This window comes from Neovison vison, chromosome 1 (assembly GCF_020171115.1).
Source record: "Neovison vison isolate M4711 chromosome 1, ASM_NN_V1, whole genome shotgun sequence".
NCBI lineage: Eukaryota > Metazoa > Chordata > Mammalia > Carnivora > Mustelidae > Neogale > Neogale vison.
The window spans coordinates 285,711,527-285,999,884 of NC_058091.1; the positions used below are offsets into that span (position 1 = coordinate 285,711,527).

Below are 288,358 nucleotides of genomic sequence, written 5' to 3' on the forward strand. Positions count from 1 at the left end.
GATTTGGGACTTCAACTGGATCTAGACAATCTCTTCACCTTTGTCATACTCTATTGGCTGGAAGTAAGCTATAGGTCTCCCCCGCACTCACAGGGAGGAGACAGCACAGGGCATAAACCTCAGGGTGGGGACTCTGGGGCTCTGGGGACCAGCATAGCATTCCGTCTACCACCGCCTTCAATGCAATCTTTCCTGTGACAAGATTTGTCTACACTGTTGCTTCAGTCTGTTTAGTCACTCTTTACCTAGTTAATTCCTAAACATTTTTCAGAACTCCGTTTGTATATTATTTCTTCATTTTCCTTTCTGGACTATCCTATAAATACTACATCCTTTTATTTTTTGCTGTAGCTTATTTCAAAAGCTTCATTGAGATGAAATTCACATATTATAGAGTTTAGTTATTTAAAGTATGCAATAGCACAGAGTTGTGTGATCGTCATCTAATTTTAGAATATTTTCATTATCCCCAAACGAAATTCTATACCCATCAGCAGCCATCACCCATCCCAATCCACCACCAGCTCTAGTCAAACATGAATCCACTCTTTGTCTCTACACCTTTGCCCATTCTACACACTTTGTACAAGTTGAATCATACAAATGTGGCCTCGATGACTGGTTTTTTTCACTTAGCATAATGTTTACAAGGTGTATTCATGTTGTGTCATGTTATCAGCACTTCGTTCTTACTTACTGCATTCAATTCAAGTAATATTCAATTGTATAGATATATCACATTTTGTTTATCTATCCATCAATTGTAGAGTTTTAGGTGGTTTCCAACTTGAGGTTCCTATGACGAATGCTGTTGTGAATGTTCATGCACAAGTTTTTGTCTGGACATATGTTTTCAATTCTCCTGGGATATATCCCTAGGAGTGGAATGACTGAGTCATAGAGTAATTCTATTTTCAGAAACTGTCAAACCATTCTCCAAAGTGGCTATACCACTTCAGATGCCCACCACCTATCTATGGAGGGTTTCCACTTTTCCACATTTGTCAACACTTGCTACTCTCCTATTTTTTGGGGGGGGGGGTTAATAGGTGGATTTTACCAAATATTTAAATTTTTTTAAAAATCAGTTTGACATAAACTTTCAGAAAATTGAGGAAGGAACACTTCTTTTTTTTTTAAGATTTTATTTATTTATTTGACAGAGAGAGATTACAAGTAGGCAGAGAGGCAGGCAGAGAGAGAGGAGGAAGCAGGCTCCCTGCTGAGCAGAGATCCCGAAGCGGGACTCGATCCCAGGACCCTGAGATCATGACCTGAGCCGAAGGCAGCGGCTTAACCCACTGAGCCACCCAGGCGCCCCGGAAGGAACACTTCTTAATGCATTTATGGGGCCAGAATTACCCTGACACCAAAACCAACTAGGCATTAGAAAAAAAGAAAATTATAGAACAATAGTCCTCATGAAAATAGACACAAAATTCTTAAGAAAACATCAAATCAAATTCAACAATATATAAAGAATGGTGCATCATGACTAAATGGGGCTTATTGCAGAAATATAAAGTTAGTTTAGCATTTTTCTGAAAACAAATGCAATTTGTCACATTAATAATTAAAATAGAAAAATTATATCATTTCTAGAGATGCAGGTAATAATGTCTGACAAAAATGAAACTTCATTCATGATAAAATCAGCAAACTAAGTACAGCAAGAAACTTCTATCTGTAAAGGACAGTATAAAATACTTCATAGCAATATTGTACTTGAAAGTGAGAGACAGAACTCAATCCTGTCAGGATTGAGAACAGGACAAGAATATCCTCTCACATTTTTTTTTTTTCCAACATCATACTGGAGTTTCTAAGCAGTGCATTCTTAGAAAAGAAAAGTAAGTAAGAAAGAAACATAAATATTGAGAAAGAAGAAGGAAAATCATCTTTATTCACAGGTAACATGACTCTGTATTTCAAAGTCCCCACATCCCCCCAACTACTAGGGCTAAGAAGTAAATTTAGCAAGGTCACAATATACTGTCAAGAGATAATTCCTGCTGGGTCTTTCATGTTTTTGCCTGACCACAGGGCATGTGGAGGGTATCTGACTGATGCCTCATACTCTGGGTATTTGTATTGGTCTCAGCAGGCTGGCTAGAACTTCTGTCTCTGTGAAATCATCCTTGATAGTCAGGGCTCAGAGCTCTCTACCACCCTCCCTTTCTCACTAAGCTCACTTTTTCCATCTAGCGAGTGTAAAATGGCATCTCACTATGGTTTTGATTGGCGTTTCCCTAATGACTAATGACATTTTATCATGTTCTTGTTGGCCATTGGTATATCTTTTGGGGATAAAAGTCTATTCAAATTCTTTGCCTACTTTAAACTCAACTGTTTGCCCTTATATTATTGAGTTGTCAGAGTTCTTTATATATTGTGGATACAAGTCTCTTATCAGACATATAATTTGCAAATATCTTCTCCCATTCTATAGTTTGTCTTTTCATTTATTGTGGGTATCATTTACAGCACAAAAGTGTTTTATTTTGATGAAGCCCATTTATCTTTTTTTTTTCTTTTAGGTCTTGTGTTTTTGGTGTAATATCAAAAAACCATTGCCTTACTCCAGGTTGCTAAGGTTTTCTCCTGTTTTCTTCTAAGAGTTTTCTAGAGTAGCTCCTATGATCCATCTTGAGCTCATTTTTGAGAATGGTGCGAAGGAGAGCTCCACTCTCACTCTTTTGCATGTGGATATTCTTTTGTCCCTACTAGTACCATTTGTTAAAAAGACTATTCTGAATTGTCTTAGCACCTTTGTTGAAAATACATTTGCCATAATATAGGTTTATTTCTAGACTCTAATTCTGTTCCATTGATCTATATGTCTATTCTAGTACCATACCATCTTGATTGCTATAGCTGTCTAATACGTTTTAAAGCCAGGAAGTATGAGTCCTTCAACTTTGTTCTTCTTTTTCAAGATTATTTTTACCATTCTTGGTTTATATCCATTACTTTAAGCCTTTGAGAACACACCCTCCCAGCTTATACAGTTTCAGACTGAAATGTCTTTTTTAAGTCCTTCCTTAAATGCCGGACCATTCATCCCTTTGTTTGGAAACATGTTGCATGCCTCCCCAAATTATCACTGACAGTAATCAACAGTGAGCACAAAAAGCAGCTGGAAGTCAAGGACAGGATGGAAAACAAGGGCCTGTTAAGCGAAAATGACAGATTTAGGTCACCAGAAAGTCTTTGAATAGGATGTTGTGGGAACAAAGTGATTGTCACAGTGAAAAATTAGATAATAAATCTTAGAATAAATTCTTAAAACAGTTTCCTTGTGTTTTCCTTTTCCTCATGTGGACTGGGTAGATGGTATTGACTAAGTTAGTTCATTTTCTCAGACTCCTGCAAAATGAAATAATTCTGTGCTGTTTCTCATGTTCTCTTTGCAGATCCTGCCTTTTGGCCTTTTGTAGCTAATGTTCATGAGATTTTCATAGCAGCTGGAAATTGAGTAGTTCATGCTTTAATTATGCTCAAAAGAAAAAATAAGTTATTATTTGGAGACACACTTATATTGAGAGAGTTGCAGTAAAACTATCCATATATGAAGCTTTTGAGATCACATATCTATATGCCAAGTCTTTATATAGTCACATCAGACCCTGTCAGATGGCCAGAGAAGGTTACTGCTTTCATTTTACAGAAATTGAAACTGAAGTTCCAAGAGGTAGATTGACTTGCTTCCATAAACGAGCATGGCAAGGAGAGAGCCAGGATCAAAGCACTGTTTGTCAGCCTCATTGGGTCACTGTTACAGGTTGAATTATTCATTTAATGGAAGGAAACTTCCAGAACTATAGTGCAATGAAAATGATTTTTAGAAGTTTTCCATCAATCAAAAAGAATGACTGACACTTGTTCTATTTATTTATACTGAACAACAAATCACCAGGCAACTTAGTGGCTTAGAAATACAGCAGTATTTAGCTTTCCTATTTCCAATTCCACCAGGGGTCTGTGTGGAAGACTGTCTTCTACTCCATGGGGCATCAGCTCAACTAGGGACTACAGCGTCACTTCCAAGATGGCTCCCTTTCATGGCCGGCAAGTTGGGGGTGGCTATTGGCTAGGAGTTTAGTCATGTGTAGTTATGACTTGACCTTCGGAGTCTCTTGATATGGACCTCTCTGCAAGCTGCTTGAGTTTCCTAACAGAATGGTGACTGAATTGAGCAAATGTCCCAAAAGAACGAGGCAGAAAAAAATCACCTTTCATGATTTGACACAGAAAAATCATGAAGTGTTATTATCACTGACAACCAGACTCCAGTGCAGAGAATATAGACCCCGCTCCTTGATGGAAGCAGTGTCAAAGTGAAGTTGTAAGAAGACCGTGTAGAAAGAACATGTTGTTGCAGTCATCCCTATCACAAGAGTGAATAAGGGAAAGGGGAAAAAACTTTCCATAGACCTGGTTTCATATGAAAAGCTTTTTGACAACAATATTTGACACATTATTCTCTTAAAAACTGGGGGCCAAAATATATCAAAAAATTAAAGTCTCTGACTTTATGGGTTTTGCAAAAATCAGGAAAAATTAACTTGAACAGAAGGTGAAAAGAACACTACCACTTATTCATTCCACCGTGGCCAAGCTTTTGATCATCGATAAATCCTAATTTGTTCATCTCTAAGTTGGAATTATTATGACAGTTGGGAGAATATAATAAAGTGATTTGTGTAAAGTAGAAAGGTATCAAATGCATTCAGATAACATTATTTACCTCCTTCCTTGAGTATAGCATTTCACTCACTAACATCAACAACCTTTGAGATCCACAATGTGATAAATTAAATAACAAATATGAAAAGAGATTATTTCTGGAATTAAATTCCATTGAGAAAATTCTAGATAGTAGGCTATGGATTGATTTATTGTAAACTATCTTTGTTTCCTATTAACCAAATATTTCATTTAAAAAAATCTCATTTAATAAGTCAAGTGCCGTGTGGGTATACTTTAGTCATCCTTTAAATATTCACAGGCAAGATGTTGCCTACCCAAGAAAAACAGTTAAGGAAGCCTCAGGGAACAATAAAATAAAAAACAAAAATAGAAAACACCCTGCTCTGTATTCAGCAAAAACAGGAAATAGGTTGTATAAGGGAAATAACCAAAATGGGAGCATAAGAGAGACTCTTAAAGGATTTATATTGAATTAGAACCCACTAATTCAATGTGATCAGGATTAGATGCATTTATAGAACATTATAAGCAGCCGAAATATTAAAATATTTGTGTATATCATTATTATTTAATTGCAGTTAATCAAATAAATACAAATAAAGGTTAATGCAAGAAGGCTAAGAAAAGAGCAAGAGGAATGATTAAAGTTTTGGAAAATGATAAGCAGGAGGGCAAGTTTGACACATGAAAGTTATGTAATTCAGTCAAAAGGAGAAAACAGCCAAGCATTTATTAATAATTGCTTATAAATATGTAAATACTTTCTAAAAGAATGTCTGCTTTTCCTTTGCTTTTCCTAAAATGTGAATAAAGGGGTTAAACCCATGACAGTGCTTTAAGTAAGATGATTTTTAAGCACGTGAGACAAGCTGTAGATTAGGTTTATAATCAGTCTCAGAGGGAGAAACCATTTCACTTTTTAGTACTGACAATTTTCTAGGTAAAACCACAAACTTGACTGATGACAACTACTGATATATAACATTCTAGAAACTAGACTTCTATGGGGAAAAAATTAATTAGTCTTTGAAAAAAAATCATATAGGGCCTGATCATTTATGCAAAGAAACAGATATGTGCCATTCTGTTGCCAGTCCCTATGGGAAAGCATGCAGTGACAAAAGCAGGAGCATGCAGTGACAAAAGCAGGAGCAGTTTATGTGTTGCTTCTGAGGGGGAGGAAAAAGATAGGTGTCAGCCAGGACAACAGAAGACTAAACCGTGTGAGCCTGATCTTAACACACCACGTCATCAGCACATTTTTAAAAACTTGACAGTAGAATATCAACACCTTGAAAACAAAGGAAATCCAATTATTCGCAACAACACAGATCAACCTGAAAGGCATTATGCTAAGTGAAATAAGCCAAGAGAGAACTATGCAGTATCACTTTCCTGTGGGATCAGGGGTGGTGGGGGCGGGGGGAGCCAAGTCAGAGAAAGAGAAGAGACAAGCATTTGCCAGGGACTGGACGTTGGTAGATAAGAAGCTTGTAAAAGGCTACAAACTGACAGCTGTAAGATGAGTAAGGTCTGAGGTCTCATGTAAAACATGGTGACTATAGTTGACACCGTTATCTTGTAACTGAAATATGTTAATGGAATAGAACTTAAATGTTCTCAATAAAAGGTAAATATGTGAGATGGGGATGTTATTAAACTTTACGAGGGGACTCTTTCACACTGTTTACCTATATCAGACCATTACATTATACACTTTAAATATCTTACAATTTGTCAATTATACTTCAATAAAACAATTTGAAGTACAATTTGTTAATTATACTTCAATAAAACCGGGGGAAAAGCTTGTGAAATGCTTGCTTAGATTAGAGTAAACGGATTTTTTATGAAAACTGTTGAAGGAAGTGGAGATTTGCATCTCTGTGCTGTGGGAACTGAAGTACCCATTGAGTTGCTAAGTATGGAGTGGTGGGTGCAGTCAGTAAGGGGGCCAGGGATTTTCAGCAGAAGATTTAAAGACATTAATAAATGAACAGAATGTCTGCTTTTAAACAACATAAAAGACACAATATTCATCCTTGAAAAAACAAAACAACTTTTTGTTGTTGGTCTAAGTGCTAAATCTAAACAACAAAGAACTGTTGAAATTTAATAATATATAAATAAGCTACAAACTGGCACATGTCTAATACTTATCTTTGAATAAGCGTTATATTCTACATGGGAGTTAATATGGAGAAATCCCAGTTAAACCAACAGCCCTCAACACGCACAGACTCAGGGTCATGTGGTCATCTCAAGACTAAGAACTCAATTTCTATTTCTTTAATTTGATAATCACTGGAGTACCATTATTTATTTCAAATTAACTGTTCAAAAGTACAAATACATTATATCAGAAGTGATCTCAAGCTTTCCCATGCAAAACATAGAAATTATAATTTTTTAGTGAATGTATCATTGGAAAGTTGTTAGAATTGGCCCAAACAGACATGATCGTTTTGCAATTTCCTGAATTTATCATGAAATGGAATTTTTTTGGATCTCTTCCTAACATTCTTATGTTTATAGTTTTTTCCTAACAGAAAAAGGACATTAGGTAAAAAAAAAAAAAAAAACAACTAATGAAATTTGAATAAAGTATGGGGTTTAGTTAATAATAACACATATATCAGTTCATTAGCTGTAATAAATATACCATTATAAATCATGATTTTAATAGGGGGAAATGGGTGTGGGTACAAGGGAACTCTTTGTGCCATATTCATATTTTCCTATACATCTAAAATTGTTCTAAAAAATAAAGTTTTAAAAACTCTTAATTTTCTGACAATTTGTATGACTTGCTGCATGTAAAAGAAATATTTTAAATCAAAATTCATAAAAAATTTCTTTTGATGAGTTATGAACAAATATCACTGAAAAATTTGACTATGCTGTCTATTGAACATAAATGTGCAAAGAAAAATAATGTCTACAAAGTCATTTCAATTTTTCAGAAGTGAGGGATTGAAACAGATATTGTAATGCTATTATTCATTATTGTGACAGGCCAAAATGTGGTTAAAAGTGTTTATTTCTTATTCCAAAAAGAGAACCACTATAATTAAAAATATTAGTCCATTATTTTCCCTTTCTGTATTATTTTTTGCTGACATAATTAAATATACTTAATATATATATGAAGTACAATATGAAGTACAATAACCAAGAATTGCCATTATCTTTTCTGGTCTCTAGTATTGTTTACTGAGCTTCATGGTTCGTATTAAAAGTATTTTTTTCGGTAGAGGAGAGATTTACTAAAAAAATTATCTACTCCAAATTGCCAGTAAACAGATCTAAAGAACCTCAAGATAGAATAAATTCTGATAATTAATAAAAATTTCATTAAGGGTCATATTATGATCCCAGAACTGGGAAAATTCAACTGTTACCTTAGTTACATACTCAAAGCAACAACAACAAACAAAACAAAACAAGAAACAAACACAAAGAAATTAGGATGAGGGTATGTGTATAGAAACTAGGTTTTAGAGATACCAGAGTGACCAAAGTTTTATATCTAGAAAAGGAAATCTTTCAAACCAGTTTGTTTTCAGTAACTATTCTTCTCAAATACATTCTTTCTCCATATTAGTCACTAGTTGTCAGGATTTCTTTTTCCCATCCTAACACGCAGGGTTATTACTGTTTTAATGTGGAGACAGGGGAGAGGGAGAACAGAAAAATCAAAACACAGCCCTAGTTGTATATTGGGATTTCTGAAGTTCAGTACATGGTGTTAAAATGATCCTCCAAATGATTCATGATTCTGAATAATCTATTCCCCAGGGTATATGACCACATCTACTTGCAATCTCAATTAAGAATCCCTGTTGTCACTTGCTGGACATTTAATGGATATTGACCATACATTGTATGACGGCTGGGTTTTTCAACTGCATTCTTACCATTAGCTTATCACATTACTGGTATCATAGTCTATCTCTGAGGTTGGTTAACCTTGTGGCCATGCTGGGTGCCCGCCCCATCTCAATTTCAAAAATTTTATTAACAGTATTAAAGATTCTTAGGTTCCAGGACATCACTGTCGCATAACACATACTGTCTGTCTTCACTTTTGGGATCTGACTCTCCTCACCTATTAGCAGCTTATAATATTTGAGAAGGAAGAAGAGGAAGAGGGGAGTGGGATTTATTCCCAAAAAGTTTAAAAGGAGAATCTGCAGTTCTTCATCATTTAAAGCTCTTGTTTTTCATAACCAGATTTGGTGTCATTCTTAGTTTTTAGACCATTGATTTCACACTCTCATTCCCAAATTTAGGAAATAAAGACAAAAGTAAATCATAAATTCCACGCTCATATGGTTTTCAGACTTTAAAGGATAATAAAAATTATTTCCTAGTTTTCCTTTGAGAATATTCATGTTTAGCTGAATGTGTGTCCTCACTTGTTGTACAAAATATGCTTTATCTATCTATACAATATCCTTTCAAGTTCAATAAGAATGTTTGAAGTTCCTTCATAGCATCATATACTTAATAAGAGAAATTTTTTAAGTCCTTTCTCATGAAGCCAGTTTTCCAGTTTCTACTATTTTTATAACTCTCCTTCTGAGTGAATACAGTCATTGCAACAATAAGACAGCCATCTAGAAGGTTCAAGTTAGAGAAAAAATAAGCCATCACCTAAGTTGGTCAAAGCATTCAGGAGCTCTATCAGCCCCAACAAATGGGACCCATGCTTATTTCAGCATTTGAAGTAACAAAGTGCCTCTGGGCTCTGCCAAACATGGACACAATATATTCTCCTCCAAAGCCTATATGCTTCTTTCCCACATAGTCTGTTCCCAACTTTAATGAACCATGTTCCAGAGGTCCATTAATTGAGTCTATTTGGATTTGTAATGCATTTTCCCAGAGAAATGTGAGGAGCATGTTTCCAGGCCTGCCCACAAACTCTATTTATTCATAGAATGTTAGAGCTAGTGAGACTTAAAAAAATCATTGAATCTAACCATTTTAAAACCATAATGTTACTGAAATTACAATAATAGTTGCCCCCAGAGAGCCTCTGGAGACCTTCTTGAGTTTGTTGAGGCTCCTCTGTGTCCTGACAGGGCCAATTTATTTACAGTTACAGAAGACGACATCCAGGAAGTTGTACCAAGAACTGGGCTTATCTTGGGAAAATCTCTGTGAAAGCTAGAACATTCTTTAGGTTTGGCGATAGACCCATCAGGGAAGGGGCACTAGCAGCAAAGCACAGTAAAATCTCTGGGTAGAAGGGTCTCACTAGAAAGTAGGAACTCTCAGTCTAGAATTTCTCTACACAAACCGGACTTTATCTATTTTATCAATGCTTTTCCTTGACTGAATTAACTTCACATGGTAGTCTCCTGAGCAGACAATAAAAGAAAAGTTCACCAAGACATTATACCCACTCAGGGAATTTGGAGTGGCAATAATGTCATAGCATACATCTTGTACGATCTCACATTTATTTTCCAAATACCTTGGTTCAGGATTATTTACCCCCTATAAACTCCATACAATATCAGGGAGAAATCAAACTTAACCCTTAGATGGCAGAATCCCAATGGAGCAAAGTGACACTCGTAACCACTTCTTCATAGCAAGAAAGATCACAGAACAAGTATCCCCTAGATACTTGAACATCTGTGGGAATCAGCTCACTGCCAATACTCTCCAGCCCTACCCCTGCACACTCCTGTAGATCCAGCTCCAACAACCTGGCTAGCCTTGAATGGAATTTTCCCAGGCACATGAAGGTACCCTCCTGGAGTGAACCAGCATAGACTTTGAAGGCAACATGCAACTGACCTCCCAAGTTTCCTGTGGACCTACGCCCTCCAAACTGAGTGGCCTTGGAGAAATTTTCCCAGGTAACTGCAGGTCTCCTGCAGCAGGCCAGCATGGACCTTGCTGGCACTGTGCATCCTTTTCCCGTGTTCTCCTGTACATCTGCCCCATCCCCATCGAGCCATTGGCTAGAGCCTATCCAAACCTGTGCCACAAGCCTGGCATGTGCCAGCAGTCAGACAAGAGTCAGCACCACTCCAAAGTGACTTTCACCCCAGGGAGAAAGGAAGATAACCTCATACACCAGTTCCACTGCAGCCCCAGCAGTGGACTAGGGGCAAACAGCTGGTTAGACTGCAGGCCCCACACACAAACAAAACTTCTCAGGAGACAACACAGGGGAAGTGACCTGAATTTCCATGCTACTGCATCTCTGGCAAACACCTAGTCTGACTCAACTCAAGCCCAAGGCAGCCCTAGCCTGGCCCACTATCAACACAGAGATCAAACTCATCCCACAACAGGCAGAGAGAGCTGTTGCAGATTACTGGACTGGAAGCAAACGCAGCTCAGCCACAACAGTAGGGTGCACACAGCACACATAGGAGACACCTTAGAAGTGTCAGATTCTGATGAACAGGGGACATTGCACTGCAGGGCACTACAGATAATCTTCTTCATGAGGCCACTACTTTCAAGAGCAGGAGATGTAGCTGACTTTCCTAATACATAGAAACAGACACAAAGAGTTAGACAAAATGAGGAGACAGAGGAATATATCCCAAATGAAAGAACAGGCCAAAATCACAGCAAGCAAACTAAATTAAATGGTGATAAGTAATATGCCTGATAAAGAATTTAAAGTAATGGTCATAAGGATACTCACTGGACTTGAGAAAAGAGTGGATGATGTTAGTGACATCCTAAACAATGAGATAGAAAACATAAAAAAGAACCAATCAGAGAAGAACTCAATAACTGTAATTAAAAATACACTAGACAGAACAAATAGTAGAGTTGAGGAAGCAGGACAAAGGATCAGGACCTGGAAGACAGAGCCATCGAAAGCAATCAAGCTAAAGAGGAGAAAGAAAAAATGATGATTAGAAATAAAAATAGAGGCAGAGAACTCAGTAACACCATTAAGATTAATAACACTTGTATCATAGGGATCCCAGAAGGAGAGGGGAGAAAAAAGGGGGGCAGAAAATGTATTTGAAGAAATAATAACTGAAACTTCCCAAGTCTGAAAAAGGAAACAGAAATCTAGATCCAGGAGGCACAGAAATCAAGCAAAAAAAATCAACTCAGTGAGGTCCACCCCAGGACATATAGTAATTAAAATGGCAAAAGTAGTTCTAAACATAATTTTAAAGGCAGCAAGAGAAAAGAAAACAGTTATATACAAGGGAAACCTCATAAGGCTATCAGCTGATTTTTCAGCAGTAACTTGGCAAGCCAGAAGAGAGTGACGATATATTCAAACTGCTGAAAGGAAAAAAAAAAAAAAAAAAAAAAGCCTTGCAACCAAGAATATTCTATCCGGCAAGGCTGTTATTCAGAACAGAAGGAGAGATAAAGTCTCTCAGACAAGCAAAAGTTAAAGGAATTCACCACCATTAAACCAGCCCTGCAAGAAATATTAAAAGGGGCTCTTTGAGTGGGAAGGAAATACCATATGCAGAAGTGAAAAAAGTAGGAAGCACAAAAGCAGTAAAATTAAGTGAATCTATAAAAATCAGTCAAAGGATTCACAAAATAAAATATATGAAAATATATACATCATATATCTGAAATGTGGGTGAGGGAAGGAGGAATAAAGAATGGGTTCAAACTTAAATGGCCATCAACTTAATATAGACTGCTATATACATACGATGTTATATATAAACTGAATGGTAACCATAAATCAAAAACCAGTAATAGATAAGCAAAATAAATAAATAAATAACAACAAAGAGAAAGGAATCCAAGTATATCACTAAAGAAATCTAGCAAACCATGAAAGAATAGAACAAGAGAAGGAAGGAACAGAGAAGAACTATAAACCAACTATAAAACAAGTAACAAAATGGCAATAAGTACATATCTATCAGTAATTACTTCAAATAGAAATGGATTAAATGCTCCAATCAAAAGATATAAGGTGATGGAATGAATAATAATAAAGACCCACCTGGATGCTGCCTACAAGAGACTTGTAGATAAATGCTTTTCCATCCCTTTATTTTCAACTGGCATGTGTCCTTAGTATCCTAAGGATCATGCAAATGGAAGTGAAAAGAAAGCCATAGTAGCAATACCACCATTGGATAAAATAAAAGCTCTAACAAGAGACAAAGAAGGAAATTCTGTAATCATAAAGGGAAGAACCCAACAAGACGATATATAACAATTATAAATAATAATTATATATAATTATATATAACAATTATATATAACAATTATAAATACTTATGCACCCAACATGGGAGCACCCAAATACATAAGGGAGCTAATAATAAACATAAAGTAAGTAATTGATAGTAATACAATAATAGTAGGGAACTTTAACACCCCCACTTAAATCAATGGAAAGATCATCCAGACAGAAAATCAGCAAAGAAACAGTGGCTTTGCATGACACTTTGGACCAGATGGCTCTAATAGATATATTCAGAACATTCCATCCTGAAACAGCAGAATACACATTCTTTTCAAGTGCATATGGAACATTCTCCAGAAAAGATCACATATTGGGCCACAAAACAAGACTTACAAAATTAAAAAAGACTGAAGTCACACCATGCATCTTTTCTGACCACAATGCTATGAAACTTCAAATCAACCACAAGAAAAAATCTGGAAGGAACACAAATACATGGAAGTTAAATAACATGATACTAAACAAAGAAAGAGTCAAAGAAGAAATCAAAGAAGAATTTAAAAAATACATGGAAACAAATGAAAATGAAAATATAATGGTTCAGAGATGCCTGGGTATCTCAGTCTGTTAAGCGTCTGCCAGGGTTCTGGGATCAAGTCCTGCATCAGTCTCCTTGGTCAGTGAAGAGCCTGATTCTCCCTCTGTCTGCCACTCTCTCTGCTTATGCTCTCTCTCTTTCTCTGACAAATAAATACATTCTTTTTTAAAAAAAAAAGGGGGCAATTGTTCAAAATCTTTGGGACGCAGCATATATTTAAAAGCTGTTTTAAAAGGGAAGTGTATAGCAAGACAGGCCTACCTCTGCCTGCTGCTCTTTCTGCTTATGCTCTCTCTCTTCTCTGACAAATAAATAAACACACACACACACACAGTTGTTCACAATCTTCAGGATGCAGCAGCAAAAGCTGTTCTAAAAGGAAAGTGTATGGTAAGACAGGCCTACCTCAAGAATCAAGAAAATCTGAAATAAACCACCTAAACTTACACCTAAAGGACCAAGAAAAAGAAAATCCCAAACCAGTAGAAAGAAAGAAATAATTAAGATTAGACCAGAAATAAATGACATTGAAATTAAAAAAAAACAATTACACAGATCAATGAAACCAGGAGCTGAAACTTTGAAAAGATCTCAAAGATTGATAAAACTGGAGCTAGATTCAACAGAGAGAGAGAGAACTCAAACAAAATCAGAAATAAAAGAAGAGAAATAACAACCAACATGGATATTTAAAAAAAATTATAAGCTAACAAATTGGACAACCTAGAGGAAATGAATAAATTCCTAGAAACATATAACCTTCTAAAACTGAACCAAAAAGAAATCAAAAGTTGGGCAGACCAATTAGCATTATGAAATTGAATCAGTAATCAAAAAACTCCTAACAAACGGAAGTCCCAAGAAGATAGCTTCAAAAGTGAATTATACTATACAATTAAAGAAGAGTTAATACCTATTTCTCTAAAACTACTTCAAAAAATGGAAGAGAAAAAAAAGCTTCCAAACTTATTGTATTAGGCCAGAAACCAAAATCAGGTAAAGACAATTTAAAAAGTGAGAAAGAGGGGCGCCTGGGTGGCTCAGTGTGTTAAAGCCTCTGCCTTCAGCCCAGGTCATGATCCCAGGGTCTTGGGATCGAGCCCCGCATCAGGCTCTCTGCTCAGTGCAGAGCCTGCTTCTCTCTCTCTCTCTCTGCCTGCCTCTCTGCCTACTTGTGTTCTCTGTCAAATAAATAAATAAAATCTTAAAAAAAAAAAGTGAGAAAGAGAAAGAGAACTATAGGCCAATATCTCTGATGAACAGAGGTCCAAAAATACCCCCCAAATTATTAGCAAACTGAATGTATTTTAAAAAATCATTTACCATGGGGTGCCTGGGTGGCTCAGCATGTTAAGCCTCTGCCTTCGGCTCAGGTCATGATCTCACGATCCTTGGATCGAGCCCCTCACCAGGCTCTCTGATTAGCAGGGAACATTCATCCCCCTCTCTCTCTGCCTGCCTCTCTGCCTACTTGTGATCTCTCTCTCTCTCTGTCAAATAAATAAATAAAATCTTTTAAAAAAATCATTTACCACAATCAAGTGGGACTTATTTTTGAGAAACAAGTGTGGTTCAATATTCATAAATCAATCATTGTGATACATCACATCAATAAGAGAAAAGATAAAAACTACATAATCATTTCAATAGATGCAAAAACAAACAAATAAACAAACAAACCCAACATTTGAAAAGCACATCAATTCATGATAAAAGATCTTTAAAAATTAGGTTTAGAAGGAACATACCTCACCATAATAAAGGCTATATTTGAAAAACACACAGCTAACAATATTCTCAATGGTGAAATACTGGAAGCTTTTCTCCTACAATCAGGAACAAGACAAGGATGTCCACTCTCACCCCTTTTATTCAATATAGTACCAGAAGTCCTAACCATAGCAATGAGGCAACAACAACAATAATAATTTAAAAAAAAGAAATCCAAATCAGTAGGGAAGAAGTAAAACTTTCACTTTTTGCAGATGACATGACACTATATATAGAAAACCCTAAGGATTCCACCAAAATACAACTAAAATTGATAAATGAATTCAATAAGGTCACAAGATACAAAATCAGGATACAGAAACCCATTGAATTTCTTTTTTTTTTCAATTTATTTATTTTCAGAAAAACAGTATTCATTATTTTTTCACCACACCCAGTGCTCCATGCAAACCGTGCCCTCTATAATACCCAGAAAGAGAAACTAAAAAAACCAAACACATTTATAATTTCACCAAAAATAGTAAAATACTTAGGAATAAACTTAAACAAGGAGGTGAAAGGCCTGTACTCTGAAATGATAAAAATTGATGAGAGAAATTGAAAGCAACACAAAGGGAAAGATATCCCATGTTCATGGATTGAAAGAATAAATATTATTAAAATGACCATATTACTCAAAACAATCTACAGATTTAATGCAATCCCTATCAAAATACCAACAACATTTTTTATAGAACTAGAATGACTCATCCTAAAATTTGTATGGAACCAGAAGAACTCCAAATAGCCAAAGCAATCTTAAAAAGTTAAAACTGGAGATATCACAATCGTGGATATCAAGAGATACTACAAAGCTGTAGCAATCAAAGCAATGTGATACTGGCACAAAAACATACAGAGAGATCAGTGGAACAAAACAGAGATCTTTGAAATAAATCCACAACTATAAGGTCAATTAATCTTCAACCAAAAGTCAAGAATATGCAATGGGGAAACATAGTCTCTTCAGCAAATGGTGTTGGGAAAATTGGACAGCTACATTCAAAAGAATAAAACTGGATGACTTTCTTACACCATACACATAAATAAACTCAAAATGGGTTAAAGTCTAGATCTGATTTGAAACCATAAAAATCCAAAAGAGAACACATACAGTGATTTCTCTGACATCAGCCATAGCAACATTTTCTAGATCTATCTATGGAGGCAAAGGAAACACAAGCATGAATAAACTTTTGGGATTATATCGAAATGAAAAGATTTTGCACAGTGAAGACAGTAAAAAAAAAAAAAACTAGAAGATAACCTATTGGATTGAATGGGAGAATAGATTTGCAAATGATATATTTGATAAAAGGTAAATGTCTAAAATATATAAAGAACTTACACAACTCAACACCAAAAACCAAGTATTTCTATTAAAAAATCAGCAGAAGACATGAACAGACATTTCTCCAAAGAAGACATATTGATGGCCAACTGACACATGAAAAGATACTCACCATTACTCATCATCAGGGAAATGCAAATCAAAATCACAAGGATATATCATCTCACAACTGTCAGCATGCCTAAAATAAAAAAACACAAGAAACAAGTGTTGGTGAGGATGAGGAGAAAAAAGAACATTCATGCACTGTTGGTGGAAATGCAAACTGGTGCAGCTACTATGAAAAACAGTATGGAGCCTCCCCAAAATATTAAAATTAGAACTACCATCTGATCCGGTAATTCCACTATGGGGTACTAAGCCAAAAAGTACAAAAACACTAATTTGAAAAGATATGTGCATTCCTATGTTTACTGCAGAATATTTACAAGAGCCAGGGTTCATTGATAGATGAATGGATAAAGATGTGGTGTTTATATAAAAACCTATGAAATCTTGCCATTTGCAACAACATAGATGGATCGAAAGAGTAATGCCAGGCAAAATAAATCAGTCAGAGAAAGACAAATACTATAGGATTTCCCTCATCTGTGGAATCTGAGAAACAAAACGAACAAACTTGGAAAGGTAAGGGGGAAGAGAGGCAAACCAAGAAACAGACTCTAAAATTACAGAAAACACCAGAGGGACGTGGGTGGGGTGATGGGTAAAATAGGTGAGGGGGTTGAAGAGTGCACTTATCATCATGAGCACTGAGTAATGTATAGAATTGATGAATCATATATGGTATACCTGCAAGTAATATACCTGAAAGTAATTTAACTTTCAGGTATACAATATGTATATTGTATGTTAACTAGACCAGAATCTTAAAAAATGATTAACTTTTTTTTTCCCCCAATTTATTTATTTTCAGAAAAACAGTATTCATTATTTTTTCACCACACCCAGTGCTCCATGCAAGCTGTGCCCTCTATAATACCCACCACCTGGTACCCCAACCTCCCACCCCCCCGCCACTTCAAACCCCTCAGACTGTTTTTCAGAGTCCATAGTCTCTCATGGTTCACCTCCCCTTCCAATTGATTAACTTTTAAAAGAAGCATTAGTTATTAGTCATTGCTTGCTAAAAATAAAAAAGAATTAGAAGAGTAATGTATATAAATGGCCTAACATTATAACTGGCAACAGAGCAAATACTGAGGGAATGTGAGTTTTTACAGTTGTTAATATTGTTATTTCTGTTATTAGTTTTATTTTAAATCTAACTTAATTTTTTAGGTTATTTTACTTCTATACAATTTGTGTAACTCTGTTATCATATTTACATAAAACAATCTTTCCTAATTTTCTATAAGTACCATTTTATTTTTTAAATAAATTTGCTTTCCTTTAAATGTTGTTTTTGACAGGATTCACTCGTATCTCTAATTTGTTTTCATAATTCTGAAGATAGTCACCCTCTTCTTTCTTTTGCTATTTTCTACCCAGTGCAATAATTGTTATCACAGCCTACATCACATAAATGTTTAATATCCATTCCTGGAACTGTTCACTATCCAACAAATTCATGAAGGGCAAGGACTATACTTTATCAGTTTTTTTCTTTTCCTTTCCATTCCCCCATCCACGAAATGCAAGTAAACTTTCCTCCTAATAGATGATTGCTTAATGCACTGAACAAAGTAATTTAGAATGTTTCACCATTAACTACCCATCATCAATATAATTGTCCATTTACTACTCCTCCCGCTAATTGATGAAGATGCTAAGGATATTGCTTTGAAGTTAAGATACATTACTTTGGGTAAAGAGATCAAGCCCTGTGTTGGGCTCCACGCTGGGTATAGAGCCTGCTTGAGGCTCTCTCTCTCCTTCTCCCTCTGTCCCCTATCCCTCTCACATGCGCACGCATGCACGCACACACACATGCATGCGCACGCGCACACACACACTCACTCTCTCTCAAATAAATAAATAAATCTTAAAAAAAGAAAAGAAATGTTACCTCTGTCACTTCAGATTTGTCACTACATTGCAAAGTTATTTTCTCTTCAAGTCAAATATCACAGAACATAAGGACGCAAGCACTAGCCTGGAATTTAATTCTCTGAGACTATTTGTCGACACTGGGCTGTGAATGTCATCCAGCTAGAACATTTTGTCCTGTCCATTGGAACATGGTGAGACTGAAATTTAAAAAGTTGAATAATCTCACTCAATATGCTACTGTCTTAAATAATTGCTGTTATCTTTCCTAGCACGCCTCCCCAGCCCCCCGCAATGACTGTAAAAGATATGACAAAACACATCAAGTGGCAATCACACAGTGTTTCTTGATTTTCTTAAGTTAACTGGAAATAAAGTCTGGTGGAAAGATTTTAACAAGATTTACAGGAAGCAGGGATCTTAGATGCTTTCCAGACTTCTGATTTGTCTGTAATTTTTATGACTTTTCCTATTTTTCACTATCAAATACACATTTTTAATAATAACAAGGCAGTACAACTAATTGACTTCCATTTCAAGAACATTGGAACATTACTCATCAGTTAAGAATAAAAATGAATAACATATTCCTGATATTAAAGGTTATAGAGTTTTAAATTTATGGCTTTAGTTCCCTTGAGGAAATTTTGCATTTGCCAATTCAGAGAGCAACATTGCTGTAACTTTTCCTATTTATATTTGCTTAGTTGAAAATATACTTTGACAAAAATACTTTGTCAAAGATATACAAAAATACTGTTTTTAGCATTTATCTTATGAAAATCTGATAGGAAAATCACTTTCTAGGATCCATAGTTCACATTTTTATTAAAAAAAAACTATATGTGTTATCATTTATTTATCTGTTTGCTTGTTCTCTGCCCTTGTCATGCTTCCTGACCTTCACTGACTTTGGGCTTGTGTGATGTGCTTTGGCATATGAGCCGATGTGACATTTGCCACTGTCAAAGATAAACAAAGCCAGACAAAAAAAAAAAAAAAAACAACAAAGCCAGACACTAAAGTGGCGAAGATAGATTTTATTCAGTACTGAACCCTTGCAATCAGGAAAAGGGTCTGATGTGAACTGAACTCTACTTTGTGCAGAAGTGACTGTACTTTTTAAAGGGAGAATGTGGGAGCAACGAGGGAGGGTGGCAGAGACATTAGCAGTCAGGAAGGTGGAAACTTATAAAGATGTGGGAAGGGAGTTGGTTAACGTGACCACGCCTCTGTGTTTGCTCATTGGTGCTTAACTGGAGGAGAAACAAATTTCTCTATCTTTATGACAGGAGGCAACAGTGTAAGAAGTTAGGCCCTTACCTTCCCACAGGGACTGGGAGCTGGAGTTATCTCCCTAAATGTTTACATTATGAAGAGACAACCCTCAGGTCCCTGAGGAGATGGTTCTTGTTGGTGGAAGAGCTACTCAAAGAGACAGAGGAAGGATGTATAATTGCAAGCTTTCTCAAGAAACCACTCTAAGAGGGGGCTCAGGAGCCTGCTTATCACCAGGTTTGGGCTGAAACAAACTATAAATTTTCCTGGCAAGACTGAGTTTTCTCAGGCGAGCATTTTAGGAGGAGCTGGGTTCATCCTAGGGTGGGAACTTGAGCTATTAGAAACTATGCTTGTGTTTGTTTAAGCTTCCTACGTCGGGAGGGGGTGGGGAGCACAAAACCATTTGTGCTGAGAAGCTGATGTTTTTATAGAATAAGATTGAGGCCTAGTTTATGAAAAGGCCAAGGGAATTCTGACTATAGTTTGACCAAGGAGAGAGTTTTTGTCACCACACTGACCAGAAAAGCCTTTAAATACCACAGAATGATTTGTATGCTGCCCTCTTTTTTGGTCTTCCACCATGATAATGGTATATCCCAAAAAGTAGCTACCAAAAGACACATGAAACTAAATTAAGCCCAGCAGAATCCAACAGAGCTCAGAAAAGCCTGCTAATAGATCTAAAGGCATCCAGCAGTGTTCTAAAAGTCATAAAGAAGCCCAGCAGAGCCCAGTGAAGACCAAAAGAGTGGCAGATAATCACAGTAAGAAATAATGCTGTTTCCCAAAAGCCACCAACATTGAAGTTCTTTACTGCTGGGGTAAAGCTGACTGATAGACCATGGAATCGTTTTCTGGGAAGATGCTTATTCATCTCATCCTTCCTCTTGTTCATTCAACCACAGGAGGTAAACTACATCTATTCTTTGCCAAATGAATGGTTCATAAAACAAAGAAGATAGAACTGTAATTAGGTCAGACCTACTTTCTTCCTAACTGCCCCAGGTAATGCATAAAGTACAAAAAGAAAGGGGATGTAGTATCTGTATTATCTGTAGTATGGAGAATATTCTCTTTTACAAAAAATAGAGGTTTTGATTCCTGAAGCTTAGAAAACTCTCATTAGCAACAGTTGTTATACATACATATATATATATATATATATGTATATATTTTTATATACATACATATATAAAAATATTGTAACATCTAAGACTCTTCATAAGCTGGCTCCAACTTATATTCATTTCTGCTCTAGCAGCACAGGATAACCCATCTTTCCCTGAAGGTTTTTTCCTGTCTATGAACTCTGCACACACTGTTTGCTCTGCCAAGCATATCTACCATTACATTGCTTTATGTAGAGAATTCCCATTTCTTTATGAGTTCCAGGTTGAAGATAAACTCTTTATGAAAATTTTCTCAATGTAGTTGTTCCCTAATGTCCCATTCAGTCCCCCATATTCATTGAATTTTACCTTAACCAGAAGATCTAGTATAATTTCAAATGTATCCAATGGCCATTTGTTTGTTCGAGTTTCCTAGTGAAGGAAACACTCATCCAACAGCCTAGTTTTATACTTCTTTGACTTTCTGAATGTCAATGGTCTTCACACCTATTCTACTTCAACCATCCACATCAAAGGCATTGATAGAAATTATTTCACCTCTGAAATCTTAAGTTCTAATATCCTTTTTCTGATTACAACTTCCTCCTCTAATGCTTTTCTCCCAATGAGGCAGTTTTTTTGTTCTTCTGTTTTTGGTCAATGTACTGGTTTTTGTCATACCCCTACGCAGCTTCAACCTCAAGGTACAGCTCAGTAGGGAAATACTTGATTAAACCTTCAACTGCTTTCACTCAGACACACTTACCCTATAGAACTTCAACTATTAATTCTGTAATTTGCCTCACTTTATATTAACCTAATGCTCTGAGATTTTTACCACAAACTGACTTTCTTTCTTTCATTTAGGAAACTCTTAAGCTGCCAGTAGTGGAAAAACTAAATGAAAATCCTTTAAACAATAAGGGTTTTTATTGTCTCATGTATAAGAAATCCAAAGGAATTGTGCTTCTGAAGATTCATCAGATTGTTATCTTGGCTTAGTCTTTGGGTTTATGCCTCCAAGGTCACAAAATGACTGCTACAGTTCCATGCATTGCACATAGAACAATATTCAGACCACGAAGATAGGAGTTTATTCCTATTCATTTATTTGAATAATATGAAAGCCTCTCTGAAAAATCCTGTGTTTCCCTTAAGCTTTATTGGTCAGATTTGGGCCATGAGCCATTGATGTAAGTGCAAAAGACCAAGTGAGGATCTGGTATTTTAGTAGGAGTTTGGATTTGTTACCAAGCATTCAGTGGTTTCTGGATAGGCAAAAATCAGGGTTTTCTAGACATTAATAATGTTGCTTATAAATGCATAGTTTCCATTTCAGCTGTCCCTTCAGTATTGTTTGATAATACGCCTCCTTGTTCTAGCACTTCTCAAACTTTAATGTCCGCACAAATTACCCGGGGATGTTTAGAAATGTAGTTTGATTCAGTAGGTAGTGTCCTGAAACCTGCATCTCTACCAGGTTCCTACGGGATGCCCAAAGCTACCTGACTGGTTGCTACACTTAGAGTTACAAGACTCTGTTTCATTCTCCCTTTCAAATATTTGTCATCACTCTCCACAAGCTTAGCCCCATCCCTATAACTCACAGGAAATCACCTCATTCTTTATTTTACAGAGAAAATGGACATCATAAGGTAACAAAACCTTAACTTAAGAGGTAATATTGTATGAACATCGAAAGAATGGCCTTTAAGGGCACCTGGGTGGTTCAGTCAGTTTAGTGGATAACTCTTGATTTTGGCTCAGGTCCTGATCTCAGGATCCTGGGGTCTAGCCCCATATTGGGCTTCCTGCTCAGTAGGAAATCTGCTTCAGGATTCCCTGCCTTTGTCCCTCCCCCAACTTGCTCACTTTCTCTCTAAAGTAAATAAATAAAATCTTCCTTAAAAAGGGGGGGGGGCTTTAGCATTAAAAAGCTAAGGTTTTCAACTCTAGTTATACTTCCTTGCCTTCCTTATATTTTTTGTTATTTTTTAATCTTTTGAGCCCTAAATTCTTAACACAAAAAAATGAAATGAAAATATTAATGCCAAATTCTTGACACTTTTGAGGATCGAGATCATGTAGATATCCTCATTTCTGTTTCTTGATTATAAAAATATTTTAACTTAGGAAAAGAATTGAAAGGATATTAAGTCATGTATGCTAATATTAGTTTTGAGTATAAGAGGAAAAAATAGCAAAATAATAGTGACTTAAGCAAGTTAGCGACTCATATTCAAGGATTTGGGGATATCTTGTCAAGTTTGGTATGGCACTCCAAAGTGATGGAAAGTTAAGCTGGGATGCATCTAGTTGCTGAGAATATATATTTCAGGTAAACATGGAAAGGAAGATGTACTCATGATACTACAGGGCTTCCTATGAAATGGTATCAGATTAAAATGACATTCGTTGGCTCATTATGCAAGGTTCCTCTCGTCCTGATTGGCTGTGGTGCTTGAGATCTCAGGAACCAGATCTGATTCACAATCTGGCCTCAATGAATCGTGAAAGTTCTGCTTATTTTCTTTTGCCCAGTGCACATTTACTCTGATAAATGAATGTAGGTATATTAGAGGAGAGTACAAAGAAAATTCACAGAAAGTACCTGTGAAGTGATTGATTTATCCTACCTCAAAGTTACCCAACTTTCATTTAATTCAAGGGATGCTAGATCTGAATCTTTGGTGAGAGGTGTTGATTTTATATCATAGCGGCTTCTTGTGGCCAGAACTAGAGTCCTTCCACTTACACAAATGAAGTGTAACACTAATGGATCACACATATATTATTGCTGTGTTCAGATCCTTCTGATTATTATCACACACTCTCTGTCTGCCTTGCTAAACATAGCCTAGAATTTTTAGAAGTTCTGGGACTTGAGAACTGCCATTGGTCTTTGTCCGAGATTCTCTCATTTCTGCTGAAATGTGGGGACTGATTTCAAAAGCCCTGTCTCAAAAAACAAAAAAAAAACAAAAAAAAAACAAAAACCTGTCTCTACCAGTGCTTATAAACAACAGAAAATTGCCAATAAAATGTTTTTTGAAGCTGAAATATTCCACTGACCTATATCACACACACACACACACACACACACACACACACCCAACCACGTAAATAAAGGAGAGGTACATATGGGGCAAATGTGTCAATCTACAATAAATTAGAAAATAAAATACTTCTCCACAATAGATAGCTTGAGAAATACTACTAACACATCTATGTATCTTCTAAGAGTTCATGAAATCCAAGTTATAGAACTTAGGGAAGAAAATCAAACACTAACAAATGTGATTTAAATAGATGTATATTTCTTTATGTGAAATGTGGAGGTCTTTCACCATTTGTGTATTTAACATTCCATATTTCAGTTACGTATAAGCAACGCAGAAGTTTCTTGGCATCCAGTTTGTACTTTGTCATTTTGCAGAGGCAACTGTTTGAATTTTGCTTTGGGCTGGTATACCCAAGTGAGTCACTGGCTAATAAGTAAATCTTATCTGACCCAACATCTGTCACAGTGTGATTCTGTTCCATTGGATCCTTTGTCACCTACACAATTTATAGGAAAGACTTTATATTGCCACTGTATTAAGGAGTATCAGAATTTCTCACAAAGTTCTTTCAAATTCTTCTGAAAGTCAACATTAATTAAACAATCATTCTGGTCATCATTGAACAAGCAAACATTATAATTGGAAGAGAAAGACATCTAAATAATGTCAAACATGTAACAAGAAAAACAAAATATGTATATGATGGACAATCAAGAGAATGAGAAGACACAAACTAGAAGAAAATATTTGCAAAAACATATTTGATAGACGATTGTTATTAAAAATATACAAATAACTCTTACAGCTGCTCAACAATAAAAAATGAACAACTTGATTTAAAAAAGAGCTAAGACCTGAATAGACACCTCATCAAAGAAGATATATAGGTGGTAAATAAGCACACCAATAAATAATTTCATAGTTTTGAATATTAATTACAAATAAACCTTAAAATGGCATTGTACTTATTTAGAGTGAGGTCATGGGAATAGAAGCATTGTCCATTGTTTTGTAAAAAGCATGCTTCTTACAACACACTCTCTAGAAATGGGACTGATCAGTTCAATACAGAATATTTATCCAGTAATGTGTTCCCTTGCAGTCATATGTTTACCAAAGATTAAAGACTATATACAATGCCAAAGGTTTTGTTTCAATTAAAATGTTTTAATGTTAGTGATTCCATAACTCATTCAGAAAACAGACAATAGGGGAAAATTATGTTTATTAAGAACAGGTGTTGCCTTTACTGGAAGGACGATAGATAACTCAAATTTTAATGCACTCAATATTTTAGAATTAACATGAAAATTCTGATGTAAATATCTTTTAGCCCTTCTGGCTTTTTTTCTGGTTGTGCTATTTGTCTTAGCTCCTCATCATTTAATATCTGAAAGAGTTGAGTGGGTGTTATTTTGTTTTCTTTCTTATATTCCACATATGAATTCAAGTAGCCTGCTCTCATATATAATAATTATTGACTAAACACTCCAGAGAATAAATTAGTGTATGGAAATTTGGTGGCCATTTTCCTGCAGCAACTAAGTTATATTCTTCAGTTTTTCACTTTTTGCCCCCAACTATAAAGAAATTTTAAAAACACCTATAGTTAAAGTCTATGGAGAAAATATGGGGAACATCTTATATGATAAAAGTATCATCTTAATTAGATTTGAGAATTCCTAATTTTAATATCATTTATATTTGTGTTTTTCAATGATTTGGGCAATTATTTGGAAAAATTCAGAGTCTTACTTATTGCTGTTAAAAAAGAAGATGAAATAAATGTTTGCAATTGCAGTATGCTGAAAAACAGCCCCAAAGATACCCAGCTCCTAATCTTTAGACCCTGTGAATGTTACCTTATATGGCAAAAGGGAACTTGCAGATGTGATTAAGTTAATGATCTTGAAATAGAAAGATTATCCTGGAGTATCTAGACTACTCTCAATGTAATCACCCTGGTGCTTATAAGAAAGGGGAAGGCAGAGGGAAATCTGACTACAGAAGAGAAGTGACAATGGAAGAAAGAAATTGGAGTGATGTGAGAAAGGGACCACAGCCAAGAACACAGTCCAGAAGCAAGAAAATTATGGAAGCGGATTCTTCCCAGAGCCTCCAGAAGGAAGCAGCAACCCCCACCATTTTGAACCCAAAGAAACTGATTTCTCACTTTTGGCCTCCAGAACTGGGAGAGAATAAATATGTTGTTTTAAGCCACCCAGTCTGTGGCAATTTGTTTCAGCAGCCATAAGAAACAAAAACCATATGTAAAAGTTAAAAGACAAAATACATATCAAATACATATGGTGTGCACACTGAAGTATTTGGGACAAGTCATCTGTCTGCAGATTACTTTGAAATGAATAAAAGTAGATTGATATGTTGGATAAAGTGATGGAAAGATAGATATATTTAAAAAGTAAGTCGAGTACAATGTTAATGGTAGACTCTAGATGGTGAGAATATAGGTTTTTACTGTAAAATTCTTTTAAGGTTTTCTAGGTTTAAAATATTTCATAAGAAAATATTGGAGGAGAATCAGAGATGAAAAAATAGGTTATAATGACCTGGGAATTAACTATGACACTAAAGGAAAAAGCTGGAAATGAAAAATGCATTGGATTTGCATGAGTCAAAATGAAAAGCTTTGAGATAGAACATTTTTAACCAAAAACTAAGTTAAAAGAAAAATAATGAACTGGGAGATATTTGCAATGTGTGTGTCACAATGTATGTATCCATAATATGAAAGTAGAATATTGTCACCAGAGGTGTTTAATGGTCTCCTAATAATGCTTGAATACATGAAACTATTGCATTTAGGATTTAGGTTAATATTCTATAGCTGTAGTTCAACTTGGTAGTCAATTATTTTCCTTTCTCAACTTATATCATTATTTTGTTTTTTTTTTGTTATTTGTTATTATTTTCTTATCATTTAGAGACAGTTGTATACAAAGCGTAGGAAGAAGAAACTCAATTAGAAGTGATAGAAAGGCGTTCCTTATCTGTAAGATGATGCTTGTCAGTAATACAGATGATATTCTGGACCTATCGCTGGCAGAATATGCACACTCGATGTTAACTCAGAGGTAGAGATGTATTTAAAATGACATAGCCACTGTCTTTCCTTGTTCTCTCTTCCAAGGCATAAAGTTGTTTCTTAGGAAATTAGCACAACATTATTATCCTCATTTTACAAATATCATTACAGGATAAGAGAAGTTAAGTAATTTACCCAAGGGTATATAGCTAGGAAAAGATAAAGCCAGAATTCAATATCAGTCTCAGGATTTCTAAGTTCTCTATATATCTAAATATATATGCATATGTGTAAGTATATGTATACGAATGTATATATATGTGTGTGTATGTATATGCAGATACATATATATGTTTAGAAGTTATATATATTACATATAACATATCTATGTTTATGTATGTAGTTTTTCAATGGAGATATATATATATATATATCTCAGATGTATATCTGTCCTATATATATAAGCTACCATATATACATAAAATGTAAGTCACCATTAGTAGAACATACATTTTGAGTTATTTTCCCAGTTTGTGAATTAATTTAGGTCACACCTCTACTGGGTTCTTTTTTGGTTCATATATATATGTGTGTATATATATATATATAATAACAATATATGTTCAATATTCAATTAATATATGTGTGTGCATGTTACATGTGTTCTATATAATTCCATGTGTGGTCTACTACAAACCATACATATGTGTTTTATATATGCCCATATATATACATAAAACGTACATGCTTATACGTATATATCAGCTCAATGTTCATCTTCAGTGAACAATATAGGCATGACCTAAATTCATTGGCAAGCTAGAAAAATAATTCAAAACATGTGTTCTACTAATGGTTGATCAGTAGCTTAAATTTTACAGAAGATGCCAACTCATGAGTTGTACGCAATCTCTTGGTTGCAAGACACACATTTTTTATTTGTTTTTTTGGTCCTCAGAGAACAGGAAGAAAGATGCAACAGCTTTAAGAGATAGTTTGGGTTCATAGCAGATATATGCGTGGTTGGTGTTAATCCCTGTTTAGAACTGGGCGAAATCCAGATGCATCAGAGTTCTCTCCAGACATTCCTTCAGTGTTATCTTTGGAAAATCAAGTTGCTCTATATTAACCACACAAATGAAAATCTTAATGCTTTAGCCAAGTGAATGGATTTATTAGACCTTATTTATTTAATCTGTTTCTTCTTTCTGTTCCTTTTCAAATATTTTCTTCTTTAATTGTACTTTCTGTGTTTGCTCATTATCTATCTTGATTATTAGCCAGATTACTTTTTAGAGCCAATAGAATCTGTTTTCAATTTTGTTTTAGAATGGTCAACCATAGCATTCCCAGCATTTGGCCTGAAGTTTTCAATTAGGTTATAATGACTTTTTAGCTTGAAAATATTGTTGTTCTTTCTGGCTGTATACTTAACAAGGAAGGAAAAACAACTTTCTCCTTACTTTGAAAGTCTTCCACCAAATAATAAAAACCTGACCCAAAACAGTAAAGTAGATCACTTCATTGAATCTGGTGAGAAGTAAGACAATGAAAATGGAGTGGCACCAAATATTTTGACAATAAATTAACTTTGCATGTTTTTTAAAGAAATCTAATATGATCGAAACAAGCTCTGAGTTGCGGCATTTAAAAATAACATTTCTATCTTTACAGTTTGATTACTATAAAGATATTTTTGACTTTGACTTTTGTAGCGTTTTCATTATAAGAGAACTCCAATTTCAGTCTCATTTTCAGTTCTATTTAAAGAAGGTTTAACAAAGGCATGAGAAGAATTGATTGTAAAATTTAACCACAGGTACAGAGTATTCAGCTAAATCCTAAATGCAATAGTTCTATGTATTTATGTATTTCTCCCAGAGAACACAGGCAGTCTGGGGCACGGGGATTACCATTCTACCCAAGGTTTACTTGTCACTTAGTAGAAGACTTTTTCTTCTTCAATTTCCAGAGCTGCCTTGCCGATTGCCTATGATGTTGTGGCAGGAAGCTGCTGTACCACACCATCATGCATGCATACCAGGGTCAGCAAATGGGCCTCGGTTCATAAGTATAAGACTGCACACCATGCTTCATGAGAAGAAAATAATTTTCTATGTGGTAAATCTTAATAAAAGAAGACATAGATTCATGGGCTTCCCACCTGATTATTTTGCTAATGCTGAAGCCAGGGAGGTCTATTCTCCTCGATTTTCCACATCCTATCATTTGAATCTGGGGGGTATTGGAATAGATTTGTTGGGTAAGATTTGATCAAATAATACTCAAGCATCATCACTATGATCAAATGTTCTTCAAAGAAACCCTGATGTATTTATTGAATACTTAGGGTTTTATTCAGATTCTGGTTGAAAACTAACACTTCACTAAGGAAAATATATTTGCCAATATACTTAGAATGCCTTTAGTACTCAGTGAAAAGAATAAAGGTATAAAATAAAAATACTAATGCATATATTGTAGGTATTCGACTGCCAGTAACTATAAACAAACACCACATCCCAATCATTTCCCTTTATTGACACTTTTTTCTCATGATTTTCTATGAAGAGGCTGCCAATCCATCTAATCAGAGATAAAATATCAATTATTTTATTCCATCTTACATATTATTATATAATTGTAAATACATGACATATTTTAATAGATCTTTAATAAATACCATAACAGCAATCATTCATTGTCAACTCTTCCAAGTACTCAGCTCAATGATTTATGTGCATATTTTTCCATTTAATCCTCGTAACAACCTTAAGAAATAAGCATTGTGTTTATATCCATTGACAGATGAAGAATTTAAGATTAAGTGAGCTTATGTGATTTGCCTAAGTTTGTATTACCAACAAGCATCTATTGATTATCTTGTGTAATTCATGCTATTACTTCTAATTCAATACCCCTGGGCAGTCACATTTCTCACCTTAGAAGGAAGAATAAAAATGACTTCCTTTCAGCCTTATTACTGGATATCGAAGAATGGCCACACTCGCAGCCACCTGTTCCCTGGAAGAAAAACCAAATGATGAGCAGAAGTAGTCAAACCACCAGAGTCACAGACCAATTACAAACAGAAATTGTACTAAGGCGATTAAAAATATAACTATGAATTTGGACAAGGACTTACCTTTTATAATTCAAACAGAATCAATGTTACTATCCGAAATATACCAAATCTATTATTAGAATCATTAGCTGACTTAAAAGATCGGAAGCAAAGTGTCCAGCTATTAAAAAATAAAAACTAACTAATACGCATTATTGTTGAACAGCCAAAAGGATTCGTTAACTGAGAGCAAATGAATGTGAGCATCATCTTTGCCAAGCAGATATATTATCAACAACTACCTTGTCCCTTCCTTATATACTTTGTGATCAACACCTCTTCTAAGAGCATTAAAAGTCTTGCTGGGAAATGTTGTCTCCTTTTCTGAGCAAGTTCCCTGGCCTCACTTCAGCACAGAATCTTGTAAAAAGTAGCCAAAGTCAATGGTTTTTGTGTGTCATACCCTGAAAATAATTCTCAGCAGAAAAAATTGTTACTCCTCAAATACAGGCAAGATTATTCATTGCCAGCAATTTACCAGTATGCTTCTTTCTTCCCCTCCTTCTGATTTTCACCAACTACAACCCTTCCACAACACTTTTTAGTGGTGTGGTAAAAATAGCAGCATGTTAATTTCTCCAAAGCTCATGGGTTTACCTCTAAAAGGCATCCCCCACACCCACAACTCTGAGTCTTTGTGAAAAGAATAAACTAGAAATATATATCAGAATGGAAAGTGAGAACTGAAACTACCTGTAGCAACATGACTTAGTTGTTCAATAAAACTTGACCCAGGAAAGATAAGATGATACACCAATAAATATTATTTTTTCAAGACATTCGTGTAAATTAATTTATCTAAGACAATAGTTTGGTTACTTGAGCAAAGAGATGTCTTATCAAATAATAGTTTATCCATCAAATCTTCCCTTAAGACCCTCACTTTACTCTGTCCAGCAATCTTAGTACGTTTTATCCTGTCACAAACTTTGCCCAATTTCTATCATCTATTCACCTTAAAACACTTGCGCAGACCCCAACACCCTACAACCATATATTCAGACTTTCCTCTATGACATATTGTTGAGATCTGTCAAGGTGGTATTCTAACTCACTGCAGTGACTTCTAATTTATTTGGTTTTAGTTCATTAAATGGTTGTTTTCTAATATTTTAGAGAATTCAATAAAAGAATGTCATTATGGTACAGAGATCTGAAATCTTCCAAGTCTAATCATCAAGAAAGTCTGTTTTTAGTTTAATCCATTTTACAAGCATCTTTGTTATTTAAGACTTCAGGGAACAGAAAAAGATGGTCCATCACAACCAGAGACTATGAAAATTTCATGGAGATAATATCAAGATTATTTAACATAGTCTCATAGATTGTGAGTGTAGATCAAAAACACTTTTTAGTGGTGAGTTTCAAAGTGTCAGCAGTTTTTTAAAGTGCAAAAAGAGTGCAGAAGACAGAATTTCATTGCTTTTTTAAAAAATTTGTGTGTGTACTTCTCACAAATTAAATCCAGGCTTTGTTTCCTAGAGCAACATTTGGAAGATGTTTTTTAAATAGACCAATGACTAATTATTTGCCCACTTAAACAAAGAAGTAGTTTAGAGAAGGTAATTCCTTTTATCTTGTTATTTTAAAAATCAACTACAAAACTTAAAAAGGCAAAACAATTGACTTAAATTCATAAAAATAAAAATAAATAAAATAAATAAAAATAAAAAAGCTTAAGATAATTAATCTCTAAGACTCTAAATAAACATTTATTAAAAGCCTCAGTTTCAATAATCTTTATTTTCATAAAGTATTGTCAACTGTGTTTGTTATTTAAGAAGAAATCTTTGAGCCAGCTGTAAAATGTAACAATTGCATTAATAATTGTCTGTCTGATTACATGGTATAAATACCCTTTCACTGAAAATGCATTGATATCTATGATAACTATACATATCATCTATGTGAACTGAAGCTGTACTGACATATTAGTTGATTAAACACCTTTCAATATTGGCCCCTTTTTCACTCTTAGTAGAAGGTGTTAATGCAGGGGATATAAGCTGGGTTCATAGACACATAATTTAGTTTTTTACAAAAGGAGGAAAGACTATGAAGACATGAAGACAGTTCTACATTTCCTTGCCAAAATCCCCCAAATAAAACCCTGCAAAACCTACCTCATTAGAAATGATGGGAAGCAGGGCAAAAAGCTAAAGAAAAACAAAATGCACAAATCAAGGTCTCAATGACTTAGTTTGTACTAGAGAAATAAGACAAATCTTTTGTTAGAAGTGTCAACAAGCAGGAAAATTTAATCAAGAAGAAAAAATGTAGTTCAAAAATCTGTCCCAGAAATAAAACAACCATTTTTGATGATCTGAATTGCATCTTCCTCCACCTTATCTCCTTCCCCTTGAACTAATATAGTGCTTTCTATCCTTGTTGGAAGTGTATCATTCAAACTCATCAGTTTATGCATGTTTTATGAAAGCAATAAAGTAAATAAAGACATCCAAATGGCCAACATACACATGAAAAAGTGTTCCACATCACTCAGTATCTGGGAAACACAAATCAAAACCACAATGAGATATCACCTCACCCCAGTCAGAATGGCTAAAATTAACAAGTCAGGAAACAACAGATGTTGGCGAGGATGCGGAGAAAGGGGAACACTCCTACACTGTTGGTGGGAATGCAAGCTGGTGCAGCCACTCTGGAAAACAACATGGAGGTTCCTCAAAAAGTTGAAAATAGAACTACCCTATGACCCAGCAATCACACTACTGAGTATTTACCCTAAAGATACAAACGTAGTGATCCGAAGGGGCACATGCACCCGAAGGTTCATGGCAGCAATGTCCACGATAGCCAAACTATGGAAAGAGCCTAGGTGTTCATTGACAGATGAATGTATAAAGATGTGCGTGTGTGTGTGTATATAATATATATATATATATATATATGAATATTACACAACCATCCAAAAATGAAATCTTGCCATTTGCAACAGCATGAATGGAACTAGAGGGTATTACGCTTAGCAAAAGTAGTCAATCAGAGAAAGACAATTGTCATATGATCTCACTGATATGTGGAATTTGGGAAACAAGGCAGAGAATCATAGGGGAAGAGAAGAAAAAATGAAACAAGATGAGACCAGGGAGGGGGGCAAACCAAAAGAGACTCTTAATTTCCGGAAACAAACTGAGGTTGCTAGAGTGGAGCAGGGTGGGAGGGGTGGGGTGGCTGGTGATGGACACTGGGGAGGGTCTGTGCTATGGCGAGTGCTTGTGAACAGTGTAAGACTGAGATGACAGACCTGTACCCCTGAAACAAATAATACATTATATGCTAATAAAAAATAAAATTTTGAAAAAGAAAATTAAAGAAAATAAAAATTTCAACCGGTCCAACAGAACACCGTACAAGCCAAAACACGTTTAAATTTATGTTTTGTTCTGATAAAGTGTTCATGATTGTAGTAACACAAATTAGATGAAATGAAAAGGATCTCAGATTGTAAATATGAATTCATTCTCTTACAGCTAAAGAATGTTCAAAACAGTGAAGACACAACATAGGATGTCTTAATTTGCATATTCTTGGAGTGGGGGTGGGGGTTGCTGACTTTATTCATCATAAAGATGTGCGTGTATGTGTGTATATTATATATATGTATATACATATATATATGAATATTATGAAAATAAGAACTGGTCCATCTACCTATGGCTCTGGGTGAACAGGGAAACATGATGAAACAGGAGTGGGAATACTAATCCCTGGGAGAGATCCGACCCCTTCGAAGTGAGGAAATCTGAAGAAAAAAGAAAGATTTCTTTTCAGTTTGTTGGGAACACAGATTGGATTTGAACCATGTTTCTGTCTGTATTACCCAGGGGGCCTCACTCACCAGACTCCCATGCCCACACTTGACACTTGCGTGAATTCCTGGCTAGCAACGGTGGCCCAGGACACTGCCAAATGCCAGCAGAATCCCTAGCACAGACCCCATGCAGGACATTAACCTAAACCAGCCTTATTGGATTTGTAGAGGCTCTGGTCCCCCACACCCTCCCAGGCTGCCTGGATAGGCCTGATAATACAATCTGGAAACAAAAGGGAGTTATTCCCATGAGGGATGAACTCAGACCAATGTACAATAGAAGATGAAGAAAAGCCCATAATGGATACATTCCTCACCCTTCTTCCTCTATGGGCAGTTCTGATACATAGTAAGTCTGTACAACTTTTATAAAGATGTTCTGCAAGATGAACACCCCGTTGTGTGTGGTTTTTTTTGTTGTTGTTGTTGTTTTTAAAGATTTTCTCTATTTGTTTGACAGAGAGAGAGCAGGAAGAGGGAGAGGAAAGAAGCAGACTCCCCACAGAGCAGGGAGCAGGATGTAGGACTCGATTCCAGGACCCCAGGATCATGACCTGAGCTGAAGGCAGACACTTAACCACTGAGCCACCTAGTCATCCCCTGTTGTATTTGTTGTTGTTGTTGTTGTTGTTGTTTTTACAAAGCTATAGCCTAATCAGTAATGAACCCCACTGCCCTTCACTCTAGTTTTCCTAGGACTAAACCCGCTAGAAAGCATTAGTTTGTAAGTTTTTGTCTCTGGCATCATTTCCTGAGGGGTCCATGTTAAGGGAGAGTGATAATAGTCAGATCTGCTCTCAGAAGCAGTTCAGTAGGCAGGGGTGATAGGGCTTTAGTTAGGCATTTGTAGTTTAAAATGTGCAGAAATGAGTGTGGTAGGATCCAGGATGGTCCCGGGTCTAAATTATAGCCAGGATGAAGCAGAGAAGCCAGTCCCTCCTATGGAAGTGTAAGTGGAAATGGCAATCATTATGCTTCTGTGCCCAACTAAGAGGGGAGATCAGAGAGAGAAAGGGCAAGGTTCTGTGAGGTTGTACTCCGCCTAACTTCTCAAGTCCCTCTGAGGACTTGGGTCCCTCAAGGTTCTCTGAACAGGGGAATTTCATTTGAAGTAAGAACAGGGTGGGTTTTCAGTATAAATCAGTAGAAGGGAAGAGGACGATAGAAGAAATGTGAAAAAGAATCTCCTTCCAAATCTTTGTGTCTGGGCACACTGACAATGCCCCCCCACCCCCATTCCCGCAAGGTTTCAGGAAGAGTCCAGGCTTCAGCAGACCTGAAAGTTTAGGAGCACCTACTTGGGAATAAGGAAATGTCCCCAAGATTTCAGCCTCACTCACTACAGTAAACCTTTACCAAACCTTATTTGGCCCAAGTTCAACAACAAAGTGCGTCTCTAAGAGCATGGGCGTGGCCATCCAGACTTAGGATTTCAGTGTTAGGTCAGCTCCCTACTAGGTCTGTGATGTTCATTACTTTCCTGCAACATTCTGAGTCTCTGTGTCTTCTGTGGACTCCAGATAACATCCGCCTCACAAGATTGTTGGCAGAACCAATGAGATAATGTGAGGGATCTTTCTTAATTGCTGCCTCAGTTAAAATGTTCTTGACAACAAGGTATGAAATAGCCAACTAAATGTGGCTAATATTATGAAGGCATTTATTACCTCTCGTGACCAGAGGCCCAGGAGTAATTTCCAGCATTGCTGGGTTCAGAACTAAACAATATTATCGTTCTGCTTCAGCTTTCTCTAGTTCCCTTGAATTTTCCACCGGATTGGGATAGTTACAAATACCGTGTCCTCACCTAACCGTATTAAAAAGTAGGAGAGGGGTAGGGTCTCTTCTCTTATGTTTCCCTCTTCAAACTAGGAAGAAAAATCGCTCTAAAAGTCCCAACAGACTTCTCTTCATATCTCATTGAAGTGGCTCACACACCCCACTCTAAGCCAGTCCTAAGTGAGGTAGAAGTGCCCAAACTGTTCATCCCTTGGGGTGAGGTAAGACCTCCTCCTCTCTTCCTAGAGTTCTTGCTACCCGCTAGGTGAACAGAACTGGGGTTTTGTTGGCAAAAAAGTGGGGAATATCTATTGACTAGGAAACCAAAAGTGACTGCCAGAATTAAAATTATTAAACAGATAGTACTTTTAAAATACACTTTATGACAAAGAATACACCTATCTTGAGGAGCACTGGGTAATAGATGAAATTATTGAATCACTATATTGTATACCTGAAATTAATATAACACTGTATGTTAACTATACTGGAATTTAAATGAATGAATGAATGAACAAATGAATAAAAAGTATGACCAAAAAAAACAAAAACAAAAACCAAGTTCCAGTCCTTAAGGATCTTAAATCCAACTTAAACACACACACACACACACACACACACACACACGAAGTTTTATTGAAAAAGGAGGATTTATTCTGAAAATCCATTTTCCCTGTGAATTTGGATTCCCACTATTTTCAAAGCAATGATCAGGACAACAGATGTATAAAATGTTTACCTAATCAATTGCTTCTGCAAAAATATGAACAGGAGCAAATGAGCCAAATAGAAATCTTCCCCATATAAATAAATTCTGGGTTATAAAAGTCAGAATTAAAATACCACCCCTGATTGTTAACAGATTAAAAAAAAAAAAAGCCATTTCTTCACTTTCTCTGTGGTTGGGTTCTGATGTGCATGGAGGTCTGTGTTGTACAGCTCCTGTGGGACCCCCATCATCTGCCAGCCCTCCAAACATGTCTGCATGGGAGATGGGATACCTAGCAGTAGGGAATAGTTTCATCTTTCACTTGATGAGACTGTTAGCAGATATGGTACAGGGTTTCAGAGAACTAAGAGCAGAGAGAGGGGTTTAGGAGTTGATAAGCAAACTGTTTAACTGTGCTGCAAAGAACAGATAACTTTCCTGGACAATTTTCTCCCCATCTTCTTTCTGTCGTTATTCCACTTTCCATTGCCTCTGTGTTTGAAAATTCTATCTTGCTGTGAGTTTTTAATGAAACCAATATGTTTATCACATTCAATGGCAGATTCGGTCATTTGCAATTCAAGGTCATATTCTTTTTTTCCTCAGGCAAATTCAACTGGCAGCTTCTGTAGATTCCTTTGCACAAACAGTGACACCAAAGCTCTAGAGGCAAGAAGCAAACTCAGCGATCTGCAAGCAAGATCGAGCATTACCAACTGATCTTTTCTTTTCCTTAGGGAAAAAAAAAACAAAAACAAAAAACAAAAAACCCAGAAAGGATGGAATAAAAAACATTGACAAGGAGGACAAGGAAACATGCTCACATACTATAACAGAGAGATGGGCTTCAGAGTTTTCTATGATTCCAAATGCTTGGTTGATGCTATAGCAGAACCTACAGAGAGCTCACTTGCCACAGTGTCAGATCTCTGGGCACAGGGAACAGACTTGATTAGCATGACTAACTTTCATAGTCTCAAAGCTTCAGACATCAGCAAGAGAGAGGAGCCAAGCAGACACTGGATAAATAATAAATAATGAGAAACATGTTGCAACATTCACTTTCAAATTGGATTTTCAATTTTTTATTACATCCACAAATTTCTAGCAAAATGAAGTTATGCTATTTCATTAAATTATCTAGATGTCATTTAAGGGGGAAAAAAAGGGAAAACAACTTTAGTATAATTTCAGATGTCTCCTTCACATCAGACATAACCACGCTGAAGTATTTCTTATATAAAAATTTCTACTTGTTCCCAATGTCCAGTCAACCTATGAACCATTCTTTTCCTTTCCTTCGTGGTCAAATTCCTCAAAAGATATTGTACACTTTTCTATATTATGTCCACTCCTTTCTCATAATGATCTTTCTGTCCCTATCAGTTTGTTTTAACTTTTTCTCAAAGTCCATTGACCTCTTTTCAATCTTCTCAAACTTTTTTGAAATATGTTACACTCGTTCCATTCATCCTTGTTGATAGTTTCGGAAGACATCACATTCATCTGAAAATACTGCTAAATTTAATCGTATCATCATTTCTTTTCCCAAAGGCAAGCATTCTCTTGAAGACTCCTAGGACCTCAGCCTTATTTTCTCTCAGATATCTCATCCACGCCTGTGGCCGCAAATACCCACCACTTCTGTATCTATCTCTTAAATTTTACTCTCATCCAAGCAGCAGACCCACTTGTCAACTGCCAAGTTCAATCAGCATCACGAACTTCAAGAATGGAAGTTCCCTTTTGTCCAAACCTGTTCCTTCTCCTTCTAGTCAGCTTCTCCCCAACCAGAGTTAAAACACAGGAGTTATCTTTGGCCCTACTTTTGAATTTCTTTTATTATTATTTTTTTAATTTGACAGACAGAGATCACAAGTAGACAGAGAGGCAGGAAGAGAGAGAGGCGGAAGCAGACTTCCCACTGAGCAGAGAGCAGGATGTGGGGCTTGATCCCAGGACCCTGAGGTCATGACCTGAGCCAAAGGCAGAGGCTTTAACCCACTGAGCCACCCAGGCGCCATTGAATTTCTAACATCCAATCATTGACTCAGTTCTCTCATCTCTTTGCCTGCAGTGATACCACATCTAAACTTGGTTTTCACTACCACACTCAAGGCCAATGTCCCATTACCTCTGTACTAGACCACTGGAACAGGCATTCATCCTGCTTTCCACATCCTCGTACCCATCCTTTCCCTGTCAGTTATTTTCTCAGTGCACAATTCTAACCATGTCACTCCTGACTCAAAAGCCATCTACACTTATTCTGTTTTCTACACAATAAAGATCAATGTCTAGTTTAGTATTTGCAGTCCTTCATAGTTATGATGATAACAGGCTTTGACCTTACAAATTCTTGTGTAGAATGTACTGTTTTAGAGCCTAAGGGACTGAACACAGAAATGGAAATAAAGGCAAAAACAACATAAAACAGAAATAAAACAGGACGGATATTGTTTTTATTTGTCTTTTTTTTTTTTTCCCCAAGCTGGAGTGTGAAACAAAATTTTAACAAGGATTGTATTGCCATCTGCTGGAATTACTAGAGCACACTTAATGTAATTTTTTTTTCCAGTGTGAAAGCCTTGAATTCAGTTTTTAAACACTACCTCTAAATACAGCTTTTAATGTCCAATTTAACAAATTTAATAACAGATGTTTGAGTTTCATATAAAAATTAGCTCTTTTTTTTTCTTTTTTTTAAGTTGGGGACTGGAGGGGCAGAGGGTAAGGGAGAGAGCAAATCATAAGCAGGCTTCATGCCCAGTGCAGAGTCAGATGCAGTCCTCAGTCTTAGAACTCTGAGATCATGACCTGAGCCAAAATCAACAGCAGGACGCTTAACCAACTGAACCACCCAGGCACCCCAAGAATTAGCTTCGATTTAAAGCACACAAAATTACAATTGACAAATTGCATGACCTTTGCGTATATCAGACTATGAGCATTCACACTTTTTTACTGAAAGTATCCTAGTGAGCCCTAGAATGAAGTTGATTATCTTCACGGAGAAATAAAGTATTTGTCTAATATCAGGTGACTTCCAGAAAATCGTATTTTCTGATGCTACACAAGAATTCACATTCATTGCAATCTTTGAGACTCAGAACTAGAATTACCTTTCCAGTGAAGACTTCCCAAGCCTACTCTTACTGTGCTTGATATTATGTATCTTATTACTCGCATCTTATTATTGGCATGTAATACAAACATAAACCCATTTTGGGGGAGATTAAACATACTGCATTGTATTAGCATGAAACATTGCCTGGGTTTGTCTCTCCCTACTCAGCAGTGATTAAGAATCTGTTCTCTAAAGTCAAACTGCATGTTTCAAAATGTGAATTTGCCACTTACTAGCTACTAATTAATATATTCATAATCAGCTTCCTCCTCTGTCAAGTAGAGATGACAGCATTTCCTTCACAGGGTTGTTTGGAAGATTGAATTAGCAAAACCTCTAAAATCACACAAAGCAGAGCCTGCCATGTAGTAAGCTCCTAACCATTACTAGTTAGTATCAAGCTGATTGTTACCGCTGTGGATTATTGTCACTTAATAACCCCAACAGGTAGCAGTCCCACCTGTAGCAGGTTTACAATGAATATTATTAAATGACAGATTTTTATTAGCTATTTAAAAATGATTTTTATTTTTTGAAGTATAATTTAAATACAATAGAATTCATCAATTCTGACAGGACAATTTGATGAGTTTTGACAACTGTTTGGAGTTCACTCAACTTCTTTTTTTTTTTTTTAAAGATTTTATTTATTTATTTGACAGAGAGAAATCACAAGTAGATGGAGAGGCAGGCAGAGAGAGAGAGAGGGAAGCAGGCTCCCTGCTGAGCAGAGAGCCCGATGCGGGACTCGATCCCAGGCCCCTGAGATCATGACCTGAGCCGAAGGCAGCGGCTTAACCCACTGAGCCACCCAGGTGCCCCTTCACTCAACTTCTTAAATCTGTAGGTTTATATTTTTATTATACTGGGGAAGTTTTCAGTCATTATTTTTCAAGTTTTTTTTCCGGAATCATACTCTTTTTCCTTCCCTTCTGTGACTCCAGTTACATGAACATTAGACCTTCATACAGTGTGGTTATTCCCTGAGGCTCTCTTTACATTTAAAAAATTTTTTTTTTCTTTCTGTTATTGAGGTTGAATAATTCCTCTATATTTCTCTATATTACAGTTTATGGCTCTTCTATCATCTCTTTTCTACTGTTGATTTACTCAGTAAGTTTTCCTTTTTAATTTTGGATACTGTAACCTACAACTAAAATTTCCATTTGGTTCTTCTTTGTGTTTTCTCTTTTTTTAAAACTTAATTTCTTTTCAGTGTAACAGAATTCACTGTTTATGCACCACACCCAGTGCTCCCTGCAATCCATGCCCTCCATCATGCTCACCACCTGGCTCCCCCAACCTCCCACCCCCTGTCCCTTCGAAACCCTCAGATTGTTTTTCAGAGTCCATAGTCTCTCATGCTTCACCTCCCCTTCCAATTTCCCTCAAGTCCCTTCTGCTCTCCATCTCCCTATGTCCTCTGTGTTATTTGTTATGCTCCACAAACAAGTGAAACCATATGATATACTTTACATTTTCTATTTCTTTCTTGACACTTTCAATTTTACTATTTGTTTCAAGAATGTTCACAATTGTTCATTTCAGCATTTTCTAGTACTTTAAAGTCTTTGGCAGATCATTTCAAGCAGGGGAAGGAAAGAAGCTTTAATTTAGAATGGAGTTCAGAAGTTGACTCTTCCATGGAATTGATATTTTAATTATTGAATGAAACTATTCTGGTAAAACAAAAAAAAGTGACTAGAGAATATTATTATCTGAGAATGACCAGTATGAAGTCATATTATTATGAAGCCTGTATGAAGTATGACAGATTTTATGAAGCCTGTCCTAGATTTTATTTAGAGGTAGGAGTATTTCCTTATGAATCATCAGAATTCTATAAGATCTCTATCTATAAGATTTCTGATAACTTTACATATCAATTAACTATACAGGATTCATTATTTATCTCTAAACGTGTTGTATTCTATCCTTCCTCAACTTAAAATCAACACTCCGATCCAATTTTTGTTGAATTTTTTACAGTAACACTTCCAGAGATGATATGGGGACAGTTTACCTGTTAAGTTCTTATATGTATAAAAATCTAAAAATGCTGCACCCCCGACCCCCACCTGAAGTCATAAACAGGATCTTGAGAACAAGATTTTATGATCACAGCACTTTTCACTCCAAAGTACATAGTACCGCTTCACTGTCTTCTATCTTTTGGTGTTGCAAAAAAGACCAATAGTGTTATCAATCTCTTCGTAACCCTGTTCTTCTGTCTGAAAGCTTAATAAGGAGTGTGCCTAATCCCACAGGTTTATCAATTACTGAAGGATGTGGCCAGGAGTGTTTTTTTTTTGTTTGCTTGTTTGTTTCATTAAAATCTTCCAGCACTCGGACAGTCTTTATTATCTAAAAACTGAAGTCTTCATCCAGCTCATGGGTTTTTCTTCCATTAATTCTTTTATTTCTATTATTCCTCTTTTCCTTTCTCTCCTTCTGAAAGCCTTATTATTTGGAATAATTCATTTCATTGGTTTATCCTACATGTCTCCTTTTGTTTCTAATTTCCATTTCTTTTCTTTTCTTTTCTTTTTCTGTTCCGATACTCTTCTTTAAGCCAGCATTTGGGTCATAGCCAACTCGATAACCAGCAGTGTTTATGCTGGTGTTCACAGTCCTTTTTTTTTTTTTAATATACACAATTTTTGCTTCAAATCTATTTTATTATTTTTATTTTTAAAATTATCCCTATTTATACCACTGAGTCCAGAATCCAAAGTGATGAAGTTCACCTATTCTAATTTTTCAGAGGAACGGCTATCTATCAACACTTATTCAAAGTACAGTATTCCATTAACACTGATGAAAGATGAAATAAGCTATGTGATCTTATTAGAAACAGAAGAAAATGAGTATTTTACTGAAATATAGTCAAAGGAAGAAATAATTGAGGAGGAGAAAGAAAAAAATAGAATGAGAAGGTCACCAGATTACTGAGGAGAAGGAGGAAAAATAAAGATAGAATTTTGTGGCTGAAAAGCAGGACATCTATTCAGGGAGCACGGGGAAGAGCTCTACTCAGAGTGCTCAGTGTCCCTTGCCAGGGGTGAGAGGCAGAAAGTGCAGGCCAGTTTCATGAGGAGCTTAAGAGGCAGAGAATGTGGAGAAAGATGCTCTTAGAACTCTGGGAGGAAGATTGATGAGCCAAGGAGAAATGAGAAGCTCAAGAAGTAAAGAGACAGAAATTACTGGAGAACACACCCAGGGCCGGAAGACCAGGTCAGCAACATCAAGGTACAAAAGCAGGTGGATGGTAGCTGAGGGAAGAGGAGGTACACCTGGTGGCAAAGGACAGTACAAGGTCAAACTTGAGAATAAACAGAATAAGCTAAAGAAACTGTAGGTAAAGCAGGAAATTAGGATGCTTTGCAAAAACAGTCCAAGAGAAGATTGAATATATTCAGCAGGAATGTAGAACAGAGCAGGTCTTGAACATGAAGCTTATGCAAAGAGCCCTTCAAAGCTTAGAGGAAGAAGGTGGTTAAAAAAAGAAGCACAAAAGAGAAGATATGAGAAGAGACCAGAGCTATCTCATGAGTATTGGCACAGCAACATGATGAGGAGAAAACCCAGGAGAAAAAGTTGGACAAAATAATAGAGGAAGTGAAGGAAAGAAGTTGGCTGGGAAGAACAGGGAGGGAGCTGAGACCTGAAAAGAAAACTAAGAGACAATTTATAAGTGAGATCATGTGTATAAGCAAAGTTCAAGTTCAAAAAAGGTTGCAAGGGAAAGCAAAAGAGCAGGAAGTCTGTGCCATGGAGTAGGATCATATCAATGAAGGTCTTACAGAGCTTAACAAAGAACGAGAATTTTGCAAGAGGCTGAGGTTTTTCCCAGGAGTACAGCAGATGCACACATCTTGCCAGCAGCTGGCCCAGAAAGCAGAGGAGGAAAGAGAATGCCAAGAGTTTGAAGTAGAGGTAGCAAGGAAGATTTGCCAGGAGAAGATCCAGATCTAGACCACCCATCAAGTGTTGTCTGGAAACGTGCATCCCATGTGAAGAGTATGCCCTAATAATTTTCCAGCATAGTTCCCTAAACATCAGTATATTTGTTCAGTCTCTAAATAATCTTCACTACAGTAAGCTTCTATGTTCCTTTAGAAAAGAAACAAAGTAAAGCATTCCAAGAGCCTCTTCAAGTTTATGACCACCCTTGCAGACCCACAGTCAGCATGTTATTAGGAAGAAGAATCTTTAGAACCTGCCAATATCCTGCTTAGCAGACAGAGAAAAAAATATGCTTTACTATACCTGGAGGCCAATGTCAACAGGCCAGCCAGCTGTGACCCTGGAATGAATGGCTGGAGAGAGAAGCCACCAGATTCCTGGGCTTTTCCCAGATCTCAAGGCAAAGACAGTCAGCACCTGAGGGGAATTTTCTGGCTTGGCAAATCAGGCCTCTTCTGGACACCTTTGGATGGTGGCAGCCCTTTAGAGAGTCACTGAGATGACAGGCCCAGGAGCTGGCTGAGCTTCTCCAACATCTGCAGTGTCACTGGGTTTTGCATCAGGCTCCCCCAGAGCAGTTAGTCTCTTCTCAGGTCTAGGGTTTTTCAGGTCTCCCGTCCTGGAGCCTTACAAGGAAAGTCACCTGGTTGTCCCCATGCTGTCTCCAGGAACACTCGATCTTCACTTGTCTTCTCCTCCCTGACTACAGCTGGCTCCTCCGTCCCCCTGCCCCAAGCTTATACAAACCAACTCCTCCAGGGCCCAGTGAGGACCTTGAGAGGAGAAGGGGGTCAAGCACTTGTACTGAGTCTACATTTCTCAGAATACATGGAAAACTGTTTATAGAACTCCTACCCCCCCAGCCCTCTCTCCCCCTTATCTGGGGCTTCACTTGCCTGTTTCATTTATCTGTAGTCATCTGCGATCTGGAAACATGATTCTTTCTTTGACATATTGTCAGAAGGTAATGCGTAGCCTAACTCTGTGTCAGGATACCTTTGCCATTCCCCTCAGTGCACCTCCTCACACAGGCGTGTCATCATCTCACAGCATCACAAGAAGGGTAAATACAGAACAATAAAATATGAGAGAGACCACATTTACCAGGATTTTTTTTACAGTATATTGTTGTAATTGTTCTATTTTATTATTAGTTATTGTTGTCAATTTTTATTGTGCCTAACTTAAAAATAAAATTTTATCGTGAGTGTGCATGTATAGAAAAAAATACAGAATGTATAGGGTTTGGTACTCTGCTATTTCAGGCATCTGCTGGGGGTCTTGGAACATATTCCTAGATTTATTAGACTATGATTGTTAACTAGTTTTCCTTCCTTCCCATACATTACAAGTTCTTTGAGAATAGGAGCTTCATCTTTTAATTTTCTCTTATCTGCATTCTCTTTATCATGGTGATCAGTGGGAATTTGAAATTTGGTAAATATCTTCTGCTCCCAGAATTCACCTTAGACCACCTTTTGGACGATTCCAAGTCTTACCACTAGATGGGGAACGTGACATATTTCTTCGGCCAGAGAAAAGCAAGTGAGGCTTCCATCAGGTGACTCTGAGGCTTTTCTATCTGAATTTAATTGCTTTTCAAGTTTGGGAAGAATCTACCTCTTTTGAAAGAGGTGGGCAAAAAAAAAAAAATCTCACTTACACCTTCAGAAATTATTTCTATGGGTGAGGGAAAGAATGAGTAACTTCCCAGGCCTACACCTAACAGCATTAGCAAAGCAAAGTGTTCATTTCAGAAAGTGAAAAGAACAGATGTCAGGGGGTAATATGTGCTAAAAACAAAAACAAAACAAAAAAACCCACAACCACCAGAGTTCTTCTGCCAAGAGTTATCTTCTGGGCTTTTGATTAAAAATTCTACTCAGATGCTATTTGTTCCATGCCATTTAAAAAAAAAGTTCACCCCCAATTCCACCTCCAGGATGGGCTGAAAAACTTACTTGTGATGCTTGGCTGTCCATTTCTTTCTACTGAAATGAGTGGAAAATGGAATGAGTGGGTTATTTTTTCTATAAGTAAATGCCTGAAACTGTATTATAGATGCTAATAGCTAAGATGAAACAGCTCTGTGTGACCACTATTCAAGGGGTAAAGGTCAGAGGCCACATTCACTTTATTAAAGTATAATCTGGTGCCTTGCTCAGTTCAGCATGATGTTAGTTCAGCTTTCATACTGCCCTGTAAGGAAGGTAGAAAAAAAAAAAATCCAAGGGGAATTCCTCTAAGGTAGTAAAAAAGAGGGAAAAAAATGCCTTCATCCAACACTGAAGAGAAACCTGGAGAACTTAAATGCATCTTTCATTTTGGAGGAAAAGCTATAATGACTCAGGTCAACGAAAGTTTGCTTTGGATTATCTAACCAAATAAATAACATTTAGTTTTGTAAAAGAAGCAAATTATGAGATGCACACTGACTTATGGACAGGAATGATTCGCTCCTGGGGTCCATCTGGTGTACAGCACAAAGGTTGACCATAGACCTTCCCCTGGATCGGCATCCTGGACTTCCCCAACACATGGAATCACATTCCCTTGTCACAACACTAGTTAAGAAGGCACCATAATATGGCTGGTTTAAATGGGCATTTTTGTCTGGCAAGGCTAGGAGGTGCCGTTCCCAGAACTTCCACTATGGTTGTCAACTAATGTGCCTGTTCTTGGGAAGCAGGGAATGGACTGGGTGATTATATCTGAGGTCTTTCGATCACAGGAGGGGTGCTAGCACCTGTCAGAACTATGTTCACTCATTCTTCCCAAAGAAGATACTTCAAATGTTAGAAGGAGCTACTTTGTTAATTGTTTTTTAACTGCTGTTAAAAAGGCAAAAAAAAAAAAAATTTAAAGGTAAAACTTTTAAGGCTCCACCAACAAAAAAAGGCAAGGAATTTGGGAGAATTTTGAATTTGTGGTTGTCTATGCCCCCAAATCAGCCATACCATACACTTACAACTTGATTGGAACCTTTTGGGGGAGTCGGGGAACAGCAAGACAAAGACGTCTTCTTGGATGACTGGCAAGGATGGTATTCTTTCCTCCAGTCAGCTTTGTGGCCAGCTGACGTGTGAGCAAGAATGGAAAACAACAGATGCCAAGCAATGTCCTGACAATGGCCTGATTATGCTCTGGGCATAGCTTTGACCAATTCCTGATGATGAACATCCTTCTTCCTTAAGCCAATAGACGAAATAATATACTATGTGTTGAGAAATACTGGGAACAGTCCCTTGACACAGATTATCTCAGTCTTCACAGTTATTCTATGGAGTATTAATATTAACTACCTCCATTTTACAGATGAGAGAATTGATCCCAGGGAGGAGAAATTTCCAAACTTTCACAGGTACTAAGCAGTGGAATTAGGATTTTAACTCAAGTAGTTTGACCCAACGGCTCTGGCTCTATCCAATATGATCAACTATTTCCCAAAGCAAAATCTCCCATTCATATCAAAAGATACCTGAGGGAAATCTGTCACTGTCTCAGACAGAAAAAAAAATTACAGTTTACTGAAATAAAAGCGTAAGTAACACAGGGACAAGATGATTAACTCTCGGCTTAGGCAGCATATAAAGGTGATATCTGCAAGAAAATGAATGAGACATTTTTCAGGCAAATAGGATTGGAAAGAGGAGTGCAGGCAGAAGAGCCTGGCCTATTTGTGTAACTGGAAGTAGACAGGTTTAGCTGAAGTGTAAGGTACGGGTGACGAAATGAAGCTGGCCAGGAAGACAAGAATCAGCTCTGATCAGGGGGCGGGGGAGGCTTTGGTAGAATGTATTTCCCCAAGATTTGGAGGTTTAGATGTTTTATCCCATGGAAGATGTTGAGTCGCTCAAAGATTCTAGTCATTCAATGTGTGTGTGAGGAGGGCGATGACATTATTAGGTTGTCGTAGCAAGGCTTAAGACACTGAAAATAGTTTGTACTGTCGCATTTTCCACAGTAGGTTCTCTCCACCTAATCATGGCCATCTCAGAGGCATCCACGCAGCCAGGGGGAAATTAAATGGGATGAAAAACTTCCAGTTAAAAACCTCGCAAGTTCCCCACCACGGTACTGAACATAGAGCTGGATGCTTTGTTCCTACTCTCTGGTTGTTACATTACTTCCTCCATTGGATTTCCAGTAATTTAGAATATCTCAATTGTCTCTTTGATTCAGACTGCTTCCCCGTGGTGCAATAAAACTGTATTTCTCAGTATTTATATAGACAATTCAAGGTTTCACTTGAGAGGTGACTTTCCTGATGCAAGTGAGTTGACAACCTTGGAAAGTCCTTGCACTGATTCTAAATAGGACCTGAAGTCTCTACCATCAACAGGTCAGTCTCGTTTGCTTCCAACTGACAAATACAGATGTACATAGGTACATATAGATCAAGGGATCTGTATGTATCTATATATATAGATAAACACATACACACATACACAGACATAAGCACATATACATTCATTTCATTTTTAAACTTTATTCTTAAAAGTTAAAGGAAAACATCTTCAATTATTACGAATTGTGCATTCACAAGGTGAAGACCTGACAGAGTTGTCCCACGTCTTAAATGATATGACATAGGATATGCCTAAGGCAGCCTGACCCAAAAGGAGAAACTTGCTCCTAGTTCCACCATTTTCACCTCTAGCAGATTAGAAATGGGCATAAGGAACTGTAATTTTCTGGATAGTGTCAGACGAAGGATGGAAGTCTACCTCAAACTATATTAAATGAGAAAGAATTTTTTTCCTTTCGGCTTTTGGAATGAGGAATTTCAGAAATGAGTGAATCCAGAGCCTCAACTGGATCAGATCTGTTGGAGCTCCCTTCCCCTTCTCCTTCCCCTCCTCCTATTTCCTTTCTTCTTCCCTCCTCTTCTTTGCTCGATGTTAACTAGATTCTCAGGAGGTTTTTTTCCCAGAAGTGACGAGAGCCGTTGCCAGCACTAGACCTCAGCTTTGCCAGCTGAGCAATCTCAAAAAAGAAGAACACTTCCTTCCAATACCTTCAACAATGTCCCAAAAGGTTAGTATGACCTAAAAGACATGCCAGTTCTGAGAATCATTAGAGAATTATTATCACAACCTCTTTGTGTCCAATTGGTGCATCATGCCTAGAATAGTGTATGGAACTCGGGCAAATTGAAATGAGGGAAAAGAAGTAAGCTGGGAAATGTTCAAACAAAGGCAAGTACTTTGACCAAAGGTGTAAAGAGGACTCCATATTGGGTCATAAAACAAAGACTGGGTTGTAGACTAGGAAAATGACGGCTTTAAGCTAGCACATATTAAATTCAAATATATTAAGACACTAAGGTAGAAAGACCAATGACCAGTGCCTTGTGGTGTGAGAGACACACACAGAGAGAAGCAGCTCATGTGAAGATAAAGGCAGAGATTGGAGAGGCATGGTTACAAGCCAAGTACGTTCAGGAATGGCTGGCAACCAGCAGCAGGTAAGAGAGATGCATGGGGCCGATGTCACTCCGAGCTTCTAGCTGTGAGAGGAAAACAATCCTGTTGAAGCAGTCCAGTTTGTCATAATGTGTCACAACAGTCCTCGAAGACTAATAGAGATGGCAACGTGGTGCAATGGAATGAAAATTGAAATTCTAAGTGAAAGACTTTCGTTCAATCTACCCTTTTACAACCCACGCCAAAGGTCGGTTTATCATGCTCAGAGTTTTGTATTACCTGTAAAATAGAAAACTGGAAGATGAAAAAAATAATATTTTTCCACTCAACTTAGAGGATTAATTGAAAATTGAATCAAATTTTTTGAAATTATAGTATTTACAAATGTGTTCAGTGGAACTTGAGGGTCTATAAAGATGGGTTCTATGGCGAAGCAAATTGGGAAAACCCTAAATTTATGACTTCTCTCCAGATGACTCACAACACAGGCTATTATATAAAAGGCAAAAGGAAGACTTGTAACTTGGAATATGTTTAGTCTGATTTAACTGTCTTCCCCAAATTTACTTGACCATGAAATATTGCTTTTGATGAACTCCAATTAATATCTTGTCAATGCTTGTCTTCCTTGGGAACAAGTTTGGGAAAACTCTGTACTAGGCCAACACTCCATCTTTGGGGGGTGTGCACTTTGGAATTGTTGATGTAGGATGAAATGGAGAACTCTTGGGAACTCTGCAGAAACCATCTGCTGGTGGGGTTGCTGCTTTTGCTTGTTGTCCACGTGGCTGATTTGACTGGAGTTGGAAGTGCTGTATAACCGGAGTGACGGGCTTTATCAAAGGCATACCCCACCCCTACCCCCAGTTCAGAAACAACAGAAGCACATCTGCTTCCAGAAAGATGGCAGAAAGGAAACCAACATTTGCTAAGACCCTTCCACATTCTGGGCCCCATGACAGGCAGATTCATTTCACGGAATCCTTGTGGTCTTAATGTTTGTCTCCTAAAACCTACATTTATGAACATGTATTCCTTTAATTAAAAAAAAAAAGACTCAAAATCACATTATTCAACTTTTATTGGCAATAGAACATAAAATAGGAAATACTTAACAGTCTAGTCCAGGATTGCACACCTATTTTTACATTAGAAAGAACCCATCAGGGGCACCTGAGTGGCTCAGTGGGTTAAGCCTCTGCCTTGGGCTCAGGTCATGATCTCAGGGTCCTAGGATCGAGCCCGCATCGGGCTCTCTGCTCCGCGGGGAGCCTGCGTCCTCCTCTCTTTCTGCCTGCCTCTCTGCCAACTTGTGATCTCTGTCTGTCAAATAAATAAAATCTAAAAAAAAAAGAGAGAGAGAGAACCCATCAGGAATTTCATCTCATGAGATCATCAACTGTTAACTGTCCTAACAACTCACAGCTACAGGCGAATTCGTTCTTGTGTCTTGGCTGTAAGAATGTCACTGCGTGTGACACTCGCCTCCTGGAGCTCGTATTTAGAGGAAAGAGGGGAAGCATGGGAAAGAAATGAGTATAAATAGAAGTAAGGTGATGACAACAGCACGGGGAAAAATTAAGCCTAGAGGTGAGATTGAGAGGTGAGAAACTCTGGTTTCCTATGCTTGGACGGGGAGGGCCTGGCTGGGCAAGGGGCTTTGAGCAAAACCTGATGGAAATGCAAGACTAGTCAGGACACCTGAGGAGGGAGAAGAGAGAGCCGGGTGGATGAGGCCGCAAATGCAAACAGCCTGCCTGCAGTGGTCCAGCAAGGACCAGCAGGGAAAGCCCAGTGTGGCTGGAGCACAGTGATTAAAGGGAGAGAAATGAGATGAGCTCAGAGCGGGGAGAGTGGGAGTGAGAACACGGGTCAGGGAGGGATTCACAGGACACGGTAAGACTTTGACCTTTCCATGGAGTGAGTTGAGAAATTATTTAGGGTTTTAAGCAGAGGAGTGATATGATGTGATTTCTGTTTACAAATGTTGTGTATGTGGAGGGTACGACTGTGGTGCGGGGAAGGAGGAAACTGTGGAAGTAGGAAGACCAGTCAGAGGCTGTGGATCCAAATTACTCTGAGTGATGACAGTGGCTTGGACTGAGCTACAGCCATAGGGATGGGGAGAGGTGTGAATGCTGTGAAAATAAAGGACAGGAGACTGAGTCTTGGGGTTTACCAGTATTTAAAAGACCATTTTTATACATGAGGTCCAGAGTGGTATAGTGAACAAATCCGGAACAAATAGTGAGCCCGCGCAGTTGCTCCTTACGTAGCAGCATCCTCCTACCATGGGAGAGTCATTTCAGCAGAGGATCTGCAAACATTGCTGGTAAAGGCACTTCAGCAGGGGTCTGCAAACACTGCTGGTGCCTCCTGAGGGTGGGGACTCTACAAGAGGACTAATGAACCCAGTGAATTGACAAGAACCAGTATTTTAATCACACTGATTCCAGTAGTCATATAAAACCAAAGACTCTTGATTTCTTGGGGTACGGAAACAAAGCTGTAGTTTCGAGATCATAAACACGTCGTATCCCATTCCGTCTAATATATACATTTATTGAGTGTTATCCTATCAGGCACTTTGTTAATCATTTCTATGTCTCTGCAAGTCCACTCTCCATCCTGTCCCCCACCTCCATGGTGGCTCAGAGATACTAATCATTATGGGTCCTATCAGGCGGCTCCCTTATCCTCTGTTCCATACAACTGTCCTGGATTCCAGTCCTTACCCTGACCTTCTGGTCTTAGATGGGAGGGTTGGGTGAGGGGTGTGGTCCTCTAAGGGTAGCCCAAGGATTCAGAACTAACCATTATGCCACTTTCCTTACAGCCTACCTACAACTTCATAAATTGTCCCATTCTTAAACTTTCTTCAAATTACCCCCATTTGATTACATCATCTCTTTGCTTTTAGAATCCCGAGTAATAAAAGTGTCAGAATGTTGTCTTAGTAGCCCCTCCCTACACCATGTCAATATGATGTAGTTATAATCCCCGTTTTATGAATAAAAAGGGGAAACTGTTTGCCTGAATGCACACCAAAAAGGGGCAGGGAGGATTTAAACCCGGGTTTGTCTAACTCCAAAGCCTGTACTTTCAACCATTTTACTATATTGCCACACAAAATCAATTCTAACCAATAGTAACTACAAAATCGCAAGCAGTTGCGAAGTTGTAAAGAAATCAATTCACAGTGTATTTAAAATAATTGCATATCATAGGATAGCATTTCATAAACATTAGCTCATTTGAGGCTTACTCTAAGCCTGCTATTATTACCATTTTAGAGATTTTTTAAAGTGAGGTTTATCCTCTGATAACTATACCCACCCCACCCCACCCCCAGCCGCCATTCCCAAAAAATCTTCCATAGGAAAGCCTCAGGGAGCAATTTGGCTTTTATAAAAGATACAAAGGTGACACACAGGAAGACAGATGGCAAACATGTTCGCCATTTCCTAGTAATTTTTGTCTTCCAAGTTCCTTCTGGTCCACTCTACCTGTGAGGGCTCCGCTCTTCTCCTCCTATGCTATGCTCCACGCTGATCATCCGGCTCTCCTCTCTCCCAGTCTCCTTCCTGCCCCAACATTTCTGTGCTCCTGCCATTTTTACAAATACCAGTGTTCTATCCCAAGTATATCCCCCAAACTGTATGCCTAAACCCATCCGGATTTGGACTGTGGGCCAGTCTTCCCTTTGGCATAATCAAACTTCTTAAGAGAGTAGTTCAAACCATCTATCAATCTATCAATCTATCAATCACCTGTCATTCTCTATCTGGATATGCATGTGAGTATGACTACGGATGTGTTTTCATTACATCAGTGGTTAGTCTCTAGACGAGTACAGAATGTGAGATATAACCTCCAAGCTACCTAGTCATCCTACAGCAATTTTATGGTTGCAGTCAGAGGACAGGTGGAAAGAAAGAACTAAGAAAGAGAACATCAGAATTTAAATAATTCTTCAATGTCATAACCAATCAATGGCAGAGCTGGGATGCAGATGCTCCAGAATGTGTGTTTTTATGTTATATTGCAGTGACAATGCTGTAGGCACACAAATGTTTGGGATTTTTTCCTCATTGGCAAGGAAGGAAAAATTAGTCATATTTAATATATAAGTTAGGTTTAAACATTATCAGCAGATTATACTTCTTTGCCAGGAATTCCATGAAACTGACAACTTCTCAAATGTCTGCATACAATGCACTCTGGTTGGCTTCTGTGATCAGTGTCACCAGTAAGTAGAAGCAGACCAAGTTTTAACCATCAGGTTCTTTTTTTTTTTTTTTTTTTAAAGATTTTATTTATTTATTTGACAGAGAGAGAGATCACAAGTAGGCAGAGAGGCAGGCAGAGAGAGAGGAGGAAGCAGGCTCCCCGCTGAGCAGAGAGCCCAATGTGGGACTCGATCCCAGGACCCCGAGATCATGACCTGAGCTGAAGGCAGCGGCTTAACCCACTGAGCCACCCAGGCGCCCCTAACCATCAGGTTCTTAAATGCATTTGACAGTCACTGTGATTTGCTAACCATGAATCAACACACCAGGTTTTTCTAAGAACCTGCCCTGTGCCCATGGCTGAGCCAGAAAACTTTGCATGGGGCTTTAAATTTTTTTTTATGTTTTTTTTTTAATCTTTTTAAAAAAATTTTCTTATAAACATATATCATTAGCCCCAGGGGTACAGGTATGTGAATCGCCATGTTTACACACTTTACAGCACTCACCATAGCACATACCCTCCCAAATGTCCATAACCCCACCACCTTCTCCTGACCCCCTTCCCCCCGGCAACCCTCAGTTTGTTTTGTGAGATTAAGAGTCTCTTATGGTTTGTCTCCCTCCCAATCCCATCTTGTTTCACTTATTATTTTCCCACCCCCAAACCCCCACGTTGCATCTCCACTTCCTCATATCAGGGAGATTATATGATAATTGTCTTTCTCTGATTGACTTATTTCGCTAAGCATAATACCCTCTAGTTCCATCCACATCGTCACAAATGGTAAGATTTCATTTCTTTTGATGGGTGCATAGTACTCCATTGTATATATATACCACATCTTCTCTATCCATTCATCTGTTGATGGACATCTAGGTTCTTTCCATACTTTGGCTATTGTGGACATTGCTGCTATAAACACTCAGGTACATGTGCCCCTTCGGATCACTACATTTGTATCTTTAGGGTAAATACCCAGTAGTGAAAACACGTTTTCGTTCAATCGAAGCAGAGGTATAAAACAGTCATTCGCTACATAAGGTAATACATACTTCTGTGTCCAATTGCATGTGTGAACTATAGATATCGAAGAAGAAAAAAGGGTCAGAGTGGTCCAGAGGTGTTCATGGATGAGGTAAGCTGATACCTGTCTTGTTAGAGTTTTGATGACTCTCTTTCCAGGTTCAGGATAGTAATAATAGTAGATGGTAATCACTAGATATCTATCCTTTAGTTCAACATTCTTCTGAAATAAATTTCATGCAAAAATGGCAACAATTACTACTAAAGGTAGTCACTGTTTTCAGTATTTTAGTTGGTACAGAGGGTTCTTTCCACTTTCGAAGTCCAGACAAGGTTGATAGGAATAGGGCCTGAAAGTGTCTTCACAGCTGGTGTGGAGCGTGTGTGGTTCCTGCAGTCAAGCTCCCGGAACTTCAGCTCTCTTTAGACTCAATAGTCGAGGGCGCCAGGCTGCAAGGAAAGCCCACCAGATGCTCCACAGGCCGCCTCCTCGGCCCCTCCCTCAGCTCTGGCTATCGTCCCTGCCGGGGTTAAAGTGCAGGCAGTGTAAAATAACTGGTCCCAAATTTTTGCGGGTCCATGACTTTCAGCCTCTAATCATGCCTAGGTGTGGTCCGTCAGGATCACACTCGCATGTTTTATTCACTACTGCAGGGTCCTTGGAGTCCTGTATTGCAAACACAAGCTCTTACAGGGTCACCAACAAGGAAATATTGTGGGGGAGGAAAGATTATGTTCTGTTCTAGCCTTGTTTCTGAAACTTTTCCCCTCTCCTCTTGATAAAAGCTTCTGCTCACCCAAAAAGAAGTAGAGTCATCCTGCCCGTTATTCCCCAAGTAGCTGCCCCTTGATTCTCCCCACATGCCTGACCAGAAGATCTGAATACGTATGACAATCTTGAAACAGCCTCTAGGCTGGGGAGCGGGACAGTGAAAGAGTAGGGGCCATGCCTCTGTATTGGTCAGATGATGTCGATACCACAGGGTTAGTACATTTACAGGAAGAAACCGACGCGGGAGGAGTCAGGGGAAATTTGGGCTCTCCTTGGGAAAACTCAAAGCAATAACTGGCTGGCAATCAAACTTCAAAAGGTCCAAAGCCTGAGTAGTCTATTAAAATCTCTGTGGTTCGTATGGCTTAGGGATTTAAGGAGTGGCATTAAAATGCCATAAACTTCATAATCCACAGAATCAAGTTTTTAGAGCTCTTGGTTTTTGTTTTTGTTTTCTGTTCTTTTAAAGACAAGAGGCCTTTTGCCTTTATGGGCTCCTTCATGGGGATTTCATTTCAGAAGCTCGGGTTTTAGAGAAATAAATAAACCAGATTCCAAGGCGCATTGAGGTCTTACCAAGAGGTGGCATTTAGAAGCTGATCATACCGGAAGTAAGCGGGGCCCTGGGGCTGGAGCCATTAGTCACTGGTTTGCATACAGAAGTGGCTTCTGAACGGCTTTGGGGGACACAACCCTTTTTCAAAACAACCCTCCACACTTGGCTCCCATTTCAAAAATCACTCCGTGTTTTAAAGTAGTGATTTTGGGGGCACCTGGGTGGCTCAGGGGTTAAAGCCTCTGCCTTCGGCTCAGGTCATGATCTCAGGGTCCTGGGATCGTGCCCCACATCAAGCCCCGCATCAAGCCCTGCATCGGGCTCTCTGCTCAGCCGGGAGCCTGCTTCCTCCTCTCTCTCTCTGCCTCTCTGCCTACTTGTGATCTCTGTCAAATAAATAAATAAATAAAATCTAAAAAAAAAAAAAAGTAGGGATTTTTTTTTTTTTCCAAGTGTGTTTCTTAAGGTATTTGGGGCTATAGAGGAAGCCAGGTGCGCAGTCTCAGGGACCCCAATCTAACTTTATCCCCATTTGCTCATTTTGAATTTGTTTGAGCCATTTACCAAAAAAAGGGCTCAAGTATTTCGTTTTGTTAAAGAGGTTTTGCTGAAAAGTAAGAACAACAACAAGAATAACAACTCATCCACAAATTTAAGAAACTGAGTCCAGGTGTCACTTTCAGCCGACAGTGTATTGACATGTCCCCATGCAGTGGGGGCAAGAGGACAAGCGCAGCCCGCATGGGACTTGCTTGGCAAAGACCCAGGCTCTGAGGATGGAAGCAGCAAAGCTCAAATGAGATGAGGAGAGGTGATGGGAAGGACGGAGGAAAGCTAAGCCCCAGAAAGGTGACATGTTTTAGGTACTTGGTAGAGTGTGCAGTAGAAGAACATGGAAATTTCCACGGAAGATACTAAAAGAGGCAGAGAACACCGAAAGGAGTTGATACATTATAGTGATGGAAGATTCAACCGAAATGCCACATGAGCAACACCACATATTGAGTGGAGAGATCTTCAGTCAAGATGCAACTTTCCGGGGTGCCTGGGTGGCTCAGTGGGTTGAGCCTCTGCCTTCAGCTCAGGTCATGATCTCAGGGTTCTGGGATCGAGCCCTGCCTCAGGCTCTCTGCTTGGCGGGGAACCTGCTTCCTCCTCTCTCTCTCTCTCTGCCTGCCTCTCTGCCTACTTGTGATTTCTGTCAAATAAATAAAATCTTAAAAAAAAAAAAAAAAAAGATGCAACTTTCCAAGGAAATTCCCGGGGACCAATTATATGACTTTGGGCCTCTCACCCACTTCAAGGGTATAGAGGGTCCCCAGATGGGAAATTAAGAAGAAGATGGAGGAGAATAGTTTGAGATAGAGTTGTACTATGAGCTCCAGCATCCACCCCGGGGGAGGCAGGGATGAAACCGGCCTCCTCACTAGCAAGAGGGGTTTCAGAGGAGAGGACATTGAAAATCTGCCTTTGTTGCCTGAGTTTGGGAAATTTCTGCGACATGGGTCAGAGCAAGAGACCCTCTGGTGTTCCATGGGAGCAAAGGGAGCTGCAGCAAGAATATAACTTTATTTCCTCCAACTGCAAGCCAAGATATACAATGCCTACAGCCACGCTGAGGAATGCCAGCCTGGGGCCTTTTTATATGGGATCCTAATAAAAGGCCTAAAAGAATTTCTGCCTGAGGACAAGGGATCTTTCCTGAAAGGATATGTATAAAATAAAGCACCAGAATTTTGAAGGCTGGGGGTAGAAGGGGGTGGGGGGGTGAGGGGTGGGGGTCGGAGTAAGTGAACATTAGACCAAAGGTGAAGAAGGTTGGCGTCTGATACCATCTGAGGGGCTAAGCAGGTTGGGAGTCCTGGCAGACTACTTGTGAGACTCTGAGAGCAAGAAGCCATGGACAGGCGTGACAATTAAGTTTTTCCTATCCCCTTTATCTGTCCTCCCCCTTCTTCAGTCCCAGGGTCAGAAAGAAGAGCTATCGCATGGCAAGAAAGTTTGGCAGGGCAGCTAGAAACCCATGACACCCCTTCACCAGACAGACTTGTCCGGTGCTGGCTCCGGCAAGCGGATGACAAGTCGTATTTTTGAATGCAAATTGCAGTGCTAATTAATGTAGTATGACCCAAGATCCTACTTTCTGAAATAAGACCGTGTTTTATAACTTAAGCAATTGGGGATTTAATAAGGATGACCAGAAATGTCATGGTGCCTGGTAGTTTTCTTCCAAAGTCAGAAGGGAAAAAAAAAAGGCAGCCAAAAACATTTCCCAACAAGTTAATCTTAAAGTGGCAGTGGGGTAAAATGCCTTTTAATTACAGGTCTGATAAGTAGGCTTGTATATTGCACCAGTTCAAGGTGCTTGTGAGAGGGCTGACACCACGCCACTGTGCGGTCCAGGGCAGGGCTTGACCCTGAGCTTGAAAGTAAAATCTCCATACACTGTGGTCAGGGGAAAAGTAATAGTGGAAAAATCCTTGGAGGATTTGGGTGGTTGATTGTCTGTCTGGTTGCTTATTTGGTGTCTTCTAGTTTTTCCTTGAAAAAGATTCTTGCAGCTACGTTCTGCTACATGCCAGCATTCTCTAGGACCCCATACTGCAATAGAAAGAAGACTGTCTCATATACATATTATATGACATATATGTGCATATGTATCATGTCATATAGATATATAGATTCATATCCATCTATATATCTCTATTATGTGTCTTTTTATATATGTTTGGGTTTTTTTGTTTTTGTTTTCTTAAAATGGACTCAGGAGAAAGGTAAAGGGAAAACACTTGGTCTACAGGGAGACAAGACACAATGGTTTACTTACCCTAATACTAAAAGTTCTTTTGTTTTCTTCTCATTGTTGTTGTTGTTGTTGTTTTGAGATGGGGGGAAGTAGTTTAGGTCTCCTATGAAAATATAAACTATCTACCTGAATCTGTCTTTGTTTGCTTCTCTCAGCAAGATCATTCACAACTTCTCACAAGAGAAGAACATAGTTACAGAACAAGAAAGAAAATGATTTCTTAGGAGAATATGAAGTTTGCATTTGTAAGACCAAAAAACCAGGCATGAGGTAATGGACTGCAAGATTAACAACACATTGTCTATTAAACTCAGCAGGAAATGGACTGGAATTGATGGCTCAAGAATGACAGGAAAAAGAGCCTTGTTTCCTTGGGGTTTTAGGAAACATTTCTAACAAGCTGTTTTATTCATAAAAATATTTCTGAATATTCTATCAGAACAGCAAATAGAAGTCTTCTGAAAGCACATCCAGTTCTGTTCCTTGACCCACAGATGAAGGACAAACTTGTATGTCATGATAGCTGGAGGAAGGACTCTGCACGTCTGGGTCCAATAAAAACAGGGTGGCATTGACGACTACCATCTCCGATTTTCACTTTTTCACAAGTGACATCAAGGTGCATTTCTCATTCACATAATAAATGCCTGGAGTTAAAGTCACATGATAGTTTAGAGGACCAGTCAGGCTCCAACCCATTGCTAGCTGAGTGATGGTAACAAAGTCACTTATCTCCCAGGGCCTCAGTTTTACTACTTTCAAACAGGAACGATAGCAGTCTTGAACTCATTGGATTTTCAGGAAGATTTAATGAACTAATGTAGATTGACCTCATGACTGTGAGAAAGAATTGCCCAGATTTCATGCTGCTGGAGTGTAACTGATGAACAAGTCCAGCTTCTATCCTTTTAGATCTATTGCCATATTCCCAAAGGGCTGCTCCCAGCCAATGACCAACCATAGTGAGAGTATCAATGGCACATCAGTTTCATGAGATGGGGGACTCTCAAAAAATGGCTTTGGCTTGAAGATTCTCATTGGGTTGGCAGAACATTTCTTGGAATTAAACTGTAGCCTGAGACCAATCTTCCTTCTCCATCTTCTCCTTCCGCAGTGTCAGACAATCATTGTGTTACGAAGGCTCCTGCCACTTTCTGCTACTCCTTCCCCTTTTATCCTTCACGGGATTTTTACTCACAATTATCCTTTCATTTCATCTCATCTTATGATCTTCTCTCCTCTCATCTCATCTTAATGTATCAAACTAACACAATTGATTAAAGACCAGCATCTAGTATATAGTATGTGTTTAGAAAGCATCATTTCTTATTATTAAAGGGAATTATGGATAGTGTAAGCATGGAATGCTTGTGACAATTCAGAGGAAGGAAAAATCACTTCACACCAAGACATTCAGAAAAAAAATTTATACAGGAGAAAGATTTTGAGCTAGCTGGAAGAATCTTTAACATAAGGTTTGCTAAGACTGGGGAAAGACAGTTTGTGCTAGGAGAGTAGTAAAAGCTGAAACGCAGAGACAGAAAAGTGGAGATGCTTTTAGATTGGCTAGAAGGTAGGGCGCATGTGCAGTTGTGGTGCCATGAGTCCTGACAGGCAGGTTGGAACTAAACTGAAGGAGGGATTTCTATTAGTTGCCTGTTAGAACAAGCAAACCCCAATTTCAGTGGCTTACAACAGACATTGGTTTCTCATTTTTGTCACATGTTGGTGGCTGGGACCAGCTGCTGTGGCTTTATTTCTTGCATCTTCTGATCTTATGTTGAGTCCCTGGCTGAAGGAGAAGACCCAACTGGGGAAACATGGGTTCTCAAGGAAAAAAGACTAACAGAAATGTACAATGGCTTTTGAGGCTTTTGAGGCTTCTACCAGAAGCAAGATATATGTCATGCTTGCTCATATTACGGTGGTCAAAATAAGTCATACGGCCAAAGCCGGTATCAATAGGGCAAAAATACCCCTCCAGCGTAGGAGGCATGGAATGTCATATTGCTTTGGATGTGGATGTGTGATCCTTTCACAGCAAAGGGGGCTGAAGAGTTGGTACCAAGACATCAATCTACCGCAGGAAAGAAATTATTCAGCTGACCAGATTTAAACATCTAATTTTTTTTTCCCCTGGCTGACCAGTGGTATCATCAGGGTCGTCTGCGTGTGCGGAAGCACAAGTAGAATTGGAGTGTGCAGAGAAGAGTATCGCCCTGGGGCAGATGGGAGAAGATACCAGGCAGGATCCAGTGATGGTGGATAGGATTGATGCGGCCCTCTGCTCCAGGACCCAGCTCCCTAGTTTATTCTGAGACCTCCACAAACAGATGAAGAAGAAAATCACTTGTCAGGAGGAGGAACAAGAGAAGGCGGGGCCAATTCTCAGATTAAGCCTCAGAAAACTAGGAGAGAGAAGTTAAATTTCACTTCAGAGCCCACTCTCCTCCCCCTACCTCTGTGCTTCTAGGATTCTACAGTTTCCATCCCCATCAACCAGGCCCTAGCCCACAGTGCTCTCATTTTGTCCCCCGAGGTGGCCAGGTCTCCCTGCCATGACTCTGACTGGATCCTCCCAGACTCTCCCAGGCAACACCTGCTGCCTCCGGCCTGACTCTTCTGCTTCAGCCCACCTACGGCAAAGGATCAGCCTTGCCATCACAACTGTGACCCCCATCCTTACAACCCCGTGATATAACTGGCTAGCTGTTCCCTTTAAAAATGTACCCACTGTAAAATGTTACTTTACTCTCCTGTCGTGAAATACTTTGATTGTAAATATATGCCTTAGACAGAGAATACCTTCACCTCCAGAAAAGCGGTCTATCCTATCAGCCAGTGATAAGAGATAATCTTAAACAATGGCCATTTAGGAGCAGATCTTCAACCAGATCAATAAGCAAGTGCTCAGTGTGTTTGTGGCCTAGCTCAACCATGCCCCACCACGGCCTGAGGAGTGTGTCCCACATTGTGTCCTGGTCTGCACAAGGTGTAGATTGACGAGATAGACCCACACAGCATTCTTCAATGCTGTAAGTGCATGTTAATGTGAGTAGTGGATTCAGAGCCGGAGAGCAATGTCTGAATATCCAAGAGAGCAAAATTCTAGAAATTTCTAGATTGTCTAGAAATTTCTAGAGAATTTCTCAACAGTGTCGATTCACTTGCTCTGCTTCCTCCACACCCATGGACAAACTGTTTCTAAGTTACTGTGTTTCATGGGAATCAAAAAAGAAGGTCATGTCAGAGAAAGGGGGGTGACCCCAAACCAGCACTGATCTGGCAAGTGTGTCTGGCCTCTTCTTGAGATACAAGACATCTTTCACCAGCAGAATCATCAGTGCTCTGGTGGAGACAATTATTTCTTTTCTTTCTTTCTTTCTTTTTAATTTCCTTCTGACTCAGTTCTAACATCTGACTCTTGGGTGAATAAATAACCTCTCATCTTCTTACCAGGGACATCAGGTCACATAGTAACTGTCTACCTCAGACACAGAGAGGCAAAGGCCGCCAACCACAGCTTCCAGATTTTCTTTTCCAAGTAAACAGTGCATCTCGTTAGACCTGAAAATACATTGCCTGGGGTCAACTGCTCCAGAGCCACTCCTGAAGTTTGAGACTGGAGGAGAAGTCACCGGGAGGCCTGGTTACCGTGACTTGGAAGCCCCACCACCCCGCTGGTGCCACAGTGCCTAGGATTCTGTGGAACTTTGGGCACCAGGATCCCTTCCACAACAGAGAGACAGAGAGAGTGAGAGTGCTAACACTTCTACTGCAGGTAAGTGAAAAAGCATCTGTGTGTGAATAAATTTTCAAAGTGTGTGTGGAGTAAGGCAATAGAACAGGGCAAGACAGAGAAACCTGAGCTGTGAGCCGCTGGGATGCTTGGACTGACTTGGCAGATGACAGATTTTGTTACAGATTTTTAAAATAATGTTGCTTTAAGAACAGAGAGAAAACCAAGCCAAGAAACATCAACAGTAAGTTTTCCTCCTTTTTCCCCCTAAGATATGCTGAAGCCAGGTTTAATTTTATGTCAGGAAAGAATTCCCTCCTGAGACTTTCCTGGCCACGGTTCAGTTGAGGATAATGTTTTCCAGCCATGTTTCCAGAGTCCCTCAAAAGTTGAAAGGAAAATGGCAAACAATCAGGAAGACTTCGCTTGGAAGCAGCAGGGGGAGCTGTTATGATAAAGAAATGGGTGGTTCCTCCTCTCCCGAGGCCATGTCTGATATCCAGTCAACATTCCCTACGGGGCGCTTTGCAGACCAGGGAGTACCTACAGGACGAAATATTTACAGACGTCAGCAGCTTTTATACCTCTGATTTTTAATACAAAGACTTATATGTGATATTTTAAATCAAAAGGGGAAAAAAAGGAGTCTTAGATATTTGTACAAGTTGCCGGCAGCCTGCAAAGCATAACAGCATTCCACAATTACTTTCATCATCAAGTAATGAAGCATATCTCAGACAGTATATTGCAACCCCAGATCTCCGGTGGAAGTAAGATGTTTAAACTAGAACTTCCGGGGTATAAAAAAGAGCCATTATAACAACCTCAGCAAAATTTATCACTCTTACCATAAAAGGTATTTCCATGCACCCAGAGTACTGGTTTGTTTGGTAATTCCGGTTTTCAAATTACTTGAGCCCATTTATAAATGGAGGGGAAGGAAGGTAAGGAAGCCAACTTAACTGCTTATTATTAGAAATAGTCTCTGTTCTCCTTCATGTTGGGTCATTTGAAGTCCTACGTGAAATCACACAATGTTAAGAATTAAACGACTACTGGTATTTTAGGCAATCTTTATGCTCACCTACCTCAATTGCTTGGTTCCTTCTAGTGTTGGCAGAACCCTTACGTTCAGAACCTGGTGGAGCTACATTTGACATTATTGGTGTATCTCCTATACATTTCCGTGACTATTGTTTCTACATCATTGTCAAAGTGTCCCCCAAGAGTAGTAAGTGTTGGCTTCCAGGAAGAGTTAGGAAACCAGAGTCCAGGAGAAGAGGGAGGTAACGGGGAATTGGCTGGAGCATAGGAAATTCCAGAGAAGAGGCATCTTTCCAGGAGGAAGTTGAAAATCAAAGGTCTCTCTGACCAAGTGTATAGGCAGTACAATCACCTTATAGGCTGATATTATACCATCCAAGGAATTCCATTATAGTGGAAAGCTTCAGGTGTTTAGACAGATTATGGGGAAATGATCTGAGAGAGCAAGATATCATTCAGAAAATAGACTATCATGAAATTAATACAGGCCTGGTAGGAAAATAATTGACAAACAATTGATATAGAATGGAATATATAGGTAGGCAGTAGAAGCAGAAGAATGGAGAATACAGAGAAAGAACCAGACATGTGTTCAAGAATGGTCTAGCCTTCCCTCCGAATAATTTTGGGAGAAATTCCTGTTAATATCCTATAACATAATAAAATATCTTACATTTCTGCCCTTGAGAGAAGATGAACAAATATATCCTCTCCTTCCAAACATGGCTGGTTTACAATAATATACTTCCTAATCAGCAGGGTCCTCAGTGATTCCAGCAAGTTTCCAATCATTCTGCAACTGGTTAGATACTCATTCTAAACTTTGATCTGAGTAGGAGCTGCCATCTGTCTTTACTTTATCCTTATATTATGAATAAGACTCATACTTTGGAATAGAACAAGATTGTGTATTCCTATGTGTCTTTCATGGGGACCTCCGACCATGATTTGATCTAGAGGGTTCACTAGAGATATAGTGATAGTGTCACTCTTTGCAACAAAGGATAAATTAGTAATGGAAAATTTGCTTTGATAGTGGTTTGGGATTAAAGTTTGTTCTTTCCTTGCTGAATTTCTGCAAATTTAAATGGGTTTACATAAGTACCTAATTTACTAAGCAGTGTTAACTCAATAAGAACTATGAAGTTTTTATGTTCCTGCCTCATTCTTCCTGATTGTACTATACTGAGAATTAATTCTCTTCAGGACATCTGAGGCAGCCCCATCATTTTCCAGTTGCTTGCAGACATGAAGCCTTGGTCTAGTCAGTCATCAGGCATGAGTTTATCTTCACCTTCTGCCCTCCTCCACTTGACCCAGGACAAGCATAAACTGGCACCTTACCTGCTTGGAGGTCTATCCCAAGGACACCACCACCTCGTGTTCCCATTCTAGGATTAAATCCAGGGTTTTGAGCTGAGAGGTAGGACTGGGAAAGGGAAGAGGGCCGTGCTAACAAGCCCTGCCATAACCTCTCTCTAAGGGCAGTAAAAGTAGAGAGAGAACGTGCACCTGGAGAAGTCAGGTAGACTTCAAAGAAGAGATGGTATTTGAGTCGGCTGTTGAAAAACGAATGGCACAATCAGGCAGGTAAAAAACGGAGGGGGTGGAATGCATTTTAAGAAAAGATAAAAATGGCATGTGCAAAGACAAAGGATATAAAGATGGTGGTGACTAGTGCATATGCCTTTGGGTGAGTAGGGAGAGTGTGGGGAAAGATGGCCGGCAGAGCCATTGAAGCTAAATTGTAAATGGCTTTGTCGTAACTGTTAAGGAGCTTGGGATTTTTCTGTATATGAAATGAGGAATTATAGAAGGTTTAAAAGAAAGTGGATGATATACAAAATGCCTGACTTCGGCATAGGAGAGATAGGAAACTATTTTTGGGAGATCACAGCTGTGATCATCTGGAGGAGAGCTGGGAGTGCATGAACTCAGTACATGACAATGGGGAAGGAAGAGAAGGAGATAGGAAGAATCTTTAATAGTAGAATTAAATTGAGGTTGAGTCAGTGATTTTAAGCTTAGTGCTGGGCATATAAAAACATTCTCATTGAGATGGGAACACAGGAAGAGCTGGGTGTTAAGATACTGGGTGCAGTTTGAGGTGGAGGTGACTAGGATTGCTAGGATTGAGGTGACTGTGGGACATCTAAGAAAAGCTGCCCAGGGGGCAGTATGGTGGGAGTTCAGGAGAGAAGTCTAGGCTGAATGTGGCAAAAAATCAGTGAATAGATGAGTCTTGAAGCTGGGCAAGTGGTTATGAGAATCTCCAGTTAGGATATGCAGAAAGAAAGCAGGATGCTAAGGCTAGGGCATTTAAAGGACCGAGCCAGGTAGGAGAAGGGCTAGTGAAGAAGGGTTCAAAAAAAGTCGTTAAGAGATGAAATTGAGATGGGACCAGTGACTCAAAAGTAGGGCAAGAGGAATGTTACACCAGACAGTATTTCCAGTGTTAAATGTTACAGCAAAGTTCTGTGGGATAAAAACTAAAGAAAAGGTTATAAAGAAATCAGGAAGTACTAAGGTGATGCTGGCTTTAACCAGACCATGTTTTTCTTGGGTTTTAGGTATTTTGAAATGAATGCCTTAAAATAGCTGTTTTAGAGAATTTTAGCTGTCTATTGAATCAGAAATCTCTGCTGTTGCTAATTTTTTTTTCACAACACATGAAATGTGCTTATATCCTTACATTTTTCTTTAGGATAAACAATTTTTGAGCAAATAAGCAAAAAGGAAGAGACAAAAAGACATTCATCCTTTTTTTTTAAAGCATATACTATACATGAAAAAGGCTATCTCTAAAGGGCTGGAAGTGATAACAGCAATTTTTCTTTGTAGGAAAGGAAATAACTTGGATTCAGGAAAAGTAGCTTGCTGACAAGGCAGTCAGTCACATGGCTCCCCAAAGGAAGTTAAAAGATTGGGTTTTAAGGTCATAGTTCTATGGAAAGTGAAGTTGATGTTCACTCAAATAAAGCTTTTTTCAGTTACACTGGAGTGGCCTGTCAAAATGACCAGCAGAAACACAGAAGGATAGGGTGGTAATGTCTCCCTCTGTGCTCCAAACTTCTAAATGTCAAATTAGATTATTTGCTGAAAAGAGCAAACATAGTGAAATGCGATAAGAGAGTGCATATAAGATATTTCCCTATTCAATATCCTTGCCCCATCTAAGCATATAAATACATATTTTCTTGAACAAAGCATCAACATTAAAAGGCTTTCAGAAGTATGGTATTCACTTTTGATGAAGGATTGGACCCATGTTTACTATATAAATATGCAAAATTTTTTCTTATATTCATAAATGACACATTATCAGATAATATTGATTCTTTTATTTGTTATTTATGCTCAAGAAACAATAGAACTCAGAAATAGCAGAATTTAAGAAAGTCTCAGAATATATGTGGACTCAAAGAGAATGAAGGAGAAGGGAGATAAAATTGATGAAGGAATTAGATACCTCAGGTGCATATTGAGAACTATGGTAATATTAATAATATATAGTCTGAGAGTTGTGTCCAGTGCTCAAATGTGAGGTGTGAGGTGTCCTCAATATTTGGAGGGGTCTCCCAGGCTCCCAGGCCCGCTTGATTCTTATCTCATCATAATATGGTTATCAGTAAACTTGGACTTGTTCTCATTCTGGATCAAGGGTAATTTGGGTTTAAGAAAAAATGAGGATGAACAAAAATGAGCATGAAACAAACAAACAAAAAAGGATGATCTCAGACAGCCCACTGTGGGGGGGTTCTCCTTTTCAGTGTTTCATTTCATGGCTCTCTTCTGGAAAGCTAGCCTACTAAACTACCATAAAAGCATAGGGTGCTACCTAGATAACTTGCATTTTCCTAGAGTTGTATCTTCCTTTATAACCTTGGAGATTTATCTACTCCTACATCCCTCCTGCACAGTAAGGCATCCAAGTCAAATATCTCGACTTGATCATACAGACTCGAGTTTCAACACAGCCACTTACAAGCTGTACACTGAAGCAAGCTCCTTGACCACTTCCAGTAAAGTGGAGATGATTAAAAAGCCTTCTTTGTGGGCTTATTATAAAGACTAAATGTGATGCTATCTGCTACACTTATAGTGCACAGAGCTTAAATGGCCATTGGGAGAAAAAAATGATGGATGTTTTCGCTCACCTGGAACTCATTGTTTTAAAAAATAGTCTTTCCAATTTTTAAGGTCTCAAAATTTCATACAGTCTTTCCTTTCATAAGCCAAAAAATCTATCTTATTCCTCATTTTGTCCACTAATAATTATTCTATCCTCCGGAAAACCACAAAGTGAATCCAGTTTTTCAGGTATTTCTGTTCCACTCAATAGTGAAATGTCCACTGCTGAGAAACAAAGATGAACAAGATATAATTTCAGATAATAGAGGAGAGAAGTTATGCTATAGCTATACACCCGCCTGTGTCCCATTTTTGCAGGGTTCAGGTATCCGGAGGTATACACTGTACATTCAATTACCACACACATGAAGTGAGCAGTTTAAAGGACAAGAACAAACAATTATTGGAACACAAAGAAGTGAAGTGTATGATTGGGAAAAATGTGTGGAGGGGTCACACCATGCCCGAAGGGATGTGGAAGACAGGATCTCGGATGAAATAGCAAGCCCGCGGGGCATATTCAGAAAGCAAGGGGTTGGTTGTGCAGTTTTGCTAAAGCAGGTTTTCTGAACTGTGTGCTGTAGGCATGAAATCTTTGGGGTTTGAAAGGAGACACCAGGCTAAGTATGCACCAAACAGAGCAACAAAACAACAAATGTCTCTCACATAACTGCACTGTTCCTGAAATATAACTTTGCTGCTATTATGATTAATAATATGGTTATGATTGTTTTCCTCATCTGTGAGTACTCAGAGTACAACTGCTAACATAGAGAGCCGGTGGAAGTTGCTAATATTAAAAAGACAGCCATACCTGAAAAGTCTAGGAACTACCAGGCCAGGGTAGAGACTGATGAGTAGAAACAGGCCATTCTTTCCAATTGGCAGAGTTCCCTTCCTCTCTGGCCTATTCAAGGACATCTCACTCTGGCCACTCACCTCTGTTTTAACTTTTTCCTTACCACGACAGCTCTCGCTGTTGTCCAAATATGCTGTGATTTCCCCCAGTCTGGAAAACGATTCATCTTAACACTGCTTCTAATTCCAACCATCTTCTTTTACCGGAATAAATAAATAAATAAATAAAAATATGAGGAAAAGAAGTTTTGCATATGTAGTTCCCGGTTCCTATTCCGGTATTTTTCTCTATGGGCTTCACCTTCAAAATGCATCTGCTCTCTGACTTGTATCTCTACCACCAGGGCCCAAGCCACTACTATCTGTCTCCTCTCCTGGATCCCAGGAGCCTTTGAACTTTTCTTGTTGTTTTGTCTGTCCCTCCACACACTTTATTCCCAACATAGCCTCTGCATGTATCCTGAGGAAACACATGTTGGATCATATCATTCCCCTGTTCAACAACCCCCCATCTCATTCCGAATGGGATCCCGGTCCATACAATACTCTCCCAGGACTCATACGCTTCTCCCTCAGCGTTCCCTCCCCAACCGCATCCCCAGACATGCTGCTTCCTGGTCGTTCCTCAAGCTTACCGGGAGATGTGGCTCATCTCCGGTGATTATGTGACTTACGCCTAATTTGCCATGAGCAAGTTTTCTCTCTTCAGTATGATTTCCATTGCTTGTAATAGGTGATCTATGATGAAAAATTTGTTTTGCCTGAGATTTGAGAACATTGTCTAGAAACTCCATTAATAAAACACATGGATTTATTTTTCTTTTTAACGTATCCCCAGCGATTTACTATATGTTTTTGTCACGTGACTCCTTTTCAGCTTTCATCCCCTTAAATTCTCTTTATGACTCCATGGGATAGGTAGTTCCTTCTACTTGAAAGTCTCTCTGCTTTGTCTTCAGAGACACTGGGGGTTCTGCAGGTTGGACACCTTCACAAGTGCTCCCCAGGTTCCGTCTTGGGCTCTCCTTCCTGAGCTCCTAGCCCTTAGGTGAGTTGCAGAACTCTCTTTAGCCCCTGGCTCTTTCTCCGTATTCAACCCAGGAAATCTCCTCCACTCCCTGATTCAAATCTCTGTGTATACACTGTGTAAATTAGCCCAGGCTTCACTCTTGAGCTCTGTTCTCCATTGCCTACTAGTCAGCTGTGTTGATAGATTGCACTGTCATTTCAAACTTAACATGTCCCAAACTGGAATCATTAAATTCATTTGCAGTCAGTTTTTTAAGCAAATCATATCATCCTATGAATGCACTACCATCCATGAAGGCATTAATTTCCTTGCAGGGATCTTTAGGAGAAGGTATCTTTCCCCCAGACCACAGTCTGCCTCTTTGAATATAGGAATTTGCATGGCTTAATGCAAATATATCCTTAAAACTGGAAACCATATCCTACATCCAACAGAGCAATCTTTGGGGACCCAAGATGATACGTGTGGATTCTGAATATCAAAACGCCTGGGTTTATATTCTTACTTTGCCTTTTGCATTCTTAAGAAAGTCAGTAAGCCTTCTTGAATCTCAGTTTTCTCATACTTTGGACTGATGAACTGAATGAAATTATATGCTAGTTCCTAGTGATATACTTGTACTTTCAGGAGACACTCAAAACATTTAATTTCTCTCATTCTTTCCTATCACATAAGGCAATCATACTTGCCTGAAAATTCCTCTGCTCAAGTATGTTTGAAATGTATCCCCTCCCCTTAAGAACAGGTTGTGAAAGTCATCCATCTGTGTGATTTAATATTGATAAAACCAAAGGACATAGCTGGAGGGTGTAACTCGACTTACAAGCCGCCTGACTTATCATCTGGAATGTACAAGTGATATTCTTAGTGCAATCTTATTACAAGATGGTACATTATCTTTGTCTTGTTCTGTGGAGTAATGGGAGTTTGTCCTGACACTCCCACACTCAGCTCATTGGAACTCTGCTCTAGAACTAGTTACTAGAATTCAAGTTGCAGAGTGACAGCAAATCACACCTGTGTTCCTTAGTGTAACTGCCAGAGTCCAAATCCCTTCACTAGCTGTATGGCCCAGAACCAACTACATAATTTCTCCACACTTCAGTGATAATGTAAGGTTGCTGTGTGGATTGAATAACGTAGTAAATGTAAAGGGCATGAAAAGCATCTACCGAGCACATCACCGAAAAGCTATTGAACAAATTTTCTCTGGGAATGAGCATCATCTGGAGGTTTCTATTCCTAAGAAGAGAGTAGGATGACCCAGTTGAAGGAAAATATCAGAATTATATGAAGCAGGAATTATAAGAATTGAAAGACATCTAAGAGTTTTTAAATATTGATTTTATATATTGTTCTATACACCTCGTTCTATTGGTTCAGAGTAAAATCATGTTTCTTGCATAATTTAGAACATTTAGTGCAGGGGCGGTTGTTTTGTTTTGTTTATTTTTTTGTTGTTCTTTTTAGAGGAAGTCTATTTTGTTAAAAACCCAAGTGCTATTCTTATTATATATTCCTGTTTCTCGTCATCATTCACACACAGGGATGACTTTGTCCTTGGACTTAGGCTTCCATTAACAGATGTCACTACCCACTTCATGCAGCTGTCATTAAAATGCATAGGACCCTAAAAAGGAAAATGGAACTCAACTAGGATTTGCGTTTTCAGACATATGAAATTATGGCACATATCACAAGCAAGTAGTAAGATGACTTGTGTGTTTCAAGAATGATTTCAACTGGATAATGACAACCAACTACACTGGCATCAGTGTGCTCCTTTAACATGGGCTTAATATAAAGCCCTTCATTGTTCCCTCTCCTAAGCTCCCCTTCTCACAACACACCCTCCTCCTGACTCCCAGAATATCATCTCACTACTAGGTTCCCTGGTGGGTACTGCATATTCACTGAAGCAAAAGATTTATGCTTCTCTATAGTACCTGCCTGCTATTGACATGAAGCCCTGATGTTCTTGGATAAAGTCGGGGCATGCAATTTTAGTGTCAAATAAATATCCTTTTCCCTCACCTCACTAAGCATTTTGGGGACTCCGGAAATCTTTTTTAATAACTTTGGAAAATCAATCCTCTCTCTACCTAGCCAGCAATCCCTGTCACCAAATAGAAGTATTCTTATCTTTTTTATCCTATAGTTTTATTATGAAGTAGTGGCTGAAGTAGTAGGAAATGTAGTCCAGTTGTTGTTGTTGTTGTTGTTGTTATTGTTTTTCCCCAGCTACCCCAGGGTGGGGGTGGGGGGGCTCTGGGCTACTCGGAGCCAACTGCTAATTAGTTCTGTGTCTCAGCTTCCTCATCTGAAAACAGATATTATAACAATCATAGGATTATTGTGAACATGAATCAAGGCAGTTTATATAAAATGGGTGGAACTGGACATGCACACATTAAGTGCTTAATAAATATAAACAATATTTAGCATTGATATTATTTTCATCTTGCTCAGTTCCTGAAGAGACAGCAAGCTAAGACAAAGTATACTATGGGGACGCCTGGGTGGCTCAGTTGGTTAAGCAGCTGCCTTCGGCTCAGGTCATTATCCCAGCGTCCTGGAATCGAGTCCCACATCGGGCTCCTTGCTCCGCAGGGAGCCTGCTTCTCCCTCTGACTCTGCCTGTCTGCCTGTGCTCACTCTCGCTTGCTCTCTGACAAAGTATACTATGGAACGTCAAAATGCATGGAAACCTCTCATGTTTCAAGTAACAGTCCAGGCCACTTAGCTAAAGAAAGCCAAGGTCTCTGCAAGAAGCAGCTATATACATTCAAAGTCTCAGTGCAGTGAATCCAGGGCAGGAAAGGCAAAAAATAAATTAATTGAAATAGAAGCATAGTTTCAAACCATGCTTTAAAGAGCAAAGGTAGCATTTTCACCTTGGTGATTTTATTTGCAGTCTGGGAATCTTTCAGGGTAGAAGTGGTTTGACTTTCTGCTCTCAGTCAAGCATGGAGAAGAACCCACTAACTCCTGACAGGAGAAATACGCACCTAAATATTAAGCATTTCATTTCTAACTTACTGTCTCGGGTCAAATAGAGCTCACAGTTGAGCAAGTATTCTGAGCTTATCCTTCCCTATTATAATGCTGAGTAATAGAGTCCATGAGATTACCACTGTTAGGACAAGAACTCGTTTTAATCAGAAGGAAGGAAATCATCACTTCGTCTAAGAGGGTTGATGTAATTACATGGCTAAGAAAGGCATTCATTTATTTTAGAAATGACAACAGCCTTCATCTTCTGTACGTATCTGACAGTACGGTTTACTGCATATCGTGTGAAGAAACTACTCCAACGTTTTCCTCCGGAAGTAAGAGATTTAAAGGGCAGGATTGTACAGGCAAAAACAAACAAAACAGTCATTGATTATCAGATAGCTCCAAGTCATTAATAACAGAAATCAAGCTAATATGTAAATAATAGGTAATGTAGTGAGAAAACTGAGTATCAGTAGACCTGAGTACTATAATTTATTATAAAACCTTATCTTGAATTTTGGATAAAGCTTCAGACAATATTAAAAAGGAACACAAAATTATAACTGACTGGTCAGGAACAAGAAGGAGAAGAAGCAGCTATCTCTCCATTTAACCTGAATTTACCTGTGTTTTATATAGAAATGTCCATTCCTTTAGCAGGGAAAAATTTAGGAATGGATGGGGGAAGGTGGGCAGGGTGGGGGAGAGAGAGAGAGAAGGAGACAAAGTCTATCTTGACCCAGCAAGAAAATATGAATGAATAAAAATGAAGTTTAAGGAATAAATAACTAAAAAGGAAATTGTTATAATTGAAAGGAGAGAAAATGTTCGACAATGAAATTAACAATTTCATTCAGATGTCTTGGGAGAGAACAAGAATCTTAGATGACTAGGGACATATGCTTAGGGGTGATGAAAGACTAAAGGAAAAAACAGATTCTGGAAGGAAATAGAAAAATATGATTCAGTACAAGAAAGGGGGAACTAAGCTTTAACATTGAGCCAGAGACAAAAGACAGAGAAAGAGAAACATGCCACACATTTTATTGCACAATACACTTTCTGGAGCCTTTGGCAAAAACTATCTTTCTTCATGCTTACTTCCAAAACTAGGCTTTTCAATTAGCCTGTGTTCTTTCCTCAGTGGAAAATGCTTTGAATCTAGATACAGATGATCTCAAGGATCCCACTGACCTCAGGCCTGGCATCCAGGCACTGTGGAGAGGGTTGCTGAGAAACAGGGCAGGGAAGCCTCTGAAGGAGGGGTCCCTCCCAGTAGAGGAAAATAACACAGATGCGAAATGTGGGACATGTAAATGGACAAAATATGTCATGATATAAGGAAGCAAGTGACAAGCAATGCAAAATCTGTAAGGATCCAGTGCCGTGAGAGCATTCCCAAAAGTGGAGCTCAGTCTTGGCCTTGAGAGAACAGGGCAGGTCCAGGGGGAGTTAGGTACTCCAGGATGAAGAAACAACATAAACAAACACAGAGGTGGAAACACTCTAGTGTGTTTACAGGACAATGAACGGAGAAAATACACTCAGTAAGATTAGCCAGATCCTACCAAGGTTCTACCCAACACAGGAGCTGGGACTTTTTACTGTCCTAACATGTGAACCTACTGGAGGATTTTGAATGCAGGAGAAGCATGATGCAAGAAGCAATTTAGAAAATTTGCTTTGATGGCAGTGTGCAGAAGGGTAGAGGAAGAACCAGAAAGCAGGTCCAACCCTATTTTAAGAGCCCACATATCGGAGGATGGATTGAAATAAGGTGGTTGTCTCAATTGTTGCATTAAGTGTAGAAGCAGCGGATCAAGAGACTGTATAAAGAAAAATGACTTGTTTTGAGAGTGGGAGGAGAATAATCATCCTACTTGATGGCTGGAAGAGTTTATAATAATAATAAACTCCTTAATATTTAAGTGTTTATTTTAAAGACCTTTTGACACTTAATCATAGCTGTTGAGCAATACTTTAATTCATAGGGATGCTTATCTTCCCTGACTTAATGATCATATTTCTCATACCCACCACCCATCTTATCAGAAAACACTAACGTTTAACAATTTCTGGGCAATTTCTCAATTTCTCACATAAGATTCTTCTATGATATACTTCAATGAAAGAAATATGTGCAACATATACTATACTGAGTTCTCTGAGATTGCTAGAAAACAAACCTCTAGAGAACATCTTCATAATAAAAAGAGACCTCTAAGGTCATCCTTAGCACTAACTAGGAATGAGGAATATAAATACCACAAGTAAAAGACCACAGATAATCTGAAAAACAACATTTTTATAGCTCTGATTTGAATCAACACAGGTAACAAGGCTTCTGTTTGAATTCCTTCTTTTAAAAAAAGGTCTGGAAGAGTCACTATCACACAGTTTTCTGTTAACAAAACGAGGGCAAAATATTTGAGCATCCAATCTCCATCTCTGAGATAAAGAGGGAAGTGGAAAGGAGACAGATCAAAGGCACACCTGAACACCAAGGAGTATCATCAACCTGTCCCTAGCAGACACATCATAGACTCTCTGGCCTTTATTTGATTGTAACTGATATCACTTGCATGTCTATCGTCATCCTAACAAACCTCATCTGTCCAAAAAGAACTCATATTCATAGTCAATCTCCCATCACCCCACACGTGGAGCTCCCCCAAAGATGCCTGTCACAGTGCAGCCAGTCATAGGAGCTAGATTCTTAGGGGTTATTCTCCAAATCCTCCTCATCCTAACTCCCCATGTCAAATCAGTATAATTCAAATCAGGTCCCCAATTACTATTAAGCCTCCTAATACTAGAATATGTTTTGACTCCATCTACCACCTCCATTCTCCTACAAGGCACCATTACTTCTCATCAGTCTAAAGCAATGGAATCATTAGTTTCTCCATATCCAATTTTCCCTTCTGTGATGCATTCCCACAGAATCCAGAGGACTCCTTTCTTTTTTTAATATATTTTATTTTATTTAATCATCATCCTCACTAAAACTGTTCAGTGGTTTCCCGTTGGACTTAGATTAAAGCCAACTCTTATAATGACCTACAAGACATTGCCCTCACCAAACTCACCTTGCTCCAGTGACTCCTGCCTTCTCTCCATTCTGCAAACATAACCTTCATGTACTGTTCTCTCCATATTTACCTGCAATTCACCCATCTTACAGACACTATTCCACAACTCACCAAACCTCATTAGTTCTCCTGATTAATTTCTCCCTTTTAGAATTCACCCTTCTGCATAGTACAAATGATCATCTAGTCTGCAACTTTATGAAGATTTATATATTTGTTTGCTTAATATTTTCTTCCCTGCCAGACTGTAAAGACCATGAGAACAGAAACCTTTCTTACCATATCCCTGAGGGACAGGACTAGTCTGATACCCAGCACAAGTGTCATTAAACACTTGATAAATAAATGAACCTAAATGTAAGACCCAGTAGGGCAGGAATCAAACTGGTTTCCTGTTATCTCCCTCCTACCTACGGATCTCTATCTTAGCAATATTGGTAGATGTCCCCAAATTATTAGTTCAATAAATAAAGGAGAGGGCTCACTGTTTTTTCCCACTATGAGCTAATTCCATTGAAAGCAGCTTAATTAGAGAAAATTCCTCAAACTGAGTTGGATTCTCTCAGTTTACCACTTCTGTAGTTCCACCTTCTGATTGAAGCCTAACTACCAAGAGTAAGAGTACTGTCTCTGCAGCATGAAGCTGGGACATACCGTGTCCTTCCTCGTGAATGGCATGACTTCCAGATGCTTGCTCATTCTGCATATCCAATAATTTTATAACTTTTCCTCTTGAAATGCATTGTCCCAAACCGTATCTGTGACATATACCAGGATATTCAATATTCTTATGCTGGATATTTTTATTAGCATTGCCCAGTTAGATGCCTTGGCAACCAGACTCTAGAATTCATTTATGTTGACCTTTCAACCTGCTGTTAAACCCCAGGAATGTGATTAAACAAGGTCATATTCTTCCGGTACTTATACATTTGATTTTCTAAACCTAAGTTAGGATTTTACATTTATTCCTAGTAAGTAACCATGAAATTTAACTCTGATTTGTATACTTTAGATTTTTTTAAGTCTTGGTTCCATCATACAGTGCACTAACTCCTGGTCTCACTTTTGTCATCCAAGACCCCCAAATGTTGACGGTATCTTCAGTTTTAAAACTCTGGTCCCTCATCTTCTAAGAAACCACTCTTTTCTAGTTCATGGTTATCTTTCTTATTGCTCCTTCTTGGTCACGTATGAGGCTTTCTTCTTTTTAGTCATTCACTCATTCATCTGGTAAGTTATGAAAGAAATGGTTGAGAATCTCTTCTGTGCCAGGGACAGGGCTAGTGTGTGGACCAGAAAGATGAAGATGACCAAGTCATGGCCTTTGTCCTCAAGGCTATTTCCCAAAAGCCCCATGGCTTTCACTTATTACCAGACAATTTTACCTCGAAGTATTGTTAAAAATGTATACACGGCTAAATCCTAAACCAGAGTATCCAACCTTGTAAGCTCTCTTGAACGGCAGATGCTTATTTTCAATGGTTTATTGGGTTTCGCTTGATAATCCCACAAAAATCTTCAAATTCAACCTGGCCAAAAGTTAACTCATTGTTTATCACTACCTCTAACCACTTCCTGGACACTACCTCTCTTCTTGAACCTATTGATGGTTCCATCATTTGCCCAGTCATCTAAAGTAGCAAATTGGAAGTTATCCCAGATTTCGTACTATTTATCTTTCACCTAAAATGGCTCACCAGGTCCTGTCAATTCAATCCTGCAACTATCGCAAATACCTCTCTTCCTCCACATTCCTACTGCTACAAGTTTAGTTATCGTCTGTCAAATAGATTATTCTTATATTATTCTAACTGACTTTCATACTCCTAATCCCATTCTCCACAAATCCATCCCCCACACTGCTGTCAGGATGCCAGAAAGAAGGGAGGAGGTTTATGAAACATGTATTTAGTATAATAGCAAGATTTCAATGCACAAAAGAAGTCATAAGGCATGAGGCAGAGAAAAAAAAATCTAGGAAAAGAATTTGGAGCCAGGGATAATATCTAACAATTCTTCGTTCTTACTGGAACCCTGATGCTGCTCTGATCTGAGTGCTTGGCATGTGTTTTCTCACACCGTCACAGGCAGCCCTGAGGATTGATAAGGAAACTGAAAGGTTAATATGTCCAACATCACTTGGCTAATAAACTAGTAGATCTGAATCCAAACTGTCTCTAGAGCTTATGTTCTTAATCACTCACTATGCTGTCTCCTAAGAATGAACGAGAAGTACAAAATTTATGCCATGAAATTTTATATACTTGCCAGAGGCAGCCAACAGAATGCCAAACACCCAACATGAAAGAAAATAGCTATAAGATTTGCAGTGTTGGAAAGTAAGATCCAACAAGTTGCCCGTGGAAAACACTGCACTGCCTACTGCTAAGAAGGAAAGAAAGAAAGAAGGAAAGAAAGAAAGAAAGAAAGAGAGAGGAGGGCAAAGTGACATTAAATCAATTCGGCTGTTCAAAACTGTCAAGTTTTCTATAGCCTCTTATGGTCACGGGTACATAATAGCCATAATCTTCCCCCACGACAGCCACATCAAGCCGCATTTTTGCTGTGATGAAAGTAGTTCTCAGTCTACATTCTGACACTCTTTTCAACATATAGTAACAATCAGACAGAAAAACACAGTCACGTGACCTTATAGATTTCCTGAAGTCTCCAGCTCCTGCCTCAAGTGCTCAAGCAACGACCTTGCAAGAATGGCTGACTCAACGCGACATTAATGTAATGTGTGTCAACTGTACCTCAATAAGAAAAAAATAAAGAAAAAAGAATAGTCTCAAAGCAGACGTAGACATATCCTAGCAACCAAATCAGCCAACCCTCCCGTCCCACCGGGTCATAGATTCCACTGTCCAGTGAGTGGACGTCTTCAGGCTTGTTAGGCCACAGCCCAGTTGTGCGAGGACAATGGCACCTTTAAAATAGTTCTGGCAAATCTACCAAACTTGAATGCCAGGCAAACACCTGTGAAAACTTATTTCTGTTATTCTTTACCCGGTGTTCTTTAACTTTGTGGCCATAGACCCATTTGACAGACTGACTAGCCTGTGGACTACTGCTTGGAATGTTTTTAAATTCATTAAAACCATGATACCTCAAAGAAAAGCAATTATATTGGATTTCAGTTATCAAAAATAGTGTAATAAAAATCTGTGCTTCTTTTTTGAATCATTAAACAACAAGGCCTAAAAACCACTGTAGCTCAGAAGTGGTGAGTCTACATTTTACTTGGGGATTCTGCAATAGCTGTAATGCTATGTGAAAATTGACCAGATTGTCGATGAACTCCAAATCAGGTTAAAGGTTGCTTTCTACGTGATGCTGATATTTCATGGAATCAGATGATAATGGCTTAATGTATCCATCCCAAAGTAGACACATTCCTAATAGACCAGAAAGCCAAGTTCACAGACCTGGGCAAATGTTTTCCAGGCCAGGAATCAGAATAGCCAGAAATTTTGTTATAACTTAAATGATAGTATTAACATATGAAAAGGATCTAGCAACTGATGGTAGACAGCATCTTTAAGAAATAGAAAGGTAGAAGGAGCAAGCATTGCTCTTCTAGCACCATCTAGGGAAGGGGATCCAAAATCTTCATTTTAGGAACATTTAGCTGTAAAGGTACTTTTGACTATGGAACAGGTATACCTATCCTTACCTTCCACATCAGAGGCACCTAACGGGAGCCCTGGACTGACTGCTAAGGCTTTATTATTATTATTATTTTTAAGATTTATTTACTTATTTCAGAGAGATGTGAGTACGTGGGGAGGGGCAGAGGGATAGAGAGAGAAACTCTAGCATACACCCCACTGAGCACAGAGCTCTACCTGGGGTTCGATCTTCTGAACCCAAGATCATGACCTGAGCCAAAACCAAGAGTCAGATGCTTAATGACTGTACCACCTGGGGCCCCCTGGCTGCTGAAACTTCTGTGGAGGGTCATCAAAGAGTCTCTGGTCCTCCTGAACACGGGTGTAAACTTCAGTGTAAGCAGAGAATCCATAATTTGTACCAGATTCTCCAAAGGGACCTCGATCACCAAAAAACAAGAAGCATTTTTCTAGATCATTTCTTTTCCTTTCACGACACACCTGTTGGTCTCCATGGCAATAGTTTCATCTTAGTCATCTGCGTATATTTTCTCTTCCTCACCCATTTCAATTTAAAACTTTCAAGAACTCTCCTGCCCCTTGTTCTATCTTTTTCCTGGTATAAAGCACTAAATGTCTGTCCTTCCATTGTGTGAGCACCCTGTTATAAATTACCTCCCCTGGACCCACCACCCAGCAGATTTGAAGTCAGAGCCTAAGGGGTTTGGAATAACACAGGAAATGTATGAAAAGGAAAAATAAACAAACAAAGAAAAAGCACCTTGCCCTTCCCAGGTTTTCCTCCTTCCACCCAGAGCTTCATGCTTGGGGTCTCAAGAAACCAGGTGGAGAAAGAGCAAAGGACACCACCACCTCGTTCTAAAGACAGAGCTCTCTGGATACACGTAAAGACCTGTGAAGAAGCGCGCATCTCACTAGAAGCAAACTCCAAATGCTTAGAAGTAGATCAGTCTCCAGGCACAAATTGTGAACCAGCCTCCATTGTCCTGGTGGTTCCAAGCAGAGAACGTGTCTATCTCCTTGTTGACACAGGGAGGTCTTAGAACAAAGAAAGTTGATGACAGAAACATATCCTTTTCCCCAGCACTTGAGTGTGTGTGATTTAACCTTTAACTCTTGGTTGTTGATGTAGGTGAGATGTCAAATATTTTCTACTGAACTGTTTGGCAACTGTTTAAAGTGTTTTCATCACTCCTCCAGCAAGGTGAGGCTAGGCTCCGTTAGCCAGCACTGTGAGGGTCGCCTCCCCCACCCTCTCTCCTCCCTGTCACTTCCCCCCTCCACCCCCACTGAAACCGGAAAACAGCGACAAAGAGCAGGGATCAGCCTGTAGTCACTGTAAATCTGCAATTACTTAAAGGGTTGCTTCCTGTTTTTTTGAAAGCATACTCTCCTAGCACAGAATAGAGACTGAGGTCTTGTGACCAACTGTGAACAAATGATTTAAATTGTGACACAAACAATAAGGAGTCCAGTATCAGATACTGTAATCCCGTTTTCGTCCCCTTGAATGCTTTAGACTCAGACAAAAAGCCTCTTACTTCCTCTAGATCAAACGTCCGCCATGGAAAAACAACACAGCGCCTTCTGCCCACTTCAGACTTGGAGGGAACCCATTCCAGCTTCTCCTGGAGCTGCACTCATCAGTCTACTCATTCAGGACAAACATTTTAGATGGATATATTTCTGTTTAATGTTTAAACCAAAGGTACAAAGTTCTTGCTCGTTTCCCCTTTGCAAGACCGAGATCCCACCACCAAAAGGAAAAAGTATAAAAACTCTCAGTGGTGCAAGTTCACTAGACTATTTTTTTTTTTTTACTTAGTGGTCCTTCTTATTCCCTTAGATAGAGACAGCGCTGCTGAAAAATACCTCAGCTACCGGCAAAATCACAGCACATATGTAATGCACACCTGGAGAAATCAGTTTGGGTGAGCCAGACACCACCCATTCGCATTTTCATCTTTCCAGTCTGGAGCTTGCATTCATTTCTTGGAAAGGAAATCTCTGTCTCATTAAGGAGAACGGGTTATGCCAAGCACACAAAAGTAACAGAGGAGGCAGCTGGGTGGGGGTAGGGCGGAGGAAGGTCACTGCATGACTCAGAGAAGCTTGGCTTCTATAATTAATATTTTTAAGCCATCTTACTTCATGTTTAAAATAGAATTATATGGTCAAAGTGAAAAAACTAACACATAGCTAAAGCAGGATTTCTAAATTATCCACATACACACAGATACTATACATGTATGTCAAAGCCATACACACATGCACATACATGCATATAACCACACACAGCTAAAGTAGGGTGTGTCTTTTATGTGTTTATTGCCTCCAGATTGTTAAATCAACCATGCCATGGAATACAAAATTACCTCAGCTGAACGGTCTACTGGTCAACTCATTAAAAATCTCTCTACAAGAGTGTTTCAAGTAGCCATAGGCTCAATTGCTATCCTGCAGGTCATTTAAAGAAGTCATATTCATGATTGCACCTTGAGAGGAGGAGGTGCAAAATCAGACACTTTGGGATCCACGAAGCCTATCTCAGACACCATCTATGCCTCACTCAACCCACTGAGCAATTCAGAGACCCAAGGGCTTTAAAGAGTTCACATACAAGTCAGAAATGGCCTGAAGGATGGGGCGCCTGGGTGGCTCAGTGGGTTAAAGCCTCTGCCTTCCGCTCAGGTCATGATCTCAGGGTCCTGGAATCTAGCCACTTGGGCTCTGTGCTCAGCAGGGAGCCTGCTTCCCTTCCTCTCTCTCTGCCTGCCTCTCTACCTACTTGTGATCTCTGTCAAATAAATAAATAAAATATTAAAAAAAAAAATGGCCTGAAGGATTGCCACCTAAAGATATCCTTTGACATCAAGTCTTTTCTCTTTAAAAATAAAAAAAAAACCTTAGGGAACTGATAAAGTATGGTGCACACTTGATAAACATCAGCTTCAAATTCATATTTAAGGCATATTAAATTTCTGAATTACCAGATAGAGACTATGAAAGTTGACAGGGTTCAATCTGACACAGCCATGACTCTTTGGGGAGTGAAGCTTGGTGGGGTTCATATTTTAACAAAGGGCAGAGGTAAATAAAACTGTGTGCAATTCCAGAGCAACTGGTTTCCAGGACACAATTTAGTTAAAAGACAACATTACTTGACTGAACTGAACAGGTTTTTAAAGATAAAACTTCGTCAAATTATTTTTGACAGGCAAGCAAAGCCTGCAAGTCCTCAAACTGTGTTTTGTTTTTTTCAAAAGTATATCAGGCACCTGGGTGGCTCAGTCATTTAAGAGTCTATCTTCGGCTCAGGTCATGATCTCAGGGTCCTGGAATTGAACCCCAGATCTGGCTCTCTGCTCAGCCAGGAGTCTTTTTCTCCCTTTCCCTCTGAGTGTGCTCCCTCTCTCTCTCTGTCTCAAATAAATAAATAGAATCTTCAAAAAAAATTTTTTTTAAGTATTTCATTAAAGTTATGTGGCAAAATATATTTTTGTGTGAAATTTATGAGCATCAGGGTCATAAAATGGCAACACCATACTTAAAAGGGAAAAAAGAAAAAAACAAAACAAAACAAAACAAAAAGAAAGAAAAAAGAAAGGGAACCATAATGGGAGCATAGGGAAAGCCCCTAGTGGAAAAGGCCACCATTATGAATTTGAGTGTCAAAGAAGCCGCAAACGGGAAATGGTCTGTTTGTTCAAAAAGAATTTAAATCTGCCTAGTATCAGAGTGTTCCCTGTTGCGGACTTTTGCTAGGCATATGCCCTGACCCTTCCTCTACTCCTCTTTCCACTCCTCCCCATTTATTCCAGGGATCCTCCTCCCCTACCCTATTTGTTTCTCTCACATGTCTCTTTTTGGTTCTTTGTTCTCTTCTGGTCTCCACGCTGTTGACAAAACCTACAGTTGGTTAGAAAATTAACAATGCTGTTGTGTTGTTGAAATTATACGTCCACAAATCCAAATGCGTACATACAGCGAACACACACATGCACAATTTGCTCACTACCGTAAATCAAATACATAAAGCATTTGGGGGCTATTTATAATAGCATGCATATCAGATGAGTAAGTGAATGATGACCTAGCACGTCCCTTGGTGCATTCAAAAATAAAGAACACACCAGACCCAATTCCTTAAGAGACATTTTAGGAAATAGGGGAAAAGTCTGAGGCTGGATTGCTCCCTTTCCCTGTCCTATGTGGCCCCGCAGGGGTGCTCCTGTGCACTTTTCTTCAGACTCCTCGCCTTCCAGGTTTCCCCTTCCAACCTGCCAGCCATCATTCAGTCGTTGGCACGCTTCTTGCCATGTATTTTCACATTAATTTAAATTCTGTTATACCATACCAACTTACATGCTCTCATTGTTATAAAGCCCCCCAATCTAGCTCACAATTCCTTGATCACTGAGGTACATGCTAAGGTTCATTTGGGGGATGAAATGTCGCCAAGACAAAGCATACAGTAGTTGCATTTGTGATGTAATCTGTCAATATATTAAGACAATTCTACTGAGTGAAGAATCAATTTACTCTAGCTGAGTGGAAGAATTCAACTGATTGTTTTGGCCTCCTGCCTCCAAAACAAGGAATGGACGGACTACCTTTTCCTTCCCTCCACCTCTGGCAATTCAATTCACCGTTTTCTTGGTTTCAAACCGAGGGTTTCTTTAGGGTCTCTTTTTCCAGGCTAGAATAAGGCATATGAAAAAGGGGAAAGACAGTCAACAACAGGCTGATTATTTTTTTTTTTAAGATTTTATTTATTTATTTATTTGACAGAGAGAGATCACAGTAGGCAGAGAGGCAGAGAAAGAGGAAGGAAGCAGGCTCCCTGCTAAGCAGAGAGCCCGATGCGGGGCTCGATCCCAGGACCCTGGAATCATGACCTGAGCCAAAGGCAGAGGCTTTAACCCACTGAGCCACCCAGGTGCCCCGAACATGCTGATTTTCAAAGTTAAGTAAGAGGAAACAAGGGCCAAGCAACACGCGCATGTGCGCACACAGGAATGCCATGTTAACTATAAAATTAGTTTTCATGTACTGAATTTGCTCTCATTTAATTTGCTTAAATGATAAAATAGCGTGTAGATAATGGTGCTATAAAATGACATTCTTGTTGGAGCAATTATAAATTGAAACATCATTTTTGGAAAATAACTCCTGTACTGCAGGCAAATTTTAAACATACGTTGGCAGTTTACTTGAAATTTTCAGGCGCTTGACCAGTAATTCTACTACTATAAATGTAGGCTATAAAGGAAAGTCTGAAATGAACACCAAGATTTATGTAGAAGGCTATTATTCTTTATATCAGTGTTATAAACAGCGGAAGACTTATGGTAACCTACATTCTGGTGATAGGTGTGTATTTAAAGTTATTTAAAGTATAGTCAATCTGTGGAATTTAATATTAGGTAGGCATTGGACATGAGATTTTCAAAGAGTACTACATGACATAAAAGTGTATGCAATAGGGGCCCCTGGGTGGCTCAGTGGGTTAAAGCCTCTGCTTTCTGCTCAGGTCATGATCCCAGGGTCCTGGGATTGAGCCCCACATTGGGCTCTCTGCTCAGCAGGGAGCCTGCTTCCTCCTCTCTCTCTGCCTGCCTCTCTGCCTACTTGTGATCTCTGTCTGTCAAATAAATAAATTAAATATTTTTTTAAAAAGTGTATGCAATATTCAAGAAGAAAATGCAGGATATTAAATTGTATCTATAGCAGTTCTCAATGTAAAAATATATGTAAATAGATACATATGAATAAAACACAAATATAGACAGAAAGAAATTGGAATGAAATATACCAAAATAGTTGTTATATTTGGATAGTAGGATTATAAGTGACTTTGACATTTTTTTTCTACTCTTCTGTGTTCTCCAGATTTTCATTATTCTTGTGTATTAAAACTTTTAAATCCAAGCAACATTTTGTCATCTACCTCTGTAATCTTCGTGAACATTATTAAATTCTTTTAAGTAATGTGTCTAGCACTGCTGTTTTCTTCTAATATTCTTTTTTAAAAAATTTTATTAATTTTTAAATTTTTTAAATAAACATATAATGTATTTTTATCCCCAAGGGTATAGGTCTGTGAATCGCCAGGTTTACACACTTCACAGCCCTCACCATAGCACAAACCCTCCCCAATGTCCATAACCCCACCACCTCCCCGCAGCAACCCTCAGTTTGTTTTGTGAGGTTGAGAGTCTCTTATGGTTTGTCTCCCTCCGATCCCATCTTCTTTCATTTATTCTTTTCTCTTTCTAACATTCTTACCTTGATTTTTTTTTCCTTAGATACTGCTGCTGACTCAGTTCCCCAACTTCCCCTTTTGCCTGTAGAAACTCTGATTGGGGCCCTCCTCAGGCTTTGGACACCTGTGTATTAGCTCTCTGTAACCCTCATTTAGATATCATAGTCGATCATCAGCACAACTTGGGTGGGAGGTCCTGAAAACAGAGCTAAGAAAGGGTTTCGGATAAATGTGATTTGAGGGAGAGCTCTTCCGGATAAACCAGAAAGGAAGCTGAGTAAGCGGGACAGTGAAGGGGAAAGAGCCAAGAAAGGTTGGGGACTCAGGTGAAGCATAGCCTTGACCAGTGCGCAGGAGACTGGGGCATAAATCACACCGCAGAGGTGTCTCACCTTGCGGCTATGCTATGTGGCTGGGATTTTGTATCCCTAAACCTGGCAGTCATAGGCCACTTGGGAGGGTGGGGGGAAGGGTGACGCTTTCACCTCCCCAGCAGGTGGCTTTCAACAACTAATGGCCATTCTCCAGAAAGAACCCAGGACACTTGAGGGGAATGAACCAACTGGCAAAGGAAATCTGGGTGGGGCACCGAAAGAATCTACTGCCCGTGGTGATGTTGGAAAAGAGGAGAAGTAAATGGTTGGAGACAGTTTTAAATGAATCTGGTGCAATGAAAAGGACACACTTTTAAAGTGATGCTCCCATCCCAACTTGAAAGGATCTGGACAGAGGGCATTACTGTAGTAGACCATGAGCAGATTGGATCATATGAAGGCATTTAAAAATCCCCCCAAAATTTTAATATAGGAGCCTTAAGAGATTCCTGCTTAAATGAGCCCCTCTATTACTCCAAGATCCTGAGAAAGTTTGAACAGCAGGTATGTTTAATTTCCTCGAACACTAATACTTTTTCCATACAACTGAGAGCCTTAAAAACAGGTGCTAGAGTTCCCCTAGAGATGGCTTAATTTTGGAATCAGATGAAAGGGCTCCTTGGTCCAGTGGTGCAAATTACTGAGACACCGGGATAAGAGGATCTATAAACTCTGCTATAAAAACCTCCAGCATTCCCAGCTTTGATGTCTTGGTGTTGCCAACAAATACGATATACTTTCCAAATGTTCTTCTTCATTCACTCATGCTCTGTGAGCTGCGCTGGGGGGATTGCTGAGGTATCACCCTGTAGCAGAACAATTTCGGTCTTCTGAGGATGACCTCATATCTTTTCAAGGCTAGGACAGCAGGTTCAAAATCTGCGGTCACCTGAATGAAGAAGTCAGTCAAATCTATTACCGGCTGTTAGATGGGTCCAAGAACTCCTTCCTTTTCAATACCTTATAATCTTACTGTGTAGACCCCCCCCCCCAAAAAAGAGCATATTTTCCTCGTGGATCAAACAAAAGTAGCCTCAAAGCAGATAGTGAAAATGTTGACAAGTATTTTAACACAGAAGGTAGAGACTGGGAAAAAGAGATGGTTAGACATGCTAGAAAAGCATGAAAGGAGTGGAAAAGGAAAAGAGATATTTGAAAACATCTTTCTCTTTACTAAGCAATTTGTCTCTCAACGTTTTTGTGGCTCCAGTGATAGTCTTCAGGAAACGTGGTGATGTCATTTCCTTTCAATCGGCCAGTTACATAAAGGTTGGGAAAGAGCCAAGTAAAACAGCCCTCAAACAGATGGCCATGTGTGTAAATGCCAGAAAGTGAGAACAGCCATTTGCAGGGCTTTTTTTTTTTTTTTTTTTTTTTTTACCCCACACATGGTATAATGTTTATTTTACAACCTCTCTTATACACTTATGTGGCTCATTCTTGTCATTTTTCTAGGGGAAATAATCCCAAAGGAAGCACTCATAAACTACAAAAGACAAATCATGAAATAGTGAAAAATAAGGTAACAGTCAGAAGTGAGCATTGTACTGAGGGACTATAAACCACCAAAGAGAGGCCCCTGAAATGCTATTTGGGGAGTGGGGGATGAAACATGCTAGGAAAACTATCTCTAACTGTCAGGAAATTTCAAGTGAGGGAGATACTACAGCGAGGGGACAAATTTGTCTTCAAGAAATTAGAAATCTTCAAGAAATTAGAAATGAAATGCCTGCGCTGTTGACAAAAAGCCACACTTTCTAGATTTGCATTTATCCCTTCAAAACAAATCTAAATGTAGCCGCAGAGTTCCTTCACGACGAGTGGTCTGCCTATCTCCCTGTTCCAAGTACATATTGATGCAATCAAGAGGAGTTTACACTTTTGTAACTGTGAAGAATTCCAGTTATGCATAATAAAACACAGCAAGGAGTGTGAGGCTTTTCAGCTCTGAAACCTAAATTCTGTTCTTGCTGTCTGCAATGACTGATAACAGCATTTTCTGTCCTTGCTGCTAATGAAAATGAAATGTGGATGTTCTTTTAAAACCTAGGACAGCACATGTTATGCAGGTTTAAAGGAAAGTTAAGTTCCTCCTTCATTATTTCTATCATTTAGCTTCCTTTGGTGTCTTAATATTTCCATTAAATAAGGATATGTAAATTAAAAAAAAATCTAACCCTTTTAAATCCAAGTGACATAGATATTGGGGAGGGGATAAGAGTAAGCTAATCATGGTCCTTCTTCTGATTGTTTTCTTCTTTGTTGAAATGTCCCTTTATTTCCATGGGGATTAAAGATTTGATTTCTCTTCCACCCATCATATTTCCACAAGTATATAATTATGCATTCTAGTCTCTGCCAAAAATGCCAGATTTATTTGTTCACAACTATTTATTAGACAACAATTATAGGCCAGTGACTGAGCCTGAAAGGAGTAATAGATAATGAGATACCAACTGAGAGATCACCACAGAAACAGGCCAAAATATTTTCAGATTTTTTATTTAAATATTACTTGTTTAGTCTTTCAGAGCTTCTACCTACCTTTGTGCCATTCCAACATTTGGATCCCAGGAACATCTTTGGAACTCTGTTATTTCCTGTGAGTTCTATACCTCTTAGGTCGGGGAAGGACAGTTTTAGAGACCCTATTACCTTGAGGTAGGATTGTGTCCTCAAAAGGGTTTTCTGCTTATTTTGGATCCTGCTGCCTGAACTCCACCAAGCAGAGTAATAAGTTCCATATGTCCATTTTTTTTGAAGAACACATTTTCAAAGCAGCAAATGTTTTGACGGATTGGCTCTTGGAGAACCTGAATACTGTTATACACATCGTTTAGCATTTCACAAGACCCCTACTGTTAAATTCTGGGAACAGGGCCAGGGTAACCTACCTACTGGTGCTCTAAGTAACGTGAAAATATTGAGAATTCTTAGCCACCATGCTTCACTAAGACATATCTGGAATGTGAGGATTTCGTTACTGCCATGGAACTCTGTATGTGCGTGTGTACGTGTGTGTACATTACAAGTAAAAGAAAGGGACAAGCCCTAAGAGTCAAGAAATGAGCAAAAAAACTTGAACTTTTAAATCTCTCATCTAAGGTAATCATTGAATTCTGAACTTAAATATATGAGAAACAATGGAAAGAAACAAAAAATACCATAGTAGGTACACAGTAGGTTTTATTTTTGCTTTCTCTGGGTAAAGAATTTCATAAAGCCTTCTTGCTTGCCTCATATTATCATCTCTGTGCATATTCTGTATTACTCACATGCATAAGCATTCTTTGAATGTCTTCCAAGATTTACTTAAATCTAACGTTCCTGTGGGACATCTCTTCCTTCCCTCACCCCCACCCTGGGATTCTGAATCAGTAGATCTGGAGTTGAGCCCTGGAATTTCTATTTTTTAAGAATCACCTCAAGTCTTTCTCAGGACTCAGTATGAAACCTCTCAGAAATTTTAGGAAACACCTCAAAGGCCAAAAATCAAGACTATACCTGTGTACACTCACCAGATCCACTATTCTTAATTATTTTTTTCTTTTAATATATAGGTTTCTGGATTACTGTCATGTAATCTATCTTTTTGTTAAAATCTTGTTTCTGCATTTGATCTTACACATTGTTCCAATATCTGTCTTGTCTTAGCCCATGTGACAAAAATACCACAGATGGGAGGCTTATAAACAATAGAAATTTATTTCTTACATTTCTTGAGGCTGGGAAGTCTAAGATCAAGACAGCAGCAGATTCGGCATCTGGGCTGCTCTCTGTGGTATATGGCCAGTGCCTTGGACCTATAACTTCAGTGACAAAAGGGACAAAGGAGATCTCCAGGGTTTCTTTTACAAAGGCCCTACTGGCCATTCATGAGGGCTCCGTCCTCATGACCTACTTGCCTCCCAAAGGCCCCATCCACTAATGTATCACATTGAGGGAATAGGCTTCAACATAGGAATTTTGGAGGGACATGTATTTCGTCCATACATGTCTCTTTGAGGAAAATATTATCTACAGGTGATTGGAGGGCCCAAAGTGATAAATAAAATTTTTAATTATTATTTATGGTAAGAAATGATACACCATGGTCACATAATTCTTTACAGAAATGGGGCTCATTAGGGAAAAGGGTACAAAGAACTCGAAGATAAAATGTTAAGAACTATTGTTCACAAAGAGTAATGCAGTCCAACAGATTCTGATCACATAAGGCAGTAGATGTGTTTTACTTGATTTATTAAATATGGACTGCACATGGAGGCCATATAGCAAGGAATGCAATCAGATGGCTACATTAAAGTCTCAGTTACACTCTTTAGAACACTGAGATCTTTAGCCTATTATCTTCTCTAACCTCTCAGAAGCCTCTTTTTCCTCATCTGCTAAAAGGAAGATCACTTCATAGAGCTGATTTGAGATTTAGAAAAAATCTATATAGAGTCTGACATGTGGTAGGTGCCCAGAAATTTTTACCTTTATCATTAAGATTAATATCACTGTTATTAAAGCATTGATTTATGACCTACTCTAGGTCAGGCGTGTACAACATGGCCCAAGAGCCCTGTTCTGTGGGGAACCTAGAGCAATGGGAGGAAAATAAACAAGTATTGAATATAAAAATAAGTCAGAATTTCAGATAACACGAAATTTTGGGAAATTTGAACCAAGCTGAGAAATTTTAATACTATCACTGTCATTGACTCTTTTTTCCCCACAAACACATACTGAGCGCCAACTATGAGTTAGGTGTTGCATGGAATAGAATTAAAATGTCACGGGAGTCTTAAGTCACTATTCTTGCAATCTGTGAGATAAAACTTAGAAAAATAACCACAATACGGTACAAAATGTTTAAAGAGGCATTACAGATGTACATAAAACGTACTTAGAAATTTCAAAAGTCAGAAAGACTTCTAACTGGTAGGATCAGGGAGGAATATCAGGGAGAAAATCATTATTTTGAAGTAGGCTTTTTGTGCGATTTCTAGAGAAGGAAACCACATATAAAAAGTGCTGGGCAGGGGGGACACCTGGGTGGCTCAATGGGTTAAGTCTCTGCCTTCCGCTCAGGTCATGGTCTCAGGGTCCTGGGCTCGAGCCCCACATCAGGCTCTCTGCTCAGCAGGGAGTCTGTCCCTTCTCTCTCTCTGACTGCCTCTCTGCCTACTTGTGACCTCTCTATGTCAAATAAATAAAATCTTAAAAAAAAAAAATTTAAAAGAAAAGAAAAAATGCTGGGCAGGAAAGAACAGAGCATGCTGTTGGAAGAAAACATGTCTGATCTGGCTGGAGTGTATGAAAAGGAGTGATGAAGTTTTAAAGGAATTTCAAAGCTGATCACATGACTTGGGATACAATTCTGTAAAGCACAGCAAGTCACTGGAGGTTTCTGAGCAAGGAACTGTTGTAGTCTGGCAAAACCACTTTCATCCAGCAGGAATATCTAGAAGGTTCTGGACAGGGGGCACGCTGGCTGTGCAGAACTTATCTGGAGGCATTAAAGTTCACCCAGGAGCATTCACAAAACCTACACTGGAATCTCCTTCTGCGCTTAGCCATTGGCCTCTCTCTTCCTCAGATACATTTACTTATGATTCCTTCATCTCACCTTCTTTGAAGGAGTATTTTTGGTTTTTGCTTTTTTTCACCAAAGAGTCTTCAAATGTTTCTTAGTTAAGAAGTACACAGGAGGGTAGGTTGACCAGGATAGGCAGAGAGTAACTGTTGTTCTCTATGAAAAGCAGTGATAGCCCTCAGTTATTAGGGACACAGTAGGTGCATACAGGGTGCTGGGTTTTCTGAACATAGCTCTTCAATTCTCAAACAGTCTCCTGAGAATGGTACTAGGATTTCCACTTTAAAGAAGGAGAAACTGTGGCTTAGCTAGGCTCATTCCACACATGATCTAAGGATATTGGGTTAATATTGCTTTCCTCAGGAGGAACCCAGAATTCTCTCACTCTGGAAGACTTTGTCACCTTGCTCTCTTCTTATTTCAAGCTTTCAGTCAGAGCACAATAATGATCAGTGTTCACTAAATCTGAGGGAACCCAGCCAGAGAACCCATGAGGGCATGACTAACAAGGAGGCAAGGAATGGCTGGCAGTCTTAGGACATGAGGTTCCAGGCACCACTGGGTGGAAATGGGGCAGAAAAATTAGAATGGTGATGACATTGTTAATTCTTAATATAAATAATTCCTTATAGTATCACTGTAGATGTTGTACAGACACCAAGGAAATTGAATCTGAGGCCTTCTGAGAAAGTATTCTCACTTGATTAAAACTCATCAGACTAAATGGACAGAATTAAGGTAAAGTTGAATAGCCCCAGTAGAGACAGATAATCATTGGGCTTCTGTTGTCACATGTTTCTGCCATCAAGAATGGCCACCACAGTGGGTCTAATACCCAGCAGGCTTTCCTCCTAACTGCGTCTAAAATTTAGGAACATATTTCGTCTTTCTGAATTGACTACAACTGTGGAGTGTCTGGTGAAACCAGATCAGGTTGAATAACGAAAGCGTGAAATTGCTTCCCATTTTTCACTGGAAAGATGAGAATATTTAATAGAAACCAGGCATGAACTGGGATCTTTGAACCCATTTTATCAAAATTTCCCCTTGGCCATAATTCTCATGGAAAAAAGTTGTGGATTCTTCCTCTTGGCAACTCTAAATATTCCTGTTTTATCCTGAAAAATAAAGGCAGGCTAACGTGCTGCTCAGCCACAAAGCTCCATGATCAGATGAGACTGTGTGGTAAAAGAGCTCAGTTTCCCTTTTCCTCCTGGCTGGACACTTTTGGGGGGGATCTTTTTCTTTCTGCAATCTCTCTTCAGACTCATTTCACCACTTGTATCTGAAAATGGCACCATGTTTCTTAATGTCACAGTTTTTGGAGGACAACTAATTGCATAATATGGAACAATAAACTCATGGTCATCATGGTTTTCCACTTCACCAAGCTGGAAGCTAAACGTCAGAGGAAAGGCCTCTGTAAGGTTTTACAGGGCCTAAGTTTTGACTGTAGAGAAAATCAGACTAAAAATAGTTCCCTGGGTGGCTCAGTGGGTTAAGCCGCTGCCTTCGGCTCAGGTCATGATCTCAGGGTCCTGGGATCGAGTCCCGCGTCGGGCTCTCTGCTCAGCGGGGAGCCTGCTTCCTCCTCTCTCTCTCTGCCTGCCTCTCTGCCTACTTGTGATCTCTCTCTGTCAAATAAACAAATAAAAAATCTTTAAAAAAAATAGTTCATTTGGTATCCATCCATCCATCTATTTCACAAATAGTCATTATCTACATGGCACTCTGCTAGGTGTTATGGGGAAACCTTTTGAAAAGTAATTATGTTCAACTGCAAATTATACTTTGGTGACACATCCAAATGGAGGTGCACAATGCTTCTGGAAATAAACACAGAAATGATGTAAACCATGAGAACATAACACCACACCGGGTTTAATTAAATGTGTGTTCATAAGAGGAGGATGAGAGCCCCAAGAGCATTTGCTCTGGCATTCCATCAGGTTTTGGGGCCATGTCATTTCTAAATGTTGGATGTGGAATAAGCTATTTTACATCTAAGAGATTAGGTCTCAGTTAGAATTGTTTTTATATCTTTTAGGCACGTAAAACGTGGTATGTGGCTTATTATGTTATTATAATATATGGTGAAAAATTATATGAAATCACATTTAATTTGTATGCATATCTGTGTGATTGGTAGGTAGAAAGAAAAGAAAAAGAGGAAGAGGAAAGGAAGGAAGGGAAGAGAGTGTGAAAAGAAAAGCCCGGGCCTTTCCAGATTCTTCCATTCCTCCTTCCTCAATAAAGTGGATGCAGTTTTCCACAAATCAAAGTACAGAGGTCACATTCTATTTTTTCTTAAAAATCTAAATTCTGTGCTTCACTCACCAAGGTTGATGAGAAGTTTGGTATCAGTTTTTCTTGGGGTCTGAAAGCTCATAGATGTCTACAGAAGAGATCTTTCCATCACCTCCTTCCTATGCTTTCTTCCACAACACTGGAGCTGGTTGGGCGTGGTCCTCTCTCACTGGTCTCACACCAGATCACTGGCTTTGGCTGCTTGCCCAGGCCACACTTGAATGGTAGAGGCTGGAGCGAGGGCCCACAGGAATCATGGGAACCTGAGCTCTTAACCCAAGCTTTTAAGTACCCACCACCATCTGAGAGTCCATTGCATTTGAAAAGAGGAGACTTGCAACCTTCTCTATCTCTGGGTCTCATCATCCAACCACTTTCTTGATGTGAGACCACTTCCCTTTAAGTTCTCAGGAATTCTGTTCATATTAGACCAGGCAGATTAAACACCTCTGCAGGTTAAAACTTGAAAAAAATAAAGAAAAAATAACATCTCTCTTGAGTTAAGAGAAATCCAAACTGAAGAATTCAAAGACTTATCTCTCCCCTTGAGAGGAAGATGGAAACATATCTGTCACTTTTTTCTGTATCACAGATAAAAATTATTCAGAATTATGGATATTATTGCTATCTACTTATCTACATCTGTATGTACATCTACATATCTATTATCTGTATCTCTTTACATAACAATCTAAATCTATGGCTCTACTATCTATATCCATATCACAGATTATTTCTTTTTTTAATTTAAATTAAAGTTAGTTAACATATAGTGCAGGTAGAGTTTAGTGATTCATCATTTGCATATAACATCCAGTGCTCATTAAACCAGGTGCCCTCCTTAATGCTTATCAACCAGTTAGTTACCCCATCCCCCCACTTCCCCTCCAACAACCCTCAGTTTGTTCCCTGGAGTTAAAAGTCTTTTACGGTTTGTCTCTCTGTGTTTTTATCTTATTTTTTCTTAATGGATCCTTTGCCATATTGTGTTGTCAGCAAATCACCTTGATGCACTTATTTTCTCTTATTAGCCTACCACTCCCTTGGAAATAATTGCAAAATCAAAAGAAGTATAGGGCTGAAAAGAATCTCAAAGTTGCTTTTTTGGTATCTCCCAAACTTTAAATATTTCAGCCCTACATTTACAATTTTGTCACACCCACATGAAATGGTCTATTATTTGTTTAATATTGTTCTTGAAATCAACTCATTTATTTCCTTAAAACATGTTTTTTAGGGGTGCCTGGGTGGCTTAGTCAGTTAAGCATCTGCCTTCGGCTGAGGCAATGATCCTGGAGTCCTGGGATCGAGCCCTGTGTCAAGCTCTCTGCTCAGTGGAAAGCCTGCTTCTCCCTCTCCTTCTGCTGCTTCCCGTGCTTGTGCTTTCTCTCGAGCTCTCTCTCACTATCTGTCAAATAAATAAATAAATAAATAAAATCTTAAAACATGTTATTTTAAAAGTAAATCTTACTAGCTTAAGTGGACAAAAACTTGCAAAAAATTTGGCTGAAAATAAATAAAATGAAACCAAAATGTTGTTCAGTCCTAACTGCTATAATAGGCAAAGATTTTGACCTTGAGACTGCTCTTTGCCCCATTTTTTTGTGTGTGTGTATGTGACTAAAAATAGAATTTAAAGGGAAATAAGTTTCTCATCACGTGATTTTTTTTTTCTTGTTTAATTCCAAGTTCTATATGTCACCTTAAAAAAATTTTGTATCATACTTTGGAAAACATCGATGGAATTCATTTCCTTCACTTTGCTCAAGAATTGAGCTCCAGAGAAAATGGGTTTATAACTTGCTCCTGAAAAAGTTGAGAGTAGTCTTTCGGTTTCTTGACCTTGAGCTTGGTGCCTGTACCCACATCATCCACCTGTCCTGCCTGTAGATTATTACAGAGCCGTTCATTTATCTGTGCTACTTTAACTGGATGGCAAGCTCACTTGCTTAAGGTCAGGAGCTCTGACAGCGTTCTTTGTGTACTCTCTTGCACACTGTGTCTTTCAGATTATAGACATTCGATTCAGAAATAAAGTTTGATTTGATGTGAAATGCCTGCGTTGTTACCATGAAATGTAGGTTAGGAAATCGAAATTGCCCCTCTCTCATCTCCAGATTAGCATAAATGGCCATCCTTTCCAGGCATTGTGCAAAAGGCTTGGGAGACCAAGACACAGCTTCTGCCACCAAGAAATCCAGGTGGTGATGGGGCGGATGAGAGATGAGCAGGGGGAAGGCTTGGGTAGATAGAACTTTCCTAAAGGCAAGATATGCAATTAGAGCGCTAGTATGAAGAACTTAAGGAGCGCAGAAGAAAGAACCTTTATGAGAGTAAAAGCAGGCGAGGAATTAAAGTGGAAAGTGAAGGAAAGTGGAGGAGGAAGAAGATGAAGAAGGAGAGAAAGAGGAAACCATATTGGTTCAGAAAGACTAGAACTCTTTGTGAAGCTGAGGGAGGACAAGCTCAGCTCAAATGAAAATGCTAGTAGAGCACAATACCCTGAGCTACCCAGAACAAGGGAGTTCAATCAGAGTGACTTCTAAAATTGATGTCTAGTCTGTGGAGCTGGGTTGGCCACATTGACTCATGGTCTCTGACTCCAGCCTACTTAACATGGCTGTGCTAAGACCATATTGGTGGCCGAATGATTTGCTGCTGGCAAATCTGTGTAGTACCAGATGGGGAGCTTATAGCCACGGGCCACCCAAGCCTGCAGGTAATGGAGCAAATATTGAGGAACAATCCAACCAGGCCACCAAGGCAGGGCCAAGATGTATAGCCTGACCTAACATAAAATTGCCTGTGTTCCATAGAGGAACTTTTCTCTTTTCCTTGTTTCTTAACTTGCCTAAAGGCCAATGTAGCTGCATGAATTCAGGCTTCCAAGAAAATTTGTTCCTTGGGTAATAACCATCTACAATTTCCCTTCCTTACCATTTTACCATAAACAGGAGAAAGCTCGGGGCAGCTGTGTTGGCAGAATCTGTCACTACTGTGTTTTTATGGAAACCCAGCAGCTTCCCACCTCCTCTTTTTTTAGCAACACCCCCAAAGGTTCCCACCCTCACACCCCTGCCACCCATCCCCACCCCTGCTCCTTCTCTGGAGTCTTGTTATTTTTCTTGGAGATGTTCTTCTACATGTCAACCAACCACAGTAATTGGCCCTGATGTGCTAGAGCCTTATGGGGCCCCTGGAGAGGGTTCACAAGTATGTCAGAGGAAGGAGATTATCCAAGTTCACTGCAAGAGAACTAATTAGCTTCTAATAACAAACCATCTCCAGAGAATGTGATGGTCTTGATGTTTAAACAAAAGTCACAGACCAAACACCCTCTTCTGCTCATTTCACACCCAGATACAAGTCAAATCTTTGTCTTCTCAATAATCCCATGAAAGGGGAATGGGGGAGCTGATGCCCTTCACATTGGGAACTAGCTCTCATTTATCTATACTTCCCAAATGTAGCATAGTATTTAGTGCAAAGCTAATGCTCAAAGCAGAATGAATGACTGGTGAGATTTCAGGAATAATCCAGTGAGTTAAATGTAAAGGTAAGGTAGAGACATAGAAGCCTGTTAACTTTCTGATAATTCAACCCATCGCTGAAGTCACATTACCTATAGATTTCCTGTAGGTTACTATTCATGGTTCAGGTACCAATAGTCCACATGTGACTTCTTGGTAACAATCTTGGTGGTACTTTGTGAATTCTAAAGCACAGAAGTGTTGCTTTAACCTACATGATTTATTAGTTTAATTAATAATGCATATAGTCTGTAAGAAGCACAATTAATGCTTTGGTTGCCTATGATGCTTCCAAGATATCACCCTCACAGAGCTGTCCTGAGAAGGAGTGTATGAATCAGTAAGGAGCTGTTAAGAAATACAGGAAGGTAGAGCGCACTAGCCTGTCTATAGCATGGGCCTCCAAACCAGGGAGAGGAAACAGGTCAAAGCACTGACTCAAAGTTTGCAGACATACTCCATGTTTTCCTGAGACAACCTTGCTATCCAGGAGAGTTGAATCTGTTAGACAGAGAATGCCGGAAGGATTCTAGGCTGCTTGTTCATGAAGTCAGGTAACTAGCAATCAGTATCGTGATTCCAAGTGGTTTATCTGGTTAAAAGTTCAACTCCTGTCAGTAGCTGAGGACACAGATAGAGAGTTGCAGGTGTAAGAAAAATAGGTTGGAAAAATAAGGCAAGAATTCCATTAGAGGTTGAGATGGGCCTCTCCCTCAATCATACACTGAAGTCCTAGCTCCAGAATCCGAGACTATGACCTTATTTGGAAATTGAGTCGTTGCAGAATTAATTAGTTAAAATGAGAACACACTGAAGTAGACTGGGCCCTTCATCCAACATGACTGATCTCCTTTTGAAAAGGGAAAATTTGGACACAGATGCACACACAGGCAAGGAGAAAGCTGTGTAAAGATAAAAGCAGAGATGGGGATAATATAACAGAAGCCAAGAAATACCAAATAGAGCCAATAAACCACTAGAATCTAGGAAAAAGGCATGAAACAGATTTCTCCCTCTTGGCCCTCAGAAGGAACCAATGCTACCAACACCTTGATCTCGGACTTCCAGCCTTGACAACTGTGCGGCAATAAATTTCTGTTGTTGAAGCCACTGGTTTTGTGGTACATTGTCAGGGCAGCCCTAGGGAACTAATACAAACTTCCCTCAAGTCAACTGGCAAAGCTCCAGGAAACTGGGGTAAAAATCGGGACACCAAGGCCAAAAGGCAGTCATGGAGACTCAGCGGATGTGGCAGACGTAAGTGGGGGACAGCTGCAACTCGTCCAAGTTTTCTTAGTCCCCGTCCCACAAATCCCAGACACTGGAAACAGAGCAAGCCTGATCTCACACGCTTCTCATTGGTGGACCCAAACCTCCCATTGCACTGAATGCTTCAGCCAGACTAGTCCAAAGCCTGAGGGGGCTGAGAACACGGGCTGAAATCCCTTTGCACATAGGGAAACATAGCAGGCATAGCTGGTATCTTACAGAGAAGGAGGAATCAGAGATCGTTGCCAGCCAACTCTGAGTTTGTGGTTCTTTTCCTGATACCCTCCTGCAACGCTCCCCAAATTTTGTTTATGATACCTACCATCCCTTTGGTTCTTAAACAGATTGGGCCTGGAGATTCAGGTCTGAGTGTACCCGCCGGTGGCCTAGGTTCCCCAAACATTCCTCTTGCAAACATTACCCACAATACTTGTTTATAATCCTTGAATTTCCTTTGGTTCTTCAGTGGATTTTTGCTTTTGGGATTTAGATCTGTGTATACGTGCCATGAGCCTAGACCACCTAAATGTTCACTCTGTGTTCACCGTTACCCCCCTTGCTGCTTGGGCTCCTTCCCCGGCTCCGCCCTCCCGTCTCCATTTGGTGTGTCCTTCCCTTTGACTTCCTGCTGAGCCACACCCCCAGACACTATTTCTGCTAAGTCTGTCTGATGGGACAGGACACCTCCCAAACAGGCGGCCAGCAGACAGATTGGGAAATCACATGAGCCAAAACAGCTGCTGTGGGATCGTTCAATAATCTAACACAGCACAAGGACAGAAAATTACTAGCTATCTGGAGAAGCACAGCGTTTTAGAGTAAGAAGGAATTCCAGAAATGTATCTAATACAACTCTTGTTATAGAGATAGGGAGACCGATTAGCCATTTCAGAACTGCAAAGCTGGCTCTTTGAAGAGCCAGCCCATGGAGGCTGAGGGAAACAGGAAAAATGCCACCAAGCCTCAGGAAAGCTAAGACGGGCAGCTAAGCGGACCATGCTCCTGCAGTAGCCTGTGGCAGAGGGTAGAGTGATAGCAGAAAGAGCTTTAAAAAAGGCAACAGTCTTCTGAAACTGGGTAGAGACCACATTGGAGAACTAATATACCGGTTGTTGTCAGACTTTGGTGTAGAAGGCCTAAAGGTTTAAGGTCTTTGGAGTAGTGACCAAGAGTCTGTGTTTTTCCCAACCCCCACTTCCCCCATGATTCTGATGTAGACCAAAATGCAGACTGGCTACTGATGGGACTATCGTACAGTCTTGGATTATATCCCGGCCTTCCGTAGCCTGTTTGTGAGCACATGTTTATGCTGGGCTCAGGATATGGGGGGGAAAGGGATAGATGACTTTTCAAAGATGACCTTAAAATTTGTAAAAGTTAAAGGAAAGACACGTTCAAGGGATTACTATTGTCATTTACAATAACCACATTTAAGTGTTTGCTAAACCATGAACACAAAGAATTGATATTGAATCTGAATTTGAAGAAGGGGTCTGGACTGCCCGTGACAGGGAGACAGGGAAAGAAATGCATGAGTCATTTCCTTGCTCCAGTGTGTGGCGTGAAGGCAGCTCTTTAATGCGATGGGCTTCCTGTGACCCTAGATACTGACAGTGCCCGGCTTGTCAGCACCTGAGCCCTTTAACAGCATTATCAGCAGAGCTTCCAAGCAGAAAAAAAAGGCAAATTGTCCAGGGCTGCCTACAACTGAAACCAGAGTTGCGCAGACCTAGGCCAAGAGCAAATCTGGCCAAGCCTGACACATGCACACATGCACACTCACACTCACACACACACACACACACGTGCATGCACACACACACACACACACACACATAGACACACACATACACATAGACATTAAAAAACAACCCACATTGTTTTTTTTTTTAACCATCATAGTGCAGGAGTCACATGGTTAATACCTTTGCAAACAGCTAGCACTTAGTCATTTTCACAGCTGATGGATCATGTTTCCGTTAGCCTTTTGGACTACATTTAAAAAAAAGAAAGAAAGAAAGAGCAACCACAGAGTCTACACCGAAATCATCAGGGAGCTGGAATCATCCATGTTCCCCTCTTTTTCTTCTTTTGCCCTGTGCACAGAAATGCATATATTTTTGAAAACAAGGAAGAATTTGAGACCCTGTGAAAATTTTATAAAGTATTCCTCTGAATCACCCACAAGTCATCCAAAAGGAGGCCTCTCCATCCCATTCCAGTAAATGTTATTCCAGTTCATGACTGTGCTTGCTGGCTGCTGAGAGGTCCCTGGGAACAACTTGGACCTGGCAAGACGGGCCCTCCGGGTAATGGCCTTCTCTGCCTGCTGGGAAGAATCATTTTTCAGTTCAAGAACAAATAGCATCTTTTGCATTTCGGTTGTTGGTTTTATTAACCAACTGTCTGCTGAAGACACTTCAACACTAAATCCTAAATTCTGCTTCTTTGGATCTGTTTCTAAGTCTTAGCAATTAAAAGTTTCATAGACTCATCCACAAGTGGACATTGAACACCTACCTTGTACTCTACACTGCATAATCATCATCTTCCTATAGAAGGAAGTAGAAGATGATCACATAGCCAAGAATTCTTGGTTCATGTGAGATTAGATATGTGATGAAGTGTCAAAATTAGGTAGACATTCAAGTTCCAAACAATTTTCTCTTTTTCATAGTGTATTGGAACAATAGAGGGATCACTCAGAATTACTCAAAGTGGGGTTGTTGAGTCCAGCTGTGAAACCAAGCTCTGGTTCACATGCTCGCCGTGGACTTCAGATGATCTGGATTCTATGTAGGGAGACTAAACAATAGGCTTAATGAGAGTCTTTCTGTCCCCACTTTTTTAGCCCACAGTGGATGAATTAAATTTTGAATTTTGAATTTCACTTAAATCTGAAATTGCAGAGGTGCTATAAGTGTATTTGTTGCTTCCCAATGTATATTCAGACCAATAGTTTTCTTATTTCCTACATTCTGGGTGACCTTGTGATAGCAGTAGTGGGGAGAGGACGTTTCTAAGAAGAGAGGTTGCCACTAAGTACACCTGAGTGAGATGATCATTTTGATACAATGAAAATGTACTTACCTATTTATTTTTTAAAAACAAATTGCAAGTCTGGATTTATGCGGGTTAAATTTACACGGTGTATGTCTCTCTGTCACTTAGCTACTATATATTTCTCTGTGTTATTTCAGGATCACTTAGAAGTAGAGAACAAGCTAGCATTGGATTTGCAAGAGATTTACTGGAGGAGGTACAAGAAAAGGCCAGGAGATCCTTAAGATGGAAATACAGGTCTTCCATCAGTGGGAGGAGAGACGGAGAGAAGGAGTATTGGGTTGAAAATTTGCAGATGGCAATAATGCATTTCTAAGAAAGGTTTGGCCAGGTTGATGGGAACTCAGGGTTGGTGGAAAGTCCTGGGTCTCACAACAATTGGCCTGCATGAGTTCTTCCCAACCCAACCCGCAATCATCAGCTAAGAGCAGCTCTTGAGCAACATGACTCAGCACAGACATTGATGGAGCCTGAAGGACAGACCCTGAGGCCTCAGTCATTTATCCCTACAACAGTGGACATGAGTAACCCATTTCAATGCCCCCTAGTCTGTACCACCATAAGCATCATCATAGCCAAAGTCAAAGGGATGCATTTGTTCATTCATGTATTGAACAAATCTTTATTAAGCCTTCACTATGTGTCAGGCACCCTGCCCAGTGATATAGATTCTATAGGAAACAAACAAGACCTCTGGCCTCATAGAATATATTGTATAGAATATTAAATCCCTTGAAAATACAGCCTGAGAATTGAGGGTCATCTAGACTAAAGACCCATCACCCACTTCTAATGGTTAAGAAAATGACAATTTTTGGATCTTCATTCATGGTATCTATTTTGGAGTTAAGTTTGTTGTCATTTACTTATTAGAATCTGCACAGAAATTCATCACAATCATATAAAATGATCCTGCCTGTGGTCTGTTCCTATCTTCTTATTTTAACACATTAGGTTGAACAATTATGTAAGTCAGTATTTCTCAAGTGTGTCTGCCCACACAACCATTCCAAACCCTGTGTCTTTGTGAAATTTTCCTCCAACAGTTGAATGTGACATCTAGAACAGAGGATAACAGAGACACGGAGAGAAGGAGGAATATAGCAGGGGTAAGACGAAACCATCCCAATCCCCCTACCTCCGCCAAAACTCATTTCCTGTTCCTTCTTAGCTCATGCTTATTTCCATGTAGTACAAAGCCTGAAATTCCATCATTAAAAATCAATCCCTTAGGGGGGAAAAAAAATCAATCCCTTTGGAAAAAAAAAAAAATCAATCCCTTTGAGACAAGGATTAGCCTTTCCAGGCATTTTTTTTTTCAAATTGTTAACTATTTTGAGAGAAATAATATACACATCACTGATACCTTTGGGTGAGTGAGGCTATCATCCCACTTTTCCTATTCATTGGATGAGGGGAACGAATGTCATGTTGGAATCACTGGATGCCTGGAAGTGAGAGGGATGAGAACTGATAAACTATAAGTTCGTCTGTGGTCAAGACAGAGAAAGTGAAAAACACGAAGTTGCAACATCAAAGTTAGATGGACAGTGATGGTAAGCTTGGTCTGCAAGAACCCAAGAGGAGGATTATTTCTGGACATATTCTGGCATTTTTTTTTATGTCATCATTGCAAAGGCATGCAAAACAACACACATTTCAAACCAGGACCTGATTATGTAGAACAGTGAAAAACTAGATTATAGCAACCTATCAGCTCTAATAACTACGGGCAGTTTCTGTTCATATTCACCTCCTTCAGAGTGGTCCTTAAGTAAAATTGTTTCATAGATGAAAATGGGTTTAGACGGCCCTTGTCTTGCTTTTGATACCCATGCATTCCTGTTTGTTCACCCAGCTGAAGATCCTACGTCCTGAGCTCTACCCCGGTCTCCCTGACCACTATATCATGCTCAGGTATTTCCAGCTTCTTACATACTACTACTACTACTATTAATAATAATAATGATGATGATGATGATGATACACCACTATGCATCAAGTGCTTCATCTGTGCCAGACTTTTACATGCATTATCACATTTAATACCCATAACCCCATCAGGTGCTAGGTTCTGTTATTATATCCGCTTCATAAATGAGTATGTTGAGGCTCAGGAAGGTTCAATAACTCACATAGAAGAACTGGCTTTTAAATGTAGACTTGTCTGGCAGCAAAGCCCATATGCTTACCTCAGACTTGATTAATTTTTGCTGCCAGTTCAGGGTGGTGGGGACTGGGCCCATTCCCAAATCACTCCTATGGAGTGGTTCCTCCTCACATACTTCTCTGAAAGCTCCGTGTGCTTCTTTGTGTTAATACATGTGTTTGTGCATAAGCTGAAGACGTGACTTACCCTTACTGGACTGGGTCTGAGAAACCTTGACACACGACCCTTTCCGTATCAGTTAACCCTGGGCCAGAATTGGGGATCTACCTGAGTTTTTTGTAAGAGCTCAGTATGGTGTCCCCACATGCTTTTGTACCTCCATCTTCAATAAGGTTTCTGAGAAAAAACTGAAATTTATTCTCCTTTTTCTTTGGGAGAGACTTTTACAAATGGCAGACGATTTCTATCATGATCTCCTAGTATGATTTCTAAGCAGATGTGATGAGACCTCAGGAATGGCTTGGTATGTACTTTGAAATCTAAATCAAGCCACGTGATTGACTAAAAAATAAGTAGCCACTATTTGTGGTACATTAATTCACTCAACACACATTTAAGGAATGTCTTCTCTGTGCCAGGCACTGGGCTAAATTCTGGGAATACAATGAGCAAGGGAAATGTATTTCCTGGCTTTACAGAACCTACAGTTTATAATCCTAATCCCCAATATGAACGAGTAACAACCATATTTTTGAGTACTTATGGGCTCGATGCTTTACCTCAATGAATTTAAAGCTTTACTACAATTGTGTAAAGTAAGGAGTAGATAATAGCTCCATTTTACAGCTAACTAAATGGAGGGTCAGGGAGGTTAAATCATCAGTTCAGTGACTTGTGGCTAGTAAGGACCAGGGTGGAAATCCAAACCAGCCGTGTTTGACTAGAAAGTCCGTTCTATCATGGTACTACGTATAAAGTAAGGATGAAGGACCCTCCACTGTGGGTCTGGCCTTCATACTGTCTCTCTCTCACACACACAGAATAGCTCTTTGGGGGCCTCAAGAAACTCCTTTACCTCTTTGTTTCATCTATCTTAACATGAAATGATAACCACATTTTCACAAGAATGTTTAAAAGATGAAAAAGCTATTAAAATGCTATGAGAACCTTCATAAATACTCAATATCCGTGTTAATTTCATAATGTGCTCCAATTTTATAGTTCTCCAAAATTCTCAGTTAAGATGAGTAAGTGTTCCTCGTGTAAGCCAAGAGTGTGTGGAGAGAAGGCCCGGACAGCCCCCACCCACTCAAGTGAGGTTTTAAGCAAAAATTGGCGTTGCCTTTGGCTTTTCACAGGCAAACCTCAGCTCTCTGGAAAACTGTGCCAATGAGTAAGAATCAGTTTAAAATCAATTTGACTGAACTGGTGATAAAAAGAAAAAAAGTTCTGCCTGTTTCAATAAAACATAGTCAAAAGAAAACACTGAAGTATATAGAAAACAATTAACACAGCATCTGGCATGTTGGTTTTGCTGACGAAATTGGGTATGTATATGGTTCCGGTGTTCCTGGCAGAACTCCAGTTTACGTTATAAAAATAACGGCTTTTACTTTTAATTAATGATAAGATTATTAATTAAGTAGCAGAGTGACCAAACCAATCTGGAATATGGTAATTTTGCTGAATTATAAGTCAGAACTAGAAAGATATTGCTTTAAAGACCCAAAACTATCTATATGATCAGTTCTAAAGATGTGATTTAGAAACATCTGCCTCCCGTCACGCTCTCCCTGGGGGCCATGGACTATTCCAGTAAGGACTGACACAAGGTTAGGGGCCACGAATTCTGGAATGTTAGAACCATAAAATCTTAAAGCATGGTGCCTACATTTAACCCCCGGGTCTCCTCTCTTCCCAGTTGATTCCATGGTGTCAAATGAAGGTCAGAGAAGTTGTCACACTGGAATAATCAGCACCCCTGGAAGCCCTCTCAGCACCATTGAATCACCTTCCGCCAGCAACCAGATGAATTCCTTCAGGAAAACAGCAGCCGCAAATATCATTCTTTTCTCTTAGGGTAATCATATTCAGAGACCATGCCAGTAATATCTGGCTTCCTCAATATTTGAGAGCCAGGAAAATACCTTGTAGTGAGCTAAAGCATCTAGTTATTAATTGGAGTCCTAGTTGCTAAAGAGTTAAGATGGCAGTTCTCAAAGAGCGTTACCCAGAATAGCAGCAACATCCCCTAAAAACCTGCTAGAAATGCAAATTCTTGGGCTCCCCTCCCCCTAACCCCCCAGACTCACTGGATCAGCAGTTCTGTGGCTGGGCCCTGCAAACTGCTGGTTTTAACAGACCTTCTAGGCAATTCTGATGCAAGCTAGAGTTTGAGAACTACTAAGTTAATGCAAGTCCCCATCATTTCTGATTTATTCTCAGCATGTAAAAACTTTTGAGGCTTAAGTCACATGTCATGAAGTAGAATATTCAGCCACTAACAGAGAAAGCTGGGTCTGATAGGAGATCGACTTTCTTGATGGAATCTCTGTATGAAGTTTCAAAATATGGAAAACTGAGCTCTGAAATGTTATGATGTTGGTATTGGCAAGTAGTACCGCTGAGTTGCAGAGAAATACAGGATCCTCCTGCTGTTTCCTTTTCGCTGAATTCCTTTCTAGCCTCTTGGAAAGGTTCCCTTGAGGCATTTCTGAAAATATAAACCTCTCCATGTAAATGAGTTGTTTACCCTCCGATCATTTGTTAGAAAGCATTGCATTTTGCTGAATCAGGAGTAATTGCTTTTGACAAGCATACGCATAAAACAGTAAGTGATACGGAAAACACTTGGTGCAAGTCTCAGAACTTGGAACACTCTAGATTCTTAATAATGGGTCATGCCATTTGGCACATCTTTTCATGTAATCTTACACGAAGTCAGGCCAACCAACAGAATAATAAAAAGTGAGTACTGAAAGTGGAACACAACTGATATGCTATTCTGATAGAGAGAGGGAATACAAGGCCCATGAGAGACTTCAAGATGGGGGGATTTTAACTATAAGAGGTTTAATCTAGTCTGTCTCAATACTGCTTAACTAGTAAGAAAGAAATCTATAGAGAGCAAAAATGATTTCAAGGAGTGGCCAATTTTTGAGGGCTCCAGGATTAGAAATTAAAAAGAAAAAAAAAGTAACTTTTTTTTAAAGTAAACAAGTCTACTTTTGAAAAAAGTGTGTTACCTTCTGAACATAGTTGCATTTTTATCCTTCAGGTTTTTATCTAATTGACCACATTTTCTTTGTTTTTTAATTATGAAAGTATTAAATGCCAGTAGTTTTTTAAAAAGATTTTAAGGACATCTTAGAATAAGCAAAGAGTAGCTTCAAATATATGCCCCGAAATCAAACATTGAAAGGGCAAATATTCAAATTCCAGCTATTTTTATCTGATATTGAGCTTCATCCCAGATGGGCATTGATCTGGTCTGCACCAAGATAAGTTAAGCAGATATTTCTTTAATAATATTTAGATAACTCTGGAGAAATAATGGACACAATAGCCTTGTTTTATGTTTAGTATAAAATAAGGCATTGTACCTATTATCACGTCTGATCGACTTTTTCCACTTATCTCTGTCTATTATATGAATGGCTTGGCTTGTTAGTTTATACAGATTTACTTAATTCCTATGGAAATAAGAAAACAGCCATCCCATAAATGGTGGCTGTGCCATGATTTGTTGTAAGTCTCCTCTATTGATAGGCTTTGGATTGTTTCCTTTTGTTTGCTATTGTAAATGATCCTTCAGTAGCCATCCTGGTACATTAGTCTTTGTGTATTTTTGTGAGCGTTTTAGGAGAGTGGGTCCATAGGGGTAGACTTTCTGAATAAAAAGGAAGGAACACTTACAGTGGCAGGCACTGTCAAAGGACTTCTTAAAAGACAGTAGAGAATGAGAGCTTCTATTTCCCCACACTGCCACCAAAGCTGAATTGTACCACTGCAAAAATACGTTTGTTCTAGTTAGAAAGGGGTGTTTTGCTCGAGATTTATTTCTTTGCCAGGGGATTTGAAAATTCATTCTGTAGTCTCTCTTTTCACTTTCTTGATGGTGAAGCACATTAAACATAAAAGTTTTTTTATTTGGAAGAAGCCTCATTTGTCTTTTTTCTTTTGTTGCTTATGTCTTTAGTATCTTATCTAAGAAACCATTGCTTACTCCAAAGCCAAAAAAGATTTACTTCTATGTTTTCTCCCAAGAACCCTATAGCTTTATCTCTTCAATTTAGGTCTTTGATTCATTTCCTAACTTTGTATATGATGTGAAGTAGGAGTTCAGTTTTATTCTTATGCAAGTGGGTACCAATTGTCCCAACTCCATTTGTCAAAAGACTATTCTTTTCACCATTGAAGGAGAGGAAAACTGGGAAGTGGGAGTCCTTTAACCCTGTTTCTTTTCAAGATTTTAGTTATCCAGCTCCATTGTGCTTTGATATGAATTTCTTGACCATTTTTCAATTTCTGCAAAAGTCAACTAGGATTTTGATGGAGAATGCATTGTATACGTAAACTGATTTGGTGGGTGTATTACAATCTTAGTAATACTAGTCTTACTATTGTTCTCTGTTCCATGAACATGGGATGTCTTTCTATTTATTTAGATTTTTTTAAATTATTATTTCAACAAAGTTTTATAGTTTTTAGAGTGTAGGTTTTGCACTTGTTTTGTAAATTTATATCTAAGTACCCCCTTTTTAAGAAGATTTTATTTATTTATTTATTTATTTATTTATTAGGGGGAGAGAGGGAGAAAGAGAAAGCATGAGTGCAGGGAGGAGCAGAGGGAGAAGGAAAAGCAAACTCCCCATCCAGCAAGAAGCCCAACACAGGGCTAGATTCCAGGACTCCAAGGTCATGATCTGATCCCAAGGTAGATGCTTAACTAACTGAGCCACCCAGGCACCCCTACCTAAGTAATTTTAATGCTATTTTAAAGGAAATTTTTTTCTTGATATCGTTTTTGGATTGCTCATTGCAAGTACATATAAGTATAATTTATTTTTATATACTGTATATATATAATATATATATTTATTTATGTATATTATAAACTTGTTGGGTTTGATTATCAATTCTAAGAAATTTTTAATGGATTCCAAAGAATTTTCTAAATATAAGAATAAGTCATCCACAGATCATTTAGTTCTTCCTTTCCTATCAGAATGCCTTTTATTTCCATTTTCTTGCCTAACTGGCCTGGCCAGAAGCTCCAGAAGAATGGTAAATATATAATGTAAGAGCAGACTTTTGTGTTTTGCTCTTGATTTTCATAGAAAATACTCAGTCTTTCATCATGAAGAGCAGTGTTAGCCATGGGTTTTTCATGGATGTCTTTTAACAGTCTAAAGAAGACCCTTTCTGCTCTTTGTTTGCAGAGTACTTTTCTCATGAAGGAGAGTTAGATTCTGTCAAATTTTTCTTCTGCATCCATGGAGATAATCAATTTGGTTTTACCCTTTATTCTGTTGATAGCTCAAGTGCCACAGACACTGTTCTTACTGAGATTTAGTAGATTTTCTTGGGGAAGAAAAAAAAATGTCTTTCATTTGCTGCATGCCCTTAGGACAATTTCCAGAGATTTTTTTTTAAAGGTTTTATGTATTTATTTGACACACAGAGAGAGACAGAGATCACAAGTAGGCAGAGAGGCAGGCAGAAAGAGAAGGAGGGGAAGCAGGCTCCCCCCTGAGCAGCGAGCCCGATGCAGGGCTCGATCCCAGGACCCTGAGATCATGACCCGAGCTGAAGGCAGAGGTTTAACCCACTGAGCCACCCAGGCGCCCCAATTTCCAGAGATTTTCAATGATTTTTCTTTTATAATTTTTGCCCACTATGGGTGTTTTGCTGGGGACCGGCAACAGAGCTCCTCTCATTGCCATGTAGACATTTCTTTATTTACTCTTATTTTTTAATATTTTTTTTGTCGTTTCAATAGGATATAGGGTAAAGGGAAAGGTGAACTTCAGGTTTAATCTGCTATCTCCCGGGACTGAGGTGAGAAGGAGGAAAGCATAGTAGGTGAGCATTGCTCTGGAGCCATACTGAGTTCAAATCCCAGCTCCACTGAGCAAATTCCATTTGTGCCTCGGTTTCTTTACCTATACAATGGGAACAATAATGGTCTTCACCTCGTTAGATGATTGTGAAGATTAATGCCTTAAAATATGCAAAGCAATAAGCACAGTATCTGACATATAGTAACCCATAAGCAATAGTTATTATGATTCTTATTTTATTTATAATGTTTCTAATACCAGGTCAGATAGCCTCAACCAGTGAACCATAAGCATAACTGCATTAACAGACATTTGGTTATCTTTTTGAAAATGCAAAATCTTGACGTTCCTACAACTATCCCCAAATCAGAATTATCAGGAAGGCTCTGGCAAAGGTCATAGGCACTAGCCTAGATGAGTTTATAGAGAATCAGCAAGGAGCCACATACCCAAATTTTTGAAAAATGTACTTGCCCAATGACATATCAACCTACTTGGGTTTATACAACTTTATGGTTTTACTTATTCATTCATTCATTCTTTTAATGTCCTTTCAGCAAACCTTTGCGAATGTTCATGACACTATGCAAGGAATTTCAGGATGAGTTGGGTGTGGTGGTAATTCCCTCCAGAAACTCATATATATGGATTTGTATAGTTGGTATATTCATGAGTAATTGGAACATAAGGCTATAAAAATGCCACATGAAATATCCATCAACCATGGCAGGGAAAGCTTCTTTGAAGAGAAGACTCCCAGGCTAACCTTTAAAAATGCCCCAGACATATAGTGAAGAAGGGAAGACATCAGCCCTTCCTAGTCTAAAATTATAAATTCTTTCTCCCCACCAACTTTGGAGCTTTCTTCAGTTCTCACAGAGCTATCTCACCATGTTGAAGGAAAAGGAGTAGAAAATGAGCCTCCGTGACTTTGGGCCAGGTTGCCACCACATCAGAAGCTTGGCAGCCGTCGGGGGGTGGGGGGTGGGCCATGGCGAGGCCCCATGGTAAGGCCAGCAGACTTCCCTCTGACTAACGGCCCAGCTTCATGTTCTGAATCCCACCACTCATCCTTTACCTGCTGAACAAGTGATTTGCATATCACCATAGCTCTTGTCACTGAACTTGATCCTAAACCTTCTGGTCTGGGCAGATATTTAGAGTAGAGGTTAATTTACGAGTGCATAGATGCATTCCAGTACTAAGATATGAACTAAAGCTGAACCGGGACCAAAGAATTAACTGCCCACCCAGAAAGCCATATAACCCATGCTCAAATTTAACAGGAGAAGAAAAATAAACCACTGCCATTTACTTTGAACAGGGCACTAAAAGGAATGTGGAAGACTGTTGAATCATCTGTTTGCTTCTCAGCTTGAAATGCATTTTTTTTCTTTTTTTGGGGGGGTCAATCATGTTCCTCTCAATCTCCCTCCTCTTTACTGAGGGAAGGAGATGGAATGAATGCCCAGAGCAGCCATAGCTGTTTTAGGCTGGGAGTGGGTTAGAGCGTGGCTTCTCCCCCATGACCCAGCAGATAACCTGTTGGGTTATGGCTGCAAGCCATGCATAGATTATCCAAATGGCCTGCGGCTCAGCCAGCAACCACACAGGGGGGCGATGGAACCACCCCCAGAAGAGCTCCCTGTACCCTTTTGAGAGGAACATTGCTCCACCCACTCTCACTGGCCAGTGTCTGTGTATCAGGCATTGGGGCAAAAACGTGGCCAAAAGCAGTGTCTTCTTTGAGAACAAGCATTTATCCTCTTGGGTGAACATCCACTTAAAAATCCAACCCTGTCCCTCAGACACCAGGGCACATGGCTGGTTCCAAATAAATCTGTATAAACTGCTCTGAAGGCAGAGGAGGCTAGGTGCCCTTTCTACCTCCTCCTAAATTCTAGACCTTAAAAAACACTGTCTAGCCAAGGTTAAAATGACTTTCTGAGGTGCACATGTCAATAATTAATCTGAAAACCCCTTCCCTTCATTATCCGCTCAATCAGGAGTGTTTTCTTTTATTCTTTAGCACATAGTCCTTGGTCTGCCCCTTCCCACCTTTATCCCCCCTTCCAGATAGACCTTGTGTTTATTGTCATCTGGTTTCGGCACCCAAAATGATGTTTTCATCCTACCTTTATGTGAAAAGGTGATGCAGTGATTCCCTCCCAGTTCTGTTCATCATGGGTTTTTTGCATTAATTTCTTTTTTTTTTTTTTAAGATTTATTTATTTATTTGAGAAAGAAAGTGTGAAGAGGCGATGGTGGGTAAGGAAAGGCAGAGGGAGAGGGAGAGAGAGAATCTCAAGTAGGCTCCCCGCTGAGCACTGAGCCCCACAGAGGGCTCAATCCCAGGACCCTGAGATCCTGACCTGAGCTTAATCAAGAGTCAGACACCCAAATGACTCCACCACCAAGATGCCCCTAATTCTTATATTTTTAAATGTTTAATTCAAAAATCATCTCATTGACTGAGATTTTTTTGAGCACACATAAATTTGCTCCTGAGGCAAATGGCTCTGTGGCCTTTCCCCAGTTTTAGCCCTGATGGGCAAAATTACTTTCTTTTTTCCCACTTCAAAAATTTTTTATTAAGTTTTTATTTTAACTCCAGTAAAGTTAACACACAATATTGTATTTTTAAAGATTGGACTAATCACTGTCCTCCCTTGGTCAAGGCTCCAAGAATCAAAGCTCCTTGAAAGTATTAATGTATCACTGAAGACATAGGGTTCCCATAATAAACTCCTTTGTACAAGAGTCAGTAGTACAGGAACCCAGAAAGAAAACAGCATGCCCACCTCTGCTCCTATAGTTTGTTTCTATGCATTTCTTCTCAGAGTATTGTAGAAAACATTTGAGTATTGCCTAAAGACATATTCTCTGTAACATTATTCCTTTGTTCTTGTATTGAGTTTTACTGCGAGGTGCTTCTATGATAAATATAAAATCCTAAAGTACAACGAAGAGAATGTCTTGCGGGACATATTATTATTTATTCTGCGATAATAGTCTCCTGCTGGCATGTGAATACTGATCCAGCAAATTGGAAACATTGTGGAAAATAAATGATAAAGCAAAGCTGACAAGTTTATTTTCAAAGCGGGAGATACGGATCCTATAATAACTTTCTGCTATTGTGACAGTTTCTGTTATTCTATATGATTGATGTATCTTTAATGGTGTTTTAGCTGACGGGTCCGGGAACTGTGGACATGCAATTGCTTAGGTTAGTCTATGCTTCTTTCTTCATAAGTGAAGCTTGCTTATCCACAAGGTCAAGATCTTCCTTTTAAACTTAAGGTACTCTTAGAAAATCGGTTGGTGTGGCTCATTCCGCTTAAGGGATACATCTAGTCACCTGTTTGATGTAATGGTCCTTGGGATCCTAATAACATTGACAGCTGTGGGAAACTTGTGTGTGTGTGGTTTTCCTCATATGCTTATAATACCATTCTGCAGTACGTTAGACAGTTATGAGCTGTTTTCCCATTTCACAGGGGAGAATAGTGAGTCAAAGCAAGGATACACAGAAATGTGTGAGTGTGAGTTTCATCAATGGCGAACTCAGGATTTCTCAGTGTGTAGCCTGTGCTCTTCTTATTGCTAAATGAAAGATTCTGATTAATTTTTGTGCTTAGGTTATTAATATACCTACATACATGGGGTTCCATCTATTTTAGATCCTTAAACATAAACCCCTACTTGTATCCCTCTTTAATTTCCTGGGGAACACAGGCGATGTCTGACAGCTCACTTCCATTTTTCTTACTTTTCTCTGATTTCCACTCCCTCATTCCTACTAAGACATCCTTCCGGTTTCAGAATTCAAGGAGGAGAGTGGATCCTAGGCCATAGAAATAGGAGAAACCTTTTTTTTTTTTTTTTTAATTTTTATTTATTTATTTGAGAGAGAGAGACAGTGAGAGAGAGCATGAGCAAGGAGAAGGTCAGAGAGAGAAGCAGACTCCCTGTGGAGCTGGGAGCCCAATGTGGGACTCGATCCCGGGACTCAAGGATCAATGACCCGAGCCGAAAGCAGTCGCCCAACCAACTGAGCCACCCAGGCACCCTAGGAGAAACCTTTTAAAGTGTTGGTTATCTGAATGATTTTTACCAGAAGCAGAGTAACGATCAACTTATGGGGTCAGATTAGTCTTCAGCATATTTTTTCTTTTCTTATATTTGTTACTGCTCTGTCTCGTTTACTCTGATCTTTTCCTCTGGCGCATACATTATTCATAGTTTAAGATTCCTTCTATGTCTTTCATATCTGATCTCTTCTGAGATCATTTTTGTCTCTTTGCCCCTTCTGATTCTGGAACACATGTGCAAATGTGTCTTCCAACTCACTCTGTTTATTTCCCAGTTTTCACTGTACTAGTGCTGTTAAAGTAAAGGCAACACCGGGGTAAGAGTCTGGTTTTCTCTTATTCCTTCCCTATCACATTTACAGTTCCCTGTTTATTTTCTACCTGCCTCCCAGCCACAAAAGTTTTGTTTTGTATTTAAATCCTAGTCTGCTCTCTTATCATCTCATACCTAATCTCTACCTTAGTTCACAATATCCATAAATTCTCAATTTTCATAAAGAATCAAAGCAAGTACTTGTAAATTAATGTTCCTTTCTGCAAATCTTTATCATTTCCATCACCTTTATTTAAATGTTCTGCTCCTTCTTAGGAAAGGTTTTCATGGCCCTCCCTCCACGTGCTTTTGTTTGGTGATTTGTGTAAGAATGAGAAAACAAACCTGGCGAATTCCTCTAATCAGGTTGGATAGATGCTTCTAGGTTCCTAGGTTACTTTTAGAAATCTTTTCTCAGATATTGAGCTTGAGGGGTGACATATGTGGCTGACTAGCCATCTAAAAAGTGGCGGGGAGAGAGGAGAATCCCAAGGAACACTCAGGCCCCTTGAAATCTCTCCGCTACAGCAGGCTTCCATGGTGAAACCACAGGGCTTGACTGGAGGTCTTGCTGCCTCAGGCACCATTAGTGCATCTGGGACAGCTTCTGACTGGCCTTTCTACGCCCCCGTGACCACCTGTTTTCTCTGGGGTTCTGCTCACATACCTGCTATTCCTGCTACTCTCTGCCTTCTGTGCTCGTGACGTGAATCCAAGGCCTTCCAGACGTACAAAAATGCCTGGTGCCAGGCAGTGAAATGGAGTCCTAGCAGTGTGCTCCCCCAAGGAAGACATTTTTATGTAACCATATTAGGGTGACATTTTGATGTGAATTTTTGGACACATAGTTCTGTGTCCAAAGGGACATGTGAACATTTTTTTTTTTTTTTTCAATTGTTCTCTCTTACCAACTAGAGTCTATGAAAAGTTTCTATATTACCATATTATCACCATGGTTAGGATAAAACCAGGGATGATTATGGTAGACTTTCATATTTACTTTTTTATTTTAATTTCTGTAGTGCTGATTTTCCCCACAAATATAAAGTCCTCAGAACATCAGGTCAGTAGCTGAGTGTGGGGCTCTGGAGTCAGACTTTTGAGATTAAATCCTGACTCCATCCTGACCAATGGTGTGACCCTAAGCAATGTTTATGTGCCCCAGTTTCCTTAGCTACAAAATTGGGAGGGTGGGGAATAATAGCACCAAACTTAGTATTTTTTAAAATTAAAATAAATGAGTTAATGTATGTAAACTTTAGAATTGTGCTTGACACTAACTAAACAGTTAATTTTGGATAGCATGTTATTTTAAAATATTTTGTAAGAATAAACAAATGCATACTTTCTGAAAAAAAATGCAAAACACTCAGGAGATTATACAATAAAAAAAAAATAATAAAGTCCCATTCCTAATTCTTCTACAACTCATTCCCTTCTGGCATAAGTTGGGATGGAACAATAAGTAGTTGGGAGGTACTAAATCCTTTTCTAGGAGTACCTGGTGCAAGCCCTAGCACACATTATACATATAATATATGTTAACTTATACTTAAAGGATTTATCTATGTGATTCTAGGACTTCTTATGTATTTCTGGACCACATATCATTTCCATATGGCACAGGACATCATAGACCACATATCCTGACCAAAATTACTGAGATATGTTATTTTTAAAGAGACATTAATGAGGGCTATAAACTGATTTATTCTAGACTACAAAGAAAGTGTAAATATGGTTGTATTTAAATGCTGAAATTATAAGAGACCAGCTCGAGGCCACCTGGAGGATCCTTCAGGCCCACCAATGTTCATCAGACCACATTTAGAGAACTGCCAATTTCTGTCTATTTATATGTCCCAATAGCAAGCTTTCATTTTAAAATGACACTGTTTTATTATTTTGTCATGGTCAGTTTGGACATCACTTAGACTTCACCAGATCTTTTTTCTGCTCTGGGAAGATGCAGCCAGTTCCAAATTAAATTTATTACCTCTTTCATTTTCAATGTCATATAAAATATCATTTATCGTGCCGCAAGCATAAGACAACAAATGCTTCTATCAATACCATCATGAAAGCAGAGTCACTCCAGAAAGAATAAAAAGAAAACAAAAATTGAAAATTGCAGTTTCTGGAAGCTTCCTTCCTCCCTGCCAAGTTCTATTCCTTTTTCCTACTGCTCTCCTTTGGGGCCCAGCTTTGAAATTGGCACTGAGAAGCCAGAGTGGCCATTAAAGATTCCATGGGACTAAATGTGCAGAGCACATATAAATGCCAAAGCCCTGAGTAAGCATGCAGCCTGGAGCCCTGGGAGCCAAGAAGGGAAGACGTTTGTGTCGGTCAGGGCCACTGGGCCTCCCAGACACCCAAGACCACAGATGGACTCTGGATTGGAGCGACAAAGCAGATTTCTGGAATTAAGATCCCAACACTCCAGGCAGGAAGCCTGATCCGGAAAGCTTGAGAAACCAGCATTCTGTAGGAAATAAATAAGGCACATTTCCCCCCACCCACACCCCACTCCGAGTATTTCCCTTTTTAAAGAAGAAGTATTCAAACAACGAAATTTGCTGCCATCTCCTCAAACCTCTGACTCTCTTTCCTAGTAGATTAAAAAGTGTCTATGGAGTAAGTCTCAAAGAGGAGACAGGCTAACTGAAGTTGTCAGGGGAAGGTTGCTTCCTAACATGTAACTCTGAAGAGTACTGGAGTCATCAAGACCCAAGTGTTATTACTCAGGTCCTCAGGCAGAGCCACATGATTTTTTTAAAAGGTTTATTTTCATTTTACTTTTTTAGAGAAAGAGAGAGAGAGAGAGAATGGGGGAGGGGCCGAGGGAGAGGGAGAGGGAGAGAGAGAGTCTGAAGCAGATGTTGCACTGACCATGAAGCCCAAAGCAGTGCTCGAAGTCACCACACTGAGATCATGACCTGAGCCACCCAGGCACCCCAGCAACATGAATTCTTTACTAAAGATTTTTTTCTTTTTTTTTAAGTTTATTAGAGAGAGAGAGAATGTGCATGCATGAGCAAGGAGGAGGGCCAAAGGGAGAGGGAGAAGCAGACTCCCTGCTGAGCAGGGAGCCCCTCTTGGGGGATAATGACCCAAGCCGGAGGCAGATGCTTAACTAACTGAGCCATGCAGGCATCCCTGAGCGACATGAATTTTTTAATGGGATTATATTTACCTTTAAGTTCCCTTCTAGGTTTAGAATCTTTTGTTCTTTTGTACTAGACTGCTAATGATTTTACATGCTCTGAATTTAACAATGCAAAAGTAAATTAGAAGGCAGTGCATTTTAAGATTGACATAGCATAGATATAATACTCTCTCATCTTCTGAATCTATATCACTCATTACTTTAGTGCAGAACCCACCCTCCTATTCTTAAGTCTCTCTGAAGAAAAGATTAGAGATTGTATTTTTTTGTTTTTTATTATATACTTATTATATATTATATTTATTGTATCATATATTATTATATGTAATATCTCTCTAATTATATACATAGTCTGTAGTTTATATATAATAACATAGACATCAACAGATAGATATGAGATATATACCTTTATGTGCATAGCCAACAAAGCACTAGATTTCAAAATAGGTAAAGAACTTCTACAAATTAATAGGGAAAAAATCATTCTTATATAAAAATGGTCAAAATGATGAAACATATCATAAACATATCATAAACATACATGATGAAACATATCATAAAAATAGGCAACTGAAAGACCATATGAAAATAGACTCAACATCTTTCATAATCAGAAAATGCAAGTTACAACCATGATGAGGTAATACATAGAAGAGGAAAACTAAAAAGCATAACAATGTCAAGTGATATAAGGAAGTGGAGCAAGAGAAACATTCACACAATATTGGTAGGAATATAAATGTGTACAACTCTGGAAATAGTCCAACATCATGTATATAGTTTATAGTAAAGTCAAAACCTGTAATGTAGCACTTACATTCCAAGGGATGTTTCTTAGAGAAATGCATGACATGTTCTAGGGCACATGATCAAGAATGCTTATAGCATGCTCATAATAGCCCCAATCTGGAAATGACACAAATGTTTACCAACAGTAGCACGGGTTATATTTATGCACTGGAATATCATACAGCAAGGGGAATTTTAAAAAGTCAGAGCTAATTAACAGCAGGAATGAGTCACAATATTCAGCAAGAGGAGCCAGACACAAAGGGTTATTTATAGTATGGCTCCTTAGGTATAAAGTTCAATAGAGTAAAGCAAAACTATATTATTTGAGAATGCATGCAACTGTCATAAAGACTATAAAAAAAAGCAAAGAAATGAATACCATCCAGGTCCTGACCATGGGGGAGAATGGATGTTTAAACAAAGCAAGAGCCGACAAAGGGCGTTTCTTGGGTAGGTTGTGGTTTACGTTTCTGATCTGGGTGACAGTGGCATGGACGTTCTCATTAAACCACTTTGTCAAATGCTAGTTTTAGACTTTTTGTGGGTTTTTTTTTTTAAAGGATATTATGCTTCACAATTTTAAAATTTTAAAATTTTTAAAAAGCCTAGCAGGTGGATGTGCAAAAATTAGAATCTATATTGAAGAATCAAACCTTTGGTAATTGAATGGGAATGAAAGAAGTTTGCAAGTCAAAGATCTGATGTAGAAAAATTCCAAAATTTAGAAAGTCACTAGTAAGATTAGGAACAGACTTATCTCCCAGAACCAAGCAAACAATGAGGCAAAAATGTTCCTTTCATGTTGCTTTACTTTTACTTTCTTTGGGAAGGAATTCAGAGATCGAAACTGACTCTGCGAGTAAAACTATATTAACTAGTCAACTTGGTTAAAATAGTTAAACATCTTGTAAATATTAACATAGTAAGTAACTTCTCTGAAAATGTCTGTGAAACCAGTAACAAAGGAAGCTAGAGAATCAACCGAATGGCTCTTCAGAAAGGGAAGGACTCATTCTATTTAATTCCTACATACAATGAGCCCATCTACATAATCACCTACAACCTCAGTTCATTATTTCTTTTTTCCTTATTTGTTCTGTAATCTATTGCATAGTTTTGCATAGTTTACCTAATTCCACTGTTTTGATTTAATCTGGCCTATCTCCATGAAGGATGGAAGTGGACGAGACTTAGATACATGTATAACTTCAGATCTTTCAGTAATAATTCAGCCTTAGCCACTTGAGCATAATGGCTCCAGTTTGGGGCAGGTTCTCTGTAAATCTTGGCAGTTTTAGGACTTCTTGCGTTTCTCCAATTTTTTGCTCCTTTTCTGCCAGCCTTTATAATATCCACAGACAGTAAGGCAAATGTTCGCTTTCTCCTTACAAGGATTGCCTATTAAATTTAAAAATATAAATTACTCAAAAAAATAAATGCATAGACCCAGAGGTCATTCATATTATCAAAAATCCTGATGTGAGAATGTTTTTGTCTTTTAGTGCAGACTGCAGGTCACCTCGCTTGTGAAGGGGATGCCCCTGTCCTGTGGTGCACTGGAAAGTAACACCACATGTGGACCAACACATCTTTTCTTAGTAAAAATATTGGGGGGGGGTGAGAAGAGGGGTACAGAAAACAGCTAAAACTTTGCTTCAGATATTCACAGTTTAAAATGTTTATGTTTCCTAATAATTCATCCCAAAGTTACAGGGATACCTTTTTTCTAATGCTAACTCTACACTTATAACTACATGTTTTTTCATTGTCTGATTTGAATACTTTTATTTCCTTTTCTTGGTTGCATCCCAAACTTCACCTTTGATATTTCACAATCAAACACGCTTTTGTTCAAGCTTGTGACGTTCCCATAAATATTTCCCATACTCAAGGACAGACTATCAGAAAATTTTATTTTGCACTGGACTCACAAAGAAAAGGAAATGCACAAGAATAATTTTCCTTAACATGGAATTCACCCTGGGATCTGAAACCACCCAGGACTGAGGTCACAAGGCTTACAGAGCTACAGCCTGTTGCTGATTGTTAGATAAGAGCATCCAGGTCAAGTGGGTAAGCTGTCTGGGCAGAGAGGTGGAGGGTGGGGTCTGGGCAGAGAGGTGGACTGTGTGCTTCCTTCTCCCACTCCTCATGTTGGAAATCTAGAGGGGGACACTGTGAACAACAGCCTGCCAGAAAAGTCAGCCATTTTCTTCTGGGAGCCAACAAAGCCAGCCCTTAATCTGACCTATTTCTTACCCATAGGATACCTGAGTGTTATGTTTCAATTTCATCCAATTACTTACTCCTTTAAAATATAGAAGGAGAAAGAGCAAAGTGTCTTTTCTAATGCCTCTGCCAGTTTTCTGTTCATCCAGATCCTGACCTAGCTTGGTTGAATCATTACAGTGCAAAGTTATTCTTTCACTGTGGCAATGACAGAAAGGCAAATCATTAACCAAAGACTGGATGAGTCTGAAATTGTTGCTGTCCTTCTCCAGTCTCTGTGATGTGACTTGGGGCCATCGTGTAATCAAGAGCCTGATGGGATAGTTCCAAACAGGCCTGGAATGCCATCAGTACATACAATCTTCCCATCCAATCTTGGGTTACATCACTGAAGTTTCTTCCAGGCTCTAGCTCTTATCACTCCTACCAATCCCTCATGCAACATTTTCTCTCTTAACACAAGTTAAAGCTGACGATGGCAACCAAAGTTTACGATGCACATTTCAGTTGTATTTTATGTGGCGGATTTCACATGTTAGTCTAAGGAGTTAAGTTTCTTCAGAAAAGTCTCTCTGCTAGTCCAATAAAATCAGACAGAAATTCTCAGGGCAATAACAGGAACGTTCGTACAGGCAGCATTTCATGATTAGCTCACTTGTGTTGGACAGGAGCAAAGGAAAATTTCCTCCTGCATGGCAGAAAGGAGTTGTTCTCGACCAGCCAGTTCCTGCACTGATGAATTGTGATGTGCTAAAACTAAAGGAATCCTAAGAAACATATTCTAGAAGAAGGAACCAAAGCAAAACAAGGACAGAAAGGTCAAGAAGAAAAAACTAGAGAGCTTCTTTATGTCAAGGTGTCAGAAGACAGAACCTCCATAAAAGTCTGATCCATAAACCTTATTAAGGAGGGGCAGAATATGGGTTTGCCCAGTGGTGGTGCACTTCTTCAGACTGGTGCAAATCTGGACTTCTGAAGGGAGTCTCTGAGTTCACGGCAGTTTGCAAGACCATTGAAAATGCTTAGTAATCGTTTGCAGCTGCTGTTCAGCCACTTGCTTTACATTCCACAGCCCTGGAGACAGAAGGAAAAAATTCTTTATGCCCGTTTTTGTAGATCATAGTGTTAGCTATAAATTTACTCCACTGCAGTCTATAAAATACAGTTTCTATTTCATTGTTCCCACTTTAGACTAAATCATAAATTAAAAAAAAATAAAATGAAAGGGAAAAATAAATAAAAACAACCGAAAGGCTTTGTTGAGTTTAAGGAAATTGCCCTTCGTATATAGTAAAATCTCCACAATTTATAGCCATCCAGATTAGTGAAAAGTCCAGATTGTGAGCTGTGGAGTTCCAATATTCAAGTTCTTATCATATGTATAAGTATATGCACTTGTCTGCAGGGGAGCATTTATATTCTAGGGTATCACACACGGCCTACTGTGTGGAATGTTCTGGAAGCAGCACTGGGAGCACTAGCAGTCTGTGGGGCAATGGGCAAAATTCCCCTGAGATGAGAGGCTGGGACCAGAACAGGATGGAAGTTACATGGTATGTGCAGAGTCACTTTCCCTCCTGCTTCCATGGCCAATTCTGCTGACCTGTAAACTTTCTGTTAACAAAAGAAACAGCCTCAGAATGTTTCTTAACACAGAATGCCAGTAAGCATTCGTCCGTCTAGAGCCTTAGGCTGCTCTACTAAGCCTGTTTGTGGGTCTAGATGATTTCGAAGCTTCTTGGAGCATTGTAATTCCAATATGCTGAGAGAGATCCTGGAAGAATTCATTCTGAGGAATGCAAAAATGTAACCAGTGTGTGGTTTATAACATACAAACCATTTCCAAGTTGTTTCACCCGTACTTAAAACATCAGCTAGCTCCGTAAAACACAGTAGTTCTTAGCAGACTGAAGGAACGGGGTGGCAATGAGAAAGTCCAGGCTGGGACTTGAAGACCTGGGCATCAGAATCATCTAGGAAGATTTTTTTTTTAAAAAAACCCAGACCTGGGACCCTCCCTGCCCATGATCTTTGCTTACGTCTGCAATAGGCGTAGGAGAGAATACTTGCTTAAAAATCTGTTTTGTAAGTTTCGATACAGCCTTCTGTCCGAAGAGGCTTTTCTGGATGGAGTCTTGTTTATATGATTTATCACTTTAGACAATCTATTATCTCCAGGAACGGCCACGACACATGTCATCTCAGTCCCTGCTCAAATTGAACTTACACATTTCAAGTAAGCACAGGGCAAATGAAACGATTTTACTCTCTTCTGGAACGAAGACACTGCCTTTTTCAGATAACCACCTAATTAATGGTGTCCACTCAGCCCTTCCAGTTTCTCAGACCAAAAAGCCTGGAGTCATTCTCCGTTCTCTTTCCCTCACGAACCTCATCTAGCGACGTTCATCCGATTCTTGGCTCTTGTTTCAGCGATGACCACTTCTGACCATGTCCTCTGCTCCAGCGTGCACCAATCCTTCCAGCAGCTCCCCTAGCTGATTTCTCCCGCTTTGATGCCTGATCCTTATCCATTCTCCACAAGGCACAGAGTGATTCCAATAAAACTTAAGTTGGATCATGTCATTCCTCTGTTTGGAAACCTCTAAGTACACTTGCAACTTAGTCGCAGCCCATGCCAAAGTCTTCAGAATAGCCTGCAAGACCTTACTCTTCCAGACACTCCCCTGCCTCCATTACTTCCTTCTTTGTCCACTCACCCCAGGCCTCTTTCTTCTTCAATCTACCTGTGTCCTGCCCATGCTGTTGCTTCCACCTGGATTGCAAATCCCCCAGATCCCCACATGGCTCTCTCCCTTGCCTCCTTCCAGTCTTCGCTCAAATGTCCCCTTTTCAGTGTGTACCTTTCCAATCCCCACTCATTAAGATTAAAAGAACATGACTCCCCATGGTGTGTTCCTGATTTAATTTGCTCTGTAGTTTGTGTCATCGTATAACATAATATGCAATTTAATTATTTATTTTGCCAACTCCGCATGGTTAGGGATTTTGGTCTGCTTTGTTCACTTGTTTATTCCCAACATCTGGATAGCACATAGGAGATACTGGATAGGTATTTGCTTAATGGAAATAAAATAATGACTCAGCCAATAGACAGTATGATTCAGTGATTGGAGGAAGCAGCTTTAGTAAGCAATTAATAATCGGGCCAAAGTTTCCTGGGAATGTACTCCCTACACTTCCACATTCAGTCTCTCCCCTCTATAATACCGGCTAACCATTCTTCCCTTTCATCAAGTCACAACATTGCAATTAGAACAAATATGTATTTATTTTAACACTTTGGAAGAAATGTTCTGTCTTATCTAAATATTCAGGAAACAATTATGCAATTTGTTGTTTATGTCACGTGCCTCTCCTTTTCTTTCTCTACATTATTTCACTTTGCAATTTAATAAAACACAATAGCCAAAGAAAGAATAAAAGTAAATTTCAAAGAAATCCATTTTGTTATTTATTCATTTCTTTGTAACTGGGAAAAAAGCTCAAAATGTTAACTCAAAATACACATGGAGATTATCTGTTTAATATGTTCTCCATTCTCTTTAGATCAAGCCATTGTATTTTACAAATAAAATACATTGGATATCAAAAATAATTTGGGGGGAGTTTTCTGGATATGAAAAGCCATCTAGAATAAGTGGTATACACAAAAATATTTAAATTAACTAATAATAATGGCTAATAATACATTCTCTAGACAGCCACCATTATGTTGCAGCTTTGCATGTATAATTTTATCCTCACTCAAACCCTAGAAGAAGAAACATATTAAAAAAAACGAAAACAATTGAGGCCTCAAAGTGTAAAGCATCTTCCCCAAGGTCACACAGCCTAGTAGGTGGCAGAGCTGTGATTCAAATTTTAGTTCATCGAAATCCAAAGATAGCATTTGGTACAGCTTCACTTTTCTACGACAGTGGTTTGTGGGGAGGGTAAGAGGAAATATTTTAAACCAGGATGGTTCTAGAAAAATTGAGTCATGAGCTTAGAGTGTTTCACATTATCCTGAATTTCTGAGTGTTGACTATAAAAACAAAAGTTATTATCATAACAAGTCAGAATGAGAAAAACTGCTGATAGCACCACAGAGCGCTTTTCCCCAGGAACCACAAAGTACTTTCATAATAATACCCGCAAGAATGGCAATCACAGCATAACATAAAATGGGCATTTGGTGTCTGTCCAGTTAATTAGATCAATGAGAGATATACAAACTGGATAACTCAGTGATTTTTGGTTCAGTTGTTCAATTTATCTTTCTCCAGTGATCAGTGAACTGAAGCTGGGCCCACAGTGTCACCTCCTGACTTCTTGTTTATTTCTGAGTCAAGGCATTTTGTCGAATTAACACATCAAGAGATGTCTTTCATTTGAAATTCAATGCCTATTCCTTTGCGCATTTTGGAAAGGGAAGGAGGTGGCAGACTTTGCTGAAGAGAAAGGAAAAGACAGTTGAGGCATATATATGTGGTGTGGTGTGGTGTGGTGTGTGTGTACATTTTCCCGGGCAGCTCGTGGCAGTTCAAGACTGGGTGTGTGTAAGAGCAGTACATGGAGGTGGTATTGGAAGGATCCTAATTCCTCCCATCCTACTATTTCCCAACAAGTTCTCAGGAATTCTTGTAGTCTTCAGAAACATTCTCTATCAAAACACACATCACCACAGCAATCATTGTTACCTTCATTAAATCTAAAGTCTTCATTTTCTTCCTCTTTAGAGATGGTCTATGTGACCATTTTCTGAATATTGTGAAACTATTTGTTGTTTTAAGATTCTGGAAAAAACTTTGTAGAATTTTTAACCATTCATTCACATCCCAATATATCTCTCAGTCAAAAGATAAGAAACAGAGACTAAATCAGTGTAATTTCAGTAATTTCATGGGTGGAAGATGAAGAATCTCAGTGAATCTAAGAGCAGGTCCGTGAAAATTCAAGAAGGTGTCAAGAAAGAAATGAGTGGTGATGACAAATGACCCATGTGCCACTTGATACTGGCTCATATGCCATTTTTGGATTATGAGCTGCACAACATGACTTTGGCCACAAAGGGAGCTGCCTAACTGTACTGTGTAGCCAAAGGTTTTAACCTTGACTTAAAACTTTTACTTCTTTTAATGTGTAAATGATTATGCTAAACATTAGCCAAGAAAAATCAAGTACACAGAAAGACCTCATATTTATAAAACACTCGACACTAGAGAAACAAATAATCTTAGAATTAACTGGGATGAGAACATGTGATATCTTTATAATAAAGAAAATATAGCCTTCATTTGGGTATAAAAGCAAATGTTCTAACACTGTTGAAAAAAAATACCAGCTTAGAAAAAAATTCACTCTATCAAAAGAAATTGTCTTTATGACTAAGGCTAAAAGTATGTCGTGGGCACATCTTTAGTTTCTGAGTTCTGTTTAAGAGTGAAGTAAGTCAGGTAGAAAGAAGCATCATCATGGAGGGCTAAGTCAAAGCAAAGGCCAGAGATTTGCCCACTAATGGTGGGTTTAGAGACATAATAAGAAATTCCATAATGATTATGAACACAGTCTCTGCAGCTAGATGGCCCAGGTTCAAAAGCAAGTTCTACCACTTACTAGCTGTGCTATCATCAGAGAAATTATTTAATTATTAAATGACTAAACTGTACCTCAGTTTTCTTTTCTAAAAAGTGAATATTAAAATGAAGCCTTCTTCATGGGGTTCTCATGAAGATCAAACATATTTAAAGCATATATAAAACACTTGGAACAGTGACTCGCCCAAGGTAAATGCATATAGTGTTAGTGATTGTTATTTCTCATTATTATAGGCAAATAGAGAAACAAAATGGAAGCTGAAGACATTGCTATCATACATGAGTCACTCCTATGACATGAAGTGACGTAAGCCAAGGTGATAAATCAGACAGTGGGGCATGGCACAAGGTAGATGACTAATAAATATATGTTGAATGAGTATATTAGTAAGTGAGAATCTTAATTACAAGTCAAGAAGATCTAAAGCAATCTGCATGTGTATATGAGTGGCAAAGAAGTTAGAAGTAAGCTAATATGATCAAGACTTGGTTTTATTATCAGCTATGCTGGAGTGAAACAGACCGCTTAAAAAAACAGTGCTGGACTTCTTGCTAAAAGAAAAAAGAAGAAGAAGAAAGTGAAGAAGAAGAAGGAAGAGAAGGAGAAGAAGGAGGAGGAGAAGAGGAAGAGGAGGGAGGGGAATGAGAAGAAGAAGAAGAAAAGAAAATACAAATTAATAACCTTAGTCACTCACTGTTATGAAGACTTGTGCTTTGATTTAAGTCTCAGTGATTTGATGCATTTAAGAAATCTCAATAGCAATGCAAAATGACACTGCAATTCACAGGATAATTTTGGTACAATAACAAATAAGGAAATCTGACTAATCTGCCTTCGTCTTATGTTTTTCCTGTAGTAATAAACCAGCTATTTTGGGATGGTTGAATATTGTCTTCCCTTCCCATACCCTCCCTTTCCTAAAACACTTGTGAAGGTTTTGTTTGTGAAAAGAAGTTTATTCTAACTACTTCATTCACAACATGCATTCTACAAGCTTTTGACAATAAGAAATTTCTCTTGTACTTTATAAAATAATCATGTCCTAGAACTCTTACCAGAAAGGCTACCCAAAATGGTTATCATTTTCAAGTTCCCATCTAGTTATTACTAAGGCCCAGTCAAGACATGTAAAAGGCATCTAAAAGGAATGGCATAACCATCTAAGGACAGTCAAGAATGTCCATTTTATTATGTTGGTTCTTGGTCCACTGGCCAGTGGTATAGGCAGGTATTATACTCTTCAAACTATCAACATATCCTCTGATGAGTTAAATAAAATGATAAGGGATTGAGTAGTCATCACATTGGCAGAATCCAGTATCTTGAGGATTCAGATGTAATATAGAAGAGACAAATACTTTAATTGCAGAATAAAATAGCACAATATATTTAAATGCAGACTTAGTTGGGATTTACTGTCTGGATAGTCTATAGGGCAACATAGTGGATTTCAGTCAAATGAGTTAAAATGCAGAGCCTGTCTGGGAGCAGAAGAATGGCTTCAGACAAGAATTGTAGGGCAGTTTCCAGAAGTTTCCTATGGCCTCTTCCATAGGACAACTGAAGATCTTTCTCAGTCTTATTCTTGGCCTGCCTTTTGGGTTTAGGGGATCTTCCATCGATTCTGAAGTGTTCTCTTCATGATCTCTATCTTTTGGCAGGTGCACTCTTTAAAAATAATGTAGGAGATTTGCAAAAGAAATTCAAACATTTGGGGGAATAGAGCTGTGTGTCACAGACTCTCCCACTCTTCCTGCTACTCTGGCCAAGCAATACCCTAAGGAAGGTCAATAGTCAGAATCTCTCCCCACCCCAACACTGGTATTTTTAAAAGCTCCCCAAGTGATTCAATATGCAGTCAGAATGGAAAACCAATGGCTGAAATTATCCTAATTCATCGGTTTCCTTGAGTGGAGGTTCCCAAACATGGGTGTTTAAGTATTCGTTGAAAATGAGATTCTTATGCACGGAGGGACTGAATCAGAATCTTTAGGGGTAGGAGCAGGTGGAGGATGGGATTGTTGGTGGTGGTGATGTGGTGAAAAGGAACAGAAATCTGTATTTTGAGAGTACCTTATGGGAAATAACTTCATTTGACCATCCAAACTCCCAGGAGTTCTGATGTCATGTTCTGGCTTATTAAAATGAGTCATCCACTAGGTCATACCATTTAGTTCAGATTGTTTTCCTTCTTGTTGAGAATATTACCTCAATTTTGCTTGATGCAAAGCAATTTAAATTTGTTCTCCATATGACTTTTTCTTGCCAAATCCACAAGATAATGAGACTGCTTTGCTAAAGCTAGGTTAGGATTTTGGAATTCTCTACTAGATATGCTCGCAAACAGTCATGCCATTTGTTACAGTGAGCCAGGAAGAACACAAAATTAATCAGGTTTTTAAAAACTGAGCTCCATTACACATGGGATTCTCAAGCCCTACTGTAGTTGATCACCCCACCTTTCTAATCTATCCCCATGGACGAACTCTCCTGAAGATTTTTGTTAGAAAGCATTAAAGACCACCCTCTTCTCCCAAAGGACCTCCAATGCTGGAGTTCCATTCACTGTCACCACTTTTGGAGCAGGCCAACTTCCTGATTTCCAAATATGTCTATTTCCATTGGCCAGCAATATTTTATCCTTTGCGGTTTTGTAGGCCTCTCAATTCACTCTTCCTCTATGATGGAAAAAGTAGAAAGTCACCTTCTGCATTTTTCACCTGTCCTTCTGAGACCAAGAACATTTTCTTTTCAGGAAGGAGGCTATCCACTGGCAGGAAAATCTACTTTTCTCTCACCACTGATTTCCTCTGCCTGGAGTGGATGGATTTTAAATGCTAGAATTTGGGTGCTGACCCATACTGCCTCATTTTGTTCTGAGGCTGTCTCAGAATGGAATTATAGCTATGAGCCAACCTTCCACGGCTGAAAATAGGAAATCTGCAAGAGCGGGGCAGAGAGTAGGTGTTGTATAAACACACTTCAATAAATAACTTTGACTTGACCTAAGTCTTACCAAACAGCAACAATAGATGCTTGTGGCATACAATTCTTAGGCCATAAATTCAAGAAAGGCTTACCTCTTAACCTAGTAGAACAGAAAATTTATTTATCCCAGAAAACTTTTCTAGTTCTGAATATCCAAACTTTCCATAGGAGACTGGACCTGTATTATTTTCTAATGATGAAGGTTGACTACATTGATCAAAAACACTTGAAAACAGCTCAACTTTGTACTTGAATTAACAATTGAATATAATTATAGTCAACGCAGTTTCCAAATATAAAGAAGAAATGTTGGTAAATGGAACTTTTAGGAAAAATAAAGATCAGAGTGAGTAACATCAAAACAGTGGTTGGACGACTGCCTTCGGCTCAGGGCGTGATCCTGGAGTCCCGGGATCGAGTCCCACATCGGGCTCCCAGCTCCACGGGGAGTCTGCTTCGCTCTCTGACCTTCTCCTCGCTCGTGCTCTCTCTCACTGTCTCTCTCTCTCAAATAAATAAATAAAATCTTTAAAAAAAAAAAAAAAAGAAAGATGATACTGAATACTGACAATTTTCTAAGCACTCAGTTTGTACTCACAGAGAGCAGATATACAAAAATGAGGAAGTGACTGAGGAAAGAATTGCATCTTAAAAGCATTCATTTTATAATACATCCACCACAGGGCTAAGCAAAATAAAAAAGGAATATAGAAGAACTTTAAAAATTGTTTTCTTATTTTCTTAAAAATACTACAATCTTTATAAGACAGACATCATGAAAGGTAAAATAAAAAATAGTGTAGTACTTGGTTAGGTTCTAAGAAATTGGAGCAGATAACAAATGTTAAAATGGTTCAGAGATTCTTTTTGGTAGGGCATTGTCTTGAACCAAGTGTGATACAGCTGAGCCTTTAATGAAATGATAAGTAAGATTTCAAAATAAGGAACTCGTTACACCATGAAAAGTAATTAAATGTTTATAACTACCATCATAATCTCACTTTTACTGGAAATGAAGAATAATAAAAAAGCTATATATTCATATGTAGCTGTTCTGAATTACTTTACACAGCGCATACAGGTTCAGTCTAGAAGCTCTCTCAAATTGCATACACATTTGAAGCATCTTGAATATTTCTGACACCACTTTTGATCCAAAGGACCAAGCTTACCTCTAGACAAGAGTTTCTGAGTCTGTAAATAAAGTCACTCAAGGAAACTGATCCCCTTACATGATATTCACCATTTTCATCCAGCCTGATCCTCACGGATTCACCAACCCAGATTCCAAACAATGGGAAAAATTAAATTCGCTCTCAAAGAAAGATATTTACCACGAGTGATGTTACCAAAGCAACAACAACAATAAGCCCACACTGCAGGAGAACAGCATAGAGAACGTAGTGAATATCGTACTGATGTTGTACGGTGGCAGATGATAGCCACGTTTCCTGTGGAAAGCATTGTGTAATATACAGCCCTGCCTAATCACGATGTTGTCCACTTAAATTAATATAATATTTATGTCAACTATATTTCAATAATAAAAAATATGAAAATTTTACAAATAAAAAAAAAAAAAAGAACAAAACACACTGCAAGTTACCGCATGGAAAAGAATTACAAAATGATCTCAGGCTGTGACATCACCACTGAAATCAATCCATCCTCAACGAGACTGTGAAGAAAAGACCCCTCACATTGGAGCAATGACGTTTGACATATATACTTTTAAAAATCCAGGCCCATTCTTCTTCAATCATACCTTGTGTAAATGATGTTATTTTGAGAATTTCTTGCCCCCCCCTTTTCTAGCTGATTTAGGTTTGGGAAAATTAGACTGAATCACTTCATTTTTGCTTAAATCTTGAGGAGCCCATGCTGTAGAGACAGGGAGCAGCATGGTGCAAAGAGCTTAAACCTTGGAGTGAAATTATGTGAGCCCAGGATCTGCTACCTATTAACTATGTGACTTCTGTGAATTGCCTCACCCGTGTAAGTGTCTGACATCTCATTTGAAAATAGAGATAATATATAACACACAACAAGTATACTAAAAAGGCCATATTATCTGGTAGATTCTCCATACAAAAGAGTTACTGTTTGGGCATCATCATTTATATTTACTTGTATTATTATTTCTGATATGATTCCAGACAAATCATTAACTTTTTTCAGGCTTCAGCTGCCCTGGTTATTTATGCATGAGTGGGACCTTATGACAGTCTCTTCACTTCCTTCCAGTTCTAAGAGTTGATGAAGGAAATCACATCTGCCACCAATATAAACCACAAGCACAAGTTATACATTTCTGCTGAGCAGCAGTTCTACTTCTGCATTCACGGAAATTTCACAATTTACTTAAAGAAGACGGAGCGGTGGAGGCAGAGGACTTGCCAGCTACATATTTCTCCAGGAACATACCCTCCAAGCTGGGATCCGGGTGAAAAGCCAGTGTAGGGAAAAAGAGTACCATCTTCAGGAAACAGCAAAACTGTTCCAATGGTTTCCGTAGGACTTTAGTCATTTATCTATACAATATTCACATTGTTTTTTAATGAGTTCCTCCAAAAGAGGATAATTAAATCAGGGATGATCTGGTCAGGAAAAGGAAGACAGATTTTAGAAACGAAGGGCCCTTGCCTTGATTCCCAGATCCCCCACCCTCAGTGACCCTGAACACCTCTTGTCTTATCATGAGGAATAGTGGTTTCTGCATTTAGAGGCACTGTGGGTTGGCATTTGCAGTAGGCCTAGCACATAACCAGAACTCCATCCCAACAATCTTCTTCTACCCCTTAGAAGCAGAGAGGTCGCTGTCGTTTTCTTGGTCAAGAGCGTTGCCGAGCATTAGATGGTGAGATAACAGATGCTCGGTCATCATATGAACCATTCGAAGTTGAATTGCACACATGGCTTTTCAGGAGACAGCAGACTTCTGGAGAAAACTAAAACAGTTCATTTTTAAGTAGCAACAGTGAACCATCGACATTTTATTCCACAGCTAGAATTAGGCTAGTTTGAAAGTGATTATTTCCTAAAGAGCTCAACACGTGGTCTTGGAGAAAGGAGCCCCCTACCAAATGTGTTTGAAAAAAAAAAAAGCTGGCCTTCTGAATATGTCATGTTCCCCACCGCCGCTCAACAAGCACACTTGGAGATTTGCAGCGGGTCACAACAGGTTAAGGGCTCTGAAAAAATGTACCAAGAAGCTTGTTTGGCTGGATTTAAGCCATTATTTTCCAGTAATATTTGACCAAGGAACCCTTTGAACACAAATTGAGAAATACCATTTTTCTCAAGAAAGAGAAAAGGAGTAATAAGTGTGCATGATATGTTTAGATCTTTGAAAGCCATTATAAAATCTGTTTGGGAGGGTGCCTGGGTGGCTCACTCGTTAAGCATCTGGCTTTGGGTTCAGGTCACGATCTCCAGGTCCTGGGATCGAGCCCTGCATCAGGCTCCCAGCTCAGCAGAAAGCCTGCTTCTCCCTCTCCCACTCCACTTCCTTGTGTTCCCTCTCTTGCTCTCTCTCTTTCAAATAAATAAATAAAATCAATCTGTTTTTGAACTTTTGTCACTGTGGGGTTGGGTTTAGATGTGGGCAGTGTTTAGATGTGAATCAGAAACCAAATGAGGCTTAGAAAACGGCAAGCTCAATGTGGCTAACGAGTGGACTATTATGCAGGAAATAATGTTTGCAGATACTTCAGGATTCTTTACCCAAACTGGGGTTATCACTTAATATCTGGAGAGATGACAGAGAGGAATGAACAAGCACTGATCAGTAAGCAATAAATAAATATTCTGGAAAAAAGTAATAAAAAAATCCATGTTTGTGACTGACATTAAACTACAATTCATGAAATGACAAGACTAAGAAGAAAATAATTATTTTAAGATCTAAAAAGTCTGTATGTGGCAGGTTAATTTTAATTTGAGTATTTAGGTCTAAATATCCAAATTCATTAATTCAATACATCTTTATTGAGGACCTGTTATACACCAGGAAGCATGCTGGGTACTAGAAATAAAACAGTGGGGCATTTTGCTTGCACGGAGCTTATGGTCTATATAGGACACAGGCATAAATAAAAAATCATGAAAGTATGAAGTTGTGCCTGCAATAAGCCCTGTGAAAGGAGAGATTTATGCCCTGATTTCTACTTTGTACAACAAGATGGGGAAACCACGCCTGCTTTATTCACTGTTGTATCCCCAGCACCTGGCACAGAGCCTGGCACAGAGGAGTTGCTCAATAGATACTTGTTCAATTAGTTGGATGAATGAGTAAGTGAGTGAATGAAGGGCAGTGTACAGTAGAAGGATATGACATAGAGTTGTCAGAGAAGAGAGTCCCTAAATGAAACTGACTTCTGAAGGAGCTGATCGAGTAGAGGAGGAAATACATGTGCAAGGGAGGAAGCATGGCACACGGGAGGAAAGGCAGGACGGTTGACTGTCGTTGTTATAAGGAAAGAATGGAGTCATTTGTGCAAGATGGGACAAGGATCGAAGCAGCAGGAGGCAGGTCCTTGAAGATCAATTAGGGAGTTTTGTTTTTATCTTAAGGTCAAAGAGAAAGTACTGAGTACTTGAAGCCAGAAGGAAAGGTACCGTCATCAGATTTGTCCTTAAACTTGTAATTTTGCTTATTGAATTGGGATGGGGAGGGCAGAGCAAAAGGAGATTAGGGTACTAACCGGGAAGCCACAGTAATAGTGAGATGATGGCAACTTGGATCACTGTAATCACGGAAGGTTGGATGCATTCGAGAGAAATCTAGAGGATGACATCATACATAGAAGGACAGAGAGATAAAGAAAAGAGAGGTATCCAGAAAGGCTCTTGGATTCTTGGCTTGCATAAATGACAGGATGGTGTGTCACTCCCTCAGTGAGGAAGAGTAAGGCCCTGGTGGCACAGGGACTCATATGGAATGAATGGTTGTGAGTGAATAATTAGGGCTTGGGAAAGAGAATCAGAGAATATTTATTTGCCTCATTCTTCCTCATGCCCTAGTGAGCACCTATTTTCAGTCAAGATTGTGGTAGTCATTGCTCCCTATGGACACAGATCTGTGTGTGTCCCTGAATTTAAAAAAAAAAAAAAAAGCCACAAGAAAATAAATATTTGTAACTATATGTGGTGATGGTTGTTAACTAAATTTATTTCACTGATTTTATATCAAATCTCAATACAACTGGGGTTGGGAAACTCAGTGCTGGGCATGTGAGAAATGGTTTTAGGAATCATTGTGCCTTCCCCGCACAAAGACAAATTGTGACATAGTATTTGTCAATTGTGACAAATTGACATAGTATTTTTAGCATCTTTCTCCTTTTAGCATTGTTCATGTTTAAGAACCCCATAAAGAACTGGAAAATGACCACAGAAATGCGATTGAAATTTGGGGAGAGTTAGAACAAATCTCCTAAAGGTTTACATAAAATCCTGAAAGCCGAGGAAGGAAAAAGTCAAGTCCAAGGAACAATCAAAGATATGTTTATAAATTAGTCTGTGATACCTCCTGAAGTCTGCAGAGAGAAATTTACAACACATTAGAGAGGAAGATAGAGACAGGCAGAGGGGGTGGAGAATAGAGGTTTTCTAATGGCTTCATGTGAGCAGTGCTTCTCAAACTTTTTTATTTTTGATTTCAGGATAGTTAACATACAGTATTATATTAGTTTCATGTGTACAACATAATGATTCACCACTTCTGTGTATTACTCAATGCTCATCAAGATAAGCGTACTCTTAATCCCTTTCACCTATTTCTCTCATCCCCTTTCAACAAAAGAGGCACAAATAGGCAATGGAAAAAAGACAATCTTCAACAAATGGTGGTGGGTATAGGTAGCTACAGGCAAGAAAGAATGAAAGAAAGAAAGAAAGAGGGAGAAACTGGCCTGTGCCCTTATACCATACACAAAAATAAACTCAAAGTGGGTTAAGGCTTTAAAGGTGAGACCTGATTCCATAAAAACCCTAGACAAGAGCACAGGCAGTAACCTCTCTGACATTGGGCGTAGCAGCAATTTTCTAGATACGTTTCCTGAGGCAAAGGAAATAAAAGCAAAAATACACCAGTAGATTAATCAAAATGTGCAAATGACATATCCAGTAAGGGGTTAATATCTAAAATGCAAAGAACTTATACAACTTATACAACTCACACACACACACACACAAAACACAAATAATCCAACTAAAAATGGACAGAAGACATGAATAGACGTTCCAAGAAATTTAATGTGCATTGGAATTGGTTGGGAAATTGTTAAAATCCCAATGAGAGTTCAGAAGGTCTAGGTGGATCATAACACTGTGCATCCCTAACAAGGTGATGTTGGTGCTGAGTACAGCAAGGGTTTAGACTAGCAGAGCTTAAGGAGTCAGAAGAACACTGAGTCCTGGTTCCACTAACCGTGGGCCTTGGGGAGGCAACTCAATGTCACTAAACCCCAATTTCCTCATCTCTAGTAGAGAGTCAAGACAGTACCTATATAACAGGGTTATCAAGAGGATTAATTGTGATACTCGTGGGCCTATAACAAGTATTTCCTAAATGTTAACTGCTAGTATTATTAGCATTGCTAGAGTCAGAATTCTAGGAGGTGGTAAAGACTGCAAAGAACAATTGCTAAAGATAGCAAGAACGAATAGTGTGAAGGTTTTCGGTAGCTTCAGACAGCTGATGGAGCCACGAGTATTACCTTTATCAAGGTGGATCAGAATCTTTGAAACTAAGGCATAACATTATGGTATATGATTACTGAGTTTAACCTACCAGGTAAATTTTATCTTTTAGGTCCATTGTTTTCCAATAGTCCATTCAACAGCTCCCTGCCCAAATACCAATGCCAATATACCTGAATTGTACCAATTTCTGGACATAGAGGACGTAAGCTGACAAAGGCATCAACTCCATTTGAGGAAGTCAACTTGAAAACGATCATAACAACATATTTGTGCCCAAATAACGGCATGCTTCTATAATCATAGAACTTTCCCCTCCAGTTCTCTTTCAATGAAATGTTTTTGTGTCCAGCATTAGAGATGCATAAATTACCCAATTTAAAAAGCACATAGAGAGGGGCGCCTGGGTGGCTTAACCAATTAAGTGTCCAACCCTTGGGTTTTTGGCTCAGGTCATGATCTCAGGGTTGTAAGACTGGGTTCCATGTCAGGCTCTGCACTCAGTACGGGGTCTTTTGTGATTCTTTCTCCTTCTGACGCTCTCCCTCTTTTCTAAAATAAATAAATAGATCTTTTTAAAAAGCTACATGGAGAGAAGAGGGTATACTCAGTCTATCGCATTGAATATGCAATGGCTTTAAAGGGGGCTTTGAGTCTTTCTGATAGACAGTATTTCCGGCAGGTCTTTCTGGAATCCAAGGGGGATAAAAGTCCTTCAAAAATAATTTACTTACTGACGTCAGTAAGTCTGAATTAAAACAATTAAGTGCTTTCAATTTGTCTTATTGCAAACAATTGTGCATTGAGAATCAGCTATATGCCTGCCATTGTCCTGAGAGTTGTGCAAGGGCAAGAAGTTTAAGTCAGGTCCTAGGCCCAAGGAGTATATTACTGATTTCTCAGACAAGTCATACACACATGAAACACAACAGTGTGTAAGACACCATGTGACTGCTTACCAAAGAGGCATTCATAAGAGGTACCAAAGGAGAATAAAGATGAGAATGATTAGGGTCAGTAGAAAATATCATGTGATGAAAGAGCACTTGATTTGTGCCTTGAAGAGTAACTGAATTTGGATAAATCTAGAAGTTGGAAATGCATTCCTGACAGAGGTAGCAAGAACCAGTTTGGGGTGGGGGTGGTGAAGGAACACGGCATGATTTTGTATCTGCAGAAGATAATGGAAAATGTGAAAAATACATCCATTCAGTATAGTGGGACAGTATCACGGGAAGATTCGGACAATCAGTGGGAGAGACTGGATGGGAGCGTGCAATGCATTAGAGGAATGGATGTGAGTGTGCGGATAGCAATATATGTGCATGTATATGTGGATTTATTTAATAGCTAGAAAAATTATCGAGACTTGCATTTTCAATGTAACACCAGGTGATAATGCAGATATATATATATTCTGTATTCATAGCATGTAGCACCTAAACTTTGTCAACACTGAAAGAATTCTGGAGTCAGAGTGAATGTACACTCTACTCTTCTATCCAGGAATTGATATTTGGCAATATACAGAAGGATTCTTTTGACTGGGAACTTCTGTAATATGGTAAAATGATTTACTGAGATTTACCGTCAGGATTTACATTCTCATATAGAAATGTTATGCACTTCCATTTTCTAATTATAAACAATGACCTGCAGAAGACCACCCATGTGTTTATTAAGCAGCTAGTCATTAAGACCTCATCTGTGTGACTCAGGGCTATGGAAACAGATCTGATCATGTCTGACCTTCTGTGTGTGTTCAGTGATCTGTACAATATGATCCTTGTTTGGTCTGGAATGTCCATCTCTTGCTTCCAAGTCCTTATTTCTCAGTCTAGGTCGCTACCCATGCTGCCTTTAGCTCTAAGTCTCACCTTTATTCATCTTTATGGGTTGAGTACTCCATAGAGTTCTGCTTTCCCCCAAAAGTTTCCTCAAACTCTGACTATAGCTTTGCTGCATTGGGCTGTCTCTGTGCGCCTTCTCTCTGGCAGCTGTGTTTCCTCGGGGAGAACAGTGGTCTTCCGTCTGCTGCGGCAAGCAGTAGTCACTTCTTCTTGTAGTGAGAACTGAAACCAGAACCACCCTATGCCATTTCCTGGACACTTCCTATAAAGTTCCCTTCCCCTCTCTTACAGAAGCTGTAGTTTAATGGTAAGGAGCAATAGGTTTTTGGATTTGAACGTCAGCATTGCAACTTACCAACTGCATGCTCTTGGACATTTAACATTTCTATACTTCAGCTTTCCTTTTTTTAGAATAGGATAATAATAGTGCCAACCCATAGAGAGATTGTGGAGATTAACTAAGCTAATACAAGTAAAGGGGTTTAGAAGACTGTCTGGCTCATAACACGTACTCAATAAAGGTCTGCTGCTGTTGCTTCGTATTGTTCTTATGCTTAGTATTAAATCTCTTTTGCCCCAATATCATGTACATGGCATATCACTTATTCCCTTTTTAAGTTTTTCAACTTAAAAAAGATTCTAAAATTACGATCTTTATCATTATCATTTAACTAGGTATTTGAATATATCTATGCATATTTCTTTCTCTTTTTAAAAAATATTTTATTTATTTATTTGACCGAGAGAGATAACCAGAGAGGAAACATAAACACGGGGGAGCTGGAGAAGGAGAAGCAGTTCCCCACCCATCAGGGAGCCCGATGTGAGGCTCAATCCCAAGACCCTGAGATCATGAGCTGAGTTGAAGGCAGATGCTTAACCGACTGAGCCACCCAGGAGGCCCTGCATATCTTTTTCTAAATGTCAGTATGAACGACAATAGCAAGCCCGAGAGAGTAGTACATTACCATTCAATTTTAACCTTTCTACTGGGGACAAATTTTTACAGGGAATTGGGAAATGATAGAAGTCTTTTAGCACCTGAAGCAATTGACAAAACTGCCATTTCAAAGTGAATGCAATCTGATATTCTTAAGTGCTTTTGCGGCTAGCCTTTACAAAACTTTTAAATTTACAGAAGGTCCATCAACTAGCTTCAGCCTCTTGACACATCCCTGAGTCTAGACTCCAGGGTGAACTGAAACAATGTAAAACAAGTTAATTCTTGTTGATGCTCTGGTTAGAGAAATGAGATTTCTGCATTTGAAAAATTTTAAAAAGCAGTACAAAATTAAGGGTACAAAATTTAATAAGCAGTACAAAATTAAGGGTATTATGGGAGGCAAAGAAGGCATGAGATCAAATCAGCTTAAACTGTAGTGTGAGGGATATAGAATAAATATCAGGAAACATTTATGAACAGTAAATGCTATTAGAATAGGGTCATTACAATCTCCTTCCCCAAGAGCCCTTTAACAAATGTGGATTTAGATGTAATCCTGTTTTAGCTCAATAATTCAGTGCATGCCTTGGCAGCAAAGGGAGTGGATTTGATTATCTTGTTAAGGTTCTTTTGGTCCTCTGATGCTGTAATTCTGGGAGGAACTTCTTTGTATTCCTAAATCTCATGTTTCTCAACCAAAAACAGGAGAAAGGCAATGCTAAACGGTGTCTACAGTGCTCTTGAGATCTTTGTGCTAAAGATGTTCTAAAAAGCATGGATACTACAGATTTATTACTAATTGGGGAAATTGGTGACTGAAAGAAAAAGGAGGCACACTGTAATTTTTAGATATTTAGGTCTTTCTTAGCATTTCTTGATTTTGGAAACATGCACGTGTAAACCTATAAAATTTTTAAAAAATGTAATAGCTATTACAGTAAAGTTTCCCTTGAAGAATGGCTAAAGAAACAAAAACCAAATTCTTACGATTGAATCAACAGGTATTTATTTTAAAAGGTACATAACCATGTCTTCAGTAAAGTATAACAATAGAGACACTGCCCTCCCCCCAAGGTAGAGAAGCCATAAGAAATATGGATTTACCACTAACTTCATGAATAACCCAGCTTTGATTTCTAGTTACCCTGAGCACAAACTTCAAAAATCATTAAAGTAATCCTTTATGTATCTTTTCTGCTATGATCTTATAGAGAAAATCCTTTCCCTCTTATATTCACTTGCCAATCACTTATTGAGCACATAAAATATGCCAGATGCTATGTTGGACATGACTTAGAGAGAGACAGCAAAAAGTAAACAGATCAGCAACTACGTGATAATGTGCTGTGATGAGAACAGAATTATGGAATAAGACTTGTCTGGGCAACTGGGGCCACTTTAAATTGGGTAATATGCCTGTCCTCAATCTGATTCCATTAAGATTAATTTCTTCTCAGTGTCCTTCTCTGTTCTATACCACAGTGGGGCTGAGCTTGGCAAGTCACAATCTGCAGGCTTTTACGTTAGCTAACTTACTGCTAGGCTTAACCAATGAAATCACTGGAATGACCTTGGAGTGCTGAAGAAGGGAGAAATCAGTGTGTTCCCCACCCCCACCCCCACTTCCTGCTTTGGATGTTGTCTCTAGCAGAAGTTACCTCTTCCTGGCTCTCGCCAGTCATCCCTGATGTAGTTCTAGCCTCTGTTGTGGTCTGTCTTCTCTTTTTGTCCCTCCTGCCAAATGCTGATTGTGGCTTTCTGCTATTACTAATCTCCAGGTTGTTTTAACATGTCCTTTTTGGCTTCTCAGCATTTCCACCACACAGGTAACCCATACCATGTGTTAAATTTCCCATTTTAAATACTTAGGAGTGGTTTCACTTTCCTGGGTGGGCTCTGACTACTCAGTTTAAGGCTAACCTGAAGAATTGAGATTTAAAATAGAAGTTAGAGAACTAAAAGGATCCAGACATCTGATGCTGTAGGAGGAGAATGTCCAGGCTAACAAACACATAAGTCCACAAATCACGAATAACCTTAGGCTCTTCAATGAACATAAAACAAGTCACTGTGGCTGTGCCATCATGTGAGAAGGGAAAGTGATCAGTTGAAGCCAGAGAGGTAAATCACATAGTTTACAATTCTACGTATGAGAAAAATGTCCAGAGATGCTTTGATTTGAATTTTTGAAACATTACTGTACCTACCTTGTGGATAATGCAATTCCATGTTAGAAGGGAAGACAGTCCAGAGTAGCAGCTGAGGGGATAGAGAAAAGTAGGTAGGTTCATAGAGTTTTATAGACAAGAAGAATTTTACAGACAAGACTGAACTTACTACTGGTGCCAACATCAAGGGCAAGAGAAAGTGAACCAGGGACGACTTCATTAAATTTTGAATTGAACAACGAAGTGGATGCTTAGATAGGATCCTCTTAGATAGAAGTGCCTCTTAGACCTCCAAGTAGAGATGCATCAGAGATAGTGGGTACATGAGTCTAGACTTAAGGGAAGAGATTAGAGCTAGAGATAGAAATTTAGGAATTGTTGGCATGTGAGTGGTTTTTAAAACCACAGATCTGGATAACATTGCCTAAGAAGAAAATAAAATTGGAAGCAATTTATTACAAGCCATCTTTAATCATTCTAAACAGGATTTTGAAGGAAAAAGTCATTAGACATAGCTATTAAAAAAAAAAAAAAGCAGACTTTCTTAAGCCTCAGCAGAAACATTTTGTACGTGTGTTAAAAAAGTAATCTGCAAATCCAAAGCCTAGTGTTACGTAATAAATTTGATTAACGTAGACAGCTTTTCAAACACTATGGGACCATGACATTGCCTGAATGGTGTTTGCCATTTACATGCTCAAAGTGAAGCCCATGCTAATTAGGAACACTTTTCCTTCAAAGACTTAAATTTTCCCAGGAAAATCAATCATATTTGATGCACTGTCTGAAATGTGTGTACAAATATCAACTGACCTTGAATATTACAAGGCTTTAGCCACTTGTCTTTCATTCCTTCCATCCCTACCAGAACAAGGAGTATATCTTTCAGATACTCTGGAAGATCGACACTTGAGAAATCATGAGCCTTCTACTGACATTCCACATGCCGTCCGTTGGCCAAACACACCACCTACTTCATGTAGCTCAGCTACTCTTCCTTAGCCTTTCTGCTCCACTCCTGATCTTGTGGTTCTCATCGGCTCTCATCTCAACCACCTTCCTCCTTGTGGGCAGCCTATCCCAACATCACCCCCTCCAAGCGTGCTCTCACTGCCATTCACCAAGTAACATGTTGTCCTACTACCTGGAATTCTTACAGTGGCTTCCTACTCATTCCTAATTACATCTTTGTGTCTAGTCCTCCAAAGGAGCTTCCACATGGCCTTGCCTGAAACCCCAACCTCCCCGACATCTTCAAAATATCACTAGCTACTTGTGCCAAGAGGACCCCAGATGATTTAGTCTCAAATAGGTTTGCTGCACTTTGTTAAAATGTGTTTTTAAACATTCAGGGAATGAAAGGTGTAGTCCCCAAATAGACACTAGAGTTTATTTTAAAGGTTTAGAGTTATAAAAGAGGTTGCATTACAAATTGAGTAGTGGACAGCGTAGAGGAAGGGAAAGTAAACTGTATGAGTCAGTCGTGTGTATATTGGCTGCTTTCTCCTCCTTGAAAAGATCTTGGGGTTGGAAGATGGCTTTAGCAATAAGGAAAGTGGGATTTCTTCCACCCTATTTTTCTTTTTTTTTTTTTTTAGATTTTTTTTTAATTTGTTTGACAGAGAGAAATCACAAGTAGGCAGAGAGGCAGGCAGAGAGAGAGAGAGGGGAGAAAGCAGGCTCCCTGCGGAGTAGAGAGCCTGACGTGGGGCTCGATCCCAGAACCCTGGGATCATGACCTGAGCCGAAGGCAGAGTCTTTAACCCACTGAGCCACCCAGGCGCCCCCACCCTATTTTTCTGATCATGAGAATAAAAGAAAAACAAAACAAAACAAAGGCATTCTAAGTGTGGAGAAGCCATAAATATAATCTTTCCCAACGATCCTAGGAAAACTATTTCTGAACGAGAAATAGAAATCTTGAGAACTGAGAAATAGGAGAAAACCATCAAGAGATCTCAAAATAAACACCAGATAAAAGCAAGGAAATGTTTATACCTCATACACTGCAGCTGCGTACACACAGGTGAGAAGAAATGAGAAAGCCCTGGAACGGGAAGTTAAAGTGTAGTATGATGAAAAAAAAATAAAATAATTTTATTAGTTACACTTTAATTTTTGAAGTTATATGTACAGCTATAATTTTAATGATTACAAATATATACACATATATAATTTTTACAGCGGGCCCCTGAATTTCCTTGAAGGGAAAAATTATCTTTGTCTAGGAAAATACCTCGAGATGTTGCTCTGGATGAAAAAAAAAATTGAGACCCCTGCAAAAACATGATGTGTAAGACAGCAACTTTTTTTTTTTTTTAACTGATTGGATAAGCTGTTCTTCACAAACAACTAACAATCATGCAATGATTAGGGTAAGGAAGAAGAGAGCAGAGGAAAGAAAGTTAAGAGGAAGACAGAGGGGCTAAGAAGCATGGCAGGCTGCAGAGCCTGTAGAAGCAGGTTTCCAGAACACAGCTCCGGGGGGACTCCAGTCAATGATCTGGTAACAGTGTCCTGTGGCCACAAACAGTAGCTGCACTGGTGGCAAGCCTGGCATAACCACAGGGTTGTGGAATCACCGTGCAACACTGTGTTGTACACCTGAAACTAATGTAACTACACTTCCATTTAAAAAAAGAAAAGGGGAGGGTGCCTCCATCAGTTGAGCGCCCCAGTCTTGGTTTTGGCTCAGGTCATAGTCTCAGGGTTCTAAGACTGAGCCAGGCATGGGCTCTGCTTTGTGTGGAGTAGGCTTGAGATTCTCTCCCTTTTCCTAGGCCCCTCTGGCTCTGCTCCTCCCTCTGGATCCCTTCCCTCCTCCTTTCCTCCCTACCTCCCCTTCTGCTTCGCTAGGTAGCTGAAGCACCCTTGCGCTGTCTCCAAAAATAAACAAGTCTCTTAAAAAATTAAAAAGAAAGAAAACAAAAAAGCAGGATTCTCTGAGAAAGCCCAGGGATGGAAGTGTTGGGGTTCATTTATGAATAGATTTTTCAATATTCAATTTAAAATTATCTGTAGTGTTGCAATAGGAAGGCCCTGCAGGACCCTAAACCTTCCCTAAAATCTGCCAAGGGTTTTAGAAAATAGCAAAGTAAGGGACTTTATTCAAGTTTAGAATGGCCTGGAGCAGAAATAAAAAAAAGAGCTTTTGTTGATGGGAGGGTTGGGGAGCATAAAAGCCTCTCCCCCACCATGATTTCTAGATATATTGAGAGGAACAATAAGAATGTGGAATGAGAATAGAACTTTTTATTTAAACCTTAAAGAGATGACCCTCTTCACATCCGGATTATGGAAGCATTAATTAACAATACTTAAATTCTTTGCGAGAAAGTGTTTAATTCCCAATGCAGCTATTTTCATGCCTGGTATTATACCTGTATATTTATAGCTTGCAAAAAACAGTAATTCCTAATTATCTCTGTTGAAATCCTTACTTTTTCTTTTTTATTAAAAAGTTGCGATCTCTATAAGGAAAAGAATAAGGCATTGACAGGACTGTGGAAAAATGTTGGGGAAACTCAACCTCACCATCTTAGAAAGAGTGACTTCTTAATGGCACATTCTTCACCAAGCGGAGAAATTTAGCCAGAGTGCCTAGGAGGAAACAATTACTGATGCCTGTTTCTGGTTGCACAGAGTTTCAAAAACCCTTTTAAAACTGTGATTCTTCTATCCAGATGAAAGATATCCACTTAAATGCAGGAGTCTGCATAAAATCTCTTTGCTCCCCCTACAACGAAGAATCCTGTATTGTGTGCTACATTGTGTGTAATTTTAAAAAGCTTGGGAAATGGGGTACTTTAGCCCATTCTTTTTATTTATACACTAAGGAAGTTCAACAATTAACTTTCAGATTCCTTCTGGTTCTAACATGTTATTCCCCATAATACAAAATACTATCAGAATAGATGAATATTCCTCCTTCTGATCACAAATGTCTGAATGCCTAGTGCCTCTGTGGTCCCCATTTTGTAAGTGTATGTATAGTCAAACAGACTCTAGTGACTGTAGTCCCAAAACATTACTTGTGTGAAAGGATGTTCGAATCTACTCCTTTCCAAATTCTGTACGTTCTTTTATCACAAACGCCACAGTATGGAGAAGTGGGGCAAATACATATACTGGTAGTGTTGCAATGAATTATCAGGATGACTGTTTGCATCAAAATACCTTCCCTGCCTTCTCTGTATTTTGGTGGAGCATTTCGGATTGTTCCCCAGCAGGCCGAGTACCATGATGTGAGGAGTCAGGGGGATTCAGTGTTGAGCTTCCCAGAAGCTACATCATTCCCGCTAAAAATTAGGTCATCTTCAGCCCTATGAAATGTGAAGCAGAATCTTAAATACTTTTTAATAGGAGATATAACCTGTCTCCTATTCATGGGCTTTTAGACTGATTTCAACTTTTTTAGTATAAATAATGCTGCCACAGAAATTTCTGGATAAATGTCTTTGTATATAGGATATGGATATGACCTTTATTTGATGACCATATTATCAAGATGTATAAGGGCTTTTTAGCCAAAAGTAGTTGAGCTACAGATGAATTGCAACCAATGCCTCACCATTCTTCTTGTCAGTAGAATGTCCTTTGAAGTTGTGACTGAATAGTAAGAGAAAGACAAGAGAAAAGATACAGGTTCAGTTGATGTTATTTTAATATTTACAAGAGCTATGTTTGGAAGCATATTTAAAGAATGATGTTTCCTATCAGTTTTACCACTTATAGGGTTAGATAAAAAAAAAAAAATAATGTCTATCTTTAAGTCTCCCTTCCTGCACCCTCTTCTCTATCCCCACTCCTGCAAAAAAAACAAAAAACAAACAAACAAACAAACAAAAAAACAGCCCAATCTCTCAGGTAATCAGTTAGATGGAAGATAAGAGGTCCTTTCGGCAGACCACAGGTCTCCACTACACAAGCTGAGAATAAAATGTCGGCCTTCAAATGATGAAGTCCCTGTGATGAACTTATAAATAGGACTCAGTATGTTCTATCAGAATTCAGCGACTGTCTTGACCTAAATTTCTGTTGTTATGTATCTTCAAGAGAGCTGAGAATGTAACCTCCAAAATGATATTAGATGACATAATTTTTTAGTAGCTAAGCATCTTCAACCCTAAAAAAATTTAAAATTAAGTATAAACATGTGTTTAGGAGAATCAAAACAATCTACTGATGTTTCTGATTAGGTGATACATCTATGTTTGGTATTTCTAAAATACTATGCTAGGGGAACTTGACCATATTAAAATAAGAGGTGAAGTAATTCCAATTTAAAATTCATAATGCAATAGTTGATTTTAACTATTGTTTACTCACATATTATGGGTATAAGTGCTTTGAATATGAAGAGGATTCAACACTATATTTCTGTGTATTTTTTTAAGATTTTAAAAAATATTAAGTATTTGGGAAAGTTTTTTAGATAGATAATGGACATGCTTAAAAAGAAGTCAAACAGATTAAATTTACAAAATTCATTTAAATATACATAGAAATTGAGTTAACTAAGTCCATAAATGTGATCATACACATTCAAAATTCACCTAAAAATGGTTATTAAAATTATCTAGATTTACAAATAGATTAATAAACCTGGAAACTGAATTTAAAAACTTAAGTAGGGTTTTGGATTTTTAACTTTTTTAAATTGAATGCTAAATTCAATGCTAAATGCAAAAGGAAACCTCTGAATAGTCTCTTCCACAAACAAAAGCCACTTTTAGGACAAAAATATTCACATTTAATAATTGCCACCTACATTAGCTCCTCCTCACAAACAATTCATTAGGGCTAAGAAATAAAATTTTTAAAAGGAGCTCCTATACATAAATAAGAGTAGCCCATTAGAAAAATCAGCTAATTTCTTTCTTTTTTTTTTTTTTTAAGATTTTATTTATTTATTTGACAGACAGGGATCACAAGTAGGCAGAGAGGCAGGCAGAGAGAGAAGGAAGCAGGCTCCCTGCTGAGACAGAGAGCCCGATTTGATGCTCGATCCCAGGACCCTGGGTTCATGACCTGAGCCGAAGGCAGAGGCTTTAACCCATTGAGCCACCCAAGCGCCCCCAGCTAATTTCTAAGGATATGAAGTACAAACAACCAAAATACATGTATGAAAGCATACTTAAACTCACTCGTAGTTAAGGGTAGGGGAAAATAATCAAAAGTGTCACCCGTCTGATGTCCGCAGAAGCCCTGAGACACATGCTTTTCCAAAAGTTGGTAGAAAGGCAAACTAGAACTACTGTTTTGGAAGACAATTTGTCAAAATCTATCATGGTTTAAAATGCATATATCCATCACCTCGATATTTCCACTACCAGGAATTTATTACATATACATATTTGAATGTGTTTAAAAAGGAATTTATCCAAGAACGTCCACTAACTATTGTTTGCACGTAAAAAATTGGAATGGCCGTCAGTAGAGGACAGGTTAAGTATATTATTAAATCCATGCAGTGGCTTAGCATACATCCATTCAAAAGAACAAAGTGATCGTTTGTGTACTGATATATAAAAAGCTTCAATTACATCAATTAATAAATAAACCAAACATAGAGCAGCTTTATGATATACTCCCAATATCTACCAGAAAGAAAGAGTTTATATAAATGTATGCATATGCACAGAACATTTCTGAAAGAATATAAGCACATTCTTCGTTTTTTTTTTTAATATTTTATTGATTTATTTGACAGACAGAGATCACAAGTAGGCAGAGAAGCAGGCAGAGAAAGAGGAGGAAGGAGGCTCCCCGCCGAGCAGAGAGCCCGATGCGGGGATTGATGTGGGGCCCGATCCCAGGATCCTGGGATCATGACCTAAGCTGAAGGCAGAGGCTTTAACCCACTGAGTCACCCAGGCACCCCATATAAGCACATTCTTAAAGACCATCGACTATATGAAGATGTATAGTTTCCTAGGGCTACTTAACGAAATACCATAAACTGAGTGGCTTAAAGTACCAGAAATTCATCATCTCACAGTTCTGGAGTCGAGAAAACAGAAATCAAAATGGTGGCTGAGCTTATTCTGTCTGAGGACTGTGAAGGAGAAGCAGTTTCATGCCTTTCTCATAGAATCCAGTGAAGGCTGGATTGGTGTTCCTTGGCTCGTAGATTCATCTCTTCCAATCCTGTCTCTAACTTCACATGACCCGTCTCTAGGTTTTCACATGGCCTTCTTCTTTTAAAGACAATAGTCATATTGGAGTAGGGCCATGCAACTCCAATAAGATCTCATCTTAACAAATTTCCTCTGCAACAACCTCATTTCCAAATCAGGTCACATTCTGAGGTATTGGGGTTATGACTTCAACATACCTTTTTAGGGAGACCAATTCAACTCCTAACAGAAGGATATGGCCATCTGAATTTAGAGAAAAACCTAAAATTGGTTAATAAGACTACTAGTTAAGTGAGGCAGGCATGATGAAGCGCTATTATGGTCCTGATCCCTTCTAAGATAAACATTTAGACAACAAATACCACGCTGTGTAAACGGATTGTCCAAATCTCAACATTCAGCATTCAGTTAATTTTAATGATGTTTCTCTCCCTCACTCAGACTTCCTTTCAGCTGAAACAAGCATGAAGTAAAAACTCAATTTCCCTCAAATGGTATTTTTATTTCATGGAGTCCCAGGGGCAACAGGGCCTTTAGAGGCCTTTTTGTAGATGGCTGTAGTGCTTGTCAGTATCTTCAGCAGAAGGCCAGTCTGTCTGAACGTCTCCAGGAAGGACAAGCCCACTACTTCCTGGAACAACCCTTTCTGCGGCAGGATGTTCCTAATGGTTAGAAAGCAGACCCTGAGCCAAATTCTGCCTCCTTAAACTTTTCACCATTATGTCTTTGGTCAGCCATCTGAGCTTTGCAAAATTGCATATATATTGAATATTATCTATTTTAAATTATACATGTATACATATGTGTAAGCATATATTTTATAAAATGTCCTAAAATATATGAAAAATATATTTACTTTCATTTAAGCTTCCAAAATACCTGGGGACATCTTTCGGCTGTATTCCATGTCTTACCTGAGTAGAAATTATAACCCCAATGTCTTAGAGGTAAATAGCAAAAAACCAAAATTTTTAGAAGCAATAACTAGATAAAAGGAAAGCAGTGCAGCCAGCAGAAGCCAACCTGAAAGCAAAGGCATTGAGAAACAGCAATCAGCTACCAAAACAAAACAAAACAAAACAAAAACAAAAAAACAATTAAGTAGCCACATTCTCATTGATAACAATTCTTGCAAATACATCTGCCGGCAGAAAATGCTCATCATGTAATTTGACTAACATTTTTACAAGAAAATACCCAATAGAAATATAAATCCAACTTTTCTTTGAAAAGTTTTCTTTGAACAACTTTTCTTTGAAACTCAAGTCTTTTTCCAGAATGTTCCTAAAGAGAGATATTCTCCTGAAGAGAATGGGAAAAAACAACAACAACGACTACAAGAAAGCAAGTTTATGTACATAAGAAAGAGCTGAAAGCTTTGAAAATCAGAGGGGGATTTTGTGGGAATTTTGCCAAGAAATCTCTTCCAAAAACTTTAATGCTTTAGACAGCTTGGACAAGGCATGGATTCTGCATATGAAAGGATTCCATAAAATTGTGACAAATTGTTCCATTCACAGTCACTCTGCCAGATTTTGTCACACATTCTGAGAGACGTTAATAAATATATGTCAGCTTGTCATTCCTTCACAAAATACTCCCTTCGCCCAAATAAATAGGCTCATTTGAGGCTACAATGGTCATCTTTGTCTAAGAAATACTGGCTCAATTTGTAGATACATGTTGTTTGCTTGGGGTATCGATTCACACAAAAACCACAATGATGCATCTTTGGAAATATGAAATAACTCCCAGAGGTACTGTAGGAAAGTGGGATCCTGAGTCATGGGGACTAGCTCCAAGTGCCAGAAAATCAAACCTAAGCTACTACTAAGAGGAAGTTCTAATAAGACAAATGGAGCTCGGCCTCAGAGTCATTTGGCCACCCAATTGTGCAGTGAGGTAACTCAGAAAATCAGTGTCCAAATTTACCCTCTTTCCTTCATTGATTGTAAAGGGTAGCATTTCTTCATTACTTCTTCTTCTTCTTCTTTTTAAGATTTTATTTATTTATTTATTTGTCAGAGAGAGAGAGAGAGAGAGATGTGTACAAGTAGGTGGAGAGGCAGAAGGAGAAGGAGGCTCCTGGCTGAGAAAGAAGTCCGATGTGGGACTTGATTCCAGGACCCTGGGATCATGACCTGTGCCAAAGGCAGGCACTTAACTGACTAAGCCCCTCAGGGATCCCTCTTCATTAATTCCATAATTTAAAGAATCTCCCCATGATAATTAAGGTCGTGAAGGGCTAACCTCCCAAGGGGGAAGAAAAAAGTATCACTTAAAATATAAAAAATTATATTGGGGCACCTGGGTGGCTCAGTGGGTTAAGCCACTGCCTTCGGCTCGGGTCATGATCTCAGGGTCCTGGGATGGAGTCCCACATCGGGCTCTCTGCTCAGCAGGGAGCCTGCTTCCCTCTCTCTCACTCTCTGCCTGCCTCTCTGCCTACTTGTGATCTCTCTCTGTCAAATAAATAAATAAAATCTTTAAAAATATATATATATAAAAAATCCTACCTTTACAATAATATTTGTGACTGACTTGTGGTAAAAACTAATGATGAGGCCATCTATGAGCACATTAATGATACAGCTGTCTGGATAAGCAACACAGAATCACGGGTTTCTTCTGCTGTGCTCTGCTAGGATTTTCTTACCAGGAGACAGTTGATTAGGTTCCTGGCAGTATAAGCAGTTTATTGCCAAAGATAAGTTTAATCAGCTTTAAAAAGAGGCACTATGATTTAGCTCTTTCTAGAATTCACATTTCAAAAATGGTTTGTGGGTTACTTCCTTGTTTTTCGCTCAGCAATGACTTTTGTAGAATTACTCATGACTGTAACATTTAGAACGAAATAAAATCCAGAAAGAATGTAAAAGATTGGATACCTTAATAAAGTTGTGGTGAAAACAGTGAGTAAATGCGTCAGGATATCCACAAAATTCTATTTACAGTGTCCCACGGGACGCTACAGCAGGTAGCTGACGGAAATCCTGTTTATCTGGAGGTATGCACACTTGGTTTGCTCACAAATTGCCAAAACATCTATTTTAGCACAATCGTGTGGCCAATATCATTGTAACCTGCCCTTACTCATTTTCTCTACTGGCTTAAGGGTAGGGTTTTCTCTTCTTGGACTGAACATTCTGCTATTCTTCTAAGAAATTCTTTCCAAATATTGTCTCTCACTTGATTGTACCCAGCAAGAGTTGGTTTGAGACTGGGTTTTGCAACATCAGGGGTTTTACACAACAATGGCTAATTTGGGGTTTGGTGTTGGCGTCGTGGCCTATAAGAACATGGAGGGTTGCCACTTTCCAAGTTTTCCTAACTTGACTGGTGACGCTTCCTGGAATAAGAATCCCTGATTTTCTTTTCAATAATCCCCCCACCCCCAATTTTAGCAGGGCAGCCTGTGAGACCTAATTAAAACCTGTTACTTCCACAGCGCCAAACAAGAAGTCAAACTCACCTGTCTCCTTTATTGCTTACACTGTCAGAGACCTGGGCAAGCAGACGGGTAAGGAGTTTACCCACTTGCAGCCTATCTTCTTTATTCTTTCTTTTGGACTTTAATACTTTATAATTTTTTCCCCTCTACTATCTCTTTCTGAACATTTCACCAGTTAGATATTGGCTTCCTAGATTCATCTTCTATGATTTTTATCTTCTTCAAAATTTCCATCTCCTCAACTTCTGGGAACATTCCTAGAATTTAATCTTCCAACCCTACTACTCATATTTTTAAGGGAGAAACAGCACTATCATATTTTGAATTTCTAAGAACTCTTATTTTTTTTCTTTATAGTTATTGTTTATGGACTTAATAGCTTCCCAAGAATATTCTTCCCAAAGAATATTAATAAACAGTTTTAGCATTTGCATGATCCCTACATTATCTCTATTTTCTTCTTTTTCCCTGTTTTCACCTTATTTACTTTGGTTCCTCCATGATGAGGATTCCCCTTAACTCTCTGTGAGTTGGAACTCACAACGTTTCTATACTACTTTCTTTCTTTTTTTTTTTTTTTTAAAGATTTTATTTATTTATTTGTCAGAGAGAGAGGGAGAGAGAGCGAGAGCACAGGCAGACAGAGGCAGAGTTCAGAAGCAGGCTCCCTGCCAAGCAAGGAGCCCAATGTGGGACTCGATCCCAGGACGCTGGGATCATGACCTGAGCTGAAGGCAGCTGCCTAACCAACTGAGCCACCCAGGCGTCCCTCTATACTACTTTCATTCTTCTTCCGTGGCTCTGTTCTCTTTTTTCTTTCCACGCCAAGAAATTTTGTAGCTGGGAGTTAGTTCAGTCCTTGCCCCTCATGCTCTGTAGTTCTAGCTCAAGACTCCAATGCCGTTCTATTCCTTCACAGACTTGGTGTATGTGTTGTATCCATACACCCTTTTATCTACTCAAATGGAATGAAAATGCTGCCAGTTCAAAAATATAAGCACACCATCATGTGTATGACACATTCTAACTTCAGAAGTGTTAAACTGTGAAAAAAATATTTATCTTTGGAATGATGAACTATGGTAACTTAAGACAAAAAGAAAAGAGAAAATCTTTAAATATCCTTATAAGGGCATTACTAGAAATGCCAGCTTTCTCCCAGTTTGATTTCCTGATTGTCTATAGTCCTGCCTATCTCTTCCTTCTCTTGATTTCTTTAATACCCCCAAAAAAGGCCTAGTATGTGCAGGTCCTGTGGTTGGTGCTGGGGCCACTAAGTAAACAAGAGATGATCTTTGCACTCAAGATTCTTTTGATTTGGGGCATGGATACAGAAAGCTGCTGGAGAATTACAATAGAGCAACTGTCACTCTACTAGACAGAGCACAGAACCCTACAGGAGCAGAGAAGGGTGACCTGACCCGTCCAGCAGGGCTGATGGAGAGCATTCCAGAAAGGCAGCATCTGAGCTAAGATCTCTAAAACAAATAAGAACATTGGGTAAAGGGACAAGGCAAATGAGGAAAGGAGAGCTACTCAGATGAAGAAAACAGGAGGCAGCAGGAGAGATGTCAGTATTGTGTTCTGGTAAATGCAGAGGGTTCCAGAAGACTACAGGACAGGAAGAAGTGAGGTGAGCTAGAGGCAGCCCCCTGAATGGCCTTGCCTACTGTGCAGAGGAGATGAAGATTGGTTCTGAGGACATGGTGAACCTGCAAAGGGTTTGAGCATAAAGTGGCAAGATCAGTGAAACCCTTTAAGTCTTCCCTTCACTTTGTGAGGATCAAATTAATGAGAAATAATAATCTGGATCTTCCCTCTGACTTGGCTTCTGAAATTCCACCATGATTGCACTGGAGAATCACTTTTGTCTTTTCCTTCTGGAGATGCCTATCTATCCTTTTTACTTATTTTCTTTAATACTTTATAATTTTTTCCCCTCTACTATCTCTTTCTGAACATTTCACCAGTTAGATATTGGCTTCCTAGATTCATCTTCTATGATTTTTATCTTCTTCAAAATTTCCATCTCCTCAACTTCTGGGAACATTCCTAGAATTTAATCTTCCAACCCTACTACTCATATTTTTAAGGGAGAAACAGCACTATCATATTTTGAATTTCTAAGAACTCTTATTTTTTTTCTTTATAGTTATTGTTTATGGACTTAATAGCTTCCCAAGAATATTCTTCCCAAAGAATATTAATAAACAGTTTTAGCATTTGCATGATCCCTACATTATCTCTATTTTCTTCTTTTTCCCTGTTTTCACCTTATTTACTTTGGTTCCTCACTCCATGATGAGGATTCCCCTTAACTTTCTAGTAATCCAAAGCTGTTCGCAGTTAAGGGTGGAGCCTTACAATCTGAGTGGAAGCCCAGCGCACACACGCAAAGTTAGCCGACTTCTTTTCCGGGAAGTCTTGTAGACACATGGCCATTTGATCAGGGCTTCCCAACCTCTGGTCTGTTGGGGTCTTTCTTCTGGTGATTCAGTGTTTCTACAAAAATAACATTCTCATCTTTTGTCTTTGGGCAGCATCCTGGTTGTATAGGGTATGCTTACGAAGGAAAAAGGGATTGGAGGATCAAACCATTCTAGAAATTTCTAATAAGAACAGATTTTTATTAGTTCCCTTGTGTTGAGCTATCCATCACCATGCCAGGTGCTGGAGTCTTCACTCATTTGTCACCACACCTGGTGTCTTTGAATCACCAGCCACTCTCATTCAGTTTCTCTAGTTAATAAAGGATGCTCAGGTCTCTTGTGGTAATGATGGGCAAAGAGTGGGAGGTGTTGTAGGCATGAATGTTCTGTTCATGGCAGGCCCTGGGGAATTGGAAGAACCTGTTAGTGTTCCATTCCTTGGGGAGAGGACCAACTTAGATAACTTTACTGCCCACTTCTTGGTCCATCCCCATTCCTCACTCTCCATCTACCACACCAGCTACTTCTGGGAGCTAAGCTTCTCCTAGGTTCTCAGTGTGAACTGCTTTTACAAAAGTTCCTAAGCTACCTGCATCGGCATGAGGTCTGGATACCTCTGCCCTAATAAGTCAATATCTACACCTTCATCTACTTTCTATTCCTCAGTGATTTGTTCAAATAGCTTGCCTGCTGAAGGCCTTTTCTGTTCTCTTTGTCTTTTTAGGTTTATAGTCTTTAATTCATGTAAGTTCAGTGGGGGCTTGGAAGAGGGAGGGGGATAAACATGTGAGTTCAATCTGCCTTCCTTAACTGAATACTGTATTTGCAATTTAGATTTGCGATGTTTTAGCTCAAATAATTCCTTAGGCTCATGTATGAAATAAACATAGTTTCTGAACCATAAATCAATAAGCATGACATGAACATTATGTGAGACATTTGAAGTCAGAGCAATCCTGAAAAATTTAAGGGCATGGTCATAGTTCCTAACACCTACTTTCTGCTTTCTTCTGTTTTTATATTGGTTTTGGCCTCAGTTGAGTTTTCTAAAGCCCTGAGTCAAGATGGAATAATAAGATGTCAGAAAAACTTGAACCTAGGCATCTTTCACTCACGATCCCAACTTTCTCACTCTGATCCCCCAGATACTTTCACCAATACTTTAGGGAATTTGTACACTCAACTGCAGACTTTGGCAGATTTTTAATGTAGAAAGGGTCAACATTTCCACTCTCAGCTTAGAAGGACATATCGTTTTTACTTCTGCACATGAGGCCCAGCACAACTGAACCAACTGCCAAGATTTTTTAAAAATCTGCACTTTGCAGTAGGTTCAGTTGGTTAATCCGTACTTAACTATTCTTTTGCTCGATTGTTTGATTTCTTCCTTTTTCCTTGTAACCTTCTCAACAAATGCATTCTCCACAGGGCAAGACCTGGAGAGATTCTCAAACACTAGGGTTTAAAAATGTATACATAGTTGTCCTCCTTAAAGAGGGAAGCCATTTTATTTAAAATGTCTTGATATTTTGATATATTGATATATTGATGTTTTGATATAATTGATATATGATGAACCTTTGGAGTGGATGGTAAGAGCCTGAGGGCATGAAAAGTCTGGCACCAAAGAAATAAAGTTATCTCAGCATGCCCCAGCAAGAATTTAGGCTTGCAAAGATGGTAAGGAACCACACGAAAAGGATTTCTAAATCACTCTACTTATGAAAAAATTGGAATTCAAAGATAGGAAAGAGTATGGCTCTGCAGAGACAAAGAATAAGACTTTTAATGATAGGGATGTCTAATATTCAAGTATGTGTGTGGGTACATGCCACAATAAATAAATATGTATTTTTAATATTTGTTAACATACATAATGCAATAATATTATTATAATACACCAATACAATTGTAATATAACATAATAATATTATAATACAATAATATATAAAACAATAATGTTATAATATAATACATTATATAATTAATATTATATAATAAAATTAATATTATAATATAATACATTATATAATACAATAATATATATGTGTGTATATATATATGTCAAAATAAATCCCATTCATTTCCACACACCTTCAGAAAAGCCATGCAAATGTCTTGATGTAGGTGGATTTCTCAAGGAGGTTAGAGTGAACTGAGTAAGGAAGAATGTTGAGTTTGACATGGTACAAAATAGAGGTGGCAGATGAGGAACAGCAGAGTAAACCAGGAACTGAAGGGGGGCCGGGGTGGGGGGGCGGAAACGGAGCAGAAACAAGAACTCCAAGCCAGCAGTGGCCCGGAAAACTGTAAATCATCTCCCCCGAAAATCCACGGAGAGACAGGAAGGAACTCAAAGTTCCCACTCTAAATTCATAATACATCAGCTGACATCTGGGTTAGTTTTATGCAATGTCTCAGAGCCTAAAAAAAGGTAAGCAAAACCTGTAGCTTGCTAAAGGAGGCTGTGTCTTATACCCTGTCTGCTTTTGATGAGGACCTAACTGAAAAAGTATTTAATCTAAGTAAGGACACTATAGACCGCCTCAGGAAAACCCCTTTGCTGAAAATGCCCCTGGGGTAAATTGGGGCAAGAAGTGGTATGATGGAAAGAATGTAAGTATCAGGTGGGAGATCGCGCTGGGTGGCCCCCAAGGTTCTTTAAGATCCCGAGTCTATGGTTCTAGGAGCTATGCAGACTCAGACCATTCCAGTGTCCCCCAAATGTTGCTACAGTCCAACAGAAGTTATGTATATGCTTCAAAGCTCTCTTAGCGAAGTTCAGCCACGCCACGTGGTAGTCCTTATTCTTGTTCAAGCCACTGGTGGGGAAATGGAGGTCTTGCAAAAACTATTCCAGTATTTCCTGTCAGATCTATCCTGTCGTTCTCTAAAAATACCAAAAAGAGAAATGATTAGCGTTGACAGTGGAAGAGCTTCCAGAACCAGGAGGAGGTGGTCCAGCTTGGGAGAGCAGGGTCGGTCTCTTACCCAGAGGTCTGCTTCTGGGCTGGGCCGGGTTTTTGAGTCTGAGCAAGGGGTCGGCATGCTAAATTATTATTTGTACATGAGATGCTTTCTCATAAGCACCCTCCGGGGACTTGCATTTTAATTCAAGATGCTGTCTTTATTTTAGGGATAAATCAGTAAAAAGGGTCGGCACTAACCTGTCATTTTCCTCTTCTATTTTAAAGCTCTCTGTGCATGGGAGTTAACTTCTCCCAAAACAAGCATTTGGAAAATTCCTGGTTAGGCCGCTGGCTTGTTTTGTGAATGATGTTTGTGGTCAGCTCTAACATATATAGCTGCCTTCTTCCTATTGCTGTCTTTTTCATGCATGTTTTTCTTATTTTGGCGTTTTTATGGAAGTGATTAAATATTATTTGGTTTCAAGCTGGTATAGAAATTGTAGAGATGTAGAAAATCCTCTCTAGCTGAAATCCAACATACACATGCCCTCACAATCATCACACACATGCACATGCCTCCAGAATTCCGAAAGTATGCCCCGGTTTTAGCTCTCCTTTCCTCCCTCCCTCAGTCCCTCCCTCCCTTCCTTCCTCTCTCTCTCTCTTTCTTTCTAGTGTTGAGGTAGGGAAATGAAAGTAAATGTGATTTCATGTTTGGCTTTCTTTCTGATAGAAGAAACATTGTTTGGGTGCCCAGGCCTCTAGTTTTTACCCAGAGTTCAACATAGAAATGTTGTTTCAAGTCTTATTCAGAATGACTGAAATGTTTTCACAGAATGTCACCTTCCAAACTTTCATTAACATTTACATGTTTCAATAGCAAGTCCAAGTGGTATAGGAACTCTCAAAGGGATATGCTTTCCCCACCCCACCTCCCAAAAAACAATATAAAATTAAGCTGAAGAGCAAGTAAATCCTGGTGTTTTAGATCAAAAATTAGGGACACACTGCTTAGTATTTAGTAAGTTCTGGAAAGAATCCCCAAGAAGCAGAATGTTTTTTATTCTATTAAATCAGTTATGTATAATGTTGTATGATAAAATCTAACAATTTTAGGAGAAACTATGTATTTTGTTATTAGAAAATTCAACTTCTATGGACACTGAAAGGGAGTATGATAGAGTAAAATCGGGATTCATGCCAGAATAAATTTTTTGTGAGAAATTCCTCAGCTATCAGAAGACTTAAGAAGTCTATTCTGTATTCAATATCACCTGTAGACTTAGTGTGAGAAAAAAATCTATTCCATTTAATTACTTCTTAGGAAGTTTAATTGGAATATTGGCTTCATCATCATATAATTCAGTTGGATCTTCAAACTATTTATGTGATAACTAAAAGGAGATTATATATTTGGATATATTTTTTAGATACTCTATTTATATATGTTATTATAATAATGACTGAAGGTATGTTCAAAAAAATTTCTTTACCTATCCATATTATTTAGTTGCTAGGAGACAAATATGAAGCATCTAATATTATTATTAAATAGGTTATAACCCACTTTTAATTTCACAGTAACAATTGCTTTTGGATGGGTATTTATTCAGACTCTATAGATATATTATACAGTCACTGCAAATAACAACATCTTTCTCTGCCTGGTTTCTATTTGTAACTTGCAGAAGGGTTAATAAGCATGACTCTTACTAACTAAGCAGGTTGAGGCTCCCCGAAAAGAGTAAGATGATCTCCGACTCAGCAAGTTAAGCTATTTGCAATTTAAATATATTATGATCTACATAAATCAATTGAAAGCAAAATGTTTATGTTTAATTTTCTTTTTTGTATCAAAATGTGTAATGATAGTATTTTATATAACATTTTTGTCATGATCAATTTTATCTCTTTTATCATAATATGTGGGGCAGGTAATTTTCAATTTGAAGAATGCTACACACAGAGACTAGTTATTTGCCACAGGACAGAAAATAGTGGCCATGCCAGTATTAGCCACAAAGTCAACTATACCCTGGCCCGGTGTACCCTTTATTGGAGTAGAAAAAGGACCTTTTCTACTGAGGAATCTCAAACTGGAGCCTTCCTTACCTTAAATAATCTTATGGTTTTTGTGTCCTCATTAACATTTGTACTCTTTAAAATGACAATCTTCCATTTTATTTTAAAAAGATCCATTCAGATATAAGTAAATATCTTTACTTACTTCTTTAATTAATATAATACATTTATGGTTTTAAAAAATATCTTTTTGTTGTGTCCAAACTTAGCAGTACAGTGTGGGGACTATTCAATAAGGATGAATAATTTTTGAATAGTGAATAATTCTTCAACAAGATTATTTCAGCCTCGAATGTTTCCCAATCCAAAGAATCAGTTTTTCACTGTATTCATCTCAGGTTTTACTTTTTTTTTTGGTGAGTAGCAAACTCTACTGTTGCCAACTCTACCTCTATCCTCACATCATTTCCCTTGCTTGGATGGAAGGCTCTATCTCTCCCTATGAGCTTTCCTCCAGACCGCCTTAACCAGTGAGCATTCCTCCTAAGAAGAACCAGATGGCCAGAAGGAGATGTTAATATTTCCCTCCCATATCCTCTGGGCAATCCTTCTTCGCAGGGGACAGGTGTGCTGACTTACCACTACTCTGAGACTTAAACTAATCCAAATAACAAAGGACAGTTGTCCTATCTTGATGGCAGACATAAGGCAGAAGAACCCTACTTTTATGCAACCAAAAAACAACTGTTTTGAAGAACGACCTGTTTAGAGAAAGCCCCAAGTTGTCCTACATATTATTTTTTTTTTTTGAGATTTTATTTATTTATTTGAGAGAGAGAGACAGTGAGAGAGAGCACGAGCGAGGAGAAAGTCAGAGAGCAAAGCAGACTCCCCATGGAGCTGGGAGCCTGATGTGGGGCTCGATCCCGGGACTCCAGGATCACGCCCTGAGCCGAAGGCAGTCGTCCAACCAACTGCGCCACCCAGGCGTCCCTGTCCTACATATTATTTATACAGTGCCATTTATTATATATACATTAGTACCGAAAGAATTTCTTGATTCAACTAAAATATTTTAGGCAAAAGAGAAATAAAAGGTATTATGATTTTACATTATAGTGCTCAAAGATACTTGGAGATTCAAAAGTATATGCATCTAGTTGTCTTTCTCCGCTTGACTTATTTCGCTAAGCATGATACGCTCTAGTTCTATCCTATGATCTCCCTGATATGAGGAAGTGGTGATGCAACATGGGGGCTTAAGTGGGTAGGAGAAGAATCCATGAAACACGATGGGATAGGGAGGGAGACAAACCATAAGTGACTCTTAATCTCACGAAACAAACTGTGGGTTGCTGGGGGGAGGGGGGTTGGGAGAAGGGGGGTAGGGTTATGGACACTGGGGAGGTTATGTGCTTTTGGGTAAATTGGAAGGGGAGGTGAACCTTGAGAGACTATGGACTCTGAAAAACAATCTGAGGGGTTTGAAGTGGCGGGGGGGGGGGGGGTGGGAGGTTGGGGGTACCAGGTGGTGGGTATTATAGAGGGCACAGCTTGCATGGAGCACTGGGTGTGGTGAAAAAATAATGAATACTGTTTTTCTGAAAATAAATAAATTGGAAAAAAAAATCTTTAAAAAAAAAAAAAAAGTATATGCATCTGGGATTGCCTAGGTGGCTCAGTCGGTTGACTGTCTGCCTTTGGCTCAGATTGTGATCTCAGAGTCCTGAGTCTGGGCTTCCAGCTCAGTGAATGGTGTGCTTCTCTCTCTGCCTCTGCCCACCTCCCTGCTCATGCTCTTCCTCTCTCTCAAATAAGTAAATAAAATCTTTTTTTTTAAAAAGTGTATGGATCTAGCAAAATAAAATAAAAACAGGTAAATTCATAGCGTCTGTGCTAAGAGAGACATTAGGAATAATTTAAAGTTCACATATCTATATCCTTCTTCCTTCTCCTTCATCAGATTAAGAGCTCATTCAGAGTAGTTGAAAGTTCACTGGGCAGGGTAATGAGAGAAGAATTGGTTTGAATCTTGGCACCCTCACAAGCACTTGAAGGAGTTCCCTGATCCTCTGAGACCCATTTTTATCACCTTTAAAGTGGAGACAATTGTACTGCTCTAATTTGCAACAAGGATCTGAGGATCAAATGAGAATATTTTTGAAAGTTTTTTAAAGTTGCATACAAAAAGATATAATCAACACCATCCTCATGAAGGTCAAAGTCCTATCCCATTCTTCTTCTGCTCTCCGGTTAGAGATGCCACTCAGGCTTGAGCAACAGAAAGATAAGGAAGTGATGCACACCGCCCCCCCCAACCTCCAAGAGATCAGCAGTACCTCCACAAGATAGAATTGCCTTTTGCAACTGTATTCTGACTACCAAAGACACCCCCAAAAGAAAATCTACATAAAATTTTATAGATTAAATTCCTTAAGTTTATCAAGCCAGGAAAAAGGAAAAGTAAACTCTGGAATATCTCAGCAGACAAGCACATGACAGCAATACAGGCCCCTTTCTAGGGCTCAGAAGCCAGACTTTGTACCTATTTGTTTTCCTTGCCCCCCCCACCCCGTGGTGTGAAGCAGACAGGAAGGGCATGTCGTTTTGCAAATCATCTGACTCCAGCCTGAAATCAGTAGTCCAAAGAAAAAGCACTTGGGAGCGTAGGGGTATCAAAGAGGGGGCCAGGTTCAGGCCTTCTGATAAGGTATAATGTTGAGTGGAGAGTGGCTAATATGACGGCATTGACCCTCGATCCTGAAGGCACCCCCGCAACACATACAAAGATCTGCATCCGCTCTGGAGCGGAATTAGGGAAACAAAGCCATTCTCTCAGTCAAGGCGAACCATGATACCCAGAATCTGAATTCTGGGCTTCTAAGTGCTGAAAGCGTATTGGTTTTCCTGTAAAATACCTCCTTATGGGAAGCTCTCTGAGCTGAAGCATGGAATCCTAGGGAGTGAAGTCATGCTTGTTTATCTGCAGGACCCAGCTAGTGAACCAGCAGTACCCAGCTCATGCCAAATGTTGGGTAAATGAATGAGTGAGGGAATGATGAACAAATGAACTCCATGAAATACCTAATGGTAACAGTGGTCTTTAATTTTTTGTATTGTAGAAATTTTCAAAATGTAAACAAAACTAGAAAGAATTATAAATTGAACCCCTTATAGTCCCATCACTCTGCTTCAACAATTGTGTTTTGCGGCACCCGAGGGGCTCAGTCAGTTAAGCGTCTGACTCTCGATTTCAGCTCCGGTCACCATCTCAGAGTTGTGAGATTGAGCCCTATTGGGCTTCGTGCTGGGCATAGAGCCTGCTTATGACTCTCTCCCTCTCCCTCCACCCCTCCCCGCACCTCACTTGTGCATGCTCTCTCGCTCGCTCTCTCTCTCTCTCTCAAAAACAAACAAAAAATCTTGTTTCATCTATTTCTCCTCAATTTGAGGGATGGAGTAGGTTATTTTAAAGAAAATACAAGGTATCATCATTTCATCGATATGTACTCTATATCTCTAATATATAAGGATAATGCATTTACACATTTGACAAAATTAACAGTAATTCCTTAGTACCTTGTAAAAATCCCAATTTCTCTGCCTCAAAAATCTCTTTTAATGTGTTATTTGTTGGACCCATAATCCAAATAAGCCTCATAAAAGTGCGTAGTTTGTCTTTTAAAGTCTCTATAAATCTATAGTCGTTATTCCAACTCCACACCATTCTTTCATTAATACCATTGCCTTGTCGGAGAAAGCAGGCCATTTATCCTGTATAATGTACCACGTTATGGATTTGGTTGACATGCCTGGTGGTATCATTTAATTTGATCTTTTATCTATATTTCCCCTAAACTGGTAGCTATATCTAGAGGCTTGATTTGATTCAGTCTACTTCAAATACATTTCACAGTTAGCTGTGTATTTCCTACAGCATCACACAGAAGAGATCCTTAAAATGCACCAAAGGGTGGGAATCTATTTGGCCTTTTTATATGTCAAATATAGAACATGATGGGTTCATATTCTGGACCTACTAAAAATTAGATCCTCAAATTAAATAATACATGTCTTCTCTTTTTGGTTTTACTTGTGTCTGTATCAGTGCAGTATCTACGTGCAGCTTTTTTCTTGAACCTGGGACAAGAGGAACAGTAGAAGTCAGACCAGTTTAGTGGGCATTCCCCTCACTAAAGAAGGGATGTCCCACAGGTAAGGATGAACATTTCCAGTTTGGAAGAAAAGGTGAGAAGGGAAAGATAAATCATGTTTGGAGATTATAATGATTTCCTGATATTTACTATCAATGAAACATACTGCTTAAGGGAAGGTTGAAATCAATAGGCTCCACTGGGATAGGTACCACAGGGAAAGTATAAATCTGAGAAGAGGGAATAAGGATAAGATAGTAGAGCAGTGACTTAAAATTGATTGCTTTTGTTAGTTTTTCAGGGCTGCTGTAACAAACTCTCAAAACCTAGGTGGTTTGGGGTGCCTGGGTGGCTCAGTCGGTTAAGCATCCAACTCTTGATTTCAGCTCAGGTCATGATCTCAGGATCACGAGATCAAGTCCCGCATTGGGCTTGGTGCTGGGTATGGAACATACTTAAGATTCCCTCTCCCTCTGCCTCTCCTCTCCTACTTGCATGTGTGCGCAATCTCTAGCTCTCTCAAAAACACCCCCCAAAACAAAAAAAGCCTAGATGGTTTAAAACAAGAGAAATTTATTCTCTGGCAGTTCTGGAGGTTAGAAGTTTGAAATCAAGGAGTTGTCAGGGCCCTGCTTCTTCCAAGGTCTCCAGGGAAGAATCCATTCCATGTTTCTCTCCTTGCTTCTGTCAACAACCTCTGTCTACCGTGTACCTTGGCTTGTAGCTGCATCCTTCAGACCTCTACCTCCATCTTTCTGTCAGCTTCTTCCCCGTGTGTCTGTGTCCAATTTCCCTTTTCTTTTAAGGACACCAGTTGTTGGATTTAGGGCCCATTCTAACCCAATAGGACTTTGTCTTAACTTGATTACACCTGCAAAAACCCTCTTTCCAAATAACGTCACATTTGCAAGTTCCCGGTGGACATGAGTTTTTGATCAAACATGAGTTTTTGAACAAAAACACTCTCTGTAAGAAGATTACATTAGAACAACTCTGTGAGAAGATGACATTTGAACAACTAAAATGGTTAGAGAATTAAACAGCCACAAATCTGGAGAAAGAGAGTGGAAGCAAAGAGTAGCCTAGTGTGAAAGTCTGAGATATGAAGCGCGTGAGGGGAAGATCAGTAGCAGTGACAGTGACAATGGTAATGGGGTACAAGGGAGAGCAATATAGCCTTGGAAGCCAGTTCTAAGGATGATAACTTTGACACTGATGGGGATAGGAATTATTGGAGGTTTCTAAACCAAAGTGTGATATTATTGGACATTTCCATGAGAACCGCTAGTTGCTGTATTGACTAGACTGTGAGAGGGATAAGGGCAGAAGCACTTAAGGGTTATTGCAATGACCCATGGGAGAAATTTGATGATGATTTGGACCACAGTAGAATCAATCAGATAATAAGATCAACACATAAAAATGTTCCAGATTTTTCCCCATTAATACTTATCTCTTTTATGATCAAGCGTCTTGTCACCTGTTCATATGCATTCCCAGAGATGGGAGGCAAGCACCAAAAGTTTAAGAATTGGTTTTATGAGAAAATCTTAGAATGAGAAGAACTGAGCATTTCCTTTTTCTTGTAGTTAACATTGATAGCTACCATAGGGCCTACTGTGTACCAAAAATGTGTTATTTTACATCCATTCCTGTATCACTTAATCCTCGAGATAAGCATGCACTATTGCATTGTTTTCCATTTCACACATAAGGAATGTAAAGATTAGAGAAGTTAAGCAGTGTGTCCAATCATATGAATAGTTAAGGACAGAACCAGGATTCTAATATATGTATACTGAATCTTAATCCCATGTGGTTCTCATTGTGCTACAGTGTGAAGCAGGAAAAAAAAGTCATTATTCTAGTTAAGTATCTAATCACTGGGGTCCAGGTCTTTAAACACCATGTTCCAGAGAGACATTACTTGGTGTTCTTCATTTGTAAGTAGCTGATTAATCAATTTGATTGATTACTACTGACCAGGAATATTGTGAAAAGATACCCTTCCATAGTCAGCATATTAGGAGAGAACATAGCTAGTCTGTACCTCATTCTGGAGATGAATGTGTAAATCTCTTTCCATCCCCACATTCAATGACATCACGGACACTTCGAAACAACTACCCCCTACTGGGGGTAATTACTCCGCGGAAATCAACAAGCACGGTAAATCAGAGCTTTTTTATTCAGAGACCTGGTTTACCAACAAACTGTTTCCTATAACTCAAATTCAGTCACAGCAAAATATAAAGGTGGGGGGGGTGAGAGAGAGAGGGAGGGAGAAAGTGGAGAGAGGAGGGAAAGAGAGAGAGACAAGACAGTGTTATCAAATTAGTGTAGTTAATGTCTAACATTAGTTTGAAAACTGCCTTAATATAAACTAAAATAACAGAATGTGTCCGCTGGACAGATAAACACATTTAAAGTTTATGATTACATATTTCCTGGTTGGCCTCGGCAGCAGGACTTTAGGACTTAAGCGTTTTCAGCAACAACCGCACCGTTCTGGACCGGTTTTTCATCCATCCAAACCCACACCCAGCCTTGCCTTTCCAGGTGGTGTTTCTTCAGCAAACACACTTTGGGTGAGCTCAGTTCTTCCACGGAAGACTGAAGCAACAGTGATCCAGGGAGAGGCCTGCTAATGGGTTTCAGGAGCTTTGGCTTCTCTCCCAACAGAAGCTGGTGATGAGGTTTCTTTCCCTGAGTTGGCCTAGAGAAATGTTCTTTTACCAAAGATAGATTGAGGAGGAGAATCAGTCTCAGTACTAACCAGAATAAGCATGTTTTCCTGGTCATGGGTGGGGGAAATATCAGGGTAGCTCCATTTAGAGGAAGTGATGGTGTCTGAAAGCCAGGTAGAAATGGTTTCAGGGATTACCCGTTATTTTGGATCATATCCTCAACTTGTATCATTCACTAGTATTTCTCCTAAAAAAACAGTGGCTTGGGGCACCTGGGTGGCTCAGTGGGTTAAGGCCTCTGCCTTCCACTAGGGTCGTGATCCCAGGGTCCTGGGATCAAGCCCCGCATCAGGCTCCCTGCTCAGCGGAGAGCCTGCTTCCCTCCCCCCTCTCTCTCTGCCTGTCCTCTCTGCCTGCTTGTTATCTCTGTCAAATGAATAAATAAAAAATCCTTAAAAAAAAAAAGTGGCTTATCTATTGAACCAATACACACACATACATACCCCCCCACAAACACATAAACACACACACACCTGCTACTTCTACCCAGTCTCCCTCCCTCTCTTTCTCTTTTAAGATTATTTATTTGGGAGAGATTGAGTGGGGAAGGGCTGAGGGAGAGGGAGAGAGAAACTTTAGTGGACTCCTCACATGACATGGGACTTGATCTCAAGACCCTGATATGACGACTGAGTGGAAAGCAGTCAGATGCTTAACTGACTGCGCTACCCAATCTCTCTTCAAACCTTCCTTGGAGGAACACTCCTTTTCAGTGGCTCTTTGCTGCTCGGCTCAGCTGTAGTGTATGATTTCCCATTTTCTCTCTCTCAGGGCCAGACCCAGGATCAGGACAGAACTTTCTCCTTCTGCTCAAAGTCTAGACACCAGGGACAGACGTCCTGGAAGGGGTGCTGAGGTCATAATGAGTCCAAATGAGTCCATTGGTCCCGAGAGGACAGGAGAACATTGGGAGCAGAGGTACAAAGCCAAAGTGGGACACAGAAGGACAAGGGGCCTGGAGGCAGAGCAGTTGCGGGAACAGGCAGGAAGAACGTGATCAGCGACAATTCCAAAGCTGTGTTGGAGAGTTAATGTCACTTATAGCCTTTTCGTTTCTTGAGAAAATTCTAACCAGAGTCAGCATTGCCTAGAGGTAAAGTCACAAACCCTGGAACCAGACTTCCTGGGTTTGAAGCCTGGCTCTGCCATTTACTAATTCTGTGACTTTAATCAGTTTCCATCGTTTCTTCATCTGTAAAATGGAGGTAATAATAGGTTTTCACTCACAGCTTTGTTGTGAGGGTTAAATAAATTAATATCTGTAAAGTTCTTAGAAGAGCATCTGTATAAAAAGATGTTAAACAAAACAATATTCACCCAAGCCTTAGGGGAAAAAATTACCAGTTATCCTGGTAAAAAATAAGATAAATTAATTTATTCTTCTCCCTTCTCTCAGAGGATACCACCATCTTGAATTCGTGATTTATCATTCTTTTCTTCAAGATTTATTTATTTATTTGAGAGAGAGAGAGAGCAGGAGAAGGGATAGAGGGGAAGAGAGACAAAATCTCAAGGAAACTCCCTGCTGAGTGTGGAGTCTGATGCAGGGCTCGATCCCAGGGCCCTGGGATCATGACCTGAGCTGAAATCAAAAGTCAGATGCTCAGCTGACTGAGCCACCTGGGTGTCCTGTGATTTATCAACCCTGCACATCATTATATTTATTTAAATAAGTGGTTGTGTCTCCAAGTATAGAGTAATTTTATTGTTCATATTTTAAGCCATATATAAATGGCATCATGCTTATTGTATTCAACTGTAATTTCTTCTTCCTCAGTTCATCTGGGTTGCTCTAAGCCATTCTGGGTCATACATTCATGTCATTCCTATTATTGTTAGAGCATTCCCAGTGCATACATGCACCACAATTTATTTGTCTATTCTTCCGTTGATGGACACTTCAGTTGTTTCTACTTTTTGCTACCATAAGCATTCGAAGACATCTTTCTTGACAAATACGTGGGAGTTCCTCCAAGCTGATTTTAAAGTGAAATTTCTGAGGTTTAGAGTAATCTTATTTTCAAATTTACTTACTATTTTAAAAATTATTCTTCTAAGATAGTCAGACAAATTCACATTATCATCCGTGATCTACTATGTGCTAACTGCTACTTGAAGTCTTTTAGAGAGAGCAACTTTTTCGATCCTCAGAATCACACTATGAAGGAAATTCTATTATTTCCCTCACTTTATAGAAGAGAAGTACAATAGTTTTCCTCAGATCACACAGCTGATAAGTCATGGAGCTCAGATTCACACCAGGACACACACTTGTTCCAGAATCATGCTAACTGCAACATAAGATACAAAGAAAAAAAAAAAAGTCAAGATATTCTGGTCCCAAAGTATGACAAGGCAAATAAAAAGACTTAATTGAAAGAGGTAAGATCTCATTAGATCCAGTATTTCCTCATCTTAACTAATTACATGTGCATAGACCTTGTTTCCAAATGAGGTGTAGTCTGAGATTCCATGTGGACAGGAATCTTGGGGAGGAGAGACACTGTTCAAGCCAGTACAGGACCCCCTTCTACATCTGTGGCCAGAGAGTGGAGTCTACACTACTTCCCACAGGACAAGTTTTGGATATTTGGAAAGAGCTCCACTATTCATAGGTCTCTCTCCCTACCTCGCCTCATATGCCCAAGGAGTCTCTTGCCTTCTCTACACATACCCAGTTCAGTCAGGCCACACTGGCAGAGGCCCCGATAGTTCTCAGCTCCCAGGAAATTCCCTCACCATCCAAGGGGCCATGCTCTGGATGCCCTTCCATTTGCCAGTGTCTTCTACAGATGAAGAAACATCCAAAACTCCACAATAGATGCTCTCTTCCAGGTGTGGACAGACCCTGACAGCATACAGTGAGCCCTAAGAGTTGCCAGTAATTCCTGCAATGCTGTTTGGATCCTGACTGCATGAGCCATACCTTCTAGATCATTCAGGAAAGCTGAGTCATACTTCTAGCTCTGTCCCTAACTCTATAAACAGAAGCAAATCAAAGTTCCTACACTTACACTTCTTAACCTTTAGAAAAAGTAATACTTGCCCTAACCTGTTTGGCAATAATGTTGTGAGGACAAATATCAGATGGGTACAAAAGACTTAGATAAAATCCTCAGATAAAAATGGATGGGAAGAATGTGGCTATGCACCCAGAGCACAATGGAATGTAACCTTGTTTTATGGCACGGGGTCCTTTAATAATCCAGCGAAATCTACGCTGCACTGCCTCCGAAAACGCACATAAGCATGGGGGCATATACATGTAAGCTTCCAAATAATTGGGGAATTGGATTACCCTGGAGCCCACACACGGATTCTCCCCATTCTCTAATTAAGCAGTGATTTTGAGCCTGAGCATTAAGTAACTACAGAAAATAGTATTCCTTCCTGATTCACAGATGGCCGTTCTGGTTTAGAGGTGAGGCTGTTTGGCCAGTCTCAGCACAGCACATGGCCATGGTTGGAGCAGAGTAGAAATATTTTTGGACCGAGTTCAGTGTCTGCGGACAGTGAGGCACCTTCTCAGTAGAAGCAAGAGCACTCCAAAATACAAGCGGTGGGGCTCCCATTCCCCTTTTCTCACTTTCCATCTTTCCCCCCTTTTTAATGTCCCCATTTCAGCAGAAATGGACTCAGCTCTCTTTGAACGGATGAAATCGATCCATTAAAGTGATCCTTACTAAGCTGTTAGAAAATCAGGGTCCCAGACTGTTCCACATGAAAAGTCAGCCTTAAAAAAGTTGCCCGCAGCCAGAGAAGCATAGTTATCTGACGTGTGATTTACTAGACAGTATTTCTTCTGTTGGCGGTAGAAATAATTTAGGACAAGAACACCTTTCTAGTAATGCATATTTTCCATAACTTTAACATAGTTTACAGTATTCCTATAGTCTCAGTTTGTTCAGACTCTTCTCTTTGAATCTGATCTCCTTTGTTTTCTACCAAAAACCAAAACAAAAGTGGAAGATAGGGAATGCCCATTTGATAGATAAAGACACTGAGCCCTTGAGAAGTTAGGCTACTTGCCAGAAATCTTTCAGTTAGTAAGAGATAGAGCCAGGATTTTCACCTAGATCTGATCCCAAATCCTACTTCCTGTGCTAGATCATAAAGGTAAGCCTGTAAATAACATCCAGTTTCAGTTTTCCAATGGCCTCTTTGAAGCCAAGGTCTAGTATGACTTCAGGGGTAGTAGAGTGTCATCCCGGGGGCTAGAAGTCACAGAATTCTTCTTTTACTGGGTATCCTTAAGCTGGCATGGTGAAGTTGATAGTTGCCTCCAACTGATCAAAAATAATAAAAAATATCTGTCCCTATTCTTACTGATGACTAAGACCTCTTTAACAAGGAGTGGTGTCTTTCATGCCACAATAAGACACCGGATTAGAAATGCAAATTTCTGAGTATAGGTCAGTGGAAATGGCTGATAGCAGCTCTTTCTCTGAAAACACGTCTCGACAGGGGAGAGGGTAGGGAGAGTCACCACCAAAGCCAGAACACTGTCTGAAGCTGCCGAGAGCCAATGGGAGAGAGAAAATCCAGTCTGAAGACCAATGGCACCTGCCTCCTATCATCCTTGTGCTTCTCCCTCTCCACTGAGGTCTCCTCACTCAGAGAAGAACGGAATGAATATGCTCTTGACTACAGGAGTACTCGGTGTTGCCCAAGTGTGGTCCCCAGGACTATAGCCCCTGAGTCACCCAGAAGTGGTGGCTAATCATTCAGATTCCAGGCACTTAACACCTTCCCCTTCCCCACTGATCCACCCACACACCTTTTCAGTCCTGGTATCAGGCTAGAGCTGGGAACTCGCCCTTGTACAAAGCTCCCAGAATGTCTGCTGTGAACAGGAATTGTTTGGGGACTATTGTTCTAGAGGCCCAATTAGATCATGAGAACACCCACTTTTGAAGGATCTTGAGGAAAACACCTCAGTGAAAGCTATTTTATGGATTTCTTTTATAACTCTTCTTTTCCTTTATATTAAGATCAATTGGTGTAATTTTTTTTTAATTATGCAAACTTGTGCTTATACCATTTCAGTTAGGTATACAAATGTGATCTCTGTATATCTGCATACAGGCTATTTTAATTTCTTTTTCTTTTCTGTAAAGCTCTTATTCCCTTCCCTCCCCTGTCTATTCTCATTTCCATGAGGTCCCCAGTAATGTATAATGCAATTCAATCTCTAGTCTCCCTTATACTTATACACACACACAAACTTATATGGATAGGTGTTGCTTTTCGTATTACAAAAACAGAAACATATTTTACATTTTCTGTATGTTGTTTCCTCGCTCAACAATACTTAATAGAAATCCTTCCATATCACAAGACATAACTCTAATTTATTCTTTTAAATCATTGCTATGATTTCACAGTGCAGATGAATCATAACTTATTCAATCATTCTCCTATTGATGGACAAAATTTGTTCCCATGTTCCTACTCTATGGATAAGGCAGTGATTAACATCTTTGCTTTATTTCTAAGGAAGATTCTTATTCATAGGATAAAGAACTACATAAGTGTTGGCTACAATAATAATTAATATTGGTATTTTGTAGGTTTATATGTTATTTTTATTTTTAACCACTCTTTTCAAGTTGCTTTCCATGTAAGATATCTTAACCAGTAATTATATGAGTATTCTTTTCCCCCTTTACAACTTCTCATTATATAAGTTTATGTTGGTAGGGAAATGCAATTACTTATATAAATTTGTCATATTGAATTTTTAAATGTCTCTCACTTTAAATATCCCAACTTTTGAAGTACGATTTGAGGTTTACTAATGCACATCATTAGCAAACAGTAAGTATTGCATTTTAAGGTGCTTTGCAGGTACAGCCAACGAAACAAAAGAAAAATGGGTTGCCTTCAATATGGCTACCCTCCAAATATTTTAGATCGATCGATTGATATGAAAAACCTCCAATATTTGTCATGCCTTGCCAACAGCCAAATCCGATAGGGTCAGTCTTTCTGTGTCTGTAAATATGGTAAGTCAAGGTCAAAGAACATTTTCTGGAAACAATAGCTATTTTCTTCTTTTATATTTATGACACCAAGGTGGAAGAAGAAAAGCTGTGACCTTGCTAGATCCAGAAACTTTAACCAGTCCTCGTTTACTGAGAACATCTGGAAGTGTCCAGCAAGGCATCAAGGTGCACAAACAGTTCCCCCAGGACCACATTCGAAGTGCCATTCACAGTTCATGGGAAGTGGTGGGATTCAGAAAGTGATGTTTAAGGGAGACAGGCGGGGGTGGGGGGTGGGGAGGTGAGCAGAAGAAAGGCTGGAGAAGGGAGAAAGAAAGCTTTAGGTCTGTGATCTAAAGTGGGGGGGGGCGGGGGAAGCAGCTTAAGTTTGGAAGAAAAGACACACACATAGGATAGCTCGCACAGGCAGAGTTGCTGTGGAAGCACATTCCAGGAAAATCTTAAGAGATTACTTTAATAATAAACCATGCATTCTTCAGCAAGCCATCACGGGATTAACTACCCTTTTCCTAGGCTGGGAACACAGTCGTCAGGTTTTTTTTTTTCCCTTCTCCCTCACAGGCAGGTTTTGTGCAAGGGAAAGTCATGCAAGGACCATAGGTCTTCAAACATTATATTGAATTTTCCTCACCTTAATGTGCTAAGCATTAATTTTAATGGTGATAAGAAAAAAACCATTTAGGCAAGGTTAACATCTGGGTGGGCTTGGGTGTGATTTTCCAGCTGCAAGGATGTTCATTTCAGACCTCCTGAAAAGTGAACAACTTCTATGGGATAGGAAACTGTGTTCCATCAGAGATTAAAAAGAGTTAAATTGTTAAATTTCTTTTCATGCTTCTTTCTTTCTTTTTCTTTTTTCTTTTCTTTCTTTCTTTTTCTTTTTTTCTTTTTTTTTTTTTTACTGTGAACAGGACACTGAATCACTGCCAGAAGCAATATCAGCACCCTAGAGATATAAAAATACTCTTCAAATCAGAGTTCTCCACTGTTGACTCTTAAGATTTCTGTGTAAAATGACAGAGCTGTCTGCTTTAAGCTGTCTGTGTGAGCCCACTCCTCATAAAGGACTGTTTCCATTAAAGTCTTCTCTTGAAACTCCAGCTCATTTGAACAAAATCATTTTTTTCCTCTGGCTTCTTAGACGTAACTCTTCTTTTTGGTAGAGCAAACATATGTTAACATTTCTAATAACAGTCTTCTGACTAAAAAAAAAAAAAATGTTTGGGTGGTCACTTCTGAGGTGAGAAAATATTAGCTATTGAGGTTAAAAGAGAAACCCCCCTTTTCCCCCCAAATTGCCAATGCCTCTATGTGCCTGAAATCAGCCATCATTTGTCCAGCTACTCAGCCTTTGGAAGTGAAACCATCCTTCTGGACTCTTGGGTCTTAGAAATAAAGCAGTATGTCCTAAATGTACCAGAATTAAAGTTCTCCACATAAATGTTATAAATACTGCTCTAAGATTAAAGTCTGAGTACCTCTTGTTATTCCCAGGAAGTCATATATACATATATATGTGTGTGTGTGTGTGTGTGTGTGTGTGCGTGTGTGTGTGTATTTTTTAATAATAGCAAATCAGAGGAACATTGGAAACTGTCAATACCACCCTCCCTCCCCACCCCTACACCGTCAGGTGTGAGGGGATGAGACAGGTGGCAGAAATCATAGAGGCCAGGAGAGAGGACCCTCTCCCTGTGGCAGGGTTTTGCAGCTCCGCACCCCCAGCTCCGGGGCAGTCCCAGGCCTGACCTACTTGAGAGCAGGGACTGCCACTCACACTGAGCTGCCCCAAATTACACAGCGGCTTTACAGCTGGGCTAGGCTTGGACCACAAAATGCATCCTTGGTATCCCATTAGCCCGATTTGAACCCTCAGTTTCCAGAGGTAAAATGCAAATCCGCTGTGTGTCGCTTACTCAATAAAATCAATAACCCCTTCTCCTCCAAATCATAATTTGGTAGTTTCACATTTAGTACACACTGTCTCCCACTGCCAAAAAAAAAAAAAAAAAAAAAAGACGTGCTTTTCACAAAATAATTTCAAAATTCTTGAAAACTGACAGTTTCTGGGGATACCGTACAAGTGTTCATGATTTTAAAATACGGAGAAAATGAATTCCCAGCTCGTGAAGGTTCTCGAAGCGATGCTGTGGCGTGCCAGTATCTTCAACTATTTTATTTCTCGTGTCGCAGATGGCTCTGAGAGGTGCAGGGAGCACAGTGGAAAATCCGCGCAGAGTCAGGTCAAGGGTCTGCACGGGGAGGTACATCATCTTTGCATCAGAGACGCAGCTCTTTTAGATCGGTTCGATGGGGGTGAACGTCTTTGTTTCCATCGATTTCAGAGCACTGGTTTTCTATCTGTCCATCAGGAGTTTATTTCAGCCCTAAATGCAGCCTGTTTTACCTGTGCCCACGCAGATCCCCCACCAAGTTAGGAGCGCCCGCCCCGGCCCTGCCTGCGGAGGGGCAATCCCACGTCCGGCCGGAGGGACGGCAGGTCCGAGCCGGGACCCGTCGCCTCTTGCCCGGAGAGTCAGGAGTGAAGGCGGCCCTTTGTTCCGAGGGCCCCGGCGGGTGGGGATGACTTTCGTGCGCCACATCACCGAAGTGGCAATCCGGAGAGGGAATTTGGGAAACGAAGGTCCGGTGGATCCCACCCCTTTCCTGCGGAGTTTCCCCTTCCTGTCCTTATTTGCCCCCTCCCCTGCCCCGCGTCCCCCAGCTCGCGGCGGCCCGGGCGGCGACGGCGCCCTCCTCCCTCGTCCCTCCCCCACGGGGCCGGGGCCCCCTGCGATCGCCCCCCGCTGGCGGGGCTCTCGAGCGAGGGGAGCCGGGCGCGCGGCGTGGCGGCCGCTCGAGTTAATAAACAGTTAAGTTTGGAAGACTCGGCAGACACGTTGAGGGGGAGTTACCAAGCCCAGGCAGCAAAAACATCCCGGCGCATTCCTGGGGAGTCCTCGGCTGCCAGCATCTGATTAGAACCATATCTCGCCGGGAGTGGCCGCGCGGCTCCGAGGCTCCCGGGCCGGCGGCTATTTAAGCGCGGCCCGCCGTGTCGGCCGCGCGGCAGCCTGGAGGCTCGGCACCGGGAAGTCATGCTCGCTTCGCCGAGGCGCTAGCCAGCCGTGAGTCGCTCTGCCGTCCTTCCTCCCCGGGGCTCCATGTTTCGCCCTCTCCACCCTCTTTTCCTCCCCTTGGGATGCAGCTCTGGGACTTGTTGGGGGGGGAGTGGGGGTGCGGAATCTTGGAGAGGGGACGGTACTGGGGGAAAGAGCGGTTTTGTGGCCTGACATCCGAGGAATGCTTCCGCGGACTGCATTTACCTTTGGGGTCGGGCTGCAGATGTCCAGCTTGTGACATTTCATAAGCGCCTCCCTTTGTGTGTGTGTGTGTGTGTGTGTGTGTGTGTGTTTGCGTGTCCGAGCGCGCTTGGTTAAAGACTCTGCGGGCAACCCTGGTAGTACGCTGGTGTGGCCGCTGACTGCCTAATTAACCCCTCCAGGGGTGTTTATTTTTGCCCTGTGACAAAGGCTGGGGACCCGGTTTGTGCTCCCCCCCCTCCCCAAGCTTTTTCCTAGTGGCTGACAACGTGTGGCATGAAAATGTGAACTTTGTCTTACACCGCATTCTTAAGAAAGTAGCTGCCCAAGAGACTGAACAAACTTGTTTTAAATCCCTGGAGCGTTTAAAAGGTGTTGGCCTGCTTGCTGTAAACTGGCTGGAAAAATGAAGTAAGAATTCTAGAAAAGGGGGAAAAATGAATGGGTTAAAGCCATGGAGCTCCAGCCAGCCTAGCGGTTCTCACAGCGTAGAGCAGACTCTTGTTACTCCTCTCCGGATTCCTTTCCTCTTGTTTGACTCAGTTCTTAGCCTGGAATTCAGGTCCGCTGTCAATGTCAGCAGGGAGCTGCTTGAGTCCAAAGGGAAATTTAACTGGATTAAAAGCACTTAAAGAATCTGGATGTTATCTCCACGCCCTTACCACCCTCCCTCCCCACCGCCCCCCCAACCACCTTTTCCTCTTTCCTTTTAGTTTGTGTTTGGAAGGAAGACAGGCACTCTTGTAAAATGAGAAGAGCAGCAGTAAGCTTCCAGACACATGGAAAGACTTAAAAATTATGGAGGGGAGACTTCATGAATAGTAAATGTTGTTATTACACTATAAAGTGACTTAATGAAAAAATTTCTGGCCCTAATCAGGCAAAGCAGCAGGAGTAGGGGAGAAGGAGGTAAGACGGAACTAGCTCAAACAGAACTAATGGTTGGAGAAAGAAGGCAGCTGCAAAAATGCCTTCAAGATGTCTGATTAGGCTCTCTGAATGGCTTTGATGGGATCTAGAATTGATCTTCCTTACAGGCTTGAGGTTAGCTCCCTGCACGGGAGCATCCACTGGCTGTTGAGGAGGAAAGTACTAGCTGAGAATGGGGGAGCCTTGCAGCGACCAAATGGTTTGTCTCCCTGGTCTATGACATCGCCACGCTTGCTTCTTAATCCCCACCGTCAGACCATGAGTACGCTGCTTTTCTCTGGGCACCGCCCACCCCAGGTCCTGTCTCTCCCTCTTTGAAGGGAAACAGGCCTCAGTGACACCGTAGGAAAGTTTATTGCCTTGAGGATTCAGAAGTATTTGGGACTGAGCTCTCTTTAACCTTCGGGGCAAGGATCATTTTGGTAAAGTGCTGGGGGCGTGTGGGTGAAGTACCACACTTCATAGAACATGGAGTGTGCAGGGTGGACAGTCTCCTGGAGAAAGCACGGAGGAGATCTAGTAGCCTTTTCCAATGTGTATTTCTGGGACTGATGACTTCTTCCAAATTCCTCATCAGTCTTCCTCCAAGGCAAACTGGATTCTTTTTCTTGTTGGTGAATAACTTAACTTCCCACTCTCAACTCTGTCCCTTCTTACCCAAACAACTGCCCTGGAAACCAGTTCTTCTTTAAGCTATACCCTCCTACATTTGATTGGAACCAATTGATGGTAATGGAATGTCCTCCACCTTTGAACCCTGACATCTGTGTTGTTGGCATTCTGATCTTGGGCACAGTTGGATCTTCACCTGAGGATGTTAGGAGAGGGAAGAGAGCCATGCATGGCACTTGTTAAAAGCCTTGCCTAATCTGTTGGGGGGGAGTCTGCATTTCCATTCAAGACTTTTGACAGTTTTAGATTCAACTAGAAGTCCGAATTCCCATGCATTCGGTTTATCTCTTGGCTTGCTCAAAAGCTTGAATGAATCTTAATCACCTTGTTAGGGTTGAAGGAATTGCTTTTAAACCCTTGTTGGCATGAAGGTGGTACAGGGACCTCTAGAAACTTCTGACCAGATGGTTGGGAGTGATACTTATTGGCCTACTTGGCCATGCCTCAATTATCTGAAGATTAAGAGAGCAGAAAGACATATGCCTTGTTGAGTGGCTCCTGGCCAGAAGGAGGCTTTGTGGATATGTGGGCTCTTGGTGAAACAGCAAGAAGATGCTGCTTCATTCCAAATTCTACCGTAAGCGTACACTTGCTACCACTGATATTTTTTATCTGAATGGTTTTGAAGGCATCATGTGTTTCTCTCCCTCAATCTGTCCTGCCTTCGGGATTTAATTGATGCTTTCCTCAAAGACAAGTGAAGGTGCTGAAATGCTCGAGCAGGCTGCTGAAGAGTGGGCTCTCCCATGTGTCCGGTTGTCCTCATGGGCATCAGAACATGCCTTCCCACGTGGAAAGGCTTGACAACAGGCTGGCTGGGGAGTGTCCGTTAACACATCCGTGAACATGTCAGGCTTTCTGTCCTCCACGAGGAATCAGAACGAGACCTGCACTAGCAATAAGAAACACCTGAGTAATAGGACGTGGTATTTTAAAATTTTCCCTGGTGCTGCACATACTTCTGAATTGGAAGGCGTGCCACTGAATTGCACCGAGGTCAAAGTCATCCCTAGCAAGCTAGCTGCAATAGCAGCTCCGTGTGCTTGGTGGAAGCCTCATTCACCGTAACGTGGCCCGACTGGGTTGTATGAATCAGAAAGAGAATAGACCATCCGTCCCCTCTTGGACAAAAACCATGCTAATTTCTGATGAAGGGAACAGGGGATGCTGAGGATGGACACAAAGGGCCAGCACTCATCCCAGTTTCTGCCTCCCCCCCGGACAGTCAGGTAGTGGGGTGGGTGAGCGCGTGGCTTCCGGAGTCTTGCCGCCTTGATTCAGACCCTGGCTACACCACTGTTGGTTACATGACCTTGGGCAAGTTGCGTAACCCTTCTGTACTTAAGCTTCCTTATCTGGAGAATAAGAGTACCTAGCCCAAGTTTGCTAGGGAGATTGTTAACCTAATATGCTTAGAACACCGTATTCTCTCTGACCTAGAAATACACGAGTTTTGTGTTATTTTTGCCCCCTGAACAACTGAAGGATGTGTCTCTGTGAAAACTGAAGGCAGAGTGGAGAATTTCTGCATCAAAACTGGGCACTGCTCGTCTACCTGAGAACGGCTAATCATTCAAGCACTTCATGTTGCCAGTGTGTTTGCTGTGCTCACTGCTAGGACAGACAGGGACTTACTCTGTATTCTCTGCCAGGAAGCCTGTAGTTTGCTTTGGTCAAGCTGACCTCCTTGGGTCTCAGTGAAGTCTCTGCCCCCCTCAGCTTCCCTGTGGAGAGGAGTGGAAGCCTCTCTTCCCCAAGTCAGCATTACAGGAGAAGGAAGTGGGAAAGCAGGGACCACCCATACTAAACTGAGGGACTGGACCAGAAATAAAGTCTTCCAAATGCGTGCCGCCCGGGTCTATGCTTGCCCACATAGCTGGGCAGGTTGCCATGGTTACTCCCCTTCCCGCATCCTTCTCCCACCCTGGAAGGAAGCCTGCCACTCTAGGGTGAGCAAAATCTGAACAAATTGCTTCCTGATCTAAAATTGGAAGTTACTTTTTTATTGAGGTCGACTCTCCTGTCTACCTACCTCATCCTTTTCCTCTCCTCAACTTCTTCTAATCTTAACCCTTAATCGCCTAACTCTTGCTAATTCTTCCATCATCAAGGTAGAACAACAGGAAGGCTTATGAAATTTCAGGAACACAGGAGCTATTGCCTCAATATTAAAGAAACCTGGCAGTTTTTCTCTGCTACCGTAACTTACACAAGCTAGCTAGAGGCAAGTGACCTTTAACTGCCTTAAACCGGTAAGAATTCTGAGTGAACCCAGCAGGCAGAGTGTTGAACTGTAAGGAAGTTACCAGAAGGCAGGATGCAGGAGGACTGTCACCTAAATTTTTAGGTAACCACAGAGTAAGGGAGCAGGTAGACTAGGAAGTAACAGTCCTGAAAAAGTGAGATCCAAAACACTGCTCAACCTGGAATAAATTTGGGGGAAGTATATGTGGTTTCACATTTTCTCTGGGTGAAAAGCTACCCTATTTCTCTCTGGTGTACAGTTACGCTGAAATAGACTGAGATCTTTAGATGACAGATGAAACACACAAGCTCTCATTTCACAATCAGATTCATTCAGTCTTTCAAGAGTGGACACTTAGTTACCTTCATGTGTGTTTCACAGCTAGAGAGAACTTGTCTAAAATAGTGGTTCTCAGAGTGTGGTCCCCAGACTAGCAGCACCGGCATCATCTGGAAACTTGCTAGAAATGCAAATTCTTGGTCCCCATCCCAGATCCAGTGAGCCAAACTCCAGCAGTGGGGCTCATCCAGCTGTATTTCAACAAGCCCTCTGCATGATCTAAGAGTAACTTTCACAATTCATTTGTTTTATAATTCAGTTGTTCAGTGGAAAGCATAACAAAGTATGTGCATTCCTACAGTCATGGAAATAATAAAGCAAAGCATTTAAACACAGCTCAATTTAACTGGATCTTAGGATACAAAAGATGAAAAGGCACAGACCTTGACATTTTTCCTACTATCTCAAGTTTGTTTTCTTGATCCAAGGAAAACCGATATACTCCTTATTTTTGTATTATCCCCTCACTTCCAAATCCTTTTTCCTCTTTTGGGTTAAGATCATAATTAATCTCCATTTATTAGGAGACTGCCCCACTTACTTCTTTTAAAAAAGATTCTATAAACTAGATCATTACCCATGAACCAGATGGTTTTCTCTAACCTATAAAACTTTTTTTATTTTGTTTTTCATGCAATACCCAGAGTGCAGATGAAGGCTTCTCCATATTGGTAAATGAATCTACTGCAACTTGGTTTTTATAGAGCTTTATGGTTTAAAAAGTACCAGTCCATTCTCCCATTTATCTTTCACTCTAATAACTTAAAATAGAAAAATATCTCTTTCTTAGTTCAAATATGATCATTGCATGTGAGCTTGCTCAGGGTCATATCATTAGATAGGAAAGTCAGGATTCAAGCATGAATCTTTATCATTTGAATCTTGGTGTTTATCTGAATATTTACATAAGTACCTATTATGTGGATTGTGTTGCTAGCCTGGCAATGGAAGAATACCCAGTGAGTGGAAATCTAAAAGAAAACCTACATCACGTGAAACAAAGAATGTAGACTCTGAACCTGCATTGGAATGACAGCTGGGCCATTTCTTAGGCATGCTGCTTAACGTCCCTGACCCTTAATTGCCTCACCCACCTTGCAAAACAGTCCTAAGAATGACGGATGTTAATCAGAGACCAATGTTTAGCAGAGATCACACCTTAGACTGAGAAATACAAGGGTGTGATCCAGAATTAAAGAATTGGAATTCTAGTTTCAAGGAGATGGCATGGGTTAAGGGTTAAGAGCTTAGACTCCGAACTGCAAATGACTGTCCACAACTCACTTTTCCATTTAAGACAAGAGATAGCGTGTCCAAGTTTCTATTTTTCTCCATCAGTAAAATGAGTTACTACCAAGTTAAAGTTTAAGGTGAAGCCCTGGGAGATGGAAAGCTGCTGCTTCAAAACTCCTCCTCCTCTAGAACTACAATTCCCAGTGCTGCAGTTAGGCTGATATTTGGAAAATGCTCTTGCTTTACTTGTTTTGAGCTTGAGGCAAGTTGAAATCTAGAGATGAACACATTTCAGCTGAAAAATTAGAAGACCTTCTTTCTTGCACACCTTGAAACTACTAAATGTGAAGGTCCAGCAGGAGAATGTGGCAATGCTTCATAAACCAGTACAGGCTCACAAATATTAACTCTCAAGGTACCACTTAAATCTCATTGGGCATGACAAGTCAGTCCTCCTAAAGTCTAGAGTTGATCCCTATTCAAAGAACCGGAAAGTGATGAATAGCTTCATTTAACTGTGTCCATGTTGGATATAGCTGTCCTCCTTGTTCTAAACATTTCATACAATTGGCTTCACTTATTTTCTATACTTTAAGTGTCCTATTAGGGGTCCAGACCTGTTTTGATCTTCTGTGATATGTTATGCAGATGCTGAAGTGCTTTCTGTTGTCAATTAGTTGTCATATGTTCGAACACCTGAAAGGTTATATGAAGAATGCTCATTCTGGCTTTGGCCACCTTATTAATCCAGGTAGGAAGCGTATACCTGACCTCTAGATCAGAGGATCAGAAGTGGGCACGGTATGCTTCCGAGTAGTTGTTCAAATATCTGTCCTTTTGAACAAAAGTCTCACCTGTGCTTTAATTAAATTAACCCTGGGTGGTGGTGTGGTGGTATTTTTCGGTTTTGGGGTTTGAAATTTTTCTTTTAAACCTTTACTTCTAAATTTAAACATCATAAGTGCAATCCCATTTTTGAAGTAGAAAACAAATACGTAACTGATTGAATAGGCTCTTCCATCCACAGCCGGTTGATAATAAGGAGATTTAATATCAATTTCTGCTTAGACCAAGGTTCAGCTATAACTGAAGCTTATCAGAAACATACATATTGACAACTGACAAAGAATCGAAAAGCTGATTTTATTCAACATTGAAACTCTCTTTGGAAGGGCATCTTGTTGCATATAGGTGCTTGTTTAACTGCCTGTTAACTTGTTCTTTGGGAATTTCTGATTTATTCAACTTGTCTGAAGTTCTCAACGACTAAAGGTCAGCTGTAATTTTGTTGGATGATAATATTGACCTGACACCTGCTGGCAGACACATAAATGCCAACAATCGCTGCCAATAAGAAATTTAGAGTAAATGACATCGACTTAACTAACATGTGGTTGTATTAAAATGAGGTGGTGTGGGTAGGATCCAGAGAAGAAAAGGATACCAGTATGTGATAATGGACTTAGCTTTTGAAAGAATGGTGGATATCAGATAGAAGAAAAATGCATCCTAGGCAGAAGCACATAAGCAAATTATGCAGGTGCGTGTCAAGGATACAGACTTGCCAGTTTGACCAAGAGCAAGTACAGATGGCAGAGAAGGAAGACACGGATGTGGAAAGTAGAGATGGATTGCACTGAGCCTTAGATATAAGCACAAGAACTTTAATCCGTATTTGTTATGCAGTGGATCTCTGTTAAATCAGGAAAACAAAATGCTGACTCAGTTTAATTCACCTAGCTCTACTAGCAGAATGACTTTGAGCAGAGATCGTTTAACTTTGAACAAAAGCCTATATTCCATGACAAATCAACAGTGCAGAGAAAAGATTTGCCTAAGAGAATATTAGGGAGCAAATGGAAAATATATGTCACCCCTAATGTTTTAAGTGCACTACTCTTTACCAAACTATGTGGGTATCAGAAAGTAGGACCTGACCTCACAATTTCATTGAGTTGGGGGAAGAGTTCTATATGAATTGGAGGGCAACAAGAGGTCGTGGCAAGTGGAGAGAAACAGTAGGCTGGTGAAGGGTCGGTGGACTCCGCTAAGGCAATACACCATGAGTAGACCTTGAATGATGGGAAGGAATTCACATAGGTGAAGGCAGTATTACAGCCTAGGGTCGCAACACAAGAAAGTGGTGTGTGTGTGTGTGTGTGTGCGTGTGTCCAGGGCAAATGGAAAAAATTAGCCTCCCTAAGGAATAGGTCTCTCTCTCTCTAAATATATGTAGATACATAGATAGATAGATAGATAGATAGAGATGCCTGATTAATATAAAACCAGGAAGGGGGTGCCTGGGTGGCTCAGTGGGTTAATCCTCTGCCTTCATTTCAGGTCATCATCTCAGGGTCCTGGGATCGAGTCCTGTGTCAGGCTCTCTGCTCAGCAGGGAGCCTGCTTCCTCTCTGTCTGCCTCTCTGCCTACTTGTGATCGTTCTCTCTGTCAAATAAATAAAATATATATATAAAATCAGGATAGGGCACTCCCACAAGAATTCACCCATTAAAGTAAGTCATTTTACAGCTAGTTTCTTACCACTTGGATTCTCATTGGACCTTTTTGAAAGAAGCTGAAGGAAAAATTTGTCTCACAAAGAGTTTCTTTACTTCAAGAATTCTAAATATCTTAAAAAGCACCTATGTTATGGGTACAGAAAATACCAAAATAACAGTGTAATGTGAAGTGGCGAATTGTGAGGGACAAGATACATGATACAAGGAAGTATCGCTCTTTTGGAAACAGGAACTTGGGGTGACAATGAGGCAAGATTAGGGAGGAATACTAAAAATAATTTTTTAAATTTTTTTGGTGGGGAGGAAGATGGGGAATGGACATAAAGATAGTTCTAGAAAATAGAGGGTCACAGGTTTGCCAGATTTGGTAGACATGAGAAGAGTCTATGATAAAATCTTAGTTTTATGCTGAACTATGGCCAGTACTGTTATTGATCTTTGAGGCATATCCACATACCAAATACATTCTGTAGTTCTGTTTCCAGATAGCATCTTGAGATGCAAATGTTCAACTTTCTACATAGGAATTCATTAATAGAAACAACGGAGGCAACCCTGTTCTGTTTTAGGATCTGGACTCTTACATTTCGTGCAGCCAACACTTGTTTAAGGGCTTCCTACTTGCAGTGATAATAAAGTCAGTTTTTGAAAGACTTACATTAACCGGATGCTACCGGATACTCCCTTGCCAATGCTCTTGTAAGTCGGCTGTGTTACTCAAATACCAAAGCACTTTGGTGTGGCCCTGGTTACATTTTCATAATATTGCTTCGTTAAAATCTGTGATTCAGTAGTTTTGCCTGATCTGCAAGTGGCATTATTGTACTCAGAAAATCTGATGAGTGAGGGTGCTGCCGAACATGTCTGGTTCTAGAATATGGAGGTTCGGGTCATCTCTGAATTGCTTGCCCTTCTGAAGTGACGGAACTGAATGCCAAAAGAGCACAGCGTTTCTCGTGTTTGTGATATAACATTGATTCGGAAATTTGGATAACTTTTCAGGAATCATCATTGATGTTCTTTAATAACCAAGTGGATCACAAGATTCTTTCCTCCAGCTGGCTCTGTCACACAGATGCTCTTTCAGATCGTTATATGGGTATAGAGGACTCCCTAACATTGAATGTAAATATCTTCCATCTAATTAGTGCTTTAAGTAAATGTCATAATTTTAAAACTGTCTGTTGAAGAGGGTAATTAAGCCTTTAAGATAAAATTTGCATCTTTCCATGGTTGATATAAATAAGACAGCAATTTATACAGGAGTCCTTGAAGTAGAACTAATTTTGCTTCTATTAAGCATTATTCATGGCAATGAGGCTTTCTACCCTAATCAGAAATGTTTCCTCTTAAAAACTTAGCACCGATTGAAACCATTACCTGCTTGTTCTCTCTCCCCTGCCTATACTGTAAGCCCCTTGAGAACAGAGGCCATGTCTCTTTCAGCACTGTATATAGAGCATACCACAGCACTTGGCACACAGTAGGTGTTCAATAACCAATAACCAGATGGCCAAGCGAATGAGTGACAAGATGCTCTCCTTTGCACCATTGACTGTAATTTATTATAGAGTGAGCAAAATGGGAAACTTCAGCTCACCTTATCATCTGTTGGTATAAGTCAAACAGTTCTGAATCCTTTTTTTTAACTTTTATAATGAGTAGCATCCATATGTTCCTCTACTTTAAATCTGCTCAGGGCCTGAGAAAGGCAGACAAGCTGTTACTGAAATTCTCCAGATGGTGTGGTCTTTTCAAGTCCTTGGGTTAACTTCTGCCAATGGAGTATTCGTCATAGCTCATACATCGATCTGACATGATGCATGTAATCACCCGGCTGATAATTACTGTAGTGGTGAATAGTCTCCCACCTGATACTTCACCCAAGGACAACTTCTTAAAAGTTGCCACTAACCTGCTTCCAAAAAACAAACAAACAAAAAAAAAAAAAAACAAAAAAAATAATAAAAATGGAAGAAATAGATGAAATCTTTGGCTCAAGCACTGGATAATTAAGGTTATCCCCTTGACTTAACACAATTTCTGCCAAAATCAGAAGAAACCTTTTTTTTTTTAAATTGGCATAGTGCTGCTATAATGTAAGGTTGCGATGTCCATTAGGCTCTTTAAAATGCCCAAATTGAGGCGCCCGGCTAGCTCAGTCGGTAGAGCATGAGCTCTTAAAATGACCAAATTGTGTTGCCAATTCATTACTGTTCCACAGATTCCCTTGGGTCCAAGGAAAACAGCCTAAAACCGAACAATAGACCAAATGCTGACCAAGTTTAACAAGCCCAGCATAAAAGAATTTTTTCAAATCTTGGTGACCATTTGATCCAAATGTTCATCTTTTTTTTAAAGATTTTATTTATTTATTTGACAGACAGAGATTATAAGTAGGCAGAGAGGCAGGCAGAGAGAGAGGAGGAAGCAGGCTCCCCGCTGATCAAAGAGCCCGATGGATGTCGGGTTGGATCCGAAGACCCTGGGATCATGACCTGAGCTGAAGGCAGAGGCTTTAACCCATTGAGCTACCCAGGCGCCCCCACCAAATGTTCATTTTTTTTTTTTTTTAGGATTCATTTACTTGACAGAGAGTGAGAGAAGGAGAGAGAGCACAAGCAGGGGGAGCAGCAGAGGGAGAGGGGGAAGCAGGCTCCCCGCTCAGCAGGGAGCCCGATGTGGGACTTGATCCCAGGACCCTGAGATCATGACCTGAGCTGAGAGGTCTAACCCACTGAGCCACCCAGGTGCCCCCAAATGTTCATTTTTTAATACATCAGGAATTTTTCTCAATGACTTCAGATAGGTAAGTTTCCACGAATGATGTCCAAGTCAGTAGTTCAAAGCTTACAGTGCGCGGCATTCCATAGTGTGCATGTTCATTTTGTAGGTTCTCTAAGCTTTTGAGTTTAATTTCACATGACTGAATTCTAAAGCACTTTCATGATTCTATCTCTAGCCCAAGATAGACTATAGATTTACCTACATTTCAAATATTGCTCTCTGGCAAATTAGCTTGTCTCTAAGGAATTTAATTTTAAAAATGCAGAACAGCACGTGTCACCCTAATATCACTGTTCTAAAGGCGTAAGGAACAGAAATCTGTCTCTCATCCTGCTCACTCCCGTCTTAACCAGCATTTCCTTGGTACTGATCTTCCTAGCCTTTCAAGTTATATGGAAAACGTAGATAAAATGGAGAAATGCTATATATTCTGCTTCAAATGAGGAGCTATAACAATGTGACTCTTTTAGTCGGTAGCGGCCTTCTGTAAAGGATATTATTCTTTTAGGTGGTCACATTTCAAAATACCAATTCACTTATATCAGCTTTTAGAAAACTGACATTATGGGAATTCTATTTTTAGGATGAAATGGATCTTCTTAGAATGAAGGTTATAAGACATAATGGCCTTTGATTTTATTTATTTATTTATCTTTTAAGCCACTTCTAGGACACTTGGTTTGTTTGAAGTTTGAGCATCATAGCTTGGCAAGATGGATAACCTTGGATCTGACATTTGAGATTTGTTAGACCTTAACCTTTCAATTAAAAACCTTTGTTTCCAAAAGATTAGCCAAGTATTTAAATGAAAAAAAAAATGGCCGTGTTGAATCACTCAAAGTGGCAAGTTCATGCAACTATCCTACTACAAAGCAATGTCACTCTTTGATGCCGTGGTTCGTACTCAGATTTGTCACCACCCCAGCCTCCGCACCACTGCTCAAAACCTCAGTCTTCCCAGTACTGTCTAGACAAAATGTAGTTCTGAAAATTCACTCTAATCCAGTTTGACCCAGCTTTCAACCTTTTCCCCTCGTATCCACCAACACAGTCCTGTGTTCTAGCCAAGCTGACATAAGTATGCTTTATTCACTGCTATCAATTCCTCTTTCCATGAAAGTGTTTTCTGGCCAATTCACATTCCTCTAATCTGAAGAACTGAGTTTACTTCTCTCTTTTTGCTCGTATAATTCTAAAACAGAGAAGTTAAAAGCATATGTATTAGCCCTGTGGAATTTTTAGTGGGTTGGTTGAATTTTGTACTTCATCTTCTCTCCCGTCAGGTAGGGATATCAATCCTTCCCCCATAACATTAAACGAGAGAGGTTTAGCATCTTACATCACACATCACACCTGATGTATAATAAACATCCAATAAATTTAACTTGCAAAAATAGGGTATTCTTTCTGCGTTCCTAAGAAAACTGTTTAAGCCGTCATTAACCCTGCACTTCCAACTCTTTTTCTCTCTCTCTCTCTCTCTCTCTTTTTTTTTTTTCAGGACATTTACCACCTTCTGAAAGACTGTAATCTATTTATATGTTTCCCTGTTAGAGAGTAAACCCTACAAAGGAATAGAATGTTCCTACAAAGGAATAGATCTTTCTTTTGCTCATTGACATATCCCAAGCTCTAGAAGAGTGTCTGGCACATAGTGGGGACACAGATTTGTTACATAAATTAGCTTGCATTCAGGGACAAATTTTGTTTTCATTCTCTCAGTTATAGTGGTTTTTGAGCAAAGTTTAATCACCAAACCCCAGGTGCTCCAAATAAAATAATAAATAATAATAAATTTTTAAAAAAGCAATCAGTATTTGAAGGGCTTCTCAATCTTATAATAGCATGACTTCTGGGCAAAATCTAGGGTAGCTAATGACTTCCCATTTGTGTAGTCACTCTGGCTATGTGTGAGACAGATGACAGGCCTTTCCGAGTCAAAAGGGAAGGCATTTGTTTTTACCTTTTTAAGGGATTTTCTTAGATGGGGGTGCAAATGTAGAATAGAATGTAGGGTAAGGGGCCTCAATGCTGGAGAGATTGACCCTCAGAAAGAAATTTTAATCACATCCACTCCTGATAGCCCCCAAAATAGAACTTGCTTGTGTTAGTGGAACTAAGAAAAAAGTCCTTTGGTGTGTTTCTCTCACTGTTTTCTTTGGTGGAATTCACTATCTACATACTTCAATAATTCATTAAGGAGTGCAACCTAGTTTAGAAAAAAAAAATAACCTTACAACTATAAACATTCCTAATTTCAGACTTTGCTGCACTAGAAGGCATCTGTGGGGTATAGAAGGGCTTGATCATTAGTTTTTTGAGGATTTGTTTTAACCTCCTTGTCTACAGTATTGAGTCTTTTTAATAAAGATTGGATTAGGAACTTAATAGTGGCTTTCAAAAAAGACTTGTCTTTGCACAGAGCTATAGAGTTCAGCTGAGGAAATGAATGATCTAATTACATTTTCTGATGCTAAAAATGCCTATATTCTAAGACCAAAAAATAGCAGATGCCACCGTGAATCTGTACAAAGCTTCTAGGACTGGCTCAAGTTACACTTATTTAATGACTATAATAGGGATAATAGAGGTGACACGTGGAACACCAATCTAATCATTTATATCCATCCCATGGTTGCTGTAGTATTTAAGTGTCAATTACTTAGCAGGCACAGAATTTTGCAACAGATCATCACTAGTTCAGAGACTAGACGAGATTGCTCTAAAAACTAATGAAACATGTTGCTTAAATATTACATTTCTTATGAACCAGAGAAACTTCCTTTACAGTGAGTCATTGATGTTGACATTCCTGTGTAGGCTAACCAGAAGCCTTTTTGTAGTTCAATAAAAATAGGACTATCTCATAATGGGCCGGGAGGTCTCAGGGAAAGCCCAGCAAAGTGGCATGTGATCAGCAACCATTGCTACTAGTTTGCCTTATGCTAGACCCAAGTTTCACCCCCATGTTTTATCATCTTTAAAAAGCCCAAGAGGGATGGCTTGCATTTAAGAGGCCTGGGAGAGCTCTCATTCCATCTACTTATTCTGAAAAAGGCAGATGATGTGTGTGGTAAGTCAGATGATGATGATGATGATTTTTTTTTTTTAAAGATTTTATTTATTTATTTGACAGAGAGAGATTACAAGTAGACAGAGAGGCAGGCAGAGAGAGAGAGAGGGAAGCAGGCTCCCTGCTGAGCAGAGAGCCCGATGCGGGACTCGATCCCAGGACCCTGAGATCATGACCTGAGCCGAAGGCAGCGGCTTAACCCACTGAGCCACCCAGGCGCCCTGATGATTGTTTTTTACCAGCTTCTTGCTTTGAAACAAAAACGTGCCTATTAAAGGATCCTTGGGTCTCGGAGTGCTAGGCAGGTATATGAGTAATAACTTAATGCAAAGGGAAAATACTTGACACAATGTCTAGCCAAAGCTCTGATGAATAGAAAACAGAATATACTTCCAAAGTTTTTAGCACAACTATTAAATAGCAGTAATCTCGCTATTAACTTAAATCATATTCAGGTAACATGGAAGGAGTAGAGGTTCATCCAGCTTCAGATTCACATGAAGATTCACGTGCAGCTGGATATGATTCTGAATAACACATTTTAAAGGACACAGCAATAGATCCAATAAATGAGTCTTTATAGTTTAGAAAACCAGAAAAACTAGATGGTCCTAGTATATAAATTTATCATCTCAGATAAGTTAAGCCCTTTTAGGGAAGTAGCAATTCCGTTGGCACCATATGGATTGATGACTTGTTTAGTTAATTCATTTATTGCCTTGTAAAATATCCAAACTGAGATGTTTATCAGGCTAGCAGTATAGGCTTATAAGAAACAGCATATTACATTGATGATTGTTTCACAGAAATATACAGTTAAGACACTAATTATTTCTTCAATCTTGTAGAATAATAATTAAATCAAAAATAGAACAAACAAAACTATATTGTGATTGGGGGAAAAATAGTACTTTTCTAGGTTCCTCAAAATCAGTGGTGAATGCCACCTCAGGAGTTTATCTTAAAAGGAAAAAAAAAAATGAAATATACAAAACTCTAGCCTTTGGAAATGTTGTCTAATGACATACCCAGGAAAATTTTCTTAGATATCTTATTTTTATGCAGCAACTCAAAAAAAACCTTTATTTTTTTGGGGGGGGTCCCTTCCCCCAGCCCTGGAATGATTTTAATGTCAGAAAAGATGATGTAAGAAAGCAACCCAGTAGAATACGTAAGTTAGAAAATCTTTGAAGTCACTCTTTAAATCCTACAATAAACTTTTTCTTAAATCTATACAGAGTAAGGGGAAACTCGAGGTCTTTTCCTTGTGCTCTTTGATTACTATAACTAGGAAAAAGATGAGTAAGTTGTATGTCCATTTCATAAAGGCACTTAGTTCTCTGAAACTCCACATCCTAAAATGGATATTATTGGTAGAAATCACTTCAATAGTTGCCAAAGGTGGTATGGAAATTGACCGTCTGAAAACTTCTTGGTTAAGGAACATTGTTTAATGTTTGGGATCACATGGGGTGGCTTTTTCCATGGAGGCTCTGGTAGATATAAAACTCCTTGAATTACTTTTCCAAACTTGCTGATTGTGCTTCATGATTCCTAAGGTAGATGTCTGGCCGTGTCTGTGGAAGGCAGGACCCATTAATGGTGATGACTTACATGATTCTGACAAACATAATTTTGGTTACATTTACTTGGATTTGTAGAGAGAGAGTTCATGAAACAACATCTGTCTCACATGCTGAGACTTTATAAGTAAAAGTCTGACGTTAAGTAGTAGGTTTTCTAATTGCAGTTGGAACCACCTCTGCTCATCTGTCTGTGCTGTGAAAGGACCCTACACAGATATTTCAATACAGTGGAATCATTTGTTGTTTGATGTAGTTGCTTCAATTGTGCAGCAACTAAAATCCCAAATCTGCCTCCTTTAGCATGGGTGCGTGTGCTATCTCGAATATTCCCGTCCTTCAGTTTAATTTAAAAATACACTTATTTATTCTCAGTACTTACTTGATCCAATACCAGTTCTGAAAAGATGAAAGAATAATGACAGAGCGTGAACTTTAGCTCAAAGGTACTTGTGCGTTTTTGCCATCTTGTGCTCACTCTGCAGCAACGTCTTGAGGTGTTTGTAGATAAACACAGTTTCTGAGCAGATAGTCTAGCTATTCCAGGACCTTTTTTGGATCCTGCCACCTAAATTTTTCCACACTTGAATGGTATTAGCATATTACCTCAAGAAGCAAGAAAACAAGTTGGCAGATCCAGCTTTCTTCTTGTCCACCAGAACCTGAAATTACCTAGGGATTTCTTATCTGTTAACTTACCTAATTTGGTCAGCAACCAAGAAGTAAGCAAATGAGACTGTATACTTACTTCTCCCAGTCGAGTTCCCCTGGCCTTTTGGATAGCATCCTGGAACTTTGTAACCTTCAGTGTGGTAGAACGCTGCAATCAGGAGGGGAGAGGGCTGGTCATCAGGTTGCTGGTTCTATGCAGACCTGAAATTTGGCAAATAAGTAGAAAAGTCCCTTTTTATTCGGTAAATGATTCTTTTTGTCTTCTTCTTATTTAAAAGCAACCAAGTCTTTTTTTTTTTTTTTAAGGGAAATTAGCTAAGTTAGGAAGAACCATCCATAAAATGATAATTGATATATCAAGCATACAGATAACGAAAAAGTAGTTTTAAAAACACATACATTCTTAACCATGGGGCTTAGCAGGGCCGCCATCATTCTTAGAGATAAAGGAGGAATGCCCTGTCGGAGGTGGAGACCTGGCCAACTAGAAAAGGTCCTAACAGACGTGGAAATGTGAGCCAATGGCAAGTTTCTCGCGGAAGGCTAATGCCAGCTCTAAGGGGAGACTGGACACTAAAACAAAGGACATATTCGACTGGAAAGGCCACCTAGAACCCAGAGATAACATATAGGGGTGGTATCACTTAAACTGATTTTGTGTTGTGTCCTACATGGCTATAAGAACTTTCTCCCCATAGTTTTGGTCTGTGTACAGACACAGAGAGAAAAAGAAGTTCTGCCTGTCCATTTGCAATTACGAAACACACCACAGTTTGACTTTTCTGTGCTGATGGTACAAGGCAGCTGGATTCTCGTTCCTTTAAGCTCTTCAAAACACAGCTTGTCTCTGAAACATGAGTTGTGGAAAGGTACAGAAACACTCAGGCACTGGCTTTGAGGATTATATAAACGTGGGCCTCTGCCTGGAAAGGAAAACCACATTGGGATTTAATATAATTCAGCCAGGCTATTAAAGAAGAAACCAAATATCAGGCAAAGTTTCTTGCCTTGGAAGAAGAAAAGTTTTAGGTTACCTGCGTGCTTTTAAAGTGCTCTGCTGTAGTCGATCATAAAATAATTTGTCTACATTAGTAATTCGTAGCTCTTCATTCTTCCTTATGTTTAAAATGAAGATGGTCCTAAATAACATTCTTCTAACATCCACGGAGACTTTCAAGACGACTATTGAAACGGTACTGGAGTACAAAGTGGACTGTGTTTAACAATGAGGATCTATATGTAGAAGTATCATAGGTGAAGGGTGCAAATGGAAAAAAAAAAAACACTATTGTATCCTGAAGTCCACATGCTAGATATGCTGTACACCCATTTTGGCTTAATTCAGGATTATTTCATATGGGAACAAGAAAGCACGACTTGATGTTGTGTGTTCTAGGACACAAGCTAAGATTGATTTCTATGATTTATTTTAAAAACTGGCTTGTAGCTAGGAAGAGGAGTCATTTCTGGTGGCTAACCTACCTTGGGAAGAATAGACATGAGAAAAAAATGAAATACTTGCTGGTCAGTTTGAGTAGGAATACCTATACGTGAGGGAAGACTGGTGAAAAAGGTATGAATAGTGTCAGTGTATAGGCCTAGGAATCAAATGGTACAATGACAGCCCTTTTCCCTCACCCCGGCTCATTAGCTTTTGGACTACTCTTTCCCTGCAAGGGTCAAGCATAATATCCATTATACATTTAAATGCCAAATTCAAAGTAGAAGTCATATGTTTATTGTGTTTTTATACCAGTTCCATAATGCTTCTCCTCAAATCATTCCCCAAAGTCCCTGCAGTAGAAAATTTCTAGAGACTTCCATGTTAACAGTGATATTTTATTTTATTTTTTTTTTTACATTTTAAACCCTAAAGCCTTTGTTCCTGTAAATATTCTTTAGAATACCCTCTTTCCTTGGCTTTAGGATGAGGAAAAAGCAAACTGAAATACAGTATCCTACTTTACTATTTAATAGTACACAACAGAGTTCTTCTAAATTCAAATTTTAAAACCGATTCATTCCATTTGCCTATTCCAATTATCTATCAACACTTCAGCTTTTAAAAATCTTATTCTTTCCACATGACTTTTTGGCATACTTTCTGGTTACTATCACTTCATAACTAGAAGTAGCAAACTCTGCAGGGGCCCCTTTCTGTCACTGTCACTACAGTGTGCTTTCCCCAGCCTTGTGACAACACCTTGGTACAGGTTACTGTGCCACCACCAAAACATGCCGGGTTTTCTCCACTGAAGCAAGCACTTGGTGGCGGAAGCAGACGCTGCCATCCCTGGCCTACAGTGGGGTCTCAGCATGAGGGGAGGAGTGCTCAGCAGAATTCTGTCACGTCTCCACAGGCCCTGTGGTCACACAGCTCTTTCCGCCTGCTCATGCATCCCACCCACTTAATATTATAAATTTGACTCATGGTACCAATGATGCTGCCCAAAGTGTGGAAATTTCTTCTTGGCTGGGTTCGGTGGGAACCCTGACATTTCAGACCAGGACTTCAGTGTAGCCTGCTCACTGAATACCCATTCCTCAGCCATAAAGAGATTTTCCTTCTTCCCTATCCCGCCAAACACACACATCTGCCCCATGTTGACTGCTTTGGTCCATTGACCATTACCCCCAGAATGTCTTCACTTGCTGTACAGATTTACTCACCATATTGTCAGCTACCTTTGAGCCTAAAGCCCAAGGTGTATGGCACTCCCATCCCACAAAAAGCTATATTTATTTAGCCTTTCCTCAGAATTAATGGGAATCACTCTTGGCTTCTTCCATAGGTGACTTGATAGCTCTCTAATAGAAAAAGCAACAACTAATAAGGTGGTTCAAGATGGTACTTAATACTATAAATTTGACTCAAGGATGAAGTCAATACCTTGCCAATCTCTCTTCCCCACATGGCTCCTGAGGTATAAGTACAAATGAGACAAGAGCAGAAAAGGAAACACATTGTTAGGGAGATCAGGACCTCGGACCCCCCACATGCAGAACTCTGATAAATCAGACTGAAGCATACCGCACACTAGACCAGAGGTCTCTCATTCCCTTTTCCATGTCAGGTTGTGTCTGCTACATTGCCCTTCCCAGCTCACTTGAGATATACAGAGCACACGTGCCATAGCTAGTTGAGCTGTGTCCAGATGGTTACTGGTGTCAGGGGCACCATGGTAGAGCGTAACCCAAATGATCCAATCCCAGCAGTGTAAAGCAATGACAGAAACATGATTTTCAAAGCTCCAAAGTTTCTATGTCACTTCCTTCCCTTTGTAGAAGTGAGTTAAAGGATAAAGTCAGACTCCAGCTTCTCTTTTGTATTTGGTCTAAGCTAGAAGAGGTGATGCCCAAGAACTAGGATGGAGGGCGCCTGGGTGGCTCAGTGGGTTAAGCCTCTGCCTTCAGCTCACGTCGTGGTCTCGGGGTCCTGGGATCGGGGCCCACATCTGGCTCTGCTTGGTGGGAAGCCTGCTTCCCTCTCTCTCTCTCTCTCTCTGCCCGCCTCTCTGCCTACTTGTGATCTCTCCCTGTCAAATAAATGAATGAAATCTTAAAAAAAAAGAACTGGGGTGGAATAACGGGGATGTTACAGTTGAGATGGGTAATGCATCTACTATCAATTAACCCAACTCCAAGCCTTGCTTGTCCATGCGCACTAGAATTCCACATGGCCAAAAGACCACAGGGATATTCCAATACTATACTCTTTCTTAAAGTCTGAATAAGAGTATAGAGGAGGTTCTAGACTCTGTGCCCTACGCATATCTTTGTTCATGCAAGCACACTAACTTATACCCAGCTTTCCCAAGAGGCAAGAGCATACTTTGATTATGAATTTACACTTTCTTCTTTTTTCTAACTTTTTTACACTATCTTTTTCTACCTCTAACTGGACAGTCATTGTACTGAAACAACTGAGTAATGTGATTGTAAAATTGAGCATAAACGTAATACTTCAGTTCAGCTTGGGAACAACTGCAGACATTCCTAGTGAACTGCCTGCATTGCCCGGTCTAGAGAATGGGCTTTCATCTGGATAGCATTAAGCTCCTTTTTACAGCTTAAATTCTCCTAAACGCTATTTATTTTGATCACTGTTTTCTAGGGTCTAGTAGGAGATATTCCTAATGAAAACTTACTTTAAAAATGAAATGGGTGTGGTGGATGCAAAAACTAAGAGAGGTCATAATGAGTTGAAAAATATTGAAATTCGCCAACCCGAGAAGTCAAACTTCCTGTCATGTTCTGGAAAAAAAAAAAAAAATGAAAAGGCCACACACTGAATAGTAGAGAATGTACTAAAATGAATTTGAATGCTTTGATCTGTGAGCTGCAACTCAAACCTAGCCAAATACTTTCTTCCAAGCAGCCAAATCAACATTAATAAGCCAGTTTGACCAAATAGGGCTCCAGCTACCTTGGTTAAAAAGAATTCAGTGACACTGTATGATTAGATCATGTAAAGTCCTTTTTCTGTTTTGATTCAGAAAACATCTCTGAGATTAAATTATTCTAGGCTATCTTCCTGTTCTGTGCTTGCTTTATCTACTAAATAGAACATATTCTTGGTTTGGTCTGTATGTAATGGGTTTAGCACAGTTTTCTTTAAAAATAGTTTTTAAAAAGTGACACATATAATCTCTAGGAATAGGACAGTAGAGCCTCATGTTAGGATCTAGATTTCTCTTGACATCAGCTCCATCCCAACCTGTCAGCCATTTAATGGTGGACAAGTTATACATTCCTTCTTGCCCTTAGTTTCCTAATCTTCAGTAGTGAAAAGGTGTGACTGATAATTCCCAGGGTTTCTTCCAGCTCCAAGTCTATCCACTTGGCATTTCTTGAAGGGAACAAATGATCATGAAGTAGATGGCTGGAACTCAAACCCAATCGATCTGAATGTAGCATGGACATCTTTTTAGGAGCTCTCCAGTAAAAATTCCCCAGGTGATGGGAGCTTGACCCTCTAAACTGCCAATGGTAGTGATGTAGGCTTGGATTTGACTCTGTCTCTGGGTGGCTCGGAGTGTGTTCAGAAGCCAGAGTTGAACAGGGGGCTCTACCGCTGGCAAACACTCTCGCTTCTTCACCCGGGCCTTACTGGTTAAAGCACTACATCCTTCTCTGTGTGTACTTGCTAGCTCTTTAGTTGTTGGTCCTTGTTGTTCTGAAATCATTCAAACAGCTGCTGTGGAAAAGCAGTGTTGGAGGCAGGATAAGAGTACACAGGACGCAGCACGTGAGACACTGCTTTGATTTCATCATGGCTGCCTTTCACTGAGCACTTTCTATATAGTAGGCATTCTGGTAATGACTCGGCAAACTATGTTCCCATTTTACATATGTGAATATTAGATAAGTTGCCCTGAGCTGCAGAGCTGCAAAATGGTGAAAGTGCATACGATCCCCTAAGCCTCAACCCTTAGCAGCTCTGCTGTCCTACCTCTACCTAAAATTAATTGTTTGGGGCACTCTTGGTCTGACTAGGTTCCAAAGACAGTGAAAAGCTTCTCGGGTCTATCCTTTAGCTCCTACACTGTGCTTCCCAAGGGTTCAAAGCAAGGAAAATGCTCTCTGTCAATGCATAACTTGTGTAGGCCTCCTTGGTTCAGGCATGTTTTGTTCCTGACGCCCCCATGGCAGTGTCAGCACTTACAAGACAATCTCCTAAGGACTCCTTTTCAGGGTGCATTAACAGAGTCTCATTTCCCCCAATTAAACAGGCTGTAAAGATCTTCCTGTCTATGGCACTGGGCCTTTGCGGAGTAGAGTAAACGGTCCCTAAAAGCATAGGATTCCAAGCAGTTTAAACATCAAGTATCAGAAACAGCTGAACTTTGCTGTAACATTTCTGGCAACATCTCTTATTCGCAAAATGCTACTTGAGAAGTAATGGGGAAGACAGCTTGCTGCCCTCTTGGACCCTGAGATCTGCCTTAGAGGTTAATATTTCACGTGTCCTAATGCATTACCCCAGCTGAGGCAGGACTAAAGTTCCAAAGGACAAGGGAGCATGTTTTCTGACAAGTACAAAGTACTAGACACTAACAAAGATGTTTATGTTGCTTTGTTCTTGACTCCTCTTAACATTCTTTCCTGTGTCCATTTTATGTGGTATGTTCATGTCAGGGGGATGAAGACTTTAAAAAAGCTTAGAAAATAGAGGTTAAAATCAGTGTGATTTTTTTTTTCAAAAAGATAAGAGCCACCAATATCTATAAGAGACAAGGGAACACAGCTCATGTTCAATTTTGAGCCTAATGACCTACTAGTGATTGATTTGGTCTTACTGAGTCCATTAACTTACTCATAAAATAGACCCATTTTATTTCACAGAGCTTTCAGGATAAATGTTTCAAGTTCTTGGTAAGTGAAGTGTTTGTCCCCCTCCTCCTTAACATTAACAACAATTCTCTACTATGTGTGGCATGGGACTACCATTAAGTTAGTCTTTAAGTTATTCCTTTTACCAGCATTTTGAGACTGAGCAAGCAAATTTCTCTCTGCTGTGTATAATTACAGTAGGAAGATTGGCTAGGAGAGAGAGGGGACACTTGTGTCAGGGTATGGCTGAGAAACCTGGGATCATTAAATGCTATCTCATTGTTGCTACCCACACAATCCTAGTGGAGGAAAGGGAGCCAGCAAGAATGAGGAGGGGCCAGCCAAGCTTCTCCCTGCATGAATTAGTCCCTGGACTGGGTCTATTCCAGGTTCTAAATACTAGACATCTTGCATGAATCACTTTAAGGGCTAAACAAACTAGCTGATTTTTTTTTTTTCTTGTGCAAGGGATATACTTGTCATAAGATGACTCAAGCTGTCTTCTGGTATACATTTCTCAGAACCTTCTCAGAAACTGAAAAAAGATGTTGCAAGCTCCAGAATCCCTTTTAGTCATCTGATTCTTGTGCCATGGAAAGGGGAAGTGCCCACATTCTTTCAGGGAGGTATCTGTTCAGTCCAGAATCCAAGTTATGTATCTTTGCTCAAATGGGAGGTAGTTTTCTTGACCTAGCAAAGTTTCTTTCACAACTTGCTGTCCTAAGATGGAGTCTTAAGAAGTTGCCTTAAGAAGGAGTCAAGAATCTACAATAGCTTTAGATCCTCCTCTCTTTCCAGCTGTGCCTTCTTATTCCTCTCCTTGAGTTTCTATCAAAGGAAACAGCCCACCCCCAGGAACAAGAACCAGCTACGTTTAGATGGGGAGCTGTTTATGTGACCCTTTGTATATGTTTTTGAACTTGAATTTGTAATCCCTGCTTTGAGATAACACCTCATTGCATGTGTTTCCTGATTAACTTTGTGCTTCTTGGTCAGAAGAGTTTTTCTGTAACTAAACCCAAGGAATAAGAAGGCTGTAGGCTTTCTGGATGTCCTACGCCCACTTATTCCCCTTTATGAAAATCTTTTACCTCACTGGAGCTTTGAAACAGAACACAAAGATTAATGCAATCTAGATAATTTTTTTTAAAACAATGCCCCTAATTTGGGAAAGTAATCAAAGAAAATAATAGGGAACCTTTTGGTCCCCAGATCCCTTTTCCAGGCCGAAACCGTTTCCAAAAACAATTCATTATAAAACCTTCTGAAAGTTTTATGAGAACAATGGACAATTCTTTAACATTGTTAGAAGAATTATGCATTTGAGTTTTTACATGTTTAAGTTGATTATTCTCTATAGAGGGACCTGAGTCTAGAAGCAGGACTTCCTCCATCTTTTGTATGTCAGATGGTAGCTTGGACATTTGGAAAGTCTGTACTGGGGCATTTGCTCTTTTAACCTTGGGAGAAAGGTAAATGTTTACCAGTCTGGTATATGGGATACTGGAAGGATGCTTTTAGTGAAATCATTCAAAAAACCTCTTCAACATTTCTTTATAAAGGTGCTTCTCTCTGAGTCTTATGGCCTTGGGGCAGAGTCTACTCTGATCATTTCAGGGAACATGGATATATTTTAAATGGCCTGGCCTGTAGTACGGACCTACCTTTGGTTATTGCAACCTGATATACATATACCTTTTCTTCAGGGAATTTATACTAAAGAAACATTTTCTTTCTATTATTTTTTTCTTCCTTGCCCTAAAACTGCTCATTCCTAAATGGTAGAAGGACATAACTAAAGGATACCAAATACCTTTTAAAATGATTCTAGTGGTGTGAAAAGTTGTACTTAGGTGTCTGAAAAGAGAATTTTTTTCTATAAAACTGAGGTAGCACCATTTGCTTCAGAACCCTTCCATCTTGGTCCAGTCGGCCGACACTAGATTTGGGACTTGGTCTTGAGCTGTGAGGTTGCTGTGTCTTGTATCACTTTAATGACTTACATAACACCATTCCCACTCCCAAACCCCTCAAAATGTTTTGTGGCACTTCTCAAATCCCTTTAAAATATTCTCAATTTAGAATACAGTTTGCCAAATTTAATGGCCTAAACATTTTCTTGTCAGAAATAACATCCTGCAGAAAAGTACAACAGTAGGCTCCAGAGATGTCAGTAAACTCTTCTACCTGGATTATTTTAAAGCTGAACTAGAGGGGAGGAGGGATAGGCTTCAAGGAGAGGTCTTACCTACTCTCTTCAGGGGCAAATAGATAAGTGGGATGAGCTCATGTAGGGGACCTTTCAAATATGTGGGCATATTTGAAAAGGTAAAGATTCAAACAAAAATGCTCTGAAAGAAATGAGAAACTTTGGGCTGCTATACAAAAGTGAAAGAAAAGGATGTTGAAGATAAGAAGGGGCAGAATATTTAAGCATCTTACAGACAAAACAAAACAAAACAATCTAAATTTTTGTCCTAAATGCAAAGGGAGCCACCACAAGACCAAGCAAGAAAGTGTCAATGTTATTCTAAAATTTAGAAGAACTTTATCATTTAAAAAATAAAAAAGGATTCCAGATCATTCCAACACAGAAAATATAAGCCATGGACAGGAGCATCAAGGTTGTTATGAGAGCAAAATGTAGGGAGGGAAAAGGCTCACAGAAGGGGATAGGTGTCTGGTGCATGCAGTCAAATACTTCCAAAAGGCTGAACAGTAAAACAATTGGATTTGGTCGGGAGACTCATCAGCAGCGTCGTTGAATTTCTGAGAGTAGAGTTGAAATGAACAAGTCCTTTGAGAGGAAGGGAATATGAAAAAGTAAAGGGTAGGAGACTATCAAATTTAAATGTTTAATCATGAAAGGATCATGAAATGATGATTAGAGAGTTATAGGGAAGTGTTCTCCTTATTTCTGAGATGAGATCTGAGCAACTTATAAAGGAGAGGGCCCAATGGGGAAAAGATGAGGACACAAGAGAGTACATGTCCTTGCATCTCCCTAGGTCAGAGCTTGGTCTCACCTCCTGATGTTGTTAGCATAGGCAAATATCCTCTAGAAATTGAATACATTCTCTGAAATTAAGAAAATAATTATTAGCTTACTGAAATTGGAAAAGTGCGGATACGACTTGGAGATTTATCATGTCACCAGAAAACAGATCTTGGGAACCACTGAAATCAATCAAGTCATACAAAATAGAGGTGTTGTGTTAGTATCCTAGGGCAGCCATAAAAACTAATCAACTTGAAACCACAGAAACCTATTCTCTCTCAGTCTTGAGGTGAGAAATCCAAAATCAAGATATCAGTAGGGTTTGTTCCTTCTGGAGGCTCTGAGGGAGAACCTGATCTGTGCTTCTCTCCCAGTTTCTGGAGGACATTTGCAATCCTGGTTCATAGATATGCCAATCCAGTCTTCATCTCTTATTCACATTACCTTCTCCTTTGTGGGGCTCTTTGTCTCAAATCTCCCTTTGCCTTTCTTTTATAAGGATACCTGTTATAGGATTTAGGGCCCCCCAAATCCAAGATGATCCCAGCTTAAGAGCCTTTTTCCCAAATAAGGCTACATTCAAAAGTTTGAGGGTTGTAGTTTTGGACATATCTTTTTAAGGGCCATTACATGAATGTAATAAAGCATCTTTGTAGCAGTATGAGGTTTCTCAGAGAAGAACCATCAGTGTAACATGTGAGGAACTCTGGCTTGGGGCCAAACAGCCTGGGTTAGATAGACCCAGGTTTTACCACTTAACAGCTGTATCATTTAAAATCCCTGTGCCTTGGCTTTCTCTCGGAACAGTGAAATAATATTATATCATAATACTCGTGGGGTCACTCTGGATTTTTTGAGTTAATACTCATAATAGGCTACTAGTATCTGGCCCCCAACTAAATCTTGACTAAATAAGGCTTTGAGTCCTCTGCTACGTAAGACTTATACCTGTAAGGAGACTGGCTCCCTGGCCGCCTACCAGTCAGGTATCTTTGAACACAATTAGCTACTAAATCTCCAAATTAAATAATTCAATTAAAACATTAATCATATATAGATTTCTATATATGTGTGTGTTTTTTTCAAGACTATTAAGACTATAAAGACCATTTAAAGACTCATGGGGGGAGAGACGAAGTATGCACCTTGAGGAAAATATGTTGACATTTAGGAACCAGGGAAGTGCAATTTCAGCTGACCGAGAAGCAAAAAAATGTGAGACTTACTTTTTACCCTTTACATATCTAGATAATAACATACATTTCCATGTGATGGACATGGTCCTTGAATTTAAAAAGCTCAAATTAGGGCACCTAATTGGGTGGCTCAGTTAGTTAAACGTCTGCCTGTAGTTCAGGTCGTGATCTCAGGGTCTTGGGATAGAGCCCCGCATCTGGCTCTCTGTCAGGTGGGAGTCTGCTTTTCCCTCTCCCTCTATCCCCCAATATGTGCATGTGCTCTCTCTCTCTCTCTCTCTCTCCCCTGCCTTCCCTCAAATAAATAAATAAAAATAAAAAATTTTTTTTATTCTTAAAAAAAAATAAAAAGTTCAAATAAATGGATGCTTTAGAAACAGAATAAAGAGAGATTTGGGGGTGGGTGGGATATACCAGTCCATGGGTGGTCTTAACAGGTTTAAAAAACTATGAATGGCTGCTATCCTGTCTTCTACATGAAAGTTAATGCTCTCTCAGAAACTGTGTAGAAACTTTGACTCCTGGGAGGTGAAAGAATCTTTTGAAATATTAGTTCACGTCTGTGTGCTTACAATGACTCTAAGTTTTTCTCTTTTACCTGCCATTATACATAAGGGAGTCTTATGAGAACACATGCCACAATTGCCTTGAGGATAATAATATCATCAATTATTATCTTTGAGGATAATAATTATTTTATGCTAAATAATAGCATAAAAGTATGGCCACTCAATGAATTGCACAACAGACATCCCATAAATTCACTCTTCCCTTGATACGTGTAAGTGTTAATGTCAAAAATGGTTGTCCTTTAAAGGATAGTGCTTAGATAGCCTGGGAAATCATATGCAGAATCACAGCATGTAAAAAATATATATTTATCAACAGGAATAAAATTTTTAACTTTATTCTTGACCCTGCCTTTACAACTAAATGAGCTTTTAAAGCAGAATTTACAATGTCTGACTTCAGATGCCAATTGCCGTCTTCTCAGATTCCGCATCCAGTATATTTATATTTTGCTCTGAAATCTTATTTTTGTATGTGTGACATGTTTTGATCGCTATGTCTAATACTAATACTAGTTTTTTAATGCCAAAATTTCAATACAAACTATTTAGGTGGGTAATCATTAAATGTTATCAGACATCCATTCTTAAAGAAAAGCCTAGTAAACACCCTATTTCCATTTTGAAAATTACAAAGGAAACAGTCCTACCCTCTCCTCTTCAGAGTTCAGTCTAATACGGGAGAGAGAACAAAATGGGTCTGAAGAAATATACTTTCAAATCACGAGTTGCCAGCCTAGTAGCAGACCGCCTGGATTTGCCGTGTTATGATCTCATGATGCCTCTAAACCCTGCCCACAGGTGTCTGTAGTGGGTTATGTTCATTTGAGACTTCCGGATCTCCTGGTGTCACTCCGTGTCCACTGGTGCTGGAGTTCGCTGTCTGCCTTCTCGCCATGTCTAACGAAGTAGAGACGAGCACAACTAACGGTCAGCCTGACCAACAGGCTGCACCAAAAGCACCATCAAAGAAGGAAAAAAAGAAAGGTATGGAGATATCTTCCTGAGGCCACTGAGGGGAGTGAATGTTGCTTACCTCTGAAGAAATGTGAGGTTTGAGGTGAACGAAGTAAGAGCTGGTCCTTGGCTCCCTTCAGTCTCAGCCTACTCTCAAGTTCTGAACAGGAAAGTTGGACTTTGGCAGAGATTACTTTGCCCCACTCATAACAGGACATGTCTCTGATTTCACCCACTGGAGCCTGCTGGGAAGCGTTCATCATAGCTTGTTTGGTTGATAAACACCACTCTCCTTTATTAGAGATTTATCTTTCGGTAATCTATTTACCACTTTGCTTTACTGAAGTAACTGTTTTTCAAAAACTGAGATCTTTTCTATTTTATTAGACCTTGTTCTCTTGACCTGAGGTACCACTAGAAAGTGCCAGAGTCCTTAATCATTCATAGTTTGAGAATATGCCGTGGCTTGCCCGCCTTTTACTTTAGCTTCTACTTTAGCTATGGAATGAGATGATTGCAGTCTTTTTAAGAAAAGCAAAAGAAATTCTGAAGATGAGATATGTGTCTTAATGACTTTCAAATAAATTTATTCATAATTTTCTTCTACCTTATTGGCGACTCAAAGTGTTAGTAAATAGTACAGTAGCTTATTTTTCTTTCATTAGAAAAAGCGTTATCTTCCTTACTTTCTCTTAAAAATATTTTTTTAATTATGAAGAATATCCCCGAATCTACCTCACACAGTCCCATACATTTCCCATAATCAGTCCATTTTGCACTTTTAAAAAAAATATTTTATTTATTTATTTGACAGACAGAGATCACAAGCAGGCAAAGAGGTAAGTGGAGAGAGAGGAGGGGAAGCAGAGAGCCTGATGCAGGGCTCCATCCCAGGACTCCTGGGATCTTGACCTGAGTGAAAGCCTGAGGCTTTAACCCATTGAGCCACCCAGGTGCCCCCATTTTGCATTTTTAAGAGTTCACTTTCTCTCCACCCCAACACCATATACAGTATTACAGAATACAACGTCACTCAGAGGAAGTAAGAATAAAGATAGAATATTTCATATTTGAGCAACCGTAATGTAACCAATATGTGTGCTACTCATCTTTGGAGATTCTGGAACATATTTGGTCATACCTGGGGATGATATTTAAAGGCATTTATAAATTTTATCCTATATTTCTTTTTTTTGCCTCAGGCTCTGAAAAGACAGATGAGTATCTTTTGGCCAGATTCAAAGGTGATGGTGTAAAATACAAAGCCAAACTAATTGGCATTGATGATGTGCCCGACGCAAGAGGGGATAAAATGAGCCAAGATTCTATGATGAAACTAAAGGTAGGAAGAAGGGTCGTCTCTATCTCAAGCAAATACCCAACAACGGGAATTATGTTAGAAGATTGTGTAAACCTATAGCTCAGTTATTTGAAAGAAAAAAAAAAAACATTTCTAATCACATAATTGATCCAGCGACGCTTCATTTTCTGAGGAGTCGGTCTTGAGTTTGTTCGCACGTTGAGAATGCTGTTCTGGAGACCAGACTCACTCATGTAGGTGCAGGAGCGAAGATGTCTTTTCCTTTGGGCGCATCGATTTTTAGATCCTGGAAGTATTCAGGTGAAATTCAGGTCTCTCTCTGGGACCTGTAGCTCTTCCAAGTTAGCCCTTTGGGTTTTTTGTTTTGTTTTGTTTTGTTTTTAATTTTTAAATTCTAGTGCTATCACTGTGTGAGACTAAATAAATAAATAAATAAATAAATATTGTTAAATAAGACCAGACCTAGAAGGAACATATTTGAAGATCTGATCCCATCTTCTCGTCTTAACCAACCACTATTCTGAGGCCAGCACAATTACAGTGACGTGTCCAAGTTCACCTAGCTAACTCGGGATGCCCTGGCTTGATGTCTTCTATTTCATCCTGCCGTCTATCATGAAAGGTGCCTAATCCTTTTGTAGAGGGTAAACCAAGCTGAAAATAAAGCCGTCTTTTAAATGTTTTAGTATTAAAAGCATCACCGGGTAGTTTTAACTGGATTTTTCTTGTTTTCCCAATCTCATCAGGGAATGGCAGCAGCTGGCCGGTCTCAGGGACAACACAAACAAAGGATCTGGGTCAACATTTCCCTTTCTGGGATAAAAATAATTGATGAGAAAACTGGGGTAAGAATTCACTTTCACTGACACCTTTCTGACCACCTGAGTCTAACAAACAATTTGATGTAAGTCTCAGCTCCCTGTTTTCCTTTTCAAAAGTCTGTAGGAAAAAAAGAGTATACATTACTTGTCCAGAAGTAACAGGCAGAAATCAGATAGGGTAGGAGGTGAGGAGCCAAGATACTCTATTTTGAAATTCATTTTCTGAAATGGATGTGAACCTCCAGTCTATAAACACAGATGTGCTATAAATTTCACTTCAGTATCTTTTTGGACCCCAGGTACACAGAACTACATTAACTCTAACCCCTGGTTTCCGATGCTGTCATAGATCTATGCCTGGATCTCATTTTAATATATTAACTACGTGCAAACTTACTGGCTAACCTGAAGCTAGAATATTACCTGTGACACATCTAGCTTTTCTGTCTACTCTTTTTTCCCCTTCCTCTCCGCCCTACAGGTATAACCTTGCTCATTTTTTGTGGTTACTGTTACAAAATGAAAAGCAAGTCTTACTTATTTTGTTTATTTTTGTAACCTTATCAAAAGACAATCATCATACTTCAGGTTCTCTGGGATTTTATTTCCTCTACTCAACATCGTAGGATTCATTTACTTAAAATGTTGTTTGTAGCTCATTTTCATTACTGTCAAGTACTCTGTTGTCTCAAGGTACTGTGGGAAGACCTCCCATTATTACCCATGCTTTCCTTGAGATGGCCATTATCTATTGTGTAAAATCCTCTGGTCACATAGAGAGCTCTGGAACCCTGGCACCTGCTCACTCATCCTGCTGGTCCTCAGACACTGCTGTTTCCAGTCTCTGTTGTCTCTCAAGTCTTTTCCCCAGCCCATCAGAGAATGGTGGCAAGTTTCCTTCAACCATTCTCTTGTTCCCCAAATCTTCGAAGATAACCAATATAACTTTCCAGTGGCATTTGGCATTTGGAAGCAAAAATCAAGACACCTAAAAATATCCCTTGAAGTGTTAAGCCCTGCTATGTGCTTGAAAGGTTCAAAAGAAAGCGGGGGGGGGGCAGAATAGAGGAGAAGGTGCTGCGAAACCCATAAACCCCTTGCTCCATGTAACTCCTTGATAGTGATGTGAACATGGGAAATACTGGATGCCGGCATTGGTAACTTCCAGAATGTTCTGCAGATAATTTTTCTGGTAGTACTTAGGATGGTTTTCTGGCCACTCAGAGCCATTGTCGAAGGATCGCTGCGCACACTGTTCTAGTTTAGTTATGCTATTCACATGAGTTTGACTTTTAGTTGGGAAAGTCAACCCACTTGGACGGTTTAGCAGTGAAATATCCCGTGTTTGCTTTAGAAATCTCAGTCTCCTGATTCTTAATCCTTTCTTACTGTGTGGTATCACATCTTTGGGATGAAGACAAGCAAGTATCAATATCCTAAAAAGTGTTTTCCCCACTTCCGTTTTCTACTCTTTATTGCTTTTGGAGCCCTTACTAGCAAGGATAAATGTAGCTCTAAACCAGAGGCAATAATTTCTTCCTTCAAATGTTTTGGCTTTCTCATATATGCGTAGGTAGCTGGTGCTTTGTGCCACCATATAGATTCTAGTTTTATCAGTAAATCATTTTTCATGTCTTTTTTTCAGGTTATAGAGCATGAACATCCAGTAAATAAGATTTCTTTCATTGCCCGTGATGTGACAGACAACCGGGCATTTGGCTATGTGTGTGGAGGAGAAGGCCAGCATCAGTTTTTTGCCATAAAAACAGGACAGCAGGTAAGCTTCAAGCCTTGAGGTATACCTGGAAGGGGACTTAGGTCAATGTTTATTTTAAAACAATAATGAATTATTTCCCTAAATCCTGAAGGGACTTGGAAAATTATCATGGTCCTTCTTGTTTTATTAAATACTTATTTAATCTGCTGCCCTTTATGCATCTGGCAGTGGGGATAGGGGGCAGTGATTCTCCATAAACCAGGGAGGGATGGTAAAGAGCTTTAAGAGAAAGGAGGAGAACAGTACTAGTCAGAACTGACGGGGGACAAAGAGGCGGAAATAGTAATATTGAAGTACTCATGAAGATGCTTTTTCTTACTTCAGGCTGAGCCATTAGTCATTGATCTTAAAGACCTCTTTCAAGTTATCTATAATGTAAAGAAAAAGGAAGAAGAAAAGAAAAAGGCAAGTACCACCCAATATTGACCCTATTAAACTTAAGATTATATTCAGGACCATGTCTGAACATTATGTAAGCATATGGCCCATCTGGAGAGTTGGCTTCTTTGTGACTCTTTCAAGTATAGAAAGTTTAGAAATATATCATCTGTTTTTCCTGGTAGAGCAACGGATGGATGTAACAGTTAGATATGTCTGATTTTCAGTCCCTGACTCTTGTTTTCTCTCCCCACAAACTTCACATTGGTTCCAGAGTCTACACAGGATGAACAAGTTTAAGCTCAGAAACTGTATTCAAATCCAGTATTGATATGAAAAGGGCAAGGGAATGTAGGGCAGAAATAATATGCAAGACCCTTGCCTTTTGCTCATGAACCCATAGGTATATATAGAGCTATATAGATATGTAGGTATTTAACTCCCTTTAACCGTAGCTACTAAGATCTCTGAATTTGTCTCTCTCTCTCTCTTTTTTGTTTTTTTTAAGATGGAAGAAGCCAACAAAGCAGTAGAGGTAAAACTGCATCTTTACTTCTTATGAATTGCACACATGACATGTAGAAGTCCTTTTTGCCCCGTGCCCAGGCATGCTTCCCTCCTAGCTTATGACTCTGTGTTCATGATCCCTTTGGCCATAGAAGATGTAGAGTTGAATTATCAGTGCCAAAATCATAACTGTTTAGCAAGCCAGTACAGCAGGAAATTACATTCTATAAGAAAACTCACCAACTAAACTCTCAAATATTTGCCATCTTTTCAGAATGGGAATGAGACCCTATTGACCCTTGATGATCAAGCTAACAAACTGAAATTGGTATGTATGTGATTTTTTTATGATTCTTATTTAACTGAACATGGGTTTACTTCCTATAGATGTACCAAATCTGCACTGAATCTATATGGAAGTCCAATTATGACACCTGTTGCCCTAAATATTAATATAACATTAATGTCAAGATAGAAAGCAATCTTTTTAGTAAAAACATCTGAATCTTATCCACAAGGTTTTTTTAAGAATGTGGACTAGATGGATTTGTTTGGGAACATGTCTACACTTCCTGGCCTAAGTAGCCTAATAGTAAATCTGTATTAGTTAAATGAAAAATCAAATTGTGACAACGATTTTCCTAAACCATAGTTTGGGAAACAATTACAACAATATACAAAGTAATATTTTTTAGTAGACACATCTGAATCTAATCCAAATACTTTTTTAAGGGTGTTGACCAGATGGATTTGTTTGGGGACATGTCTACACCTCCTGACCTAAATAGTCCAACAGTAAGTGCCTGTTTTTAAATTTGCAATGTGATGAAAATGACATCTATAACTCAAATTGGCAATTAGCCAGAAATCTTGAGCATCTCATTGACATTTGGAAGGTACCCGCTGATTTTTCCACATAAAGTATAACTGGGTCCTAGAACAAATTTGCATCTTAAGTTACCATGAGAACCTATCAGCACTAATTCAGTTATATTATTTTTGGTTGGAGGATAGATCTGAGCCATAGGACAGGCAGTGCAGTCCTTCTAGGTATTACTTAGGATCAGAGAGGGACCTGAATAATAATCCTTGGCATAAGTTCCACTCAAAGGAAGTGTTTGCTAGATGATTAATTGTAAAACCATCCGGCCTCTTCAGTATTTTTCTCTTCTTTCTATTGTGACTTAACAACATAAGCTTGGTGTGAAGTAAGACTTAAATAAGATGCTCAGTTATGTTTAACCACAAGGACTGTCCTTGTTTGAAAAAATGGGTCATTCTTTGAAGGACCTGATAGTGTATCAAATCTTCTAAATATTGATTGACCCGTAACAGCTCTGTAAAAACGGAGCAGTATCTTCCTTTATAGGTAAGGAAATGATGATTCCGAAAAAAAAAACTCATTCACCCGAGAAAGAGGTCCAAACTCAGAGCTTAAGCACAAGTCTCAGAGCTTCCAAAACAGGCCTCAAGTTAAGCTACCCATGTACTTTTGACTGACTTCTTTTAACTATTTTTTTTTTTTTGACAGTTTCTTGAGTACCTGCCATGGGCAGGACACAGAAGTGAGGGACAGGTACAAAGTCAATGACATCATGGAGAATACCATCAAGCAGTGAGACTAGCATTAAAACTTATCACAAAGCCTATTCGTTGATGTTAATTACATGGTATTTGTCTAGTTTAGAGGTTCATTTAATACCCCAGAGCAAATGGATTTCTGAACTTGACCATAAAAGATGAGAAAAGCAATAAGAGACAAAAAGAGCATCAGTCTAGATTAATGAGGGGACTGTCTAGGAGTCTCTTATATCAGGGAATTATCAAGCAAGTCTACATGACTAAGATGGTCGTAGCAATCAAAGTGGCAGCAGGTAAAGGACAGGGTAAGTCTCACTTGCCAGAGTAGTGGAGAGAATGGCAGTCCATGAGCTTTCCCATAATGCTCAGGCCCGTGGGATTGGAAGGGGCAGGGGTTGCATACTCTCTTCTCTGTCCCCAACCCTATGTGATTCACAATGCAGAACGGCATTTCAGAGGCCCTAAAAAGCCTACATTAAGAAGCCAGCTTAATGTCCTTTTCAGCAGTGAGTCTGGATTCATTTGTCTGTGAAGACTTTTATTCTTCATACTGTGTGTTACCATCCTAAGAATACACTTTTTGAGAGACAAGATTGGATGACCCTGAAATGTTTGTCCTAGCCCTGAGGTCCTTGTGCTTCCTAGACTAACCCTCCTCCGCAGTAGCCCCCTTCCCAAAGTGAATTGATATCTGAATGATCTACTTTCCAAGTGTAACTCACATTCAAACATCGAAATTGAAAGAGATCAAAGCACTCAAACTATGAAATAGAATTCCATGGGGATAGGCAAGGAAGCACTGACTATTTAACCTGCTTCTGTAGACTTCTAGAAAGTTCTGAAGGAGGAAATGAAAACAATATGAGTAATCCTGAGTCTTAGTTATATTAGACTTAATGCTTTCTAAAAATGTTGGGTTTATAGAAATAAAAGTGAGTCTTAAACTAACAATAAATTAAAGTAATAAATACCATCAACGTAGATGGTATCTGATAAGTAAGAGAATGCTAAAGGCACTGATTATGTGCTGGTTGGGTTTTGCCCACGTGTTTTTGCATACTGACTCCATATTCTTAGGTCACAAAACAGATTTCTCTCTACTTGATAAAACCAGAATGTTTAAAAATATTCACAATCTTAGAACAGTGGCTGTGGAAGAGGTGAAGAGAGGAAGAAATCTACATTACCTGGACTTTATTACTGGTTCCCTGAACCATCTGGCCCTTCCCCAGCATTCATACAGAATGATTTTATGTGTTTCAAATAAAACTCATGTTACAAACTAAGTGGTATCCTTTAGAACACAATTTTTACTGGAAAATAACTGAAGAATATTCTTCCATACTGCCACTCGAAAGAAAAAGAAAGAAAGAAAAAAACCAAAAAGACACGTTCTCAGACTTTTAAAATGATAATTTGAAAGTACAGTTGCTATGAGAAGAACATAAGGTATGAAGGAGGTTGAGTCTGGTACAGGCATGGGATCAGGGCACAAAGCACAGTGTCATACAGACATGAGAGGCCACGGGTGGGCACAGGGGATGCTGAAGTAGAAAGATCAATAGGAAAAGGCTTTGTAAAGAATCTGAACTTGAGTTGGGTCTTTGAAGTGTGTAGGAACATAGAGAGCAGTCAGGCTAAAAATAAACTGGGTCCTATTGTAGGTCACTTTGAAAGGCTGGCTAATGAGGCTTATTTTAACATAGAGGACACAGGAAGCCACTGAGAGCTTTGAGTAGGGAAGTCCAGGGATTCAGCGGGCTGGAATGGTTTCGAGAGACCAGCTTCGTGGAGAAAGCTCAGCTGTGGAACTCAGCATATAAGAGCTCACCTTCATGCAGACCCCTCTGTGGCTGCCCGCTTCCCCCTCTTCCTGGAGCTCCTTACGAGCCAGGACTGCATTTCCCCTTCATGTTATCAGTGCTTATCTCTGGTAGCCCAGATGGTGGCCAAGCAGATGCAGCGTTTGACAATCCAACCAAGAATTAATGAAGTTCTGACCTAGGGAGCAGATGAGGAGTCTCATGTCATCCCATTGTAGTCTATGAACTAGACTCTTCATCCTGGATCAACAACAAACTCAACCTGAGGAGAGCCTTATACATTTTACTTATAGGCTGACTATTCAGAAGTCTAACATTGTGGCTCCTGTTTGGTGTCCTAAGAACTTCTTCTGAAGTATTTGAAAAGGAGAACTCTACCAGCTGTGAACACCCAACTGTTCTAACCCAGAGGTGGCTCATCATAAATGAATAAATACTGAAATCACAAGCTTTTGTAATACGTTTTGTCCTATCCTTTGATTGCTAAAGAGCCCTTCATTAAGAGATCTTCCAATCCATTTCTTTGATTAAAAAAAATTGTTTTTAATTATAAACTCTTTCTTCTGACAAGTTCTTCTGGTTATAAAGAGAAAAACTGGCTTTTAAGAATTGTGTTTTTATATCTAACAGTAAAGGAAACCAAAGATAGAATACCAATTAGGCCTGATTTAAGACCTTCCAAAAAAAAAAAAATTGTTCTTTTAAAGCCAAGGAGGCCTATTTGGGCCCCCTTTTTACTCAGTAGTTTGAGAATTTCATATTCCCTTGAGGTTGTTTTTGTCCCAATGATCAAAAATATTTAGTAAGCTGCTTGGGGTAATGCTAGACCTCTAACTTCCATCTCAGGTAGGCATCTTTGACTATATTCTTCCATGGCTAGCATAGATGACAAGTTAATGGATCAAAGTCAGTCAGAAGAAAGCTATGTCAGTTTGACAGCCCTAACCCAGGGTGAGCCCAAACTTGTTATGTCACTGACCTGAATAAAGATATGTCAGATTTTTCAAATTTGCTGATTTTTGGTTGAGAGGGATATCCTATCTAACAATGGAGAATGAAAGTAAGATAGGAAGGGACGAGATCTTGTAGAGTTAAATATTTGGTATGTTTTTCAAATTAACTCTAAAGCCACATCTCTACTTTATACGTGAATTAAAGATTACATTGTACATAAATTAAAGATTTATTGAATTTATCCACCAAATAGTTGAGATTACTGTCATAACACTAGCGACTCTAAGCTGTATTATGAAAAAAATGCACAAATATGAGAGGTTAATATGATATGTTAGAATATATCAGCATTTTGAGTGTCACTTTCTTCTTTCTAGAAAGACACAGACGAAAGGATGTGTCCAGAGGAGATTAGGATGATGGGAATGAGAGATCCAACTTCACTAGCACCTTCAAAATGATCCTTAAATATTTAAAGGGGCATACGTGACAAACCATATGAATGGTGGGAAAAATCTGGTTTTTCCCCATAAAGGAAAGACCAATTATAGGGAAATATATTTGACGTTAGACTTTGTCACAACCAGCACTATAAAATATTGGCCAGAGAATTTGCCCATTTAGAGAGATGCTGTTACATGACTCTGACAGTATAATAGATGGGACTATGCCTCGGGTGGTAGGCTGGGTTACGCCTCTGACGTCTTCTCTTACATTCAGGCTCAATATGCTTAGATAATTGCTTAAAGTGACTGACAGTTGATTCCCTTTAAGACTCGCAAAGACAGGAATGGGATCAACGAGGGTCATGAACACAGTCTGCAAGGGTGAGCAGACGCATGACTAGAGTTTCATTTTAACGAAAGGCCAACAAAGTGGAGACCTAAATGAAGGGGCAACAAGGCGGGGAGGGACAGGGAGGACCTATTCCACTGCTAGTAAAGAAATGCACTCAGGGAGGGGATGGGAGGAGGTCATGGTTAACCGGTCTGTCAAGATCAAACTCGAACGGGAATTTTGATGATCCTGATGGTCTTGTGTAGCTTTCTCATGTGAAGTCACAACATGGACTAACACTTTCTTTTCTCTCTTTTTTTTTTCTTCCCAAATGTGATAGGAAAGCAAAGATATCCTGTTAGTGGATCTAAACTCTGAAATCGACACCAATCAGAATTCTTTAAGAGAAAATCCATTCTTAACAAATGGCATTACCTCCTGCTCTCTTCCTCGACCAAAGCCTCAGGCATCTTTCCTGCCTGAAAATGCCTTTTCTGCCAATCTCAACTTCTTTCCCACCCCTAATCCTGATCCTTTCCGTGACGATCCTTTTGCACAGCCAGACCAATCGGCACCCTCTTCGTTTGATTCTCTCAAATCTTCAGATCAGAAGAAAGAGAATTTGAGTAACTTGTCTACTCCCCTGAGTAACGGGCCCCTGAATGGGGATGTTGATTACTTTGGTCAACAGTTTGACCAAATCTCTAACCGGACTGGCAAACAGGAAGCTCAGGCAGGCCCATGGCCCTTTTCAAGTACGCAAACACAGCCAACAGTGAGAACTCAAAATGGGGTATCTGAAAGAGAACAGAACGGCTTCCATATCAAATCCTCCCCGAACCCTTTTGTGGGAAGCCCTCCCAAAGGACTGTCTGTACTGAATGGCGTAAAGCAGGACTTGGAAAGCTCTGTCCAGTCCTCACCACATGACTCCATAGCCATTATCCCACCTCCACAAAGTACCAAACCAGGAAGAGGCAGAAGGACTGCTAAGGTGAATTGTCTTCTCCACATATCCATTGGCAGAATGCATGCTCGGTACCAAAGGGTGGTGTGACGCAAGCTCTCTTTCCTGCTGCTCTTGTAGTTGCCTGTGTGGCTGTGAAATAGAAGGTGGGATAAGGCACATCTTTCTCCAGGAATACCTTCCTCTGATTGCCGCCTTTGCTAAGCTTCTCACTTGGCAGTGTTTTCACACCCTGCTTTCCGTTTGCATGTCTTGTCACTTGTTATTAACTAAACACAAGTTTTTCCATTTTTAATGCTGCTATGCTTCTGTACCTCTGGTAAGTTCGATCATCATATTCTGGAAGGGGAGGGCAAGGGTTCTTTGTGATGCCTTGTGTACCTTCCCCACACTAACACACGCCCCACACACCCCTCCTGCTGCATTAATGTCCAAGGTGGTGGTGGAAAATTCTTGAGTGTGCCTCTTCTTTTCAATGCTGACTGAATGATCCATTGCTTTAAAGGACACTTAAATATTTACTAGTACCACTTCATTGAAAAGCAATTTAAAATGTGGTTTCTGTGAATATATCTGTAAAAACCTCATTAGAATATGCAGGCTGGCCTCATAATTAGACTATAGTGTCACCTTTACATAAACCGATTTAAACCCTAGTAGAATAATCAAAAATATGTAGGTTACTTCTTTATTTATAGTTCTCCTTTCTTTCCCAGCTTCAAGCTTTTAGAGGATAAGTAGACTAGACAGATATAAATGTGTAAATGAGTAAAATAGGCTTCACCTTGAAAGTCCTCTTTACCTCAGTTACCAAGACCAAATATTCTGTCCATTGCAGGGATCTATCGTTCAGGGGGAGTTGTGGGGGGTGAGAGGTGGGGGAGGGGAGTTTTGGCTTTTTGTAGTAGTTTACCAGTAAGAGGAATAAGTTTTCCCATGTGTGGTTCCCAAATCTGAGGTACAGAATAGGAGACAGAATAAAGCTGTTTTTCATAATTACTGAATAACTCTTGTGTCTCTCTCTCTGCCCTGTCAGTCTCCAGCAAAAGACTTGCTTGCATCAGACATCTTCACCCCTCCTGTCTCAGAAGCTCCAGGCCAGACCTCACCTACAGGACAGTCTGCAACCCTACAGACCAACCCTCTGGATCTCTTCAAAACAAATGCTTCTGCCCCGGCGGGACCCCTTGCAGGTCTAGGTAGGTGCTGAGAGATGGAGTAAGACTTGCCTCTGTTGCTTTCACTCCTAAGATTATCATGTGCAGGAGGAAGGCACTTCATAGCCATAGAGGCTCCAGGGACAGAAGATCTGATCATCCCACTTTTACTTCCGTAGACCCCACCCTCATTTGGTACCCTTGACTTGCAACTGAAATTTGGCTCCTGAGGTGGGCACATGGAGAGAAAACCATTTTCAATACTGCACTCACCCGAGCCAACTGGCAGTGGCTTACGGAAGACAACTGTAAGGGATTCTGATGTTCAGACCAGCTTCATTGGAGAAAGGAGATAGAGCTGAGAGACTCTTGTCTATCGTCCATATTGGAAAAACTGGTGACATGCATGTCTGCTACACAATTTCCCATTACTAGATCAAAGCCCGATCTCCCAGTGAACTGATATTGCCTCCTGGATAGGGTATCCTGTCTTACGCCTGAGAGGGATGTAAGTTAAGTCCGAAGCAAGTGTAAGTCATACACTGCAAGCCTTGGGTTCTTAGCCCGGCTCTGCTGGGCATACGATGGGTGTGAGACAGGCATATATGCTGATTGGTCTCTGAATACTTAAGCCTCAGCTGCTCCTTGCCAATATTTTGGCTATCGGAGTGTCTTAATAGAATTAGAAGACAGATGCTAGAAACCTGACACTGAAAAGAACACAGAGATAAGGGAAAAGATAGGATTTTACCAGATGCCCAGGCTGTGTGCCAGTACTCATTCCCAAATGTGTGGCACTCATGTGAGCCACTAAGCCACTCTGTGGCGGGACACTGGGGGAAGCCACTTGGCTGAGGACTAGCCCTGCCGTTGTTTGCCCACGGCCTCCAGTTCCTTTCTGCCTCCATGGTACAGTCTTCAGAAACCCCGACAACAGGCTTTGCTATCCTGCTGGGGATTCTCTTTATTTTTCTGCTTCTTGGCACCTCTACAAGCTCCCAACAGACTCTGTCTTGGGAGGGGGTTGGGGGAACTAAGGATGAAGAGGAACTCTCTTCCCCCATTTTGTAAAATTTCACCAGGGCTCTTGGTTTTTTCTCTGCCTCCTGTGGAGTCACTCATCAGGACTCTGTTTTTTTGTTTTCCCTGCTGCTTTCCTACAAAGGAAAATATTTTCATTTTTTTCACATTAAATCTGTATAATCCTACCTGGAGTATGGCGGCAAGAGGGGGGTTTTTACCCAATTGTTGAGTGGCTAAAATCAGTGAGGGTATGGGAAGTCAACTTGTTCTGGGTCTCTTCTTGCATTTACACCCTCAAGACTCTCCCCCAATACTTCATGTCTCTTACGGACTTTCCCTTTTATGCATCGTTCCCTTTCCTGCCCCCCCAAGTGGAGCTGGTGAGTGCCTTTTCCTTGCAGAAGGGTCGAGAGCTTCCATGCACTCGCGGCAACTACATCACATCTCAGAGCTTGACAGTCTAATATCAATGCCCCAAAGAATTTTTACAGCCAATATTTAACAAGTCAGCTTGAAAATACAGCTGGACCCTATAACTGTTAATTTATTCAGACGAAGTGAAGCTTTTTGGCTAGGTGCCCCTGTTGAGGCCTTGGGGTATACAACTGCAGAATACTGATGATCCTTCCAAGTTTGGACATGGGACTCAAACTGAGCTCTACAGTATAGCCCCTGTCCACTAGCAGGGATCCTCAGCCAAGCCATGGAAGGTTGTAGTTCTGGCTTCCGCTAGACCCAGCTGGGAGACTGTCTCTTCTGGAGAACTGGGGGTAGAGAGAGGGTGTTGTAGAAAGCTAAGCCTTCAGCTTTGACTAGCTACCCTGTGTTTTAATTTAGCATCAGAAGGTAATAAAATTAACTTCTTACACCTACACTTTTCTTTTTCCCTACCCCTTGCCGCTACGTTCTCCAGCAGAGCCTAAAATATCTTGGAAACACAATGCATGAAATCCATCAGATGGGAATTGAAGGCTGGCGTAAGCATGTACTGAGAAAGCCTTTAATTCCTGGCAGATAAAATATTTTTCTCTTTAACTACTACCACTCCCTCTAATACCATCTCTGAGTAAAGCCGTACATTTTCCTAAGGGAAGGCAACATGAAAAATGATAAAATTCTACCCCATTTGCACATCCAGTTGGCGTAAAAGTATCAGTGAGTGACTCTGGCTTTGGTTAACAAAATTTAAATAAATTTGTTTTAAAGTGGTAGCAATCACTTTGCTCAAACACAACCCACTTTTAGAACCCCATAGTATAGAATGTGAGAGAACTCTTCCCTTGATTATTTATGAAAAGAATATGTATGCTCTTTAGTGTAAATCAAGTCTAATTTCTGTAACTATGAAATAAGTATTTGGATTACTTTCCATAGTCCTATCCCTTTATGCTAAGGAGGCAGAACAGGAGAATAGGGCATTGGATTTGGAACTCCTATGCCTGAGTTTTAGTGTCTATTGTCACAGACTGAGCTTCCCCCATTTTAAGAATTAATATTCTTGTACCCAGTTCCCTAACCTCAAAAACAAGGCATGTTAAGTTCATAAGATGACCTTTTCTGAAACCCACCACTGTCTCTGAGCACACCATACATCTCCGTGGCCAGACGGTGAGCCTTCATGATGATACAGTTAAGTCAAGTAACATCCATATCCAATACTCATAAAATTTAAGATAGAATATCTTGCTACATTAGCCTCTGAACATCACTTTCAAAATATCTCTCAGTCTAGAAACAAAAACATTCCTAACGCAAGGGAGACATTTGGAGGTCTTTTCTTAGTTCAGTTAGAAAACGTTCATAACTAAAGAATGCTCTTACTCTACAGCTCAAAGCAAGCAGATTTTGAGAGGGGGGCATCATTCATGAGTAGATATGAGGCTGAATTTAGGTTGGTGGCCGTCTGACGGGTCATTCATATACTTGGGAAGAAGCAGGAGAGAAAAATGCCCTACATTGGAGAATAAGATATAGGGAATGAGCTTCTCAAGAAGAGGGGGAGAATATTGGAGAGACCTGCATTTTAGTTACTTCATCAACTCTTTAATCAATATGGTGAAGACACAGGAGATGGAGCCATTCCCCCACAAAGATTAGGTGTCTAGACACAGGCAATTAGCTACCTCACGAAGTTTTGGGGTTTTTGTGTTTTGTGTTTTTGTTTTTTGCTCTATGTTGTCTTCTCTCCCTCCCTTCCTCTTTGAAGTATTGTGTTCTGACTTCTGGCAAAGCTTAGTGAGTGACACACGGCAGGAAGGACTTTTCCTTGAAACAGCTCTCCCAGGAAAACCAGCTTTTCCTCCATGTACATGTATAAAAGTCTAAAGCTATCTTGGCATCAACCAAACTTTATCGCCCTTTTATATAGCTGTGTCAACCTTGGCAGCATTTAAAAGCAAGGAAACTGAAATGATTTCTTCAGGATGCAAGCATGCTGAGGCCTAATATACATGCGTGATAGCTGATTTCCATGAGACTCCAGACAGGAGCCAGCTGCCAAATGAAAAGATCGAATCAATGACTCAGAGTACCCAATGGATTATTTTAATTAACTGCTTCGTAATCAGTAGGGTTTGTTTATGTAAATGTATTCCTTCAACAGATGCATGCATGCTATCAACAGGCTCTGTCGTAGTTGTTTGAAATGTATCAGTGTCATAAATGTTTTCATGACCAGGTCCTAATGGAGTGTATTACCCTTCTAATGAGAAAAGTTTAAAATCTGTGGTAGAAAGAAAGGGCTTCAAAAGGCAACCAACCTTTGAATGCCAGCTATTCTGTATTAGCTAGTTAATCTTTAGACTGATTTAATCTCTCTGGGCCTTTTCTCCATGCCAGCCTTAAGGCTTAAGGAAGGTGTTGGCCATGTAGATGCTTGGTAAATGCCCCACCTCACCCCCTCCCCAGAGCTGTGTTTCCTGAAACTCAAAAATCCTCTTCAAGTTTGTGTCCTGATAAGTCCTTTCCTCTGCTTCCTTCAGGTGGTATACCAGTTAGCCCCCCTCAGGCAGGACCGTGGAACCCAGCATCTTTAGTCTTCAATCAGTCTACTTCAGTGGTCCCAGGAGCCATGCTGAGTGGTCAGCCTTCAGGATTCAGTCAGCCAGTAGTTTTTACCACAAGCCCAGCTATTCCAGGTTGGAACCAGCCTTCATCCTTTGCAGCCTCAGCTTCGCCTCCAGCCCCTGTTGTTTGGGGCCCATCAGCATCTGTGGTACCCAATACTTGGTCCTCAACAGGCTCTTTGGGGAACCCTTTCCAGAGCAATATTTTTCCAGCTTCTGCTGTGTCTACCCAGTCCCCTTCTATGCTCTCCTCTCTTCTGGTTGCTCCTCCGCAACCACCTCCCAGAACTGGCCCTCCAAAGGACATCTCCAGTGATGCCTTCACTGCCTTGGACCCACTTGGGGATAAAGAAGTCAAAGAAGTGAAAGAAATGTTTAAGGACTTCCAACTGCGGCAGCCACCTGCTGTGCCTGCAAGGAAGGGAGAGCAGACTTCCTCTGGGACTTCGAGTGCCTTCTCCAATTATTTCAACAGCAAAGTTGGCATTCCTCAGGAGAATGCGGACCACGATGACTTTGATGCTAATCAGCTGTTGAAAAAGATCAATGGTAAGCTACCCACTTCTCTGTCTACCCTACCAACAAGTATTTCCCCCGTCATACGGGCCCACAGAGTCTTTAGAAGAACCCTTTCCCAGCCACCAGTAGCCTAACTCTTGCTCTCTTTGGTAATCTGTGGTTAGGGAGACAACTTGACGGGTTACCTTATGGAGCAAATAATTTACCATAGATATTTCTAAGGGCTGGCGCAATACTGCCCTCCTGTGGCAAGTCCTAGAAGGGCTGCCAAGAGCTCTTGAAATTCAGTGGGTTGTGGCACTAGGAAGGCTCTGTAACAGAGCTTCGGCCACACTCCCCGCCGCCTTAGTGAGGGAATTCTGAGTGTCTTCCACTTCAGTTATATACGCACAGCCTCCTCTTCGGATGAATTTACCTGTAATAATCACCAGGAATCCTAGTATTTTGTGGTGATTTTTGTGCCATGATGTAAATTCCAAAGTATGGAACTTAATTTATGAGATAACCTTGACTGGTGTGGGGGAAGGGAGGGGACGGGACGGGGGAGCGTGGGACATGGGAAAGGGACTTTTGCTTATTATCTGGGAAAAAATTTGTCTACTGACTTCTTGGTGTTTTTTGCCTTCTAGAACCACCAAAGCCAGCTCCCAGACAAGGTTCCCTGCCAGTTACCAAATCTGCTGACAACGCATTTGAGAACCCTTTCTCTAAAGGTTCTTTCGGTTCATCACAAGCTTCTGTAAGTATCAACTACTAGAAGCTGTTGCTCCCAAGTGCATGCCACATAGAGCTACTTTGTCGTGAATTAATCTTGTTTGTATAATAACTCTCTGGTGCTAAAGGATGTTTAAATTAGATTTATCATTGAGAACCATCACAGTGAAAACATCAACTCAGGCTGGGGAGAGACTATTTTGGTAGGGACGACTATCCTGAGCTTGAGAAATGAATATCATAGAGAAAAAGTCTCAAGGACAAATCTCACTTTGCCTGGCTCCCAAAATCATTTTGAGAGAAAATTGAGCCAAAATAATATTATCTTTAAAAATCTTTCAAGGAATTAGTTTCCTGACTTCCTGCCTTCAGTCCTTTAGCTCATAAAAACAGTACCTTTCATTTTGGAAAGGCAAACCTATAAACCCCGATTTTGATGTAAATAATAAATACACATCACAAATTATAAGCAGGCAGACACAAATCATTGTAGACCCACATGATATCTGATTTGTCTGTGACCTTTGAGAAGTCTAAATTATAGGGTTTTTTTTTTTCCCTGTAAGTGTAATTAAACGTATTGACTGGATGGTTTTATCTTCATAGATGGCTTCTCAACCCACATCTTCTGATGTATATAGGGATCCTTTTGGAAATCCTTTCGCCTAACTTCTGTAAGTAGAAGATCCTATGAAGCTCAGGTTTGGTAAGAAAGCATGGGACGGGGTGAGGGTGAAATTTTAATTAATTGTTACAAGGTTAAATCTCTGTAACTTAGAACTAATAAACATGGAAATCTGTGCTTAACTAACTCAGTAATGACTAAGCTGAGCATTTAAGAATAGAATTCTTTTACATGTTACAAAACAGTAATATACACATGGGGATATGGATTTCTATCATATCCTATGTTTTTGATACTTCAGAATAACATTTTTGCATAACAATAAACTTATATAACACATAATAGCTTTCTAGTTGTTTTTTGTTTTACCTTCATACTGAAGCGACTGCAGAACATCCTGTAACTACTTGGTTATCTAGAGAAGTTTCGAAATCCAAAGACCATTTGTAGCTAAGGACAGGTCAGCTGAACAGAGGCCACCTCCCAGATAAATTTATTTCTCTGTGAGGAGTCTCACAGTTAGTCTAAAATAGTCTGAGGGCGTTCAATCCAGAAGTGGTGACAGCTGCCCTTACCTCCTTCAAAAGCAGTGTGTGAGCAGATGAGTTTGCAGGTTCATCTTACTAGTAGATTTTACCCCAGGTGAGTTATTAGGTGTAACTGCCTCAGACTGAGACCCTGGGAGGTCTCAGGTGACCCTTTCTTTATCAACAGTGAGTGGAAGCAACTCTGTCTGATTTCAGAAGATTGAAGTTCGTGGAGGAAGGGAGGCTTGGCTGCGTTTTAGAGGAGGAAGGGCATAGCTGGTGGGGGGAGAACAAGAAAAAGAACAAAAGGAACCAAACCTGTTATTTTCAGTCTTGCCCCTTCCAGGTGGGACTCCTACCAACTCTGTGCTGACCCACCTAGAATTTAATTATTTTAAATAGAGAAATACCTCAAATCTGACATGAACAGTAAGATTGGCTTTATTTGCAATTTGGATTGTTTTCCCTTACTTGACTTCTAGAATTACAGTGTTTCTTAAAGTGCTTTTCCAGAAAGTCTGCTTCAGAGAACAGGCTGAAATTATGGAAAAAGCAAGTTCTGGGGCCCCACTCCAGCCCTGAGAAGTCCCTCTCTGGTGCTGAGGAAAAGGTCCAGGTTACAAGCAGCCTGGTGGTTTCTAATGCTGATAGAACAGTGTAATATAATGAAGGGCTAGAAGTCTTAACAGAGGTTCATTCTCACCCTCGTCTCCAAGGGAGGCAAACATGAACAAATGGAAAGGAATAAAATGCATCCGGAGTCTAGGAGGATTTTTTGTACGAAATTGCATTGACAAGAGGTCTCCTTGGAGGCCCTTTCTTTCTTAGGTCATGAAGGACCTAAGTGAACTTGGTGAACTTGCTTAACTTATAGATTGGGGTTGGGGGTGGCGGAGCATGATCATGGAAGAAAATAACTAATATTATTGAACATTTGTGTGAATCACTTTATTTCAGGCTCTGCATTTATTTTCTTATTTAAGCCTCTCACATCAGCCCTAGGAGATACTATTATTGAGTTTTAAATGATGACTTGATATTTAGTACATTGATATTTAACCCAAAAATTTTAACCATGGGTTTTTTCTTCTCTGCACTTCTCTAGGAACTTGATATGCTGACTATCCAGAGGAACAAAAAGGTTGGCCTTAGTAGTCCAGGACAAAGCTAATAGCCAGACGACCTCTGCTCTCTCGTTTCAGCTTTGACATATTATCTGTTGCCTTGTTGCTTGCTGCCTCTTCCACTTGCAAAATGCCTTTCACTTTTCTGTTTAGATTAAAGCTAAACTGAATCCATGGCTTTAAATAAATTGAGAATCTAAATTCTCTAGCTTAAATGTAAATGAAGTAGTTACCCTACTTGAACCATTGCCTAGTGTGTTTCTAGAACCTTCTAGAACACTGTACTGTGTACCCTCTGGTTGGGAGATGCAGCCACCACAACTCCTCAGATGACACTGTTTTGAATAAATTTTAAAATCCTTACTGTTCAAAGTTGTTTGGGGGTTCTGTTTCACAGCATAAATCCTAAAGGTTATAGTATAACAAAATGCCTTTTTAAATCTTGCTTCATATCAACATTTATAAAGAATTTTTAAAGTAAAATTGAACCAAGTCCACCTTCTCCTTAGACACTTGGGAATCTGACACACTTAAGAACCTTTTTAAAAATATAACTTCTCTATCTGAAGATTATTTTCTTTCAAGGACAAGATTGTTCTCCCCCCCCCAGTCTCTTGCTTGATAGTGCAAATGAGGGAAAAGTATTATTTGTCTCTCCTCTCCTCTTCCTTCTGATTCTTTTTTCAGTCAGTTTTATTCCCAGGTTCGTATAACATTACTTCCCTTCCACAAGCAACAGTTTTATGGGGGGGGAAAAATCTAAAATGGATCTGAAATGTCTCTGCCTTCTCAGTAATCACTAAATCCCATAACTAGATTTGCAAATGGACACAACCTTTATCCTTTCTATGGAATAGGAGGCCATCCTCTTGATCTGAAGTTCCAGAAGAGTAGTTCAGGTTGAAGAAAATGGAAAAAAAAAAAAAAAACCGAACTCAACTGGGCAATGAAGGACTGTATTCTGGAGAGCCAACACATCAGAAGCTTCGATGTAATTGTGCCAAATATATTGGGTGCTTATATGGGGTCATGCTAGACCTTTATCAAGTAACTGGAAAACTCGCTTGAAGCCACAATCTCCTAGTTAGTAGGAAGATAAATGATGAATGGAGGGGTAGAGTGAGAAGCTGTAGAACAAGTATTTGGTATTATCATTGAAAATCTAACGTCTGCAGTATTTTTCTCTTATAACCTTGGAAACTCTCCCAGTTCATTTCCTGTCATATTGTTAGCACAGTTCTGAAGGATTTGTTCTTGCCAAAATGAGTTTCATTTTGTTATATTTATGTTGGGTTTTTAAATGTTTCTCTTGATCCTTAATGCTCAGGTTCTCATGGGTGTTAATCAACCATACAATGTTACCTTTAGGTAGAAGAGGAGGATGACTGCTTAGGATCTAAACAGAATGGTGGCCTCATGAATGTTTATTGATTAGCCCCAAGTAGTCCAAGCTAAAGTCCTGTGGTTTTATGTTTAATGGTAATAGCTGATCATGAATGGCATAATTTTCTATCTGGCTTCCTACTCAGTCATTATAAACACAGTCCTAAAATAGTATTTTATATGTCCCAATACCTGAATGTGCTCGACTGGAGACAATTATATCTAGGTAGTTGAATTTTTTTTAAAGTAGACAGATTTTGAAAAGGATGATCAGCCACACACTGCTTTGTACATACTTATTTTCCTGTGCACTTTTCTGTATGCAAATAAAGCTATAAATTTACTCATTTCAATAAACTGGAATGGCAGAATCTCATGCGTTAGCATTAATTTATTCTTACCGTTGACCCCTACTTTGAGCTGATGTATAAAATATAATCAGTCCAAGGTGAGCCAATATTAGTGCATTTTGGGTTGTCATAAAGAAGAAAAAAATGGAAATCTGGGAAATGAGACCATGAGTAAACCATTGTCTGATATCTTTTCATGCCTTATTCTCCTCTCCCTGACCTACACATATTCCCTTCCTGAGAGTTTAACAGGAGTCCAGTGGATAAGACCTGTATCAGAACAGCCACTACTGACATCTAGTATAAAAATCATTTATTAATGAACTCTTGGTTCACACCTTCTACCCTTTGCGTCTAATTGTTCTTGACTCAGCCATGTTTGCCCTCACCAAGACACAACTGTGTGGACTGATGCAGCCTGGTGTAGGCCAGTCTTGGGAGAACTTCTGCATGAGGTGGGCAGGCCCACGATCAGACATCTTTAGCACAAGGACACTTTTAATTACTCTCCCCTAGGATAAAAGCTCAAGGCTCCCATTTTTTTCAAAAAGACCTAGATCTCCAGGAAGATGTCCCTGAGGCAGGATTGCTTCAGTACAAAAGTCTTGATCTTAAAGTTTTCTAAGCCTTAGGACAAACTTGGGAGCAGGTGGGTGTCCTTGATTTATGATTTATGATTATAGGTCGTTCGTTATTACTGCCTTACCTTTCCCCTTAAGTGAAACATTTGGTCTCTTTCTATCAACAATGAGTAGGATACAGAAAAACAGGTTCCACACAAAAGCAGCTTCCAGTAAGCCACAGATGTGCTGGGGAAGGCTGCTGATAAGAACATGTTGCACAAATTATCTGGCTTATCCAAATGCTCTGCAGTGTGTCTGACCCACTGAGCCTGTGCGCTGTTTCCTTGTGGCTTAATCTGTAAGATCTTGCCAGAGGTTAACCCTTGCTCATATGAACGAGGGGAGGACATTCATTTCAGTACCGTAGGAACTACTGTTGGCCAAGCAGGGAGAGGTGCTCCCTGAAGTGTCTTTGCAAAGAAGCAGATCTTCTTCTTTACACGTCTATTTACTAACAGTCCTGATCAGACCTGTATGTCAGAAGTTCAGCTTTTATGCTAACCCTATTATACCTGGAGGCAGGTTTCTTTTAGGCAGCATATAGCTCTAAGCTAAAAGATAAACTTGAACAGCACCAGGCCCCTAAATTCTTCACCTAAAGGCAATACAAAGGGAGAAGGTATTGATTTTATCAAGGTAATCTTGCATCTAGGAAGTGCTTTACAATTTATGCAACATAATTTCATTCTATTGATATCATAATCCCATGGGGTGGGAGCTGTCACTTCCCTCTCATCTAAGAATGGCATTCATGCTTTAAAATCCCTTCCAACCCTTGGGTGATTTCTGTAGTATTTTATTATAAAACTGCCTTGTGGTGGGGATATCTTTTCAGTCTGTGATTTCAGACTGCTCCATCAAAATGTTAACCCTGGTGTCTAGAGAAAGCAAAACACATTCTGTGTCTTTCCTGTGCTGAAAGCAGGGGGGCCACGGTGGGGGTGGGGGGACAGAGGATGTAGCTAACTCAGAAGTTGGTTGACCCTGAAAAAACATGAGTGTGGACTCTGACCCCTTTTCCCGGAATAAGTTCGATAGAAAGTCTTCTAGTAAAAGCCAGGCCCTCTCTAAAAGTCCCTGGTAAATATTTAAGCTATTACCATCGGAGGAAATTGCTAAATAGTAAAATATCTCATTCTTGCCAGGAAATGTTGTTTTTACTAACTTTCTTCTATTAAAAATAACTAAGACTCAGTTCTAAATTGATATACCAAACACAGACACACACAGTGTGACAGCAGCAGCCTTGTTAACATGTCCTAATTATAGCCAGGCTGATGGCCACGGGCCAGCCATGTGTCATCTCACCTAATGAGGGCCTGAGCCCCTTGTTCGTACTTGCTTTTCTGGAATTATGTGCTTAATTACTAAATCTCTATTGTGTGCTGAAATCATACAAGTGCCAGTCTCCAAGGAGATGACAGTGTGGGCTACTCAGTGGCAAAGAAACTGGGTTTCCACCTTGACCAAAGTTGAGGTGGTTATAAAAGAAGGAAAAACACCTGACTCCGAAAGTCTCCATGACTACGTTTTCTTCTGATGTTATTTACAGAGTTTTCTGTCAAATCTCTCTTTTTACTTGGTTAACTTCAATCATTATTATTTTACCTGAATTTTAAGAAAGTGAAATTATTACCATTGTAAAAGTTACATGATGACCTGACTGGGCCGAGGCTGAGCTATGGATGGTTCTGGGGGTGTGTCTGAGGGTACTTCTACCAGATAACCTACCAACACTGATTGATCATCACAGAGCCTTCTGTTCAGGGGCAGCTAAGAGGAGTGTTGGAAGGTAGGAGCTAATGGAGAGGGAGGGGAAGGGGAATGGAAAGTTGATATGATGTTTGCCTCCTTAGCTCCCTCACTAGCCTGAGAGACTGGCCTAGAGACTTGATGATGGAAATGATAGAGCTAGAAGCAGGAGGAGTTGTCAACCTCTGAGAACAGGCTGGCACGTTATAGCCCACGTGCCCATTGCTAATGAATGGACTTTCCTTTCAAAGGAAAGGCTCACAATGGTTAAAATTACTAGTGGGTTATTTTCTCACATAAAAAGTCCAGATAGATGGTTGCTGGTATTGGCTGAGCAGCTCAACAAGGCCTTCAAGGACATGGTCTCTATTTTAGCTTTTCACCCTAAATTTTGTAGCCTTTTGACACTCTGTTCTTGTGTTTATTGCCTAATGGTCACGAGATGGCTGTACAGCTCCAAATATGACATTAGTCTTCAAGGAAGGCAGAATGGGAGGAAGGGAGGAGGATGGGAAATCAAGCTTTAAGCTTTGTCAGCCTCTATAGTGAACGTAGTTAAGGACGAGACGTGGCTGGCTAAATAATTTCTGGGACCTAGAGCAAAATAAAAATAGAAGATCCATTGTTCATAAACCAGGAGAAAACGTGCCATTAAAGACATTGATGCATGACATATCCTTTATTTTGTAACCTTTTTCTTATTATGATATATTTTATTTGCTATTTAATGTTGTTCTAAGTAAAAAAGAAATGAAATTTTAAAGCTTTCATGTGAATTTTATTGATAATCTTTAGCTGGCAAGTGCAATCTCTGAAATTATACAATTTGTATTTCATAACTCATCCATGCATATATATTTAACATAATATGTAGTTGATTCCTACAAGAACAGTAGAAACATGGCCTAAAACTAACTCAACTGTTTTCAATTCACTTCTTGATACATGAACATTCTACCAGTCAGTACAGGTTACCTTTAGTTACCAATGAGTAAAGAAAAACGGTGGAAAGAAGAAATATGGTCGGCCCTATCTTTTTCTTTCCTTTTATATGATTATTTTCAGCATAAGTAGATGGCTAATGCAGGGAAGTAACACTACTATTAAGAAATATCTGATAGTGTTTCTTGTTCATTTGTGTTTCTTCTTGTATTGGAAGTCAGTTCTGGTTCAAATGGAGAGATGATCTCTGAGGGCTAGGTATATGGGTATAGGTACACGGTGCTAGGCACAATATGCCAATCTTATATTCACTTTTGCTTTCATTCATTGAACTCCCACACATCATGGGTCCACCTGAATTCCCTGTTCATGGGACAACATAAGCATTCTGTGCAAATGTGGCAGTATGGAGTAAGGGACACAGCATACATTTCCTCTGCTCATGTTATGCTCCATTTTCCAATCAAACTTGCTTTCAAAACAAAAGTCCAAACACAATATTAAAAATTTCAAGATGGCACTAATAGAGCATGAAACCTACCATGGGACCTTTCCAAGCGCTTGAGCCCTGTCCAATTACACAGTTCGCATGTCCTTGAAGCCTGCCTTGGCAAGAGAGCCTTGGAAATGGGTGATGGATTAGCCAATGTGTCCCCCACATGTCTGGGTGATAGTTTAACCCAAACTGGCCTGCCTCCAAGTGCAGACCATAGCAATCTTTGACGACATAACATGCTCAGGGCAGAAGAGAAGCCCACACATGGAAAGCATAGTCAGCAAAGCCAATATCAAGGTACCTTCACTAGAAAGTATAAGCTCAAGAATGCAGAAGACTGGTTTCTGTGCATTAATATCATGAGGGTTACCAGAGACTATAAAAGTTAGAAAGGCGTGTGTTAACTAAAAGCCCCCATCCAGGAAGCTTGAATGTGGGCATAACGTACATTGACATCAAAATGATGCACCATCTCAGTTGGAAGGAGAGAGGAGAGAGGACTGTAGAATTCCTGAGCTCTTGCTGACGTGCTTCACATTCTTCATTTCCCTTCACTGCAAGCATGACTGCCAAATCTGGAAAGCCAGACTGGATTCAGGGATGGTCCACAAAAGTCGCTAAATAATAATAGCAAACACCTACCCAGCATTTACCATCCGCAGGCACTATTCTGAGTGTGTTCCAACAAACGACTTAATTTCCATGTCAGTTCGATGAAGCAGGCTGCTACTACCACCACCATTTTGTAGAAGAGGACACTGAGGAATTCCCAAAGTCACAAAACTAGGACTGAAGTGTCCAGTGTCCTTGCAGTTAACCTCAAATTCACCACTCCAGCACTCCACTGCCTCCAAAACCTGGCCCCAGTGCCGTTATGATGGCCTATCTTCCTTTCACCAAGATTTTCTTCTCTTCATAGTACTGGTCTCCTCTTCTGCTTCCTGTAACCAATATGCCCATCATGATACGCTTATGCTTATGTTTAATTTGGCAGGTTGATCCCCCTTTGGGCTTTTTAGGGCACATTTTCAGAATGAATTAGGTATCACTTAAAAGTATGAATTATCTAGTTATTATAAATGCAACACATCAATCTAACCTCACATAACGTATTCTAATTTAGGTATTTCCCATCAGCCCATTTAACATAAGCTATAGGCCACTCACAATGAAAGATAGGTTGTGAGTAATATTCTTCCCATATCTTCTGCATTATAAATATTAAACCATCCTGCTTCTGCTCATGGAAGGCTAGTTGGATGTTTCATGGTCAATGAGGAGCCCAATTTTATAACAGTAATTCTTTCGTGTCTATGTTTCATAAAATCAGATACCCCATGGCATCGTGTTTTTTAATGAACTGAATCAAAATTATCTATTCACAACGTAGTTTATTTTACACAGTGCTTTTTATTCTCTCCTTCTCAGTTCTCCAGGGTATAAAAAAACCTATTAGTGGTGATGACTTTCCTCATTCTTCTGATTTGACAAACACTAACCCTTGTACTGTAGAGTTTGGAAACTGAACAAGTGAGCACAGAGCAGAGAGGTGCCTTGCAGCCCATCCACCATATACACACACAGCCCCATGGCAGGGAAAAGCACAGATCAGTAAAGAGGAAAAAATGAAGGAGTTGATGATGCCAGACCAGAAATGGGATTAAGTTCCTGAGTTAAATCATCTGTAATTACTGACTGGCCCTTCCCTAGAGAAGAAGGATTAGCAAAACATGCCTAGAGAAGAAAATAAATTTTTTTTTTCTTAAATTGGGTCACAAATTTGCTTACACTACACTGGGGTGGAGAGAGAAAATATATCTATGTTGTGTTTTTTTTTTCCCTTTCTTCCTTCTTTCCTCCATTCCTCCCTCTCCCTCTCTCTCTCTCTCCTTTCCTCTTTTTCTCCCTTCCTGTCTCCTTTTCTCCCTTTCTCTCTTTCTCTCTTTCTTTCTTTCTTTCCTTCTTTCCATCTTTCCTTCTCTCTTTTCCCAATGTGCTCTTCCTCAGTTTCTACTCCACTAGATGTGAATGCCAACACTTAGTGAGGTCCTGCAACCCTGATCCAGTCATGATGACTCCCTCTAAGGGTACTTTCTCTCTCAGCTATGTGTCCAGTGGTTCACAATTCTTCCCCTTCTCCTGCTCTTCTCCATGATGATGGTTAGTTTGATGGGCGGAGAGGAGCATTGAGAAGGGGCTTGGATCCTCAGACAGGTCCTTGTACTCTCCTCTGAATCTTCTAGTCTACAGCACATACTTCATCTACTTGGCCACTATCTTGTGGGATCTGTGGCTAATACTCTTGGCTAAAGCATGGGGAGTTTGTTTCTCTCCATGCAGCCGAGGGACCTACAAGGTCTGGTCATTCTGTACAAAGCCTGGGCCCCTACCTTGGTCCTCACTAACTGGACTGTGGACATCTGCCTGTGAGTGCCTTTACATCTCTGTGCCTCAACCCTAGGGCCACGTTGCCCTCAATGGACAGCAAGTTTTCCAGTTACCCTCTCTATCCCTCCTCAGGGCTTGGGAACTTCTTGGTATCCTCTGTGGCCCACAACAGCCAAAGAAACCTATGAAGCCAAATTCAGTTCTTCCTCTGCCCAACCACACACCACAACCACTTTTGTTCTGGTTTGGCTTCCCCCATACTGGGAAAGTCTGGAAGTTGCTCTCCCAGAGTTCCAGATGGCAAGGAAAGAAACATCTGCTCTGACCTCAACCTACTTACCATGCTGGCCCCATTCCAAAGTGTGGCCTACTACAGACACTCATTTCCAGGCCTGTTTCCCTCCCCCTCCCTCTCACCCTCTCACAACTGCTCTGCTCCAACAAGAGAGGCAGTCTTCTCGCATTATCTACACCACAAGCCATGCTATACCCACTACTTTGAGATTCACAGGTGACCAATTGCTGCTTTATTCCACCATCTCCTTCCCTGGGCAATAAGCCTCACAGTTCAGCCTTGAGGTGTTAGAGTCAAAAAATAATTTTAAAGGAGAAAATTAAAGAAAATTTAAGATTTGCAAAGCATCATCCCCTATTATATTGAGTTGGGTTTACATGTTGTTAATTGATAAAGCTGTATCTACTTTTGTCCTCAAATACTAGTTTCTTTTTGTCAAAGCTCCAAGTTCCAGAAACCAAACATACCTGAACCAAGTGAAATCAACCAGTCATCCAGTAACTCTGAAAAAACTATGGAATAACTATGAAGTGCCCATGATGAACCCACTAACCGTTATGCACACCGTCGAAATACTAAAGCAATAAAAAGAAAGATGACTTCCAGATATAGAAACCAGAAAGACGGTTATTGGTGACTCATTCATGAAAACAAAGAATATAAGAAGAACTTCCTTGACAGGGATAGGGCAAGAATTACGTGTATGATTTTAGACACAGCAAGTTTGAATTACCTTATGGGCAAATCAAACTCTGCCTTGAGACTTCTTAAAAGTACTTGAGGATTGTTAAGCTGGGAAGTAACACCATAAGTTTGCACTTTTCAAAAATTATCACTTCGAGATATCTATACTTCTAAAACAAGAACGCAGAAGATCCTCGTAAAGGAACCTCAATGGTGAGATTTCTGGTTCCGAAGAGTAGGCTTAATTTTTAGAGTGGGTAAGAAGAGAAGGGATAGACTGAGAAGCAGAGAGGATGGAGGACAGACCCCAGAGGAATATTAGCATTATATAATGGACAAGGGAGAGGAGCTGGCAAAAGAGAAGCAGAAGACCAGGAAATGCTGGGGCTCCCGGGTGGCTCAGTGGGTTAAGCCTTTGCCTTCAGCTCAGGTCATGATCTCAGGGTCCTGGGATCAAGCCCTGAATCAGGCTTTGTGCTCAGCAGGGAGCCTGCTTCCCACACCCCTCTCTTGCCCGCCTCTCTGCCTACTTGTGATCTCTCTCTCTGTCAAGTAAATACATAAAATCCTTTAAAAAAAAAAAAAAAAAGGATCATAAAATGTTGTATTACAAAAATCAAGGGAACAGAGAATTTTAAAGCATAAGAATGGCCAGTCAAGTCAGATGTCCCTATGGGACGAAGATAAGGGCCTAGAAATTTACCAAAAGGAGGTCTTCCATGGAGTAGTAAAGGTCAAGGACAAACTGTAATAGGTTGAGCATAACCATGTAGTAAGGGGAGAAAGTTGAAACAGATTGCAAAAAATTGTGGTTAACAAAGGCAAGAGCAATAAGAGAAACCCAAAAATGGAGAAATCAAGGATCTGGTTGTTCAATAAAGCAAAGAAAAGGGATATTGAGAGTATGAGGATGTTGACATTTGCGAAGATGAAGCCTTTACAGGTGTTAGAATGACTTTAGGACAGTGGCCTCGATGGGATTAAGATACATATTCATAGAACTGTTGGCATCAAGAAAGACTGAGGTGGGGTGGTTCAGAGAACACTGAGATCACTAAAGGAAAGGCTCTATTTAGATTTAAATAAATAGAACATCTACAGAGCAATTCAGCATTCAAACAACCAACCAATCTATGAGGAGAAAGAGAGAGGACAGCGCCAAAAGTCTTGGGTGAATGTAGACAGTCAGCAGTGTTGGTAAACAGAAGGGTAGAAGGTGGCATAGCCAGATCTCGTCAGCTTCAAAAGGAAAAGGGATCATATTGAGTCTTTCCTTAAATGAAGTGCTGTATGCAATCAAGGGGGCCCTAAGTAGTTCCATGTGACTGTAAACAGATCTGGGCCGCAGGAATTCTTATTACTGTAGAGAGATGCCAGACTGACAGCACTCCCATTGAACTTGACACAGAGCCCCAGAGCCACTCCACAGAGAAACTGTTCTCTTCCTTTAGAAAAGAGGCTGTTGGGGCACCTGGGTGGCTAAGTGGGTTAAAGCCTCTGCTTTCGGCTCAGGTCATGATCCCAAGGTCCTGGGATCGAGCCCCACATCGGGCTCTCTGCTCAGCAGGGAGCCTGCTTCCTCCTCTCTCTCTGTCTGCCTCTCTGCCTACTTGTGATCTCTGTCTGTCAAATAAATAAATAAATCTTAAAAAAAAATATAGAAAAGAGGCTGTTTCACAGTTCTGTAATGAAAGTGGCGTAGAACCAACAGTGGAGAGGGCTGGAATCCGATGCTGTCCCACCCCGACTGTATGACCTTGGGAGTGTCACCTCCCCTTCCTGGACATCATTTTCCTCATCCACATTGATTTATTCATCTATAAATCACAACTCCCACTATCTGGTGAAGCCTCATGGCCGTAGGCCCATCCGAGATGTTGAGGACAAAGCGTCAAGTAGGACACACCCCAAACCAAGGGCCTAACATTAGACAATTCTAATTCTCTCCACCAAGCGCATGTGTTTTAAGTGAAAGTACTAGAGTGTCAGGGTAGCAGTGTAAGAGCCGTGGATCTTTCGGGATCCAGTCAGACACAGACACGAGTTGAGGTGTCAGTTCCTACTTGGGTCCTGAGGGAGTCCATGAAATGTCTACTAATAAACTTCCCAGAAACTGCTTCCATCACTTGAAGAGATCCAGATGGAATTATGCCCAACACATTTACAATTCTGCAGTAAAAATTAAGTGTTCTGCCCGACGGTTGCACATTCTAAAGTACACATGTGCGTGACTCTGCCTTAAAAAGGAGCAAAAGTATTATTATTGGACAATACATATAATTTACTGCCATGAAGTCTCCAAGCAAACTGAAACCAAAGGGAAATTTTTTAAAAATATATTTTTTGAAGCCTCCTGAGTGAAGAAAACTGTGAGAGCCCTCAGCAGGGTGGAAAACTCTGGCATCAGAGCTTTGTTCAAATCCCACCTCCGCCGCTTTGTCCGCATAGCCTTGGCTTATTCCTCTGCACCTCACCTGTAAAGCTAAACCAGAAGCCTACCTTTTAGGGAGTTGAGAGGGTTTAGTGAGAAATGCTATCGTCTCATGTTAAGATGACATAATTAAAACAAAAACAACGACAGGACTGATGTGTGGTGGAAGGAGCCCGAGACGTGGAGTCAGGCGTGCCAAGTTCAAACGCCATTTCTCAGCAACTGCAGGTGGTGATGCTGGGCAAATTATGCAACCTCCATGCACTTCCATTTCCTCAACTGTAAAATGGATTATTTTGAGGATAAAATTACATTTTTATATGTGGGTGTATGTTAGTTCTAATATATGTCTATTAGCTTGACCCCTTAGAAAAGTTTGATAAATGTTTGTCCTTTCTTTTCTTTGAAAGCCATTACATATTAAATAAAAATGCTATTTTTCTGTGGTTCAGCATGCTTCACTTCCCCTAGATATAACTGAAGTATAAACCTCATTTAAAAACATGTCAAAAAAATAAAATAAAACAAATTAAAAACATGTCAGACACATAACAGATGTTAAGGGCAAAGAAGAGTTAAAAGCACTACAAAAATGTAAGATGTATTTTATTTTACATATCACTAACATATAATACATAATTAATACAGTTTTGTTATATTCTGCTGCTCCCATTCTTTGGCTACATTACATTTAGCCTGAACCATGGGGATAAAATAAATAGAACGTCTACAGAGCAATTCAGCATTCAAACAACCAACCAGTAAGAAATTCCCCTTTTCCCTTCTTCCACCCCAGGAGACCAGGGATTGGGGGGGTGGGGGGCGGCTAACTCAGTCTCTGAGTACAGAGGTGATTTTTCAATCTCCATTTACATCTAATTATCAAGTCACAGTTTGCAGGTTGACAACAAGGTCAGGAACCAATGAAATTAGTCCCATTAGAGACCTCAAACTCACCCCATGAAAAGGAAAGGGAGGCAAGAAAGCCTGTGGAGAATAACTTTGACTCTAGTAGGACCATTCGTGGAAAGGTAAGGCAGTGCTGGAAAAACTAGCTGTCAGCTATCCCCCAACCCCACCCTCTGCTTTACCAGATTGCATATGTGTGCAAATTGCCTCTTTGTAATTAGTAAGTACTGATGGAGGCCCCTTAAGTCCTGTGTTCCAAACATTGTTTCCCAAAAACATAATGAAATACTGCTTCTCAAGCTGGTCATTCTAAATCCCGACCCTGACCACACATTGGAATGACCCAGCAAGCTTTTAAAAGATACGAATCCAGGGTCCCCTCTCAGATCAGTTATTGTAGAATCAGGTATGGGGGTGGTGAGAGGGCGGGCATCAGTGGCTTTGCACGGGTCCAAGGTCATTCTACTGTCTAACCAGTGTTTAAGAGCAGCAGAGACATCCACATTCTCTAGCACTTAGAAAACACCTTACCCTTTCCACAAGTCCCTGAGAAAGTGAAAATATGAAAGGGAGGGGGTCCTTTAACATGGGCTGGAGCAAACTGCCCCATCTCAGAATCTATCTCTCTGACAGGTACATTTCCGAGATAAGGAGGTCATATCCTCCTGTGGGATAATGTACATGTAGTAGAGTTTCCCTAGATTCTTCAGAATTACCCACCGAGTCTATGAAGAAAAAGCCAGCTTTGTACCTTAACCGCATCTTGCACTTCTCTGGCGCGCCTGTGGCAATGACCTACAGGGCTGGGTCTCAGGTGGCCGTACCAGTCCCTGCCTCATGCTCCAGTCACCGCAGTTCTTTGACTGATTTCTTTTATTAATTTAATGCCTCTCTGAGAATCACCCACAGTTAATCTTAGTCAATTCAGCACTCACAGGGCTGGGTGCTCGAATATGCTCGTCAATATGAGAAAACAGTAGGCGAAGAATTACGACACGACTCCCCTTTGATTGGACTTTGGTTCCCAGGAAACCCAGTTGGACAGAAACCCCAACGGAAAACAAGCAATAATTGCCCCCCAGTTGTCCCGCCCTTTGCAGATAAATGCCTTGCGGGATCCATCTGGCCATTCCACGCGGGGTCGCCTAGTCAGAGCAGATGTCTGCCAGCCAGAGGTTTGCCTTTGCACTATGCATTTTAGAAATAAGTTTGCTGACCGCCGAGCCCACTCCTAGGTGAGTTGCTTTTCCGTTTGTCTCTGGAATTTCACTTCCGGCTTTGTTATATCAAGGTCTACTTCTTAGCAGGAAAGGAGGTTAAAAAATTTTTTTCAACCCACCTTGAGATAGATAGTCCCAAAGTTTAACCTTTGAAAAGGGGTGAGGAAAAGTACAGGGGTATGTTTCTGAGAGTTTTCTATGGTGAGCTGTAGCCGTTTCCAGCAATTTCTTTTAAACAGCCATTCAAATGTTAAGGCCGAGATAGTCTTTCAATACTCGGAATGATGAAACAAAGCTGGTTTTCACCAGGGTATGATGAATAAACCTGAGTTTATCAGTATTTCACATCTGAAAACTTTAAAAGAAAGAAAATTAATCTCTCCCTCATTCCGCCTCAATGTCCACCACCCTTTATGGTGGACTACCTCACCTTTCTGCCGCTGTGTCAGGTGAGGGTTAGGCATTTTGCTTCTCCTCCTTGACATCCCAGGTTGTGTCCAGAGGCACACATTTTGATCTCAGGCTTAGGATTGTAGTTCTATCCTTCAAGAAGAATCACCATCCTGCGGACCCATCAGTCATGCTTCCAGCAAAGACTGACTTTCTCTCCTTTTGTTCTGATCCTAATTGGGAACAAGAAACTTATGCCAAGCTGAGCCAGGAAATAAATCATAAGATAGTATCTGCTTACTGAACACCACTGCTGCACCCGGAATTGCTGGAGAACACATCCGCCATCCAATACAGAATGATGAAACCCCGGGGACAGTATTGAACTATTTCCGGTTTTGACAGTATTGTTGGGGGACAATATCTGCCCAAACACTCACCCTCTGCCCTGACATCACTGCAACCTGCAGCCATTTCCACTTTGGTCATCTGACTCTTAGCGTAACCAAATTCTGTTTTGGAAACTGATGGCCATGGCAAGCACATCCTCACCAGCCTCTTGGCTACCTCTGGGGCCGCCGTGCCTCCTGGGCCGCCGCGCCTCCGGGGCCCTACCGGCATGTAGTGTGAGCTGAAAAGCCGTGTTCCATTCGGAAAACATTTTCACTTACCTGACATCGGGGACAAAAGGGATTTGGGAAGGCAGTTACTAAAAGTTGCTTTAGCCTTCTGGTACTTACCCTGACCCTTTCTTAAGTTAAAAAAAATAATTTAAACAACCCGCATTCCTGGATTGAGACTCCCGCTGATCAAAAAGGAGAGTCTGCAGGAAAGCCTGCAACCACTTTGAAGTTTGCGTCCCTGGGTCCTGGCCGCACTCAGCTGTTTCAGGGAGGACCATAAAGGCCCCCTGGCCGGCCCCCCCCAGCTCGGAGCAGATGCACTGCTGAGCCAGATTTGGCTTCTAGCGCCTCACTTCCAAGGCCCTTAGGAGTTTATGAGGGTTACCCTGCTCCAACACTCCGTGCTCTGCCCCTTGACAGTGTTCAGATCCGTCAGGAAGTGAGACACGTAGTTCGACCAGAGCACTGGAGTTTGCAAATGAGTTTTTTAAAATACAGAGTTGATCAGAATGGAGCACTCCTCTGAAGTGAGGCTTTCCAAACTCAGCTGCAGGTGTCATTATCAACGAAGAAACCATGTACGTTTGAGCACGTTACTCAAACTTTCTGTACCTTGGTTCCCTCATCTGTAGGGTGGCAGCTGTATTCTTTTCCTAGTACCAGAAATCAGGCAGCTTCAAACAACAGAAATCTATTACCTCACGATTCTGGAGGCTGGAAGTCTGAAATCAAGGTGTCCACAGGGCGGTGCTCCCTCTGAGACCCTAGGTATGATCCCTCTCTGCTTCTGCTGGTAGCTGGCAATCTTTGGCATCTGTGGCTTGTAGTTACCTCATTTCAGTGCCTGCCTCTGGCACCATAGGGCTATTGTCAATCATCTTTCTTCTATGCCTGTTTGTCAGGTTCTAAATTTTCTCAAGGACGCCAATCATACTGGAATCGGGCCCACCGTAATAAATACACTTTAACTTGATTTCCTCTGTAAAGACCTTCTTTCCAAGTAAGGTCACATTCTGAGTTAGAGGGGTTCGAACCTTAACTTCCTGGTTGGGGGAATGGGGTGGGGGGACACAATTCACCCCTTAACAGTGACAATAATAGCACCTATCTAATAAGGGTCTCTGTGACAGTTAAATTATTATATATATATAGTACTTAAAGCGACAGTGCCTGGCACAAAACGCAGTATATGCAAAACATTCTTTAAAATAATAACTTGCTATTACTTGGATATGCCTTCTAGTTTGGAGGAAAGGAAGAAATCGAGTTACAGCCAGCCTTCAGGGGTTATCATCTGGCTACACACGTTTCACCTGAAGCCAAGTGACAGTGAACTATTGCTACTGGTGAATTATTAGGAATCAATCAATAATCCTTTGTTTGTGAACATAATAGTGCCCATGAGAATAGATCATAAACAGGACAGTATCTCTCAGGTTTCTCGAAGTAGAATAGAATGTTAAAACCAGTGTGCTAGGAGAATCCTAGCTCGTAACACAGGTCCTGGAAGCAGGTGGCCTGAGTTTGATTCCAGGGTCCATCATTTATTAGCTTTGTAACCTGAGGCAAAGTCCTTAATTTCTCTAAATCTGTTCCTCACCTCAAAGTGGAAATAAAACTGTGATTTGCTATGGGAAACTCCTGATAATTCACGCCATGTCCTCAGCACAGTGACCGTCCTGCTTTGAGGGCTCCATGGGCACAGCTATCATTATATTTTCTTTTTAATTTGTAAATAAACAACATATTTACAGGGCTCAAAGATCAAAAAATATAACAAAGTGCACCTTGAGAAGTCTTGATTTCCCTACCCATAACTTTTCATGAGATTTATGTTCTTACGTGTAAAGTACTTCGAATCTTACCCCCTCCTGCCCTAACCCATTCTCCTAGGCAGCCACCTTCATTAGTCTTCTGTGCATCCTTCCAGAATGTTTTAGTGCAGATTAAAGCATACAGTCATATATAATCTTATCCTTCCCCTTTCTTTCACATACTGTCTTGTACTTTGCTTTTTCCTTTACAGTCTATCCTGGAAACAGTGTCATATCAATTTAGAAGGAAATTCCTAATTCTCCTCACAACTGATTAATTTCCCATTGTGTGGTTAAATTGAAGAGATCCAAAATGTCGGTTTTCCCTCCTTCTTTGGCTGTATACACCTGTGTTTTTAATATTCATAGTCAGTACAAGTTAACAGATATTTATTCATTAACTACTATTGGACAAGGAGGGTCATTTGTTTATTCATCTTGGTAATACAGCAAATATTTATTGAGTTTGCAACACGGGCCAGACATTGCATCAGGAATTGCAGTGTAATACTGAACGCATTATAAGAGTCTCTCCCCTCACTGGCTTACAGTCAACTAAGGAATATAAACAAATACACAGTGACTGAAACAGCCAAGGTCTCCAAGTGAAGCCCATGATGCTAGAGAAGATGTGCTCCTGTGACTTCCACCATTCCACCATCACCATTTCACCGTTCCACTCATCCACTGGCTTCATCTGTTCCAGCCTCTGCAAGGACTTTGCACCTGTAACTCTGCCCCCTCTCTCTTGCATCATCAATAGCTCCCTTTGTACCGAATCATTCCCATTAATCTATAGACATGTAACAACTTCCACTAAATGTTGGCTCATCCTCAGCCTTACTCCATCTGTACACACTCACATCCAGCTTTATGGAGGGACATTGCACTTGCATTTTGACAAATCTCAAATTTATATCTATGGTGCACTCGCTTCCTTGAACATAATATCTAATTACTTAAGTCAGCAGCTCTTGAAAATCTAAGAGGCATCTCAAACTTAACATGTCCAAAACATACCCACTGATTTCTCTACCGACCTCACCCAAACTACACCACTCACTGGTTTACTCGGGTAGTAACCTGGGAATCACACTTTACTCCCCTATTTGCATCCTTCCCACAGGCAATCTAACAGCACGTCTGTTGGTATTATCTTTAAAATATGTCCCAAATCTGCCCACTGCCTGCTGTCTCCACTGTGACTATTCTAGCCCAAATCACTATCATTTCTGGCCTGTATCCAGCCTCGCCCACATCCCACTAGTTAATTTTCCATCTAACAACCAGAGACATTTTTAAGTCTTTTGAAAACATAACTCTGGATGTTACTCCTGTTCTCATACTCCTCTAAGAGTTTCCATCAAGCTCAGAATCAGATCCAAACTCCTCACCACAGCCTACAAAGCAGGAGAGGCACCCTACCTGTTTCTCCAGGCACATCAGCCACCCTCCTTTTTCTCACTCTTCTCTGTCACTGTACTTCGGTGCTTCCGATATACTGTCTCAGGGCCTTTGCACTTACTTTCCCCTAGCATGGAACATTCCTTTTCCAGATACTCACATAGCTTCTCTCTGAATGCATCCAAGTATCTAACCAAGTATCATCTGTTTTGGTCAATATTGCTATGTAACAAATCATCCCAAGACAGTAGATTAAAATAATACCGATTATTTTACTGGCTCATGAGTCCAAGGGTGGACTGGGCTCTGTGAAGGGATTCTCATGGGTCTCCCACATGGACGTAGTCAGATGGTGGCTCAGCCCGGATTCTTATGATGGCTTCTTCACTCTTGTGTCTGTCACTTGGGCTGGGAAGACTCAAACCACTAGGGGCTGGAACACTTAAGTCTCCTTGAGAATCTATCTCCACGTCTTTCTCTTTGTCCTCCATGTGGTAGACTCAGAGTATTCAGTTTTATCCATAGTGGGAAGGGGATCACAGAGCACATGTCTTGAGATAAGCCAGCAGAACTTGCATGGCCTTCTCGAACCTTAGCCTTTAAAACATGCAGGCTCACTTCCACCACATTCTACTCAACAGGGTGTTAAGATAGACACTACCGGCTTCAGGCAGAGGGCACTTAGAGCCCATCTTTGTTGGGAAGAATGGCCAAAAAAATTGTGAACACATTTTTACATCACCATACCTCCTCTGAGAGGGTTCTTCTCCATACAAGAAAGCTCCCTCCTCAACCCCAGTCCGAGAGCCCTCCTCTTACCCTGCTTTTCTTTCTTTGACCGCTCACATGTCTTCATTGATACTGCGTGCTATATCTGCTGGGTTCTCGTTTACTGTATCTCAGCCACTAGAATGCAGGCTCTGTGGTGGTAAAGACATGTAGCCCCAGACACTAGAACCATTCCTGACACAGAGCAGGCCCTCCGTGAGGGTCGTTGAATATTGGCTCATTGGGAGCACCTGAGAGAAGCTCTTAAGTTAAGACTTGGGAAATCAGGAAAGGTCCTAAAAAAAAAATGAGTGTTGGACACTGTTGTCCTATTACCTTTTCATTTGATGAATTGCATGAACTAAGCAAACTGGCAGATCCGTGGGTTAAGAATGCAATCCTAAGGAGCTTATATTTCGCCACTCATAGGAGCCACATTGCCTTATTTATTGACAGAAAGATTCCTTCCTGTGTTTTTTTTTTTCACCTGGGTCTGCCACAATGTGTCCTGGAGTGTGAGCTGCTCTGGAGGTTTCCTTTTAATAAAGCTGGAATCTCTTCATGGCCAGGAGATGGAAGCCGGCGTGCATCAATGGCCCTTCATTGAATGCATTCCTGGCCCAGACTTAGACCTCCTGAGGTGCTGCTGTACATTACTTTGATCTGGGAAGTGACTTTCAAGCTGAGATTGAAACACTTAGAGATACGTTTTACTTGATAAACACATTTCATCTAGGAATCCAGAAAGTGCTTTGCAAATACTTCTCCAGTCCGCCTAATAACTCAGCAGGGCAAAAGGCAGGTGGTAAGCATTGTGCATACACAGTCTTTGAGCCACAAAACATTATCTGCCTAGTGAGTCAGAGGAGCTCAGGAGGGAGTGGTGGGCTCAGAAGGAGCTGTCCAAGATCACTCATCTTCTTTCTTAATATTTATGTAGTACATTCATTTCAGTACAGCATTCCTTTTGCATAATCTACTACTTCCTGCTGATGATTCCCCAGGGTCCTGCTTATTTTGCCTCCAAGTCACCAGGTATCTGGTGCAATGAAGGGAAAACAGCCAGATGCTCACACACTTTCCAGCTTATTTTTGTCTAATTTGACACCATTTAGGTTTAAGCTTAAAATAGATCCAGGCAAGAACCAAGCTGTCCAACTGATGTGATTTAAAGATTTCATTTATTTATTTTATGGTGAGGCAGGGGGAGAAAGAGCATAAGCAGGGGGAGTCGGAGAGGGAGAAGCAGGCTTCCCACTGAGTAGAGAGCTGGATGCGGGGCTTGATCCCAGGACCCTGAAATCATGACCTAAGCCGAAGGCGGACTCTAAATCGACTGAGCCACTCAGCCATCCCCCAGATGATATGCTTTAAACAATAGCTCTATTAAGGAAGGACAAAAGGAAGGAAGGGAGAAAGGAAGGAAGGAGGGGGGAGAGGGGGAGGGAGGAAGGAGGGGGAAAAAAGTATTGACAAAGTTATGACCATTTAGGTCATTTCAAAGAGGATCTACTTGGTGATGAGAGGGGGGTATAGCATAGGGAACAGGGCAAAATTGCAGTGAACTAGGAGTGGAGAGAGGTTGATTCTGAATCCAGTTTTGCCACTAACTGTCCAACTTTGGATAAATGGTATAATTTTGGTTTTAGTTTCTCATCTGTAAAAGAGAACTAATAACACCTACAAAATTTATGTCTCAGGGGTTAGAATAAAAGGTTAATGAGAAAATGAGATTTGAAAATTGTCTAGTAAAACTAGAAGACAAATAGAAGAAACTGGGGGCACCTGGGTGGCTCAGTCGTTAAGCAGCTGCCTTCGCCTCAGGTCATGATCCCAGTTCCTGGGATCTATCCCCACATCAGACTCCCTGCTCAGTGGGAAGCCTGCTTCTACCTCTGCCACTCCCCCTGCTTGTGTTCCCTCTCTTGCTGTGTCTTTCTCTGTCAAATAAATAAATAAAATCTTTTTAAAAATTAAAAAAAAATTAAATAGAAGAAACTGCTTAGTTAAAAAAACATTTCTTGAATGTTGTAGGCTGAATTGTGTCCCCTACCCCCATTCATATGTTGAAGTCCTAACCCCTAATACCTCAGAATATGACTGTGTTTGGAGTTATGGTCTTTAAAGAGGTAATTGAGTTAAGACGGGTTCATTTTGCTGGGCTCTGATCCAATACGACTTATAAGAAGAGTCCTTATAAGAAGAAAAAATTTGCACACAACTGTAGAGAGGAAAGATCATCTGAACACACAGGGAGAAGCCAGCCATATACAAGCCCAGGAAAGAAGCCTCACAAGAAACCAACACAGCAGACAGCTTGATCTCAGACTTCTAGCCTTCAAGAACTATGAGAAGATAAATTTCTGTTGTTTCAGCCACACAGTTGTGGTATCTGATTATGACAGATACATGACACCTGATAGCTAGAGGGTTGTAAGTCCCACTCCCAGGACAGGGATGTGATCAGAGGACCTTTCTAGGGGGTCTTTCAGAGGATAGGGTCATTCCAGGGATGAACTCAAATCATGGTCTAGAAGGGCAATAAAAGATCAAAGGCAGAGCTCTGTACTAAGTCCGGAGGGTGAGTTGAACCTGTAAAAAGAAAAGGAGTCCTTAAGTTAGAAACTGAGAAAGAAGGGAATCAGCATATACATAATTTATGTGGTTTTATTATTTATGTAAAAGATATTAGAGAACAGTCTGTGGTGATGCCAATGTTTTTGGAGCAGGATCCTGGTCCCAGTGTGTGAAACAGATGAATAGCTTTTCTCGGCAGCCCTCATCGTGGGCTGGGTTCTAGGCTTGCCAGCAAAAGACTTGTCACTCTGGAGTGTGTACAGTGGATTTCACCTTCCATTGTCATCCTTCAGTCCATACTGTACCCTCTGAACTTAGTTATTCATTGAAGCCGCTCTCAGTGGCAGGGGGGAAAGAGAAAAGTATCATGTCACAGATCTACAGGGTGCAGTTTCTAGAACCAAGGGAGTTTTCCCTTCCTTGCACCACATACCTGGTTACTTGGAGGCAAAATAAGCAGAACCCTGGGGAATCATTGGGAGGAAATCAGAGAGCTACCAGGGCTGCATATCTTTCCAGAAGCCCTAAGGGGGAATCCATTTTCTTGGTTCTTCCAGCTTCTGGAGGCTGCCTGCCTTCCTTGGTTCATGGCTTCTTTCCACTTTCACAGCCAGCAAAAGCCAGTGGGGTCCCTTCTTATGCTTTGAATATCTCCTACTTCTTCTTCTGTCTTTATATCTCCCTGAACTGTTCTTCTGCGTTTAGGAGCTTACACGTTTGGAATGAGTCCACCCAGAATAATATTTCTAAGTCACATCTACAGATACCTTTCTGCCTTGTAAGGTAAAATATTCTCAGATTCTAGGGATTAGGTTGGGGACATGTTGGGGTGTCATTATTCTGCCTGCCGCACCATGTTAGAAAATTTGGATTTTATCATAAGAGTGAAAGGAAGCTTCCAGAAATGTTTTCAGGAGGGGTATGGTACAATCAAATCTGCATTTTTAGAAGATCCTACGTACAATTTAAGGGAACTGGATTAGCAAGACATTGTTGTCATCCAGGAGAGATGTAATGTTAGTGTAGAACAGAGAAGCATCTGGCAGAGCTGAAGGATGGATGGATTTGAAAGTCATTTATAAACTAAACAACAGATTTTAATGGTTGATTAGCTATAGGCGATGAGTGTGAGGGTTGCAGGATAAGACAGGCAGCACCCAAGCCTCTGGTCAGGCCAACTGCATAAATGAAAGTGCTGTTCACCCAGACAGTAAGTACGGAGGAGGTACAGCTTTGAGAGGAGAGGAAAAAATGATGAATTTGTTTTAAGAATATTTTGAGTTCAATGGACCATAATGAAATCCAAGTGCAGATGTACAGTTGGGAGTTTTATCCAAGAGCTTAAAATTCAGGAGAGATGTCTGGACTGCAGACCTATCTCTGAGCGTCATTAGCATATGCATGGAAACCAAAACCCTGAGAAAGTGTAGAGAGAAAAAACAAAAAAGTGGATTCAAGGACAAGGTTGGAAAAACAGCATTCCATCCAGAGATGGTCTAAGGAGGAGGAGCACATGGGTGAGTAGGAGAACCGAAGGAAGAGAAAGAAGAAATGGTAGTTTAGTGTCATTCAGTCCAAGGGAAGAGAGTATTTTAACAGCAAGAATGGCCAATTGCATTGACCCCTGTAAGGAAGTCAATAAGAGAAGCACTGAAAGGACCAATTGAGCCACATGGCAGTCATCATTGACTTTGGCCAGAGCAATGTCCCTGGGGCAGGAGGGCTGAGCCGTTGATTGGGAGTAAGGAACAAAATACAGGATTCAAACTACTCTCCCAGGAAAGTTGGCTAAAAGGATGAGAGAATTTAAGAAGTACCTAAAGATGAAGGGGGAGATGAAACTCTTTTTCCCCCCCCTTTTTATGAAAGAGAAATAAATATTTTGATACCAATTCTTTTACAAATTCTTTTACATTGTGAAAGGGCAGGAATGGGAGCAGCTGCAAAGAAGTGTAGAGTTCACAAAGAAGGTCTTTTTTGCTCATTCATTTGGTTCTTTCTGTTTAGTATCAAAAACTTGAACACAATATACAACACATGGAAAGAAACTGGGAGGGAGGAAGAGTTTTAATGCAGACCATGTTCAGTGGTCTCACTGACAGTGACCTCAGTCAAGGTCTCAGAGAGCTGGGATCTAGAGCCTTTGTGGAGGCAATGGCCTTTCGGAGCCAGCCCTCTAGAGCAAGATGCTGCACTCTAGAAAGGACAGGTGCCAGCTCTGGGAAGTCAGGACAGAGCATTCATAGGATGCTTGTTCAGTGGTTTTTGCTTTTGGTTTTCTTTTCTTTTCTTTTCTTTCATTAAAGAAGATCGTCATCCAAGGAGGTGTTGTAACCAGAAGAAATCCAAATGGTGAACCAAGAAAGAAAGTTCAAAGTTCAGAAAAGCACAGCTGAGCTTTGGATCTGGGGTGGGAGGGAAGGCTGTAAGGGCCAAAGTATAGGTGTTAAAATGCAGAATGGTGAGGGGTCAGTCCTGAAGCAGAGTGTGAAAGGTAAGGCTTGTTTAGGATGTGAACAGAGCAGGGGTAGGAAAGCTGGGCTCCCAGGTGCTTGCCTGGACCCACTGGCTTACAAGGAAACCAGGCAACTGGAAGCTTTTTCAGACTCTTGGGGAAGCAAAGTGAAAAAAGGTCTCTAGAAGGTAGCAGGAAATCTGAGAAGACTGATGCACATAAACAGGCAGCACGATGACTTGCCTTTTACTATGTTGTGGTTGGGTGGAAAGTTAAGTCACAAAGCAGTACAAGAATTCAATAAGAAGACCAATTGAAAACATAAAGCTGCTTATGATCCAATGTCAAATGAGAGATCTAGTAAAAGGATAATTTCTTTGATTTTCAGGGCTCCTGGGTGGCTCAGTAGGTTAAGCATCTGCCTTTGGCTCAGGTCATGATCTCAGCGTCCTGGGATCAAGTGCCGCATGGGGCTCCCTGCTCAGCAGGAGCCTGCTTCTCCCTCTTCCTCTGCTCATGCTCTATCTCTCACTCTCTCTCTCAAATAAACTTTTAAAAATCTTAGAAAAAGAAAGGATAAGTCCTTTGATTTGGAAAGCAGAAAAATAGTAAATAAATCAGACTGGTTCGGGAAGATTTCTTGGACACAGACACGAGTCATGCCATGAAGTTGATGATTCTGTTCTCTTAGTTCTGGCCCACAGGTAGTAGAAGACAATGAGAAGCCACTTCCCATAGACTGCAGAATGAGCTCCTGGAGCGAATGGTCAGAATGTGACCCTTGCCTCAGACTAAAGGTAAGTGTCATTCCCCACCAATGCCATTCCCCGCCAATGACCCCAAATGGAAACTGTGTTGCCAGCATCTCCAGGAAAAGGACTAGGAGGCAGGGAGCTCCCACCCCCACCCCCACTGAGTTCCCAACTAAGAAGGAAAGATAAATATCTACGTGGATGAGGCTCAGTTTGCCTAGAAATCTCACCATGGCACACAATAATAAACGTGTGCCTTGAAGAATCAGATGCTGAAGGACAGACAGCCAACCCTAGCATGTGAGGTAACTTTAATATTGGTGACTACTTTTAGGGCTTCCATCTTGAAACAATCAACTTAACTGGGTCTAGAGGGCTACAGTACTGTGGACGCAGTTTTAGATCATTACCCTTTTTTGGCCATAGAAATTCTAATATTTCCAGCTTGTTTTGCACAGTTCCGTTCAAGGAGCATTGAGATCTTTGGACAATACAACGGGAAGAAGTGCATAGAGGCAGTGGGAGACAGACAACTGTGTGAACCCACGGAGCCCTGTGAAGACGTGGAGGAGGACTGTGGCAATGACTTTAAATGTGCTACAGGTAATCCTCACATCCCCCTTACTCCCCATGGGCTTCTGTGGGCACTCGCGAACGAAAAGAACAAAGCCTGCTTTTACACGCTTATGTTTCCAAGTGCAAAAGGGGCTGGTCAAACGGCTTTCTGTAAATGTACAAAGAATTCAAGTATGTGCCTGTTGCCTCCCCTCCATCCATGTTAAAGTCCATTTGCTTACATCAAGAAGAGAGAGGAAATCTGGCATGAAACACACAGTGTCTTTCTTGATTTTGATCACAGGCCGATGTATCAAGAGACGGCTTCTGTGTAATGGTGACAATGACTGTGGGGACTTTTCAGACGAGGATGATTGTGAAGGTGATCCCCATCCCCCCTGCCGTGACAGAGTCGTGGAAGAATCTGAGCTGGGGCGGACGGCAGGCTACGGGTCTGTATTTGGCTGAAATGTTTCTAGATGAAGATGGGAGAAAGGGACTTTCATCTTTTCCTGCTGTCCTAGGGTGGTGGAGGGTCTGCACGTGGGCAGGGCAGCCCCCCAGTCTGCATTCTCCTTGAAACATGCTTGAGCTTAAAAGAAGGTAAGTGCAAAGTCAGTATCTCAAGATCATTTGGACAAGGTACCCGACCTCAGGAAGGGGTCTGTACAATCAGGATGATAGGTGATTTTCTCCGAGTCCAGCAGGAGGCGACACACCTCAGTTTAGAACTTCAGAAAGACCACAGCCATGTTCAAGTGACATGTTATCACTTGACATTGAATTGCCAGTGGTGGGTTTGGCCGTTCAGATGTTTGAATTGTTGGTAAGGCTGTCTTCCAGAACTTGTTCTGGATCGACATCTGGTTATAAGTTCTCAGAAGAGTACAGCATTGTAGAGCTGACCCAAGAGGAAAGCGCAGAAGAAGCAACTGTGATGTTGGTTGGTGATGGTGTTGAGACTCTGGTTCTCAAAGTGAAGTTTCGCCCATTTTCTGTGCAAAATGTAGGGGTTAGGGCCAGCTAAACTCAGATTAGAAGTCTTGGACAGTTTAGAACTCAAGAGTTTTACAGAATAAAGACCACTAACCAGAGATCTGTGTTCTAGGAATTAGGAAAATGATGTAGGTCCAAGGGGCTGTTCCATATAGTCAGAGAACATTCCAGGGATGCCCATGGCATAGTTTCCATTTCAGTTTCCAAAAGTTCTGAGGTGTTTTCAGTAATGGTACTTTGGTAGATTTGTTGCCAAATTGTACTCAACAGAGACACATCTTTTCCCACATCCACTGGTCTATTGACGGAGATGGCATGTGGCTCTGTTTCACTGTCTGCCATGCGATGTGTCTTATCAACCTCATAAATCTCAGTGCCTGGTTTATCACAGATGCTCTATCAACACTGGGGAATAGACAAATAGGTGAATCAATCAATCAGCTCATGAATTAATGAAAATAGGTGCTTCTAAAATACTGTCAACTGGCATTAGGTAAGATTGAAACTGGTTCCCTAGAAATAAATTCAGGTTCAGGACTTATTTCCTGGGACAGGGATAAGAAGAGGAAAGAAAATGAGGGCAATGGTAAAAGCAAGGCTAATAGAGGGACTAAGGTACTGGGTCTCAACCAGGGATGATTTGCTCCCCAGAGGACATTTGATGATGTCTGGAAACTATTCCAGTTGTCATAACTGTGGGGGATAGGACAGAGGACTCAGGGGGTGAGGGAGCACTGCCGATATCCAGTGGGTAGAGGCCCTGGATTGGACCAATCCTGAAAGGTACACAGTGGCCAGACCCACAGCGTCAGTGGAACTCAGACTGAGAAACCCTATCCAGGGTAGGGGGCAGTTCCTAAGGTAAGGCCTCTGGATCAGGGTTGGCCATAAATGGAGATGTCTTCTCCCTCCAAGCTAGATTGAACTTGCACTTGTTGAATCTCAATAAGGAGAAAAATCCAGGGTACCAAGAGTTAGGAAATAGATAAAACATTTCACATACCCTTTACTCACATTATAAAATCTCATCCTAGCAGCATTCAAGTATTGCCTACTAAGTGTCTTTGGCCCCTAGCCTGAAGGTAGGAGTCACAAAGTGTAGCCTGAAGGTACACAAAGGGTACAGTTTTTGTCTCCAAACACAGGAGGTTCTTTTAAAAATTGTCAGTAAATGGTATGGGGGTTGTCAGACACCTTATAACCAGATCACAGCCTGCTCCAATGCGTTCTGACTCATTCTCCTGCTTTCCTTAGGGAGAGACTGTTGAGTCCATGGTTGAAGTCCATTATGACATTGTTTTTGTTGTATTTGGGATCCAAGAAGCAGTTTTCTCCTTAATCTAAACAGATGGGCTTGAAGCAGGGTTTTGCACATATTATGTATTTTCACTCAATGCAAATTTACACCTTGTGAAAGGATATGGAAATTTTAGCCCGCTCAGCTGAAAAACAATCATTCCTAATCTATTAGTTTTCTCTGTTTTTTCAGAAAACAGACAAATGGATTATATAGCATTTGCTAGAAAGTTTCATAATGAGGCATCCCAGGGAGCTGGGTGATTATATCATCTTTTGCCACAGTAAGGGCTGGTAACAGTGAATGACACAGGCTTGAGTCTTCAGGACCAAGGAAGAGGGTGGGGCCCCCCGCCATGGGGAAGGTTGGCTGAAGAGGTGAAAAATGAAGTAGGTCCTCATAGAATAATTTCACCAGTATTTTTTATTAAATTCCTCATTACCATGAACAATTACCTGTAACCAGTCTTCCTAAAGTCTATTATTCTCCAACAGCTTTCATTGGCATAATGCATTGAACTTTCTTTCCTACATTTTTTTCTATAGATTTTTCATAATAATCCTGAGGTTGTCAGAGAAAGTATTATATTCACTTTATAGGGGAAAAAAAAAAAAGAAAGGGAGGGAAGCCAGCAAGACCAGTTTAGTCTCTTTCAATTCTAGCAGAACTCTTTAGTTTCTAGTGGAACTAAACCCAAGTTTCTCTGACTTTTAGAAAACTCTATTTTTTTCACCATGCCGCCTTACCTTGGCCTCTCCCCCCATGCTCATCACCACCCACGTCATTTCCCCCCATCACTGCAAAGCTCATCAATCAACACCCTAACTTCAAAGCAAAACGAACCTTAGAAAATGAAACTCCTTCAGTTGATTTTCTGAATTTTTGAATTAAGAGTTGATTTTCTGAATTTTTGAATTAAGAGTATAGAAGAGAGGAAATCAGTAATTAATATTTAAGAAGAATTCTCAAAATGACATGCTTTATTATATTGGTGATATTCTTCAATCCTATGAACATTCTGTATTTATTTAGCATGCATGGCTATTATTCTTCCAAGGGACTCTGGGATATATTGAATAGAAGTAATAGGAGTAAACACCCTAGTCATAGCAACAGGCTTAGAAACTGCTTCTACGCAATCCTATCTGGAAAATCTCAACAAGTCTCACCAGAAGTCATATACAATCAGACTCTTTCACACATGAAAGTCACAAGTACCTACAGTCATTAATTTATACCTTTTTTTTCATTTGAAGGACTCCCCCTTAAATTCTTAATGCCAGCAGAATTCCCTTGTAACACAAATGTTTCCGCCTTTTGCCTTGTAGGCATTTGAGATTCTCCAGAAGTGTTTAGGGAAATCCCCAACCCATCTTGTGCTCATTGAAAAAATAGAAATCCAAGCCAGCTGTAAATGATGTATGGTATGCAACAAATTACTTTTTTATGTGATCTAAAGCGTAGCACCCCTTCTGTGGAGGGAGCTTTCTTTTCTGTTCACCTGGCAAATTGGAACTGCTTATGGTTCTAGATGTTGGCATGAAAACAGGCATCTCTAGGTGCTGGCAAAATACAAATGCTTTTTTTATTTCCCAGGCGATGACATTCCAACCATAGAAGTTTTCGTGTTTCTTGGCCGAATAAAAAAATTGGCTCATTCTAGACTAGACTGGCTGTCTCTGTAGTGGTGGAACCAAGTCAAAGGTTTTGAAACATTTCTTCCTTAGTCCTGCTTTAGCCTGTGGAGCAGTTTCATTGCAACTTTCCAGATGGATCCAGCCAACTAGTCTATTTGCTCTTCTGTAAAACAAAATCTTCAAAGTAGGGTATGCATACTGTGAGGTGCAAAGACTTTCTAAAGGGGAGACAGGTAAGTTTTTAAATAATAGTTCTCTCAACTATTAGTGGCTTAACTCATCTATTGAACAAAGAGTGAATCTTCAATTCTGTACATAAATATTTTTCATAAACTTGGAAAGTTTAGCAACTCAGTAGGATCCAAGTTGTGAAGCCCATTCTCTCCTCCCCTTCCCCTTTTACAATCGTTTAACTATCACCTTCCAAAAGAAGAGTGCTCCCCTCACCCATCTCAGTTTTACTCTGTGGTGGAAGAACCAAGAAACATTTCCAAATATTGGTGCTGAGTTGGACGCCAGTGTCTTATAAGTCAACCCATCTCCACTTCTTTTTGAAAGATGTCGTATCAATTTTCAGATAATGGGTTATAAAAATAATTCTTAATGATAGACTACTGATCTTTTTTTGGCGCAAAACTCAGGAGATCAAAGAATCAAGTGACCTTGCCATGACAAAATGCCTTCTATTCTTTTCCACTTACGTACATGAGTAAAGTTTATCAACATTAATATCTACAAAAATGGAAAGTAGGAATATGATTGATTATGAATCTTGTCTTTTTCTAGCAATAAGTAATATTCATCCATGAAGGCAGGAACTAATCACTTAATTAAAAAAGACATCCATTCAACTCATTGAGACAACTTTACAAAAAAATAATGTTTGTTAACTATTTAAATTTTTTAATATACATATATATACTGCTAATAATTGTTACTCAATCCAGAAGAGTTTTTAATTATTTAGACCCAATAGTCAAAGGATACTTATTATTTATAAAATTTCAATTAATACCTTTTTGATACAAAAAAGTATTAAAAAAGTGATCCATTAAAACTTCCAAGCTGAAATAACATTACATTAAGCTGAATTTCTGTAGTGGAAATGGACTAGAAAAATAGACTGAAGAATCAAAAAGGGGTGGGTTCATATGGGAAATCTTTAATCTTTCACTCATTTTTCCGTGAACCTAAAACTGCTCTAAAAAATAAAGTGTCTTTTAAAAATAAAGAATCAAAAAGAATACTACAAAATGTCTAGTTGCTAAAGAAATATAAACATTGCAGGGATTGGACACCCACCATCACTATGGCATTTATAGTTCATCGGATTTATTTTAAAAAGAGGAAAAATAACTATAAGATAAATATTTATAGCATGTTGAGAAATTATATCCTTTGCAACTGCTTAAACTTAAGATGAAAAATCTTAGATGTCACGCCAACATTGTGCAGGCAGGCAAAATTTGTCATAATTTTTTATAGAATAGACGAACAGAAAATCTGAAGACTACCGCCTGAAATCATGCCATACACATTTCCACCTGCAGGATTTTGCTCACACCATTCCACCTACCCTTCCATCCCCATTCTGCAGCACCCAAATCTAATCCTACTTCTTCTAACCTCTATTTATGACGCTGCCTTGAGATTTCTTCCTTTTGGGAACCTGCACGGCAATTGCCTGTGCTGCTCATTGGCTCATCGAGTGTATTTGACCTTGGACTCTTTTTTGAAATTGGTGGTTATATGTCCGACTCCCCAGTTTGAATATAATTTTCATGAGATCAAAGACTGTGTATTAACTCTCTCAATATTACTCATTATTTACTACAAACACTACACTCTGTGAGGGTATCATAGTCACCCAAGAGTTCATCATCATTATAAGCAAAGATTAATGTTATTATTCCCTGTAAGTGAAGAGGTACAGGGTCTCTGTTAATAGAGATTTTTGAAGGACAAGTTCACTATAGAACAAAGGAAATGTACTGGCCTGTTGAAGAAACAAACGCAGATCATTTGCTTCCAGTGTTCTTGTCTTTGTATCAAAACCTTAGTCATACCAAAGGGAAAAAAAGTATGACTCATTTGCTGCGGATACAGAGATGGGTGAAGAAGTGAAGCTGAAATGTTAACCTGTCATGAGGCATTAGATGTTTGAGAAAGTAAACCAGATACTAATGTCTCTTTTTTCTTTCTTATATAACTAAATCTGATTTTTGGCCCTATGTTAAATTTTAGGGCCATAGCATTTTTCATGAAAGGTTCTAGTAGAGGAAAAAGTCAGAAGTGGTTAATTTTAACTGTATATTTAACTCTGAGAAAGATATTACTAAATTTGTTCCTTAAGTACCTTCCTTTAAAGTTGAGTTGTAACGTCATTTTCTTTACAGATTCAAAATTCATTAAGAATGTGCCATTTGGAGGCACCTGAGTGGTTCAGTCAGTTAAGCATCTGATTTCAGCTCAGGTCATGATCCCAGCTTCCTGGGTTCAAGACCCGTATCAGGCTCCCTGCTCAGGAGGGAGTCTGCTTGTCCCTCTGCCCCATTCCCCCTGCTCAAGGTCTCTCTCTCTCTCTCAAATAAATAAATTAAATCTTTAAAAAAAAAAAAAGATTGTGTCGTTTACGTGAAGATGTAGTTTTTAACTAACCCACTGATGGTAACATATTCTCGATTATCTTTCTTCCATTAACAATGGGTTTTAGACAAACCATCAAAACCCTTTGACAAATTACTCTTGAAACCAACATCCAGATTTATAATCCAGTTCACTGGAGTTTGGGATGTGGTCTAGAGCCATGGAAGAATTTCTGCTTTTGTCTCAAACTCAGTTATAGATGTACAGAGCAAACCCTTCTTTGGCCTCCCTGGTCTGGAGCCATATATTTCGGACTAGACAGCAAATGACCATTCCTCCAATTAACCAATTAACACAAGTGTACTTCCCAAAGAATGAACTGCTCCTTATTCATACATTGCTTTTAAGTCTACAAATCAAACTGAACTTTTTTAAAGCTAAATAAGATTTCTGCTTCTGAATTAAAGCTTGCCAAATAAAAATATTTTGCTGAGAGGAAAAAGTAGAACTTTTGAAAATGCCTTGTCAGGATGCTGAAATCTTTGTATTTCCCCTTGGAAAGTATCATAGAAATAATACAAGCCTGGAGGGAATGAGGTTCTTGACAAGCAATGAGACAGCTGGAGGAAAAGGCTTATGTTTAAAGAGAATGGGGAGAGAAAGCGCCCCAATGTTGATTCATAGATTAAAAATTACATGCATATGTTATACAACTCCCCTGAGATGCTCTGTTCTCAAATAATTTAAATAGGTGGTATTACGGAGTTGGCTCTTAGCTCACTAAGGGAGGTTAGCTCAGAGTCACAGAGGTGGAATTTAGACTCTAGGAGCCAGATGGTCCCTGGTTCCTCAGTTATTGCATTTCTTTCATTGTGCTCTCAACAGTGCCCTTGATGCCTGGAAGTTTATAAGGCCTTGCTAAGGTATGCTTGCTGCCAGAGACATAAAGCAGAAGTGAGCAGACCTTTGCTTCTGTTCTTGATTATATCATGCATATATGGGGAGAGATGGGGACATGAGCCAAAGCTCTCTCTTTCCCCCAGCTACAGAGGACTGCCTTGCGTTAGCTCCTGGGATCTCTGATATTACTCTGTTCATTTTCAGGATCAACATCTTAGGGATGGACCCCCTAACCACACCTTTTGACAATGAGTACTACCATGGACTCTGCGACCGCATTCGGGATGGAAACACCCAGGTCTACTACCGCAGACCCTGGAACGTGGCTTCTCTGGCCTATGAAGTAAGTCTCCTCAGAAGCAAAAGCATTGCTCAGCTTTTAGCTGAAAAACCACTTCTATAAATGTAATACTAAGTAATGTGAAAATTTCAGTAGAATGAGAATCTGATGGGAATATGTGATTGACTGAAAAGAAGAAGATGTATAGCTTTGATCTCTTTAGGAAACTCTGGTGGTCTACAACCAACCCTCAGTAATGTGCACCTAGTGATAGTTTTGGCAAATACCCAGACTCCATGAAAAGAATCATCTAAGATTCTGATAAAACTATAAATTAAATTAATGCTGATTTAAGTACTGGGTACACTGCTCATGCTATTTAAGCTCATTTTTTTGCTAGTCTACCAAAAAAACTCATCTTGACATTGGTTTTTTCCTCAGCATTCCCCTTGGTAAAGCCTGCCTAACAAATGTAAGTGGTTGTTTTCACTCACCTCAAATCCCTCTAACTCTTGTTAAACTATTTCTTAACATGTGGTCTACTCTACCCAGTGCCACCCCAAACATAACCACCTTCTTGAAAGTCACCTAAATTCTCTAGAACCATCCACAGATTGGACCCCTTCATTTAAAGGATTACTAGTTATTGCCATTAGAGAGATTTTTTGGGGTCTAAGCAACATAAAAATAAAGAATAATAATTAGCTTACTCTGAACCAGGAGCTACAAAATCTTTTTTTCAATGGTCCCATTGGTGATCTATAATATTTACTTTATTCAGTTTTTGCCAAGTCTTTTATCACTGTTGTCACTCACAAAATTTTCCAAAACACATATACTTTTCAATAAATGTAGTTAATATTTCTTTTATTTTTAATAATGTTGTAAAACAGTCCATACACATTGCAGCCTCTGGCATTCCTACTCTTCTATGAATACTAAAGATTATAAATTCTGTACTATTCGTCTGGCATTTCTTAACATGTGTGACTACATTATCCTTTTTTTTTTTTTTGTACGTGTAAGTCCAGCATAGAATCATTTTCCCACAAATTTAAGGGAACATGTTGGATTATTGACTTTTTCCCCCTCATGCCAAGTTTACCTTCTTGAAGCACCTTTTTTGAGGGGAAGATGATCATCTTTATAAAGGATATTACAAAAGTTCTAATGTCTTAAAAAAGAATACTGCAAAGATAAGGTGACCTTTGTCATTGCTGGTGGAAGAAGGGTTGTTAGTGTCTTACTTTGTTTTTTAGTTCTCAGGTCTGAGTCATACAGTTTTCCTCTCTTCGACCCTGTGATCAGTCTCTTAGCTTCTCTCTAGGGGTAGGAATGACCGTGAGTGACATGAGATGGACAGGGCCAGGACCTTGCCTATGACTGATCTTGAAGCTTTATTTGGAGAAAAAATTCCGTGTTTTCTCTTCTTTACAACCCTGGAAATAGATGGGTTTCTGTACTCAGTATTTCGGATTTTACAAAGGTGATGTGTTATTTACCCCCTATATTGCTTCTGTCCCACAGAAGTTGGGAGCAGCATCTCATAGCCAAGGAAAACTAATTGATGTTCACACAAAGTGGGGGAAATGAAGATTTTAGCAACTTTTTATCAGTTCAGATCAGAATAATATCTCTAAGCGAGTCTTGGCATCAAGCTGATTTAAAATAAAAAAAAAAAAAAAGCAGAGAGGATTATGGGCCTGGATGGTGAGTCAGTGTCAGCTGAGGAGGAGTGCTGGTAGAGTTCACTGGAGGCTTGCTAAAGTCCCCCTTCTTGGTGCTACAACAGCTGATGGTCCCCTCACTCTCGTCTGTGATGGTCTTGGCAAGTAGCCAAATTTGTTTCTACCATACATAAAAGAACATGAGCTTATTCAATGGAAATCTCTATTTTTATTCATTAGAATTTCTTCCTACACCTCCTAATATCCAATGGGATAGTTTACTTCCTTTTTTGTGTATTTCAGTATCGTAACTGAATGCATTTTATACTTCCTTATAGCCTGTTATGCTAATACTCTACGCAATATATGTGTACACACAATGCTCAACACATATTTGTTGAATGAATTAATTTTTAAAATCCTGTTTTTGTTACTCATAGACAGTAATTTACTGTCTTTTATGTTTTGAAAGAATTCTACCGAACTATCAGAGTATGAGGAATATTTCTTAATAATGATGTCTGCCTCTGACACATTCACACTCCCTCAGTGCCTCTTCTCTCAAATGTGGCTCTGGTTCTCTGGCTCTCCAGAACACAGCACATAAAATGGAATCCTGGCTCTGCTGCTAAGCAGCAGTGAGATCTTGGGTAAATTATTTATCATCATCGTGCCTCTGTTCCCTCATGTGTAAAATAGAAATACTGGTGCCTATCTCGTAAAGATAAATGAGTCTAAAACTGCTGGGAAGTTATTGGCACATAGCAAACCCTCAATAAATATTTGCTATCATTCCTTTTTCAAAGAATATAATTATAAAAGACTTCACTACAATTTAGTGTGTACTTAGCATTCACATTACAGGTCAAGGTTTATTGGCTATCTAGTAAGTCAGAAGTAATCCTGAACCACTGAAGCCTGCAATTATGGGGAAGAAAACAGGGATGGTGATATGTACAAATCAGTTACTTTTTCCTTAGCTTTCTTTGGTCCTCTCCACTTTTGTTCTGGAAAGTAACAATTTGTAAATCAGATTTCAGGTTTTCATTACCATTCTCTATAAACCTGGGTCACCATGAATACGTAAGATTTAAGAGATCAACAAAGAATTGTAAAATGCGCCTGGATTCTGGTTGTCCTTTCCACCCCAAATCCTGCCTGAAACCTGGTGATTTTACATCCTGTGGGCTTCCAATGTCTTCTTGTTGCCTCTCAACTTCCTGTGTCTGTTTTACCAGAGCCACTCCCATCCTTAGCCTGTGTTCAGCAGAACTGTGCTGTCCCTGGCAACTGAACATTGGGGAATCCAGCATTTAGCCCTTTGCCTCACTGCAACTGGCCCATCTCTCAGCTCTCACCCTCATTTATGACCACAAACAAACTCTTGGGTCCCATCAAGACCCAACTCTTTGGCCTGGCTTTCCTCCCAGTCCATCTTGCTCCTCCGGTCTTCAATTCCTTCCTCTAATCAATCCCGATCCATTTTGACCACTCTTGATAATATTATCAGTGTCCTTGCCTTCTATTCCTTCTATAAACCAGAGACACTCCAACTTTAGATGAACCTTATTACCTTTCTGGCCCTCTTGTGAACGTGTACTGCTTGGAGAAAATCATAACAACAAAAGAACTGGTGGCATTTTAGCTTCACCCGAAGCCTCCACACAGTTCAGCAGGTCCACACTCTTCCCCCAAGGCTGCACTACCCTGCCCCCTGTCCCCACAGGGGTGGTTTAAAATTTCCAGCAACCCCCTCAAGTTCCTCATCTGACCATTCTGACCTTGAGCTCAATAGATGGAGTTAGCTTCAACTTGCCAGAGAATACTCAAGCCTAGTCAAGAATTTTCTAATTTTTTCTTCAAAGTTATCCTTGTGTACAAACTTACTTCTCACTCCATCTACGCTTAATATCTTTTTTTCCTGTCTCAGTAGAGACTGTGTCTTTCTATATGCTGGATTCCATGCCAGGTATCTTGCTTATTATCCACTTAAGCCTTCTATCAGTGCTTCTCTCTCTCATCTCTCCCCCTGCTCTTAATATATAAAAATAAATACTTCAAGACTCTCACTAAAAGAAACACAAACACAAGAAGGAAACATCCATCTCCACATACTCTTCTTATCTATATTTGCTGTGTCAATTCACTAACTATATTAGTTCACTAGGGCTGCCATAACAAAGTATCACAGAATGGATGGTTCAAACAACAGAAATTTATTTTCTCACAATTTGAGAGGCTAGAAATCCGAGATCAGGTTTTTTCTGAGGCCTCTCTCCTTGGCTTGTAAATGTCATTTTTCCTGTATCTCCACAGCCTCTTCCCTCTGCTCTGAGTTATAACCTCCTCTTTTTAGAAAGGCACCAGTCGTGTTGGGTTAGAGTTCATTTTAATGACCTCATTTTAATTTAATTAACTCTTTCATGATTGTATCTCCAAATATAGTCACATTCTGAGGTACATGGGCTTCGGACTTACATACATGAATTTGAGAGGAACACAGTACAGCCCACAACACCAAATCTCTATTACCTTTTGCCAAAGTCCATCTTTAAGTTTCTTTTGAGTTCCCTTTACTTAGGACAGTCCTAAGACCTATAGGTCTCACCAGAGTTCCTACTTTGCCTTGTTTCACTAGTCTCTGTCTATATATTCTCCTTGGGCTGAGTTCATTCCCTTCTGTGGCTTTAGTTTTTACCTCTAACCTGATGGTTTATGAATACTCTATTTCCAGCCCATGTGTCCCTCTGAGCTGGATACCTAAATAGCTAATTGTATCAGGCATCACACAGTTAACATACTCAAAGCTGATATCCATTCTTCCACCCAGTTCCCTGACTCTTCCTCTTGAATTCTTCACTTAAATGGATACAGTGAAACAATGAAATGATATCTTCCTAATCACTAAATTCAAAATATGGGAATCATCCTAATGACTTCCTCTATAGACACATGTCCCTTGAAGCCTACAATACCTAATCAATCTCCAAGTTCCATTATTTTGTAATGTATCCTAAATATGTCTCCTCTTCTCCATTTCCACTGCCATGACCAGAGCTTTATGCATCTTTCATTTCTCAGAGAAACTGCTATGAGAGTCATCTTATCAGCTTCAGACTTCTAGTTTTGCTCAGTTTCAATCCATTCCACACACATCAGTATGAAGATAAATGATTAGCCTGATCTTATCACTTTGCTACTTAAATTTAGTGAGCGTTTCCCTGTAGCCAGCAGGATAATAGTCAATCTCTGTGGTAGGGAGAAAAAGGTCATTCCTGACCTGGGTTTTTTTTTTTTTTTTAAAGATTTTATTTATTTATTGGACAGAGACAGATCGCAAATAGGCAGAGAGGCAGGCAGAGAGAGGGGGAAGCAGGCTCCCTGCTGAGCAGAGAGCCCGATGCGGGGTTAGATCCCAGGACCCTGAGATCATGACCTGAGCCGAAGGCAGCAGCTTAACCCACTGAGCCACCCAGGTGCCCCCCGACCTGGTTTTTGATTACTACTCCCCCATCAGCTTTCTCTTCTGAGCTCTCTGTTTTAGTTAGATGCCCCACCTGCAAATTAATGTAACAGCCTCTGTTTTCCTTTCTGTTCTAGCATTTATTTTGCTATATCATATATATTCTAAGTCAAGTTTCTAGTTCTTTTATTTACTGTGGAATCCTAAGAAACTAACATTGTAAATTCTTTGCTTAAAAAAAATGATTACTGAGGGGCGCCTGGATGGCTCAATGGGTTAAAGTCTCTGCCTTCGGCTCAGGTCATGATCCCAGGATCCAGGGATCAAGACCCGGATCAGGCTCTCTGCTCGGCAGGGAGCCTGCCTCCCTTCCTCTCTCTCTGCCTGCCTCTCTGCCTACTTGTGATCTCTGTCTGTCAAATAAATGAATAAAATCTTTTTAAAAAATGATTACTGAATTAATAAATAAGTGCATGCAATATATTAGCAATCTTTACTTTTTAAAAGATTTATTTATTTATTTTAGAGAGCGAGGGGGGAGCGAGTCTGGGGGATAGGGACAGAGAAAAAGGGAGAGAGAGAATCCCAAACAGACTCCTGGATGACTGTGGAGCCCTATACCGGGCTCAATCTCATGACCCCAAGAACATGACCCGAGCTGAAATCACGAGTCAGCTTCTCAACAGACTGTGCCATCCAGGCTCCCCAACAATCTTTTTTTAAAAGCTAATGTTCCTAACAAAGGCAAGAGCCCATAATCAAGTAAATGTAATTGTAACTGCCATAAAAGTTGACAACAAATGGAAAACAGAGGCTTAACTAACATTCTAACTGTACTTACTCCTGCCATGTGAGTTCATTTAGAAGCCCCAGCAGAGTATAGATCAGGTTTATTATGTACCTGCTGGTTTGTTTATTGTATATTGATGTTTCCAAGGAACAATAAGCCCGGTCTTGTAGAAACTGCTATATTGAAAGGAACTATGGTCTATGATAAACTAATATGAATTCAAGTTTGGAGTCACAAGTAGAAATCAAATAATTAAGGTGCTCTTATGCCATATTAAGTACTTTGGACATGATCCTGAGCATGAGAAGGGAGCCCCTGAGGACAGCAACATGGTCAAAGTTCATTTTAAATCTTTGTGTTTAAAGATTGTGTTAGCCAGAAGGTAACGACAGAAGGAGGCTATTTCATGGTCCAAGAAGGAAATGAAGAAAGACTAAACTCTACTATAGTAGTAGAGACTGAAAGGAAGAAATGAAATCCAGCATTTTTTTTAATCAGGCATATTTAAGAACAAAGAGGTCACTAATGAATTGGTGACAGTGTACATTATGGTCAATTGACAGGTTCTAAATGAAAACTGCCTGGGTTTAAATTCTGCTAAATTCGTCCACTTATCCATGGGACATTAGGCAACTTATTTATCTTCCAAGATCTCAGTTTCTTATCATACAGTGGGGTGGCAATAATACATACTTCGTAAGATTTTGAAAAGGTTAAGTGTGTTAATAAGTGCAAAGTGCTTAGAACAACATCTAGCCATAACAAAGGATACTCATCATGGATGTAAAGTATGGAGACGGAAAGTCAAAGACACTCCCACTGGAAGATAGACCATCAAAAAAAGACCTTGGAAGTCAGGGAGGGAGGAATCTTCCAAAAGAAGTGTCAAAGTCAAGTCCAAGAAGAAGACAGTGATTTGAATTTTGGTAATTTTGAATGCAAAGGTCTATGTGACATCTAGATGAAGTATGTTATGCAAAAAGTATGTTATATAGATGTGTGGGGAGAAAGAAGGATCTGAAATGGAGGCAGTTTAAGAAGCATCAACATATGGATGACCATTAAAATCTTGAGAATCCTTGAAATCATCAAGGAAGTGTAAAATGAGAGAGAAAAGAACATCGAGAATGAAACCTAGAGCACATTAACATTTCAGATACAAACACAGAAAATGATCTCTTGAAGATAATGGAGAAGAACCATATTTGTTACCTATTACTAAATTTCAAATTACCCCCAAAATTTAGTAGCTAAGGGAGTGTGTGGGTGGTTTCTCTCTGTACCGTGGCTGAGGGTGGCTAATGAGATGGCAGTCAATCTACTCTTTCCAGGTTCCTTCTCTCAATTAGTCAGACATGTCTTTAATAATCATAATAAATAATGCATGTTTTTATTATCTATCTGTACAAAGTCTTAGTTACATCTTTAACAGTTTTCCCTTTTTACCTTCTATTTCCAGTTGTTCTCCCACCTTCTTCTTTTCAATTTGAACTCTGAAATATTTATTGGTTATATTCTATCTCTTCCACTCCCAGTTCCAGAAATAATGTTTCTTTCTTTTCAAGAAGCATCAGTTGCATAAACCTTTAAAAAGGACAGGTTGAGCTGACCCCTATAATATGCATGGCCTTCTGGAACATGCAAGCCCTTTTGTCCGTCTCTCAAATCTCATCTTCTCCATGTCTGCTTATTGGGTTTTCATAAAGAAATTTGCTTCTATTCTTGCATCATTGGCCTCTCTTCAAAGATTTTTTGCTCTTTCTTCATGATGATTCCCGGTATTGGTCCATCTCTGACTGTCTGTCATGGAACTGAGCCCTCTTTTTGGACTGACACCATCTTCACTGTTTCAGACAGAGTCAGGCAGAGTCAGACAGGACCGTTCAACAGCTTCCTGACGGATACCCTGACCTATGTTCTCTTACACCTGCCAACAATTCTCCACACTGCTAAACTGATCTCTGCCAAGGCCTCTTTCTTCTTAGCCATGTCGGGAATAAGTGCAGGTGCTTACAAATTACACCACCCTTATCCTGCAGCCATTTAGCACACAGGAAGCTAAGAAGAGCGTGGCCTTCCAGGAGAGTCAAGGAGTACTTTTCTGGTGACATTTTGTTCAGCTCTGTCCCTTTCCAGCTTTGAAGATTGAGTAGAATTGTCTTCAGTGGCTCCTATTAGAGTGGGCAGTTAGGTTCTAACAGGATACCTGGAAGTTAGCAACAAGGAAGTCATGGCCCACTGTCAGGAAGTTCAGGGGCCTACCCTGCTGCACTCCACAAGAAGTCAGAGCAAACCAGACAGGCCCAAGATGGCAGGTGCCATGACAGGAAACCCCTGACAAAATTAGGAAGAAAAAGTGCAAATCCCTGCTTCCCAACCCAATAAACATTCTACCCCCTAGTTAACAGCTGTCAATAAAAGATAGAAACCCAAGTGTGCAAACCTCTCACTCAAGCTCACCTTGCTCTCCTATCTTGAGAGTGTACTTTTCACTTTAATAAACTTTCCCACTTACGATGCTCATCCATTGTGTTGAGTGTCTGTCCTCGAGTTCTTTTCTGAGTCATGACCAAGAACCATCAGGGACTCATTCTGGATGGGCTGGTCGAGGCCCTAGAGCCCAAAGTCTCACCAGTTCACCCAGCAACACTTCCACTATCCTCAGATCTCAAAGCAACAGAAATACTATTCATTTTTCAAGGCCAAGTTCAAGGCAATCTTTTCCATGAATCTGTTATTTTACTAGCCAGAATTTGTCAAGCCCTCTTTGGCAGGGTAGCATAAGAATTAACAGCTAAGCCCTAGAGTAAGACTTTCTGGGTTTCAACGCTAGCTGTGCGAGCTTGGACAAATTTCCTAACCTGTTTTCTTATTGGTAAAGTGGGAATAATTACAGAAATTATATTAAAGGTGAGAAATTAAATGTCTTATTCTATGTAAACCACTTTTAACAGCCCCTGGCATAGAGAAAGCTTTCAGTAAATATTAGTTATTATTGTTAGCTATATTAAAGTTGATAAATTTTTGTTAGCATCTACTATAGGCCAGACACTTTACTAAGTGATAAGGCTATAGTGGTGTGTGGATAAGAAAGACATGTTCCCTAACTTTTTGGAGCTTACTATCAGAAAGCCTATTAAATAAGCAATCATAAAAGAAAAGGTTTTTCATTTTGTTTTATTGTTAAAAATGTATTTATTATTTGAGAAAGAGAGAGCATGCAGGGGGTAGGGGCAAAGGGAGAGAGAATCTCAAGCTGACTGCACACTGAGTGCGGAGCTCAATATGGGGCTCAATCTCAGGACTGTTGAATCATGACCTAAGCCAAAACCAAGAGCTGGGCACTTAACTAACTGCATCACCAGGCACCCTGCATTTTTTTTTTAAATTTTAAGAGGCATGAGAGTTTATAGAAAATGGATTTCATAGTCTATGGGATTACAAAAGAACCCTTCAGCCCTGAAGAGGTGATTTAAGCTAAGACTTGAAATTGGAGTAGGAATTAACCAGATCAAGCCATATAGTGTGTATATGTGAGAGAATGTATTGTGTTTGGTTCTTGGGGGGTGGGGGGAGGAGGGAGAGGCAGATGTCAGGGAACATTCCAGAAAGTAAAAGCAGCATAAAAGAGCTCTTTTATGGTGGGAAGAAGCACAGGCTCTGAAAATTTAAAAAAAAAAAAAATGTGTCTAAACGGTTGGAATACCTTCAGGGAGAGGTTAACTTGGAATAAGTCTAGTTTAGACTTGATCTTCAAGGCAGTGGGAAGACTGAAAGATTTTAAACAGGGAAGTGATGTGGGTTAGGTTACTCAACCCTTTACATTGAGCACTTTTCCCAGCATGCCTAACTTTAATGAAAATTATATACATTTTAGTCCTTCCCATTAGAGGGGAACTTTAGCTTCCCTGTCTGAGTCCATGCAGGCCAGTATAACAAAATACCAGAAACAGGGTAGCTTAAAAAAAAACACACACACACACACACAGAAATTTATTTCTCACAATTTTGAAGATGAGAACATCAGAAGTTCTTAAAGTCAGAGATTAGAGTGCTTGTCTGGTTGAGTTAGGGCCCTCTTTCGGGCTACAGACTTCTTGCATCCTCATACAGTGGAAGGGGTTACAGAGCTCTGTGGGGTCACTTTTATGACAGCACTAACCTCATTTATGAAGCCTCCTCCCCAAAGTTACCCCTCTGCCTAACCATCACCACGGGCATTAGTATTTTAACATATGGATTTTGTGGAGGGACATAAACATTCAGACCATAGCATTCCCTGTGCAGAACTGTCCCCCAGTGTACACTACAAATCCAATCTGTGCCACTGACTGAAGAGATAGGTGGCTCCTTCTCAGGCAAAAGTTACAACATATTGCAGAGGACCTCTTGGAAGAGTTTAACCACTGAAATTGACAAACCTCCCACTGATACCTGACAATTGTCAAGTTGACAAAGAATTCTTTAACTGAAAGTTTCCATTTTTAACTAGGTTGTTTAGTTTGGGTATTTTTTTGTTTGTATGTTTTGTTTTGTTTTGTTTCCATGCAAAAATAAAGTGTTAAAAAAAAAGGTCAAAAAGTCTGAACATCATAAAAGATTATGCAAGGAAATATAAACCTGCTCCCATTCCAGATTTCCCTTTCACAGTTACCCTTCTCAAGGGCAAACACTTAGCTTTGTCGATTTTTTTTTCCCCAATTTATTTATTTTCAGAAAAACAGTATTCATTATTTTTTCACCACACCCAGTGCTCCATGCAAGCTGTGCCCTCTATAATACCCACCACCTGGTACCCCAACCTCCCACCCCCCCGCCACTTCAAACCCCTCAGATTGTTATGGACTCTGAAAAGCTTTGTCGATTTTTCCAGTAATTCTGAGTACACGTAAAAACCTTTCTTAGCTTGCTTGCTTTCTTGTTCTTTCTTTTTTTTAAATTTTTTTTGTTTTTTTAAATTATTTATGTGTGTATGTATGTACTAAGGGACAAGAGAGTGTAAAGGTTGAGAGTGCTGAGCTCAAGTCTTAACCTTTCTGCTTAAATTAATTAACATGTGTAAAATATTCAAAGCTGTGCTAGCCTTCAGTCAGGGTTGGCTTTATCATTTCTTTCTTTCTTTTTTTACACAAATGGTAACATATTGTACATCTGTTAGGCAAATTGCTCTTTAATTATTAACAGATTAATATTTGAAAGCTTGCTCTGTTCTAAGTCTTTCATATATATTATCTCACTGTATTATCTCATAACAGTCTTTGGGCTGTGTGTGGTATTTCTTTTTCATAGACTAGGAATTAGACCCACGATGAGATTCCTGTGTCCTGTCCTCAGAGTCATGGAGTCCCTATCAGAGCTCAGTGATATCACTTGGGTATTTCACTCTTAACTCCCTTGCTCAAATACTCTTCAAATAATTGCTTTTTCTTTCATCTGTGTCTGTTTGGGGTGACTTTTTGTATGTTGTTTTTAACAGCATTTCATCATTCTCTTTCAGACCAAAGCCGATAAAAATTTCAGAACTGAAAGTTATGAAGAACAGATAGAGGTATTCAAAACCATTGTCCAAGAGACGACATCAAATATTAATGCAGAAGTAACTTTAAAATTCACACCTACTGAAGCAATTGAAAAGTATAAAAGTACGCCTGAAGAAAATAAGTCTTCTCGCAAAAATTTCTTCCGTCCTACAGAAGGTGGGGGCAAATTTGGACTCACATATTCCAAAAATGAGACTTACCAGAGCTTACTCTCACATTCTTCTAAAAAGGTAATACCAAAGCTTAAAGCAAAGAATATAATGGGATATTTTTCAAACTAACCAAACCAGGGGGTTTTAAGTTTAAATGTTTGGAGCAAATAGAGTTCACTGAAGAGAGAGGAAAAAAAATACTCAACAAATCTCCAAATGTGTGGCTAGGAGTTCAGGAAGAAGAATGCGAACTGCAGAAGAGGCCCATGGGATCTCTTGTAATATAAGGGGGTGAGATGTTTGGTGGTGATGAACAGAAGGATAAGCATATTAAAAATTCGGAGCACACTTTTGGACTGAGACTGTGGTAATGGACTGTTGAATTTATACCATCTTCAGAATGACAATGAAGAATCAGACTGAGGAATTTGGGTAATTCATCACAATGCCTTACACTGATAACTATTTACTTACTGGAAAGCATCTCTAAAGTAATGAGGCCATGAAATTGTACACATTGCATATGACATTGGTCTGCTTACTTTGTAATTATACATTTCATTTAAGGCTTTGAAAATGTGTTTGTCCTTTAATATTTAAGTCAGATTTAGAATTTTGTTTCATCGCCTTTGAAATACAGAAAAAACTTTCTATAATCAGTATGATGCCGATAAAACATTCATTTTTCCTTTTCTGATAATACAGTCACATGTTTAGATACCCTTTCCTCTTTTAAAAATAATAATAATTCACTTTTAGTACTTAAGTTGCGCCTAATCATACAATTGTTTTGAATGGCTGTCTACCTCATCTCTATGTTAATATGCCTACCCATCCATATTATGCAGCTGGGAAATCCTTTAAATCATACAACAAATATTTAATGTGGCTTTCTTATGTGGCCAGGCACTGTTTCAAGGGCTTAGAATATATTTGTGAACCAACCTAAAAAAGATTCCTGTTCTCATGGAGCTGAAAGTTTAGCAGGAAGAGATAGACAAAATAAACCTAATAGCAAAAAAGCAAGATATATAGTATTTAGAAAGTGATAAGTGCTATGGAATAAAGCAAAAAATGGAAAGCAAGAGTGCTAGGCAAGGGAAATACTAAAAAGAAAGTTCAGGGTAGACTTCATTAAGGAAATGAAATCTGAGCAAAGATTTGAAGGAGGAGAAATAGCCAAATAGTGATAGTTGGGATGATGTACCTGGCAGAAGGAGCTGTTAGAGACAAGTCTCTAAGGTGAGAAAATATCTGCCCATTGGGCCAAAGTGAACCAGAAGAGAATGAGTTAGAAAGTTTACACTGAACCAGATCATGAATGGCCTCACAGCATGTTCTGAGTTTAGCTTTTTCTCTGAATGACATGGGAGATTGGTAGAATTTTTGACTAGAAGACTGACATATATTAGTATATTTTAAATGGGAAGAAATTACAAGAGTGAAGAGCAAAATTAAAAAGGCTTGTTGAGGGACGCCTGGGTGGCTCAGTTGGTTAAGCAGCTGCCTTCGGCTCAGGTCATGATCCCAGCATCCTGGGATCGAGTCCCACATCGGGCTCCTTGCTTGGCGGGGAGCCTGCTTCTCCCTCTGCCTCTGCCTGCCATTCTGTCTGCCTGTGCTCGCTCTCTCTCCCTCTCTCTCTCTGACAAATAAATAAAATATTTAAAAAAAAATAAAAAAAAATAAAAAGGCTTGTTGAAAGCTATTGGAGGAATCCAGCTGTGTGCAGATGGATAGAACAGGTATAGGGTCAAGCACGAGTCAAAGATTTTGGGCCTAAGCAACTGGAAGGCTGGAAATTGCTACCAACTGAGATGGAGAACACTTTAGGTAGAGCAGGTTGAAAGAAGAAAAACAATAGTTCAATTTTTAGATTAAGTTTGAGATGCCTATTAGACATTCACTTGGAGATATGAAGTAGGAAGTTGGTGTTATAAGTCTGGAATTTGGCAAAATGATTTGGGATTGAGCTGTAAGTTTGGGAGTTTTTCATATGTAGGGAATGTTCACAGTCTTAGGGTTTGGTGGGATCACTAAGAGTTAATGTAAATAGAAAAGGGAACATCCAAGACTTAACTCAAGAAATTTCAACAGAAAGAGAAAAGGTCTGGCAAAAGAGGAAGAACCGGCAGAGGACAGCAAGAAGTGGCAATAACACCCTAGAACCTCACTACTCAAAGTGTGGTCCATGGATCAGTATCATTGGGAAGCTAGAACCTCAGCCTCTAACACAGACCTACTGAATCAGAATTGCATTTTATGGGTAGATTCTATGGGTGATCTGTCTACACTTCATAATGTGAGAAGAACTGCCCTAGAAGATAAGAAAATAAAACCTATCAAAGAGAAAGGAGTAATGAACTGTGTCAAATATGTTAATATGTCAAAGAAGAAGGACTAAGAAGTAACCACTGCTGGCTTTAGCATTGTGAAGGTCATTGGTGACCTTGACAAGAGAAGTTTTGCTGAAGTAGTAAGCAGAGCTGCATGACTGAATTAGATTTTAGAGGAATTGAAAACAGCCAATATGGAAAATTCTTTAAAGGAATTTCACTTCTAATGAAGACAAAGAAATTTGTAGCAAATGATTAGACAAGTGAGGCCAAGAGATTTTGTTTTTATTGTCTAAGAAGGAAGAAACAACTTTATGTTTGGATGGAAATGATCTAAGGCCTATCTCTGAAATAAGTTGAGCCAAAGAACATTAACATCTGTCTTACAGTTATACCTCCTAATTCAACAATGAAAAGGAATTCAAATATGTATTGTGCACCTTTGAGACTCCAATGAGAATTATTTTGCAGGTCATCAGAAGGTGAATTCATATACTTATTATGTATGGAGTAAGTGTCTTTAAGATTATTGTTGAAGACTAAGTCACTGACCATCACCTAAAGTCATACAGTGTGAACAGTTGTGCTTCTAAAACACAGGAAGTTTGGTGTGATGTTCATATACACCAAGATATACTTTAAAAAATAGTAAAATGTTTTAAACTTCTATGCAATAAACATGTGTTAACTGCGAGTATAGCAGGAGAAACTTAAATGAACCATCTACAAAATCGTAAGTGTTGTAGTTTAGTTTTGACTGGGACAGTATGGGATGTTGAAACATGTAGTTCTTTGTCACTGCCTCAGTTTTCTCCTGGAAACTGAAGCCATCTTCCCTAGGAATGCTTAACTATTCACTTGGTTAGTTTGCATGTCTTAAAAGTGTTGTCTATCCTATCTTTGTTATCAAAAATTGTAAAGATGTAGTAGAAGGAGCAGGGAGACCTGAGACCTAGGTTTGTGGTACTAATCACTGCCACAGACTATTTTTGTGATTTGGGGCAAATAACTTGATACCTTTGGATCAGAATTTTCCTGTCTGCAAAATTGGGCTGCATATAGAATGTTTACCTTTCATTCCGTTGTTAACATTTTATAATCAACGTAATGAGGTATAACTTACAAGCGATAAAATGCAAGTAGCAAATATTTTAAGTCTGTAGTTCCATGAGCTTTGACTTTTGTATCCACTTGTGTAATCACTTCATCAAAGAAGATGTAGAACATTTTCATCACCTCAAGAAAATTCCCCCATGCCCTCTTCAGTCAATCCCCTACTGCTTGAGAAGCAACCACTCTTCAGATTTCTCTGACCATAGCTTAATTTCACCTGGTCTAGAACTTTATATAAATGAAATCATACAGTACAACCTTGTGTCTCTTTTCATTCAGCATAATATTTTGGGGATGTATTTATGTTGTTGCGTGTATTGGTAGTTTGTTCCTTTGTATTGCTAACTAGTATTCCTTTTTGTGAACATACCACAAATTATTGATCAATTCTTTTATTTCTGGACATTTAAGTGATTTCTAGTTTTAAGCTCTTCTGACTAATATTGCTCCTAAAGTCTCATATAGATATTTTTGTGGACTATTTTGGACTATTTTGTCACTGATCTTAGGTAACTAAGTAGAAGTGGAATTTACTTTTATAAGAAATTGCCAATCAGTTCTCCACAGCAATCAGGCTGTTTGTACATTCCCACCAGCAGTGCTTAAGAGTTCCAGTTGCTGCCCATTTTCATCAACAGTGCGAACTAATCGCATTTTGAGTTTGCCACCCTACTGGGTTAAAGTGGTCATCTACGGTCATTGCTAAAACATTTATTGCCTGTTTCTAAAGTTTTAAATTTTGTGAGTTTTTGTGATTTTTTTATTTTTGTGATTTTTAAATTTGAAATAGTGGTGATGAAACTCATATATTTTTTTTTTCCTTCTGTTCTACAACCAAGGAAAAAATGTTTCTGCTTGTGAAAGGAGAAATTCAACTGGGGAGATTTGTGATGAGAAATCGGGATGTCGTTCTGACACAAACTTTCTTGGATGATTTAAAAGCTCTGCCAAGTACCTACGCAAAGGGGGAATATTTTGCATTTTTGGAAACCTATGGAACCCACTACAGTAGCTCTGGGTCTTTAGGAGGATTCTATGAACTAATATATGTTTTGGATAAAGCATCCATGAAACAGAAAGGTATACTTGGAAATAGAGTTCTAACTTCTAATGCTGTTTTAACCAATCATTATTCCTTTTGCTAATCTCTCTCAATGGCTAAAGACTTTAAAATAAAGTCCTATAACCTGCTTCTTTGAGAGAATGCTCTCCCTTCCCTTGGTCATCTAAAACCCTATCAGACAATAAATTGACTTCTATATAAACAAGATGACTTGGTCATGCACTATTGAGAAATGAACAAAATTATACTGTAATTTAATATCAGCTGGGGATACTGCTTTTAGCGAAATTCTACTTAAAATGTGAAAAAAGTACAAGAGACATAATTTTTTTCAAGAGACATAATTTATACAATCTATTTCTTAATCAATAAACCAGTTCAATTATATGCATGACAATCATCTTCCAAAGGGTTCTTCAATATTGGAAGTAAAATAATGTTCTAAATTTCTTTTAGGGAGGAGGAAGAAAGTAATGTTAAGATTATATACATATAGGGTCTTAATGCAAGGGTAGAAAATCAGTTTACTTCATCTTACGACAAGTCTAATCACAAGATGGTAATTGAATTGGGTCCATGTTAGATGGATTCCTGACCACACTTGAAACGTGGGAAGAAGGCTATGGTTGACCATCAGTGTCTGCCACATATACAGGAAAGGTCTATGTACTACATAGTTACTATACTGGCCTAATGGCTTCATTTAAGATTTTTAAGTATAAAGTAGATGCAAAGTGACTGTGTTAATAAGTTTTGATTATTTATTTTGTGAGTCATTACGTCTAGTTATAATATTCCTTAAAAAGGAGATAAGGGCCAACATATCTCCTTTCTCCACCCTCAGCTTTTTTCAGTGTGTCTCTTAGGGAGGGAAGTGTTGCCCAAAACCTTTTCCATGGTTCCTTCCCTGTAGCCTCTGTGTCACATGAAGAATGGGATATGGCTATGAGCTTAAAGTATGACATTGCCCACACAGTTGATAAGTGCTTTATAGATGGAACCAATATGACCTGGCCAGAACAAATTGTTCTTGATGCCTCAGTCTTGAGCAGAGAGAAACACAGACAGGGGGAGTGAATATGAGTTTATTTGGCTTATACTGCCCTACAGGGCTATATCCTGTGAGATAGAATAATGAAGTTTCATGAGTCTTGCCTGGTAGGCTATTTTGATAGATATCACATGGATGAGGGGTACAAGAGGATTATGTCTTGAGTAACTTGAAAATCAGAAGGGAAGACTCAGCAAGGATGATCAAAACACAAGGAATACTTCAAGCTAAGAGTTGCTTTGGTGAAAAAGCTTCATGGGCTGAAATCTTTAATCTTGGATAACTCAGACCTAGCAACTTAAATTTACTTAGCATCTGGCCTTAGTAGACAAGGATCATTAGGTCGGTTCTGGTACCTTTGAGAGGAAAGTCATCTTTCTTACTTCTTCATTGGAAATACCTGAGAACCAAACCATGTCCTACCCCTAGATTTGGGCTGCCCAGACCCTATTGGAACATTTTTCATGCTCTACAGCGGAGGGAAAGAATCTGAGCTTGTTGGGATCACTTAGGTCCATCTTCAGAATCGAAGTCTTTATGCCTCTTAGGTTACAGTTGGAAATTTAGTATTCTGGATTTCTAGGGTGGTCTTCCATTTTTATCCACCCTCTCCCTTTCTCATGAGGAAAGCCACCTGACATTTCTCAAGCTCTCAATAGTTGTGGATACACAAAAAATATTTGTTGAATAAATGAATTCCTGAATGTTCCCAGATCCCAACTTCTAAATTTAACCATGAAACCCTAGGTTTAACTTAACTTCTCCCTTTCCTTTTTCATAAAGCATTTTGGCGTATGTGTGTGTATGATCTGAAATGATAAATAAGAGCAAAAACCAACATGGTCAGTGAACTGAGGCAGTTTAAAACAAAATAATTATTCTCTCTTTTAAATAGATAATAAATTATATACTTCAATTAAGTATTAGAATTTTTCTTCCTAGGAACTGCAGCATCCACATACCACAGTGAGTCAGCTTCCAAGACTGATATCTACTAAGTAGCATTCATAGGAATAAAATAAAATTGTCGTCTCTATAAGCCACCTGCTTAAAGCAATAAACTAGCTACCTTAATCATGAACAGTCTTCAAGATGATCATGGGATTTTGATGCCTCCCACGACCCAATTATGAAGTCAATACAGAGAAGTGCTTAACTACCAGACAACTCTGGTTGAAATACTAACTTTGCTAATTACCGAATTCTACCAGCAGATTACTTATCTGCTCTGCCATTCCATATCCTTATCAGTAAGATGAGAACCATAATAGAACCTTCTTCAAAAGGCCAGCATGAGGATTAAACTAATTGATGCATATGAATTGCTAAGAATGATGTTGTGTATATAATAAGCATTCAATGTATGTTAGATGTCAATGTCTCCATTCCATGATTTTAGAGGTAAAAGACTTTACCATAACTGCCCTCTTCTGACAAGGAGTAAATTTATATGTCTTCTGTTAGTAAGTTGACAAGCAAATTCAAAAGGAGGCCACTGGATTCTAATATGAGAACAAGGTAGGGCAGATATGACCTGGAATTTGAGCTCAGTAATGTCTAGGAATCCCAGTTAGTATATTTCTTACAAAATAGCAAAATCAGAATTTATTTGTGATGTTGATAGATATTATTTAATAATTTTCAACTAAATATATTAAACAGGTGTTGAACTAAGGGATGTGAAGAGATGCCTCGGGTTTGATCTGGGTTTTTCTGTGAAAGCTGGAGTTGAACTCAACGGAAATTTTAGTAAAGATGATTGCTTAAAGAAGGGTGAAGGTAGTAGTGGTAAGTATGACCTAAATCACTACTTAAAAAAAAAAAAAAAAGGAGGATTTTTTTTTTTTTGTCAATGAGATTGTCCGTGAGCGCTGTGCTCTCACTGTAAACTCTCCTTATTGTCTATACTCTTTGTTTAAAAAAAGTTAAAGTGCTTCAAAATTATTTTATCTTTACAGTAGTTTCCAAACCATTATAAACACAAGCAACCCACAGACATGTATTCATTGCATTGTGCAGGTCACACAGCACGCAGCTCTGGGAAAGGCCTTTCCTCGGTGGTCATTGTAGATATGCATATTTATCATGACAATGGTAGAGGACCAATGATAGAAAAATGTCTCTAGGAAAGATCTCCTTTCTTCCCCCTTATTTTAACAAAGCTTCAAGTGGGCTAGTGGCAGGACCTTGTGTGACCTTTAAGGAAGGAGAAGACCAAAACCATTCCCCTAACTCAGCCTTCCCCCTGACTCAAAACCACCAATCCACCTTCATCCAATAAGTCAAAAGGTACAAACTTCCAGTTATGAGGTAAATAAATCCTGGGGATACAATGTACAACATGATGACTTGAGTTAATAGTATCATGTGATATGTTTGAAAGTTGCTAAGCATGTAGATACTAAAAGTTTTCATTCCAGGAAAAAATAAATTTTTTGTAAACTCTATGAGGTGATGAATGTTAACTAATCTTATTGTGATAATCATTTTGCTATATAGATATAGATATAGATATAGATATAGATATAGATATAGATAAGTCAAGTCCTTATGCTGTATACCTTAAACTTTTACAGTGTGTCAGTAGAGTTCAATAAAACTGAGGGGCAATCTCAATCCATCCTTAACACTCAATCAGTGCATAACATTTTAAAAATATAAATATCGGGGTGCCTGGGTGGTTCGGTGGATTAAAGCCTCTGCCTTCAGCTCAGGTCATGATCCCAGGTTCTGGGATCTAGCCCCACATAGGGCTCTCTGCTCAGTGGCGAGCCTGCTTCCCCCCTCTCACTCTGACTGCCTCTCTGCCTACTTGTGATCTCTCTCTGTCAAATAAATAAATAAAATCTTTTAAAAATAAATAAATAAATGAATGAATAATAAAGATATAAATATCTTTGGTATAAATGTTGCTTGAATTGTTAATATTTAGCATATTTACAAGCATGAGGTAGTGCTGGAGTCCTCAATCTTTAATCTAATTTGAGAGCATTTTCAGACATACAAAGGGTTGAGGCTCACCTTTAAAGAATCAGATGATAGTGGGGAGGCAGAGAGAAGAAAGTCTGATACTTTAAAACATACCAACCTCTAACATGTGGCCATTATTGGAAACCACTGATGAAATGCAAAGAAATCTGAACTTGCCATCAAATGTCCTAATTTCAATATTTGGCCCTTAAGCTAGTCTTGAGCTAGTCACTCCACCTGTCTGATCTGTTTTCTCATTTATGAAAATGAGGAAGTATAACTAAAAATCTTTAAATTCCTTTCCAGTTTGAAAAATTTACAGTCCTGTAAGGTTCACAAATTTTGTTAAAAGATGTTTAGTCTGGAGAGAGAGACTGAAGGAGAGAGATAGGTAGGAATGTGAGGTAGAAAGAAATTTTTCTTTACACCTGATTCTTTTTTACACTCTTTGATTTTTCATAATTTTAAAGCAGTTTAAAACAAACTTATATAAAATCTAATTAGGAAGGTAAGTCTGAAACCAAAAATGTATAGTGTAGCCCAAAGTCATGTGTACTTCCTATGTGTGTTTGTGCATAAGTGATGACCTCGGAAACATCAATGTATCTCAACTGTCATATTGTTTTTATTTTTTTTTAAAGACAATTGAAGCCTCATAAAAATTGCGAGAGATTTGGGTAAAAAAAATTACATAAATAAAATTCAATAAATATACTAGACAATACTTTATGAAAGGGTTCTGTAAATGTTAATCAAATGTCGCAGGACTATAAATGCTTCATTTATATCCTCTTTTTCTTCTCAGTAAACATGAGCCGTGATGGCATCATCGATAACGTTATTTCACTCATAAGAGGAGGAACCCCAAAATATGCATATGAACTGAAAGAGAAGCTTCTCAAAGGAGCCAAGACGGTTGATGTAACTGACTTTGTAAATTGGGCCACTTCCTTAAGTGATGCTCCAGTGCTCGTAAACCAAAAAGTAAGGCATGTTTATTGTCAAATAGAAGACTTTTACATATTCTTATTAAACGTAACTGTGGGTTCAGATGAACAGTTAACTTCATCTGAAAGAGATGTGCGCATTCCAACACACTCCTCTCTCATCCCCAGAAAAAAGCAGGACAGAGAGGAGAGGTGTGACTCCTGTCATCACACCAACCCAGGCTGAGTTTGGGTCTCTGCCTTCTAAATATGTAAACTTCTCTGCCCTCTGCAACACTAAACCCTCCAGGGCTTTATGTTTGCTTTGAGGATTTAGTGGCATTGCTTGCATAGATCCCCTAGCACAGACTGGCACAAAATAGGTATTCAAGAATTATTAGTTCCCATCCATCTGCCCCTGGTTATCCCTTGCTTTTAGGGGACTTCACTGCAGCACTTCCAACACAAGAGAATCATGAAGGGCCTTCACGAAAGAGAAGTTCATAAGGTCTCAGAAAATAAGACCAATGGTGAGCAGTTCTTAGGATCCAGAATTTCTTTCTTTTTTGTATCTTGATTATAGCCTTCTGATTATAAACCCACTAGTCCTTATTTCTTGGGGAACCAAATTGTATTGTAATTGTAAAAATATAAATGCTAGTCTCATTTAGCCCCATCACTCTCTCTCCAAACTTACTAAAAAAGGTATGTGTTTTCTTTTATCCCTTATTTGTTTCCTTGCTTCCTCTTGTAGCTTTCGATTTTCCCTGTAGGTTTCATCATTTTCTCTAAGGTCAGATTTATCTTTGATGATCCTCAACTTTAGTTTGATTAACTTCAGTTACAGTCATGTTGGCATTTTGATAGGAATAGTTACTGGAAATTTTTGTTCCTTCATCCCATTTTACTGTCTTTAAAGAGTGAATGAAGCTACCAAAACTATTACATTTATGTAGAGGGAGAACTCCGAACTGGAAAATTATAATCTACTTTTCGCTTAAGTCGTAGAAATCTAGCCATTCATAGATGTGCTAACATATCAATGAAACTTCAAATACTTTGCCCCAAAAGGAGGACAAACAGGGAGAAAAAGTTGGCCAAAATAGCATGTCTATATATAAAGTTAAAGTCAGAAGAGACCCTTTTATTTTATTATGTTTAAGTCGCATTTAAATTTGTTATTTTGAACACAGGAAAAATAAATCTATGTCAGAAAATCTTAAATGGAAAAAAAAGAATCCATTTAGAAAGATGTTTATATCCACATGGACACTTAAACTGCCTTGTCTTCTCAACCCTACAAAGGAAGTTCAGCTGTCCTTGTAGGGATCCAAGATAGTTCTCTGAGAAGGCCTTAATCATCATCTGTCATAGTCTAGAGCCAAATTTTTAAAAATCTCAAGTAAATAAAGCATCTGCTGAAGATTCACTACTAGATTTGCTACTACTATTCAAAGACCTTCATCAACTCTGTTTGGACAGTCCCACTGGCTGGATGCAAAATACAGTCTATCTTATTCTGAAGGCAAATACTGATCTCCAGATTTTTAGATTAGTGAGCATTCCATCTAACTACTTATTTAAGTTTCTTTCTTCATATACTAGAAGCCTGAACTTTTTATATGAATGTTCAACATAAGAAAATGATAGCTATAGTAAGTCACCGAGAAACTACTTTTAAACATGTATCTTCTTATAGATGAAGTGCAGAAAATAGTAAAATGCTATGTGTTTAATTGACTTTGTGTGGCTTTTAAATTCCTAAAGAGATATGATATATAATCTGGTTTGACCTTAAAGTAGATTGCAAGTTATTTTGATTTTATAAATCTAGAAGAAATGTTTTTCTGGGTTAGAAGCTATTTCAAGGGGTAATTAAACAATCTGTAATCACTAATTAATTCTTTGTTACACTGAAGCATTCTCTTGTCTATGGATGACATGTTTAAACACCAGGGATGATCTTAATCTTAATATAGTTGACCCTTCTATTTAATTATTTAAAGAATTGGTGAAACCTCTCCCCACCTACCCTAAACTCTTACTGGTTTATGTTTGATCCTCTGAGCCAATTAATCAATCATCTAGGTATTTATGTTACAAACAGCTTATCTTGTAGAAAACAGTAGGAAGTTATATTACTCTAAAGAATTTTACGAAGGTTTTCTAAGTAAAACAGTTATATACAACATAACACAACATAACATACCATAACATATTTTTCCATGCTAAAGTAGCTGTAAAAAAACTAAAATAAAAAAATAAAGTAATTAAGACCATGCTCTACTAAGTAGTACCTGTCACTTTGATTTTCGCTTCACCCATATGCTTCAGCAGACGCTAAACCGCTTCTTTGAGGAATGTGTTAACCCAGCCCAAGAACTTTTCCCCCGCCCTTCTTCATGTAGCGATAGGGCCTTGTCTTCAGTATTAACTTTTGTCAGAACTTCAACTTTCTTGGAAGTATATAAATTCAGTTTCCAGTTTTCCTGAATGTTAACACAATATTTCTTTTAGCTCAACGAATAGCTGAACTTGGTTTCTTCTTCCTCTTCTCCTTCTCCTTCTTTTAAAGATTTATTTATTTGAGAGACAGGGATCACAAGTAGACAGAGAGGCAGGCAGAGAGAGAGGGGGAAGCAGGCTCCCTGCTGAGCAGAGAGCCCAATGTGGGGCTTGACCCCAGAACCCTGGGATCATGACCTGATCTGAAGGCAGAGGCTTTAACCCGTTGAGCCAACCAGGTGCTGGGTTTCTTCTTAAGCTCACTGCTACAGACTAGTTATAAAAATGTCATCTGAAGAAATTACATTTATTAATGATGGCCGGAGAGATCTAAAGTGTATTATTTCCTCTAGAGCAAAGCAGCAGAGATCAGTACAGCTAGTGAATAGCAAGTTGGCTTCCTGTAAAACCCTGTCTTGGCATTATAAAAACCAAAGTTACATAACCCACTACTTTATTTACTAAAGGGATGTTACATAATACTACCGTCTCCTTTATGAGAACTCATGGGAGACACTATTCTTTAGTCTCAGTGCTAAGGATCAATTTGTTTCTCTTGGGAATCGTGTAAATACTTCTTATATACATGTGACTATTACATTCAGTTGTCTTACTCAATGCCCTAGAAAACTACCCAAATATATGACCCAGCTCATGCCAATGGGTGGGTCCTCCTGGCATGAATTTTGTGTTGCTTTTGCCCTCCTCTTGCCTTTTCCATCCTCCATTCTCCCTTTCTCATTTCCCTCAACCAAATTTACCCTTCAAATGCACTCGCATGTCAAGCTACATTAAGCTCTTTCTGGAGCAACTTGAAGCATAATGAACTATTTACCTGCCACTTTTCTTATATTGTGCAACTCTTAGCAGTGATCCACTGATGTCTTTAAAGAGCCGTAGGACAAGTGCTCTGAGCTGTCGCCATTACAGTTATAAAAATGTAGCCAAAATCATTCCGAACTCTCTTGTATAGGGATGAAAATAACACTCCTCTATCAACAAACTACATTCGGCACAAAGTTTAATTAGTTTGGAAGCCTGTGAGAAAATTCAACGTACTTCATATTAAATTATATTTCCATTAATTTGTATGTTGGCAAGTTTTGTGACAGATTACCTCCACTGAAAGTATCTACAAATGGTAGACAGAGTTAATTAGGATAGGAGAAAAATTAGAACTGTTTTCTTAATTAGTAGAGAGCTAAAGTTCATCAGAAAAATATGTGGCTCTTTAGGAACACTTCCCAAAGTCCATTTTATTTATTTTTTTTGTTAAGATTTTGTTTATTTATTGACAGAGATCACAAGTAGGCAGAGAGGCAGGCAGAGAGAGAGAGAGGGAGGCAGGCTCCCCGCTGAGCAGAGAGTCTGATGCGGGGCTCAATCCCAGGACCCTGAGATCATGACCTGAACCGAAGGCAGAGGCTTAACCCACTGAGCCACCCAGGTGCCCCCCAAAGTACATTTTAATTGCTCCTTGTCTTCTTGTGGGACTTTTGCCTGCAGGGTTTGAGGCTTCTCTCAGACAGTGATCACTGCATGACCTTCGTCTTTATCTCTTGGAACACTGCTCATGCATTTCATCCACATGTAGTTTCTCCATGACCCTCTATTCCTGTATCTTAGATTATCTGGCCTTGACTTTCCTTTGAAGGGTAAAACAAGATGAATTTCTTTTCCTAAAAACCAAAATAACTCTGCCACATGCTTATGTTCTTCATGCCAATGTGGCAACGTCGGTAAGAGGCTACTTTCTTCCAAATATGACATTGTTGAAGTCTAAATCCCATATACTAACTCATAAAACAGAGTGTGCTGGTGAACATTTATGTGGACTGTGGAGGTTCCTGGTTTATTTTGGGTATAAACCTATTCTCACTTTAAAGTATAATAAATGTTTTCTTTCACTTGAGGGTTTTGACACTTTATGATACATTTTTATAGCAGACATTCTCTTGTGTACTTTTTATTTTGAAATAATTTTAGATTTACTGTAAAATTGCATAAATACTACAAACAGTAAAACTACAAAAATAGTACAGAGTTCACGTACACCCTATAAACCAGAAGCCCTCAACGTTAACAATTTACATAACCATCGTACAGTTGATCAAATCAGAAAAGTAACACTGTCTAACCTTACTTAAATTTCACCAGTTATTTCCCCTAATAACCTTTTTCTTTTGGTAAGATCCAATCAAAATCCTACATTGTAATCAGTTTTCACGTCCCCTTAGTTTCCTCCATCCTGGGACATTTTCTCAGACTTTTCTTATCTTTCATGACCTTGACATTTTTTTTGACTTGACATGTTTTTATGAGTTTTGGTCACCTGTTATGTCAAAGGTATCTCAATTTAGGCTTAGAGAAGATTAAGGTTATGCATTTTGGTGAGAATACCACAGAAGTGATGCTGTGTCCTTCTCAGTACATCATGTCAGGAATTATAGTGTAGATTTTGTGTATTTCTTTCCACTATAATTAATGCTGTTGTGTCCTATTTAAATCTTTCTTTACTTCAAGGTCTTGATGATACTCTTCTATATACTATCTTCCAGAAGCCTTATTGTTTTGTTTTTACTTTTGTTTCTACAGTCAATCTAGTTGTTTGTGTGTGTGTGTGTGTGTGTGTGTGAGTGATACAAGTTTCAAGGTCATCTTTTAAAAAATCTCTTATGAATATCTCATTGTCCTAGAAAAATTTGTGTTATTGATCTTATCTGTTTCAATCAGATATCAGTCTACTTTCAAAGTACTATGGCTTTTTTACTGAGATAATTCGAAGATTTGGGACCCCTGGCTGGCTCAGTCAGTAGAGCATGCACATTTGATCTCAGAGTTGTGGGTTTGAACTCCATGTTGGGTGGAAAGATGATTTAAAAATAAAATCTTAAGAAAAAAAGATGATTTTAAGATGTACTCTATTTTTTGTTTTTTGGGTTTTGGGTTTTGGTGTGGGTTTTGTTTTGTTTTGTTTTGTTTTAGCAATTTCACTCTGATATGCGTAGGTGTGAAAAGAAAAAATTGTCACCTTGCTTCCCATTCCTGGGGTACCTTGTTGTCTTTCCCAGGCTTGTTTCATTCTCAGCCATTAGCTCTTCAAATATTGCTTCTTAAATAGTTTCTCCTTCTGGGACTCAAACTATGTGGGTCTTTCACTTTCTCACTCTTGTCTTTTATGTTTCCTCTTTCTGTATTTCCTTGTCTTTTATCTCTTTATGCTTTGCTGTCAATATTTTCTTCTGAGCTATATTCCTTAAATATAAGTTCCTTAACTTTGCTTCATTTGTATCACAGTGGCTATGTAACCAGTCCACTAACTGGAATATTATAATATCAACTTATAATAGTTCTATTTTTTTTCAAATCCTCTATTTTAAAAAATAATTTCCAGTTTCCTGCTAAAATTGTTGATCTCTTCTTTTATTCCCCCTGCTCATGTAAAAGTCTGGTCACTTAACCATGGCATCGTCTCAGCTCTGCTTCTAGTTTCTGGTATTCCTACTGGTTCTATTTCATGTTGCCTTGTTCCCTTTTGTACCTAGTTATTTTTATTAGGGGTTGGATACTATACTTTAAAAGTTGTTCTATGAATAGCTTGAGGCCTGAGATGATTTTATTTGTTTCTGGGGTTACAATGTTTCAAGATTATTGTGTTGTGTTTTTTTTTTTTAATCTTTATTTTTGAAGTAAACTCCACACTCAGCATGGAGCCCAATGAGGGGCTTGAACTCACAACCCTGAGATCAAGACCTGAGCCGAGTTTGAGAGTCAGATGCTTAACCAAATAAGCCACCCAGGTGCCCTCAAGTTTATTCTAATGCAAACTAGACTGCAGTATTTTCCAGAGCTACCCCACTTCCAATTCCTTCTTACTTCTAGGGCTGTAGTCCTTTGGGTCTCAACAAAGCATGTCTTGTTTTCCTTTGCTGTTCCTGAATACCAACCTTCTTTCCCCAGCCCAGTAATTTGTGCTACTTTACCTCAATCCCCCTACTGCCTATTCCCAAATTAGGAAATGTGTCAAGGGGACTGTGGCCCCAAAACACTAGGCTCACCTCACTGCGTTTCCATCTCCTCCCAGATCTTATTCCAATAAGTAGTCTCATTAGTTCTCCAGGGCGATCAAGCAGATTTTTACTTTTGGTTTATTTGTTCATCTTTTGTCATTGTCCTCAGAGGAAAAAAAAAATCAGTTGACATTGTTTAATCCATCATTACTCCTATACAGGAATTTCTGGTATTTTTTTCTTAATCTCTTCTTTTCTTGAGTCTTTGGATTCCAATTTCTTTTAAATTTTGTGGCCTTCTGGAGCAACCAGGTGGCTCAGTGGGTTAGAGCCTCTGCCTTCGTTCGGCTCAGGTCATGACCTCAGGGTCCTGGGATCGAGCCCCACATCAGGCTCTCTCCTCAGTGGGAGCCTGCTCCCCCCCCCACTCTCTCTGCCTGCATCTCTGCCTACTTGTGATCTCTCTCTGTCAAATAAATTTAAAAAAAATTTTTTGTGGTCTTCTGTTTCAAAGTGTTATGCCATGCAAGGGCCTCAATTCCCAATGATTTATTTACTCAAATAGCTCTTTAGAGTCATGCAATTGAATTTGCCTACGTAGACATATGATACATACTTCCAATATATGTTATGGTCTCCCCCATAGAACTTCTGTATGACTGGAATATTCTTCTTTCTGGCCCAGCACCCTCAAACTCTCAAATCTCAGCTTAAGGGTCATTTTCTCAGGGAAGCCTTTCCTGGCTTCCCTGTATCAGTTGTAACAATTGTGTATCTAACTCCAGGAATTTAAGTGTGCAGAATAAATCATTTTACTTCATTTTCTTTAAGTCTAATTAAATTTGACATTGAAATATTCTCCCTGCAAAAATTTCTCAGTGAGTTCAGGCTTTTGGGTTGGGGGCGGGGTTGGGGCAGTAAAGAATTTGTCTTTAGGAGCTTTCTGTTCTTGGTCTTATACCCAAACCCTCCATGTCAGCAAGAGATAGCGAGCCATTGACTACCTAATAGAAGAAAAGAGGAGCAGAAAAGACAGCAAAAACAATTCACAAATAGCATCAATACATGATCTTGTGAAACATTTAAATCCATGGTTGTGCATTTTTAAAACACATGTACCCATCCCATATAGCACCTACCATAGCTTCCATTTTAAGTTTATCAGTATGATCGGTTTAATATCCGTCTTCTCATTTCCACAGTGTGATCCCCATGATCATAGAAATCATGCCTAGTTTTGGTCACTACTAAAGTCTTTTTTTTTTTTTAAGATTCATTTATTTATTTTCAAGAAAGAGAGATGGGGGAGGGGCAGAGGGAGAGAGAGAATCTCAAGCTGACTTCCCACAGAGCACAGAGCCCTCCCGGAGCCAAAACCAAGAGTCAGAGGCTCAACCACCAGAGCCACCCAGGTGCCGCAGTCTGTATGATTATTTTACTGTCAGTCTTCTTACCTCCATGATGCGATCTCCATGATCACAGAGGTTATGCCTAGCTTTGGTCACTACTATGACTAACATGATATCTGCCAATACCAATCATTAAATAAGCCTCTGTTGAATTAACGAATTGATAAAAAAAAAAAAAAAACGAATTCAGTGAATGGTATTGCACAAGCCCCATCAGTAGAAAAAACCCTAAAATTAAATGGTTTGCTTTCTTGTAGCTATCTCCTATACATAATCTGGTTCCAGTACACATAAAAGATGCACATCTAAAGAAACAAAATTTGGAACGTGCCATTGACGATTACATCAAGGAATTCAATGTGGGAAAATGTGACCCGTGCCAAAACGGAGGTACAGTGGTTCTGCTGGATGGACAATGTCTGTGTTCCTGCCCCGTCACATTTTCAGGGATTGCCTGTGAAATCAGTAAACGAGTAGCTTAAGGTAAGAACAACTTATGATATATTATTAGCAACAAAACTGCTTTTTGAGGGTATTTAATTTGAAAATTAGCTTTGAGTTAATTTGTGAAAACATTCTAGATTATCCAGGTAAACAGAATATAAAAACTGAGTGAATAATGAAAATGGACAAATCAGACTTTATATGTCACTGAGCATGCAATTTTACATCTTCTACCTCTGCATTTAAACAGAACTATGAATAAAAAAATTTTAATTGTTAACGATTGACCCCTGAACAACGTGAGTTTGAACTGCATGGTTCGAAATCTACTTCGATGTGGATTTTTTACACTACAATATTGTAAATGTAGTTTCTCTTCCTTAGGATTTTTTAATAACATTTTCTTTTCTCTAGCTTACTTTTTTATAAGAATTACTATATAACACATATACCATTCAAAATGTGTTAATCAACTATATTATCAGCAAGGCTTCTAGGCAAGAGGAGGCTATTGGGGGAGGCTAATTTGGGGGAAATAGCAAGTTCTACACAGATTTTCTACTCTACAGGGGTCAGTGCTCCTCACCCCCACATTATTCAAGGGTCAACAGTAATTTTTTTTAAGCAAGTAAGCAAAATTCCTAATCTCTCTAAATTTTTTTATATTTTCCAGAGAATATTTTCTTCACATATTCTTATAAATACCCTTGAATAAGACCTGTGTCTTTTGGGTTCACTTTTTCAGATTACAGGAAACCGGGATAATCCAGCTGTCACCACAATTTCGGTGGCTGTTTATGAAGATCTATCATTTATCATTGTTAAAGATACAAAAGTCTCTCAAGATGTCCAGAAACTATTGTAGCAACCTAATTACCTTATTGTTCATATTGTAATGACACTAACACTATTGTGACTCAGTTTATCACTTCCTTTATCCCCTCTGCTTCTACCACTTGTATCTTTTCTCAGTGCCTCCTGCATTCACAATTCCCTAAGACTAAAGGGGATGTCATGGTGTACGGCCCAGATCTCCCTTCAGGATCAAGTACCCATCCCTCTACCTCCTAGGAGTGCCACCTGCTGACATTTCACACACCATTTCAGTTCAATGGAAATCACCCTGCGACAAGGAACCAGCCACACCCAAGGTTGTGCTCCCAGCCTGAGGGAGGCTCATTATCTGCTAACTGGTCAGTGTGGTCGGCATTTGATGGGCCAGCCCTCTTGCCTCGATGAGGACAACTCAGAAGTGCCATCCAGTTTCAGAGCTCCCCATGTGATTTGCCGAACCCTCTGTTGCAAGAGCATCACAATTAAATTTCCCCTTATTCCTAATTTTGCTTTCCACATTCCTCATAGATTTTTTTTCCCCAAGAACACACACTAATAAATATGCTGCATACAAACTCAGATTCTCAGAGTCTATTTCCAAGGGAATGCTATCTGCTACAGAATCTGATTGGATCAATTGAGCATTACTCCATTATCTAATACATAGTGTTTCTAAAACAGAATGAGTTTCTAATGATAGCATAAACTCCTGGACTTCCTTATGTCTGTTCTATATATAGTGGACATTTGCCAAGATGCTGATTTTTATTCTAAATGGATATGGCCACAGTAGCAGGGCCAATTACCTAAAACATGATTTTATGTGCTTGCTTCAATTAAAAACAAAAACTAGACAGAAGGTGCTTGGGACCCATGGACTCACAGTAAGATAACACTTGTAAAAGACTAACAAAGGACTTGAATTTGGAGAAAGCATTCAAAACTATTTGGTATTATTATCATTGATGCGTATTTCTACATCTTTTTTATATGTTTTATAAGAAAAAAACACATATATTTAGAGAGAGAGACATAGAGAGATAGAGATATCCTTCCTTTCCCATTTTTGTTCTTTACCCAATGGTAGTAAATTATATATGTTGATCCATGTCTGGCTTTTATCACTTACAATAAATCGCAAGGATCTTTCTTCATCATTTGTTTATTATTATCTATTTCATTTATTAAAAAAAAACAAAAACTAAACAAGAAATACAAAACAAAAAAATAAATAACAAAATAATAAAAAATAAAACAAAAATGGTTCACGCATTTCTCCCACTCCATTCTCACCTCTCACAACCATCAATCTATTCTCTGTATCTATATGAGTTTTGTGTTTTATTTGTTTTCTGGTCTTTGAGATTTCACATATAAGAGATATCATATAGTATTTCTCTTTCTCTGTATGATTTATTTCATTTACCACGATGACCTCAAGGTCCATATATGTCATTCATTTTTGTGGCTGAATATTTCATTATGTATATACACCACAGTTTCTTTATCCATTTATCCATTGATGGACCCTTAGGTGTCTTCCATGTCTTGGCTATTGTAAAAAATGTTGCAGTAATTATAGGATAGGGGTGTATATATCTTTTTGAGCTAGTGCTTTCATTTTCTTCAGCTAAATACCCAGGAGTGGAATTGGAGGATCATACAGTAGTTCTATTTTTTATTTTTTTAGGAACCTCCAAAATGTTTTCCATAGTGACTGCACCAATTTATATTCCCACCAGTAGTGCACATGGGTTCACTAGCACTTGTTATTTCTTGGTTTTTTGATACTGGACATTCTAACAGGTGTGACGTGATGATAGCTCATTGTGGTTGTGATCTGCATTTCTCTGATAATTAGTGATGTTGAGCATCTTTCATGTACCTACTGGCTGTCTGTATGCCTTTTTTTGAGAAATGTCTATTCAGATCTTCCACCCATTCTTTAATCAAAAAAATTTTTTTTGCTATTGAGTTGTATGAGTTCTTTATATATTTTGCATATTAGCTGCTTATCAGATATATGGATTGAAAATATTTGTCCCATTCGGTGGGTTCCTTTTCATTTTGTTGATGATTTCCTTTGCTGTCCAGAATATTTCAAATTTAATTTAGTACCACTTGTTTAGTTTTGCTTTTTTTCCTTTTGTTTCTGGTGTCAGATTCAGAAAATCATTGCTAAGACCTGGGTCAAGGAGTTTACTACCTATGTTTTCTTCTAAGAGCTTTATGGTATCAAATCTTACGTTCAAGATCTTAATCTATTTTTAAGTAATCCTAGCCTACTGTATTATTTTTTACTTTTATCTTTTTAAGGATATTAAACACATTCATTTGGGAGTCTCTCTTAAATTTTCCAGAATATATAGTTTTGCACTGCAATTGTTTTGTCTATTGAGTCTACAAACTCATTCTCATGGCATTTTTTTTCTGTGTACTTAGTAATTGCTTACTACAGGTTTAATCCTCAGTGAAAATTGCTCTCGTGAGAATCCTATTACTCTGAGTATTCTTAGGATTAATTTGTTTCTTGTGAGGCTCTGGTTGTTTTCATTCATTTTGCACCAGTTTTTTATGTAAATTTCTTGTTTCAGTTTCCACATTTTGTATTTCATGGATAAAGAAGATCAAGCTCTCTCCACCTATATACATAGTAGTTTTAAGGATGCTAGTATCCTCTGGCTGACTTTTCACATCTGACTCAGGATGGTCCACCAGCTCCTTGATGAACTCTTTCTTGCAGAATCTTTCTCTCAAGAAATATCTTCCAGACACCCCATTTTCTGCAAAATGTTCAGTTCCAGTGTCCCATTTATTTTTTATTAATTATTTTTATTAACATATAATGTATTATTTTCCCCAGGGGTACAGGGGATCACCATATCATATACCCTCCCCAATGTCCATAACCCAGCCACCCTCTCCATAACCCACTCCCCCCTGCAACCCTCAGTTTGTTTTGTGAGATTAAGAGTCTCTTATGGATTCTCTCCCTCCCCATCCCACATTGTTTCATTTTTTTCTTCCCTACCCCCTAAGCCCCACACTCTCTCTCTCAAATTTCTCATATCAGGGAGATCATATGATATTTGTCTTTCTCTGATTGACTTATTTCGCTCAGCATAATACCCTCTAGTTCCATCCATGTCGTAGCAAATGGCAAGATTTCATTTCTTTTGATGGCTGCATAGTATTCATATTCATATATATGTGTATATATGTGTGTGTGTATATATGTATGTATGTATATATATATATATCTATATATATAT

The 288,358-nt window shown here is 39.5% G+C and overlaps 2 protein-coding genes across 7 annotated transcripts; both read left to right on the forward strand.

Moving 5' to 3' along the window:
- Positions 1–61,908: 61,908 nt before the first annotated feature.
- Positions 61,909–224,060, forward strand: DAB2 (DAB adaptor protein 2). 6 transcript variants are annotated; one of them, XM_044232504.1, is made up of 15 exons: positions 61,909–62,208; positions 202,491–202,676; positions 203,849–203,988; positions 204,714–204,812; positions 206,434–206,565; positions 206,890–206,970; positions 207,452–207,478; positions 207,725–207,778; positions 208,183–208,245; positions 212,926–213,579; positions 214,589–214,751; positions 218,714–219,346; positions 219,946–220,055; positions 220,637–220,704; positions 222,288–224,060. In XM_044232504.1, exons 2-14 carry the CDS (start codon positions 202,586–202,588, stop codon positions 220,697–220,699), a joined length of 2,310 nt encoding a protein of 769 aa, XP_044088439.1. In that variant the 5' UTR covers positions 61,909–62,208; positions 202,491–202,585; the 3' UTR covers positions 220,700–220,704; positions 222,288–224,060. The 6 variants fall into 6 exon arrangements, with proteins under 6 accessions (XP_044088439.1, XP_044088438.1, XP_044088440.1 ...); XM_044232503.1 differs by lacking the exon at positions 61,909–62,208 and adding an exon at positions 174,248–174,344; XM_044232506.1 differs by lacking the exon at positions 61,909–62,208 and adding an exon at positions 188,249–188,338.
- An 11,657-nt stretch (positions 224,061–235,717) lies between these two features.
- Positions 235,718–284,290, forward strand: C9 (complement C9). The gene is made up of 10 exons (XM_044241429.1): positions 235,718–235,794; positions 246,502–246,607; positions 247,021–247,165; positions 247,422–247,569; positions 254,738–254,876; positions 266,231–266,503; positions 270,714–270,954; positions 273,651–273,776; positions 275,764–275,942; positions 284,066–284,290. The coding sequence occupies exons 1-10, from the start codon at positions 235,718–235,720 to the stop codon at positions 284,288–284,290; spliced, it is 1,659 nt and encodes a 552-aa protein (XP_044097364.1).
- The last annotated feature ends 4,068 nt before the right edge of the window (positions 284,291–288,358 follow it).

Excerpts from the sequence above, each read along its gene's own strand:
- DAB2 (XM_044232504.1), top strand. The coding sequence starts at position 202,586 with ATGTCTAACGAAGTAGAGACGAGCACAACTAACGGTCAGCCTGACCAA. Across the intron at positions 207,779-208,182 it reads AAGCTAACAAACTGAAATTG|GGTGTTGACCAGATGGATTT; the intron begins GTATGTATGTGA and ends TACTTTTTTAAG. Across the intron at positions 213,580-214,588 it reads GAGGCAGAAGGACTGCTAAG|TCTCCAGCAAAAGACTTGCT; the intron begins GTGAATTGTCTT and ends CTGCCCTGTCAG.
- C9 (XM_044241429.1), top strand. The coding sequence starts at position 235,718 with ATGTCTGCCAGCCAGAGGTTTGCCTTTGCACTATGCATTTTAGAAATA. Across the intron at positions 270,955-273,650 it reads AGCATCCATGAAACAGAAAG|GTGTTGAACTAAGGGATGTG; the intron begins GTATACTTGGAA and ends TATATTAAACAG. Across the intron at positions 275,943-284,065 it reads CAGTGCTCGTAAACCAAAAA|CTATCTCCTATACATAATCT; the intron begins GTAAGGCATGTT and ends GCTTTCTTGTAG.